This window comes from Spermophilus citellus (assembly GCF_964194105.1).
Source record: "Spermophilus citellus genome assembly, chromosome: 15".
NCBI classification, from domain to species: Eukaryota; Metazoa; Chordata; class Mammalia; order Rodentia; family Sciuridae; genus Spermophilus; species Spermophilus citellus.
This window is the reverse complement of record NC_138195.1, coordinates 60,272,774-60,561,131: the sequence shown is the minus strand read 5'-3', so window position 1 is coordinate 60,561,131 and position 288,358 is coordinate 60,272,774. Positions and strand designations below refer to the sequence as shown.

General features: G+C 37.0%; 3 protein-coding genes and 1 pseudogene across 19 annotated transcripts; 2 read left to right on the top strand and 2 right to left on the bottom strand.

Moving 5' to 3' along the window:
• Positions 1 to 47,089: 47,089 nt before the first annotated feature.
• LOC308634364 (adenylate kinase 4, mitochondrial-like) lies at positions 47,090 to 51,182 on the bottom strand (annotated as a pseudogene). Its single transcript has one exon. The product of its transcript is annotated as an adenylate kinase 4, mitochondrial-like (transcript).
• A 3,679-nt stretch (positions 51,183 to 54,861) lies between these two features.
• KIF20B (kinesin family member 20B) lies at positions 54,862 to 121,656 on the bottom strand. 7 transcript variants are annotated; one of them, XM_081267532.1, is made up of 33 exons: positions 121,315 to 121,547; positions 119,916 to 120,063; positions 117,144 to 117,230; positions 116,943 to 117,059; positions 116,023 to 116,161; positions 115,184 to 115,368; positions 111,630 to 111,666; positions 110,703 to 110,930; positions 109,542 to 109,653; positions 108,084 to 108,155; positions 107,853 to 107,999; positions 107,031 to 107,193; positions 106,209 to 106,496; positions 103,059 to 103,198; positions 101,305 to 101,443; positions 100,104 to 100,332; positions 98,890 to 98,921; positions 97,654 to 97,804; positions 91,930 to 93,169; positions 91,473 to 91,611; positions 90,466 to 90,585; positions 88,802 to 88,862; positions 81,498 to 81,623; positions 80,023 to 80,150; positions 78,589 to 78,744; positions 74,011 to 74,153; positions 71,430 to 71,544; positions 71,175 to 71,285; positions 67,841 to 68,038; positions 65,496 to 65,597; positions 64,987 to 65,125; positions 59,531 to 59,673; positions 54,862 to 57,729 (listed from the first exon to the last, which is right to left on the bottom strand). In XM_081267532.1, exons 2-33 carry the CDS (start codon positions 120,060 to 120,062, stop codon positions 57,652 to 57,654), a joined length of 5,412 nt encoding a protein of 1,803 aa, XP_081123658.1. In that variant the 5' UTR covers position 120,063; positions 121,315 to 121,547; the 3' UTR covers positions 54,862 to 57,651. The 7 variants fall into 7 exon arrangements, 6 of the variants coding, with proteins under 6 accessions (XP_081123658.1, XP_081123657.1, XP_081123661.1 ...); XM_081267531.1 differs by lacking the exon at positions 121,315 to 121,547 and adding an exon at positions 121,573 to 121,656 and having other exon boundaries at positions 54,864 to 57,729; XM_081267535.1 differs by lacking the exon at positions 121,315 to 121,547 and adding an exon at positions 121,573 to 121,656 and having other exon boundaries at positions 54,865 to 57,729; positions 100,104 to 100,212.
• Positions 121,657 to 121,772: 116 nt separating this feature from the next.
• LOC308634122 (jerky protein-like) lies at positions 121,773 to 173,332 on the top strand. 5 transcript variants are annotated; one of them, XR_014018956.1, is made up of 3 exons: positions 121,773 to 121,939; positions 127,397 to 127,541; positions 173,042 to 173,332. XR_014018956.1 is itself a non-coding variant. In XM_081267701.1 (3 exons), the coding sequence occupies exon 3, from the start codon at positions 134,549 to 134,551 to the stop codon at positions 136,208 to 136,210; it is 1,662 nt and encodes a 553-aa protein (XP_081123827.1). In that variant the 5' UTR covers positions 121,773 to 121,939; positions 127,397 to 127,541; positions 134,330 to 134,548; the 3' UTR covers positions 136,211 to 138,033. The 5 variants fall into 5 exon arrangements, 3 of the variants coding, with proteins under 3 accessions (XP_081123827.1, XP_081123828.1, XP_081123829.1); XR_014018957.1 differs by lacking the exon at positions 173,042 to 173,332 and adding an exon at positions 142,382 to 143,175; XM_081267701.1 differs by lacking the exon at positions 173,042 to 173,332 and adding an exon at positions 134,330 to 138,033.
• A 22,745-nt stretch (positions 173,333 to 196,077) lies between these two features.
• PANK1 (pantothenate kinase 1) lies at positions 196,078 to 267,738 on the top strand. Of its 6 annotated transcripts, none has more exons than XR_014018986.1 (8): positions 196,078 to 198,448; positions 239,871 to 240,223; positions 250,298 to 250,551; positions 255,632 to 255,808; positions 256,300 to 256,423; positions 257,021 to 257,063; positions 261,502 to 261,627; positions 266,318 to 266,333. XR_014018986.1 is itself a non-coding variant. In XM_081268030.1 (8 exons), exons 2-8 carry the CDS (start codon positions 238,018 to 238,020, stop codon positions 266,375 to 266,377), a joined length of 1,167 nt encoding a protein of 388 aa, XP_081124156.1. In that variant the 5' UTR covers positions 198,307 to 199,041; positions 237,840 to 238,017; the 3' UTR covers positions 266,378 to 267,738. The 6 variants fall into 6 exon arrangements, 5 of the variants coding, with proteins under 5 accessions (XP_081124155.1, XP_081124154.1, XP_081124156.1 ...); XM_081268030.1 differs by lacking the exon at positions 257,021 to 257,063 and adding an exon at positions 237,840 to 238,090 and having other exon boundaries at positions 198,307 to 199,041; positions 266,318 to 267,738; XM_081268028.1 differs by lacking the exon at positions 257,021 to 257,063 and having other exon boundaries at positions 196,092 to 198,448; positions 266,318 to 267,716.
• Positions 267,739 to 288,358: the final 20,620 nt, after the last annotated feature.

The following is a 288,358-nucleotide window of genomic DNA, read 5'->3' as shown; positions in this document are numbered from 1 at the left end:
TGTATATCATCATGGTAACTCTACTGAACTTACATAACAAGAAATCATGAATAATAATCAAATAAACTGAATTTACAGAAAAAAATTTTAAGGAAACAATAAAAAGAATAAACAAAGGAAATATATGCAAACATAAAAGAAAGATAATCTCTTTAATACATAACCAGTTCCTTCAAATCAAGAAGAAATGGATTGACAGTCCAATAGCAAAAATGAAGACATTTGAGGCTAGGGTTGTGGCTCAATGGTGGAGCGCTCACCTGGCACATGCAAGGTCCTGGGTTCAATCCTCAGCACCACATAAAAATAAATATATTGTGTCCAACTAAAAAATATTTTTTTTAAAAAATGAAGACATTTTAGAAAAGAAGGTGAAAGTAAGTTTTAAGCATGGAAAGTGTTCAATCTCATTCATAGCAAGAAAAAAGCAAATCAAAACCAAAATCAATTGCCTTTTGTTTTTTAACAAAACAGTTGTGGCAGAATCAGATAGTTTGATACACTGATTTGGCTAAAGTATAGGAAAAGTAGGTAATCTGATATATCGCCTGAGTAAAATTGCTGAAATTTCTGTAAAGGAAAATAGAAAAATCAACATTTTAAATTGGGGCCTTTGAACCCAATAATTTTACTTAAAAGAATTTATCCCACCATTGTATTAAATCACATGTGTAATGACATATGTATAAGACATTTCATGCAGAATTTTTCGTAACCAGAAAGGACCAGAAACAGCATAAATTTACCCACACAGGAGACAATTAAATACAGTTTGGCAAAGCCATATGATGGGATAATCTCTGATGGCTAAGAATACTAAGGCACCTCTTCATGCACTTATACGTGTGTGAAGCTATGTTAAGTAAACTATTCAATATGTAAAGGTGTGATTTAATCCTGCCATGTTTGTAAAAATAAAATATATATGTGTGTATACCTAAAGAACCTATGTACATTTGTATGTACGTGCCCACATTGGCATTGAACATCTTTGGAAGGGTACAATGCAAAAACTGATAAATTGCTTCCCCTATAATTTTGAAGGCATGGAACAGCTAATTAATTCTTATTCTTCATCTCAAACCTACTTTTCTTTTTTATTTTTCCTTTTCCGAACAGACACATTGTCTCAGCCTCCTGATTATGTCAGAAAAATGAGAATAGGATTCATTCCTTCTCTTGTCCTCTCCCACTCCCATTAAATTCAATCATCAAATCCTGCTAATTTTACCACCAAAACATCTTAACTTTGTCTACTTCTGCAGTAAAAGATGCTGGTTGTTAGCCATGAAACTCCTATTTTTCAGCTAGATCTACAGTCCCTAGAATAACTATTTTATTTCCCAACACTCATTGTAATCAGATGCAGCCACATGGCTAACATCTCTCCAATGAGCTTAAGTAAAAGCATAGCATGTTATTTCTAGAAATACCCTTAAAGGGTGGGGGCATACCCTTTTTCTCCCTTCCCCACTCACTTCGGTAGAACTAAAACAACAAGGCTGGAATTAAAGCAGTCATATTGAACCAAGAGGTGAATACATGGAGGTGAATACAGGAGGTGAATCACATGTTGAGAAACAAGATGGAGAAGTGTGGTCCCTGATGATCAGGAAGCCACCAATCTAGTTCTAGACTGGCTTTGTGCAAACTTCCATTATATGAAAGAGGAATAAACATCTGTCCACCCAAAGTTCCTGCAATGCAGAGTTCTCTAAGCAGCTACTCCTAATTCCAAATGAAAAAATGTATCTCCATTGCAGCCATAGACCACTGAATCCAAGCCCAACCAATCTCACCTGAACCACTGCAGCAGGCTTCTCACTGTTTTTGCCACATCCAATTTTTTTAAATACTTTTTAGTTGTCAATGGATCTTTTTATTTTATTTATTCATATGTGGTGCTGAGGATTGAACCCAGGGCCTCACACATGCCAGGCAAACACTCTACCACTGAGCCACAACTCCAGCCCCACTACATCCAATCTTGAGCTTTCTCTTTATTCAATTCTCCAGACTCCAACCAGAGCATTCTCATAAACGTAGAAACATGATCAAATCACTCCTTTGTTTATAATACTCTATTGAATTCCCATTAGTTTTAGAATAAGTTCAAAATTATTAAGATGACCTATCCAATCTTACATTGGTTTCCATAAGTTCAGCTCATCCCTTGCTATTCCCCACCTCCTTCCCTGGGTTCCAATCATATTGAAGGTTCAAATATCCTACCCTCTACCATTGGATTCATCTTAAATTTCCCTCCCCTCTCTACTGCCTAACTCTACTAATCTTTCAGATCTCTGACAAAATAGCTTCCACAGGAATTCTATTAAGAGAAATTCTAGTAAGAGGCCATTAATATACATCCTCATAACATCTTGGTCTATTCTTTTAGAATCCTTATCTTGTTTCTACCAACATAATTATCTGTGCAGTTGCTTCTTTAATGTAGAAGTTTCAAGTAATGTATAGGATTATTGTGCCTACGGTATATGCCATGGCCTGCAACAGTATTTTTATTTTTAATTAAACTTGAAGAACTTTAGTTGGCATATCTCATTTTGGTTTGTCAGAGGATCCACCAACTTATGTCATTTCACATTGGAGACCCCAATACCTGTCTTCTGCCAGTCTTTGCATCTCTAGCCTGTCCCCCCCACACACAACTAACATAAAAATACAGTGTCTGTGTTGTACATCCCTGACCTCTATCTTAATGTATTTGAGATATATCAAGGTAATTGCAATGGAAATCTCTGTCTACCAAATGAATTCAGTGAGTTGACTGCCCTTGCAATTCATATAGAGGTAGGTACATGTGGTGAAGTATCCCTTTGGTAGATATTTCATATCAAATATTGATCAAACAAGATTCTGAACTTTCACCTTTTTTTTTACCACTGGAGTGAATAGAAGATAAAATCATATTTATGCTTTTGAAAGTTTTAAGAAGTTTGCACAAATATGTCATCTGGGACATTCTAATCTGCAGGAGTTAGACACCTTGCTGACATGTCCCCAGTTCTCCAAAGATTAACTTAAAGTGCTCCAAAATGTATCTTTCAAAAAAAAAATAGTCTGTCCTCACTGATGAAAACCCCCCAAAACAAATCCAGAGCATACTATCATGAAAAAAAACATGAAATTTTAATTTGTATCAATAATTTAAAATGAAGATACAAAGCAACATATTATTGTACCTTCCAGATATTTTTATGTTTCATATTCCTTTATCACTTAAAATGGCAGATGTTTGAGACTTTGTGTTTATTTTCTTACTCTTGAGGTCATGAAAATCAGAAATCTTCTGAAGTCCTTGGTCCCCCATGATTTCACATATTGAAATTGGTCTTCAAATCAATTTAACAAAGTGTGATAAGTAGAAGGGAGAGGGAAAAATCAGGAAAATATATAACGTTGCATCAAGCCATTTAGCTATTTGAACAAACAGAAAAAAAAAAATAGCAGTCTGATGATACTTGGCTTTTCAGACTTGTTGAGGGCAATTTATTTCTAAAAATTAAATTCCAGGTTTATCCACCCCTACACAGCACAGCGCATTTAGATTGATGTGAAAATTTCTTATCACACCTTCAAATACATATATATATGTTAGCTTTTCCTCACTTGGTGAAGACTGCAATCTTGCTAATCCCTCTAAGCATTTCACATTTCAGAGTTACCTAAACTCTGGATAAAAATACTATAATCCTTTTAAATTTTTTACCTGGAGATACATAAGGGAAGGAGAGATCAGTTCAAATTTAAAATGTAATGTTAAAAATTAAAATTTGAAATGGACTACAAATAATTTCTTAAAAGAAGATCTAGATGGAAAAATATATCCTTAAGCAAAACAGTAGATTTTTTTTGTTTGCTGCCATTAAACAGCAAATCCACTATGATAATGAAAATTGATCATAAATTTAACAGAAATGATGTCATTGATTGTGCTATGTATTTGCATCAGTAGATAATATCTCAACAAGTCTGAAAAACCAAGCATCATCAGACTGCTATTTTTTTCTGTTTGTTCAAATAGCTAAATGGCTTGATGCAACATTATATATTTTCCTGATTTTTCCCTCTCCCTTCTACTTATCACACTTTGTTAAATTGATTTGAAGAACAAAAGCAATAACCTCCTGCAAATTCAGCTCTCCTTTTTAAAATATCTCCGCTGGCCTTTCCTTCAACTCATTGGAAAGACAAATCACATAGTCTAAAAGTTATGAATTATATCCTTCTGTGTTTGTTACTTTTTTCTGAGAGCAATCTGTCCAACAGCCCTGTGCCCTTCAAAATTGAATTTTCACAAACTCAAAATTTTCTAAATTATCCTCCCAATGATTTTCAATGATAAGTTGTTTGGTGTTTCCATTAGGTATCTCAGAAAAATCCAAAACCATTTGACTCTGTCATTGATGCAACTACTGATAATAATAATAATAGTAGTAGCTATTATTTATTGAGCACTTGCTCTCCTCCAGGTGCTGTGTTGAGCATTTTGTATGTGTAGTCTCATTTTATCTTCCTAATAACCCACCATTACTCAAGAATTTTTTGGTTGCAAGCGGTAAAAATTCAGCTCAAAATTTTTCAGCAAAAGAAAATAGCCTCAAGTACTTTGAAGTCTTGATGTATAGTTGGTTGAAGACATGACTGGACCTACAGCCTTAATAATATCATCAGGATTCTGTTTTTCTCTCTCATCTCTGCTTCCCCTAAATGGCTCAGTTCTAGGGCTACCCCTGTGTTGTTAGGAGATGAATGGTACTAGCTCCCTGCTTATATCCTATCAACATAACAATCTTAGGACCGAATTGTGTTCCCCCGAAATTCATATGTTAAGTCTTAAGCCCACAATGTGTCTCAATTTGGAAAGAGCCTTAGATGGTAAAGGTAAAATAAGGTCATGAGATGCACATCCTTATAGGAAGAGAGAGAGACACCAGAGAGCCCTCCACCATGTAAGGAGACAGTGAGAAGGCAGCTATCTACAATCCAGAGAGTCCTCACCAGAAACCAACCACACTGGCATCTTGATCTTGGACTTCTCAATCTCCAAGACTAGGAGAAATAAATTTCTTTTGTTTAAACCACCCAGCCTACAGTATTCAGTTATATAAAATACATAGCCTGAGGTGACTAATATACAACCCTAGAGGGATTTTCCCCAATAACCTCAAGCAAAAATCCAGGCACTGATTCCAATTGGCCTTGTTCAAGTCACATGCCCACCATTGAAGCAGTGTCTTTAACAAAGATTAACAGGCCTGGGTCACCTGTTGACCCATTGAGCTAGAGCCAGAATGCAGCCTTATTTCATCTATTTGGACCAAAGTTAAAAAGAGATTATTCCTCAAAAGAAAATTATTTCCAAAAGAAGGAGGAAGTGATGCAAAGGAAAACAAAATAGAGTTGGATAACCTTGGAACCCTGCAGACAAGGTAACTGTTATTTGTCCCACTGATGTGAGAAGAAACCGAGGCTGAGGGATGTTAATTTAACCTGCTGAAACGCTCATGTCTGGTACATGGAATACCTCAGTGGGATTCAGGCTTTTAGGTCTGAATTCAGCTGCTGCACGATTCAACTTTGTGAATGAGGAAGACCTTTGGTGTGGAGTGTAGGCCTCTTCATAGTCACCCTGCCCCCATCCCCTTCATCATAATAAATTCAGCAAAATGATAAATAAGTAATATGCTTCTTTCTCTGTAATTGTTATCAAAAATATTTAAAACAAAACCCTCCAGCCAAAACAAAAAGAAATATTAACTTTTCTAGATTGAATCAATGGTTCATTCAGCCCTAGAGCATCTTCTTCAATTCATTTGGGATCTGATTTGCCCCTCATTACAGTCTTAATAAACATTTCCCCATGCGTGTCAGGATCCCTTAATCATGATTCTTTTATCCATGAATATAACAAAACATTTTAAAACTCATTCTATTTTTATTGGCTTACTATCCACCACAGGAAGTAGTATTTCTTCTTTTCTGTCCTAAGCATCATTAAGCTGCCAGGGAGACAGCTCTCTCTCTTGTGTTCCAGGATTTAGTAAAACATTCTCAACTGATATCCAGATGAGACTAATGATGACCTTTTAGATTATCGAGGCGTTTATCTCCCTACCTATTTCCCTTCTTTCCAGGGTAATTGTTGGACATTCAAGCATCCCTCCCATGGCATCTTTCCTGAAAAATTTAGTTTTTACAAACATTTAAGGGAAATGTTCCCAAACAAGGTTCAAGTAGTGTGGCACTGGGTTATCTCAGAAACTCCAGTCCAGATCAATCAGGGACACAATTCACCAAGAGGTGGAAGAAACAATGGAGAAGCAGAGAGGACTTTGGGAAGCAGAAGGCAGGTAAAAGGATCCAATCTACTAGATTTATAATAAAGCTAAATTCCTCAGCAGAGATGGAAGTTAGAGTGCTCAGGAAAATATGTCAGACAATTTAGTTATGAGTACAGTCAAGGATCATTTCAATCTTGCTGCAAGGTCATAAACCCCTATCCAGACAATCAAAAAGGCATTCTTTGTAGGAAGATTTTATGGGAAAATACAAAACAGGAAAGAACAATTGTTAAAAGTCACTAGATTGCTGAGTGTCAGTCATCAGGGTGGATAGGTGATTGGTTTCCCAGAATAAGGCTTTGTTCCATTAAAGTTTACCAGAAATGACTCAAGCATTTTATGAGGAATATTATTTCTTCACAGAAGGAGGTCTTATGTGATAACATGTAAAAAAAATCCCTCTCACAATAGGTGTGGGGTGTCTTCCTTTTTATAGTCATCAATTGAAAGGTAATGGCATGGAATTTAGATGGCAATGTTAAGAACTGGAAAAGGTACAGCGGAGTGGTTCTGAGCAAGGGTTTTGCAGCCAAGGAGATCTGGGTGGTCAACTGTAGCCTTGGTTTATTCATGTGTGAAATAAGGAGAGGATATTAATAAATACTACTTCATTCTTACTATTTTCTCTGAATTACAATTGATCATTTTTATGTTGACCACTTTTATTTTCATAAAAGATAATATGTGTTATTACACAAAAATGTATAAGGACTTCCCAATAACCCATTGTTCTGTCAATCCACTAAACAAAATTAGACCAAAGAAAACGTCTCTAACGCTCTGTTATTCAGAGCCCTTCACTCCCCTACTTGTCTTCTAAATAGACTGTGAGCAAGTTCCTAGTGCCTTATGCTAACCATCGAAAATCCAGATCAACTCAGGTTTAAATGTCTCAAAAGAAAATACCTTCTTCCTCTTTTCCACCTACAAATTTGTGTCTGAAGACCAGAGCAAACTGAGGCCTGGTGGCCTGCTTGTTCAACAATGGAGTCCTCTTTAGCATGAAGGCACAAAGGGACTCCATATGGCCATTGTCCACCCATTCTGGGAGTGCTCTGAGCACACAGGACAGAAGCATTGCCAGACCTCCACACTGTATCAGGCCTCAGTATGATTAACCCTATGGCTTCTCAACAAAAAGCAAAATCCATATTTTAAAATGTAAGTTAAAGAAATGTTGAATGAAAATGTAAACATTGCATTTTTTCTCTACTGGGTTAAATACTTTTGTTTCATCGTCAATGACATACCTCACCTATCTCAACACTTGATCTACTTTATCGTAATTCCTTTATTTTCGTCACCTCATGTTCCTACTAGATTTGAGCTGGGGTTTCTGGAAAAGACTGTGTCTACCTTGCTGCATGCTGTACATCAGGGGCCCAGCATAGCACCTGATGAGCAAAAGCAGAATACAGAGGTGACCACATGAATATTTAACTATAATTGATTATTTGAAATTGTGAAGGACAAAATGTACCAGATAATTAAGGAGATGTTTTTATTTAGGTTGTTGCAGTAAGAGTTCAATATTCTCAAAATAAAGTGTATAAAGCAATTAATACAGAGAATAAAAGAACATGGTAGGCTCCTGTTAAGTGGCAACAATTGTTTAGGATAAGGAGGAGAGAAAAAGGAACTGATCATGGGGCCTCATCACTAGGACCTTCCTATTGGCAGCTATTCCCACCAGTGCCTCTGGTTCTTGGCTGCTTCTCATTCCAAGGTGGCTACCAGGCTTCTAATAAATTCAAGGACAATTGCTGTCCTTCCTGTCACTCTCACTGCCTATTTAACATGCCATGTCCCTCAGAGTCTTATCCAGTATCTAGCACATGCCACACTGGAATGCTTATTTGGTGCACAACACATCCCACATAATAGGTGTTCCATAGACATATAAATTAAATGAATGCGTGGCCAAAAGCCTGTCCTTTAAAAAATCCTAAAGTCAGACTCATGATAACACTGTCATTGTTTTCCCTCTTGATAATGAACACACTGTGGATCTCCATGGCTGTCGTTTGTTATTACTCCAGGTTCTTTTTCCTGGCCCATATTTTAGAATCGCCTTTTTAAAATATTTCTAATTTTTCTGCACTACATGCAATGCATGTATGCATCCATACTGAGATTCCTGTACCAACTTCCTACCCATGGGCACAGCTCCTAAATTTTCTCTGCAGTTGATACTCATCAAGTTTAGCTTTTCCCAGTCCATAGTACTTTAGCAGTAGCTATAGATGTGGGAGATTTCACTGCACAAGCCCTTCCCTGGATCATTTATACGGTTTTAAATAAGATTGACCTAAACCAATCCCTGAGGAACCCAACTGTGTTTAACCTTTTCCTTCCAAACAAATGTGCATTTCTACTCTGTTTCCTGTGTCTAAGCCAGCTCTAAATCTATGAGAAAATACTGTTACCCATCCTATGGTGACAATAGCTCCAATTAAGCTGTGCTTTGAAGGTTTTACAATGCACAAAAATGCCACTGGAGGGACAGAGGTAATTCATAGTATGCTGATATGACACTACCCTCCCTGTACTGTTTAAGAATTATTTAATCCTAGCCTGGTATGGTAGGGCATACCTGTAATCCTAGCAACTCAGAAGGCTGAGGCAGAAGAATTACAAGTTCAAAGCCAGCCTCAGAAACTTAACAAGTCCCTACAAAACTTAGTGAGATCCTGTCTCAACATAAAAGTAAAATGAACTGGTGATGTAGCCCAGTGGTAAAGGACCCCTGGGTTCAACTCCCAGTACCAAGGGGAAAAAAAAAAAAAACCTACTTAACCCAAAGTTTAAATACTGCACTCAGAGAATTTCAGGCACAATAGTTGGCCAGCAGATATGAGGTGCAGGGTAATATTCAAAACCCAAATTTTATCAAGAACATTTATTGTCAATAATGTCACCCTTTAATAGAAGCAGTTTTAGAACTATCAGGACTTCAGCCTGAAGATGTATCCACTTAGGAGTGTTACTTCTTGTGCAGCAAGGCTTGTGCACTATTCTATAGAAACCTAGAGGATTTTATGTGAGCTTGAAATTCCACATATACATGAACCAAAATAATACTCTTTCACTCAATTTGCACCTGAGCTAAATTTAGCATTTGTTAATTCTTCACTATGCACCAGGCATATTCAAGAAGCTCCCCTGGTACAAGGCCTTCTCTGTTATCTCCCTCACTACAAGTGAAGCACCTATCATTCTCTCATTATAATGCAATTGTATGCTAATGAATTTCTCCACTACCAGAATATAAGTTTATTTATCGTACAGAATACATTGTATCCATCTCTATATCATTAGGGCTGGAGACATAGCTGATACTTAGTACCTATTTGATGAATGAATGAATGAATGAATGAATGAATGAGCAAACAAACCACAGGACATTCTTCCCCTTCCCCAGAATCATCACCCCACTAGACATAGAAGCAATTTTCCTTTTTCTGAAGGATAAGGAGGAGGAGGGATAAGAAATTCAGCTTTGGACACAGCATGTCTGAGATGTCACTCTAGGTATCTGAGAGGAGATGTACACAAGGCAATTGTACGTTTGGGTCAGGATTCAGGAAGGAGTTTAGGACTGGAAATGCAAATTGGTACGATTTTTTTCATACAAAGATGGCATTTAAAGGGATGAGGTGGACAAACTGAGATTCCCCAAATGAGTGAACAAGTGAGAAAAAGGACCAAGGACCAAGGATGGAGCCCAGGGCCCTCCAGCAAGAGTATGAGGAGAAGAGGAGGAAAGAGCAAGCCAACCAAGAAGTGACAGTGAAGGAAGTAAAAACCAGGAGAGCACAGGGTATGATAAAGGAAGTATTAAGAAGAGAAAGCCATCCATTGTTTAATATGCAAATAAGCCAAATAAGATCTTTGGCAATTGGATTTAGCAACAGAGAAGTAATTCCATACTGAATGGAAACTAACAGACCTTCTGAGGCTCCCTTCCTCCTCTGGGTATTTGCACATCAATATGGCTGAATTACTAATTAGCAACAATTTGGGTATTTGCTGAATGCCTCCTATGTGGGCCAGGTAGCATGCTAATTCCTGGAAAAGATGATGGACATGGTCCTGACTACAGGTATTTATCCTAGTGTTGACTATAAATATTTGATTACGGTGTGCAGTGATATAGAAGTCTCTGCTGATCCATTTGAAATAGCAGAAAAAAACACATTTGTGTTATCTGGAATCAGATTAGCCTGGATTTGAATTCTAGTTCCATTGCTTACTAAGGTGGCTGACCTCAGATGAACTGGCCTTCCTGAAGCTGTCTTCTCACCAGAAAAATTACATCCCCTCAGAACATTGTGGAGACGATTAAAAAAAGATCATGCATTTAAAGCACCCAGGAAGTGACAGACATAGATATGCTCCAAAACAATGATCAGTTCTATCATCGAGAATGAGCAATGCACTAAGAAAGGCCCGGAGGAGGAAAACCAACTTTGCTAACCTTCTAACCCTGCTTGCAGGAATGATGAGGAAATGTCAGAGTAGGTAACATCTGAATTGGGTATGAAGGATTAAGTAAGAGTTTCTAGGTGGAGAAAAACAGGATGCTCTAAGATAGATTTCTTGAGCAATAGATTTCTTTTCTTCTAATCTTGCCCAGTCTAGCCTCTGGAAGTTTTTGACAGTCCCCCTGGTGTGCAGCAAGAACATCCATCCCTACCTCAGGGATCAGAGGGCTAGATGGCACAAGCCTCCCCTCTCCACATAACTTGCAGGAAACATACTCAGTAGCCAAAGAGGAGGGAGAGGAGAAAACAACCTTTGAAAAGGGAAAGAAAGGCTGCACACTTGACCCTAAACAACTCAAGTGGTCACTGTTCCCTCTGACCTCCTTGAGAACAATAGTGGGAATGGCCCCTGGGTTTGAGCAGTACAGCTGCCCTGCCGAAGGACGACAAAGCCACAAACTCCCAGAAAAGCCAACTCATGGGTTCCTTCTACCCAAGAAGCAGTAAGATCCCAACTCTTGAATTTGCTGAACAATAGACCCAGGGAACTTGAACAACTTTGGGATAGCCATTGATTCCACTGCTATTTGCTGAGCATGGTGTGGCAGCCTGAGGGTACAAAGGTAAAGACAAGGGAGTTGCATCTGGGAGAGGAAAGGCATATACTAGATAGGCACAGAGGTGTGCAAACATGGAATGTTCTAGATTCTCTAAGTCAAAGGTAAATTTTCAGTAAGATAATACTCCAAAAGTGTTTGAAAACTCTCTTCCCTTACCCTCTTCCAATATTTCTCCTTCCAACTGCCCTGATAACCAGTTTTATGGGACTCTTTTTCCACCTTGCCTTCAGCTCATTCATGTCGTCATTTTAAAGGTGCACTGTGCCAAGATGATACAGCTATACCAGAAGAAATAATCACCTTCAGTGGGACTTCAGGTGTTGGTGGCTTCCCTGCAGTAGAAAATTCTTAAACAGGGTCTTGTCCCATTATGGTCTACTTTATCTTGGTTGACACACCTCCACCTATGTGCTTCCAGGTCTCAAATTCCTGACCATAATGGGAGGTATTCCAATGAGTACCTCTAAAGCTCGTCCAAAACAAGAAAAAGCATTTTCCTTGAAGACCACAAGCACTAGCGATCCAGTTGAAGTACTCATCAAAAATAGCCAGCCTATCAAGACTCTTCCACCTGCTGTTCCTACCGAGCCATCTGTCATCTTATCAAAGAGTGATTCTGACAAAAGCTCTTCCCAAGTGCCACGGATGCTACAAGATACAGAAAAATCCAAGTCAAATATCAAGCAAAATAGTGTGCCTCCTTCACAGACCAAGTCTGAAACTAACTGGGAATCTCCCAAACAAAACAGCTCCTCAGGAAAAACCTTCAGAGCCCAACTGCCACCACCTGCTTCCCACAAGCCTCTCCCACAAGCCTCTCCCACTCCTCCTGCTCTTGAGGCCAATTGGCTGGGTCATGTGGGTGGAGCCAAAAAAGTCCCCCAATGAGCAGCTCCGTGGTCTTAAAGCAGCTCCGTGGTCTTAAAGTGAGCATCACTGCAGAGGAGCCAATCAGTTGGCAGCTAGAAGTTGCAGGGGCCGCTGTGAGCCAATCATCAGCAGGCAGCTGGAAGTTTGCTGGCAGCTGGAAGTTTGCTGGGGCCCCTTCGGCTGTGGCTCTCAACATCTCCAACCAAGATAGCCTTAAGTTTCCCCTCAGCTTGGTGAAATTTTAGAGAGATCACTTCCTGACTATGACCCCCAGTCTACCTTTTTGTAGAGCATTTACTTTAGAAAGTTTGCTGTACATTCTTTCACTACCCCTTTGATATATAAAGCCCATACAATTCAGGGTCATTTCTCAAGGACCGGGAAGCCAGCTCTTTGGACTGTAATCATCAAGAAATATCTCCCAGAGGCTGTGGAAAGGTAGAGCCCAACATAGATTAACAAACACAGAAGGTCCACATTGATCTCCCCTCTAAAGTCCTCCAAGAGTTTTCCCCTAGCTTATTCCAGAACTGAAAACCCTCTTGCCTTTTGTTTTAAGGGACTTGAGTCCAGTCTCCCTCCTATTGAAGTATGTGGACTCCTACTGCAATAGGAGTCTTCTTTATCTAAAAAGAAGTGGGGGAGGTTAATCAGTCGACAACAATTTCACACTTCTGAATACATGTTAAAACCTTAACTCAAATCCCATCATGATCCCTTAGGGGCCACTGAATTCTCCCAACCAATCCAGAAGCAACAATTACTTTCCCTTATGAACTATCTTATTCTGAAGCTCCCCCCACTTATGTTATCCTGCCTGACTTATCTAAAGCCAATGTAGGTTCAATGTAAATAATTATTTTCACTTTTTTTATTTTTTTATGAAAATGTTCTTAACCTGGAATAGTAGTACACACCTGCAATCCTAGCCACTCAGGAGGCTGAGACAGGAGGATGAAAAGTTTGAGGTCAGCCTCAGCAACTTAGCAAAGCCCTAAGCAACTTAGTGAGACCATGTCTCAAAATTTAAAAAAAAAATGAAATAAAAATAAAAAGGTGTGGGGATGTAGCTCAATGGTAAAGTGCCCCTGGGTTCAATCCCCAGTACCAAAGAAAAGAAAAATATTTTTAGCCCTAGGTCCCAGATATTTTTCAACTGCTGCTTAACCTTGCTCCTGGAAGCTGCAGGTCCCTTGTCCCAGGATATAATCCTTTTTCTGGTTAGCATTTGCAGTGGCTCAATAAATCCTTTTATGTCAGAGAATTCTCAGTCTCCAGAGTTCAGGTCTGTTCTGTTTAGCTCTGTTCAGGGTAGTTTTTCCTCGCCACTCCCTTCTCTTCCCTTTAGAGTGGTTCTCCTCTTCTTGAGGCTCCAAGCAATGCCCAGCCTGCTCTCAGCAGGCCCAGGGCCGTCCCTGTCATGACAGCATTTCCCAGCTTCTACTGTGCAGCTTGACTAACAGCAACAGCCTAGGAGATGAACCAGAGTTCCCTCTTCATGAGCAGAAAAGCTGGAAAACAGATGCTACGTTGCATTATGCTACATTATGCTCTTCATTTATTTCTTTCCATCCAAAATTAACCAGTTACTCGGAACTCAATTCTGTATATGTCTAGAGCTGTCATTCCATTCCTGGGTTCTTATACCTAATCAGAAAAAAAAAATCATTTTAGCTAGCCAAAATCTGGCAAAGAGAAGGAATGAAAGAGAGGTTCTCCTCTGATTCTGCCACAAAGCAGCGTTAAATCTTAGGAAACCATCACAATTCTCTGGACATTCTATTCTTTAACAGAGTAATAAAAAAGCAGAGACCCTGCATCTTTCATTCTTATATTTCACTAATTACTAGGTCAAATAACCTGACTGCCATGGTGAGATGGACCAAAGCCAACTTTCTCTGAGGAGGGTATTTATATAGTCACAGGTCCCCTGTGGCTCTATTGATCATTCTCTATGTATTTAAACACTGAAGGGGTATAATTGAGATTATATTTTATTGCAATCATTTCCAAGCACAAGGAAAAAAAATAGTAATTCCATTAGTGGTTGAAATCTGCAATAATTCCACTAGCATGTATTTTATTGCTATAGTAACTCTAAAATAAAAATATTTTTAATTGTAGAGGGATAATTGTGCATTAATGAGAAGCCTGATTAAGATAAATAAGAAATCGGAAATGAATAATCCATAGCCAGAGATCAGAAATCTGGAGTTCTACCAAGAAAAGAAAATTAGTGAATATTCACTCTCTCTTCCCCTCCTCCCGTAATTGTGGCATAGGCTCTGCATTCTTCCCTAACGCCCCACCCCCCTTCATTTCTGTGCTCTAACATGCAGATGATAGATGATGAAAATGATGAGAAGACAGCAGGAAAGCCTGGGTTTCCAAAGTAAAGAGTAATTAGGAGAGAAAAGAAAATAGTGAATATGGGTGAGAGAGACAGACAAACAGACCAAAAAAGTAGTTTGGGTTTGGAAGAATATTTGGAGCTGGGAGTTGAGAGGAGCTGAAAGCTTTGGGAAGCAACTTCTGTCCACGAGTACTATGTTGAAAGGACAAAGATTGGGACAAATATTCAAGTTCTGCTATATATTAGGGATATTCTTGCTGCCTTTGACATTTTCTCATTAGTCTATTTTCTTTTCTTACTTACTCCTATTTTGTTGGTTATGGGTCTGTGCGCTATGAAAGAAAGAAGTACCTCAAAGCTTTTTTTTATATATAGTTATAAATTTATTTTTTAAAAAATTCTAAGTATCACCCATTCTGTGGCCTGTAAGCACCCTAAATACTTCAGCACTGATTACCATCTAGTTCTAATCTCCACTCCTGGAGGGGGTCCATCAGCTTAAGAACACCACTGCACTCCTCATGCTTGCAAGATTGCAACAGAAAGCCACAATGCTTTGGAGGTGGCTCCTACAACGTATCAACTATCTCTATCAACCCCAGAAAATGACACCAAGCCTAATGAACATTAGCAATGGTTTTTCACAAGTGAGAATGTTCTTCAAGATATGTGCCGTCCCTAACCCACGGTGCCAAAGATGCCCTAACCACCTGAAACTGGTATTATATTACCTTTCATAGCAAAGGGGGAATTGGCACTACAGATGGAATTAAGCTCTCCAGCCAGATGACTTTAAAATAAATTATTTTGGATTCTCAAGTAGGTCCAGTGTAATAACTAGGCTCCTTAACTATGGGAGAGGTGCTAAAATAAGAGATCAGAGTCAATGAAGAAAGAAATCAATCCTCATCGCTAACTTTGAAAATGGATGAAAGAGGGGACCCAACATGGCGGCCGGTGAGGAAGCAGCACTTTCAGTATCTCCACATTAACGGGATCAGAAAGACCCATTAATACACCTAGATTCTACCTACTGAGGAACTTCAAGCAAAATTCCGCTGAAAGGAGACCTGCCGGGAATTATGATTTCTTCCCTTCCCTTCTAATACCTCTCCTCCCAAGCATCGAATAAATTTATAAGAGTAAACAGTAACTCAGCAGTCAAACAGAACAAGAAGTATCATGAGCATAAAAAAGCAAGGAAGAAAAGGAGTACAAACAATGAAAGACAACCTAAATATTCAGGAGGACCTGGAGTCATCAGAAAAATGGCCATATAAAGAACTCAAGGAACACCTTGGACAGACAGAAAGGAACCTTAAAGATCACATTGAAAATGTATTACATAAACAGATAAAAGAAGAAGTTAAGCATCTTTATCAGGAGATAGAGATTATAAAAAAAATCAAACAATAATTCTAGAAATGAAGGAAACAATAAACCAAATTAAAAACTCAATCGAGAGTATCACTAACAGAGTGGAGCAAGTAGAAGCCAGAATGTCAGATAATGAAGACAAAATATATCATCTTGAAAAGAGTCTAGCCAACTCAGAAAGGCTGGTAAAAAATCACGAGAAAAACATCCAAGAGATTTGGGATAACTTAAAAAAACCAAACTTACGAGTCATCGGGATAGAGGAAGGCACAGAGATTCAAACCAAGGGAATGAGTAACCTGCTGAATGAAATAATTACAGAAAACTTTCCAGAAATAAAAAAGGAAACAGATATACAAATTGTAGATGCATACAGGACACCGAGCACACAAAATCACAGTAGACCAACGCCAAGACAGATTGTTATGAAGCTATCCAATATACAGAACAAAGAGAAAATATTAAAAGCTACAAGAGAAAAGAGGCAGATTACATTTAGGGGTAAACCAATAAGGTTGACAACAGATTTTTCATCACAGACGCTGAAAGCGAGAAGATCCTGGAACAACGTATTTCAAACACTGAAAGACAATGGATGCCAACCAAGAATTCTGTATCCAGCAAAATTAAGCTTCAGATACGACAACGAAATAAAAATCTTTCATGATAAACAAAAACTAAAAGAATTTGTAGCCAGAAAACCAGCATTGCAAAGCGTCTTGAGCAAAACTCTACACGAGGAAGAAATGGAAAACAATAACCAAAACCATCAGTGGGAAGTGCCTCGGTAAAGACAGAGGATGGGGGGAAAGCTAATCATGGAGAAACAAACTAAATTAGGAAAAAAAAAAGAGATAAATAATCAAACATGGCAGGAAGTACAAACCATTTATCAATAGTAACTCTAAACGTTAATGGCTTAAATTCTCCAATAAAGCGACATAGGCTGGTAACATGGATTTAAAAAACAAATCCAACAATATGCTGCCTCCAGGAGACACATCTGATTGGAAAAGACATACACAGGCTCAAGGTAAAAGGTTGGGAAAAAATATACCAAGCACATGGTCCTCGTAAGCAAGCAGGCGTGGCCATTCTCATATCGAATAAAATCGACTTCAAGACTAAGTTAATCAAAAGGGATAAGGAAGGACATTATATACTGTTAAAAGGAACCATTCACCAACAAGACATAACAATAATCAATATTTATGCACCAAATAATGGCGCTGCGACGTTCATAAAACAAACTCTCCTCAAGTTCAAGAATCAAATCTCCTCAAGTTCAAAACACAATAATCATGGGTGACTTCAACACACCTCTCTCACCATTGGACAGATCCTCCAAACAAAAGTTGAATAAAGAAACTATTGACCTCAATATCACAATCAATAACCTAGACTTAACTGACATATATAGAATATATCAACCATCATCAAGTGGATATACTTTTTTCTCAACAGCACATGGAACCTTCTCAAAAATAGATCATATATTATGCCATAGGGCAACCCTCAGTAAATATAAAGGGGTTGAGATAATACCATGCACTTTATCAGATCATAATGGAATGAAACTGGAAATCAATGATAAAAGAAGGAAGGAAAAATCCTACATCACATGGACAATGAACAATACGTTACTGAATGATCAATGGGTTACAGAAGACATAAAGGAGGAAATCAAAAAATTCTTAGAGATAAATGAAAATACAGACACAACATATCAGAATCTATGGGACACAATGAAAGCAGTTTTAAGAGGAAAATTCATTGCCTGGAGGTCATTCCTCAAAAAAAGGAAAAATCAACAAATAAATGAGCTCACACTTCATCTCAAAGCCCTAGAAAAGGAAGAGCAAAACAACAGCAAATGTAGCAGAAGGCAAGAACTAATTAAAATCAGAGCGGAAATCAATGAAATTGAAACAAAAGAAACTATTGAAAAAATTAACAAAAAAAAAAGGTTGGTTCTTTGAAAAAATAAATAAGATCGACAGACCCCTAGCCATACTAATGAAGAGAAGAAGAGAGAGAACTCAAATCACTAACATACGGGATGAAAAAGGCAATATTACAACAGACGCTTCAGAAATACAGAAAACAATTAGAAATTATTTTGAAAACCTATATTCCAATAAAATAGAAGATAGTGAAGACATCGATAAATTTCTTAAGTCATATGATTTGCCCAGACTGAGTCAGGAGAATACACACAATTTGAACAGACCAATATCAATGGATGAAATTGAAGAAGCCATCAAAAGACTACCAACCAAGAAAAGCCCAGGACCGGATGGGTATACAGCGGAGTTTTACAAAACCTTTAAAGAAGAATTAATACCAATACTTTTCAAGTTATTTCAGGAAATAGAAAAAGAGGGAGCTCTTCCAAACTCATTCTATGAGGCCAACATCACCCTGATTCTGAAACCAGACAAAGACACCTCAAAGAAAGAAAACTACAGACCAATATCTCTAATGAACCTAGATGCAAAAATCCTCAATAAAATTCTGGCGAATCGGATACAAAGGCATATCAAAAAAATTGTGCACCATGATCAAGTAGGATTCATCCCTGGGGTGCAAGGATGGTTCAATATACGGAAATCAATAAATGTTATTCACCACATCAATAGGCTTAAAGATAAGAACCATATGATCATCTTGATAGACGCAGAAAAAGCATTTGACAAAGTACAGCATCCCTTTATGTTCAAAACATTAGAAAAAATAGGGACAACAGGAACTTACCTCGACATTGTAAAAGCTATCTATGCCAAGCCTCAGGCTAGCATCATTCTGAATGAAGAAAAATTGAAGGCATTCCCTCTAAAATCTGGAACAAGACAGGGATGCCCCCTATCACCACTTCTATTCAATATAGTTCTCGAAACACTGGCCAGAGCAATTAGACAGACGAAAGAAATTAAAGGCATAAAAATAGGAAAAGAAGAACTTAAATTATCACTATTTGCGGATGACATGATTCTATACCTAGAAGACCCAAAAGGGTCTACAAAAAAACTACTAGAACTAATAAATGAATTCAGCAAAGTGGCAGGATATAAAATCAACACACATAAATCAAAGGCATTTTTGTATATCAGCGACAAAACTTCTGAAACGGAAATGAGGAAAAACACTCCATTCACAATATCCTCAAAAAAAATAAAATACTTGGGAATCAACCTAACAAAAGAGGTGAAAGACCTATACAATGAAAACTACAGAACCCTAAAGAAAGAAATAGAAGAGGATCTTAGAAGATGGAAAAATATACCCTGTTCATGGATAGGCAGAACTAACATCATCAAAATGGCGATATTACCAAAAGTTCTCTATAGGTTCAATGCAATGCCAATCAAAATCCCAATGGCGTTTCTTGTAGAAATAGATAAAGCAATCATGAAATTCATATGGAAAAATAAAAGACCCAGAATAGCAAAAACAATTCTAAGCAGGAAGTGTGAATCAGGTGGTATAGCGATACCAGATTTCAAACTATATTACAGAGCAATAGTAATAAAAACAGCATGGTACTGGTACCAGAACAGGCGGGTGGACCAATGGTACAGAATAGAGGACACAGAGACTAAACCACAAAGCTACAACTATCTTATATTTGATAAAGGAGCTAAAAACATGCAATGGAGAAAGGATAGCATCTTCAACAAATGGTGTTGGGAAAACTGGAAATCCATATGCAACAAAATGAAACTGAATCCCCTCCTCTCGCCATGCACAAAAGTCAACTCAAAGTGGATAAAGGAGCTAGATATCAAATCAGAGACTCTCCGTCTGATAGAAGAAAAAGTTGGCTCCGATCTACAGATTGTGGGGACGGGCTCAAAATTCCTTAATAGGACACCCATAGCACAAGAGTTAATAACAAGAATCAACAAATGGGACTTAATTAAACTGAAAAGTTTTTTCTCAGCAAGAGAAACAATAAGAGAGGTAAATAGGGAGCCTACATCCTGGGAACAAATTTTTACTCCTCACACTTCAGGTAGAGCCCTAATATCCAGAGTATACAAAGAACTCAAAAAATTAGACAATATGAAACAAATAACCCAATCAACAAATGGGCCAAGGACATGAACAAACACTTCACAGAGGAGGACATACAATCAATCAACAAGTACATGAAAAAATGCTCACCATCTCTAGCAGTCAAGGAAATGCAAATCAAAACCACCCTAAGATACCACCTCACCCCAGTAAGATTGGCAGCCATGATGAAGTCAAACAACAACAAGTGCTGGCGAGGATGTGGGGAAAAGGGTACTCTTGTACACTGCTGGTGGGACTGGAAACGGGTGCGGCCAATTTGGAAAGCAGTATGGAGATTCCTGGGAAAGCTGGGAATGGAACCACCATTTGACCCAGCTATTGCCCTTCTCGGACTATTTCCTGAAGACCTTAAAAGAGCACACTACAGGGATACTGCCACATCGATGTTCATAGCAGCACAATTCACAATTGCTAGACTGTGGAATCAACCCAGATGCCCTTCAATGGATGAATGGATAAAAAAAATGTGGCATTTATACACCATGGAGTATTACGAAGCACTAAAAAATGACAAAATCACGGAATTTGCAGGGAAATGGATGGCACTAGAGCAGATTATGCTTAGTGAAGCTAGCCAATCCCTAAAAAACAAATACCAAATGTCTTCTTTGATATAATGAGAGCAACTAAGAACAGAACAGGGAGGATGAGCAGGAAGAAAAGATTAGCATTAAACAGAGACATGAGGTGGGAGGGAAAGGGAGAAAAAAAGGGTAATCACATGGAAATGGAGGGAGACCCTCATTGTTATACAAAATTACATATAAGAGTTTACGAGGGGAATGGGATAACAAACATGGAGGGAAATGAATTACAGCAGATGGGGTAGAGAGAGAAGAGGGGAGGGGAGGGGAGGGGGGATAGTAGAGGATAGGAAAGGTAGAATACAACAGACACTAATATGGCAGTATGTAAAAATGTGATGTGTAACCGATGTGATTCTGCAATCTGTATTTGGGGAAAAAAATGGGAGTTCATAACCCAATTGATTCTAATCTATGAAATATGATTTGTCATGAGCTTTGTAATGTTGTGAACATCCAATAAAAGAAAAAAAAAAGAAAATGGATGAAAGGAGCCACAAGTCAAGGAATGCAGGTGGCCTCTAGAAGCTAAAGTGAGCAAGAAGACAGATTCTTTCCTAGAGATACCAGACACATTGATTTGAGCCCAATAAGATCCTCTTGGATTTCTGATATCAAGAACTTCAAAATAATAAATGTATGTTCAATTTTTTAAAAAATAAAGATGGATACATTCCTTGAATTACAGTATTGTAAAGTCTCCTCCTGCTTTTGTACAAATGAGTTTTTAAAAAACCTAGCAAGAGCAGTGGTTTGTATCCTTTGGAATGTACTCCAGGCTTTGTTTCAGACAGAACAGCTACTGATTTGGGGACATTCTTGCCGTTTACATCAAACTGTAACATTACAGGGATTAGATCCACCAGAGTGCTTTAGCACTGAGCTATATCCCCAGTCTTTCCTTTCTTTTCTTTTTTTCTTTTTTTTCTTTCTTTTTTTTTTTTTTTTTTTTTTTGGACTAGGTCTCACCACATTGCTGAGGATGGCCTAAACTTGCAATCCTCCTGCCTCAGCCTCTGGAATCACTGGGATGTACCTGGCTCAATCAATTGAACTTTGATAAAAGTGCCAAGAACATACAATAAAGAAAGTCTTTTCAAAACATGATGTTGGCATTACTAAATATCCACATGCTACAGAATGAAATTAGACTCTTATCTCATACCATATACTAAAAACAGCTCAAAATGGATTAAGACCTTAAACACAGGATCTGAAACAGTAAAACTGATGGAGGAAAACTTCCATAGACTGGTCTGAGCAATGATTTGGGAGATATAACTCAAAGAGCACACACGAACAAAAATAGACCAATGGGCTTATGTCTAACTAAAATGATTCTGCACAAACAAGGAAACAACAACATGAAGAGACAACTCAAGAATGGGAGAAAATATTTCTAAATCATGGATCTGATAGAGTTAATATTGAAAATATATAAGAAAGTCAAACAACTCAACAGAAAGAAAATAAATAATTCAATTTTTTTAAAATGGCAAAGGACCTGAAGACTTTTCTCAAAAGAAAATATACAAATGGCCAAACAGGTTTATAAAAAGATACTTAACATCACCAGCCTATTAGAGAAATACAAATTAAAACCACAATGTGATATCACCTCAAAACTGTCAGAATGGCTATTACCAAAAAGATCAAAGACAAGTGCTGGCTAAGATGTGGAGAAGGGGAACTTTGCACTTTACTTTGGTAGGAATATAAATTAGTAGAGCCACTGTGGAAAACAGTATGGAGGTTCCTTATAGAATTAAGAATGAAACTATCATATGATCCTACAATCCCACCACTGAGTACATATGTCCTAAGGAAATAAAATCAGTATGTTGAAGAGATATCTGCCCCTAATGTTTATTGCAGTATTATTTACAATAGTCCAAATATGGAACAAACTAAAGTGTCCATCAACAGATAAATCCACAAAGAAAAAGTGGTACGCATATACAGAATACTATTCAGTCTTTGAAAAAGAAGAAAAATACTGTCATTTGTGACAACATGGATGAGCCTGGAGGACCATATGCTAAATGAAATGAAGCAGGCTCAAAATGATAAATACTGTATAATCTCACTTATGTGTGAAATCTTAAAAAAGAAAACTTTACAGAAACAGAGAGTAGAATGGTAGATACCAAGAGCCATAAAGGAAGGGGTTGACTGGGGAGATATGGGTCAAAGGATACAGAGTTTCAATTAGATAGGAAGAATAAGTTCCAAGAGATAGATTGGACAACATGGATTGTATTTCTGAAAATTGCTGAGAGTATATTTAAATGTTCTCACTATAAATAATGTAAAGTGTGTGAGGCCGTGCACGTGTTTATTAGCTTAATTTAGCCATTTTATAATGTATACATATTCCAAAGCATCACGTTGTAAACTATAAATATATATGATTTTATTTGTCAGTAAGGATAACAAAAACTGTGAGAACCACAAATAAATATAAAATAAAATAAATATTTTAAAATAATGCTAGCTGAATTCAGCTTTCAGGATATTGCCACATTTTCCTCTCATGAAACTTTTATACCAAATTTGATCAGAGGACCTCAAACAGCAGAGTTGATATCAGTCTGTATGTCAGGATTCGGTAAAACCTTGCTTCCATCATAATCTAGTAGGAATTTGGGAGCAGGAAACCTATATACCTTATCGGCTTTTAATCCTAGGGGACTATTAACATTTACCCAAAGAACCTAATGCTGTTTAAGAGCAAATTAGTTTGGGTCCTTGTATAACACCCATCCAGTGAAGCAGATTGAGTGTCACCATCTCAAAGACCTCTTGGGCTACAACAGTGCCACAATTTTACAATTTAGCTAAAACATTGCCCATCATCTACCTCCCAAACCTGGGAGCAGTTCTATAACCATGAAAAATTTTATATCTTTCAATCTTCATTTTGGTGTTGGTCTTTTCCATCAACCGTAGATAAAGAAACTGACTAGGTTTTTCCAAAACCAGCACTCCCTATTTTCAAAGGTGCTATTAAGTAGTGATGGCATAATTGATGTCAGCAATCACTGGAATTCAACAAAAAGACCCCTGGGAGAAGTGAAGTGAATTTGTTCTCTTGCCTCCCCATCCAAAGAGGCTTCCCCCTGAATCATGCCACCTGAGGAGCAGTATTATTTGATGAATGAAGCCGTTCCACTCCCTTCCTCCTTACTTGTCCAGAGTAAAAGCCTCTGAGAGGTGGCTCCCGCGGCTCTTTCCACGGAAGTTTCTTTTTCTTGCAGCAGGAGTTTTGCAGCTGTGGGAGAAGGCCAGCTGGAGACCAGGAAATGGGATTTTAAACTCTTTAGGTACCTGGCACTGACAGGTAGAGGTGCCTATGTGAACTGCTGGTTATGTTTCTATGGAAACACGAAGTTGTTTGGACAAGCAATTCTAGCATTAACCAGCGTTGTTCCACAGGAGAAGCAGGCTAACTCTCCCTTTTAAGGAGGACTCTCAGTTCAATTCATCTAGCATTTTTTTTAATTATTTTATTGTTGGTTGTTCAAAACATTACATAGTTCTTAATATACCATATTTCACAGATTGATTCAAGTGGGTTATGAACTCCCATTTTTACCCCGTATACAGATTGCTGTGTCACATCAGTTACATTTCCATTGATTTACAAATTGCCTTTCAACAGGGATGATAGGCGGGAGGGAAAGTGAGAGGTAAGGGAAATTGCATGGAATTGGAAGGTGAGCCTCAGGGTTATACACAACTACATATAAGAGGAAAGGAGGAGTAGGAGAAAAATCATCTAGCATTTTATTGAGTACTTACTATGGACCAATATTGTGTTGCTGTGAGTAAAAGGGTGAAAAAAAATAGATACAGTCCTTGCCTTCATGAAACTCCAGACTAGTAAAAGACAGTGTGTTCTGGAAAGAAAGATACAAAGCACAACCAGAACCTAAAACAAACAGATTCAACTATGCCTCAGAGGTGTTAAGTGGGAAACTTAAAAGTTGAGTTGGAATAATGTATTTATATGCACACAGATAAATTTTACGTAAATTCATAAACATATGTTAAAGATACATATTTTTAAAATTAAAAAAAAAGTAGGAGCAAGCTAAAAAATTTGCTAGGAGTGAACCATGAAAAATGTTTGAAGATCACCACCCTGGAGTAAATGATTCGAAAACCTCATTTCACAATGGAATAGCCCAAGGTGCTTATTAAAAGGGCAGATTCCTTGTCCCTACGCTAGCAGTCATGTTTGGGAGATTGCAGTGTGTTCCAGGAAACTGTTTAATAAGCACTGCAGGTGATTCTGATGAGTTCTGCTCTGTAGCCCAGCTCCTTAGTAGGCTAAATCATTGACTCTGCCACAAGTCTCAAAGGAGGTCTTTATCTGAGGCTAGTCATCATTTGAATTTAGGGTGGGGAGTGAATTTTGTTTGATTGTTTCTGTGATTTTGTGGTATTTGAATATTTTGTTTATTGGTTATCCAAAATAGCCTAAGTGGCCCCTCCACCTTCTGGGCTTTCCAATAATTGAAGAATTCTACTTTGTGACTCTATGGATCCACCTGTATTGTGTTAATTGCGGTGTTCATTGAAGCTGTCTCTTTCTCAACAATTTGTCTTGTCCCTTTCTAGTAGGGTAGCCAACTGTCCCAATTGGTCTGGGACACAGAGATTTACCACAATACAGGCTTTTTAGTGCTAAATCCAGGAAAAGCCCAGGTAGGCCAGGCTGAGATTTTCATCCTAGCAAAAAAAGCTTAGCTTTCAACAAACAATTGCATATTTGAAGTGCTAGAGTGGCAGAATAGGAGCCCCCCACCAAAAAAAAAAAAAAAAATATATATATATATATATATATATATATATTGAATGCTTCCATAGCAGGGCTAGTTTCTGCTACCATTTCTAAGCTTTCTTTGTTTTCAATCTAGTTTCCACCCAGATCCATGGAAACAGGAACAAGAACAAGGCTATTAACTAGAATTTAAACTCTTGTCAATTCTCACTGTTGGCTACCTGCAGAGATGTGGAAAAGCCAAGCTACACATGCTGACTAGAGGGGAGAATATTTAATAGAAGTGTCCATGTTCATGAGTGCTGGCAGTCAAGCCAATTAGATCTGTCTCTCACTAGCTCCCAATGTTCAGGAGTAATGTGCCTTTAGTCCTATGGCTTGCAGGGTTGTGACTGATCCAAACAACCCTGCAAGCCATAGGACTAAAGGCACATTACTCTCCTGCAGAGATCTGCTCTGTTCTTTGTGACAGCAAGAATTAGGAAGAGCTTCTTTTGTGAAATCTCTTTCTCTCCAAGTGGAGTCCAGTTCCGACAACCCCATACTTGCTTAGGACAGTGTCACTTTCTTAAGGAAAAAGAAATGAGCCAATATTCATTGAGAATCATCTACTTTTAGGACCCATCATATCTATTTTTTTTAAGTCCAATCTCCCTTTGTGTTAGTCAACTCTGTGTTGCTGTGCCCAATGTGCCTGGTAAGAACAACTTAGAGGAGGAAATTTTTATTTTGTCCCATGGTTTCAGAGGCTCAGTCCATGGTCTGCAGACCCCATTGCTCTGAACCTAAGGAGAGGCAGAACATTATGGCAGAAAGGTTGGTGGAAGAAAGCTATTCCATTCATGACAGTCAGGAAGCAGAAAGACTGAGTGCAAGGATAATGTAAGTCCCAAGAGCAAGCCCCCATTGACCTACTTCCTCCAGCCAAGAGTTACTACTCATTTATCCATTCAAATTAGTAATCCATCAAACGGATTAATCCACTGATTAGGTTACAGGTCGTGTAACTTCTGAATGTTCCTACATTGTCTCATACATGAGCTTTCAGGGGACACTCCATATACAAACCATAATACCCTTCATCCTCAAACTAACCCTCAAAAGAAGATATTTGTGTCTCTTTTAAATGTGAGATATTTGAAAGCAAATTGTTACAATCTGTTGTCTCTTCTGCAGGCTTATGGCTTTGTCTCAGGTCATTGTATGCCCCTCCACGCTCATTGAAGTCCCCTAAAATTATTTACTATTTCCCTAAAAATTATCTACATTCTGTATTCTTCTTCTCCCCAAAGGAAAGAGGTATACAACATTCTGAATCACACATGGCTAATTAGACTTTGTGATTGCCTTCATGCACATAATTAACTTGTGTGTCTCTTCAAAAAAAAAGAGAGAGAGAGAGAGGGATTTGATATGAGGGAGATCAAAATATGCCACCTCAACTCTACTTCTTTGGCATTTTCCAGTTTGGTTATTCAGAGGAAGTGCAGACCGCTGCTAATGCAGGAACAGCTCTAAATACTGTCCTTTTTATAAAAAGAAATTTTCATATATCTCTGTTAGTAAATCATAAAGTAGATGCAGACAGAGGCTGTCCCTATCTGCCTAGGAAATATCTTTTCACAGGAAGAGATTTGGAGTCTGAAGCCTGACACCAGGTCCAGACAGAGATTACTGCAGCCGGCCTTCTGATGACTATTACCTGGGAGACTTTATCTGCAATAATAGAACAAATTTGTTCACATGGCTTTCCTCTCCTCGACCTGCCAGAGCTTGCTGCCACCCATCCCTCAGCAGCTTCAAATCCCTATTTCTTTGTAGAGCTCAAAATGCTACCTTAGCCTCAACTATATAGCCCTTCTTAGAGTCTCATACTCTGTGTGTGTGGCTCCCATATTTTGATATGTAATACAATTTGTTATAGTTTTCCCCCTGCTGATATGTCTATTGTCAGTTGTTTAAACTTCAGAGGAAAAAGAGAAATTGACACTTTCCTGCAGGTGCACAGAGAATTAGGTACTGGACTTAGTCAAGGCTTCACAGCTGAAAGGCATGGACTGCAATCACTGGGAGCACTCTAGTACCCCCACAGGATCCCTGCTTCTTTCCTGGGTTCCTTTAAATTACTGTGGTACAGGCAAAGGGGAGGCTTTTTAAAATCCTGATCTCAACAATGGGAACTCCCAGGACCTCTTACTTCCTCTGAGGGCACCTTGGAAGTAGGAAAATTAAGTGTGGATTATATCCAGAATCATAATAAAATTAAATGAATAAGCCCTTTATTATAACAGTCTCTATTCTGTCCATGTTACATTTTGGACTTTATAATTACATAGGTAGCAGAGATGTTCAGATTCTCATATTGTAGAGAAGAAAGGCAGGAAAATCCCTATGGACAAGATAAAAGAGAAAGGAATATTTTAAATCTCCCCATTTGTGGACAACTTATTCTCTGGGATGACGTTGTAAAGTTGGAGTCTGGAAGTCAAATCTACTCCAATTCTTAACCCACATTGTTCAAAGATCCAAAAAGCAACCCAGCCTCCCCTCCTCTCAAAATGAAAGAAAACAATGGTATCAAATTATTTTTTGCCTATAAATTACTGGCTGGGTTTTTTTTTATGCTAAGTGTATTTTTATTTAAGCTGATTGTGTTAGCAGAAGATGTCCTAAAGCCTTTTTTTTTGCCCCACAGATTATTTCCTGAGTTACATTGTAGGCCATCTGTGTCAGTAATGTCTTCTTTCAGACAGCATCCCACTTAAAGTATCCCTACCTTCCTGAGCATGTTGCCAAATCACTACTACAAGCCTTTATCCTTTAGGTCCATGCTATTATCCCTCCTCTCTTATTCCACACTTCTCCATGGTGTTCACTCTCCCTCATTGCAAGTCTATAAACCCAATTCTGTTTGGAAACAGGTGTATTCCTTGTGCCTATCCACTGATGGCATTGACAGAGTGAATGAGTTGATGGATTCCAGAACCAACTCTACTGTTCAATAACACCATATCTTTGAATAAGCCATTCTCCTTCTATGGGCCTCATTTCTCACATGAAAAAACAGAATTGCAGATGTAATTTAAATGGCCATAAGTAAATCTATATGCAAGCATAGCATTCACTTTATTTTATGAATATTTCCATTTTTCTTTTACGAGTACTCATTTGTTCTCAGCAATGACAAAACTAAATATGTCAATCTGGAAAACTTGTCCCAATCTAATAATTTTCCTTTCATCATTTCCAGTTTAAAATGCCATTTTCATATGTAGCATCACCATTATTATCAGTCAGCATGCAGTCCTAAATTTTCTACCCACTCCACTGACCGCCAACAATCTGTCTATAAATTTCAGCAATTTTTTTTTTAGTTGTCGATAGACCTTTATTTTTTTTACTTATATGTGGTGCTGAGAATCAAACCTAGTGCCTCACACATGCCAGGAAAGTATGCTACCACTGAGCTATAGCCACAGCCCCCAATTTTCATACTTTACTCCAGCCCCACAATTCTTGTGGAGGAAAATCCAAACATCTGGAGGTGCGGAAATAATACATATGGTATTCATCTGATTTTTTTTTAATCATTCCTCTGCTAATTATCTCTCACTCAGCTAGGTATACGGAAGGTCCTCAGGTGACTGGACCTGTTTCCTCCCCCATCCATGTCTGGGAGTGGTTCCCAGCTTGTTCCACTGCATAGAGAGCAGTGGTAGGATGACACGGCAGCCCCTGTTTCCTACTCACTTTCCAGTTCATTCAGAGACCACAGGAAAGCCCAAGTGTTCCCACCATGGGAGGCAGTTATCCCTTTCCCTGTCTTCCTTGGTCTCTCAGCTGCCCCCTTCCATAGCCCTCCCTACCTAGCACTCAAGGGATTCCAGACAAGAAACAAGAGTCAGCTCATATCTCTGTGGGGACAAAAAGGTTGATACTTGTCTTTATCCATTACAAGCATCAGAGCCAATATTTTATAACAATAGAGAAGTTAACAAGAGAAAATCACAAGAAATTTATTTAATCAGTTTCATGTGACACAGGAACCTTTTGAAATAAAAACCCCATGATCCAGGGAAAACTCTTTTTATGCTTAGATTTGAAGAATAGACAATCATGTAGACATGTGATTGGACAAAAAGATAGAATCTCATGTAACAGATTAAAAGGTGGGGAAACCCAGTGATGCCTGTCGAGATTCTCTGGGGCCTCTCAGTGTAGCCTTCCTTCCCCCCAGTTGTGGACAAGATCCCTTTTGGAATGTGTGTCTTTTACCTGCTCTCCAACAAGATAGGTCAGAGAATTTCTTTATAGCTAGTTCTAGCATAGGAAGGCAAAGAAAGGCTAAAGTAATATTTCTAGTTTTATGGCTGGCTTTGGGGGAGAGGAGTTCTAGTTTCTATGGCCTGCCTTTGGAGAGAAAGAGGCGGAAGTAAAAAAAAAATGGTTGCTAGTATTTCATTAATGCGTTTTTATATCTACATTGATCAAGCAAATTGGCCTGCAATTTTTCTTTTCCATTGTCTTTCTAATCCCATTTCATTTATTTTGTCTCTAATCTTTATTAATCTCCTTTTTCTGCTAATGTTGGGCTTCCTTTGTTCTTCTTTTCCTACTTCCTTAATTTGTAAAGTTAATTTATTTGAGGGTTTTTAAAAAAAAATAATTGCTATAAACTTCCCTCTTAGAACTACTTTGGCTGCATCATATGAGTTTTGGCATGTTACATATTCTTTTTTCCCCCCTCAGAATTTCTCCCTTATGATGTCTTCTTTGATACATGGATTGCTCAGGAGAGTGCTATTTAATTTCCATATATTTGTAAATTCTTCCCTTTCCTTCTATTATTGAATTCTAGTTTTATACCTTTGTAGTTGGAAAAAAAAAACACTTGTTATGATTTCAGTCTTCTTAAATTTGTTGACTTGTTTTGTAAACAAATACATGATTCTAGAGAATGTTTCCTGTGTACTTGAAAAGAACATGTATTTTGTTGCCGTTAGGTGGAACATTTTGTGTATGTCTATTAAGTCTATTTAGTCTAACGAGTGGTTCAAATCCAATGGCTCCTTATTGATTTTCTGTCCAGATAATGTGTCCACTTTTTTAAATGGGGTATTAAAGTCCCTTGCTTTCAAAATTTCTCTTTGACTTTTCACACTGGATACACTGTGTCTTGGTGTACATCTGTTTACATTCAATCTATTGGGATCCTTTGGACTTCAAAAATTAGGTGTTGATTTTCCTCCCCAGTTTTTAGTCATTTCTTGGAGTACAATTTCTACCCTTTCTCTCTTCTCCTTCTAGGACTCCCATAATATCCATATTGGTTTGCCTGTTGACATCTATAAACTCCCTTAGGCTTTCACTGTGTGTGTGCGTGTGTGTGTGTGTGTGCGTGCGTGTGCGCGCTCCTCTTACTGGATGATTATTTCAGATGACCTATCTTTGATTCAATGATTCTTTCTTCTGCTTGATCAAGTCTACTTGTGAACCTCTCTAGTAGATGTTTCAGCTCAGTAATTGTATTCTTCAGCTCAAGAATTTTCATTTGATTCTTCTTTTAACCATTTTTCTTTGTTCAGCTTCTTGTTTTGTTCATGTATTATATTCCTGATTTCATTTAGCCATCTGTGTTCTCTTGTAACTCACCTTGCTTACCTAGAATTAGTATTTCAAATTCTTCATCAGGTAATTCATAGATCTCCATTTCTTTGGGTTGCAAATAGATTTTCTTCCTTTAATTATTGTTTTCTTGGTATTCTTCATGTTCCTCGTAGGTTAACATTCTTGTCCTTACACTTAAAGAAACAATTATTGCTCCCAGTCTTTATACACTAGTTTTGACTGGAAGAGGGCATCACCAGTCAACAGTGAGTCTAGCTAGAGACCAACCCCTCAAGGAGTGTACTGTAAAGACTGGAGCAAGGCTTCCCTTTGCTTTCCTCCCTCACTTCTGGAGAGAAGTCCTCAATCTGTGCTTTTCCCCAACCATGCAGAGTTTTGCTAGCTATAAGGACATGATGGCCCTTTTTCTTTTTTGCTGTCCTAGGGATTGAATTCTGTTAGTTATTCAGGGCTTAGTATGAGATGAGATAGAAACCAGCTCCACAGAGCATACCCTGAGAAGCTGAGGATAAGACCCCTTACCCCTTCTTTCCCCCTTTGAATAAGAAAAATGTTGGTTCTATGGCTATTCTTGATCTAACAAGAGTAGTACCTGCTGTAAAGGGCTTACTGTCCCCCTTCCCTTCATTCCTAACTATACCAGGGAACCAGCTATGCAGGTCATCCAAACAAGATAGAAACATGCCCCAGAGCATGCCCTGTAAACCCAAGATGGCAGGCAGCCAGATGTACCCTCTACTCTCACTGACCACCCTCCCACACTGACCCACAACTACATAGGAGAAACCATAGGCTGAGGCAATCTTCTCAGTATTGGACTAAGCCATAGATTGATAAGGTGAAATTGCTCTTCTTATTCATATAAGTGCAACTCCTCTCAGTTTATGTCCTCTAGCATGCTTCTTTCTACTTGTTAACTGGATTCTGAATTTCTCTTTGATGCATTTTTGTACCAATATCATCATTTGATTGGTGCCTCTGTGGAGAAATGAGAGGCTAAGCTTCCTACTCCACCTCCTTGTTGACATCTTCACAAAAATAAAAACTTTTTAAACCAAAAGAATGAAAGTAACTGGCTTTTGAAGGAGGTCAAAATGTTGACATTTGTTCAAATGTGTATCTAAGAATTGTCAGTAGCAGAAACACAAGGACAAAACACCAGGTTCAGATAGTTTTACATAAGTCTAGGATTGTCTAAAAAGAACTTTTACTAAGCCTTACACAATAGTAAGAAAAGGGAGAAAGAGACTTGATAAAAAAAAAATCAATGAAGTAGATGTAAAATAACCAGATCTTCAGTGAAAAGTTAGGCATGGCAGAAAAAGAAGAAAGGAAAAGGTGGAGAGATTCTGAAAAGCAAGAAAAAGGAAGATTTGGTGACAGCTTCAGCATATGAACAAGTGAAAATGAGAATGATTTCCTGTTAGACTTCAGGCCTACAAATACATCACACTGTTGGAGGTTTGCTCTTAGGGATGCTTTTTTTATTTTTTGAAAAAAATATTTTATGAGTTACTCATGCTAAAATTGGGCAAATCCAGGGCTTATATTAAAGAAAAATATCTTAAATCAGCTAGGCAGATCCAGATATTAAAAAAAAAAAACAAGAGGTAGAAGAATGATATGCTTGTAAGTTTTAGAAGAAACTTTGAAATAAAATAAGGCTGCAATGAGAAAAGGTAGAAAGGAACAATAGTTCTATGCATATATATCTCTAATAAAACATAACTTCCCTGAAATGGAGTTAATTTACTAAAAAAAAAAAAGAAAGAAAGGAATAAGAATTGTGAGTTAGACCAATGTTCACACTTTTTTTTAAAGTTCTAAGCAACAAAATGCCTAATACATAGTAAATCTAAGTAAAGAGCAGACATCATTACATATACACAAAATTGAGCTCACCTACTAAATTTAGAGGTCCTAGTACTATTTCCCTTAGTATCCCCCCTCCAAAGTACATAGTATACTGTCCTGTCCTTAATAAGTGCTTAACAAATATGTGTTAAAGAAATAAGTGAAAGTAGTTAATAATTCCATTTTATCCTTCCTAAATACCACCTTTATACTTTTCTTCCCTTACCTTTCAGCTTTTTCAACTATAAAAAGAAAAGGACAGGTGATGATTAATCAGACTTGATGATTACTCCCTGTAAAGTGAATTCACTTGAACTCACAGACTGTTGCAGGCAGAAAAAAAAATTTGGAAAACATCAAGACTAGGGGTTTTCAAATTGTGCTCCATTCTTCCATCTTGGGATGGGAAGTGACCCATACTCAGTCTCAATCAGAGTAATTTGGCTCTTTTCTGTTTTGCATATTGGGTTTTCCAGTAAAGTGTTATTTGCCCAAAGCTTTTGAAGCTAAGCAAAATCTGAAAACCATTGAATCTAAAGCTCTTTCATTTCACAGATGAGGAGACAGCAGCTAAGAGAGGCAGAGCTGTGGATAGAACACAGTTTCTCTGATACTTTTACAAAAGATCTTTCTGCCTCATCAAATCAGCCTCTAATTCAGGCTATCTTTTTAATCATTTCCAAATAGATTTGCAAGATAAAATACTGGATGTCCAATTTAATTTTAATTTTATATAAATAATGATAAATATTTAATATGGGTAACGTCTCAAATACAGCTGTACCAGTCCCACTGTCCAAACACGTTGGTCCATACACACTCTCTCTTAGAATCTGCTGCAGCAACTATGTTTTCACTATGTTGCTATCAAGATATCACTCCTCAGCACTCAGTTTGAACTGTAAAAACTCAGCCTGTAAATATACTCCCAAGTGTGCTATCATGGACGATACCACAGCTATCCTGACCACCCATTAGAGTAAAATGAAGGATTTCCTTTTGAATATGGACAGTGTTTCCTTAAATATAATTCCCTACACATGTTTACAATTTAGTGATTCAAGTGGATGTGCCTATTTGGAACTGATGAGAATATGTGCCTCTTTCAGTAGTAACATCTGCACTACTGACCTATGGGGCCAATTGGACACTCATCAATTGTTTCCTTGTCTTAGGTGTCAAACTACTCTTCTTTCCAGGTACTCTAGTATCTCCTCACTTCTATTTCCATTCAGTGATGAGATCCATTGCAAATTCCATTTGCCAAGTGTTTTAGTCAGCTTTTTTGCTGCTATGACTTAAAGACCTGACCAGAACACTGCAGAGGAGGAAAAGTTTATTTGGGGGCTCACAGTTTCAGAGGTCTCAATCCATAGACAGCTGGTTTCATTCCTCAGGGCTCAAGGTGAGGCTGAATATCATGGCAGAAGTGTATGGCAGAGGGAAGCAGGTCACATGATGATCAGAAAGAGACTCCACTCTCCAGATACAAATATATAGCCCAAAGTCATATCCCACCTGCTTCCAATTACCATTCAGTTAATCCCATCAGGGGACTGAACTCAGTGATTGGGTTAAGGCTTTCATAACCCAATCACTTCTCCTCTGAACCTTCTTGCATTGTCTAATATGTGAGCTTTTAGAAGACATCTCCCATCCAAACCATAACATCAAGAATAGAGATGCATAAATTAAGGTCCTCTTCTCAAAGTGCCCACATTCAGAAAGAGGGGTAAATGCCAAAAAAAAAAAAAAATGTAATGCAGTATGCTGAATTGCAGTCCTGTTGTACATAAGAGCCACTATGAACTTAGGAGGGGCATGTGAGGCAGAAGTAAAATGGGAGTTAGACAAAGAGAAAGCCAAGTGGGTCTGCAGGAACAAGACAGCATGATTAAAGTACTCAGAGTCATAAGCCATCATAGATCTGTGAACAGTTTGGTACCATTCTGGTTTAAAGTTCAAGAGGAAGAAGAAAATAACCATTAAGTTCAAACCCTGGGTTGACATTATAACACAAAATAGGAAACACCTCAGAAAAGCATTAGGTAGGAAAGTAAAATGATCAGTTCCAGGCTTGGGATAAAACTGTCTGGAGGCAACATGGAAAAGGATGGCATGGAGTGGAATTTATGAAAGGAGAAAATGTAAAAAGCCTAGCGTGAAGCTGGGCACAGTGGCACATACCTGTAATCCCAGCCACTCAAGAGGCTGAGGCAGGAGGATCACAAGTTCAAAGCCAGCCTCAGCAAAAGTGAGGTGCTAAGCAACTCAGTGAGACCCTGTCTCTAAATAAAATACAAAATAGGGCTGGGGATGTAGCTCAGTGGTTGAGTGCCCCTGAGTTCAATCCCCTGCCAGAAAAAAAAAGAGCCTAGCATGAAAGAGTCATGCCTGATCAACACAGAAGATGATGGTAGCCTCAACTAAGGAAGAGAAAGAAGAGATGGGAAAGATTTAGGTCAAATAGACAAGTCAAGATGGTCAGTTCTGTATGAATGACAAGAAAGAGAGAAAGGAAAGGACAATGCACAGTGTCTAATGTGGATAATTAGGTGGGTAAAAATACTGCCAAATGAGACAGGAAGTTCTCCTGTCAGCACTCAGGTAACACCTCATGCCCATTTTTTTAACATCACAAATTTAAATACCTGAATATTTGCATGCGAAGACCCTGTAGCATTCTACTCCAAACAGAAAACAGGGGTAGAACCCGGTCTGGTTTTGCTCATTCTCCTATTTCCATCTCTAGTACAGAGAGTGGCACAGGGTATACATGCAGTAAAGAATGGTCCAAAAAAATTACAGAATGAGAAAGGAATATACAGGAGGAAAAGACACTTTAGTGAGCTCCTTTGGGGACACTGTGAGATGGAAATGATGGCAAAATCCAGGTGGAGATAACAAGGCAGCTGACAATGAGACTGAACTCAGGGGAGAGATTAGTTTTAGGTATAAATATCTGAAGGCTAGGCATCATGAAATAAAAGCATGAAAATAAGAGTCAGGAGTAGACTCTAATGTAAAGTTCAACATTTAATGGGATTTTATTCCTCCCACCTCTTAGTCAATTGCTTTTGCCCTCTCTAAGTATAGCATCACTGTCCCATGGGCTGCTCAAAAGGTTGGCACAACACAACCCCAGAAAAAAACATTTCCATGTTGTGTCCCAGGGAGGGCCCACTTTTGCCTTTATGATCCTTCCAAGGTAACATCATATGCCTATCATATCTTTTCCCATTTGCCAACTAATTCTTTCCAGTTCTTAAAATAGCTCACAAGTTCAGTGAAGCCCTCTTCAATGAAATCCTTCTGAGATGGACCAGAGAATAGTAATTACCCTCAATATCCTGAACACTAAATAGAAAATACCACTCTGCTTAATCAAAATGAGGACATCTTACTCTTTCCCAGTTCATTGTCTAATTAGATGTCTTTGGTCTTTGTCATCTATCCTTAAAATAAATCAGGACTGTCTTGGGGTTGAGGATGTAGTTCAGTGGTGGACATTTGCCTAATATTTGTGAAACCCTGGGTTTGATCCCTAGCACTGCAAAAATGAATGAATAACTGGGCTTGTTTTAACATAAATGCCTCATTACCTGTTGCTATCTGGCTTATCGTTTCTATCCCATTGTCTGATTTGACCACAGCAGTAATTCTGTGTACCTTGACTTTGTGTCTACTCTGAAAAAAATCACAGGCTGTGACAGGAAAGACAATGGGACAGCGTGGGTTTTCTAGCATAATTCTGTCAAAAATATTCACTCTATAATCAGGTGATATGTCAGACTATGCATTTTGGCTCAGAAAATACCATTAGGGCAGGAACTCTTGGGAAATTGCCTGGTATTTATAATTAATCACTAATAAACATGCTTTTAAGGAATAGCCACCACCAAAATCAAAGGAACTTGAGGGAAAAAGTAGAACATCTAAGGATGATATTATAAACATATTTATAGTTTGTTTTAGTCACAAACTGCTTTTTTTTGTTGTTGTTGCTGCTGTGACTAAAAAATCTGACCAGTACAATTATAGGAGGAGAAAAGTTTATTTGGAGGCTCACAGTTTTAGAGGTCTCAGTCCATGGACAGTAAGCTCCATTCCCAGGAGTTCAAGGGTGAACATCATGGTGGAGTGTGCAGCAGAGAGGAACAGCTCACATGATCATCAGAAGGCAGAAAGAGAGAACTCACTCTCCAGATACAAAATATATACCCCATGGCTACACCTCCAGTGAACCACTTCCTCCAGCCACACCTCACCTGCCTCCAGTTACCAGTCAGTTAATCCCATCAGGGATCAATTCACTGATTAGAGTAAGGCTATAACCCGATCATTTCTCCTCCAAAACCTCTTGCATTGTTTCACACCTGAGCTTCCGGGGAAACAACATCTAAATCATAACATAGTCTATATGCCAATATAGTAACTTTTCAGTGATAGATCAGTTAGGAATACATTTGTATGCCAACAACAGGAAGACTGATCAACCATGGCTTTCTTGCCTCATAACATGTTTAGAGACAGTTCCTGACTCTCATAGCAGCTGCTCAGGGTGGACATCAATGGAGGACCTGGGAGAGTCCTGCCTGTCTTCTCTGACATCCTTAGTTACACTGGCTTTTGTCCTCACGCTTATCATCATGGTGAAGGCTGCTCCACTTTCAAGTTTGGGGTCCATAGAAAGATAGAGGAGGAAGGCAAGAGGAACAGGAGACAAGGGAGATAAGAAAGTCCCTGCAGTAAGCCTTTGCCACTTTATCCAAGAAGACAAACATCCCCAGTGATTTCCATCTGCATCTCATTGGCCATCTCCACGTACAAGGGGGCAGAGATGGAGTCTGCAGCTTTTACAGCTTCTATGATAGAGTTGGGAAAGAGATGGAATAAATTAAAGTGAAACTGCCAACCAAGTACTTCAGACTTAATAATACATCTAAGCTACATTATTACCTCTGCATATTTCCTATAATCCTGAAAGCAGCATTATCTTAAGGTAATTTATTTTTGCTGATGTTGATTTCCATTTGCATAATTTTTGGATTTCAAAATTTTCCACTGAATATGAACAATGTTATCCTTCACTTTTATATGATCTATTTTATCAAAATCAGCTAGGAAAAATGCTGAAAATATTTCTATATACCAGTTCAGGTAATTGAGTGAATAAAACATTTTAGCCACATATTGTTCTTTAAATTAGTTCCTGGAATTTTCTCCAGAGGTGATAGAAATTTCTTTGGTTGGCAAGCAACAATACCAAAGATAATTTTACCTACCTAACCAACTTTTTGCCCTGCTTGGTATATTACATAAATTGGAGTTGGTGCAGATGTAAAGTCAGAGAATGAGGTTGATTTTGTGGAGCCCTTCTGCTAAGAAGTGCTTTGTCTCCATCTGGTGGGCGATCTTTGCAATGACAGCTGTACTGAAACCTGGCTGTACATTAAGATCACTGCGGTGCTTGTAAACAATCAAACAGCCAGGCCTCTCCCCAACCCAATGCAAATGGAAGGGGTGGGATAGAACCCAGGACTAGCATTTTTAAAGATTCATAGGCAATTTTATTGTGAAATCACTCACTCCTATAAACCAGTAAATTAGAAGAAACCCTAAGCCCAGCAGGGTAGTGTATGCCTAGAATACCAGCTGCTCAGGAGGCTGAGTCAGGAGGATAGTAAGTTTGAGACCAGGAAGACTTTATCTCAAAATAAAAAAGGGCTAGCTGAGTATGTCTGTTGTCCATCCCCAGTACTATTTAAAAAAAGAAAAAGAAAACTAAACTAAATCATTCCTCCTATAAGACTGCTATAAAGTGAAAACAGGCAAATTATATTATCTCCCAAATGCCCTTTTACCCCTTCCAAAGTGGAAATCATCAAGGAATTGCTGGCAAAATCAGAAAACCAAATCTAAATCTAAATCGCTTCCTGTGTGACTCTCTCTACATGAACAAAGAGATGCAAACACACACACACACATAATCAGACTTGTCCCTAGGCAAAACTGTCAAGTAGTCAAGTAGTTTCAGTATGACTTTGATACCTTATGTGTTTGCACACAACTTGTTGCATATTTTCAGATCTAATTCTCTCAAGAACCCATTAGGGTGAAATTCCTTCCTCCCCTACCTACCATGAAGGCACAGGGCCCTGGAGAGCCCCATGTGCCCACTCAGATCCTGCTTTCTCCTCTATTTTGCAGTTCATGAAAGCTTACTTTCTTTTTTTTTTTTTTAGCAAAATATTAAGATCTTTATTTCTAGGCTATATGGCCACCCAATAGACTACATCTTTGGAATGGGGGGATGGGGGGGTTGTAAAGCTGTCAAACTTAATCTAGATACAGCTAGTGCAATATTTTCCTCAACCCCACAAGGCTCTGTTCCCTTTAAAGACTATTTATAAATCGGCTTGGATCACTCACATAAGAAAAAACACTGTCACCATCAATATTTAGAAGCATATTCAAAATTCATTTTGTTGTCTTCAATAAAAAAGCTTAACTATTCTATTAGTCCAGTAATTCCATATGGTCTTATTTCCTCTATACACAAAATATGATCTTCCAACATTTCTTTTTTTTTTAATTGGTTGTTCACAATATTACAAAGCTCTTGACATATCATATTTCATACATTAGATTGAAGTGGGTTATGAACCCCCAATTTTACCCCAAATGCAGATTGCAGAATCACGTCGGTTACACATCCACAATTTTACATAATGCCCTATTAGTAATTGTTGTATTCTGCTACCTTTCCTATCCCCTACTATCCCCCCTCCCCTCCCCTCCCATCTTCTCTCTCTACCCCATCTACTGTAATTCATTTCTCTCCTTGTTTATTTTCCCATTCCCCTGACAACCTCTTATATGTAATTTTGTATAGCAATGAGGGTCTCCCTTCATTTCCATGCAATTTCCCTTTTCTCTCCCTTTCCCTCCCATCTCATGTCTCTGTTTAATGTTTATCTTTTCTTCCTGCTCTTCCTCCCTGCTCTGTTCATAGTTGCTCTCATTATATCAAAGAAGACATTTGGTATTTCTTTTTTAGGGATTGGCTAGCTTCACTAAGCATAATCTGCTCTAGTGCCATCCATTTCCCTGCAAATTCCATGATTTTGTCATTTTTTAGTGCTGCATAGTACTCCATTCTGTATAGATGCCACATTTTTTTTATCCAATCATCTATTGAAGGGCATCTGGGTTGGTTCCACAGTCTAGCTATTGTGAATTGTGCTGCTATGAACATCGATGTGGCAGTATCCCTGTAGTATGCTCTTTTAAGGTCTTCAGGGAATAGTCCGAGAAGGGCAATAGCTGGGTCAAATGGTGGTTCCATTCCCAGCTTTCCCAGGAATCTCCAAACTGCTTTCCAAATTGGCCGCACCAATTTGCAGTCCCACCAGCAATGTACAAGTGTACCCTCTTCTCCACATCCTCGCCAGCACTTGTTGTTGTTTGACTTCATAGTGGCTGCCAATCTTACTGGAGTGAGATGCTATCTTAGGGTGGTTTTGATTTGCATTTCTCTGACTGCTAGAGATGGTGAGCATTTTTTCATGTACTTGTTGATTGATTGTATGTCCTCCTCTGAGAAGTGTCTGTTCAGGTCCTTGGCCCATTTGTTGATTGGGTTATTTGTTATCTTATTGTCTAATTTTTTGAGTTCTTTGTATACTCTGGATATTAGGGCTCTATCTGAAGTGTGAGGAGTAAAAATTTGTTCCCAGGATGTAGGCTCCTTATTTACCTCTCTTATTGTTTCTCTTGCTGAGAAAAAACTTTTAAGTTTAATTAAGTCCCATTTGTTGATTCTTGTTATTAACTCTTGTGCTATGGGTGTCCTATTAAGGAATTTGGAGCCCGACCCCACAATATGTAGAATGGAGCCAACTCTTTCTTCTATCAGGCGCAGAGTCTCTGATTTGATATCAAGCTCCTTGATCCATTTTGAGTTAACTTTTGTGCATGGTGAGAGAAAGGGATTCAGTTTCATTTTGTTGCATATGAATTTCCAGTTTTCCCAACACCATTTGTTGAAGATGATATCCTTCCTCCATTGCATGCTTTTAGCCCCTTTATCAAATATAAGATAGTTGTAACTTTGTGGATTAGTCTCTGTGTCCTCTATTCTATACCATTGGTCCACCCACCTGTTTTGGTACCAGTACCATGCTGTTTTTGTCACTATTGCTCTGTAATATAGTTTGAAATCTGGTATCACTATACCGCCTGATTCACACTTCTTGCTTAGAATTGCTTTTGCTATTCTGGGTCTTTTATTTTTCCATATGAATTTCATGATTGCTTTATCTATTTCTACAAGAAATGCCGTTGGGATTTTGATTGGCATTGCATTAAACCTATAGAGAACTTTTGGTAATATCGTCATTTTGATAATGTTAGTTCTGCCTATCCATGAACAGGGTATATTTTTCCATCTTCTAAGATCTTCTTCTACTTCTCTCTTTAGGGTTCTGTAGTTTTCATTGTATAAATCTTTCACCTCTTTTGTTAGGTTGATTCCCAAGTATTTTATTTTTTTTGAGGATATTGTGAATGGAGTGTTTTTCCTCATTTCCGTTTCAGAAGTTTTGTCACTGATACACAGAAATGCCTTTGATTTATGCATGTTGATTTTATATCCTGCCACTTTGCTGAATTCATTTATTAGTTCTAGTAGTTTCTTTGTAGACCCTTTTGGGTCTTCTAGGTATAGAATCATGTCATCTACAAATAGTGATAATTTAAGTTCTTCTTTTCCTATTTTTATGCCTTTAATTTCTTTCGTCTGTCTAATTGCTCTGGCCAGTGTTTCGAGAACTATATTGAATAGAAGTGGTGATAGAGGGCATCCTTGTCTTGTTCCAGATTTTAGAGGGAATGCCTTTAACTTTTGTCCATTCAGAATGATGCTAGCCTGAGGCTTAGCATAGATACCTTTTACAATGTCAAGGTAAGTTCCTGTTATCCCTAGTTTTTCTAATGTTTTGAACATAAAGGGATGCTATACTTTGTCGAATGCTTTCTCTGCATCTATCGAGATGATCATATGGTTCTTATCTTTAAGTCTATTGATGAGGTGAATAACATTTATTGATTTCCGTATATTGAACCATCCTTGCATCCCAGGGATGAATCCTACTTGATCATGGTGCACAATTTTTTTGATGTGTTTTTGTATTCGATTCGCCAGAATTTTATTGAGGATTTTTGCATCTAGGTTCATTAGAGATATTGGTCTGTAGTTTTCTTTCTTTGAGGTGTCTTTGTCTGGTTTTGGAATCAGGGTGATGTTGGCCTCATAGAATAAATTTGGAAGAGCTCCCTCTTTTTCTATTTCCTGAAATAACTTGAAAAGTATTGGTATTAATTCTCCTTTAAAGGTTTTGTAAAACTCCGCTGTATACCCATCCGGTCCTGGGCTTTTCTTGGTTGGTAGTCTTTTGATGGCTTCTTCAATTTCATCCATTGATATTGGTCTGTTCAAATTGTGTGTATCCTCCTGACTCAGTCTGGGCAAATCATATGACTTAAGAAATTTATCGATGTCTTCACTATCTTCTATTTTATTGGAATATAGGTTTTCAAAATAATTTCTAATTGTCTTCTGTATTTCTGTAGCATCTGTTGTGATATTGCCTTTTTCATCCCGTATGTTAGTAATTTGAGTTCTCTCTCTTCTTCTCTTCGTTAGCATGGCTAAAGGTCTGTCGATCTTATTTATTTTTTCGAAGAACCAACTTTTGGTTTTGTTAATTTTTTCAATAGTTTCTTTTGTTTCAATTTCATTGATTTCCACCCTGATTTTAATTATTTCTTGCCTTCTGCTACATTTGCTGTTGTTTTGCTCTTCCTTTTCTAGGGCTTTGAGATGAAGTGTGAGCTCATTTATTTGTTGGTTTTTCCTTTTTTTGAGGAATGACCACCAGGCGATGAATTTTCCTCTTAAAACTGCTTTCATTGTGTCCCATAGATTCCGATATGTTGTGTCTATATTTTCATTTATCTCTAAGAATTTTTTTATTTCCTCCTTTATGTCTTCTGTAACCCATTGATCATTCAGTAACATATTGTTCATTTTCCATGTGATGTAGGATTTTTCCTTCCTTCTTTTATCATTGATTTCCAGTTTCATTGCATTATGATCAGATAAAATGCATGGTATTATCTCCACCCCTTTATATTTACTGAGGGTTGCCCTATGGCATAATATATGGTCTATTTTTGAGAAGGATCCATGTGCTGCTGAGAAAAAAGTATATCCATTTGATGATGGTTGATATATTATATATATGTCAGTTAAGTCTAGGTTATTGATTGTGATATTGAATTCTATAGTTTCTTTATTCAACTTTTGTTTGGAGGATCTGTCCAATGGTGACAGAGGTGTGTTGAAGTCACCCATAATTATTGTGTTGTGGTCTATTTGATTCTTGAACTTGAGGAGAATTTGTTTTATGAACATTGCAGCACCATTATTTGGTGCATAAATATTGATAATTGTTATGTCTTCTTGGTGAATGGTTCCTTTTAACAGTATATAATGACCTTCTTTATCCATTTTGATTAACTTAGTCTTGAAGTTGATTTTATTCGATATGAGGATGGCCACCCCAGCTTGCTTACGAGGACCGTGTGCATGGTATATTTTTTCCCATCCTTTCACCTTCAGCCTGTGTATGTCTTTTCCAATCAGATGTGTCTCCTGGAGGCAGCATATTGTTGGATTTGTTTTTTTTAATCCATGATACCAGCCTATGTCGCTTTATTGGAGAGTTTAAGCCATTAACATGCAGAGTTACTATTGATATATGGTTTGTACTTCCAGCCATGTTTGATTATTTATCCTTTTTTAAAAAAATTTAGTTTGTTTCTCCATGATTATCTTTTCCCTCGCCCTCTGTCTTTACTGAGGCACTTCCCACTGATGGTTTTGGTTATTGTTTTTCATTTCTTCCTTGTGTAGTGTTTTGCTCAAAATGCTTTGCAATGCTGGTTTTCTGGCTGCAAATTCTTTTAACTTTTGTTTATCATGAAAGATTTTTATTTCGTTGTCATACCTGAAGCTTAATTTTGCTGGATACAGAATTCTTGGTTGGCATCCATTGTCTTTCAGTGTTTGAAATACATTGTTCCATGACCTTCTTGCTTTCAGTGTCTGTGATGAAAAATCCGTTGTTAACCTTATTGGTTTACCCCTGAATGTAATCTGTCTCCTTTCTCTTGTAGCTTTTAATATTTCCTCTTTGTTCTGTATATTGGATATCTTCATAACCATCTTGGCATTGGTCTACTGTGATTTTGTGTGCTCGGTGTCCTGTATGCATCTTCAATTTGTATATCTGTTTCCTTTTTTATTTCTGGAAAGTTTTCTGTAATTATTTCATTCAGCAGGTTACTCATTCCCTTGATTTGAATCTCTGTACCTTCTTCTCTCCCGATGACTCGTAAGTTTGGTTTTTTATGTTATCCCATAACTCTTGGATGTTTTTCTCATGATTTTTTACCAGCCTTTCTGAGTTGGCTAGACTCTTTTCAAGATGATATATTTTGTCTTCATTATCTGACGTTCTGGCTTCTACTTGCTCCACTCTGTTAGTGATACTCTCAATTGAGTTTTTAATTTGGTTTATCGTTTCCTGCATTTCCAGAATTATTGTTTGATTATTTTTTATAATCTCTATCTCCTGATAAAGATGCTTAACTTCTTCTTTTATCTGTTTATGTAATTCATTCTCAATGTGTTCTTTCGTTGCTTGAATTTGCTGTCTTGTATCCTCTTTAAGGTTCCATTCCATCTGTCTAAGATGTTCCTTGAGTTCTTTATATGACCATTTTTCTGATGACTCTAGGTCCTCCTGAATATTTAGGCTGTCCTGCATTGTTTGTACTCCTTTTCTTCCTTGCTTTTTGAAGCTGCTCATGTTACTTCTTGTTCTGTTTGACTGCTGAGTTACTGTTTACTCCTATAAATTTATTTGATGCTTGGGAGGAAAGGTATTAGAAGGGAAAGGAAGAAGTCACTAAAGAGAATGAGAGTAAGCAGGTAGAATTCAAGGAAGGGGGGATAAGAGAAATGAAAAGACAAAAGAAGAAAAAAAATAGGAAATAGAAAAAGAAAAAAAATTTTTTTAATAATAAAAAAATTAAAATTAGAAGAAAAAAAATTTTTAAAAATTGTAAAAAAAATTTAAAAAAACAACAAGAAAAATGAAAATGAAAGAAATACCCAAATCAAAAAAAAAAAAAGAGAAAAGAAAAAAAGAAAGAAAAAAAACTAATAAATGCAGTCTTAGAGTTTGATTAACTTCTCTTCCAGTAGGTGGCGCTGTGCCCACCAGGTCAAGTTTCTCCTGTCAATATGCGGGAACCAATCACTGTGCAGCAGCTCCTCCCAGACTGGGCGAGTCTCCAATCCTGAGTGCCTAGGGCCTCCTCTTGTATCTAGTCACTTCCCACTTTTCCTCTAGCCAGGCCCCTCTCCCGGGTGCTGCTCACCACAATACTGGCTACACGCCAGGTCTGCTGCTCCCGGGAGCCCTGTTTTCATGAACGACTGGGCACACTCTTCCAGTTTGCCATTCCCTCAGACCCTAAGTTTGTAGAGCTTGGGGCTGAGAATCCTCAGCGAATTTTACTTGCCCTCCGGTAGCCACGCCCCCGGTAGCTGGTGCAAGAGACCTCAGCAGTCAGCCCTGGTGGGATCGGTAGTTCCATTCCAAGGGTCCCGTGCCACCTCTGATTCCCTCGGGCTGGCTATCGTGCTCACGGGAGAGCTGGGAGGGGCCCTTAAGGTTTCCCCGATGTGTGGAGAGGGAAGACTAGGGAATTACACACTTGTAGCCGCAGGTTTCAATGAGGTTATCTCCTCCGACGCAGTCTGATGACGTCAGTTCTCTGCCATGGTGGTATCTCTTGCAAATGGCGACAGTTCGTTTCCCTTTGCCGGGCGACCAATGCAACGGGTGGGTCCTTACTGTCTCTCCCAAGCCCCGTTTCAAACCTGTGGCCACTACCTATGAAGGCTTGGTAGGCATTTACCTCCGTAGGATCAGAAGGGCTGACCAGTTGTTTCAGCCGGATGGATTAGTGCTGAGTCACAGCTGTTTGTCTGAGGGAAGCAGGCGAACGGGAGCTTGAATTCAGCTGATCCGCGCTCAGTGTGTGTTCTGAGAGGCCCAGACTGTTCGCCCCAGATCCACGTCAGCTCAGCATTGCCTAGTGATCCTGAGCAAACAGATTTAGGTTGTTTACGACTCCCTATGCCCGCACAGCTGAAGAGGTCAGAGACTTGATCTCTCCGCGCCTGCCGCCATGTTGGAATCCCCCTGATCTTCCAACATTTCTATAGATTAATTTTTGAGGATTCCAAAAGATTCAGCAGGGGAGGTTCTATTTTTTTTTTTCACAATAAAATGAGCAGAACAAGCCCATGAGAATGAGACCAGCCTTTAAATAAGACCCTCTGCATGGCTCAGTTCATGATGCATGAAGAGATTCAATGTAACCCCTAGCTCTCAGTTCTTAAAAAAACAAATATGAGAGGGATAAATGCAGCAACTATCTGTATTATTTAATAGCTTCTATTTAATATCCTAAGATGTAAGAAAACAAATCCTTTCATTTCAGGATGTCTGCAAAGGAGAGACACTGTGGAGCATGGATGAAAGGCGTTACTGTTAGCAGGAAAAAAAAATGAATTGTGAACACAGTCACTCAAAATAAGCAACCACTGAGAGCAATAAGATTCAATTCCACTGTTATGAGGGGGCACAAAGCAGAGAACTGTGGCAAAGCCAAGACTAGCGTCCTCTGCATTCTCATGTTTACTGGTTCTGTGTTTCAATACAGCCTTGGAAGGGTGGGGAGAACCAGAGACCACCGTCATCACATGGAAAAAGAGGCTATTAAAGCAACAACTTGGCTGTCCAAACCCAACTAGAGTGTAGGTTAGACACCTGAAATCCAGCCTGCACGGGCTTGCTTGTGAAGGGCTCGACAGGTCTAGAATTGCCTTCTTTTGAAAGACAGAGGAGGGCCGCCTCATGAGCCCTTTCTATTTACTAGTTTTCCTATCAGTTCACCATTTACACAGAAAAGATGCTGTAGGCTATCTCAGCTGACTTCTAATTTGGACATGGCATCAATGCTACACACACGATTGAATGAACGACCACATCTTCTTGGTTCTTCCATGGGACAGGCTCAGTAGGCTTCTTTGGACTGAATAGGTGTGATCTTGTTGGAGAACAGTGTGTAAACATAAGGCCAGATTTTGTTTGTCTCCGTCCCAGAAAATTGGTGGAGCACTCCTCGACTCTTGTATAGTTCGATGACTGGTTTGGCTGCATCTTTATACCGTCTTAGCTTGACAGCAACCGCTTCAGGCTTATCATCCTCCTGCTGGACGAGTGGCTCACCAGTGATGTCATCAATTCCATGCACATGAGTGGGTTGAAGTCCAAATTATAGACTCTTCCACTAGGAGGGTGAATCCAACGTCGACTGAGACGATCTTTAAGTGTTTCAAATGGAATGTTCAAACTGATCACTAGATCCAGGTCACAGATTTTGTCAAGGGCTTCAGCCTGTACTATTGTCCTTGGAAAACCATCCAGTAGCCAGTGTTGGCCGCTCCTGAGCTCCAGCTCTGACACCATTAGGCGTGTGATCACGTGATCTGGAACCAAAAGACCTTTCTCCAGGTACTGCCTTGCCATTTCGCCAACTTCCGTGTTGGCTTTGAGGTTCTCCCGCAAGAAGTGGCCACTGGAGAGATGCTGGAGGCCAAAGTTCTGGGCGATCCTCTGGCACACGGTGCCCTTGCCCGAGCCAGGCGGCCCTAGGATGACCGCGCGCAGGAGTTTGGAAGCCATGGCCTTCGCGAGGAGGCGAGCGGCCCAACAGGCAGCTCAGACAGTGGCCCCGGAGGCGGCCCCGGGAACTTTGTTTCTTGGCCCCTGCCTCAGGCACCCTCTGCTCACGCGGGGACTCTCCTGCCCATGAAAGCTTACTTTCTGGGATCTGTTTCTTTCTCGGTTTTTAATTTCAACCAAATTTCAACTTAATATTCATTTGTGAAACACAGTTGATAATCTTGAAGGGGAAATGCATCCAAGGCATATAAATAATTATGAAAGTTCTTTTACATGTAGCATGAAAGATTCATTTTCTTTTTATATATTCTGAAAGACACTCAAATGAAGATTCGAACTAGTTGCTATTGTCTTAAGTTCCTCAAACCAATTTTCATTGATAATGGCTCATTCTTCTTCATCATGGTACCTGCATTAACTAGTACAAAATTGTGTGTGTGTGTGTGTGTGTTAAAAAGGGGACCAAGTTATACTTGTGGCATTATTAGAGGAGATGGTTCTGAACCCTGTCACTGAAAACAACCTGAAATGTTATATAAACTATATATCATAAAACAGTGAAAGACAAATCAGAGGTAAATATTTGCAACACAAAAATGAAAAAGATCCCTTACGCAGAAAATATGAAGTTCCTACTAATCCATAAGAAAAAGACTGGCAAAGGATGTCCTTCTATAGATGTTCAAATAACCAGTAAACATAAGAAAAGGTTCTTTCACTAATAATCATAGAAATGCACATTAATACCATAAATCATCCACCTAGAACACCTTTCAGAATAGCTAACATTAAAAAAAAGAAAGAAAAAAGAAAAACTAACAATGCCAAGTTAGGATGAGCAACTGCAACTCTCATATCCTGCTGGTGACAGGGTAATTTGGTACAATCAGTTTGGAAAATTGGTGCTATTTTCTAAAGTTGAACATCATACATATGCTATAACTTAGCAATTTCAACTCCTAGGTACACCCATAAATATGCTTAGAATGTTTATGTGGCATAATTATTTGTAGATAGTCAAAAGCTAGAAACCTAAATATCCATTAATAGTAGAATGGATAATGTGATATACAATAGAACACTATATAACATTTAAAAATCATAGCTACACACACAACACAGATAAATCTCTTAAGTATAATTTTACACAAATGAAGCCAGACAATGAATGCACAGTTTTTGTATCCTGTGTTGTTAGAAATCAAGATAATTATTACCTTCAGGCATTAGGGAGAAGTAGCCACAAAGGGATGAATAATGACGTAATTTTTGCATTGAGTTAACATTAGATGTATTCACTTGTGATAATTCATTGAGCTATATTAATTTTTTGTGTACTTCAGTTCTTAAAAAGTTAAAAAAAACCACAGTATATTCAGAGATAGTAAAACTGAAATCGTCTTTGTGTTTTTCACCTTATATAGGGAAGTTTAATTGATTAGCACTAGCAGTGTACCTCAAACTTTACTGTACAAATTATCACCAGACGATCTTGTGTTAAATCGCATTTTATTCAATAGTCTGATTTCACATTTCTTCAAAGATCCCAGGTGATACCAATGCTGACACTGACCAGACTTTGAGTGGCAAGATCCTAAGTAAGAGTTTTCCAACCTCTGTGTCTTAAACAATGAGATTTTACAAATTCTTCATAATGTGTGTGTGTGTGTGTGTGTGTGTGTGTGTGTGTGGTGTTTTACTGGGATTTAAGAAATAGGTACTCTATCATTACAACCCCAAATCTTTTTTGCTGAGGCTGGCCTTGAACTTGCAATCCTCCTGCCTCGGCCTCCTATGTTGCTGGGATTATAGGCATGCACCACAGAATACAGCTATTAAAATTTTAATCAAAATTTACTTTTAAAAATAATACTATTAACAAACAAACAAAATAATAATACTATTAGAACTTTCCTCATTTTGTGAGAATTTGTTACTTTTAAAAATAATACTGTTAGACCCTTCCTCATTTTGTGAAATTTGTTTTTAAAAGTAAGTCTATGATACTTATTAAAAAAAAAAAGCAAATAATAGTAAATGCTCAATAAACATAGCTGTATCCCAAGCACTGTTAACTCTTTTAATTTAGAATAGGGAGCCAGGAAGTGGCAGGAAGGACTGCATGATGATGAACACAACCTGTTTGGCACTGTCCTCAGCAGCTGGCATCTCTACTGGATTGCTTATTGCAGAGGCTGGCAAATTTTCTGTGTAGGGCCAGATGGTAAATACTTTAGGTCTTGCAGACCATAGGGTTTCTATCACAACTGCTCAATGCTGCCAGTATAGAAGAGATAACATGTAAATGAATGGGCATGACCCTGGCCTAATACAGCCCCAGTCCATCGGATCATTAGTCGACAATATGTAGTTTGTTGTAAAATTTTCACATTTGACTTAAGAAAACATTCCAAATCTCTCGTCTTCTTATTAAAATTTTAAAAATGAGTTTTAACTTTGACCAATAATCCATGTATATATTATACCTCAAAAATGACTTTTTGGTGTTTTAAATGATCGCTCATGGTTATTCATTGTCAAATAATTGTTTTAAATGGTCATCTAAGGACAAGTATTCCAAAATAAACAATATATGGGATAACACAGGGAGCTTTTGTTTAGTATTTTTTTAGTTGTTGATAGACCTTTCTTTTATTCATTTATTTATACATGGTGCTGAGAATCGAACCCAGTGCCTCACACATATCAGGCAAGTGCTCTACCACTGAGCCCAATCCCAGCCCCCAGGGAGCTTTTTTAACATATAATTTTCATTTTTTGAACCACACTGCTAGGACCCCAGATTAACTGTGGTATAGTTTATAGTTTCACAGAAGTAGCAATTATCAACCTTCCCATATTGCTAAGTTAGTATGCAAACTGCACAGAAGTTATGTATCTGAATGTAGATTCCACACAGAACTGAGTCATGCTGAGTTCATAGCATAAGACCCATGGGTTATTTTACATGGATTTAAATTCTTAATACACATGGAAGGTATGACCAAAGAAAATTTAAAATGTATTTAAAAAACAAGACACACTGATTAAACTTTTGGCTGACTACTGTCAAAACACAGTAATTTTTATTATGAACACAAATGTATTATGTATACTAAAATAATATATGCTAACCCAAGTCTTAAGTTCAGAAAGTCAAAATAAAAGTTCCTATTTATGAAAGCTTAGCTTACCTGGCCATCTTAATTTCCTGGATGTGTTCCATGTTTTGGGAAACTAGGGACTTCACTGAGTGTGAAACTCTGAAACAGAGTTCAGGTATTGGTTCAAAGCTGCTGGTCACCAAGGGCTTTAAAGAATCTAAATTAGCAAGTAAGAAAAATCCCAGTCTGGTGCCCAGTCTGATTTCTCTTTGAGATTTGATCAAAGCAGATGTATGGCAGTCTCTATACTTGACAAAATATGTAGAGAAGTAGGAAAGTGCCCATCCTGATTTAACTACAGCCACTGCAATTACAGTTACGGTGATTGTTGGAATAGCTAAATAGTTTCTTTCTAACTTGCTCCAAAGCAGTGATGGAAGGAAGATCAAAATTAGGGAGGCAGGCACTGGAGAGGTGAAGTGAACTTTCATATGGTAGATAAGGGTAACCATTCACTGCTTCCTCCTGGCTGGGATTAAAAGAGACTCAAGTAAGCAAGAATATTTATACTGGAATGGGACTTTAAAACAACCAAATGGACCAAGTGATAAACATACTGAACTTATTTAACACTCTCACTAATGTTTTTTCCTGAATTTCTTTGGAGTTATTCCCTTGACTTTAATATTCTTAACCTCTCTTGAAAGCTAAAGACAAAATACTGAGAACTAAAAACAAATCATAAAGTAGATCTTCTTTCCATTTTTAGGTAGTCAACTCTTGGTTTTCTTCTCTTGTGCTTTTAAGTACTTATCACCACTATAGTTTTTGATAAGCATTTGCTAAATGTCTTGTAATCCTATAAAGGTGTAACTTTCTGTAAGAAAAAAAAAAACATTTTAAACTCATAAAACAGAAAGTGATTGTTCTAAATATTAAAACTTATTTCCAGGGGAGGAATGGAGGAACTTTGGATAGGGCAAAGGGGAGGGAGGGGAAGGTAGGGGGCATGGGAGTAGGAAAGATGGTGGAATGAGATGGACATCATGACCCTAAGTACATGTATGAAAACAGGAAGGGTGTGACTCTACTTTGTGTACAACCAAAGATATGAAAAATTGTGCTCTATGTGTGTGCTCTGAATTGAAATGCTCTGCTGTCATGTATAACAAATTAGAATAAATTTTTAAAAATATAGAAAAAAATATTTCCTTAACAAAAAGCATCACAATGTTCCTATGAGTAATACTCTCCCTCATCTTACAGACCATCTTGAATACCATCCATAAAATTTCATACTGTCTCCATAATCTGCTCCTATCGACCATTTCCGCAAGACAATTGGCACTTGTATCATAAAGTGACTTTGCCCAGCATGACTGCATACACCTGTAATCCCAGCAACTAAGGAGGCTGAGGCAAGAGGATCAAATGTTAGAGGTCAGCCTCAGCAACTCATCAAGACCCTAAACAACTTTGTAAGATCCTGTCTCAAAAAATTAAAAAGAGCTGGGGATGTAGCTCAGTACCCCTAGGTTCAATTCCTAGCACACACACACAAAAAAATAAAAATAAATTGAGTTTTAATAAAGTGTGATGGCACACACATGTAGTCCCAGCCACTTTGGAGGATTCACATGAGGTCTGGAGTTTGAGACCAGTCTGGACAACATAGCAAGACTTTATCTCAAAAAAAATAAAATCATAAAGTAACCCATGTTCATTATTTAAAAATTAGTTTTAACCAAATGCCTCAATTATTAACTCTATATTCCTTTACTTACCATATGCCTTCAAATTAGATCAAAAGGTGCTTCAAAATATATATTATTTGACTTATTTACCTTAATGTTATGCCGTATACACGCAGGATCAACCAGTGAGAAGGTAAATACCTCAATTGAAATAGAGAAAAGCTACAGAAATATGATGTAGTTAAATATGGATTCTTTCCAGTGAATCAGACTCAAGATTATTATTAAAGCTGGGTGCAGTGGTGCATACCTGTAATCCCAGCAGTTCAGGAGGCTGAGGCAGGAGAATTGCAAGTTCAAAGCTAGCATCGGCAATTTAATTGAGACCCTGTCTCTAAATAAAATATCCAAAAGGGCTGATCATGTGGCTTAGTGGTTGAGCATCCTTGGGTTCAATCCTGGTTAAATTAAGACAATTTTGCATTTTAAAATGTGTTTTGTTCACCTCCCTACTCCTCAGAGGCCACACATAGATGACTTGCTTCCAAGGACAAAAGTACACAAAGAAAAATTAATTTAAAATGGAGAAATTCTGCACACACAACCTTAGCTAAGTGATAATGGTTAATGTTAGAAGTGACAAATTGATAACATGTACTCTTGTAGTGCTATGGAAGGGCACTTCACACCTCTTCATTCGTCATTCTTCCTAAAAACCTGAATCTCTGGCCAAACCACGAGAAAACCATTCAACAAACTCAAACTGAAGAGCTTTGCACAAAATACCGTGCTGGTACCCCCAAAACTGTCCAGGACATGAAATGCAAAGAAATCTGAGAAATTATCACAAATAGAGAAAATGAAAGAGACAGGATGACCAGTTATATAGTGGGTTATCCCAGATGGGATCCTAGAACAAAAAAGATCATCAGTGGAAAAACTAATAAAATATAAGATAATAGTGATAGGTCAATGTTTGTTTTTTAAATATTTCAAATATATTTTGATAATGTGAAATGTTTACAAAAAAGGAAACTGGTAAGAGGAACTATTTTTCCAACTTTTCTGAAAATCTAAACCTAAAAAAAAAATTTTAAAGTTTTTTAAAAAGTTCCAACCAAAAATAAATGCCTAAAATTTTTTTCTAAAATACGATCTTGTTACAATAAAGAAAAAATGCAACTTGGCTCTATAGCAAAGAAAATGAACTTTTTAAAAAAACGTATGCACTAGAAGCAGTTTTCATTTGGTATTGTCAGATTTTGTAATTTTAGTCATTATAATCCATGATATATGAATGTGAGTTTTGTTGTTGTTGTTGTTTTTTGGGGGGGTTGCAGGTATTGAACTCAGGGGCACTCAACTACTGAGCCACACCCCCAGTTCTATTATTATTATTATTATTATTATTATTATTTTGTATTTTATTTAGAGACAGGGTCTCATTGAGTTGCTTAGTGCCTCACTGTTGCTGAGGCTGGCTTTGAACTCATGATCCTCCTGTCTCAACCTCCCAAGTTGCTGGGATTACAGGCGTGCACCACCATGCCCAGTCTGTGTATGAGTTCTTGACATTTCTTTCCTGTAGCTCATGCCTATAATCCCAGACTCAAAGAGGCTGAAGCGGAGGATTGCAAGTTCAAGTCCAGACTTGCAACTTAGTGAGACTCTGTCTCAAAAAAACTACCCCATTCACAATAGCCTCAAAAAAAATTAAAATAAAATACTTGGGAATCGATCTAACAAATGAGGTGAAAGACCTCTACAATGAAAAGTACAGAGAACTAAAGAAAGACATTGAAGAAGACCTTAGAAGATGGAAAGATCTCCCATGTTCTTGAATAGGAAGAATTAATATTGTCAAATGGCCATATTACCAAAAGCTTTATACAGGTTTAATGCAATTCCAATTAAAATACCAAAAACATTCCTCATAGAAATAGAAAAAGCAATCATAAAATTCATTTGGAAAATTAAGAGACCAAGAATAGTCAAAGTAATGCTTAGTAAGAAGAGTAAAGCAGGAGGCATCACAATACCAGACCTTAAACTATACTACAGAGCAATAGTAACAAAAACGGCCCAGTATTGGCACCAAAACAGACTTGTAGACCAATTTAATAAAGAACTCAAAAGACTTAACACCAACAAAATAAATAACCCAATCAATAAATGGGCTAAGGAACTGAACAGACACTTCTCAAAAGATATACAATCAATCAACAAATATGTGAAAATATGTTCACCGTCTTTAGTAATTAGAGAAAGGCAAATCAAAACTAATCTAAGATTTCATCTCACTCCAGTCAGAATGGCAATTATCATGAATACAAGCAATAATAAGTGTTGGCGAGGATGTGGAGGAAAAGGTACACTCATACATTGCTGGTTGCACTGCAAATTGGTGGAATCAATATGGAAAGCTGTATGGAGATTCCTTAGAAAACTTAGAATGGAACCACCATTTGACTCAGCTATCCCACTCCTTGGTCTATAACAAAAGACTTAAATGAGCATACTATAGTGATGCAGCCACATCAATGTTTATAGCAGCACAATTCACCATAGCTAAACTATGAAACCAACCTAGGTGCCCTTCAAGAGATAAATGGATAAAGAAATTGTGGTATATATACACAATGGAATATTATTTAGCATTAAAAGAGAATAAAATTATGGCATTTGCAGGTAAATAGATGTAATTGGAGAATATCTGTTATAAATGTATCCAGTGGATTTTCATTTCAGTTATTTGACCCTTCTGTAGGAACAATTCCATTTGTTTTTTTCTTCATACTTTCCCTTTGCTGCTGGGATTCTTTATTAAGGTGACACGTCCTTTAAATCCTCCAACATATGCATAATATCTGCTTTAACATTTTTGCAAAATTCAGTATTTAAGTCATGTAAAGTATTGTTTCCATGGGACACATTTTCCTGTTTCTTTCCATATTTAGTAATTTTTTACCACATAACATGCATAAAAGATATGTTGCAGAGATCTACACTATATTTTACAGTTGTTGTTTTGTTTAGTTTTGGTCCCAACAGGCATTTTGATTACTGGCTGGTTACATTCAATTTATGCAGGCTTGGTTTTATGTTGTTAGTGTGCATCTGTAGAAAGTCCAGGGTGTATCCTGAGCCCTTTTGCCAGGACTCACCCTCCAAACTCTAGCCTTAACAATCCCTAGATGATTGTTAAGGCTAGATTTTAATCTGTATTCTGGATAAAGAATGGAAATTCATTTACAGTATGAGGGCTGAGACAAGAAGGCAGAGTGCTGCTTTGTTCAATTTCAGTTGCAAATGTACATGTTGGTTAACTCAAAATTTTTGCCACTCTGAAGATTTCCACAAATGACCACATGTGTGCTATGAGTACTGATTTTGAGGTTATAATTTTAGTAAGAAAACACACAAATATGAAATGAATATTAACTATTTTTTCCATAATACACAATGAAAACATTTTGATGCCTAGAAATATTTTTTAAAATGTTTATTTATTTTTTAGTTTTAGTTGCACACATTCCTTTATTTATACATGGTGCTGTGGATCAAACCCAGGGCCTTACACATGCCAGGCAAGCGCTCTACTACTGAGCCACAATCCCAGCCCAAAGAGTTTAAGTTTTAATATAACTATTTTGATGGAAAAATAACATGCCATATAAACAAAACACCATATAACTTTTCTTATTCAGTGTCATCCGGTAAGCAATGCTAAAATGTAATGAAACTTTTAAGAATTTAGATGAATGTATGCTTTTTGATTAAAAGCCCCAGGTGGCAAAATATCTTGAGCTTCTAGCTACTGTTTTTGTGTCCTTTATTTTATTTTTTTTTTGGTATTTTTAATTATTAGTTCACTAAACCTTAGTTATATGTTCTAATTAGCATGAGTAAACTTCATGTGCCTTAGTTTTCTCATCTCTCAAACAAAGACTATTTCTAAGGTCCAGGTCTAAAATTCTTTTTATTGTCCCCCAACCATCACTGTTTTGGCTCCTAGATGCTATCTTTTCTTCCTTTCTAATTTTTACTTACAATTTTCTGTGTCCTGGAAAAAATCAGGAAGCAAACATTATTAGATTTTTTTTTAATTAAAAATATTTTTTTCTAATTAAAGACTTTAGATCTTTTCTTTTGGCAAAGAAAAAACCCATATATGCTTTTCCCTAACTCCTAATTATAATCCAAACTGATATATAAAATCACCTGTACATGCCAACAAAGTAAAAACAAACTCACAAACACTAAAAACACAAGTAAGCCCCAAACCTGACTTATATCATCACATGCAGAAAAATAAACATGAGCTGGGTGCAGTGGCACACGCATATAATCCCAAAAGCCCAGAAGGCTGATACAGGAGGATCATGAATTCAAAGCCAGTCTCAGCAACAGTGAGGCACTAAACAACTCGGTGAGACCTGTCTCTAAATAAAATACAAAATAGGGCTGGGATGTGGCTCAGTAGTTAAGCACCCCTGAGTTCAATCCCCAGTATTCCCCACCAAAAAAGAAAAAAAAAAAATTATTATTGCTGCAGGTATATACGTGACTGTACGACCAATGTAATTCTGCAACCTGTACACTCAGAAAAATGAGAAATTATATCCCATCTGATTCAAATGTATGATATGTCAAGATCATTGTACCGTCATGTGTAATTAATTAAAACAAATAAAAAATAAAAATAAAATTAAAATTAAAAAAACATGAATAATAGCTGCTTTCCTAAGATCTAATGCCTGAGATAACAGGGAATATATAGATTAAAAAGAAGCTTTAAAAAGTACACAGGTAAACTGATTATTTATTGAATTAAAAATCACACTATATATAAAACAAATCTCTATGCAGAGATTTAATGCATCATAATATATAAAATATTTTTAGAAAGCCAAGATGCAAATTACAATGATTATGAATATAAAATTAAAACACTCTCCAAAAGTGATTTATTTGGCTGTTCTTGTTCGAAGTCGTCGTTTGAGAATCTGGTGATCACTTTCCTTCACTTTCTGGTCCATCAAAATCTGAAATTAACAATTTGAGCTTTTTAAAACTTATAGGCAAAAATAAGAATATATGTGCTTATGTGCTTAATTATTGACATAATAACAACATGAGTCTTTTTGTCCTCTTAGACTATAGGTATTCCATCTTCTATAAAAACACATGTAGAATATTTTGTAAAAGATTCATTCAATGCTAGCTAATTCCAAATAACCTACAATCCGTATTGAATTCAAAGATAACGTCTTACTATCTCAGTTTTATCAGTACTATAATCATGTAAACAAATGATAGAATCTAATTGAACCTTTAGAATTTTAAATAAGTGTGTTTTTAGATTAAAAACTCTAGTTGGAAAAAAATTTTTTTCTACTTTGTTTTGTGCCTCTGGAAATAATTATCAATATTTAGAGATAAAAGCCTCAAATCAATTTTACAAAATGACCTTTCACAGCAACATATAACTTAAAAAGTAGAAAGCACATAATACTGCAACTAAGGAAAGAAATAATATTCAGCCAAGGAAGGAAATTATGTACTAATAAGACAGATAGGAAAAAGTGACTAAGAGAATAGTGCTTTCAACAGCATGTCCTAATTAACCCTAATTCTTTACCACTTGCTCTTGAGTGTCAATCTCATATCTGATAGCTACTATTGCAAAAAAAAAAAAAAAAAAAAAAAAAACTCTCTTAATTTTTCTTGGCCATTTCCTGTTGAAGTTTTTTCCTTTAATTATTTTTCAACCTTCACTTTCATCCACTAAGCAAATGTAAGCATGACAGAAAATTAGAACCTTCCATGTAGAGCACAGACTGTTCTGAATGAGGAGAATGAGTCACAGAGTCAGGGTGACAACTCCCATCTCTTCTTAATAAAGTCTAGAAGGCTTAAAAAAAGAAGGTGGGAGGAAATGGCTAAATGTCAATTCTAGGATTTTGCCAAATGTCTTCTTTGATATAAGGAGAGTAACGAAGAACAGAGTTGGGAGGAAGAGCATGAGAAGAAGATTAACATTAAACAGGGGTGAGAGGTGGGAGGGAAAAGGAAAGAGAAGGGAAATTGCATGGAAATGGAAGGAGACCCACATGGTTATACAAAATTACATACAAGAGGAAGTGAGGGGAAAAGGGGAAAAAAACAAGGGGGAGAAATGAATTACAGTAGATAGGGTAGAGAGAGAAGATGGGAGGGGAAGGGATGGGGGATAGTAGAGGATAGGAAAGGCAGCAGAATACAACAGACACTAGTATGGCAATATGCAAAACAGTGGATGTGTAACTGATGTGATGCTGCAAATCTGTATACGGGGTGAAAATGGGAGTTCATAACCCACTTGAATCAAAGTGTGAAATATGATATGTCAAGAACTATGTAATGTTTTGAACAACCAACAATAAAAATTAAAAAATAAATAAATAAATGTCAATTCTATATTTTTACCAAGCATACTTGGACCCAGATGTGTGCAATTCTGGTGATAAACATAACAAAGAAAAATAGATGTTAAAGGCCAATAAATTACTAAATGTGATAATTCTATTGATGAAAATATATTCCTTGGATGAGGTTTCAAATGCGAATGAATGGCACTTACATACAGTAATACAGCATTTATATTTAATTCCTATAAGGTTATAATAGGGATATCTGATCAAAAGTATATAATCTGATCAAAAGTAAAATGTTTTAAGTGATCTGGGATCTAAAGGATAGAAATTCAAATCCATCAAAAATTTGAATTGTAATGAATACTTCAAAATTAAAATGACCATGAACAGTTTTAGTTTTACATTGATGAAAATTGAAATACTAGCTTACCACTTGGCCAGATATATCAATAGGAGATGAAATTTCATTTGTGTACAATTTCCGTTTGGCTTTTTTTGGTTGAGACACATTTTCTTTAATTGCTTCTACATTTGAGACCTTTGAAGAGCTCATTGTTTCAATTATCTTCTTTGCTATACAAATTAAAATGAAAACAATGCAAAATATGAATGATGAAAAGACATGAAGAGACAACTGATTAAGAAAAAAGTTAAATGCTTCAGAAACAAATCATGATCATCAGTAATGGGGATTGCAAATAAATAAATAAAATAATATATGAATAATGTTCAGGTGGAAAGCTCTGTAAATTATAATGTAATCAATAAAACTCATCTTTTTCTATCAATGATTTGGAAAAGATTTATGCCATGTTAAATTAGAAAGCAGAATCGTATGTAGCATTAAGGACAGAAAAATTCTAGAATTCATAAATTTGGCAAAGTAGCCAGATATAAAATTAACACCCATAAATCAATTGTGTTCCTCTACGCCAGTGATGAATCAACCAAAAGAGAAATTAGGCAAACTATCCCATTCACAATAATCTCAAAGAAAATAAAATATTTGAGAGTCAATCTAACAAAAGAGATGAAAGGTCTCTACAATGAAAACTGCAGAACACTAAAGAAAGAAATTGAAGACCTTAGAAGATGGAAAGATCTCCCATGTTCTTGAATAGGCAGAATTAACATTATCAAAATGGCCATACTATCAAAAGTGCTATGCAGATTTAATGCAATTCTTGCTAAGTTTCCAATGACATATTTCATAGAAATATGAAAAGTAGTCATGAAATTCGTTTGGAAAAATCAGAGGCCCAGAATAGTCAAAGCAATCAACAGCAAGAAAAGTGAAGCAGGAAGCATCACAATACAAGACCTCAAATTTAACAACAAAGCTATAGGAATAAAAACAGTATGATATTGGCACCAAAACAGACAATGAAGACCAATGGAACAGAAGAAAAGACACAGAGACAAACCCACACAATACAGTTATCTCATACTAGACAAAGGTGACATAAACATACATTGGAAAAAAGAGCCTCTTCAACAAATGGTCCTAGAAAAAACTAGAAATACATATGCAGTAATGAAATTAAACCCCTATTTCTGCACAAAACTCAACTCTAAGTTGATCAAGAACCTAGGCATTAGAATACAGACCCTGTGCCTACTAGAAGAAAATGTAGGCCCAAATCTCTACTATGTTGGCTTACGAACCAAATTCCTAAAGCACAAGCAGTAAAACCAAGAATCAACAAATGGGATGGTATCAAACCAAAAAACTTCTCCACAGCAAAGGAAATAATCAAGAACCTAAAGAAAGACCCTACAGGATGGGAAAAAATCTTTGCCACCTGCACTTCAGATATAGCATTAATCTCCAGGATATACAAAGAACTCAAAAAACTTAACACTAATTAAACAAATAACCCATTAAATAAATGGGCAAAGAAACCGAACAGGCACTTCAAAGAAGAAATACAAATGGTCAACAAATATATGAAAAAATGTTTAACATCTCAAGCAATTACAGAAATGCAAATTAAAACTATACAGAGATTTCATCTCACTTTAGTCATAATGGCAATTATCAAGAATTCAAGTAACAATAAATGTTGGCAAGGATGTGGGAGAAAAGGTATACTTATACATTGTTGGTGGGACTGCAAATTGGTGCAACCACCCTGGAAAGCATATGGAGATTCCTCAGAAAACCTGGAATGAAACCACCATTTGACCCAGTTATCCCACTCCTTGGTATATACCCAAACCATTTAAAAATCAGTATATGATAGTGATGCAGCCACATCAGTATTTATAGCATCTTAATTCACAATAGCTAAGCTGTGGAACCAACCCTAGGTACCCTTCGATAAATGAATGGGTAAAGAAAATATGGTACATATATACAGTGGAATATTATTCAGCCATAAAGAAGAATAAAATTATGGCATTTATCAGTAAATGAATGGAAATGGAGACTATCATGCTAAGTGGACTAAGCCAGTCCCAAAAAACCAAAAGCCAATGTTCTCTCTGATATGTGGATGCTGACTCAAGATAGGCAAGATAGGAGGGAGGATAGAGGTTCACTAGATTGGACAGGGGAGAAAGGGGAGAAGAAAGGGGAAATGGAATGGGAAAGAGAATAGAATAAATCAGATATAAATTTCCTATGTTCATATATGAATACAAGACTAGTGTAACATCATGTACAACCACAAGAATGGAAAATTATACTACATGTATGTATGTCAAAATACATTCTACTCTCATTTTTAACTAACTAATAAATAAATAAATAAATAAAGTGGTGGATTTAGTTCAATAGATATGTATAAGATGTACACAATGAACACTCAGTACCAATAATGTACAACTGTAAAACCTTAACTTAAAAATACACACACACACACACACACACACACACACACACCCCACATGGATAGAAACAAAACTGTTAATAGCTGATTTCTTCTAGGAAGTAAAAGAGGGATTTTTTAATTTCCCACTTTGTACACTGGCTGTGTTGTTAATAGACAAATATACTGATTTCATTAGAAAACATATTTCCATGTGGGAGAATTCCCAAAAATAAAATCCTTATACATATATCAGATATATGTTTGTATATATATATATATATATATATATATATATATATATATATATATATATGAAAATACACTTAATTAAGAGTCTATTTATCAGGGGCCAAGCTGCACTTAAGAGAGTTGAGATAAGCCTGAAAGAAATGAGTTTCAGGTATCAGAGTAGCCATTAAGAAGCTAAAATGATCCGAGCCTTTAACCAGTTGTCACAATAATATAAGCAAGAGGTTAGATCTCAGAAAGCACCATCTCCTACCATCAGGTCAGGTGGATCAGCACAGAAGCCAGGGTCACTGGACTGCCCAGAGAGCCCCAAACAAAAGACGCTTGCAGTTTCATGTACCTTAGGGCTAGAAGCTTAGGGTAGGGAGATATAAGTGAAGAAGTACTGAGTCACAATGCAGAAAAGTTCTTCAAGTTGGCATCCCTTCTCCCTCCATAAGAAGTTGTTTGGCAGAGGCACCTTAAGAAGCCCCAGGGAAAAGGCTCTCTAAGGAGGCACTGAGGCTAGGAATGCAGGTGTATATAATAGCATGGCTAGCCAGGTCCTGAATCCTTGACAGTCACTCCCTTTTGAGACTATAAAGCATTGAATGTACACCAGTTCTGGAACAGAAAAGGAAGTTTTCTCTCAGGAGATCTACCAGGTCTTTGTGATTGCACCTGATTGGGCATGAAAACAAAATCACACATATGATTTTGGCCTGGAGCCAAACTCCTATTATGTGCAAGCCAGTATACCAAGTGCTGACATTATGAATTAAACATTTTGTCCATGTGGAGCTTATACTCCACAAGGATAATAAGAAAATAAGATAATAAGGAAATAAGTGCTAAGACAGAAAAAAATAGGATTGAGTAATGAAGACTGAGTGAAGCCAGTGATGAGGAGGTTTAGTGAAAGGGATCTTCCTTCCTTCTCACAGCATCAGCTCTGAGTTAAAGGATGAGGAAGCAGTTATGGTGAAAGCAGTTATGGTGTGTGCCGGATAAAAGCAAACAAAAGAAGATGCAAAAGAATGCAATGATCACAAGGTAAGAGAAGTGGCTGGCATATTCTAGGAAGTCAGAAGTTGATATGATTGAAGCTGGCTAATCATCAACCATAGAATAACAGGAGATAAGTTGGAGAGAGGGTCATAAATCAGGTCATGCAGAAGAATTGGGAAATCAAAGGAGTAACATAAAATAGAGCAATGAAAAGATCACTCTGGCTATCATGTACTGAATGGATAGAAGATGAGCTAGTCATAAAAGCTAGAAGACCAGAGATTCTGACTAATGGATTAGTAGAGGTTATCAGAGAAGCAGGATTTTTTTTCCCTTTTTTTCTATATTTCCAAGTGACCCACCAATCCAAAATAGAAATATCTTATACTGTTAGAAATAATTTTAAAAAATTCATGCCAGCTATATTAATAAGAAAACTGTGGAAGAATCAAGTCAATCAAGTACTCTCTTGGAAACATATTCCTTTTTAACATATGATAGTCAATATAACTTAAATAAAACACAATCTTCTAATAAAAAGTCCCTCCTCTCCAAATTTAAATGTTTAACAGTTTGCTATTTATCCTTCCAGATATTTCCTATGCTCAAATTATACATTTTGAAAAAAAAATGTATTTCTTAAGAGTTTGAAAGGTCCAAAATTCTAAACTATGCACTAAAGCTATAGTAAATTTAAAAAGCACCTTAGAATATTTTCAATCTTTAAGAAAAGCAGTGATCTTCAATAGTTTAAGGTGATTTAAGGTTTCAAAATGGTATCACATTACATTTATTTTGATAATGACATATCTGTACAAACTAGATTTTCAGAAGCTGAATTTTTACTGTTTTTTTTGTCCTTAAATCTACTGGATGAGGCTATTAGGTTATTGGGTGTAGGAGCAAAACGAAAATACTTACTGAGACTAAGGGCAATAAACCAAGAAAATTTAGAAAACTCTAGAATAAAATTTTCACAGAAAGTATTTTCGCACAACCTATTAGACTCAACTCAATTGTCCCCCTGCCTCTGGCTCCTTTTTCTCCCCTATTCTTCATTTCTGATCTCTAATTCATCCAAGTGATCAACCAAAAACCCACACCCCTACCCACCACCAATGGTTCTTCCACATTCTACATGCCAGATACAGATTGCTTTCTGAAACTGCAAGAACATTCTCTATACATTTCTAGTCCTCTACCTGTGTAAAAACTGTTCTCTGTAGTTGATGTGCATATGTATATGTGTCCGTGTGTGTGCGCGCAGCATATGATCTTAATATATACATAGGTATTAACATGTCCGCATTACACTATAAAGGAAAAAAGCATTATGTGTGTGATTTTTGTGAATTCAACAGATACTAAAAGAAATACTCCTGGCATATTACATTTGGACAGCGAATGCTTACAAAGGTATAGGCCATATACACACACACACAAAGGATATACACAATAATAGTAATAGTAATTATCTCTGAGGGGTGTTATCCTGCTAACATTTCAATACCCATTTCCTCCAAAAAAAAAAAAAAAAATCTTCCCAAACCCCCTAATCAGAATAGTTTTCTCCCCTCCGATACCATCATGCCACTTTGCTTGGACCACTATTATATTAAGCAGCCTGCTCTATCTAGAACAACTAGTTAGATATAACCCTTTCTCTTCCAATACATAGTGAATATCTAGGTACATCATCCTTTTATGTTTCTTCCTACAGTGTCTATCTGTTTAAAGCATAATATTCACTGAATAAAACAGGTTTTGAGTCAGTATACCAATAAGATATCAGACAGCACTGAATCTAACAGGAAGGGTCATTTAATTTTCTACAAACCTTTTGATTGAAGAATTGTTGGAGAATGTTGTAAAAAGTCTCCAAATTTCTGTAGTGTACCTTCTTTTTTCTTAGTGGCCAAGTTTAATGCATGACTCCGTAAAGAATATGTCTTTTTAGATGATGGACGTGTGGAAACCTAATAAACAGACATGTTTTCTTATTGTAGATAAAAAATGTTATAAGGAAACAGTTATAGCCACAGTTAAATTAGAGAAGTTATGAATTCTTGGATAAGGAACTTGGGATTAAGTGCACAGGAAGAGGGTGAAAGGAACCAAGAACAGAAAAATGAATTTGCTAGCTAGAGAGTTAAGTCAGAAGTGAGGCACTGCAGGACTGCCTGCTGACGGACAAATGCTAACGGTCACATTCCAAGCTGAAGATAAATGAGTTACAATTGGACACATGGAATCTCTGGATAATTACTTGACTTCTTAATTTCCAGCTTCTATTTTCTAAATGCAAATGACAGAAATGGCTAATTTTATACAAATTAAAAGACAAACCTCTTGATCCTTTTTGACAGAAGAATTTCTATGCTCTGAAATAGGGAACTTAGAATTAGTTCTGGGTATAGAATTCTTCTTATTCTCAGATTTCACCAAGTCCTAAAAATAATACATTTCAGCATTAATTTCTTGACAGTATATTCTTTGTCTAGCTCAAAAGAGAAAATCTATAAAATGCCATTTTATCACTTAAAACTGTGGTTCTTATCTGGGGTCAGTTTTGACCTCAGGGGACACTAGCTAAATATGAAGATAGTTTGAGTTGTCTTTGCAAAGGAGGAAGATAATGATAATGACAACTAGTGGGCAGAAGCCAAGGACACTGCTAAACACCCCTGCAATTTGAAGGCCAGCACCACAACAAATATGTGTCCAGCCCAAAATGTCAACTGTGCTAAGGTTGACAAACTCTGACTGCAGATATGAATTTTTCATATACATCATAAATAATGAAGTTACCCAAGCCAAATGATATACCTAGAAGAGTTAACAAGTTTCATTTGAATCTCATTTTTAAAATAAAGTACAGTCAAGTTATATCTAGCTTTTCCCCATTCCCAAATCATATAAGAATCTATGTTTAAGACCTCTCACTGAAATCTGTCAACATCAAAAGCAAAACAAGGGCTGGGGATGTGGCTCAAGCGGTAGCGCGCTCGCCTGGCATGCGTGCGGCCTGGGTTCGATCCTCAGCACCACATACAGACAAAGATGTTGTGTCCGCCAAATACTAAAAAAAATAAACATTAAAATTCTCTCTCTCTCTCTCCCACTCTCTCACTCTTTCTTTAAAAAAAAAAAAGCAAAACAAACTTCACACAGGTAAAATATGGAAATTGAGAATTATTAAAATTTTTCTTTCTTACTAAATAGGCGTGGAATGTTACCCTTTGTTTCTCCTACACTACTTCACAAAGGACGAAATCCTTTTATAGGTATATTCACTGAATTTAACTGTTTTACATCCTAGTAGTACCAAAGAAAATAAGCAGGAGAGTGGAGGGTAGAGAGAAGCAGAAGAAAAATCATGATTAAGCATCAAAATCCAAGTTACAAAGTAGGAGACATAAGAGTCATTAGCAGCTGTCTTCATGAAAGGGGACAGACAAAAAGTAACCACAGGAAGCAAATAAACAAAGACTAAAAGGGTAGGCCACCACATCCAGAGTATTCAATAAAGAGCTTTGCAGTCTTTACTGGATTAGAATACTGCCGTGTATAAATGATTTTTCACAAGAATCCATACAGTCAATTTATTACAGCAGTGAAGATACAGCATCATCAGTTAAAACATTAAAGTTTCTACATGATGTATCTAAAACTATCTGAAAAATCTTTTCTGAAACACATGCAAAGGATATATACCAACAATAAAGTGAACAGACTTATATATTTTATCCTTCAAATACTACACTCAATTTTTTCTTTTCCCTTGCGGGGGGACGGGAAATGGACCCAAGAAAAATCAATTTAACACAGATAATGACGCTACACAAACACTAAAGGTATTCTATGTGTAGCAGCAAAACTACACCGAATAATATAAACTTGGCAAATTTATTACCTAACAGAGGGCCTCAATAATATGGTTAATACTATCTGCTCTTTCACCAGCTTGAAAATATACTATTCTTTAATGGAGTTAAACAAAATCAGCGAAAAGTAATGTTGCTAGAGTTTTATAATTAGTTTAAATGTAAAACAAATTACTTTAAAAGAAAATGTTTACCCATTATTATATATCTACCAAATGCTGAGCAAAAGCTAAGCATTCTAAATTCATTAATATATTATTTCAAAAAGGAGGAAATTGAGGATGAGAAAGTTTATGTGACTCACCAGATCTACATGAATTAAGAGGTAAAAATAAAAAAAAAAAGTTTGACAGCCCTACCATTCAGAAGCTGTAGTAAGAAAAAGTAAATAGCTTTAACCTATTACTTTATTGACACCCAAATTTTAATACTAGTTGATGGGAAAAAATTTTCTCCTTAAAAGCTTGCTAAGACCATGGAGACCTAACATTTTTAGTTAAATGACAAAGACAAGTTGCTTCTCTAATTTCATTATCATTCCTTTCCTCTTCCTCTGGAGGGAAAGTGATTAGTTTCAAAGAGACAAGTATATGGAAACCAGTCTCCAATAAAATCCACCATTTTGTGACCTATTACAGTTTAAATGAAAACAAGGAGGAAGTTTGTATTTTTACTCTTAAAGGGTCTAAAGTATGCCTTAATGATTTTGATCTCCTTACAAACAGAAAGGCAGTGTAGCAGAGCTTAACTATACAAACAATAATAATAAGATTTGCTATTAAATTTACTCATCAATTAAATACTTACCTCCTCCATTTCATTACTCTTCCTTTTCCGGGCCTTAGAAATCTTAACTGTCACTGGTGTAGTACAACCAGGGTGTTTTACTGCCATTTTGTTTGGCTGTAAAGGTGTAAATTGAATCTCTAACTCAGGTTTTGGAAATCGAGTACTCTGTTCGTTTTCTGTTGACACTTCACAAGAGTCAAGAACTACAGATCCATCCTACAATAAAATTAAAAAGGAAAAAATAATTTATTTCAGAATATGAATTTACAAGCCACAAAATTCTCTTAAATGCCTAATAAAGAAAATAAAAAGTATGCTGGGTCACAGAGAGGATAAGACTGAGTTATCATCAACACTACTAGATTTACACATGGAATGATAAAATTGGAAGAAAGTGGAGCCGGGGGTCTAGCTCGGTAGTAGAGTGTATGCTTAGCGTGCATGAGGCTCTGGGTTCAATTCCAGAATCAATAAAAAATTGAGGGAAACTTAGAAATCAGCATTCTCCAAACTTGCATGATTATAAGAATTACCTGAAGACTTCATTTTAAAGAGTATAGGCCCTTACCACAAACCTACTTAGTCAAAAATCTCTGAGGAAAGTCCAGAATTTTTAACAAGCACCCTAATAATGGAAGACTTAAATAAGCTGGCTACAAATTGTTTTTTTTTTAATTGTTGGTTGTTCAAAACATTACATAGTTCTTGATATATCATATTTCACACTTTGATTCAAGTGGGTTATGAACTCCCATTTTTACCCCATATACAGATTGCAGAATCACATCAGTTACACTTCCATTGATTTACATATTGCCATACTAGTGTCTGTTGTATTCTGCTGCCTTTCCTATCCTCTACTATCCCCTCTCCCCTCCCATCCCCTCCCCTCCCCTCCCCTCTTCTCTCTCTACCCCCTCTACTGTAATTCATTTCTCCCCCTTGTTTTTTTTTTTTTTCCCTTTCCCCTCACTTCCTCTTGTATGTAATTTTGTATAACCATGAGGGTCTCCTTCCATTTCCATGCAATTTCCCTTCTCTCTCCCTTTTCCTCCCACCTCTCATCCCTGTTTAATGTTAGTCATCTTCTCATGCTCTTCGTCCCTACTCTGTTCTTAGTTACTCTCCTTATATCAAAGAAGACATTTGGTATTTGTTTTTTAGGGATTGGCTAGCTTCACTTAGCATAATCTGTTCTAATGCCATCCATTTCCCTCCAAATTCTATGATTTTGTCATTTTTTAATGCAGAGTAATACTCCATTGTGTATAGATGCCACATTTTTTTTTATCCATTCGTCTATTGAAGGGCATCTAGGTTGGTTCCACAGTCTTGCTATTGTGAATTGTGCTGCTATGAACATCGATGTAGCAGTGTCCCTGTAGCATGCTCTTTTTAGGTCTTTAGGGAATAGACCGAGAAGGGGAATAGCTGGGTCAAATGGTGGTTCCATTCCCAGCTTTCCAAGAAATCTCCATACTGCTTTCCAAATTGGTTGCACCAATTTGCAGTCCCACCAACAATGAACAAGTGTACCCTTTCCCCACATCCTCGACAGCACTTGTTGTTGTTTGACTTCCTAATGGCTGCCAATCTGAGATGGTATCTTAGGGTGGTTTTGATTTGCATTTCTCTGACTGCTAGCGATGGTGAGCATTTTTTCATGTACTTGTTGATTGATTGTATGTCCTTCTCTGAGAAGTGTCTGTTCAGGTCCTTGGCCCATTTGTTGATTGGGTTATTTGTTATCTTATTGTCTAATTTTTTGAGTTCTTTATATACTCTGGATATTAGGGCTCTATCTGAAGTGTGAGGAGTAAAGATTTGTTCCCAGGATGTAGGCTCCCTATTTACCTCTCTTATTGTTTCTTTTGCTGAGAAAAAACTTTTTAGTTTGAGTAAGTCCCATTTGTTGATTCTAGTTATTAACTCTTGTGCTATGGGTGTCCTATTGAGGAATTGGCTACAAATTCTTTGCTACTCTTCTCATTGAAAAAGGAAAGCTCTCATTCTCCTCTTGAATCGGTGCTGTCCTTAATGTTCTCTGTGGCAAATAAGATAGGGTAGAAATAATATACAGTTGTCTACGGTCAATGATAACAAGAATTCTAATCTCCATCCCGTCCTCTTGGATCACTAACTTCCAGGACATTTTCCCTCCTCAAAATCCAAACTAGAATATAGCCACTGTGTTGTGAAAAGCTCAGGCTATAGGCAGAAGTCTCATATAAGTTCAGCAGAACTCCCAAAATTAACTGCCAGCTATGCATGTTTGGGCTTTCAGCCTGACTGAGCATGTTGATTTCATGAAGGCAAAAAAAGTACACAAAAGAACATGACAATAGGGTTCCCCCCAAATTATGAAATATACAATAACTTCTGGAATCATTAATAGGAAATTGGAACCAGGAGGTTTAGATAACACATATAAATTTATGGACAAAAAAAATGTTCTATTATATGTGATTGCCCATGTAATCAAGAATTAAACCTTATTTCTGGATCATTTGCACCAACTTTTTGATTTGTATTAATCCCTAAGAGCAATACAAATTATTTGAAACTCTACCAAGAACTGTCAAGGAAAGAAAGATTCATGCTATTTTCCTAGATTAAAATAAAATGCCTTTCTCTTCTCATTTGCTTAGTAAGCCTCTACTCACCATTAAGGTCTCTAACCCACTTCCACAATCCCCCAGGCAAATACACTGCATCTTCTGCAAAGTTACTTGCAGAGTTCACTTCACGTTTCTATTACAACACTTAGCCCATTGTGTGTATAGCCTCAGTGCTTAGCAAACTTCCAAACACTGAACGCTCTGAATAAATTAGTTTAAAAATAAACTTAAAAAGTAGTTTTATCATCAAAAATGAAATGACAAAGAATTTTTATCTATTTCATATCCAATCTGAGAATCTCTATATTATTCAGTAATTCGCTTCTAGAAGCCTCAACCCAATACACATTAAGGAAAATTAATGTGAGTATTAAAGGCTGGTAACAAAGTTATTATGTGGACACAATTCCCCAAAAACATACTATTTAACACAATGCTTACTAAAGGAACTTCTAATGAGAACAAATAATCACCCCTACTTTATCAGTTGTAGGATTTTCTATTTCTGATCATTAAGTTTGTGTGTATTAACAGATCTACTATTTTAGCATCATCTGGGGATCTAAACTACCAAAAGATAAACCTCTGGTTTTCCTTCACACAGATCCATACACATACAGGTAATTATGAAGCAAGGTATCTGCAAGTATTGATTATATTTACTTGGAAGTGTTATAAAGTGACTAATGGTAGATAAAGAGAACAAAAAGAAAACCTTATTACTGAATACTCACCTCTACTGCATCCCTGGGAATTTCAAAACTTGTTGACTGAGGTTCATTTTCAACTCCATCGATATCCACTGAAGTAATATGTCTGGGTTTGATATCTATGCTTTGTTTTTTCTAAAATAAGGAAATATTAAAGAAGTCATTATACTCTATGTACGTATAATATGTCAAAATACCTTCTACTGTCACATATAACTAAGGAGAATAAAAAAATTTTTTAAATTTCATTTTAACCCGAAAATACATAAAACAGCTCACATAAAGAATACAAAAACTGATGGACATGGTGGCACAAGCCTTTAATCCCAGCTTCTCAGAGCCTGAGGCTGAAGGATCCCAAATTCTAGGCCAGCCTGGGCAACTTAATGAAACCCTATTTCAAATACAAAAATAAAAAAGGTTGGGGATATAGTTCAGTGGTAGAGCACTCATCTAGTATGTATGAGACCCTGGATTCAATTCCCAGCCAAAAAATAATAATCTCCCCCAAGAAATAAGAATATATATATAAAATTAAGATTTGCATGGACCAAACAGTGAAAAAAAGTAAAGATTTCAATGATCACCTAACCTTCCTTCTACCTCTGTCACCCTCAGAGATTCAGAAAAGGCTCAGCAACTCTCTAGCCATTTCTGAGTCTAGTCTAAGGACAAATTTGTAAGATTACTTTCATCTTCCAAAATGTTTCATGTGTACTCTCTCATTTTACTTTCATGGCACCTTTCTAGTTAGGTATGGTAAGAATCATCATTCCTACTTTCCATGTGAAGAAACAAAGATCTAGACATATTAAATGACATAACCAAGATCTGTACTGAATTGTAATTTAAATATCTTAATTATTTTTGATAACACAATTTTGAAAACTAGAGTCTCTTTGGGAATGTGATCACTTCAGTAGACTTTAGGAATAGAACCTATCTTATGGGAAAATGAGATGGAGAGTGTTCAACAAGAAAAGATTTACTTATTATGGCTTTCAGGCTTTAAGGCAATAGTGACAGCCTAACACCATGATAATTAAGGTTTTCAGGCCATAACAATACCTAAATCTTTTCTTGGAGGACACTTCTCATCCCATTTTCCCACAAAGGAGGTTCAATTCCTAAACCCTATTTAAGTGATCTATAAAAAAATATCAGATTTTTAAACTTGGTAAGTTCCAATGTATATGTTATCATCACATCCATCAAAGCTTAAAAAAAAATCAAACACATCTTTTATGTCATTTATCCACTACTACCAAATAATAAAGATTCTCTTTAATTCATAATTGGGGAAAGCAACCAGCATGTATTGGCTTCCACTGTTGCAAGAACTGTGATAAAATTTTATAATGCTCTCAATTAATTTAATAACTCTATTAGGGAGACATTGTTATAAACTGTTTTAGATAAGATTTAGATTGTTAAATAGTTTTCCCCAAAGGTACCAAAACAATAGTGACAGTAATGATACCTAGTAGTTTTTGACTTTCAAGTCTGTATTATTTATATAACGTGATACTACTACTTTTTAAAGGGACAGTATTTCTCTCAGAATTATTAAGTCTTTTGATGTCTCTCTCTTCTCGCTCTCACATTTTTCCCTTATTGCTTAAGGATTTTTAGCAGAAGATATTTAAGTGCAGAAAGACTAACTTCAGATGAACCCTGATTCCATTTACTGGGATGTAGTAATGCAAAACAATTATCAGAGTTCTTACTACACTGGAAGCCAGTGCATGCTAGTTGCATTCCCCATTATGAAAGGCAATCCTCTTCATTTCAGGATTCCTACCCCCAACATATTATTACAAGTAACCACTTGAAAAACTCATAATGTGCTACCATCATTGTGCTTACTTTCAAAATAATTTGTATCATGGATAGGCCCAAATATTCATGGTAAATCATATTTCCATATTTTAAAGATAAATTAATGACAAAAATCACAAATTGTTGATTTTCTAATTATTCTACATGGGAAATATAAACAAAACTTTAGAGAAAGTGCCACACCTCAAGCCTGGACAAATCAATCATACTGATAAACTCTGAAAACTCAAAATTCATGAGAAATATCCAGATTTTTTCAAACTCTGATTTTTCTCTGGTCTACTATATTAATTAATTGAGGATAATTAACTATTTTTTTCTTTCTTTTTTTTATTGGTTGTTCACAACATTACAAAGCTCTTGACATATCATATTTCATACATTAGATTGAAGTGGGTTATGAACCCCCAATTTTACCCCAAATGCAGATTGCAGAATCACATCGGTTACACATCCACAATTTTACATAATGCCCTATTAGTAATTGTTGTATTCTGCTACCTTTCCTATCCCCTACTATCCCCCCTCCCCTCCCCTCCCATCTTCTCTCTCTACCCCATCTACTGTAATTCATTTCTCTCCTTGTTTATTTTCCCATTCCCCTCACAACCTCTTATATGTAATTTTGTATAGCAATGAGGGTCTCCCTTCATTTCCATGCAATTTCCCTTTTCTCTCCCTTTCCCTCCCATCTCATGTCTCTGTTTAATGTTAATCTTTTCTTCCTACTCTTCCTCCCTGCTCTGTTCATAGTTGCTCTCATTATATCAAAGAAGACATTTGGTATTTGTTTTTTAGGGATTGGCTAGCTTCACTAAGCATAATCTGTTCTAGTGCCAGAGGATAATTAACTATTTAAAATTTTTTTCTATTTTCAAAAAAGGCATGGAAAGAACAAGATTCTAAATCCCATCAACATGTAGAACTATAGTACATCAATGAAACATGTAGAGGAAAAAAAAGAAGAAAGAACAAGAATCTACTGACTATTTCAGAAACTACTGGTGTGATCTTTTTTAACTGTTCAATTTCATTATCCTTCTGTATGTTACTGGAGATCAGTGCTTTCAGCTGTATTTCTAAAGCTGCAACCAGTTGATCCCGTTCTTCTCTCCACTTTTGAAGGTCACTATTTTTCTCGGCCAGCTCTGCTGTCAGTATTTCCTAAACAATAAATAGAGAAAATATTGAACTAAACTACATAATGAATCTAAAATGACACTATGAAAACAACAAAATAGATAACAAAATTTGTAGTGAAGTGTAGATAAAATATTTACCTAGAAAACAAAATACATTTAATGTCCACATTATAATTATCCCTATTCCATCCTCAAAGAAATTTGTTTATTGGACATTTCTTTCAATAAACAATTTTAGATATAGCCTTTAATCTGATACCAGTATTTCTACCAATATTTAGGAAAGAGAGGACAAAATTACAGTGAAACAAATGACAAATCCAATAGCAAAAAAAAATAAAAAATGCTTCATTTACAATGGGTTCAAAAAAATCATGAAATACTTACTAATAAATTGAGAAAATATGTACAAAACCTCAACATGAAAAACTATAAAGCACTGCTAAAAGAGATCAAAGAACATCTAAATAAATGGAGAGTAAATCTATGTTTAAGGATCAAAACACTCAATGTTGTTAAGATGTCATTTCTCTCCCCAAATAAGTCCAAAGAGTCAAGGTAGTTTCAATCAAAATAAGCTGGATGCACATGTGTGCAGAAATAAAAGAGCTGATTCTAAGTTAAATGACAATACTGATATAGAACAGTCAAAATTACTTTGAAAAGGAAAAACAAAGAGGAAGCAATCAACTGTCATGTCAAGCCTACTGTAATAAAGACAGTCTGATAATGCCATAAGGATGGACAGAAAAATCAATAAAAGAGAAAAGAGGGTCCACAAACATAAGGTCAACTGACATTCTACTTAAGTGTCAAAGAAAGCAACATTGAAACAATGGTCTTTTAACAAAGGATACAGGAAGACCTGCATAATCAAATAAAATATAACCAACTCTAATCTTATATACTATATACAAAAATCAATCCTTGGACATAAGATTTATGGCAAAAGTAGAAGAGCAGTGGGAAACAGTTGTTTAGTACTACCAGGTCAATTGGTAATGACTCCTATCTCACACAAAGCTTTCAAGAAATGATAAAAGTGAACACCTTCATGTCCTTGACATTCATAAAGGAAAAAATTGGGAAAATTAACTACAATGAATTCTAGAACTTCTACTGATAAAAAACACAGAGAGTAAGAGCATGAAAAAGCACTAAAAGAAGGCCCTTACAACACATTACCTAGATGTCTATCTAGAAAAATATAAAGAACTCCTACAAATCAACAAGAAAAAATTAGGCAATCCAACAGAAAACCAGGCAAGGGGACTTGTAAAAGCAAAGTCAATAAACAAATGAAATAATTTAAATCTTACTACTAATCAGGAAAAAAGCATATTAAAACCATTAAAAAAAGACTGACAGTATTTTGTGTTGGTGGGAACATACAGAACTGCAATACTAGTTTGGAGTACAATGGATACAATTATATTGAAAATCAGGCCAGAAACCCACTAGTTTCACATATATACATACTCTCTCATTCAGCAATTCTATCTTATATACATATGCAACAGAAGTATATGCACATGTGCACCAAGATACTCTTAATGCCAAAATCAGAAAACAATACAAATATCTTCAACATTAAAACAAATAAATGGTGGTATATTCATATACTGAAACAATCAGCAGTAAAAATGCAACATGAATGATTCACTCAAATGTCATTCCAAATGAAAAAAAAAAATAAGACACATGTATTCATATCTGACCATTTATATAAAATTCAAAATGAACAGAACTGAAATATAGCATTAAAAGACAGAATGATTATTCTCACTGAGGCAGAAGAGACAGCCTCTGAGATGCTGGAAATATTCTATTTCTTGAAATGGGTATTAAATGGGTGCTGGCTTTATAATAATTCACTGAATTATATGTATGTTTTGTTTACTTTCTGTCTTATATGTTATAATCAATTTTAAAAATCAAAAATGTAATCCTTAAATGGCACATACACAACCTAAATATGGTTATAAAGAAAATGGGAGAAAGAAGCAAACAACTTTCCCTAGGACCAAAAATCCAAAGAGCTAGGCCCAGTGGAAGACCTACAGTTTCCAGCTTTAGGAGACTGAAGCAGAACTGCTTGAACTCAAAAGACTGAGGCCAGCCCAGGCAACATAATGAGACCATGTCTCAAAAAAACAAAAAAGAAAAAGAAAACTCCAAATGGGTTTTTCTATGTACATTATTGCCCAAGGTACCATTTGCTAGGAAAAATAGCCTTTGACAACTTATAGTTTTGATTTTACTTCTTGTCACTTATTCATGGTAAGTTTGACTGAGCTGAAAGGACAGCAACAAAGAAACAGAAGCAACCTCTGTAGCAGCAGAATTCTGTTCAACCCAGTATTTCTTTGCTAATAGTTTGGATCTAAAACTAAAGGCCCATGTGTTGAAAACTTGGTCTCCAGATTCATACTGTTAGAAAGTAGTGGAATCTTCAAGAGGTGGAGCCTACTAGGAGATTATAGGTCATTAGGATAAACTCTTGAAGAGGATTGTGGGACCATAGTCTCTTCCTCCTTTTTTCACTTCCCCACTATTACAGTGAAAGGTTTTCCAGTCACATGTTCCCTCCCATCATGATGTTACACCACAGACCCAAAGCAACAAGCCAACAGATCTTGGACTGAAAGCTCTCAACTAAGAGCAGAAAATAGACCTGTTATCTTTATAAGCTGATTATCTCAAGTATTTGTTACAGTACAGGAAGCTGCCCAACAGATTCCTAGAAATACTTCCAATCACATGGATTTAGTACATGAAATGAAACATATGACCATCTCAGAGATACAGTAATGACAAGCATTAGTCTCAGATTTCTCATGACAAAAATAAAAATGCTGATATTCTACAGAAATATGACAATTAAATATAATGTAGTAGTCTGGATTAGATCCTGAACCCAAAAAGATAGTAATTAGAAACCAGTAAATTTCAAATATGGAATATAATTACAGTATTATAAAGATTAATTTGTTGGTTCTGATGATTGTATTATTATGTAAGATATCAGAAATTCTTTTTAAATTTTCTGCAAATATTGATTTCAAAATAAAAATGTAATGTTAATAGGACCAAATGAAGTTTATTTTCACCAAAATACACAAAAGAGAAAAACTCAAGAAGAGGCCCCGTGCCTTCAGAAAGACAGATACTTCAAACAAGTCCTTTCTGAAATAAGGCTTCTGTTTTTTGGAGATTATATATGGTACACAATTAAATGTAATCTATCTACAAATCTACCACTGAGGGCTTGAGGGATGCTGCTGCACTTTTGCTTTGCTTTTCTACCTATGCTCTTGGGCCCAGGGACTGAGTCAGTGCAGTCAGTGCACTGCTTTGTGTTCCCTTTCCATTTCAGCCCTGGGTCAAACGAAGTCTTCTTTTCATAGAAAAGTTTAGCTTCAGTCAAGTTTTATCATAAGCAAAGAAAAGACCAACAGATAACAATATGACACTGCCAAGTTACTATTATGATTAATAAAACTACTTTTTTATTTAAATATGTTTGATGACTCTTCTTTTTTCTGACTGTGTGTCAAACAGTCTGACAATTAAAACAGGAAAAGTAAAAAAAAAAAAAAAAACACAAACAGGCTAAGATGGAATCACAGAGCTACAATTAGCCAATGAAAAACTAAACATCCTTTCTACCTATATTCTAGAAACTATTAACTTTTTACAAAGCCTTGTTAAAATTGACTTTTGAAGTAAAATACACTCACATTAGAATCTGCAGTTCAAAATGCTCAAAGTTTAAAATGCTATAGGGAAAACTGGAGCAGTCCAAAAGGCAGAGATTTTTAAATTCAGTATCTACATATTGAGAGACAATTTCCCAATTTGCTAAATGAACTGAGAACAGTTAGAACAAGAACGTAAGTGAAGCCAGTCATGGTGGTACAGGCCTTTGATCCCAACAACTCAGGAGGATGAGGCAGGAGAATCCTTAGTTTGAGACCAGCTTGGGAAACTTAGTGAGACACTATCAGAATAAAAAATAAAATGGGCTGGGGATGTATCTCAGTGTAGAGCACCTCTGGGTTCAACAATTAGTACCACATCGGTTACACATCCACATGTAACCGATGTGATTCTGCAACTTGTATTTGGGGGTAAAAAAGGGGAGTTCATAACCCACTTGAATCAAATGTATGGAAGATGATATGATGTCATGAGCTTTGTAATGTTTTGAGCTTTGTAATGTTTTGAACAACCAAAAAAAAAAAAAAAACAATTAGTACCAAAGAAGGTTTGGGAGAGGAACATAAGTTAATGTCAAGATAAACAGAAAAGTTATCTTATAAAATCAAAATCTTCCTTAAGAAAAAATAAAAAATAAGTCAACCATAGAGATTCTAGCAAAAAATCCCAGGAATAAATATAACAAACCATATAAAAGAAAGCTGATGAAATGCACCAAAAACATAATTGTTACCAACCACTTCCTTTTGTTGCTTTAAATAACACTCTCTATCTTCAACATATTTTTTCATGTCTTTGTTTCGTAGACTCTCAGCTTCTTTGACTTGAGTGATAAGCATCATTTTTTCTTCTAACCATTTCTTTCTATCATCTTTATATTTCTGCTCAGATTCCTGTAAATACATATAGTACAAGTTATTATCACATGCTTGAGTTGTCAGTAATACTATCTGGTTTTATAACATTTTCATGCAACCCATCACTTTGTAACCTTTTTAAAAATTATAAAACAATTATTTTTATTTAATGACAAGATCAGAATTATTGTAGATTATAAAAAGAAATATTAGATGATGTATTTTCCTTTATAAAATTTATTTTGCTATAAACTGCACTTATAGATTTTATCAGTGAGCTTAATAAGAAATCATTTAAATTTCTGAAAGAGTTACAATTACTCAAGTCATCCTAAAATTCAAGGGAGGCATTTTGTAGTGGTCACCTCTAATTGTACAGTTCTGAATATAAAATATTATTGGTATAGGAGCCAAATAAAGAATATCTTGTATAACAGGACTTTCATTAAAGGAACATTCAGAATAGCTGGACAGAGATTACAGATCAGTAATTCTCAAATTGGTTTCAACAGATCATCTAGGTTCTCAGGCATCTAATATTTTACATTCAAACTCTAAGTAAACTCCATTTGAAACAAACAAAAATAATCATCACTTTAAAAGTACCTAAAACCATAGTAGTAGACAAACTATGACAGTCCATTCCAAGATTAGAAAGTTTATAAACTAAGACATGGGCTTACATCTCAGAATTATGCAAAATACACCAACACTTTTCACTATAAATATCTTAATATGGTAGATGTAGTATTTTTCATAATAGCATATACAATTCATTAACTCCCATGGGAAAAAAATTGTTCCCTCATGTTGTTTTCTACATACAGCATGTTAAAGCTAAAAAAGAAAAACATACATAAATACTATTTAGTATATCCACTATTTAGTATGGTTTCATATGTATGCCAGTGTTCAGATATACAACACTATTCTGGTTTAATAATTACACTTTGAAAAGATTAGTCGTAATCAAAATAATTCTGCTGATTCTTCTCCATAGCAGTATTTGCTGCATAAGAAACTTAAGAAGTAGAAAAATAGAAACAAAAATATTAGAAATGATGACTTAAAAATTAAATGCATAAAATACAAAATTGAGGATCTAATAACTGCATTTTAATTAATGCACTTCTATCTTAGAATGTTTTCCCCCATGTTATTTTAACATGCACTGAAAATTTTATTTACACACACACACACACATTAATATTTCCCCAATATTATTTCACACATATCAAGATTAATTATAAAATATAAAACACTGACTACTTCTCTTATTGGAAATATTAATGAAGAGACAGATAGAAATCATACCTGTAATTCATCTTGAAGATTACTGAGCTTTTTATTAAGTATATCTGGATCATTCTCAAATTCTTTATTTGACTTTTTATTACTTTTGGCTTCCAGGTCTTTGCACTTTTCCTTCCATTTTTCCAATTCTGATTTGAAGACACAAAATTATTTTAAAAACATAAAAGAGATATACCATGTAGAGATAATATGTGGCATGGGATATAGATAAAAAACAGCAGAGTCCAAAAATATACACCAAGATGAAACAGACTATTTTTAATGGTTTTACTAGTACATTATATTATACATAACAGTTGGCTTCATTGTGACATTCAAACATGGACATAATATAATTTGATCAATCTCATTTGCCAGTAAAACCGAGACTATTTCTAACAGTTGAACTTGTTTTTAATATCTTTTTTTAAGTATTTTTAAAATTTTCATTGGATCTTTATTTTATTTATTTATATGTGGTGTTGAGTATCAAACCGAGTGCCTCACACATGGTAGGCAAGCGCTCTACCACTGAGCCAACAACCTCACCCTCTCTAACAATTGAACTTTTAAGAGTTCTTTCTGACTTCTTAGTGAAAAGAAACTACAGGGACTTCTCAGAAATTAAATGACTGATGTTCAGTGTATACAATATAAATTCACTTTACTATTAATTATGTTTTAAGTAGTTCTCAAAAAAAAAAAGGCCAGGACTCTGAAAGTGGCTAAGAAACTATGAAGTGGAATGTAATCATCATCATCATCATTATCATCATCATCATCATCACTTCATCCACAAATATATTGTTTTAGGGTTTACAAAGTGCTCTTACATTGATCATCTCCTTTAATCATAATAAGTATATATATGGTATATATGATCAGCAGCAGCATTTTACAGAGGATGACAATTAGATTCAATCAGCATAAGTATCTTGCCAAGGTCATACATAAAATGGCATAGGTTATTTCCTCATTCTAAATTTCTTGAAGGCTAAGTGGAAGAACATATGTTCAGCATGCCCACAGGCCTGGATTTGATCTCTAGCACCACAAAATACATAAAAACAAAATAAATAAATTTCTTGCCTTTTCTGCAAGAATCATACACAGTTCAATTATTAATAAGTGTTATATTTTTGTACATACTTATGTTGAAAGCAATAATACTCTTGAGTATTTATGAGATGTATAAGATAATGCTAAAAGCTTGATAAATGTGAAATTCAGTTGAAAGCCTAGTCTTATTTTTAACACGTAGGGACAACGCAAGTTACTTGCAACTTAAAACTCCTAAGTTATTACAGAGTGTCATTATTCCTTCTTTACTGTATACAATTTTACTTAAAGTGATTTTCATCACAGTAGAAATGACAAGCAGTAGGGCATTCAAAGAACACACCATTTCCCATTATAAATTATTATAAATTCCATATTACTTTAAAATGGGAAGAAATCTAAAAAAACTAAGAAACTCAAAGACTGTTTTGATTTACCTGTGGCCAGCCATTCAACTTCCTTTAATTTAGCTTCGAGCACTTGATCTTGTTCTACTTGAGTTTGTTCTTGTTCTTCTAGTGTCATTCTCATGTCTTTAATCATTTTCTCTTTAACATTTAAATCTACATATTTAAGAAAAATATTTTACAAATTAACATTTTCTAAAATTAAAATACTTTTATCAACTATAATAAATAAAAGTTCCATATACTCAGAAGCTTTATCTTGTTCACAGCAATATCCTCTGCCTAGAATACTAGAGGCAATACATCTGATTTACAGACCAAAATGATTTCAAAATAGATGAATGGAAAAGAAATCTTTTCAGATAAAATTAGCAATTGCCAATAAAAAAAGTTACTATTAATAAACACAAATCATAAGAATCTAGAAGAAAATTTATTTGGCAAGACTTATTTTTAGCCTTAATATTCTCAAGCCAAAACTAAAATCTTTACCTTCTAAAATTAAAAAAGACTCAATCCCAATTTGACCTTTTTTAAAAAAAATCTTATCTCAAGTAGTTACTTTTTCTAGAAAACTATTCAAAATCAAATATTTGTGTCTAGTATTTTTAAAACCAATTTCTCAGGAATGAAAGTGCTACTAGCCTTGCCAAAATTGTTTCTGGTCCTTGAAAAACTATTACAGTAATGACTTATAAAGAATTCTATTTTAAGTCACTGGCTCGAAGTGGTGCATGCCTATAATCCCAGCATCTTGTGAGGCTGAGGCAAGAGGATTGCAAATTTAGAGCCAGTCTCAGCAACTTAGCAAGGCCCCACATGAAAATAAAAAGGGCGGGTGATATGGCTTAGTGGTTAAGTGCCCTGGGTTCAATCCCTGGTATGGGGGGGGGGGAGGGGGGGATTCTATGTTAACACTGTCTGCAAGAAACAGAAAAAGAGGAAAGATCAGTTTGTTGCCTCTGATGATGGCACAGCGCAGGACTCATTTCAAAGAACTAGTGCTGATGTCAGAGGTGATAAGCTAGAAATGTACAATTCAACCTGAGGCTGCTTTAAATTATATAAACCCAAGGAACATCTCCCTCAAAGTGTACATAAAACAAACTTAAAACAATATGAAGTATATGAAGTTGGAGCTGGGGCTCATTAGTAGAGTGCTCGCCTAGCACACGTTGAGAGGCACTGGGTTCGATCCTCAGCACCACATATAAATAAATAAATAAATAAATAAACGTGCTGTGTCTTAAAAAAAAAAAAGGAATGTGGTTTAAAGAGGTGATACAAAAAGAATAAAATAGATCTGTGTGTGATTATATGAATAAAGGACCCCCCCCCAAAAAAAAACCCTGCATTCTTGGTGTCTTTTGCTTGAGATAAAAAATTTCCAAAGGAAATATGATCTTTCATTTCCTTTCTTTCTCACAGGTATAAAGGCAAGTTGGAAAACAAAACAGGGCAAGTTGGAGAACAAAACAAATTAGTCTGGAGAGAATAGAAAGATTATACAGTATTAGGCTAGAAAAAGGTATGATGGAATGTCAGGCTAGAGGGTGAAAGTTTATTGTGTGGGCAATATAAACTGAATGAAAGCATTTAATAGAAACATGACACATGAAAGAAGAATTTTAGAAAAATTTAACCTAGCTGTATGGTTATATGAGAAAGTATATTTGATATAAGACCTGCAATGGGATAGGACAAAACTGAGAAGCCACTGGGAGAAAGTAACAGAATTTAGATACTGTTATCTGAGTGTAAGGGTAAACAATAAGATTATTTAAATGAGTGGGCAAAACAATTTTCTGTGAAAATTCAAAGAATAACCATTTTAAAGACTGTCCCAACTATTTACCTCTACCACATAGCATGAATATAGTCATAGCCAATATAAAGAAAAATGTGTGTTCCTATGTTCCAATAAAACTTTATGTTCAAAATTAGGTAGAAAAGATTTGATTAGAGAACTACCATATACTAATTCCCTAGTCCAAGCAATGGAAACAGAAGAGATCAGTAGTAGCAACTGATATTCAGAAGGTTAAGATACTACAAGCAGAATTCAACTTTTGGATTCTAAAACCAGACTCAGCACAAGAAAAGAAAGCTACCAGCCAAAATCCCTTATGAATACTGATGAAAAATTTTTCAACAGAATAATAGCAAACTGAATCTAGCAAGATATAAAACCATTCTATACCATAATCTCATAGGATTTTAGTTCAATATATAAAACTAATCAATACAATGCAATGTATTGGTACAGAACAAAACTACAGCAATCATCTAAACAAACATAAAAAAATCTGACAAAATCCAACAATCTTTCATGATAAAAACATTCAACAAAGTAAGAATAGAAGGGAATTCTCTCAACTTGATAAAAGAAATCTATAAAAACTCATACCTAACATTATAAAAATAAGTATGTAAACTCTCCCCTAATATCAGGAAGAGGACAAGCATGTCTGTTCTTACCACCTCTTGTCAACAGTGTTCTACAGAGTTTAGCCAGAGAAAACATACAAGAAAAAGACATAAGGCAAATAGATTAGGAATTAAGAAATAAAACTATTTCTATTTGTAGAAGGCATGACCAACAGATAGAAAACCCAAAGAAACACACACAAATAACCCGAATATACATACATTTTGTTAGCATCCTCAAACCAGGTCAGCAGTCACATAATATAAGACTGATATAATTAAATACATTTTATGCACTAGCAGTGAATAATCCAAAACTGGTATTAACAATTCCATTTTTTTTTAAAAATGAGAATGTAGGTAAAGTTTTTTTACAAACCCATTCTCAACAGACAGATGTTCAAAATTTATATACTGAAAACTAAAGACCATCATCAAAAGAAATTATAACTTAAATAAAAAGACATCCCTTATGCATGATTAATATGGTTAAATACTAATCTCACCAATTAGATCTACAGACAGCATAATCCCCACTAAAATTCTAGATGGCTTTTTTTGGTAAATTGACAAGCAGACCTACAATTCATGTGGAAATGCAATACACCCCAAATCAACAAAGACATCTTTAAAAGGTGGGAGAATTCAGACTTCCCAATTTCAAAATTTACTACAAAACCACTGTAACGATAAGGTAAAACACAAGCATAAGGACAGACATATAGATCAATGGAATAGTAATGAAAGCCTGGAAAGTGCCAGGCACGGTGGTGCACGCCTTTAATCCCTGCAGCTCGGGAAGCTGAGGCAGGAGGATCGCAAGTTCAAAGCCAGCCTCAGCAAAAGCAAGGCAACAGTGAGACCCAGTCTCTAAATAAAATACAAAGTAGGGCTGGGGATGTGGCTCAGAAGGCCTGGAAATAAACATTTATAAACAACTTATTTTCCACAAAGTAGTAGAGATACTGTAACCAGGGAAATTACAGTTTTTTCAATAAATGAGGCTGGAACAACTGACTATCCATATACAAAATAATGAGGTTGGAAACCTACCTCACATAATATACAACATTATACTCAAATACATTAACTCTAAATGGGCCAAAGACTTAAATATAACAGTTAAAACTATAAAAGAATATTTTTTCTATAAAAGTATTCTTTCTATAAAAGAGTACACAGAAGACTGGTTTTTTAGACATGACACCATTTTGACTGCATAAGTAACTAAAATAATGTAGATAAATTGGACTTCATCAAAATTTTGGAAAATGTTTGTGCACTGAAGAACACTATCAAAAAAGGGGAGCAGGTGGAACTCAATGATAAAGCATTTGCTTAGCATTTATAAGAACCTGGGTTGATTCCCTTTCCAACCCCAAAAGAGTCACTCCAGAACAGGAGAAACATTAGCATATCATTTATCTGATAAAAGTCTAGTATTCAAAATACACAAAGCATTCTTACAACTCCATAACAAATGCACAAATAATCAATTTTTTTGTTGTTGTTACCAGGGATAGAACTCGGGCTCTTGACCTCTGAGCCACACCCCCCAGGCCTATTTTGTATTTTATTTAGAGACAGGGTTTCACTGAGTTGCTTAGAGCCTTGCTTTTGCTGAGGCTGGCTTTGAACTGGCTATCCTTTTGCCTCAGCCTCCCGAGCTGCTGAGATTACAGGTGTGCACCACCATGCCCAGCCAAAAAACCCAATTTAAAAATGTGAATTACTCCAAAAATATAAAAATAGTCAATATCATAGGGAAATGCAAATTAAAACCATAATGACATACCACTTTATACCTACTAAAACATCAGGCTAAAAAACATCCCCAAAATTCATGTCCCAATTATGAATAAATGAATATGATTTTATTTGGAAATAGGAGTTTCGCAGATACAATCAAATAAAGAATGAGCGCATAGTAGATTTGGATGGGCCCTAAATCCAACACAAATGGTGTGCTTATAAGATGAAAATTTGGAATAGAACCAATGGAGAGAAGACACAGATCAGATATATACAGAGGGAAGATACCATGTGAAGACAAGAGGCAGAGATTGGAATCATGCTGCTACAAATCAAAGAATACCCAGAATTGCCACCATCTATCAAAAGCTAGAAAGGACAAGAAAGGAGCCCTCCCTAGACTCTTCAGACAGAACATAGTCCTATTAATACATGTACTTCTGGCCTGTTACTGAGAAAAAACAAATTTCTATTTTAAGCCATCCAGTTTGTGGTACTTTGTTAGAGAAGCTTATGAAACTAATATAATTGGCAATAATATTTCTAAAATAAAAAGTACTAGTGATAATAACTGGAACCCTCACCTTTTGCTGGTAGAAAAGTAAAATGATGCAGCTTGTTGAAAAAAAGCAATTTGGTGGGCTGGGGTTGTAGCTCAGTGGTAGAGCACTTATCTAGCACATGTCAGGTACTGGGTTTGATCCTCAGCACCACAATAAAAATAAATAAAGTAAAGGTAATGTGTCCATCTACAACTAGGGGGAAAAAAAAGCAGTTTGGCAATTCCTCAAAGTTATCACGTGACCCAGCAGTTACCCTCAGTAGGCATACAACATCCCAAAGAGAACTGAAAACATGCACATAAACTTGCACATAGTTTTACTCTAAAACTTGTACATAGAAACAATCTAAATGTCCATGAACTGATGCATAAATAAAATGTGGCATATCTATAAAATGAAATACTTATTCATCCATAAAAAGGGATGACACATGACATGGATGAAAATTAAAAACATTATGCTAAATTAAAGAAGTCAAACACAAAAAGATATATATTATATGAATCCCCTTAACATACAATCTCTACAATAGGCAAATCCAAAAAAAATGAAAAGTAGATTTGTAACTGACAGGGGTTGGAGGGAAGGTATCAAGGAAGAATCATTAGTGATAGATATAGAGTTTGTGTTTGGAATAACAAAATGTTCTGGAATTAGTGGTACTAGCTGAACAACCTTGTGAATACACTATGGTCCATTAAACTTTCTAAAGGGTATATAATTTTAAAGAGTAAATTTATGACATATGTACTATATCTTAACTTAAAAAAAAATAATTTAAGAAGATAGCAAAATGAAAGGCATTCAGTATTTAAATAGAAATTTTGAAGTTAGGGAAAGCCTTATGATCTAAAGATGCCATTTTTGTTTCATTCTTTGTAGAATAATGTCTCCTATATAACCAAAGTCCTAGAAGTAAATCAAGCGAGAAAATAAAGGGAAGAAAGAAGATGATATGGGCTCGGGATGCAGCTCAGTTTTAGGGCATTAGCCTAGCATATGTGATGACCTGGCTAGATGTACAGCACCACAAAAAAAATAAAAAATAAATTTAAAAAAAGATAATGCATTTATCAGGAAAGTTGCCAGAGTAGTGTGACTCATTCTGAAAGAGAGGTAGGTATCTAGCAAAGAATAGATCACAAAAGGTAAAGCTAGAGACTTTCAAAAGAGGGGGAGCTACATAGTACCTTTATATTATACCCACATACCATAAATGCTTATTAAAAGTGAAAATGAGGAAATGGAAGGTGGAAAGATAACATCAAAATAACATAAGAAGCCAAGTAGGGATTGAAAAAAGCTAACAGATTTGAAAGTATGAAGGTTATAAGTGACTTGGGAGCAAGCTACAAGAACTTGGAAAATATGAGCAGTCATATAGTAGTCACAGTGGGCTTATGAAACATTTCTCAGTATTTGGCAGAAATGAAAAATTTAAATATAATAAAAATTATAGGCACCCTGGTCCAAGGAACATTTTCAGAATAGCTAAAATCTATCCACAATTGCTAACAATGACAAGGAGCTAAAATAAAGGAGAATCCTAAAATATGGAAATATATTGCACGTGGTGGCACATGCCTACAATCTGAGCAACTTGGGAGGCTAACACAGGCCAGCCTTGGCAACTTAGCATGACTCTCAGCAACTTCAGGAAACCCTGTGTTAAAATAAAAATTAAAAGGAATGGTGATGTAGTTCAGTGGTATAGTGAGTACCCCCAGGTTCAATCCACAGTATTCCCTACCCCCCCCAAAAAAAAGACAAATTTTCAGAAATAGGGTATATTTAGGGACAAAGATACAGGAAAGAAGAAAACAGAACTGTGTGCAGAGACATATTTTCACAACCATATTTACCACATCAATGGATATCTCCTCTAAATAAATAATAATCTGGTTGCACTCCTTCTATTTTGTTGACCAAGTATAAACAGCATGGATTAATGATAAGTGTCTTGAGGCGAGTGAAGCCAATCTACCTTTAAATTCCAGTTCTATCACTCATACATATGAGTGATACAACTAAGAAGTCAAGGAATGAGTGATGTAGCAAAGAGAAATCTGTGTAATTTTAATATCAGAAATGTTTATAAAATTTATAAAATTTTTATTTCAAAACAAAGCAATACAATTGAAGAAAAAAGTATAATTCAGCAACTATGATTTGAATCTAAATGGTATCATTTTTAAAAACTCTTTAAAATTATAAATTTTAATTTTAAAGGTTATTTTATCTGATGTATATTCTCACAATTTTGTCTATAGACTATTACAATCATTGTAAACTATGTAACTTTAACTGACTTTATTTTTCACAAAACACTAGTCATTACCAAGAAACTAATGTTGTATTGACTGAATATTGCTTATTGTTTTAGTCTTCAATTCTTCTGAGAATAAACTTAATTTCTTTTTTTTCTGGCAATCGAAACCAGAGCCTCACATATGCTAAGCCTGGGCTCTACCCATTGAGCTACATCCTCAGTCCACTAAAAGAATAAACTTCAAAGGAAAATCTTAGTCATTGCTATTGTAACTATCTATTTTGTAGTTATTTTAGTATTGGAAATAGAAATTTATTCCTGACCTTTGCACATTCTCTCATATTGTTGTAGAGCTTCTTCCACCTTTTGATTATTTAACTGCTCCTACAAAATGAAAGAATATAAAATAAACATAACTTCAAACCTTAACAATATTTAATAGTGGATCTTAAAAACAGGGATCAAAATTAAGTCTAAAATCAGTCTCCTGTACAGTTGAATGCCAATCTCAAAAAAAAAAAAAAAAAAAAAAAGCAGAGTAAAAAGGATAATTGGAAAACACACAAAAACACTATATACTTTTAATTTATGACCCAGTCAACTTGTTCAATATTATAGGTAAATGTTTTCTCACATATTACAAAATGCAGAAATGAGCAAATAGAAAGCCACTACGTACTTAATAAAAGAAGCAAGAAAACCATTATAAATAAAGTTCACCAGCAGTAAACTCAAAATGAAGGAAAGAGCCTAGGTGCAATATCTAGGTGCAAGATTTGGAAACAGTAATAGGAGTCTTAGGAAGCAAGATTAAATTATGAAAACTGGAATCCTATAATTCTAATCTGTCAGGTAATCCAAACTTCATTCCAGTCTCATCTAATTTTATCACTGTGTCCTAACTTTATAAAGTCTTGGGCAGAATCATAAAATCTGCACATCTTAGTCCTATTATAAAAGAATAAACAGCTATATTAAGATTATATTAAGAATTAAAAACATGTTTATACCTGACTATTCATTAGCATGCTTCATTTAAAAGCAAAAATGAAAGGAATCAGCAAATCTCTGTTTTTTTAATTGTTGCCTATCTTAATTGATACCAAGCAAAATAGAACCATTTACAATAAAGGAATTTTGCTTTTCAAGTGTCTTTTTGAAAAAATTTGTTATAATACTTCTGTTTTATTTTTAATTATTTTTAGATTTACAAAAAATTTTCAGGTAGCAGGGAAATGTGTTGTATGACCTTAACTCAGCTTCTCCCAATGTTACAACACCTGATACATTTATCAAAAATCAAGAAATTAACATTGGTATGATATTATTAATTATACTACAACCTTCACCACAATTCACCAATTTTTCACTGGTATCTTTTTTTCTATTCTAGGATCCCCTCAAGATATAATACTGCATTCAGTCATCATATCTCCTTGATTCCTTCAATCTATGATAGTTCCTCAGTCTTTCCTTTTCTTTAAATGACCTTGATACTTTATAATAGGTAAGTATTATGTAGGACATCCTTGACTTGGGTATATAAGATGTTTTCTCTTGAATAAATAGACAGAGGTTATCATTTTGGGGGAAGAATGCCACGGAAGGGATGTGCACTTTCATCACAGCGATATCAGGAAGTACATGCATCAATATGACTTACTACTAATGGTTGTTACACTTGAACACTTGGTTTAAGGTGGTATCTTGCTAGGTTTCTCCACTATAAAGTTGCTACTTTTTCTTTTCCATATCATATTTGTTAGAAGCAAGTCACTATTGACTTATTTAAGTAAAACAAAAAATTATTTTTTAATTTTAGAAAAGAACACTTGCCTAGCATGTGCAAAGAACTGAGTCTAATCATCAGAATAAAAAAAAAAAACAAGACAGAATTTGTTATTAAAAATGAACTTACATAGTTAATTAGACAATAAAATATACCAACAGAAGGCATTTAATTCATCATTAAAAATAAAAATGTTACCTGAAGTTGCTGAATGGTTCGCTGTTTCAGATCTATTTGCTGAGAACACTGGTTTTTCTTTTTCTCCAGTTCATTAATTTTACTCCTCAGTAATTTTTCCTCATCACGCATTATAGACACCTACAAAGTAATGTTTATAAAACATACTAAATACTTTTTCAACTGTTGCTTTTTGTTAAATTCACAGCCACTTGTTCAAAATTCATGTCCTCTAAAAATGCTTTAGAAAAGTATATAGATAATATTAAAATAATGTATACTATTATTTTTTTTAAGGTACCAAGGATTGAACTCAAGGGCACTTAACCACCAAGTCACATCCTCAGCCCTTTTTGTATTTTATTTAAAGGCAGGGTCTCACTGAGTAAGGGCCTCACTAAGTTGTTGAAGCTGGCTTAGAAATCATGATCCTCCTGCCTCAGCCTCTTCAGCCACTGGGATGTACCACCACACCCAGCAAAATAATGTATACTATTAAGTAGAAAAAGCATCAGTATGTTTCCATTTTTTAAAGAGAAGGTAAAAATGACAGACGGAGGAAGGGAGAAGCACAGATAAAGAGGTAATTAGCAACACTTGCAGGGAAACAAGTGCTGGGAGAAGTGGGAAGGATTTTCTTCTCACTAAATATATTTTTGTACATTTTTAATTTAGAATAATAAAATTTTAATAAAAAACTTGTTATTATAAAAGCTGCACTACATACTTTGCTAAATAATATCATCTGCAAAGAAAAGCTACTTCTTAATTTTTGGAGGAATTCAATTTTAACAGTCCTTAAAAGGAAAAAAATACTCTAATCCTACATAAGGCACATAGTTTTCTTAATTTTGGCCCTTTCTAGTTTGTTTAAATTGGTTAAATTTTCTTTTGTGAAATAACTGTTATCATTTAAAGAAAAATTAAAGTTAAAAAGTATTCTGTTAAATCCTAAAATTAGTGTCTACACTTTCTAGGTAAGGGAAATGATCTTAATCATTAGCCACACAACTTTTCAAATAACCTACCTCTTTCTGTACTTGCTCAATCTGCTTTTTGGCATCAGTAAGTTTCTCTTTCAGCTCAGCATGATCTTCTTCCTTCCTCTGAAGATCTGCTTTGAGATTCTGGGTAAGAGCAGAGCTTGCACAGAGCTCCTCTTTCAATCTAAAAAACACAATCACTTTTCTATAGTTACACATCATTAACCACCTAGGATCATCATGTGAACTGGTAATAATCTTTACAAAATTACTTATCTTCACAAATTTGGAATATACAAATTATAAATCAGAGGATTTCATTAGTATTTTTTTAAGTAGGCCAATGTTTACAGATAACTTTTGCTTCTAAAGGTTTATAGGAACAGAGTTCGAGTCCTTCATTCATCATACACACCATATTTGACTAGATGAAATTATGCCCATTTAATAGAAAAATAAATGCTTTGCAAATTTTTCAACAGTTTAAATAAGATTTACTTACTTTTCTGCTTCTTGACTGATGGTTTCTTTTTCTTCTTCCTTTAATTGAAGTGAATGCTTCATATCTTGCAAATTACTTGTTAATTGGGTAATTTCTTCTTTCAACTTGACTTCCTTTGCACTTAAATCTTGGGTGTTTTTGATAGAATCTTGAAGATTTGCTTGAAATTCCTTTAGATTTCTTTCTAGCTTTGAGATGATAGATTCTTTTTCTAAAATGTCTTGCTGTAACTTTGCTGAATGCCTACAATCATCTTTCTGAGTCTCTACAATTGTTTCAAGTTCTTTTATTTTGGCTTCATAACAAGCAACATCTTGTGTAAGTTCTGAAAGTACTCTCTTTCCTTCAACTACAAGCTGTACCTGAACATCAAGACTAACACTTTTTTCTTGCAGTTCTTCTTCCAGCTGCTTTATAAGATTTTCTCTTTCTTTTAGTAGATCACCTTGATTCTTCTCCTTCCTCTCTTTCATTTTCAGTTCATTGTTTTCATCCTTATAGCCTTTTATTTCTGCCTGTAATTCTTTAATTTGTTGTTCCAATTCCTGAATCTGATGGCTTTTTTTGGATGAAGCCTTCACTATCTCCTTACATTCTTCCCAAATAGCTTCAATACTGGAATGGAATGAGCTTTCCCTATTGAGTTCCTGAATAGGACATTCTTTAACCTGTTTATCTACACAAAACTCATTATCTAAAAGGTGTAACTCTGTGTTTGGTAAATTATGTTCCTGAGAACCATTTGAAAGATCCCTGAGATTGAGTAAATCTATGTTTGAGATCTGGGAAATGGAATCAAGCCAACGTAGTTTATCTATTTTTGTTTGCATTAATTTTATTTGTGAAACATTGTTTGTGATGTTCCTCGTTGCAGTTTCTATCTCCTTTGATAATTTCATGATCTTTTCCTCTAGTTCTTGATTTATATCTTTCTGCATTTGTAATTCAGCAATTGCTTTTTCATAATTTGACTGAATTTGTTGAACTTCTACACTTAAAGTTAAACTCTTTTTTTCAGAAAAAGAAAGTTCTTGCTGCAAACTAACAATCTGTTTATTTAATTCTGCTTTTTCCTCCTTTTCATTTTTAAGTTCATTCTGAATAGTAAATAAAAGGGTTTTCAGCTCTTCATTATTTTCTTGTAACACTCTAATACCTTTTCCATCTTCTGAAATGGTCTGTTGCATTTCTTCACTTTTCTTTTGGTCTTCAGTGATAATTGAAGCAATAAGCATAGGTCCTTTAAAAATAAGAATATTATTATTAATCCTGAAAACTTTAATAGAACTAAAATATTACTATATAAGCCAATATTCAAATATGAAACTAATGAAAGTTAACTTTTAATGAAAAACCAAAATAAGCTATTTTAAAAAAAGAAAAAAATTATATACTATAAACCCATTTATATAAAAATTATACAAGTTAATGCAGAGTTAGCAAAAGAGGGATAGCAAACTGATGATAGCTACTTGAGTAGTATTATTAGTTTTTCAACTTACCTTGTATAAATTTCATTATTATTTAAAGTTCATACCACAAACTACGTTATCATTATATAAGACAGAAGAGGGGATCATAATGAGACAACCTAGGCAGACATCTTCATCCAAGAACTTTAAAGTTATAAGTACAATTATATCATGGAATCTATAATATTAGTGATTTACAAATTAAGTACCTTTAATTTTCATAACTAAATCAGTGGAGAAACAGCTGAAATTCTCAGAAGTCATTTAACATAGGCTTATCGTTCACTATCTCATCCATAAAACGCTTAATCCTATTTCCATTTCCTCAAATATAAAATGAAAATATTATCTACCTATCCACCTATCCCAGAGTTGTTATGGAGAACAAGAAAACAAATGAGATTATAACACTGTGCTTTGGATATAGTTAGCTATTAATAGAACCTGAAAATCTGTACAAAAGGATTTGGCTAATTAAAAATGAGAAGTTTTTCAGGCTCATGATCCACATTTCCAGAATAAGGATATCTCTGTTTGCTCTACTTACTCTAAAAATAGTGCTAAGAGTTTTAAATGAATTAATATACAATGTATGTTAAACCTTTTTGTAAATGTTATAGAAATACAACAAGTTCAAAATTTATAGTTGGCATAGGTTAAACTTTTCCCATAGTAAATGTGCTACTAGCTGAAGTTTACTTCATTACACTCATTTTGACAAATAAACCTACCTCACAAAACTGCCCAATTATATTTTTTAAAATTTTTCTCATAGATTCTATGATTGAAAGATAATACTCAATCCTATTATATAAATTTTAGACATAAATGTTTATATCTGTATTTTTAATGCTTCCATACTATTTCTGTTGTAATAATAAGAGTCAGATGGATGAGTGTTTCACATCCAAGGAATTTTATTTCAAAACAGACAAGAATTTAACTCTTCCTTTTTATTTTTTTTCATGCTTTCTTCCTTTTTATTTTTTTCACTTGATGGTTTGATGTTTACATGTAAACTTTCTTTACAACATTGCTCTGTCATTCAACTTTGTATTGCACTTTTGATCTTCATTCACACCTTCACTAACCATTTACCTGTGGAATTCACCTATATTTTTATATGATATCCTCACTAAGTAACTAGGAGTCAAATTCCTCATGCATAAAGTCCCAGATATAACAGTAAGCACAAGAGGTGCTTATCCATAAGGGCAAAGTCTTATAAAGGAGACAGGGCTTGAAATCCTCCTTGTTAACAAACTTTTTACTTTCACTTGGTAGCTGCCCATTGAATTGAAAGAGGGTATTTTCATTATACTGAAAATATACCCATTATTCGACGCATCTCAGCTCCTTAGACTTACTGAAACATGTTTGTCTCTCTTAGCTACTAGACTCCAAAATTCCCTGATGGCACATGATCTGTGTCTGATTTATCCTAAATAATAAATCTAAATATTTTTGAACTTTAACTACAACATGTATATTCTTTTCTATCTCTAAGACACATCACTCTGCCAAAATAATCTTTATAAATGTTTGGGTATATCCTTATAAATATGTACATATCTTTACAAACATGTTTATAAATATGTTTACAAATATATATCTTTATAAATACATGTTCACAACAAGTAACCTATTCTGGTTCTAGATATACACAAAAAATTCATAAATCTGCCATACCCCCAGTTATATTAATTTACATTCTTGTTTTCAAATTTAGGGTCCTCAAATGCTAAATGTTTTTTCTGTTATAAGGAGGCTGATTCATTGTGGGGTAGGGATGGGGAGCATAAGGAGAAATAGATGAACTCTAGACAGGGCAGAGGGGTGGGAGGGGAAGTGAGAGGGCATGGGGTTAGAAATGATAGTGGAATGTGATGGGCATCATTATTTAAAGTACATGTAAGAAGACATGAATTGGTGAGAATATACTTTGTAAACGACCAAAGATAAGAAAAATTGTGCTCTATATGTGTAATATGAATTGTAATGCACTCTATTGTCATATATAAATTTTAAAAATTAATAAAAAAATTAGGGTCCTCTCTTTAAACATTTATATATAATAATGATTTTTAGTTTGAGAAGAATTACACAGGGTGCTTATTAAATGCAGATTCCTGGGCTGGGGATGTGGCTCAAACGGTAGCGCGCTCGCCAGGCATGTATGCGGCCCAGGTTCGATCCTCAGTACCACATACAAAGAAAGATGTTGTGTCTGCCGAAAACTAAAAATAAATAAATAAATATATTTTTAAATAATAAATAAATAAATAAATAAATGCAGATTCCTGGGACCACATCCCAAAGATAATAATTTGATAAGTCTGGGATATCTTTTATATGCAATACTATGAGAACCAATACTATAGGCATTATTTCTGGAAATTTCTTGAAGCTAATAATCACCAGTACATCTGAGATCTAAATATCAGTTGCTTCATTACAAAGCACCTATCTGGCAGCCCTACTACATGTCATTGTCCCTTAAGAGTCAAATACGAAATGTCAGGTAGTTATGTCTTGTGCACCCTATTATCAACATCATCCCATGGATGTAAAATCTGTTCAATAGAGGCAGCAGCACTTTTGAGATCATAAAATGCTTTGTAAATTGAAATCTGCCATCCTACCAGCAAATAAGGTTCTATATTCCTATTCACTAACCACAGTTGAAGCTGTAAACAAAATAAAGAAAACATATAACCATTTTTGAGGACTTTCAAATAATATATATAAAGTGGAAGAAAGCAACTTATGTAATTATTCTTAAGATTTTTTAATCCTACAACTCTTTTTGATAAATTAAAATTCCCTAACCCTCTAAATATACTGATTTGTAACTGGGCCCAGTGGCACACACTTGCAATCCCAGCAACATGGGAGGCTGAGGAAAGAGGGTGGAAAGTTGAAAGCCAGCTTCAGCAACTTAGCGTGGCCCTAAGCAACTTAGCAAGACCCTGTCTCAAAAAATAAAAAGGGCTGATGATGTGACTCACTGGTTAAGCACCTCTGGGTTCAATTCCCAGTACCAAAAAAAAAAAAAAAAAAAAAAAGGATACTATTTTGGCCCCAGTGAGAGTATGCCCTCAGCTAAGAATCACTGCATAATGTAGAAATTTCATCTCACTGTCACACCCAAGAAATTACCCAGTTTCACTTTCAGCAGTGTATCCACCAAAAATAACTTTTTTAATTTTTCATTTTTCAAATATAATTCATGTTTTTTTGTTCACCCAATTGTCTAAATGTTCTTTGGCAGTTATAATCATATAATCCCATTATGGGATTCCAAAATTTCTTTTCTTTAATATAGACTAATTTTAAAAGTTCATTGGACAAAGTTTTATTATAATTTACATTGCCTCTATAGCCTCAAAGAGGAAGGGGAAAAATATTTGCATTAGCCTCAGCAGAGATAACACAGGATAATAGAAGTGGGCTCGTTATAAAGAAAACAAATGAGGGGCTGGGGCTGTAGTTCCGTGGCAGAGAGGGACTGGGTTTGATCCTCAGCACCACATATAAATAAGTAAAAAAAATAAAGGTCCATTGACAACTAAAAAAAAGAAAGAAAGAAAAGAAATGAAAAATACACTATTTAGATTCATTGGGTAACTACCAACTGCAAATCAAAGCTTTCTTAAAGAGGATGATTTCAAGTCACACCTCCCTTATACTGTCTTTTGTCCTTATGAATAAGCACTTCATACTTACCCATAAAACTGAGAATTATCTTCCAAAATTCAATAACAATTATGCAGTATAGCCTCACTTTCTTAAAAACAACTGTTCACTATTTTTCATCAGACTGTCTCCTAGCACATTAGTAAAGTACATTTGTTTGGCAATGTTTATTAGCTCAAAGTTTTACTGTCAAGTATCATTTTCTCCAAATAAATAAAGAATGCAAAGAAAAAAAAACAACATGAAGAGATTTGTGGAGAAATAGGTACTATCCTTATGAAAGTAATTTTTAATATTATAAAAAGAGTAGAAAAAGTAATTATAGGTATGCAAAACACAGTGATAAAAGCACAGTATCAAAAAACATTTACTTAGCTTTACATATACACCTATCCTCCAGACAGTTTAGAACATGATAATGTAAGAATTCACAATATTTAGATTTTCTTGAAGTTTTTCTTTAGACGGGTAAATTTCCTATTTGTACCTTTTCTATTTACTGATTTACGAATTAGCTTTCTTAAAAGCCTCCTGCTGACATCTAAAGTAACAATACCTTTCTTTGCTGGTGGTTCATCTTGTTGAAGCTGATTTTCATTTAATCTTTTTCTTTGTACATAGGTTTTATCCATGCTGTCCTTAGGCATTTCAACTGCTTCATTACAAGTCGATTTACTGTTTGCTAAAAAAGATGTACTAGCCTCATCCTAAAGTAAAATTAATTAAAATTATTTCACACATAGAAAGCTATAATATTAAAACTACATAATTTACCTCTCAAGAGTGTGCCATAAAAATTTTATTTTCAATTTTATTGAAACACTTTTTAAATTATTTCTTTTTTCATCCTAAAATAACTAATGGCTCTGGCAATTGAGTAACATTTGGGGAAAACTGGAGAACGCTAAGAACACTCATCCCTAAAGTCACATTCAAAATGTACTGTAAAAAGAAAAATATGAAAGCACCGAAAAAGTTGTTTCTTGTACTTTCACTCTAGAAACTCAACAATTATTTTATTTTATAACCAAAGCCTCTTAAGTATTATTATCCTAACTTGAAGAACTCACAGAAAGAATAGTTTTAACTTAAGCTTTTAGCCCGTATATACTGATAAGATACAGTCTACACAGTTTTAAAACTGCACTTCTAGATCACTTACATTTTTATGTATTTTATGCAAAGAATATACTTCCCTAAAACGGCTGACAGAAAAGAGTACAATATCAACTCATCCAGAAAAAGGAAGAGTATCTATAAAAGTCAAATCCACCCTAAACTACCTAGGGTGAATATGTGATCTGTAATCTGCAGAGGACCCTCTAGGAGTAACCCTCATTCATATTCTGTATACTGGTCAGGCTTTATCCTATATTTTAATATGTTTAGTAATTTTAGAGAAAATAAACACAATTTAAATATATCTAATCAATACCATATGCATAATGAAAGAATGATATCTGTATGTGCAATATAGAATTATTTCAAGATTATCTTTTAAGGGAAGAAATCAAGACACAGAACTATAATCCTATTTGTGTAAATTTTTTAAAAGGAACAAATTTGTGTGAATTCTACATGTGTATAAATCTTCTAGAACATTTGAAATAACTCTGTACTGACCATCACTAAAGAGAAGCAGAAAGGTGAAGGCACCTATACTTTTCATTTTTTTGTCACCTACATATACTAGTTTTTAAAAATTATTTTTAAAATAAACATACGGTGTTCTAATTCATGGTCTTTAATTTACTTTATTAACTTCTTATCAGGACAAAGATTAAAATATTACCTTATTAGACGTCTCAAGTTCTTGAACCAATTCTGAAAAAAATAAAGAATATTGAAACATCTAAGCATTAAAAAAATCTAGATTAATAAACAACTGTGAAACATGAGCTGTTGTAGTGTACTATATTCAGGAAAAGATTTTTGAGAGCATTAAAAGGGAACAATACTCATCTACTAATTCAACCACAAGGGAATAATATAACAAAAAAGCAACTTTCAAAACTTTGTGTAGCCAGGTGCAGTGGTGCACACCAGTAATCCCAGCAACTTGGGACACTGAGTCAAGAGGACTGAAAATTCAAGGCTAGCCTCTGCAACTCAGCAAGAACTGTGTCAAAATAAAAAAGAACTGAGGATGTAGATCAGTGGTAGAAAACCCCTGAGTTCAATTTCCAGTATCACAAAAAGAAAAAACAAAAAACCTGGGGCTGTAGCTCAGCAGCAAAGCACTTGCCTAGCATGTGTGAGGCACTGGGTTCCATCCTCAGCACCACATAAAAATAAATAAAGGCATTCTGTCCATCTACAACTCCAAAAAAAAAAAAAAAAAAAACCACACACACAAACCTGAGTGCAAAATTGAGTAACATATGCTAAAGAGTAAAGAAATAGCAAAACATAAGAGAAAAGGAGCAAGTTTCTTTCTGGTCCATGTCAAAATGCAGATGTACCACTGATCTGCAATCTCCTATCCATCTTGTTTCACACAGAAAAAGGTGGAGTATTTGATCTCTAGTAAAATTCAGATGGCAGCATCATGCATATATAGTAAATACATATAATCCTTCAAAGATGAAATAAAACATCAATCTAACAGACTATTTTTAAACTTCTCCACAGCGGTTACTCTTTCCAAAGTGGCAAGCCCATACTAGAATCTTCTACACTACACATTTACAATTTCCTAAGGGATTTCTTAATGCATTTATAAGCTAGTACTTGGTTTTGTTTGGCAGGATTTTTGTTTGTTTTAGGTTGTTGTTTTTTTTTTTTTTAATTTATTTTGAGAAGTCTTTTCTAATAATATCAGTCTAAAAATAAATGAAGGCAAAACACATTTTAGAACCATGGCAATACAAATGATAAAAATATTAAAATATGCTATCTTCATCAAATAATTTTTTTGGTTATTATGGTAAATAAGCTGCAGAAATAGCATACTAACTAACTTACTTATTTATAATGTCTAAATGGGGGTAAAATACATCCACTTACCATTTTCTCTTTTTATTAGCTCTTCTTTGGTTTTGATTAATTCTTCTTTGGTTTCAGCTAATTCAGCGTTAACTTGATTAAACTTTAGCTGCAAACAAGCAATAGCTTCCTGGGGATCAGCAAGAGATGCAATGTATAAGTGAGCGATTTCAGCCTGTTTCTTAATATCAGAGACATCATCTCGAAGAGAATCAATAATATCTTCAAGTCCTACATAATTATGTGCTTCCTAAAAACAGCAAAAACCACATGTCTAACATTAACACTGGGTTTCACCTTTACATGTATTACTATTTGACTTAGTCTTTTTTTCTTAATTATTTTTTTATTTATATGACAGCAGAAGGCATTACAATTCTGTTTACACATATAGCGTACAATTTTTCATATCTGGTTGTTGACTTAGTTTTAAAAACAGTAACCAATTATGAAAACTTTGAGTTCCATAATTCATTTTTATGACACATATTTCCTCATAAAAATGTCATTAACTGCATTAACACATAAAACAATTATGATTACCTAACTCAGGTAATTTCAATTACAAAATCAGTCTTTTTCAAAATGTTGTTTTAGAATAACCCAGGAAACAAATCCTTCATTTTCACAACTCACAACCCACCCCCATCCTACCATGTCCAACATAGTGGTTTGATAATATAGTGGTTTGAAAATAAGAGCCTGGACATCATTGTTCCAGGCCCTTGAATTAAGTAGAGGTTAGTAGGGATATGTTTGATCAATTTCAGCTTCAGAGGAAGCAGAAGAAAAGGGTAAATTATCCTTAAAAGTAGAGAATGGTGGTTACCTAAGAAAGTCAACCTTTTTACATATATATATATTTTTTTACATATATATTTTTTTAATCAGAGCAATGATCCCTAGTTGCTTCTCTTACACCTTCCTGAGGAGTATTCCATAATCAAACAAAAAACATTCTTATCTGCTGATAATCAATACAATGACTCAAGTAATAAAATGGAACATAGATTTAACAGATATAAATTCTTCCTAGTCCAAAAGCTAATAAAAAGTACTATACTTACATTCCTAATAAAACATGCCTAACTATAATAAAGCTATATTACAGCAAATACTGTTTTAGTTCTAAACTATATTAACAGTTCTCATCACTGATGTGGTTTGCTAAATCTTGGCACTAAAACCTCAATAGATTTTTAAAAAACTCCAAGTAACATACTTTAGTTTCAACTTCCATAACACAAACTCCATTCGTTGGTTCATCCTGGGTATCACATTTACCAATCAAATCCTTGAAGATAGCCAAACGACATTCAGCATTTTCTTCTAATAGCTCTCTTTCACGAAGGAGTGTTTCCCTTCATAACACAAATTAATCCCATTAAAAAACAAAAAGGCGATACTTTATATGCTTTAAATTTCTAAGGTCAAGTATATTACACATTAAAAGCAAATTTAAATAATCATGTGGGAATTAGTAACACCAGTTTTGAAACTTGCATAAAGAAAACTAAGGTATTTTTACATCTTTAAAATGTTTTTACATCTATTCCTATGAGAAAAACTGGCCTATGACTTTATGCTTTCCCATTTTAAAAAAGCAAGATTTTGTGGCTGGCCACGGTGGCACAATCCTATAATACCAGTGACTTGGGAGGCTGATGTAGGAGGATCAAAAGTTCTAGTCCAGCCAGAGCAATTTAGCAAGACCCTTAGGAACTTAGTAAGACCCTATATCTCAAAATTAAAAAAAAAAAAAAAAAAAAGTAAAGAAAAATAGGGCTGGGGATGTAGCTTAGTGGTAACACCCCACACACACCCTTCACCTCCTTAGGTTCAATCTCATGTACAAAAATAAAATAAAATCAATATTCTATGTTTATACAATGAATACATCTTCTATATACTGGAAAAGTTTCCATAAAAATCAGTATTCATTCTTCCTGGAACAATTAGTATATTCACTAGCAAAGCCATCTGGGTTAATAATTTCTCTGTGAGAAGGTTTGAACTTATAGGTTTATATTCTTTATAGGTCTAGAACTGTTAGGATGCTCTATTATCTTTCAATGGGTTATATTTTCTGAGGAATTTATGCAGTTTGTCTAAATTTTCAAACTGACAAAGTTGTACTTGTTCTCTTAATATCTGTAACATCTCTAATGATGCTTATTTTAAATTCCTCACATTGATCATTTTTACACCTTTTTTATCTCTTGATCAATCTTGCCAAGAATTACCAATTTAATTAGCCTTTTAAAATACCAACTTTTAACTTTGTAACAGAGTCTTCCTCATATTCTGGGCTTCACATGATCTTTTAATCTAACTTCCATGAGATTTATTAGTTCCTTGATTTAAGGCCTTTTCATTGTCTAATACATATGTTTAAGTTTCACAGCATAGCTAGATGAGTTTAAATATCCACTGAAAGTTCCTCTGTTTGCTGCTAATCTAAATCTAATCTAGTTATCTTTTCATCATGAAATCCTATCTTTAAACATTAAAATCAAAACAAATTTCTTCATTATCTCCATACTTTGAAGTTCACTGATACTTAGATACTTACTTTGGTGCAGCTAAGAGTGTGTATTCTGCAGTGATTTGTCCTATGTTATGTATAAGTCAAATAAAGTTTACTAGCCAGGTGCAATGGCACATGCCTGTAATCCCAGCAGCAAAGCAAGCCTTAACAACTTAGTGAGGCCCTAAGCAACTTAGTGAGAACCTACCTGTCTCAAAATAAAAAATAAAAAGGGCTAGGAAATCTGGCTCAGTGGCATTGGGTTCAATCCCCAATACTAAAAAGTCAATTAATTAATTAATTAATTAATTAAGTTTACTAATCATGGTGTTCAGGGGGAAAAAAAAACTCAGAAAACACCCATTATAAAACAAGAAAATACGTTTAAAAAACTAAACAAGTAAATAAAATTTTCACTTTTATGCTAAGTCATTAAAAAAATAACTTACTTAAAGTCAGCTTCCCGTTGAGCCCAATATTGAGTAAACTCCTGGGTAACTTCTTCTCGAATTTTAAATTCCATTGTTAGCTTTTCTTTTTTTTCACTTATTAGTCTTTTTTTCAAGTCTTCTATTAAATCCAAAAGTTTCTAAAACATTTAAATATTAAAATTCTTAGAAAAGAATAAGCATATCAAGAGAAAAACTTTCAAAATGTTCAAAGATAAAACTATTTTTATTTAGTCAATTATAAATATACATCCTTCTAATAGTGCTAATATTCTCACTGAAAACTGTACACTTGCAGGAATTCGTTAGTCTGAAAAATCAAGTGGACCTCTCTGCATTTCAGAAACAGATATATGGAAAAAAAAAAAAAGAAACGTATGATAACTCAAATGTCTGTGTAGCTGCACTAAGAGAAAAAGTCAAGATAAAATCTGAATATTTATTATCCTTCAGGAACTACATTGGAGAGTTCCATATTTGATTTCATTTAATCCATATGACCTTCTATTAGCTTGGTAGATCATCAGCATTTCACAGGAGGCAAAGGACTAGATCTATAATAAATGGGTTTGTTATATTGTGTACACGTACAAATATGTAATAATTAATTGCACCATTACATATATTTATAATGCACCAATTAAAAATTTAAATCAAGAAAAAAGTTTTTAAATAAAAAGTGTTCTGTCAAAGTCTAAAGCCCAAGTGCTAGACAGAACAAAGAAATTGCTAAAAATACTCACTTTCCAAACACAAAAAATGTTACAAATAATTATCTTCCTAGGTTTTTAAACTATCCAGATGTAAGTAACAACTCTGTAGCCTTTGAAAATACATATAATTATGTAATATGGACAGTGAACAAATAAAGTAGTCATCACTTAACATAGCAAGTATGGATTAATAAAATAAGTTAGAGGGGATAGGGTTGTGGCTCAGTGATAGAATCCTTGCCTAGCGTGCATGAGGCACTGGGTTCAATCCTCAGCACCATATAAAAATAAAATTTTGTATCTACCTAAAACTAAAAAATAAATATTAAAAAAATAAAATAAGTTACAGAATTCATTAAAACACCTGATACTCTTTTAAGGTTTATGATTAAATTTTCTCAGTAACAAATTAATCAAGTAATTCTCTTTAAGCTTATACATCTTTGATTGTCTCAACCATATATTTGAAAATAGTTCTACAGACATACTGACTTTGAAATTCTACTCCTAATCACTTTTAATGACAAATAATCACAAATAATGATATAGCCCAGTGTTTTAGCTATGACAACACTTATCCCACTGTTGGTGTTTGCAATAATTTAGTTTTGTTTAAAAAAGTGAACCCAATTCAAGAGCCAAACTTGAAGGATTAATTCAATTATGCTACTGTCATACACAAATACTATAAGTAGTAATAATGGCCTATATTAGTAGGTTATACTTTCCAATTTTTATTTTTGGTACTGGGGATTGAACCCACGGGTGCTTTTTTTTTTTAATACTGAGCGATATCTCAGCTCCCTCCCCACCTTTTTTTTGAGACAGGGTCTTGGTAAGTTGCCCATGCTGGCCACAAACTTGGGATCCTCCTGTCTCAACCTCCCGAGTTACTGGGATTACAGGTGTGACCACCACCTCTAGCCACTTTTTTGTTTTTGAGAATTGAACTCAGAGCCTCAAGCATGTTAGATAAACACTCTAACACTGAGATATATCCCCAGCCCAGCCATAACTTTTTTTGTTTTTTTACTTGCAGATGGACACAATATCTTTATTTTATTTATTTTTATGTGGTGCTAAGGATTGAACCCAGTGCCTCACACATGCTAGGCAAGTACTCTACCACTGAGCTACAACCCCAGCCCCACTTTTTTTTTTTTTTTTTTTTTTTTTTTTGGTGGTGTTGGGGATCGAACCCAGGGCCTTATGCATGCAAGGCAAGTACTCTACCAACTGAGCTATATCCCCATCCTCCCCACAACTTATTTTTCAATGAAGAAAGTCAGGTTACAAAACAGTAATGTATACCACTATTCGTATGAGTAGCAGATTAGAGATCTTGATGCATAATTTTCTTTAATCACATTCTGTCATAAATGTAATACTACTTTAAAATGTTTAAATAACCACACATTGCCTCACTATTTAAAACAATAAATAACATCTCTGAAAAAAATGTTAAGAATTAGAGAAAATTACACAAATGTAGATATACTTAGAGAAATTGTTTTGATAATTTCCAACAATTGTCAATGCTAGATTAGAAATGACTAAAGGAACGTAATACTCAAAAGTTATGTTCTAACTTAAGTTATAGATAAAAACAAAGTAGCTATAAAGGAAACATTCATATCACTGGAAAAATGTCAAGATGTATGGTATGATAGATTTTACCACCTCAATGTTAAATTTCTTGGGTATGAAAATGGTCTTGTCATCATGAGGAAAATGTCTACATTCTCCAGAAATACACAATGAAATGCTCAGTTGTAAGGTATCTTTATGGATGTATCTTATTTTCAAACTATAAGTAAACAAAATATGTGTATCTATATACTTAAAACAAATGGCAAATCCAAGTAAAAGGTAATAAGTATTTATTACATCAGTGTTTCTATGGGTTTGAAGTTTTTCAAAAAGTAAAATTAAGATACAAAAATTTTAGTGTATTCCTGAAAGAAAAATATTCAAGAGTGGCACACACCTGTAAACCCAAATACATGTACGGCTGAGGCAGAAGGATCATTTGAATCCAAGAGTTCACAGCCAGCCTAGGCAACATAGAGAGACCCCATCTCAAAAAAAAAAAAAAAAAAAAGCCCAGCATGGTGGCTCACACCTGTAATCCTAGCTACTGTAATCCCGGCTACTCAGGAAACTGAGGAAGGAGCATCACAATTTCAAGGTCATGAAGCCAATTTCGGGAGACACCCAACACTCCCCTGAGCCCATCTCAAAATTAAAAATTAAAAACTGGAGTGAGGATACAGCTCAGTGGTAAAGCACTCCTGGGTTCAATACCCAGCACCAAATTAAAAAAAAAAAAAAAAAAGAACCTAAATAAATAAAGGGAAGGGGAAGAGAGACTTCAGAATTGTTAAATACTAACTTCAGAAAAACAAGCCAAGCATAGAAATGAGTTCTTAATACATACTCTTTTTTCCTCATGGCTAATGAGAGCCTTGTCTTCCTCTAATGTTTTATCTAAATCTTCATCAATAAGTTCAGTTTCAACATTTTGTTTTTCTTCAGTTTTTTCTAGATCCTCAAGTAAATCTTCATCTTCAACCAGATCTTCTAGACTATTGTCCCAGGAAATGGTGGTTCTTTTTACATTTGATATTTTATTATCTAAATTTTTATCTAATGATACATCTTGAGAAGATTTGATGGGTCCAAAAGACTTCTCTTGAGAAGAATTCAAAACATCTGGAACACAAACCTGTTAAAATATCAATGTGACTTTTAAAAAGAAAAAAAGGAAGAATTATCCACTAAAAATTAATTTTATAAATTAAGTCAAATGACAACTTAAATGTTATAGCTCTGCAAACATAAAAAGAAATCAGCATCCATAAATGATGATTCTGTTTAGAAAAATCTACTTACACATGAAAACTACAGGTAAATCTACCTTTCTAAGATCTGAGCAGTATTTCTAGCAAAAGCCTTTCTGACTATCTAGTACTAAGTGAACCAGATGAACAGCAGAATAGACAATTAACTCCAAGAATACTCATTAATTTTAACTTATGCTTATAATTAATACTTATTACTAAAGGTGATTTTAGTTCTTATAGGACAACTTTAAATCTTTTCTCATGTCTTCATACTGGTTCACATATTTACATTTTTACTTTCAAGTATTTCCTAGGCTTAGAGTAATAAACGCAAAACATTTATTTCAAAGAAAATTGCTCATATTCCACTAGTAAGAGATGGATTCATAAATTTTGCAAAATCTGAATATATTTACCTTTTGTGCAAGAGCTGAGAACTTCAATACATTGAGTGTTTCATCATAGGCAAAACAACACTGGCTGATATTGACAATCATACATATTTTCCCTTTACCATTAAAAAAACTTTGAAAATAGTGGGTCAGTTTACTTTCCCGGAACGGCACATGTTGTTGAAACCTATGGAAATTTTTTCAAAAAATTATAAATTAAAATAAATCTCTTGAAGTCGGGTTTCTGATAAATTTTACAAAGAAATAACTAAGCTACCTACCATGGATATAAACTTTAGCTCAGTTCCATCAGTAATACTGTAATAGTTCTTCTGTGTTTTCTTTAAATACTACTAATAATAAGAGTACTAACAGTAATCAACTAGTCCAAAAGTAAATAAAATCACATTTAACTGAGTTATGTCCTCCAATATAGTCCTGCAATGGATGTCATAAAACACTTTTCTAGAAATGGTGAAGGTTCATTTACCATGGACTCATCTGAAAATGCTAATTAAAGCAAAAATCTATCATATCTTGTAGAACACAAACAATGCATTAGTAAGATCAAAGTGGCAAAATGATGCCAAGCCAGCGTCATGAAAAACTTACTATCTAAAAAGTATCTGCTATAAATATTTACTATCAAAAATACTGAGTTTACTTGATGAGTCCCTGGCATCAACTAACATTTTTTTTTATTTCTATCATTTTTTAAATCCAAGATCTCTTAAGCACTTTAATCATAAAGCATACATAAAAAGCAATTTTAAAAATAGTACTTTCTTAAAACACCAACGTTGAGTTTAAATAAAATACCTAACATACTATTTCAATACCACTTACTTGGACTTTTCACTGTTCTTCAAAACATTAATACACTTTCCCAGAGTCAATAAAGAAGTATTTATGTTCCCAGTCTCTCTTAACCTTTCACCTTCATTCTGTGTCTTTATGCTTCGTTCAGAACCAGCAAGATCACACAAAGACAATCTGAATTGATTTAGAAAACAAAGATTACTTTAAAATTCTTCAAAACAATTAAAAATAATTACAATTTAAAGAATGTCAACTTACTCACTAACTCGAATAACACGAGACATTTCAGGGTCTTCGATCTGTAATATTCTAATAGTAAATATGCTGTGACTAAAAGAAATATACAAAGATCAAATATTATTTTTCCACTTTTAATAATCAAATAATATATTTCCAATATTACCTTTCCATTTCTGCAGTCTAAATAAAAGAGATAAGAATTGCAAATGGACCTCTATTCATATTCTTGTATTAATGATAGTCCAACCAGGGCATTTTCCAAATAGTTACCATTTATGTCCACCCAGTGTTCCATACTTATATATCCACTAAAATCATCTTATCTTTTGCCTAGCTTTAAATCCCTCAAATCTCTTCCTTTGACATTCCAACTTCCACTAAGGAAGTAATTTATAATACTCAATTTTCTTGTGCAAAGATCACATTAGTTCAAATATTATATATAAAAAATCAGCTAATATTCTTCAAACACATAGCTAAAGCCAAACATATTTGAGTTTATACAGATTTATCTGAATCATATATCAAACCCCCCAGAACTGAGTATGAGACTATGGCTCTTAAGACAAAGTCTTTACCCTTAAGAGAAAAATCTGTTTTAAATAACTCACTTCTGAAACGTCTTTACTTTGTCTCCTACCCCCCATCACTTTCATCAAAAACATCTTTAACTCCTTGAAACATAGCCTAATGTAGTGTATATATAGTATTCATGGGGTAAGTGAGAAAAACAGAGAAAAGACCACCATTCTAGGCTACTCCAAAAATGAGCTAGGGTACTGACATAAAGAAAGAGTACAAAGATTTGGGAGGCTGAGGCAAGAAAACTGCAAATCAAGGACAGCCTCAATAAATTAGGGAGACCCTTAGCAAGATGCTGTCTCAAAATTTAAAGAGAACTGAGAATGTCATTTCAATGATAAAGAAACCCTGTTGGGGGGAAGAAGGAGGGAAGGCTGGGGTTTGGCTCCGTGGTAGAGAACTCGCCTAGCACATGTGAGGCCCTGGGTTTGATCCTCAGCACCACATAAAAATAATAAAATAAATGTGTTGTGTCCAACTATAACTAAAAAATAAATATTAAAAAAAAGAAAGAGGGCTGGGGTTGTGGCTCAGTGGTAGAGTGCTTGCCTAGCATGTGTGAGATACTGGGTTCGATTCTCAGCACCACATAAAAAAAAATAAATAAAGTCTCAACAACAACTAATAAAATATTTAAAAAAAAAAAAGAAACCTTGTTTGAAGTAAAAATGTTTTAGACTTCCTTCAAATTAGTAAATCTAATGTTAAGACAATATATAGTACTGATAATATTCTGTGTTTAGTGTTCTTCACTCTACTGAAGTCTTTTATGCTTATGAATTAGTTTAACATATCAGAGAACTTAATGCCCAATTTAATCTAAAATAAACTATATTTAAATTAGCACAGAATACTATGAGTCCTCAGGATTACTCCATAGGATTTATTCCTTACCTTCTACTGGAAGCATTGTTCAGTTTTGTGAAGGCAACACTCTGCTGCTTTATCCCCAGTTTTAAAAGTCTATATGCTTCTTTGGAATCAGACACTTGAATCCACTGAAGATCTTTAAGAAATAAAGAGGACACATAGCAATTTATGAAAACACAGGACCTGTCCTATAGTATGATCTCTTTGAAGGTATTTTTCCAGTGACATATAATGAAATCTTTCTTCTAACAATATATTCTACTTTGAGTCAACTCAGTTATTCCATATTCCTCAAGATAAATGTTTCAGAAGAGAGGATTATAATATTACATCATTTAAATTATACAAACATACAAAGTAAATGATCTTCAATAGAGTCTGCCAAAGGAAAAACTAAAAATAGGTAAATTCCTTAAATTTGACACTCAAGAGGGGAAAAAAGAAAGACAAAGCAGTACAGATGAAACCTACAAATTATATAGCCATGAAATATTACAGATTGTAATTCATTAGTGACTAATACAATCAAAATTTTTTGTCATTGGGGCTGGGGTTGGGGTTGTGGCTCAGCGGTAGAGCAGTCGCCTAACATGTGCAAAGCCCTGGGTTTGATCCTTAGCACCACATAAAAATAAATAAATAAAATAAAGGTATTGTGGCAACTACAACTAAAAACTATTAAAAATTTTTTTATCTTAACCAGAATTTTATAAAAATGAAACAAAACACAGAAAACATCACAGGGTATAACTGCAGTAAGATTAAGCATAATTAATGAAACTTCTGAATTCTGCATATATATACATATGGAAGTCATGGGTCATGATATTATTAATATGACTTTGTTACTGTAATGATTTTAAAAGATGTGAAAAATGTCACTATGGTATTAGTTACAAAATTTGGCCAATGTTACAAAGTAACATAACAGAATAAGATAAAAACACACCCAGCTTTTCCCATCACTAAGAACCCAATTAATGATACTCAAGCAAACACATCTAGACCTTTTTACATTCAAGTGTATCAAACACACCAAAACATACTTCCAAAACACAAAATTCTCTTATTTTCTTAATGGTAATAATGAGAAGAAAAATACTAATTTTGTTTGCTTTCCTGTAGTTATCACAGAGCCTAGGAGACAACTATGGAGCAATAAAATAAAAAGACTCATTAATATACCTTTTATAAAAGAATAACCCTTTACATCTTGGGAAAGTCGTAACATCTTTCTCTTTTGGAACTTTGATGATACAGGAACAAACAAGTCATAAATACATTCATTGTAAATTTCAAAAAAAGAAACCCACACAGAAAATTTTGTGTTATTATCCATATTCAAACTAGCTTGTTCACAATCTCTCATAGATTCTTCAAACTCTGGGACATTCAAAGAGTTTGTTAAACTTCCTACAAGATAACAGAAAAAAAGAGAAAAAAAAGATAAGCACAAAATTAATCATTGACTAAAACTGAGGGGAAAAAAACATATCATGACTACTGGACTTGAAAAAATAAGTATCCTTAATCTTTTGATCATCTACTTTCAATATTTTTTGAGCAGAGTTAGGAATAAATAATATCTGGAATAACTTTGGTTTCTTATCCTTCCATTTGTTTTCGAAAATATACTAATGAAGCAAAAACAAATTAAAGGCAGTCAGTATGGTAAACACAACTGTAATCTGAGTGATTCAAGAAGCTGAGACAGAAGGATCTCAAGTTCAAGCCACCTCAGCAACTTGGCAAGCCCCTTAGCAACTCAAAAAGACCTCAATTCAAAAAAAAAAGCTGGAGCTAGAGAATAACTCAATGGTAAAGTACCCCTAGGTCCAAGTAACACCCTCTCCCACAAAAAAGGGAGAAATTAAATGAAAAAACAAAGAAAACCCAGAGCATCTCTTGATGTCAATATTAAAGTTATAGCCAGTGAAAGGGATATCTATGAGAATTAATCTAAATCAAACTTTATAGTATCTGATAACTCAGTTATCATTTTTCAGGTATTGCTATGTCAACAATTAAATTAGTGGGAGTGATTTAAAACTTAAAATTTTGAGTATTGCATATAATCAAAAAACAAAAGGTAAGTTAGAAATAATATCTTACCATACGAAGTATCATAACTGTCATTATGCATAGCAACCTAAAAAAGAAAAATTTAAGAATTTAAAAGCAATTTTCATTAAGGTTAAATAACCAAGATATCAATTACCTACCCAAAAAGTCACTGACCAAACCACAACCTTTCATCCACTTTGTTCAGTGACGTGTTTATTAATTTTTTTCCTAATTTAAATAATACAGTCATACAATAAATTTAAGAAACTAAATAAAAGTATTAAAAAACATAATGTATAATCCCTGTAGACCAGAGACAATTACTACTATTAATATTTCTCACTATAACTAAAAATTACTTATAAACATTTGATAACTGTGTAACTAAAGATATAAAATAATTATTATTTATCATTAAACATTTTGGATTTAGATGTTTTACAAAATTTTGCAGGTAAAATACTATAATAAACATTTTTAATTATATTATAATAAACATTCTAATTATTTTCTTAGAATATACAGCTAAATGAAATTGTATAAAGTTCTGCTCTTAAACAACAAAAAGCAATTTGGCAGTGCTGAATTATCAGTTTTTTTTAGTTATATATGACAGTAGAATCCACTTTGATATAATTATACAAGCCTGGAATCCCATCATATACATCCAAATTGCTGCTTTTTCTTTCGATACCAGGGATTAAACTTGGGGTCCTCGACCATTGAGCCACATCCCCAACCCTATGTTGTATTTTATTTAGACACAGGGTCTCACTGAATTGCTTAGTGCCTCATCATTGCTGAGGCTAACTTTGAACTTGCAATCCTCCTGTCTCAGCCTCCTGAGTTGCTGGTATTACACGCATGCACCACATACACCCAGTTCCAAATTGCTTTTTATAAACATTTTACAATTAACGTATGAAAATTCATCTCTTTCAACATTTTAATCATTTCACGGACAAAATAAAAATTTGCCTTAACTGGATAACTTTTTAGAGAAATATTTTTCACTATTATTGATTTAAATTTTCTTTTTAAAATTATCCATGCATTATACACCACCCTCCATAATTTATTAAAATACTATTTTACTTTCAGAGACATACTCAAGGACAATAAACTCTGAATTCCACTGAGCAAAACATTTTTTTATTACCTTAAAATAAATCTGATTTCTAAATGTCATTTTTTTTCTTATGTTGCCTTAGGCACTCTAAGCAAGCACTCTACTGCTGAGCTATATCCCCAAACCAGCTTTTTGTAATTTTATTTTTTATTTTTTTTATTTAAGAGAGGTTCAGGCTGGTCTCAAACTTCTGGGCTCCAGTGATGACTCAGCCTCCCTAGTAACTGGGACTACAGGCATGTGCCATGGCCATTGTCTGACTCCTCTCAATGTTTGTTTGTATTTGCAGTGTTGAGTATTGAACCCAGGGCTTCGCACATGCTAGGCAAGTGCTCTACCACTAAGCTATATCACTAGCCCTCCTCTTAATGTTTTAAAGAACAAAATTTAGCTGGGCATGGTGGCACACACCTACATCCCAGCAGCTCAAGAGGCTGAGGCAGGAGAATCTCAAATTCAAAGCCAGCCCTGTCAGCAACCTAGTGAGGCCCCAAGCAACTTAGCAAGACCCAATGTCAAAAATAAAACATTAAGAAAAAAAGAAGGGTGGGGGTGCTGGGGATGTGAATCAGTGGTTAAGTAAAATGAAGAAGAAAATTCCATTAATATTTTGAAAATATTTATAAAAACTGCTAATAGTTCTTAACCATGAACAGGATAGATGTCTGAAAACATAACAAAAAAACCAGAAGGTACAAGTAGAATAGACAAGTATTGTGGGAGGCAGTCTCGCTGAATGACTGGCATTTTCCTTCCCATGATCGGAGAGGCTCTGTCAGTCACTTTCATAGTGACCTAATATTGCTCCATCCTCAAAGTAGCAGAAGGTGTCTTCAGACATAGGTGTGCCTTCCTGCAACCCTTTGGATCGAATTACACTCACCTGTCCTTGTAACCCTGACCTTTTTTGGGTGGAACGTTCTAAGAATGAGTATCCTCCCAATAAAAGCCCACTTCTGAATGTGCTTCATGACTTTCCTCACTTTCCCATTTAGAGAGCTAGAGGCCGAGAGTGGAGGAGCCATCCTGAAGCTTGATTTATAAGTAAAGTATATGTCTGTGTTTTATTTGATGTCCCAGGAAATTCACATGAGCAACCTTAAGTTCAGTTGCCTGCACTGGTCAGGGGCGGCAAATTATAACTTCATAAAAAAATTTTAAGTTTATATGGTACCTCCTTATATAAAATAACATCCTCTCGCGGCATATCTTATCTTTACTTTTCTATTAATTTATTGTTAATTTCTGCTATGGTCTGAAATGTTCCCACTAAATTCTGTTGAAATTCAACCCCCATTCTGAGGTATTAAGAGGTGACGCCTTTAACAGGTAATTAGGCCATGACAATTCATATGGATGAATCCTTTCATGGATCAATAGATTAACAGATCTTCTTAAGAGTGGATCTATCATAAAAGCCAGTTTAGCTCTTCCCTGTAGATACACCCCTCTTACCATGTGATGTCTTCAATCACCTCCAGACTCTACCAAATCCCCACCAGCAAGAAGGCTCTCACCAGATACAGCCCCTTGACCTTGAATCTTCCATTCTACAAAACGTGGACTCACTAACCCTTTATTCTTTACAAATGACCCAGTATAAGGTATTTAACTATAACAACTAAAAAACATAGCCTCCATGATGACAGCACTATTTGTCCTCAACAGTTGAGATGGGTGCAGTGGTGCACACCTGTAATCATAGCAATTTGGGAGGCTGAGGCAGGAAGATCAAAAGTTCAAAGCCAGCCTCAACAACTTAGCAAGACCCTGTCTCAAAATAATAAACTTAAAAAGGGCTGGAGATGAGGCTCAGTGATAAAGTACCCCTGGGTTCAATTCCCAGTACAAAAGAAAAAAAAAAATTAAAATACTGCTAGACCAAGTAAGTGCCTTAATAAAAACTTATTAAATAAATGAATGTTTAAAAAAAAAAAAAAAACAGTGGGAATTGTGTACAATGGCACACGCCTATAATTCCAGTAACTCAGGAGGCTAAGGCAGGAGGATCTCAAGTTTGGGGCCAGCTCAGCAATTTAGCAAGATTCTATCTCAAAATAAAAAATAAAAAGGGTTAGGGATGGAGTACTCCTCAGTTCAATTCCCAGTTCCACAACATATAATAAGTAGAAGAGATTTCTACAAGGAATATCTAAATATTTTTCTTAAAAAAGAAAAATCTGCCAGGCGCTGTGGCACACATCTGTAATCCCAGCAGCTCATGAGGCTGAGGCAGGAGGATCATGAGTTCAAAGCCAGCCTCAGCAAAAGCAAGGTGCTAAGCAACTCAGTGAGACTCTGTCTCTAAATAAAATACAAAATAGGGCTGAGGATGTGGCTCACTGGTTGAGTGTCCCCAAGTTCAATTCCCAGTACCCACTCTCAAAAAAAGAAAAACCCACCATGACCACAAAAAAGCTGAAAGATTTTATGTCATAATTTACATATTTTGCCTACTAAAATAATTCCATACCTCTTTAATTTGTCGAAGTAATGCACTTTTGATAGCAGCTTCTTCTTTCTCTTGGTCTGGTGACAACCGTAAGTATTCTCTGGATCTATGTGGTTTAATGTTCATCCTGGTATATAGTCTTTCCTGAAGACTATCAAATAGTATATTCAAAGTTCGAGGCAAAAAGCCAACATTTTCTTCTGTGCCTGTAAAAGAATGTTTGTGTTATTTTCTCTCAAACTAGTAGGAAAGAAGAAATTTTCCTAGACTACTAAAACTCCCTTTATGCTACCAATAAGCAATTTAAACAAAAATGAGAAAAATTGAAGGACTACTCTGTTTTCTATCATTTTGGTCTTCACTGTACTAACAGCATTTTATTGAATACTATTCTGATGGAAAATCTGAAATTTTACATTCAGACCAAGCCATAATATTAAGATTTACAATCACTCATAAAGCATAAAAGCAAAATGAAACATTAAGCTAAATGTCTCACTAGTAATTCAGGCTTAATTCCCTAAATCATATCAATCCTTTTTTATGAATTTTTACCATTGCTTTATTCTCTATCATATAAGTAAAGCAGTTTTACAAGTGATTAAATAAATATGAATTAAAAGCCATCAGCAATAAATGGTCAATATGTTATTACTATTAAAAATGGAGGGTTGGGGATGTAGCTCAGTGGTAGATTGCCTGCTTAGCAAACAAGAGGCCCTGGGTTCAATCCCCAGCACTACAAATACTAAATTATGGAGCAAACATATATTAGATGTTAAAAACATTAACTACCTATAGTTATGAAAATACTGAATGTTATTACTTCCTCCTTTCTAGCCAAAATAAGCAATACTTACCTTGAAATGTATATGTTTTTCCTGAATTGGTTAGCCCATATGTAAAAATCAGCCGACTCTGTCCTTTCAAAAGGTCTTTTGCTGGCTGCATAATACAACCCTGAAAGAATTCTTTCTGTGAAGTTTCAGGGCCAAAAACCTAAGACAGCATTTTTAAGAAAGTTCTTTTAGAAAATTCAAGTTAATATTCGCAATGGGTTCCACCCTATTTCTCATGTTTAAAATTTATAAAGATTGGTTTTATAAGATTTATTCTCAAAATAAAATAGATCATTTAATTACTATCAGCAAATTTGAGATAAAAATCTGACCCACTCAGCCAGTCATGTTTTCACATTAGTTTTATAAAGAACACTGCTGTAAATTAACTTTAAAAAAAAAAATTTAAGCCAAACACAGTGATGCTTGCCTGTAATCCCATCTGCTTGAGAGGCTAAGGCAGGAGGATTACAAATTTGAGGCCAGCTTCAGCAACTTAGCAAGGTCCTAAGCAACTTGGTGAGAACCTGTCTTAAAATAAAAAGGGTTGGATATGTAGCCTAGTGGTAAATTACCTCTGGGTTGAATTTCCAGTACCCATCCCCCGCAAAAAAAGTAGTTCATTAAGAATATTGGAGAATATTAGTTATTTATTCACTCCCAATTATATATTTATGGACCTGAAATTTGAGTCCTACTCGTAAGAAAAATTACTAGTACCAAACATCTAAGTTTCATAGGCAGAAAACATGTAGTTTATCATATATGTTATAGCTACTTAACCTAAGCTAAAGTTTCTCTTTAAGAAAAAAAGAACAGGGGATGGGAGCTGAGAGTTAGCTAAGTGGTGGAGAGTATGCTTTGTATGAATAAGGCCCTGGGTTTAATGAGTTTTATGCTCTGTCCCCCAAGAAAAACCTTCATTCTCACAGGGCATTTACCTTGGAAAAACTGAATTTCTGTGCCATCTGCCCAGAGCTTTTCTCACTTAACCGGCCAAGGAAGCTTTGAGGATCTTTAAGTAGGATGGTCTGTGAATTCAGAACATGGACACAACCCTACAACACATATCCAAAAGAAATAAGAGCAATGGCATTTTTCCGATTTACTGAAAGTAAAATTCAGTTAAATTCAACACAAACCTCAGACTCATGTTCTTTTTCTGACTGTGTGAATGGTCTTATTCGAAGACAAACCTGAAGATTACCGTTAGATTCCAAGCTGTTTGCCTAAAGGAAAACAAAATAATTATTTTAAACATAGGGAATATAGCTTTTCTGAAAACATCTTTTTTTTTTAGCAAATTGACAGTTAAAGAATAATCTGAGATTAGTTTCCAAGCAAATAGTCACTATTTTGTTTCTAACCTTTTTATATTAAATGTTATTACATTTTATTTATATAAAACACAACAAATCTTTTTTTGTCTGAGTGTGGTGCTGGAAATCGAATTCAGGGCCTTGTGCATGTGAGGCAAGCATTCTAACCGACTGAGCTATATTCCCAGCCCTCAACAAATCTATTTTTAAGAAAACAAGATTCACTCTCTTCTACCTCCTCTATCTTTGTGTTAAATTAGCAAAAAATCTGTTCTCTATAAAACCCTAATCTTTATGTCTAATACAAAGACTCTAAGTCATTGAAAATAGAACCCTAGAATAAATCACAAGTAATCAGAATATTCTATTAACATAAATGTTGGATTCCATCATTCAGAATTTTTTTACTATGTAATATTCTCTTCGCTTTCCTTGAGGAAGAAATGAGCTTACCTCATTTTCAAAAATAATTTAAAAGAAATGTCTTTAAAAGTACATTCTTAAATGTCCTTTTTAAAAAAGACAATCATTTGAAAAAAAGTTACCAAAACAAATATAAAAACCAGAAAGTCAAAATAACACTAAATCTATTGAAGAAATTTCATCCATTACCAAACAAAATAATTGCACACCCCCCACTACCATCACCACCACACACATACACAAATCTCTAGATCCTGGTAGTTCACTAATAATTATCTAAAACATTAAGGAAATAATCATACAAATTATACATAAACTTTTTAAGAAAATACAGGAAAACACCTCAACTAATTCTGAGTTTGACATATCCCGATACCATAATCTGATAAGGATATCTTCAGAAAAAATTACAGAATATACCATGTTAAGATAGATGCAGCCCAGTGCAGTGGTGCATGCCTGTAATCCCAGGGACTTGAGAGGCTGAGGCAAAGGATCATAAGTTCAAAGCCAGCCTCAGCAAATGTGAGATGCGAAGCAACTCAATGAGACCCTGACTTTAAATAAAATACAAAAAAGGCCTGGGAATGTGGCTCAGGGGTCAAGTGCACCCGAGTTCAATCTCTGGTACCAAAACCAAAACAAAACAAAAAAGATAGATGCAAAATTTCCCTAACAAAATGTTACCCAGTACATAAAACATGACAATATCTTATAGCCAAGAATAGTTTATCTTAGGAATATAATGTCAGTTTAAGCATTTAAAAATCAATTAGAACAAATTACCATGTTAGAAAATGAGAAATTTTAAAGATATAAAAAGCACTTGAAAAAATTCAACATCCAAACAGCATGTAAGTCTCAACAAAGCAGAATAGAAAGACACTTAGAAAAAAATCTACAGCTAACATCATACTTGTAAAAGACTAAATCTGAGTAACAAGACAAAAGATTTCTACTTCATCACTCTACTTCACACTGTACTAAAATAGTTCTAGCTCGTGATATCAGTAAAAATAAATAAGAAAGAAAACATATCCAAACTGAGAGACAAGAAATAAAATTGTTTACTCATAGACAACATGAACATCGGCCTACAAAATCTGACAAATAAAAAGCTACTAGAGGGCTGGGATTGTGGCTCAGTGGTAGAGCGCTCACCTAGCGCGCACGGGACCCGGGTTCGATTCTCAGCACCATATTAAAAATAAATAAATAAAAGCATTGTGTTATGTCCATCTACAAAAAAAGATTCTCTCTCTCTCAAAAAAAAAGCTACTAGAAAAATTAAATGAATTTAACAATGCAGCAAGACACAAATCAATATGCAAAATCAAATGTTTTTCTATCTAAACTGGGTAGTTACAAATTGATCTTAAGAAAGCAACACCATTCACAATAGTATCAAAAATTCCAAAATATTTATGGATAAATTGGAATAAGAAATGTAAAAGACCTATACACTAAAAACTACAAAACACTGATGAGAGAAATTAAAGGAGACCAAACTAAATGGAGATACACCTCGCTCATTGTTTGGTTGAGTCAATATTGTTAAGATAGTTTCCTCCAAAACTGATTCAATGCAATCTCAATCGAGTTTTCTGTTGTTCAGCAAGCTTTTTTAAAGAAATGGACAAATTCATCATTTTAAAATATAGAAATGAAAAGTACAGAGAGCCCAACAACTCTTGATATATTAAAAATTCGGAGGGCTAACACTACCTGATTTCAAGATTTATTTCGAAACCATACAGACAGTTTCTTACAGAAAGAATTACTCGCAATATAGGAATACCTCAGAGACATTGCAGATTCAGTTGCAGACCAACACAATAAAGCAAATATCAAAATAAAGTGAGACAAATATGCCATTTGTAAGTGAAATTATCAAAAAATGAAATTTTAAAAACATTTTTCCCAATTTAATTTTTTTTTTCCAAATGGTAACCAGGTTAGGGCAAGAAGGGTACTTATTAGGTTGTTAAGACCTAACTTGAAAAGAAACTTTTATGTATTTCTTTTAGACTTAAGTCTCCATGTACAACTTACTAAAATACAAGGTTGCTTCAAACCTAGAAAGTCTGGCAATTTCTGTTCTACTCACATGCACTCATTTCCCCTGAATCATGATACTCAACATAATATTTTCTTATATTTACTTGTACTTACCTCAGTGTTTGAAGCAACTAAGGAAAATTCATGAGATAGATCAAGCTTAATGCCATCAAAATTTATTCCGTAAGGCCTTGCAACTGGGTCAGCACTAAAAACATAAGATGGTCTAGGTACTCCATCTTGATTCGAATTAGATTCCATTCTGCAAGATAACTTTAGTAAGTCAGCATGCAAGCGACACAGGATTTAAAAAGTGTACAATCCAGCCAATTACTTCCCCACAAATAACTACATTTTACAGAGGGAAAACATTAAAGTGTTTCATTTCTAACAAGATAACCTAGGGAAAAGACAAAGGACCAAATTACATTTTCAGATTCTAAATCAAATAATATTGAACACAGCAAACACCCAGCCTATAGATAGATCCATCCAAAGAGATTTCTTGAATAATCTGTAGAAAAGAAAATCAAAGTTTAACTCTCCGCCTAAAATCCTCTCAGAAATCAAACAGCAAAGAGATTATACAGTGAATTATAATCTTTTATTATTTTAAGCTTTTTAGTGTCTTCTGTAGAATGTTACATATTTTGTTTTAGCACTTAAGAGCTAAACTCTGTTAGCTGGAAAATTTATTTTCAGTCTAATCCTTAAAAGTGTGCAGAAAAAGTTAAATAATGTATGCTAATGTATTTAAAACAGTACCTGGGTTGGGGTTATGGCTCAGTCATACAGTACTTGCCTGACGACCAGCATGTTGTTCTGGGTTCCATCCCCAGGACCCAATAAATAAATACATGCACAAACATATCAGGCATACCACAGGTCTTAAGCCGAACATGACATAATGCATCCTTAAAGTATTAAAATCGAATTAAACGCTAAGTCAGTAAACTTAAAGGTAAACATAAGGGCAACCTTAACTACAAAAAATGTCAACATTCAAAAGTTTACTAATATATACTACTTGCACAAGGAGAAAGCGAGGCCTCTGTTCGGTGATAAGAATATAAAACATCTACACCAGTGAATCACGAATTAGGGTTCCTGGTCGGAAAGGGTAGTAATGGGCATCCACAGCTGTTTATTTCTTCTACTTAGAACATGGGAAGCTTAGCTTTAAAGTCCAATTCAAATTTGTACTCATCCATTTACTTTAAATATAGCCCAAACAAGCATTTTTTTAGCCATGTTCAATCCAGCTGGTATGGCATTCTGAGCTAACTCCAGAGAGACCACGTCACCTGCATAACAAATTGCTCACTTCAGGGATTCGGGAAAGTTGGTTTGTCAAGAGGCCTTTTCCTCAACAAAAAAGCAACTACACTGACAACAACAACAACAACAAAATGCTAATTGCAAAGAAGTAATATCAATTTACTATGTGCCAGTAACGTTTCTAACACATTATCATTTAATCTTAACAACGGCCCTAAGTAGACACTTTAATTACCTCCTCTTAGCAGATGAGGAAAGTGGCCGGAAGAGAGAAAATAAATTGCCTTGCACCGCTCAGATGAAACTAGGTTTAAACCCTAAACCACAAAGCGTGGCTCAGCCCTCGCCGCGCCCCAAAACTGCAACCAGTTCCTGACTTAGGGGCGTCACGAGCCCCATCAGAAAATACTAACAATGCTACAGCCGTTTCCCAGCAGCTACACTAGCAGTGGGAGACTCCTCCTCGGCTCCCCCATCAGGGTCACCTTCTCACCTACAATATCGCCCAGACGCCCGACCTGCGAGCAGCAATGCGATGTTTTGGTTTTCAAATTCAAACAATGGCGGCCAGAGCACCGCTCTGAACGCTGGGAGTGGGCGGGGCTTCCGCAGCTCACTCGTGAGTGCCGCTGACAGCGCTGCGGATTCAGCGGCTCCCGGAAGAAGCTTTCAAATCTGAGGGCGGGACTTGGAGCACGAGGCGACCAATGGGCAGAGACCGGTTGGTGGGCGGCCGGGAGCCCAGGATGTGACTTCCCTCGGGGATCCTCGCGGCCGCTATAGGTCTCACTATCTGTTGGCTGGGACGCAGGTCTTGGATTCCATCCTTGAGACAAGAAAGACGTGGCGAAGGCCCGGAGGTGAGGCCTCTGCCGCCGCACTTATTCTTGCGGCTCCCCAGGGAGGGGCCGAAGAATGGCGGGCTAGTCACCTCCGGGTCCTGTCCCCTCGGGGCCGGAAAAGACTCCTGTTGTCGGAACCAGGGGTCACTTCCCTAGCTGCACTAGCCTACCTGTAGACAGCGGCCCTGACGGACCAAACACATTTTATGAGCATTTTCTTTCTTTTATTTTTTCAATATTTTTTTGGCTTTTCTGAGAGTTTAAATCAGCTACAGCTGCAAGGCGTTGTGCTGTTAGTCTTATCATAGGCATGGTCTTTGCATTGCCCAAAATGTAAGTGCCAGTGCATCCTTCTCTGCTTCTGTTAAAGTGGTCCTCTATTTGAGTGCGGTGCTCTACTATTACATTTATATGACAACTATTTACTTAGGCTGTCTCCTAACTCTACTTGATTTTAAAGAAAAATAACTGCTAACATAAATTGAGCGCTTACTTGTGCCATCGTGGTGCTAAACTTATAAAATGGATTGTCTCACTGATCCTGAGAACCCTTTGAGGTAGGTACTATTATCAGTCATCCCATTTTATAAATTTTGAGGAAACTTAAGTTCACAATGTTAAAGTAATGGGCTTAAAGGCAGATGGAGGGAGATTTAAATTAAGCTGAAGGATTTCAGGACACAGACACACTCTTATATATGGTCTTATTTTCAACTATTTTCCTTGCTTAAAAGCATTTTTAAACACAGTTTGAAGAGCTTACCATTTTTCTTCCATTGTCATAGGTCTCCCATCACCTACCATTGTTCTATTCAGTTTTCCTTCTTTCCCCACAAAATAGTCAAATTTGAGGTAAACCAATTGAGCTTGAAGTAGAGAACAGGATGCAGAACCAGGATGAAATAAGAACAAATAAATGTAGATGTAAAATGGAAGAAAATAGGGGAGATAGAGTAGAAACTTTTTTTTTTTTTTTTTTGGTCCAGGCTGGAATTTAAGTCTCTAATGGGCTCTATGTCATATTTTCTATTGCTCTTTCAGGCAAGTCTATCCCTGAATCCCAGCTTTCTATCATATCCCACAATGCTTTTTGCTAGTTGTCACTGATTCCCAGTTCTTAAACCCTCCAGTTGCTACATTTATTATTTGGGAAATATTTGTTTAAAATCTCTATGGTAGAGGGTGGAGACAGTGGAGAAGGGAAACAGACACTAACCCTCAAGGGAACTGCATTCTAATGGGAGAAAAAATCAAATGTGGATACAAAAAATTGAGAAATCACAGCTGTTTTGATTGATTAAAAGGAATATTCTTACAGCAATATGATTGTCACAGGGAAACCTGAGCAAATATTTCATCTGGATCTCCAAGGAACATTAGCATTTAACTTAGTAAGAAAAAGAAACAAACATTCCAGGCACAAGGGAAAGGAGGAACTGAAAATTAAGTGGATTTTCTGTCATCGTATTCCAACTCCCAGCAGTGTTCCACAGTTGAATGTTTCATCTACACAATTAAATGTTTCAGCCTTAAAACACTCTTCATTTGGTGTTGGGTTACCACTCTCCTTTTGTTTTTTTTTTTTTTTTTTTAGAGAGAGTGAGAGAGAGGGGGACAGAGAGAGAGAATTTTAATATTTATTTTTTAGTTTTCAGCAGACACAACATCTTTGTTTGTATGTGGTGCTGAGGATCGAACCCGGGCCGCACGCACGCCAGGCAAGCGCGCTACCGCTTGAGCCACATCCCCAACCCACCACTCTCCTTTTGTATTACTAACCTCACTAGCCATCTAAGTCTCCTTTTCTGTCTCTCCTACCCAACCTCTAAATTACGAATCCTCAGAACCTGAGGCCCTCTTTTGCTTCTCCACAGTTTTCTTCTTAGCAACCCTGTCAACCCAGGGTTTTAAATAGCATCTCTCTAGTTCTGACACCTGAATTCCTTATCCTCCCTAGGCCTCTCCTCAGAGATCCAACTAGAAAGAATTATTCTAGTACTTATTTAACATCTTTAATTGAATGTGTAACATATCCCTAACTTAACATGTTCAATGTGAGATCAATTTTTCATTACCAAACCCTCTTCTCCCTAATCTCCATCTTAGTAAATGACAGCACCATGTATCTACCCAGTTACACAAAAACAAAAGAATCACCTTTGAGTCCTCATGTTCATTTATCTTTCCATTGTGCAGAAGACCTCAGCTGAGGATTGAACCCAGTGCCTCACATGCCCAGTGCCTAACTCTACTTGGACTACAGCACCTACTTTAGGTGCTGTACCTCCCCACACTATCACAGAGCTACCAAACTAATCTCAAAATGCAAATGATGTTATCACCCCCTTGCTGAAAGTCTTTCAAAGACTTTTTAGAAATAAACATTACTTATACTGATAAGTGACGGAAAAAAAAAAAAAAAAACAAGTTACAAAAGAGTACAGTCGTCCCCCTTTTCCAGTTTCACTTTCTAAGTTTCAGTTACCCAGGGTTAATTTCAATCAAGAGATACTCATCAGAATGTCAGTAGTAACCTAATGCAACACAAGGCCTGTCATTCACCTTACTTCATCTCTTCATATAAGCATCATATCATCTCACATCATCACAAAAAATGTGAATATAATACAATGTATTTTGAGAGAACAAACCACATTCATATAACTTTTTTATTATAGTATATTTTTTATAATTGTCCTATTATTAGTTACTGTTAAGCCCTTAGTGTACCTAATTTATAAATTAAACCTTATTACTGGTATATATGCATTATAGTATAAATGTGTACATTATGGTTTTCATCCATGGTTCCTGACTTATAACTCTCTCCCCAAGGCAAGCCATAAAACTAGAATTTCTTTTCCCCAAGATGGGTCTTAGAAACCTTAATTTTACCACACCTTTCTGTCTTGGTGCTGGCCATAAAGAAATTCTCTGACCTACCCTGTCTGATGATAAGTCATAAGACCTCTATTTCAGAAGGAGGAATGCCCCCAAAGAAGGAATGTTGGTCAGAGAAGCTAAGAAGAATCAGGACAGACAAACCTTGCTGGATTTCTCCCACTCTATTAGCATTAGATCATACCCTTTTTGTATAATCACTGTTGTCCATGCTTTATGACTACGCAATGAAGGCTTCATAAACACCTACAAGGAAAGGATTCAGAGAGCTTCTAGACTGCTGAAGAAATGGAAGCTTTCAGGAGGTGAATGAGATCTCATCCACCAGCCAGGAGGGTGCCACACCCCAATTCCATGGGGTCAGAATTTCCTGAGCTTGGGACCCTTCCAGACCTCACCCAATGTTTCTTTTCATCTGGCTGGTTATTCATATATTTTAAAATGTCCTTTATGATAAACTGGCAAATGTAAGTATAATGTTGCCCTAAATTCTGTGAATTGCTTTAGCAAAATTCATCAAATCTGACAAGGGAGTTGTGGAAACACCAATTGTAAATGGTCAGTCAGAAGTTCCAGAGACCTAGACTTATAACTGAATGAAATAAGGGAAGGTTTGTGGGACTGAGTCCTCAGCCTAAGGGATCTGATGCTACTTCCTGTTTGATCATGTCAGAAATGAATTAGAGATTGTCCAGCTAATGTACACTGCAGAGTTATTTGCTTGCTTACTGGTGATGAGAAATCCCTACACACTTTGGGATCACAGAAATGTTCAATATTTTGAGCACAAAGTAGAAGAAACAGTTTGAGTTTGGTTTTTCTACTTGGTATAAACAACAACAAATAATACATATTGGCTGAAAGGTTTTTGGGAAACAAAACATTAAGACTATTGCCAAAGAATGACCCTACAGATTTATATATATATATATATATATATATATATATATATATATATATATATATATATATATTTTTTTTTTTTTTTTTTTTTTAATGTAGTGCTGATGATGGAACCCAGGGCCTTGCACATGCTAGACAAGTGCTCTACCACTGAGCCACAACCCCAGCCCCAGATTATTTCTTACTTATAAATGGAAAGACAATTTTGCAATGAAGAGATTTATTAGACATAACTTAACCAAGTGAGGATATTTGTACCAGAAATGTTTGGCATGAATCTAATAAGGAAGCAATAATAAACAAACAAACAAATGTAAACTATCATATACCAGCAATTACAGGCTCTTCAAAATGTCATGACATGAAGAACAGGGTGGAAGATTGCTTTAGTTAGGAGAAAATGCCTAACTCTGTATTGGTTCACATATCTTTTAAAAATAATTGCAAAATGTATTTCATGGACAATAGGGAAAATTTAAATATGGACTACATATTACATGATATTGGATCAGTTTTTACTCATGTATTACAATGAATTTGGAATTATGTGGAAGAATGGCTTTGCTTTTTGAATGTACAATAATCTTTTTTTGTTGATTTATTTAGCAGCAAAGTGTCACAGTATCTACAACTTGCTTTCAAAAGATCTGACAAAAGCCAGGGGATGATGCTCATCTGTAATTCTAGTGACTCAGGAGGCTGAGGCAGGAGGATTGTAAATTGAAGGCCAGCCTTAGCAACTTGATGAAACCCTGTTTCAAAATCAAAAAATAAAAGCTGGTGATGTAGCTTAATTGGAAAGTGCCCCTAGGTTCAATCTCCAACACCAAAAATGAAGAAGGAAAAAATATTTGATCAACAACAAAACACACACACACACACACACACACACAAAATAGGAAGTAAATGTGGCAAAATATTAATTGATAAAAAATATTAATTGATGAGTCTAGGTGAAAAGTATAATGGTAAGGATTGTGTCAATCTTTCAACTTTTTAAAATAACTTTTGAGATTTTTAAATAAGAAAAGACAATAAAATTCTAATCTTTACCATCACCTACAAAGCCCTGCACAATAAGGCCCCAACCACCTTTACTTCCTTCTTACTTTATGTAGTAAATTGATCTTCTCTGTGTACTTCAAAGACTGTTTTTTCCAGCATGCAGAACTTTTGCAAGGGTTGTTTACTGTACCTGAATTTTCTCTTCTCCCATTCATTAGATGGCTCACTTCTCTTTCTCCTTTGGATTGCATGTAAAATACTACCTTCTAAGAGAAGACTTTCCTGACTGCTTTATCTCAAGAGGGCCTTTTTTTGTTATTTGCAGGTTTTTACTTATTACAACTAACATTTACTGATTTCCTTTACAGTTATAGTTACTCTATCTCCTTTACCTAAAGTGTAAGTTCTAGAAATTAAGAACTGCATTTCTCTCAGCCACTGGTGTATCCTTAGTGACTCTATGAATACATTCCAAGCAAATATTTGTTAATCAGTGAATGAAGGCTGATGTGGACACTGTGAGAAGAATGATAAGGAGTGAATTTGAAGAGATAAGCTAAGAATAGACCCACTCAGCCAACTTACTTTTTCGATTGTATAAAATACTACCAAACTGTTTTAATGATGAGCACAGTACAATCCAGTCTGCATCTCTCTTTTGAAAAGGTTATTCTCCCAGACAAGAATAGAAGCAGCCAAGGAGGATGCTGTTGAACCAGTTAGAAGGCTTTTACCATCATCCCAGCAAGATATGATAATGTGGACTTGGGAAATGTCAGAGAAGATGCAAAACAGAGGACAGATTTCAGAGGTATTCTTTGCTGCATTTTCCATTTCAGCACCAACCACTAGGTTTTGCCCAGAAAAACAAAGCCCATGTGGCGAAAAAGTTTTATTTTTTGACAAAAATAATACACAAAAACAATCAGGAATGTTGACTCACACCTTTAATCTCAGTGACTAGGGAGACTGAGGCAGGAGAATTGCAAGTTTTGACTCCAGCCTCAGCAACTTGGTGAGACCCTATCTCAAAATAAAATTTTTTTTAAAAAAGGACTGGAATGTATCTCAATAGTAGAGTACCCCCAATACTGCCTTAAAGGAGAAAATAAAACAAATGTGGCAAAATATTAATAATTGATTAATGAATGAAATGAATAATGGTGTAAATTATGTCAATCTTTAAACTTTTTAAAATAACTCTGATATATTTTCTAAAACAAGAAGAGAAGATTCCTATTGCAGAGAATTCTTTCTTTGGCCTTGAAATAAACATTAACATAAAAAGAAAATATTGGTAAATTACATGAAGCTGATTTTCTAGCCTGGTCATAGCTTCTACTATTAATAAAGGCATACCTGGTGATATTGTGGGTTCAGTTCCAGATGACCACAATAAAGTGAATTTTACCATAAACCAAGTCACAGATTTTTGGGTTTCCCAATGCATATAAAAGTTGTTTAGGGGCTGGGGTTATGGCTCGGTGGTACAGCACTCACCTAGCACATGTGAGGCACTGGGTTCCATCCTCAGCACCACATAAAAATAAATAAAGGTATTGTGTCTACCTAAAAAACATTAAAAAAGAAGTTATGTTTAGGCCAGGCACCATGGTCCACACCTATAATTCCAGTGATTAGGGAGATTGAGGCAGGAAGATTGTAAGTTCAAAGCCAGTTTCAGGGCTGGGGATGTGGCTCAAGCGGTAGCGCGCTTGCCTGGCATGCGGGTTCGATCCTCAGCACCACATAACAAACAAAGATGTTGTGTCCACCAATAACTAAAAAAAAAAAATAAATATTAAAATTCTCTCTCTTTAAAAAAAAAAAAAAAAGCAAAGCCAAGTTTCAGCAAATTAGCAAGGCCCTCAGCAATTTAGTGAGACCCTGTCTCAAAAAATAAACAGGACTGAGGATGTAGTTCAGTGGTAAAGTACCCCTGGGCTCAATCCTCAGTACAGAGAAAATAAAAAGTTATGTTTATATTGTAAGTGTGCAATAGCATTTTATCTTTTTTTTAAAATGTACATACCTTAATTTAAAAATACATTATGGCTAAAAAAAAAAATTACCAACAATCATCTGAGCATTCAACCAGTTTAATCTTTTTGCTGGTGGAAGATCTCATCTCAGAGTTGATGACTGCTGATTAATCAGGGCGATGGTTGCTAAATGGAATAGTTGTGGCAATTTCTTAAAATAAGACATCAATGAATTTTGCCACATCAATTGACTCTTCCTTTCACCAAAGATTTCTCTAAAGCATGAAATGTTTAATAGCACCATAGTAGAACTTCTTTTCTCAAACCCTGCCACTACTTTAAAAACTAAATTTATGTAATATTCTAATTCCTTAGTTGTCATTTCAATAATGTTCACATCTTCTGTACCAGGAGTAAATTTCATCTCAAGAGACCACTTTTTTGCTTATCCATAAGAAAAAATTTCTCCTCTTTTAAAGTTTTATTGTAGCCAGGCACAGTGGTGCACTCCTGTAATCCCAGCAATTCAGGAGGCTGAGGCAGGAGGATCACAGGTATAAGACCACCTCAGCACTGTAGCAAGTATCTGTCCCAAATTAAAAAAATAAAAAGTGCTAGGAATGTAGCTCAGTGGTAAAGTGTCCCTGAATTCAATCCTCAGCACCAAAGAAAAAATTAAAGTTTTATCATAGAATTATAGTAGTTCAACCATATTTTCAGGCTCCACTTCTAATTCTATTTCTCTTGCTATTTCTACTACATCTCTAAGTCACTTCTTCCAGTGAAGTCTTGAACTCTTCAAAGTCATTTATAAAGGTTGGAGTCTACTCCTTCCAAGTTAAGGTTGATATTTGGACCTCCCAAGAATCAGGAATGTCCTTTATTTTCTTTTTCTAGCCCTGAGTTTTGGATCAGGGCTTTGCATGTGCTAACCAAGTGCTCTTCTATTGAGCTTCATCCCCAATCTTTTTTATTTTATTTTGAGTTAGGGTCTTACTAAGTTACCCAGGCTGGTCTCAAACTTGCAATCCTCTTACCTCAGTCTCCTACTTGGGATTTTAGGCATGTGCCACCATGCCCAACGTGGATGTTCTTAATGGCAACTAGAATGATTAATCTTTTCCAGAAGGTTTTCAATTTATTTTGCCCAGATCTTCAGAGAAATCTCTATCTATGACAACTGTAGTCTTACAAAATGCATTTCTTAAGTAGTAAGACTTAGCACATGAAATACTCTGATCCATGGCCTGCAGAATGAACATGAAAACAACAATAATTCTGTACATCTCCAACAGAGCTCTTGGGTGATCAGGTACTTTGGAAAGGGACTTTTAAATTTTTTTTAAAATCTCCTCCTTCCTTCCTGGAAAGGTGTTTTGTTGGCTGGTTGTTTGGTTGGTTGGTTGATATTGGAAGATGGGTGTGTGTGTAAATATATGTGGTATTTTTTTTTTTGCCATAAGTCTCAACAGTGGGCTTAAAATTTTCAGTAAACAAGGTTGTAAATGGATGGTTATCATCTAGACTGTATTATTCTATTAATAGCAACCAGGCAGAGTAGACTTAGTCTAATTCTTAAGGTCACTAGGATTCTCAGAATGACAGTTGAGTATTGGCTGCAACTTAAATTAATCAGCTGCATTAGCCCCTAACAAGTGAGCCAGCTTGTGCTTTGAAGCCTTGAAGAAAGGCATTGACTTCTCTTTAGCTATAAAAATCCTAAATGGCATCTTCCAAGGTAAAGGCTGTGTTGTTTACATTGAGAATCTATCATTTAGTGTAATTCCCTTCAGCTATGATCTTAGCTAGATTTTCTGGATTACTTCCTGCAGCTTTAACATCAGCACTTGCTATTTTACTTTGCACTTTTACTTTGTGGATACAGTGTCTTTTCTTAAACCTCAGGAGCCAGCTTCTGCTAGCTTTAAACTCCCCTGCAGCTTCCTTGCCTTCCTTCAAGGAATTGGAGAGAGGGCCTTGCTCTGGATTAGGCTTTGATTTTAAGGGAGTGTTATAGTTAGTTGATCTTCTATCCATACCATTAAACCCTTCTTCATATCTGCAATGAGGTTGTTTCACTCTCTTATCATTTGTATGTTCACTAGAGTAGCCCTAATAATTTCCTTCAAGAACTTTTCCTTTGCATTTCACAAGTTAGCTAACTGTATATCCCTAGTATATAACACAGGGTCTGGTTTCAAAATAGGAGCTAAAAATGATTATCGTTTTGATTAGGTATTCAATAAAAGTTTATTGTTTGAATCAATAGTACCTCATTTAGTATTTCCCCAGTATGTACACACACATGTGCATGTGTATGATAATTCATGTAACTAAGAATGGGTTTTCCACCATCCAGATCCTTCTAAGTATCATAGCTGATGCTTTCATTTCTATTTAATCTTTGGCATTCTCTGGTAGTAAAGGAATCTACATTGTTTTGAAGAAAATTGTGAGTATTAATAAGGGTACAAAGAACAGTTCGGGTGTGAACTTACCAAAGTCTTAGGGCACAGGCAGACATTATTTACCTGCATTAGCCAAGTGGCTACATAAAGGGGGCTACAGTCGCCTGACAGTGATGATGTTGGCACCTGTGGCTTCTCAACCCAAAGATGGCACATTCACTCATATGGGATACTGCTAGCCAGCAACCATTTCTTCACAGGGTTCTCTGTTCTACTTTGCCCTTTTTAGGAAGTCATTCGATTGAATATTAACTGTTCTTTTTTGTATATCTTAACACTCATACAACAATCTTGATTTTGTAATCAGAAGCATCTGATGACAAAGATGGGATCAAGAAAGAAAAGCATACCACTAACATTTTAATACCTTTGCTCACTGCCCATAATTTTGCAAATATGAAAAATTATATGACCCAGTAGAATATTACATTTGGAATTACCAAAATGAAACTGTTTAAAATAAAAATGGCACTATTTACAGATCATATATATTGGTTTGGGAATAACACAAGGTGGTGCTAGTGGACCTCACATACATATTCTTCAGCAATCAACAAAGACCTGTTAAATCTGCTTATTCCTGAGTTTTATGTCTGATAAGCTATTTCAAGATTCTAGTTTTCTTAAAAATAAGAAGTAAGATCATGCAAACATGATCTTTTTGTTTTAGATAATATTATCTTTAGTATATGCGTTTGAGATTTCAGTTACTAGGTAAAATAATGACGTCATGAATTTAATTTAATTATTTTTGGTTAAGGAAACCCATTGAATTAATGTAATTGAAAAATAATGAGACCAATTTCAGTAAATACCTCCAAAAAATATAGTCATTGCTATATGCAAATAGGGCCTTCATATATTAAAGAAGGAAGAATAGGAGGAAGGGTAGAAGGAAAATGAGAAGAAAAGGGGAAAATGTTATTTTTAAATATTTTTTGTTTTCAGTCATTCATGGAAATATTTTATCAATCTTCTTTTTTTTAAAGAGAGAGAGAGAGAATTTTTTTAATATTTATTTTTTAGTTTTCAGCGGACACAACATCTTTGTTTGTATGTGGTGCTGAGGATCGAACCCGGGCCGCACACATGCCAGGCGAGCGCACTACCGCTTGAGCCACATCCCCAGCCCTATTTTATCAATCTTAAGTTACAGAGTTATAGACTATTAGGGATATAATGGAGACTACAAATGATCTAGGTCAGTCTTCTCATTTTATAGGGAAATAGAACTCAAGACCACGAAAAACTAATTGACATGCCAAAGTACTTATTATTAGCTAGTAACAGAACATACAACATGACCTTTTTTCTTTTTTCTTTTTTCTGTAGTGGTCCTGGGGTTCAAATTCAGGGCCTCACACATGCTAGGAAAGCACTGTACCACTGAAATACACCTCCATCCCTTATGAGAGAAATCTTATAAAAATTTCATATATATTCACCAGAGCCCATTTGGTATTCTTTAAAAAGTACAGTAAAAATGTAATCAGCATTGTTATCACTACTTTTTAGGCTATTTTGAAGTACTCTTCTTTGCAACCAATGGCAAAACTATAGGGTATTTTCAAAATAGCTTTAATTGCTTTCCTTTAAAAAGGTTTTAATTTTTTAACTGTTTGTGCTGCTGACATCAAAATCTCTCTCTCCAAAGGATTGTATTCTTTGACACTAGTTCAAAAAAGCAAGATTCATAGTCATAGTCATAGTCATAGCTTTAGACTATGACTAATTTAGAGTACCCAATCATGAGCCAGAATACTTTAGTTCTAAAGCAAAACTTTACCAACAGAAATATATAAGAAAGATAAGCATAGGGGTTTTATGTGCTTTTATTAATTATTCAAGGAAGCTCCCCCAAATCAATGATTCAAATTGTTCCTTTGATGAGCAACCAGGAGATTTTTATTCCTTGATACAGTGCACCTAAGAAGATTTCAGATAAATGAGTATATGTCTTTCTTTAATAAAGTGGGGAAAAGGAGTATAATGGAGAAGTAGGAATACAGAACATTTGCTCAAGGAAAATTAAAGTATGTTGAAGTAAGAGAAAAAATAAATAAGATGTTATGGTCAGACAGGTGAATTCTAGGCTTTCACTTAGAAGTTTGTGATGCTGGACAAGGGTAGGTTGACTCTTTGAATCTGATACTTCTTAAATGCTAGCCTAGTGCCAACCTAGCAGACAGAAGGTACCAAATAAATGGTAATTATTATTATAATCTAATAGAGACCAATGTAGAAAAGTAAAATGAATGTTCTAGCCCCACCAAATATGATCTCTTCCTCCCTCAATGAATTTTATGCATTTTTTAATATTTGTTTACTGGGTTTTAAACTCTGTGTGATTATGGAAATTTTGCTTGACTTACATGGACTTCCCAGCCCAAAAGACTGCTCTTGCACCTAGTGGGAAAAGGGAGACTTAGGACTGAATCAATAGTCTTCAGGCTTTTGCATTACATGAGGATAATGAGAATGAGGAAGAGCATCTGGCCTTCCTATAGGAACTGTTAAAGTAGTACATGAAATAAATCCAAGACACAAAAGCTAAGTCATTAAAAATATCTAATACATTCTGAGTGCTAAGTTAAAGGAAACATCTCATTAGAATGTCTGAAATGTGTTTTAAATTAATTCTGAGTCATATTTTGAGTGTACAATTTATGGAACAGTTAAAAACAAGTAAACAAAAAACTTTTTAGATGAATGGATAACTAGTGCAAATTTATGTGAGTGCTGGAGATTTAACTGAAAAGAACTTTACTTTCATTTTTCTTCATTGTAGAGCAGTAAATAACCAAACAGATAAGTACCAACCACATGAGTTGATCCAAAAAACGAAAATCTGTATTCAAAGACTAAATTTAAGATCTCTAACCTCTTCTTGCCAAGACATGTCCATGTTATCCAGTGTGGGGCTCACCTAATAACTATGTCAGTCACAGAATTGCTAAAATATATCCCAACTCAAATTTTTTTGATAGACAGTATCTTCCCCCCCAAAAAAAAATTCTTCTTTCCAGTAAAGTGGTCAAATTTTGGGAGACTGAATATAAGCAGAACAGACAAGGAATAGCTGCATAATCTTGAAAAGGTCCTAGTTGAGCCTCAGTCTTTTCATCATTAAAATGATATTTTTAATACAGGTCCACAATCTCTACTCTGCAATCCCAAAATAAGACAAAAACAGAAAACACTCTGAAACTCAAAAGTGTTTTGTGAGTTTGGCACCGGGACTCTTTGACAACAAAACAAACCGTGGATAAACATGAAGCCTCCATTTTCTTACTATTCATATCCATTCACCACACATACCTCTGTTATTTGCTGATGTTTTGTGACTTGGGAATTAATAGCATTGGAAAATGTCCAAAAGAGTTAAAGATATACCTATGGATAATGGTGAGAAGAAGAAAAGGAAGCATCTGTCTTTATCAATAGCTCAGAAAGTAGAGTTATTACAGAAGCTTGATGCTGGTGTGTCTGTAAGGTGTCTTACAGAAGAATATGGTGTGGGGACCACCACCATATATGACTTAAAGAAACAGAAAGACAAATTGCTGAAATTTTACAGTGACAGTGATAACCAAGAACTAATGAAAAACAGAAAAACATTACATAGGGCCAAAAATGAAGATCTTGACCGTGTGTTAATTGAATGGATTCGACAACAAAGAAGCAAAGATATGCCCCTGACTGGTTTATTGGTCATGAAACAAGCTAGAATATACCATGAAGAACTGAACATTGAAAGCGAGTGTGAATATTCAGAAGGGTGGCTGCAAAAATTTAAAAAGCGTCATGGAATCAAATATCTTAAAATGTGCGGTGAAAAAGCTTCTGCGGATCATGAAACAGCTGAAAATTACATTGACGAATTTGCTAAGATAATATCTGATGGAAACCTTAGCCCTGAACAAATTTACAATGCTGATGAAACAGCTCTATACTGGTGCTATGTTCCTAGAAAAACCTTAATCATGGCCCATGAAAAGGTACCAACAGATTTCAAGGATGCCAAGCAAAGATTAACTGTTCTTGGATGTGCTAATGCTGCAGGTACACATAAGATAAAACTGGCAGTGATTGGGAAAAGCCTACCTCCAAAATGTTTAAAAGGTACAGGCAGCTTACCTGTGCATTATTATGCAAACAAAAAAGCATCAGTAACCAGAGAAATCTTTTCTGATTGGTTCAATACGCACTTTGTGCCAGCAGCACGAGCTCATTGCAAGCAAGCCGGACTAGAAGACAATTGCAAAATTTTACTGTTCCTAGACAACTGTTCAGCACATCCCCCTCCAGAACTTCTTGTGAAAAGTAATGTTTTCAGCATCTTCCTTCCCCTGAATGTGACATCCGTAATACAGCCTTGTGACCAAGGAATTTTACGCTCCATGAAGAGCAAATATAAACACTTTTTCTTGAACAGGATGCTTGCTTCAGTGAACAGAGGCCTGAAAATCCAGGACTTCCTTAAAGAATTTAGTCTTAAGGATGCCATCTATGCAATTGCTAATGCATGGAATGATGTTGATAAGTCAACATTAACAAATGCTTGGCACAGACTTTGGGCTACAATGATGTTTGAAAATGACCTTGCTGATGAGGATTTTGAAGGATTTAGAGACTCTAATGAGAAGATCATGATATCAAAACTTATTACTTATGCCAAAAGTTTATCAGCTGAAAGTGTAAATAAGTTAGAAGAAGCTGACATTGAAGAAATACTGAACATTGATAATGATGTACCCGTTGTGCATCCTTTGAGCGAGGGGGATTTTGCTGAAATGGGTGTAAATACAGATCAGTATGAAGATAGTAGCAGTCACGATGATGACATGAACACAGGTGAAAAAATCTCTATAGAACACCTGGTGAAAATGTGTGACCAGTTAATTGCTGGTCTTGAACAATGTGCATTCATCAGTGAGCAAGAGATCATGGCGATTTACTCAATTAAAGAGAAATTGCTGAGACAAAAACCTGTGTTAAGGAGGCAGATGACACTGGAAAAGGCCTTTTAAAAAGTTCTCTTCTATGTCACTTGAGAATCCTGTTTCTGGCTCATTATGTCTAGCTGCCTCCTGGTTTTATAGACAATGGTAATATTGGTGTAACTTTTTCTCCAAGATTCTCTAGGAACCAGAAGTGATGAACATTTATTGCATTTATGTGTGTTATACATTAGTTTTCATCAGTATGAATATAATTTTTACTTAAAAATTTCTTTTGGGCTGGGGATGTGGCTCAAGCGGTAGCGTGCTGGCCTGGCATGTGTGCGGCCCGGGTTTGATCCTCAGCACCACATATAAACAAAGATGCTGTGTCCGCCAAATACTAAAAAATAAATATTAAAATTCTCTCTCTCTCACTGTCTCTTTAAAAAAAAATTTTCCTTTAATGTGAGAAGTTTTACCAGAAGTAAAAGAAATAAGAAGCTTAAAGTATATAGTCTATTCTTATTTCATTTACCAGTAAGTGTATTCACTTATTGATAAATTCACTAATTTATTTATGTAAATAAATCATATTATTATTATTTATGGTCTTTATTCCACTTAGTATAATTTTGTGTGTCTGTGAGTGGTGCTGGGTATTGAACACAGGGCCTCACACTCACTAGGCAAGCACTCCACCATTGTTGTATCCCTAACCCTTCATACATTTCTTTACAGAAATATTAATATATTTCATATCCACTTAGTATATTACAAAGTATATAGTATATGTATTATATGCCAAAGAATACCAATTTTTTTCTAAATTGCAAAAAAAAAAAAAAAATCTCACTTCCAAAACACATGTGGTCTCCAAAGTTTTGGATAAGAGATTGTGGGTCTGAAATACTTAACCTTAAGAGATTTGTTTTGCAGATCCAATGAGATTATCAATGTAAAGTGCCTAGTATAAAATAAATACTCATTAAATGATGTTGCTATTACTATTATTTTATTATCCTACCCTTAAAAGTGTGGGGAAAAAAAGACCTTTCTGACAATAGTTAAATAATTTAACCTAATATGAATAATGATAAGCACTCTTCAAATTTTATCACCCTAAGAGAAGCTTTGGCAATATGCTGATAATAGGTACTTGAGTATCTCCTAATATTTATCCAGAGTTGGAAGGGTTTCCCACATCAGAAGATAAAACATGTCATGCCATGTTGAACTACATTTCATGTAAATAAAATATATCCACTTCTAGTGTTCTCTTATTCATCAAAAAAATATTAATATATCTATCTGCTAAACATTCCCTCAGCTCTCTCTGCCACAAACACCACATAAATAAGAACTAAATCTCCCTTGTGATCAAGGGTCCTTAACCCTACTTGTGTAACCTCAGCTATCATAAGAATTTGAACATAACAGAATAAATAAAAATTGTATTCTATAAATAAGGGTATTCTTAGCCTGATGAATGTGAATTGATTCCAGATAGCCTGGTCTTTATAGAATTTGTTCATTTAAAATATAAAATTTATTACATTTCTTTTATTATAAAAAAATACATAAGAATTCTAGAAACTGGAAAATGTGGTTTTTAAAGAAGGAAATAAAATTATCCCCAATCTTATAACTATTGATAGTCATTCTTAGTTTTTATTTACTTTCATAACTATCTATTGTGTTAAACAGTAAGCCTTAGGCAGAAAGCAGGTCCATTCATTCCTGTTCTCTATCCTCACCTCTTCATAGTAGCAAGCATAGTAACATGTTTTAAAAAATACAAACATTTACAAACTTAGAAATCAAACTGTATTCACATATTTTTTATTTTTTGTTGTTGCTGTCTCTGTGTATGTGTGTGTGTGTGTGTGTGTGTGTGTATATTTTTTCAGGATTACTTTTTGTTACTACTACACCATGAGCATCAGATGTATTTGATCTGACAAAAAACAGATTTGTACATTCGATCCTTTTTGCTTCTGAGACTTGTTTCTCCGAGGCCTCTCTGCCTTCTCTGTCTTCCGCACTATTCCCCAGTCATAATTTCCCCTCTTATTTCCTATTAGCTTGTGTACCTGCCCTCTACTAGCTACTCCCATAAGGTATAGTAAACCCTCACCATCATGTGAACTTTTAGATAACCTGACGGGCAGTTGGCTCCCATGCTCCACTTAGTTGGGGTGAGCTCAAATTGTGCAGAAAGAAGCAGGAGAAGGAAGGGAAAGAGAATCCCAACAGTCAAGGTAATAGCAACAACTCCACCTTGGTAAACAGGGATGTGGAAGCTGGTCCTTGAGTCCTCAGTATGCTTTCCAGTCTCATAGAATCAATAATCAAACTGGGTCTCAACTAATGGAAATTCCTAATGTTATTGTGCTTCTCTGGCCATCTCAGGCAATGGTTAAAAAACAGATCCATTGATATTTTAGCCAAAGTAAACAAATGACCATCAAGAGAAACTTAATTTCATATCATGAGCTGGACCCTAGGAATTAGTCTTATATATCAAATTTTTGGACCTTGTTTACTATGTTATGTCAGGCTTTTTTCTGTTCTTTTTACAAAATTCAAATGATAGATAATATTCCTCTCCCAAATAATATGCTTTACTTGAGCTGTTCATTTCTTTACCTAGGAATAAGTATCATCCACAATGGGAATTATTATTATTATCATTATTATTTGAGAGAGAGAGAATTTTTTAATATTTATTTTTCAGTTTTCGGTGGACACAACATCTTTATTTTTTTATTTTTATGTGGTGATGAGGGTCAAACCCAGCGCGCTAGGCGCATGTCAGGTGAGCAAGTGCATTAATGCTTGAGCCACATCCCCAGCCCTTATTTTTTTTTAAGAGAGAGAGAAAGAATCTTTTTTGTTGATGGACACAACACAATGCCTTTATTTTTTTTTTTTGATATGGTGCTGGAATGGAACCCGAGTCCCGCCTGTGCTAGGCGAGCACTCTACCACTGAGCCACAACCCAGCCCCCACAGTGGGAATTGTAATAGATAAATAGTGACTGCCTAAAGTACAAGATTGAGAACGGAACCATGTCCTGGCTTAGTCGGTCAGTGTGTGGTGATCCTCTGTTGAAGTCTGCCATTGGTAAAGAAAGTTGAAGGGAAAAATATTTACCAGGTACCCCTCCTGAGGATCTTACATTTTTCCCACTCACCTTTGATTTAGGACCTTCTACTTATGCTGAATTAGTTCATAGGTGATCTCACAGTCTTGTATCTTTAACCCTTATCCTGCATTATGTTGTTCCATACATAGATGGGATCCCTTTCCTTTACACACACACACACACACACACACACACACACACACACACACATGGCCCCCAGCCATTTGTATTTCAATCATTATTAAAAGACTGGTCATAGAGAGGTTACTCTGATATAAACCAGAGACATTAAGACTTAATATCTTAAAGACTTTTTAAGACATTATAGTCTTAAAAAGTTCAGCTAACGGGCTGGGATTGTGGCTCAGTGTTGGAGCGCTTGCCTCGCACATGTGAGGCACTGGGTTCGATCCTTAGCACCACATAAAAATAAATAAATGTATTGTGTTCATCTACAACTAAAAAAACATATTTTTAAAAAATATCAGCTAAAATGAACCCTGTGATGTTGAATCAGAATCCAGTACATGAGTATGAACTCGTTTTTAATATGTAAACACGGTAGATGCAGAAATATAGATGTGTTAGTAAACATATAGGTTAGTATACATGCATCTGTGTTCACCAAAAGAGCCAAAAAGTAATAATTTACCAGTAGTGAAAAGCTCACCAGGCACTAAATTTGATTTCTAAATACCATTCTCCAATAAAAGGAACCAGGGTTTCTTAGAAGGTTGATTGGTCTGGGTGCCATGGTGCATGCCTGTAATCCTAGTGGCTCAGGAGGCTGAGACAAGAAGATCCTGAGTTCAAAGGCAGCCTTAGCAAAAGCGAGGTGCTAAGCAACTGAGTAAGACCCTGCCTCTAAATAAAATGCAAAATAGGGCTGGGGATGTGGCTCAGTGGAGTGTCCCTGAGTTCAATCCCCAGTATCCACCCCACAAAAAAGAAGGGTGATTGGTCCCAACAGAGCCAGAAAAAAAAAAAAAAAAACAAGTCTGAAACATCTTCTGAAGGAAAAAAATTATTTTTCTTAACGTGAATCTTTTCTAAGATACACAAGAATCAACATAAAGAAGCTCTGAATGGCCAAAACTGGAACAATTTTAGCAACAAAATAATGATCATATTGAATTATAATACATATAGCAGAATACATATCCCTAATACCCCTCATATAGTTTAAATAAATAACTGGCTAAATAAATAAGTGGGGTAGGGGATTCTCTTCCTTAAAGTAGAATTATAATTCTACGCTAGATTGATAGAAATAGAAAGTCATCATTAAGCAAATAGCAGTAATAATTGCTCCAGATATGATATATTGATGGATGCAAAAATTAGTGAACAAAAATTTGAGAAGAAACATACTTTGTATAGTCTCAGATTATCTCCAACTGCCACCTTTGGAGATCAAATGTAACTATGGTTTGGGTTTAAATAATATTTGTTTTTCTCTCTTACACTCCCAAGTTTGTGAAAGTTTCTATAATCCTATTTCTTTGTTTTCTTTAAATGATGTCTATGGGCATTAACTCTGAATCTGGACATGTCTAAAATTATCTTCATTTTATTCTTTTTCTTTGAAAATATTGTTAGAATGCCTTTTAAAACCTTCATTCCTTTGTTAATAATCTGGTTTTTGTTTTATTTTGTTTTATAAATAGTAGGGTTTTACCCTTCATCTTAGTTTTCTAAAATTTCACCTGCCAGTGCCTAGTTATGATCTGGGGTTTTTGAATTTGTATTTCTATTTAAATTTGTTTTTCTAGGTAGCATTCATAGGCCCTTTGGAAGTCTTTTTATTGACAAAGAGGTATTTTATTCTGTTATTTGAATATTTCCTCTGGCCTACTCCCACCATTCTCTCCTTCTAGAACTCTTAGATTTTCCTAATAGTTGGTAGTTTTTGGTTGTGTTCTTAATATTTGCATTTCCCTTACCTGCTCAGCTTCCTATTTGTTAGTGAATGCTTATCTATGTGTTTTGTTTTTCTTCCTGTGGTTACAGACAGAGTTGCTCAGTAGTACACCTGGACATGGGAACTCTTGCTTCCTTTGCGGGTACACAAATCTCTTGGGTATTTCCCTGCTTATAATATCTAGGTGTTACCATTCACTGAAATTGCTTTTGCAGTTTACTCCATAGCACAGTAGAAGAACAAAGAGAAGAACTGCCTAAATATAAAAGAAAAATCACACTGAGTGTTGATTTGATATTTCCTTCTGGTCCCCATATCCATTTTCTTCAAGCTTAGAGCAATACTGAAGCCTATCTCACAATTTATAGGTGCCCTCTTCGCAAGTTTTGGGTAGTGGTTCCTTCCTTCATTGTTTGCCCAATTCTATATTCTGTCTTTCATCAATTCCCCCAAATTTTCTGGTCCATTTAAAGCAATTCAATTTGTTAAATCAGCATGGTTATCAAGTATCTCCTTTGGGTTAGGGTTTGGATCAGGAGAAAATGGCAACTAGATAAACTTGTTTTGATCCAATAAGACACTACTATTCAGATGAAATATTATCCAAAGGATTACTGTAGTAAACAGATAATAACAAAACAATCTGGCTGAAGCAGAGGAGGCAGTCCTGAGCATGAATTGCTTGATCTCTTCTTTGCACTTCACTGCAGTTCCTGAGACCGTCCATGGATCCTAGAATTCTGCAGAATAGTTTAGAAATCACTAGCAGGATTTATAGCTCAGAGCTCAGGAGTATCTGTCCCTAGTGGATTCTTTTATTTTTCTTTATATATATATAGGCACCATGATTGAACCCAGGGGTGCTTAATCACTAAGCCACATACCCAGCCCTTTTTATTTTTTTATTTTGAGACAGGGTCTTGCTAAGTTGCTTAGGGCTTGGCTTAAGTTACTGAAGCTAACCATGAACTTTCCTCCTGACTCAGCCTCCCAAATTGCTGGGATGTATTTGTGTGTGTCTATCTCTATCTCCATCTCCTGCCCTTCCCCTCTCCCTGGCTGTAGATCAAACCTAGGGCCTCACACATGCTAGACAAGTGCTCTATCCCTGAGGAATACCCCTCAGTCTCTAATAGGTTCTTTTTTTTTTTAAGAGAGAGAGAGAGAATTTTAATATTTTTTATTTTTTAGTTTTTGGCGGACACAACATCTTTGTTTGTATGTGGTGCTGAGGATCAAACCCGGGCCCCACTCATGCCAGGCGAGCGCACTACCACTTGAGCCACATCCCCAGCCCCTCTAATAGGTTCTTAATAAATAGTAGCTATACATATATGTATGTGTGTGTATTTAAGATAGGGTCTTGCTGAGAGCCATAGCCAAGTAGGAATGACAAGGCATTTTTGGTTGAAAGGTGATGCCAGCAAGCCATTGAGATGATAATGATTATGTTAAGATGTGCATTCAATTGGAGATTAGACCCCTGCTGTCAGCCTGGGCCTGCCACTTTGGAGCTCTTGAGTTCACATTGGTTGGGGAAGTGTGGTAGGAGGGAATTCCGGAGGAGGGATTTCCTGTTGGAGTAGTGTGTCCCTGGAGAAGGCTGTGTTTGTGAGACTCGCGGGAGTTTTGGAAATAAAGTTTGTTACTGCTTGAGTGGCTCGTGATTTTGTGCCCAGCCAGACTGCAGCAGGGTCTCACTAGATTGCCTGGGCTAGCCTCAAACTTGTGATCCCTCTGTTTTAGCCTCTAGAATAACTGGCATGATAGGCACATGCCTATGTGCCTGGCTACAGCAATCATTATTGTTACTATTAAAACATTGCCCCCTCAACCTTAGACCTGCCCAAGTCCTGAGACCAACTTCTGGTACATTCTTAAGGTCCCATATTAGAGAATTTTTTAAAAAAAATTTAAAGAACAAATGGCAACTGAGTAACTACTAAATATACCTAAGTGCTCTCTCAGACATTTAAAATATCACCTTGCTTAATCTGCACAATGACCCCATGAGACAAGCATTTTGATCTCCAGGATGTAATAAGGAAGTAGTGGCTCAGAGAAGATAGGCAGGAATGAGCACAAATTAAAATATGTAAGAAATGTTTGATAGTCCATTTCCTTAAATTTAATTAAAACCAAGTTCTGGCATGATCCCATTGGAATGGAGGAAATGATGTCTCAGCCATCAGGAGCTTTCCGGGTTTGAGGGTCTTGCCCAGGATGAAAAGCTTGGAGGGGACTGTCCTGTCATCTTCCTTGCATCTGCACAGCTCTGCTAAATGCCAAAAAAAAAGTATACTCTAGATTGCACCACTCCGTGGCTTCTGTGTGACCTGTGATGCCAGGAACTTTTGAGAAGTTGGAGTCCCAATATCTTTAGAACCTCAAGATACATTCCACCACACAGCCATGTTCTGTGAGGACCAGCTTCCTCCTCCAGCCACTGTACCAAGATACTCAAAACCTCATGAATTCTTTCATCCCTGGCACTCACTTTATAGTGTAAGAGACTTTTTTTGTCTCTTCTTTCTTTCCCTCAATGTGTTCCCTTTCTCCTCTTTTCAGAATAGCTAGCAGAATCTAACAGAGTTTTTAAGCTTTTACAAAATAATTACTGCTTCATAGCTGGGCACAGTGGCCTTCGCCTGTAATCCCAGCAGCTCCGAAGGCTGAGATAGGAGGATCAAGAGTTCAAAGCCATCCTCAGCAATGGCGAGATGCTAAGCAACTCAGCGAGACCCTGTCTCCAAATAAAATACAAAATAGGGATGGGGATGTGGCTTAGATGTTAAGTGCCCTGTACCCCTGGTACTGCTACTACTACTACTAATAATAATAATAATAACTGCTTCATGGAACTTTCTCTTTTGTTTTGAGGGGAAAAAAAAAAACTCAGCCAATTACAGTGGTGCCTGCCTATAATCCCAGCAACTCAGGACTGAGCAAGAGGATCTCAGCAGCTTCAGCCAGCCTCAGCAATTTAGCAAGACCCTAAGCAACTTAACAAGACCCAGTCTCAAAATTAAAAAAAAAAAAAAATTAAAAGTTGGGATGTCACTCAATGGTTAAGTGCCCCTGGGTTCAATCCCTGATACCCAAAAAATTTTAAATTAAAAACAAAAAACCCTGAGACATGGGAACTGAGGGTGTAGCTTAGTAGAGCACATGTTGAGCACATGTTGAGCATGTGTGAAGTTCTAGGTTTTATCCCTAGCACCACAAAAAAAAAAAAAAAAGAAAGAAAGAAAGAAAGAAAAAAGAAAAGAAAAAGAAAAACAAATCTACACCAAGAAAATACCAAATCTAATGTTGAGAAAGGAGGTGGTGAGTACAGAATATGGATAATTATCTCAGTAAACTTTCCTGCCACAAAATTTCAGTTACTGATCCAAAGCCCTCCTAACACTAGTAAGAAACAAGAGTTAGGATTCAAAAACATTCTTCTAGCTATGCACACATTCAAAATAGAAATTCATGAAAATCAAGCTCCAGTTGTTGCAGAACAGATGCTTCTGGGCAAGGGAGAGCAGCAGCTGCAAATTCTAGGTGAGCTGCCCATGACCACTCATTGAGATGGCAAATGGGTGAGACCCAAGGATTTGAGTCTTATCAGGGTTTGCAATCCAAACCCACAACTGACTCACCTATAGCAAGACATTTCATCATCTTATACAGTACTTCCCAAGGACAGAATGTAAATTATTTTCGCCTCACAACTTTCACATGATTTATGCTTATGTAAAACTGTACTTTCCAGAAATGAAATGACAGTACTATTAAAGAGCATCAAAATGGAATAAACCCAGTAAGTAAGGGGGAGGTAAAATGAAGTGACTTTTCTACATGGATATACTTTCAGAAGATTTTTAAATTATATTCTTTTCAACAATAATTTCACATTTCCAGGTAGAAGGTTTTTCTTTTAAGTTTTATTTCAAGCAACTCCAATTTGTTCAAATTAATTTATCCCTTGCAATATCAATATGAACTTGATTATTCAAATTTAAGGAGTTTAGACACTGAGAAAACTAAGTTATTAAGTTACTGAGGAGTTTAGCCACTGAGAAAACTGAGTCACTTAGTTTTGGTTAAATCTTTATGTTTACCAAAGTATTTTTATATTTAACTCAACTGTAAAAAACACATTAAAATTTTTTTAAATAAATGGGGAGGTAGAATGAGCCCTGAACAACCAAAATAACGGATTTAAAAGTTCAAGTTTTTATAAGTCAGGCTTTTGAACCCACATTATTTTGCTTACCCAGTGCATTTTTATCTGAATAAATACTTTAGACATATCATATAAAATGTGAAGAGAAAAATAAGAAAAATTGAACATAGAAAGAAAAATTCTTCTGAAGATCTACTACCCAAAAACTTCCACTAACATTCTTATTTTATTATATAAAATATAGAAAAATTTTATATACGTGTATGTTCCAATATTCCCACTATTGTTACTATTGCTATTTCTTTTATATAGCCATCAACAGTATTTTCATTGAATTCTCTCTTTCTTTTTAGTTATTGTAAAATAATTTCCTCCATTTTAAAAATTGACTCTTCATAATCCTTTTTAATGACTATCTAATACACTATTGTGAACCTTCATTATTCATTTAACTAATTCCCTATCAGAAACAGAGGATTTTCTGATTTCTGTACCTTCCTCTCCATCTGACATTGTAGTATGTGATGGTGCTAAGAGTTTCTGAATACCACAGGATAAACATCTTTTTTTTTTTTGAGAATTTTTTTTTAATATTTATTTTTTAGTTCTCGGCGGACACAACATCTTTGTTGGTATGTGGTGCTGAGTATCGAACCCGGGCCGCAAGCATACCAGGCGAGCGCACTACCGCTTGAGCCACATCCCCAGCCCCATGGATAAACATCTTTGAGTAATCAATTTTCTACAAAATTGAAAAAGGAGATTCATTTTAAAGTAAACCTACCTTAGACATATTATCAAATGTAATTAAAGGGCTGGGGATATAGCCCAGTAGTAGAGCACTTGCTTAGCATATACAAGGCCCTGGGTTCAATCCCTAGCATTAGAAATGATTAAGTAAAAATTTTTAAAAAAGAAGTTATAGAAATATTAGGAATTTTAAAGATAAAATGGGAAAATGATTTTTTTTAGTTTCCCAAGGTAGGTTTTAAAACTAAATGAAATGTGATTAAAGAGAATGATTTTGTTCAGATACTTGTGAACCATAGATGCAACCTGCATTGGTAGAATTATGTAATGGTCTTTTGTGATGCTTAATTTTACATCTTCTGTACAGATACACAAGAAAGCGATGTCTGTATAAATACATAAGAAAACAAACTAATTAAACTTCCCCTTACTTTTACTGAAGGATATCTAGGAGTAAATGTATGTTTCCATGCTCTGTTTTAAGTATGTATATCCTTTGTCTATATTTTATATAATAAAATAAGAAAAACAGCCCTTTCTTGTTAAGTGTTTTGGCATTATTTTTCCAATTTTTCTTTTTGCATTATATGAAGTGAGTTTTATTTCTTTAATGTATCTTTTTCTTTCTTATTGGAAACATATTTTATGTTTAAAAATGAATTTACAAAGGAACTAGTATAACTCATTTGTTCTAAATTAAAAATATCCATTGTGATTTTAAATATAAATTTTACCCTCTTAAACATTTTTAAATGTTTCAAGTATATTCACATTGCTGTACAACAGATACAGAACTTTTTTATCTTGCAAATCAGAAACACTGTACCCATTAAACCACCCTCCTTTTCTGCTTCCCCCAGTAATCATCATTCTACTTTATATTTTTATAAATTAATTGTTTTACATTCTGTAGTTTACCCTTATACATGGTTTCACTTTCTGAAGGTTTAGTTTCCCAAGGTGGGTTCAACTTTTCATTTCTATGAAAAAATACTTGAGAAAAACAACTTTACAGGAGGAAAGATTTATTTTGGCCTATAGTCAATTGGCCCCATTGCTGTGAGTTTGTGGTGATAGAATATATGGTGGAGCAAAACTACTGACCACATCTTGGCAGAGAGAGAGAACAAGGAAGGGGCTGGGAAAAAAATATATACCTTTTCTGAGCATGCCTTCAGTGACCTACTTCCTCCAGTTTGGCCCTACCTCCTACACTTTCCAACACCTTCCAATAGTCTATTCAATTATGAACCCATAAGTAGATTATTGTACTGGTGACATCAGAGACCTCAGATCCAGTCATTTTTGAAAACCTCACCTCTGAACATTGCTGCACTTGAGACTGCCTAGGCCTTCAACTCATGAACCTTTGAAGTATATTCCAGATCCAAACTATGATACAAGGTCAACCACAGTCTAAAATTACTAAATGGAAACTTCCAGAAATTAACAATGCATAAGTTTTACATTGTGTGCCATTCTGAGAAATATGATGAAATCTTATGTCATCTTTCCCTTGTACCCAGCACATAGATCATCCCTTTGTCCAGAATATCCACACTCTGCATGCTACCTGCCATTAGTCACTTAGTAACTGTCTCAATTTTCAGATTGACTGTTGTGGTATCATTTGTGATTGTGTTCAAGTAATCTTTATTTAATAATGACCCCAAAGTGTAAGTGTAGTGATGTTGGCAATTTCAGCATGCCAAAGAAAAGCCAAAAAGTGCTTCCTTTCAATAAAAAGGTGAAAGTTCTTGATTTAGTAAGGAAAGAAAAAATACCATATGCTGAGGTTAAGATCTATGATAAGAATGAACCGACTGTGTATGAAATTGTAAAGAAGGAAAAGGATATTCATTCTAGTTTTGCTGTCACAACTCAAATTGCAAAAGTTACAGCTACAGTGCTTGATAAATGTTTATATAAAATGGAAAAGGCATTAAATTTGTGCTTATATGTATAGAATAAAACAGTTTATATAGTATATGGTTTAGTATTGTGTTAGTTGCTGTGACAAATTTCTGAGAAAATCAGCTTAAAAGGAAGAAGGATTTATTTTGACTCAATTTCAGAAGTTTCTGTCCATGACCACTTGGCCCTGTCACTTTGTTCCTGTGGCAATACAGTAAATCATGACAAGATAGAGCACATGGCCGAGGAGTGTCTGTTCACCTCATGGCAGCCAGAAAACAGAGAAAGAGAAGAAAGAATCATCAGTCCCAATATTCCCTTCAAGGGCACGACAGACCTGTAATGACCTTTCTTTTAGTAGACCCTACCTCGTAACTTTCTTCTAGTAGACTCCACCCCACCTCCTAATAGCACCACAGACTGGTGCCCAAGCTGTTAGCACATGAGCCTTTGGGAGACATTTAAGATCCAAACATAATAAGTACTGTTGTTTCACCTATCCACTGGGAGTTTTCCCTCACACAAATGAGGGACTGGTGTACCTTGTGTAAGTACACCCATGCAGTATTTGTCTTCTCATAAATGGCTTATTTCACCTAGCACAATGTCTTCAAGACTTATTGTAGCATATGAATGGACTTTCTTTTTGTTCTATTCCATTGTGTATGTATTTCACATTTTGTTTATCCATTCACCTACTGAGGGACATTTGTTCTATTTCTAAATCTTTCCTCTTGTGAATAGTGCTATGATGAACATGGGTGGGCAAATATCTCTTCAAGAACCTTGTTTTTAATTCTTTTGACATATACTCAGAAGGGGAATTGCATGATCATATGGTGGTTCTATTTTTAACTTTTTTTTCATTTTTTTTTTTTAGTTGTAGTTGGACACAATACAACTAAGCCTCCCAAGCTGCTAGGATTACAGGCAAATGCCACTGTGCCCCGATAATGTGCATTATTTTTAAAAGTCTCTTCCAAGACAATTTACTTCCCCATTATGGTAAACTGTCATAACACATTGATTTTGTTACCATGAAACATTTTATTTGCCTGAAATTTTTTATAATAAATATACAAATATATCCACCCCCTCTTACCTGGTACTATCTGGACAAAAGAACATCCTATGTCACTATAGTATGCTGATTTTAAGTCCTTTTGGGTATAGACTGAGGAGTGGGATAGCTAGGTCAAATGGTGGTTCCGTTCCAAGTTTTCTGAGGAGTCTCTGCTTGAGTCCATTTAGTTTTAAATTCAGACATAATTTTAATTTGTAAGTTAACTTTAACAAACTGGGAAATAAGTTTTTTCTAACTTTTCATTAGAAACAATTTCAGAATTACAAAAAAGATGCAAAAAAATCATGAGCCAAAAAGATACGGTTCTCATATATCCTTCATCCAGCTTCCCAAATATTCACATCTTACATAAAAATAATGCAATTATGGCCACTTATAGTGATAACACACATGTAACCCCAGCAACTCAAGAGGCTGAGGCAGGAAGATCGAAAGTTTGAGGTCAACCTCAGCAACTTGGTGAGTCCCTAAGCAAGTTAGTGAGACCCAGTTTCAAAATGAAAATAAAGAGCTTGGTATGTAATCCAGTGGTAAAGTGTCCCTGGGTTCAATCCACGGTATAAAAAAAAAGTGATTATGAACCCAGGAAATTAACCTTGCTACCATGCTATTAACTAATATACACACTTTACTCAGACTTCACTAATTATCACACTGATATTCTTTCTATGATCCTGGTTCCAATTCAGGATCATACATTACATTTAAGACAGTCCCTTAGTTCCTTCTTTATCTTTTATAACACTGACACTTTGAGAGTACTGGCCAATTGTTTTGTGGAATGTCTTTCAAGTTCAATGTGTCTGATTATTCTCATGGTTAAATTCAGGCCCTGCATTTTTGACAAGAATACCATGGAAATGATGCTGTGCATTATTTCAGGAAGCACATGACTTTAATATGTCTCATAACCAGTGATATTAACTTTGATTACTTGGCTATGGTGGTATATGCTAGATTTTTCCACCCTAAAGTTTACATTTGTACTCTTTGTAATTAATAAGTATCTTATGTAAAGAAACCTTGAAAATATGCATATATCCTGTTTCTCATATTTTGTCCCACTAATTTTAACAACCATTACCTACAAGTATTACTATGGTATTGGCCAAATGATAAGAACAAAATCTAGAAAGAATCCCCAGAAGTACGTGATAGACATCTTGCAATCTGACAATATAGTATGGTTGCCAAGAGCAGGGGTTTTGCAATCAGCTCCAAATGCATATATTGGTTCTCATGTATATTGGTATGTGATCTTTTTTTTTAAGAGAGAGAGAGAGAGAGAGAGAGAGAGAGAGAGAGAGAGAATTTTAATATTTATTCTTTAGTTTTCGGTGGACACAACATCTTTGTTTGTATGTAGTGCTGAGGATCGAACCCGGGCCGCACACATGCCAGGCGAGCTCGCTATCGCTTGAGCCACATCCCCAGCCCGGTATGTGATCTTAAATAGATTGACTTCCCCGAGGATCAGTTCCCTTTTTATGGAGCCTACCTTATGGCATTTATGAAGGCTATAGTGAATGTGTAGCACTTTTCAGTATCTGGCATATAGTAAATACTCAGTAAGTGTTAGCTTCCATTATTATTATAATCATAATGATTGTTGTTATTGTTCAGTCTTCAGCAGAAAGAAGACCCAGTTACTTGTATAGTTATGTATGTTAAAAAAATCCTTTTCTTCTTCTTTTTTTTTTTTTTTTTTTTTTTTTTTAGTATTGATGAGTGAACCCAGGGTCTCATACATACTAAGCAACATCCCCAGCCCTTTTGTTTTGTTTTGTTTTCTTTTAAGACAAGGTCTTACTAAGTTGCCCAGGCTGGCCTCAAATTTGTAATCCTCCTGCCTCAGCTTCCTGAACAGCTAGAATTATGTGCCCCAGCACCCAGTATTTTTCTGCTGTACTGGGTAAATGGGAAAGAAATCAGATTGAAAATGCACATGTGTGTGTGTGTATACACAAGTATAATGTGTCCAGTATTTTAGGCCTGATGACAAGGAGAGAGACTAGTTGAGATAAATTCAACATAAAAATAGTATTTAGTAGTTGAATATATAGCTCAGTTGTAGAAAACTTGTTTAGCATGTGTAGGGAGGGGAAGCATGGGAGGAATAGGTGAACTCTAGATAGGGCAGAGGGATGAGACGAGGAAGGAGAGGGTATGAGTTAGAAATGATGGTGGAATGTGATGGACATCATCATCCAAAGTACATGTATAAAGACACAAATTGGTGTGAATATACTTTGTATATAACCAGAGATATAAAAAACTGTGCTCTATATGTGTAATAAGAATTGTAATGCATTCTGCTGTCATATATAAATTTAAAAATTAATTAAAACAATGCTTGTAGATGCAACAGTCATCCTTCCACCAAAGAACTGCATGCCCCACAATCACATAATAATTGAGATTTCTTGCTAGTCTTTAAATTCTAGTCCTGAATTCTTAGATGGCAACAATGAACTGAGGATCCCTTCTCTCAGTGTACCATTACATTCCATTCCATGCCAGAGTATCTGTTTTCAAATGCTTGGATTTTGAATGTCCTCCAAGGGTCCATGAGGAAAGGCTTTGGTCCCCAGGGTGGTGTAATTGTGAACTAGCAGAACCTTTAAGTGGTAGGGCCTTGAGGGAAGTTCTTAGGTTGTTGAAGGACATGACCTTGAAGAAGACTGTGAGACTCCCAGCTCTTCGATTTCCTTTCTCTTTCACTTCCTGGCCATGAGGTGAATAGTTTGCTCTGCCCTGTGCTCCCTGCCATTGCTATCCAGCATCCTACCAAAGGCCTAAAAGCAATGGGTCTACCCAGTTATGGACTGAAATCTCTAAAGCCATGAACCAAAATAAATCTTTATTTTTATAAGTTAATTATCTCAGGCATTTTGTTATAGTGACAGAAAGCTGACTAGCATACCAGCTATCAACAGGGTTTTTTTCCTATTATTTTTCTTATAATAGAAAAATATTTTATTTTTGTTAAGTATTTGATCTCTATCTAAAACAAATACAGATGGATAGGACTGAAGGCTTCTTATGCCTGGCCCACCTGGCCATTTTAGTTATACACAAAGAGGCTTAGAATTTGAAAAAACACTGATATATGCTTCCTTAATCTGTATGCAGAACAACAACCCCCCTAGCTCATTCACAGTTTTAATACTTTATGTATGTTATATCAGCAAGCCTTTAAAAACTATTGAAATAAGTATTAGCATTCTCCTTGGGATGCAAGAAGTTAGGTGATTTTTATGAGACTTTTTTATTCTGAATATTGTGTGGTTAAAATTTTGACTTCTGTTTTATTGATCTTTAAAACTGTTAGCTCTGAGTTTTCTTTCTGGGAAAAGTGAATAGACAGAATAGGTAAATCAATGAAACTTCACCTCCCTTGAAATGGTAACCTAACATAATCACTTCTTCACTGCCTTTTTCCTTTTCATTATAAAGTGAGCTACCATTATTGAGCACTGTGTGCCAGGCACTGGGCTAAAGGTTTGATGTGCATTGATTAATTTAGTCATCATAACAACATTCTCAACTATGTTCAAGAATAATTTTTTCAAATGGAATCATGATTCACATGCAAATATAAATAAGACATGTCCATGATTTTATTTAACATATCAACAAATGATGAAATCAGTTAAGATGTTAAACCAGTTAAAATGAGATTTCAAAAACCAAATACTTTAACCCATTAGAAACCCTTACTGGGCTGGGGATGTGGCTCAAGCGGTAGCGCGCTCGCCTGGCATGCGTGCGGCCCGGGTTCGATCCTCAGCACCACATACCAGCAGAGATGTTGTGTCCGCCGAGAACTAAAAAATAAATATTAAAAATTCATAAAAAAAAAGAAACCCTTACTTATTGGTTTCAAAATGGATCCATAGATGTTAATTGCACTATTATAAACAAAGGAATGGATTAAAAATAAATCAAAGTGAAAAATGAAAAATGTATTATATTAGAAGGACTGAAGGACTGAACTTTCAGTGGAGTTTCCTGAAATCACTCCCAGAACCCTACAAAACAAACCATATGGGGAAGCTCTATTTGTAAGACCAGACAACTAAATTTAAAAATACCTCATTATCTCTGAGCTAAATAGTGCAACTGCCCTATTACAACTTTATGTTAATCAGTTTGCTCTTACTATAATATACCTGAGATAATCAAATTATAAAAAAAATGATTTATTTTGACTCACAGTTTTAGAAGATTCAGTTCATGACCAGTTATTCAGTTCATGACCAGTTGTCCCTGTTACTTTTAGTTCTATGCTGCGGTTGCACGTCATGGTGGAACCACGTATCAGAACAAAACTATTCACCTCAGGACTGGAAAGTAAAACAGAAGAAGAGGAAGCAGATGGGGTCCCAGAGTCCCTTTCAAGGGCATGGACCAATTGACCTAGAGACCTCCCACTAAGCCCCACCTCCTAATAATTCCACTACCTCTCAAAAGTACCTTGGGCTGAGGACCAAGCCTTTAACATGCGAACATTTGTGAAATATTTCAAATCCAGACTGTAGCAAAACTTCTTATCCAGAAATCTGAAGAATGATCACTAGAAGTTGGTGCTGCAGAAAAGTCTGCTTTTCATGGTGTGCATACCAGTAGAAAGCAGCCACAATGTAGGAAATCTTTGCCTCATTTTCTCCTCCCAGATCTCATTTGGGTGTATTCAACTGGCACAGCAAAATTAGTACAACTAAATTAGCACCCAAAACTCTAGCTGCAAGGAAATCCAACAAATATAAATTTTATCTTCCTAGCCTTGGAAATATAGAAAGACATACAAGAAAGGTAAAATGGGAGCTGAGCAAGCCAGGAAATAGTATCTATGGAAGAGATAAAGCTGGGTTTTCATTAAACGCATTTCATTTTCTTCTTAGGCATAGAACTAAATTTCCCATTCTCCCCTGAGGTGAGTGGTACCCTATAATTGACTTCTACTAAATGAAATGTGTGCAGAAATGATATGCTACTCATTGGCCTGGCTTCTAAAACATGCTCTTCCTCTCCTAGCTGCTGACTTGCTAAGATGTTGTTGATGCTCAGGGAGTTGAGCATGAAAGATAATAGAGCCCCTGTTAGCTTAGGCCCTGCTTGACTACAGACAGCACCCTCTCTCCACCTTCTCCCCTACATTAGTATAAGAACAATAGTGTTTTTTTTTATTAAGTCACTGAGATTTGGAGGTTATTTTTAGCAGTAATGCCATGATTAAAACCACAAATGGAACCTTGAAGTAGAGTGCTCCTCAAACAAAAATCTTAAATGAGTGGCACTAATTTAGTTGTGAGAAGAAAGGAAACTGATTCCAGAAGCATAAAAAATGACAGTCAGAACTACACAGTGGCAAAAACATTTGGCAAAAATCCTCATGTATAGTAACTTAATAGGCAGGCCATATGCTTACTACTATATAAGCTCCAAGAGAAGCAGTTTGAGAGAGCCAAATTGTTAATGTATGTTGGCTACTATTTACTATCAAGTATTGGCAGTTTAAGAAATGAAAAAAAAAAAGAAAAAATATGTGGGAAGCCATTCTGACACGTGATTGGGTGACTCCTGTTAAGGGCCTGAGGCGCTTTGGCTGTGTCGAAGCTTTCCCGACCCTTTCCTGATGAGAGAGCCAATCACTGACCCTGACCTTGGAGTGCAGCCCCCCCTCAAACTTCATTGGATGGAATTCTCCCCTGAATCTCTTGTTCCCCAATAAAAGGCTACTCCAGGCGTGTTCACTCTCTCTCTCTCCTGCTAGCCCTGAGTAATCCTTGCTGCCCTGCTGGGCGGTTAGAGGAGGGAACCAGAGAGGGGAGCCATCTCGGACCTAGCAATATAAATAAGGTAACTGAGTCTGTGTGTTTTATTTCGATCTCATCTAGCTAACTTTATGCCTAGAACCTCATTAATGAAACCATTGTGCAGGCCGCGTGGTAGAAAAATACATAAATGTGGTGTTTTAAAGTAGATTATTTCTAAAAAATTTTAAAAGTTTAAGAAAATAAAGTAGATTATTTCTAGATCTCAAATAGTAGGAAATGAAATTTCATTTCAATGAAACTGAGCAAAAAACAGATCTGCTAGATCACCACCTTATGGCAAAGATCTCATGAAAGTTGTGACCTTCCCACTCAATCCTGACAGCATCACACTGGCTGCAACTAGCGAGCCCTTGAAAGAGGCATAAGGATAAGGGGGGAAAGAAAGATTGAGAGCTATGTCAACAAAAACTTGGGGTGTAGTATGTGGCAGAGGAACTGTCTATTAGGAAATCAATGAGAAGCCCATTAAGTTTCTGAGGAATTCATATATCAAAAAAACAAAAGTCTGCAGCAGAGAACTAGTGAAGGCATAAAATAACTCTCAACAGCCCAAAACCAGGAAGCAGACTTCAAGATCTACATATCCCAAAAGAAAGCCTTCTCATCACCCTCTTCAGATAAGCCCATGAAAAATAATGAACAATGAAAAGAATTCCCAAAGAGCAGAACCAAGGTCACAGAAAAATTGACAAAGTAATTTCTGTGATGAACAGAAATGGTCCAATCAAAGAATTTTATGGTCTAATTGTCTTCTGGTCTGAGAATTTCACAAGGCCTACCTGACTATGCTTTAGGCCAGTGTCGGCTTTGTGTCTTTCATTTTCCCTTTACAAATGGGACACCAAAGAGTCTCTGCTTACTACTATATATTTAGAGAAGGAAAAGGAGAAGGATTTAGAGAGCTCTTCTTTTTAGTTTATAAATTATTCAATCAAAAAGAACCCCCTCGATTCCAACATGGCGGCGGGCGCAGAGAGATCAAGTCTCTGACCTCTTCAGCTGTGCAGGCATAGGGAGTTGTAAACAACCTACATCTGTTTGCTCAGGATCACTAGGCAATGCTGAGCTGACGTGGATCTGGGGCGAACAGTCTGGGCCTCTCAGAACACACTCTGAGCCCGGATCGGCTGAATTCAAGCTCCCGCTCGCCTGCTTCCTGCAGACAAACAGCTGTGACTCAGCACTAATCCATCCGGCTGAAACAACTGGTTAGCCCTTCTGACCCTACGGAGGTAAATGCCTACCGAGCCTTCATACGTAGTGGCCACAGGTTTGAAACGGGGCTTGGGAGAGACAGTAAGGACCCACCCGTTGCACTGGTTGCCCGGCAAAGGGAAACGAACTGTCGCAATTTGCAAGAGATACCATCATGGCAGAGAACTGACGTCATCAGACTGCGGCGGAGGAGATAACCTCATTGAAACCTGCGGCTACAAGTGTGTAATTCCCTAGCCTTCCCTCTCCACACATCGGGGAAACCTTAAGGGACCCTCCCAGCTCTCCCGTGAGCACGATAGGCAGAACCAGAGAATCAGAGGTGGCGCGGGACCTCCCACCAGTGCTGACAGCTACCGGGGGCGTGGCTACCGGAGGGCAAGTAAAATTCGCTGAGGATTCTCAGCCCCAAGCTCTACAAACTTAGGGTCTGAGGGAATGGCAAACTGGAAGAGTGTGCCCAGTCGTTCATGAAAACAGGGCTCCCGGGAGCAGCAGTGTAGCCAGTATTGTGGTGAGCGGCACCCGTGAGAGGGGCCTGGCTAGAGGAAAAGTGGGAAGTGACTAGACACAAGAGGAGGCCCTAGGCACTCAGGATTGGAGACTCGCCCAGTCTGGGCGGAGCTGATGCACAGTGATTGGTTCCCGCGTATTGACAGGAGAAACATAGCCTGGTGGGCACAGCGCCATCTACTGGAATAGAAGTTAATCAAACTCTAAGACTGCATTTATTAGTTTTTGTTTTCTTTTTTTCTTTTCTCTTTTTTTTTTTTTTGATTTGGGTTTTTCTTTCATTTTCATTTTTCTTTCTTGTTGTTTTTTTAAATTCTTTTTTACAACTTTTTTAAATTTTTTACTTCTAATTTTAATTTTAATTTTTTTATTATTTTTTTAAATTTATTTTTCTTTTTTTATTTCCTATTTTTTTCTTCTTTTGTCTTTTCATTTCTTTTCAATTATCTTATCCCCCCTTCCTTGAATTCTAGCTGGTTACTCTCATTCTCTTTCGTGACTTCTTCCCTTCCCTTCTAATACCTTACCTCCCAAGCATCTAATAAATTTATAAGAGTAAACAGTAACTCATCAGTCAAACAGAACAAGAAGTAACATGAGCAGCTTCAAAAAGCAAGGAAGAAAAGGAGTACAAACATTGCAGGACAGCCTAAATATTCAGGAGGACCTAGAGTCATCAGAAAAATGGTCATATAAAGAACTCAAGGAACACCTTAGACAGATGGAATGGAACCTTAAAGAGGATACAAGACAGCAAATTCAAGCAGCGAAAGAACACATTGAGAATGAATTACATAAACAGATAAAAGAAGAAGTTAAGCATCTTTATCAGGAGATAGAGATTATAAAAAATAATCAAACAATAATTCTGGAAATGAAGGAAACGATAAACCAAATTAAAAACTCAATTGAGAGTATCACTAACAGAGTGGAGCAAGTAGAAGCCAGAACGTCAGATAATGAAGACAAAATATATCATCTTGAAAAGAGTCTAGCCAACTCAGAAAGGCTGGTAAAAAATCACGAGAAAAACATCCAAGAGTTATGGGATAACATAAAAAAACCAAACTTACGAGTCATCGGGATAGAAGAAGGTACAGAGATTCAAACCAAGGGAATGAGTAACCTGCTGAATGAAATAATTACAGAAAACTTTCCAGAAATAAAAAAGGAAACAGATATACAAATTGAAGATGCATACAGGACACCGAGCACACAAAATCACAGTAGACCAACGCCAAGACACATTGTTATGAAGATATCCAATATACAGAACAAAGAGGAAATATTAAAAGCTACAAGAGAAAGGAGACAGATTACATTCAGGGGTAAACCAATAAGGTTAACAACGGATTTTTCATCACAGACACTGAAAGAAAGAAGGTCATGGAACAATGTATTTCAAACACTGAAAGACAATGGATGCAAACCAAGAATTCTGTATCCAGCAAAATTAAGCTTCAGGTATGACAACGAAATAAAAATCTTTCATGATAAACAAAAGTTAAAAGAATTTGCAGCCAGAAAACCAGCATTGCAAAGCATTTTGAGCAAAACACTACACGAGGAAGAAATGAAAAACAATAACCAAAACCATCAGTGGGAAGTGCCTCAGTAAAGACAGAGGGCAAGGGGAAAGATAATCATGGAGAAACAAACTAAATTTTTTTTAAAAAGGATGAACAATCAAACATGGATGGAAGTATAAACCATATATCAATAGTAACTCTGAATGTTAATGGCTTAAACTTTCCAATAAAGCGACATAGGCTGGTAACATGGATTAAAAAAAACAAATCCAACAATATGCTGCCTCTAGGAGACACATCTGATTGGAAAAGACATACACAGGCTGAAGGTGAAAGGATGGGAAAAAATATACCATGCACACGGTCCTCGTAAGCAAGCTGGGGTGGCCATCCTCATATCAAATAAAATCGACTTCAAGACTAAGTTAATCAAAAGGGATAAAGAAGGACATTATATACTGTTAAAAGGAACCATTCACCAACAAGACATAACAATTATCAATATTTATGCACCAAATAATGGTGCGGCAACATTCATAAAACAAATTCTCCTCAAGTTCAAGAATCAAATAGACCACAACACAATAATTATGGGTGACTTCAACACACCTCTCTCACCATTGGACAGATCCTCCAAAGAAAAGTTGAATAAAGAAACTATAGAACTCAATATCACAATCAATAACCTAGACTTAACTGACATATATAGAATATATCAACCATCCTCAAAAGGATATACTTTTTTCTCAGCAGCACATGGATCCTTCTCAAAAATAGACCATATATTATGCCATAGGGCAACCCTCAGTAAATATAAAGGGGTGGAGATAATACCTTGCATTTTATCTGATCATAATGGAATGAAACTGGAAATCAATGATAAAAGAAGGAAGGAAAAATCCTACATCACATGGAAAATGAACAATATGTTACTGAATGATCAATGGGTTACAGAAGACATAAAGGAGGAAATCAAAAAACTCTTAGAGATAAATGAAAATACAGACACAACATATCGGAATCTATGGGACACAATGAAAGCAGTTTTGAGAGGAAAATTCATCGCCTGGTGGTCATTCCTCAAAAAAAGAAAAAACCAACAAATAAATGAGCTCACACTTCATCTCAAAGCCCTAGAAAAGGAAGAGCAAAACAACAGCAAATGTAGCAGAAGGCAAGAAATAATTAAAATCAGAGCGGAAATCAATGAAATTGAAACAAAAGAAACTATTGAAAATACAACAATTACTAATAGGGCATTATGTAAAATTGTGGATGTGTAACCGAAGTGATTCTGCAATCTGCATTTGGGGTAAAATTGGGGGTTCATAACCCACTTCAATCTAATGTATGAAGTATGATATGTCAAGAGCTTTGTAAAGTTGTGAACAACCAATAATAATAAAAAAAACTTTAAAGAAGAATTAATACCAATACTTTTCAAGTTATTTCAGGAAAAAGAAAAAGAGGGAGCGCTTCCAAATTCATTCTATGAGGCCAACATCACCCTGATTCTGAAACCAGACAAAGACACCTCAAAGAAAGAAAACTACAGACCAATATCTCTAATGAACCTAGATGCAAAAATCCTCAATAAAATTCTGGTGAATCGAATACAAAAACACATCAAAAAAATTGTGCACCATGATCAAGTAGGATTCATCCCTGGGATGCAAGGATGGTTCAATATATGGAAATCAATAAATGTTATTCACCACATCAATAGACTTAAAGATAAGAACCATATGATCATCTCGATAGATGCAGAGAAAGCATTCGACAAAGTACAGCATCCCTTTATGTTCAAAACATTAGAAAAACTAGGGATAACAGGAACTTACCTTGACATTGTAAAAGCTATCTATGCTAAGCCTCAGGCTAGCATCATTCTGAATGGACAAAAGTTAAAGGCATTCCCTCTAAAATCTGGAACAAGACAGGGATGCCCTCTATCACCACTTCTATTCAATATAGTTCTCGAAACACTGGCCAGAGCAATTAGACAGATGAAAGAAATTAAAGGCATAAAAATAGGAAAAGAAGAACTTAAATTATCACTATTTGCAGATGACATGATTCTATACCTAGAAGACCCATAAGGGTCTACAAAGAAACTACTAGAACTAATAAATGAATTCAGCAAAGTGGCAGGATATAAAATCAACACGCATAAATCAAAGGCATTTCTGTATATCAGCGACAAAACTTCTGAAACGGAAATTAGGAAAACCACTCCATTCACAATATCCTCAAAAAAATAAAATACTTGGGAATCAACCTAACAAAAGAGGTGAAAGATTTATACAATGAAAACTACAGAACGCTAAAGAGAGAAGTAGAAGAAGATCTTAGAAGATGGAAAAATATACCCTGTTCATGGGTAGGCAGAACTAACATCATCAAAATGGCGATATTACCAAAAATTCTCTATAGGTTTAATGCAATGCCAATCAAAATCCCAACGGCATTTCTTGTAGAAATAGATAAAGCAATCATGAAATTCATATGGAAAAATAAAAGACCCAGAATAGCAAAAGCAATTCTAAGCAGGAAGTGTGAATCAGGCGGTATAGTGATAGCAGATTTCAAACTATATTACAGAGCAATAGTGACAAAAACAGCATGGTACTTGTACCAAAACAGGCGGGTGGACCTATGGTATAGAATAGAGGACACAGAGACTAATCCACAAAGTTACAACTATCTTATATTTGATAAAGGGGCTAAAAGCATGCAATGGAGGAAGGATAGCATCTTCAACAAATGGTGTTGGGAAAACTGGAAATCCATATGCAACAAAATGAAACTGAATCCCTTTCTCTCGCCATGCACAAAAGTTAACTCAAAATGGATCAAGGAGCTTGATATCAAATCAGAGATTCTGAGTCTGATAGAAGAAAAAGTTTGCTCTGATCTACATATTGTGGGGTCGGGCTCCAAATTCCTTAATAGGACACCCATAGCACAAGAGTTAATAACAAGAATCAACAAATGGGACTTACTTAAACTAAAAAGTTTTTTCTCAGCAAGAGAAACAATAAGAGAGGTAAATAGGGAGCCTACATCCTGGGAACAAATTTTTACTCCTCACACTTCAGATAGAGCCCTAATATCCAGAGTATACAAAGAACTCAAAAAATTAGACAATAAGATAACAAATAACCCAATCAACAAATGGGCCAAGGACCTGAACAGACACTTCTCAGAGGAGGACATACAATCAATCAACAAGTACATGAAAAAATGCTCACCATCTCTAGCAGTCAGAGAAATGCAAATCAAAACCACCCTAAGATACCATCTCACTCCAGTAAGATTGGCAGCCACTATGAAGTCAAACAACAACAAGTGCTGGCGAGGATGTGGAGAAAAGGGTACACTTGTACATTGCTGGTGGGACTGCAAATTGGTGCGGCCAATTTGAAAAGCAGTTTGGAGATTCCTGGGAAAGATGGGAATGGAACCACCATTTGACCCTGCTATTGCCCTTCTCGGACTATTCCCTGAAGACCTTAAAAGAGCATGCTACAGGGATACTGCCACATTGATGTTCATAGCAGCACAATTCACAATAGCTAGACTGTGGAACCAACCCAGGTGCCCTTCAATAGATGAATGGATAAAAAAAAATGTGGCATCTATACACAATGGAGTACTATGCAGCAATAAGAAATGACAAAATCATAGAATTTGCAGGGAAATGGATGGCACTAGAGCAGATTATGCTTAGTGAAGCTAGCCAATCCCTAAAAAACAAATACCAAATATCTTCTTTGACATAATGAGAGCATCTATGAACAGAGCAGGGAGGAAGAGCAGGAAGAAAAGATTAACATTAAACAGAGACATGAGATGGGAGGGCAAGGGGGAGAAAAGGGAAATTGCATGGAAATAAAGGGAGACCCTCATTGCTATACAAAATTACATATAAGAGGTTGTGAGGGGAATGGGAAAATAAAAAGGAGAGAAATGAATTACAGTAGATGGGGTAGAGAGAGAAGATGGGAGGGGAGGGGAGGGGGGATAGTAGGGGATAGGAAAGGTAGCAGAATACAACAATTACTAATAGGGCATTATGTAAAATAGTGGATGTGTAACCGACGTGATTCTGCAATTTTCATTTGGGGTATAATTGGGGGTTCATAACCCACTTCAATCTAATGTATGAAATATGATATGTCAAGAGCTTTGTAATGTTGTGAACAACCAATTAAAAAAATTTTCAATAAATAAATAAATAAATAAATAAATAAAAGAACCCCCTCTATATTAGATATATGACTAGGTATCACCAGGGTTTTAAGCTGAATATAATAACTTTGAATGATCTCTTGAGCATTTTGATGGGGAGTGTATTTTGTGTAAGAAAGCTCCAAGAGAAGAATGAAATGGAAATTTATTGACCAGGAAGAAATGGAAATTTATGGTGGGAAAAAGCAGAGACTAGTTATGTATTTTCCAAGTTCACTTACTTTTCCTCCTAGGCACTAAGTTAAACTACATTTCAGATATGGGTCCATGTAATTGAGTTCTGGTCAATGATATATGGGTAGAGTTGATGTAAGACACTTTACACCTAGTCCCTAAAACATGCTACACAATCCTCTATGCTTTCTTTTGCCCTGAATCTAATAGCTAAGTGTCTACACCTAAGGTTCCTTAAGGATTGTGGGGAACAGAAACTCCTAGCTGACCACAAGATGTGTGTGAATGGTAAACTTTTCCTGTATTAAGTCATTAAAATTTTTGTACTTGGTAGAGAACTTAATGTTAAAAAAAGTTTACCATACAAATTTAATATGCTAAATACTATATGATAAATTCTAACTATAAGAATTTTCAGATGTATAAATAAATTATTTCATCTGTTAGATAATTACAGGCCAGCCTAAGACAATTGAGTACATGAAAAACAGTACCCCTTAGGACTAAGGGATTAAATCTCTCAGGGGTAAATGACACAGCCAAGCTAGCGCTAGTCTTATAAGTGACATATCAGAAAATTAGGAGTTAAAAAGTAGACCAGTGTTCAAGGTTATAAAATTAAGATGACACAACAGGAAATGGGAGGTTGGGAAGACAGCTCAGTCTGCAGAGACTATATGGTCAGCAAAGATACCAAGAAGCCAGAGTCAAGAAAACCAAGATCATTAAAATGAAACCCAGTGAGGGCAGGTCAGTGGTCTGTCATGTTCCAAAATCCAATTAGGAACTTTCCCAAATGATAGCAAGGACTAGAAGGTAAGGGGCAATGGTGGGTAAAAAATAGTCACTAATGTAACCTGCTGTTACCTCTACTTTGTTAGCATTATAAAAATCAAATCCTGAGTAACAGACTGCTGAGGGCCATTGCCAAGTAGGAATGACGCATCGAAATTTCCTTGCCAGCGTACCCCATGTTAAATGGACTTGCCTTGGAAATTCGCTGTGACATTGCATGTGTGTTTGGGAAAGGTGACCCTGCGGGGCTGGGGATGTGGCTCAAGCGGTAGCGCGCTCGCCTGGCATGCGTGCGACCCGGGTTCGATCCTCAGCACCACATACCAACAAAGATGTTGTGTCCACCGAGAACTGAAAAATAAATATTAAAAATTCTCTCTCGGGGCTGGGAATGTGGCTCAAGCTGTAGCGCGCTCACCTAGCATGTGTGCGGCCCGGGTTTGATCCTCAGCACGACATACAAACAAACGTGTTGTGTCTGCCGAAAACTAAAAAAATAAATATTAAAAAAAAATTCTCTCTCTCTCTCCTCTCTCACTCTCTCTTTAAAAAAAAAAGGAAAAAAGAAAGGTGACCCTGCTCAAGGATGAGGGTGGATCCAGGTTTAGGGTGTATCCTGCAGGTTTTAGGAAGTATCCCAGTTTAGGATAATTTGGGTTTAAGGCGTTCCCGGTTTAAGACAATCTGGGTTTAGGGAAGTTCCAGGTTTAAGGTTATTGCTGCTGGGAATAGGGCGTATCCTGCTGCCTGAGTTCTGGTTGAGTTCTCGTAGAATTGAAAAAGTATTTTGGGACGTGAATTGTGCGGCAGAACTTGGATTTCCCCAGAACGTGTGTAGAGGCCGGTGTGAGTTCGGGAATAAAGAATTGCTGTTTGAATCTACAAAGCTGTGAGTGGCTCGTGATCTTGTGCCCAGCCAGGACTGCGGCATTTGGTGGTCCATACGTGGAACGTCTGAAACTTGGAGGTAAGTGAAATTGCTCGCCCCTGAGGGAAGGCGAGAGAATAGGTGACCATTTCAAAAAACAATGTGTTCTCGTTTTGATTTATTTCATTTTTGTTTCAAGCTGCCTATCCCTAGAAATTTCTCAGGCAAACTGGGAAAAATGGTTGGCTCAAGGTTTGAAGTTTGTCCGCCCTGAGGAAGAGAAATTTGATACAACGATTTTTTATTCAGTTTTTGTTTCATTCAGTTTCAGTTTTGTTTTGTGTTATCTTATTGGGTTACGTTATCTTTATAGTAGATTAGAAATTAGTAAAAAACAAACCGAAAAGGTGTTAAGTAAATTGTTAGAGGTTCAGACCATGGAGAAAGACATTTTAGATCAAGCAAAAGAGAAGGTCTCTTGAGCTAGTCAGACAGAGGAAGAAAATTTAAAGGAAAAGGGGTTATTAGGAAAAAGGCCACAACAAGAGGCTGTTACTAACTCCGTTTTATTACCAGAGGGCGTAATTCAACCAACAGCCCCACCAATGGAGACAGCTGAGTGGCCCTCAAACCCCGTAGTTGATAAGTGGGATCCTGAGACAGGACCTCAAAGATTAGCATGCCCTGTACTTGAACAGGTAGGAGGGCAGTGAATTTACCATGCTTAAGATTTTAAAACAGTGAAGCAGTTAAAGGAGGCTGTAACAACCTATGGTCCCCAAGCTCCCTTCACGGTAAGCATGGTCGAGTCCATTACTAACTTGGACATGACGCCAGCAGATTGGGCTAGCATGTGTAAATCTGTGCTAAATGGAGGACAATATTTGTTATGGAAGGTTGCCAATGAGGAATTTTGCACGGAGACAGCTAGGCAAAATGCAGCAGCCGGTTACCCTCAAAGAAATCTAGATATGTTGTTAGGAAAAGGACCTTATGAGGGTCAACGGCAACAAATTGAATATGATCCTGCTATATATGCACAAATTGCTGCAGATGCAGTTAGGGCATGGAAGACTTTACAAGGACATGGAGATTTACAAGGTCAGCTATCTAAGGTAATACAGAAAGCTAATGAACCTTACGCTGACTTTGTAGATAGGCTTATTCAAACAGCTGCCAAAATTTTGGGGGATACAGAACAAGCAATGCCATTAATAAAACAACTGGCTTATGACCAAGCAAATTGTGCTGCAGAGAGGTTATTAGACCATGGAGACATGAAGACTTAAACACATATATTAAATTATGTAGAGATATTAATGAACAAGGGCAAGCCTTGGCAGCTGCAGTACAACAGGCTTTAGATGCCAGGCCAAAAACATGCTATAATTGTGAACAAACAAGACATTTTAAAAGGAGTTGCCCCATAGGAGGAGGGTTTAACAAAATTAGATATCAAAGGAATAGAATACCAGGTATTTGCCCATGATGCCATAGAGGGAGACATTGGGCTAATGAATGCCGTTCTCAAACCACCATAGAGGGTACTCCCTTATCAAAAAACGGACAAGGATCAGGTATTTACCCAGGATATCGTGGAGAAAGGCATCAGGCTTCATTGCCAAAAAATGGACTGGGGGGCCCAATGCTCCGGGGCCCACAACCACAAATGTACGGGGCAGTGGAGGAACCCAGCAACACCATCAGGGTGGTGCCCAGGACACATTGTCCATTAAATCCCTCATCAGACAAACCTGAGGGAGCGCAGGGTTGGACATCTGCGCCTCTGCCAGAGCAGTACTAACTCCAGAGATGGGAGTTCAAATCATCCCTACAGGAGTAAAAGGACCTCTTCCCCAAGGAACAGTAGGCTTATTATTGGGCATAGTTTATCTACATTAAAAGGACTTATGATAAGTCCTGGGGTAATTGATCCCGATTATGTAGGTGAAATAAAAATTATAGCTAGTTCTCCAAGAGGTATGTCAATAATTTCACCTGGAGATAGAATAGCACAGTTGTTAATAATACCCAGCCTACATAATAAATTCTCTAGTCGTAGTTTAGAAAGAGGTTCCAGGGGATTAGGCTCCACAGGTGTAGATTGGGCTATGCTGTCTTTAAATTTAGATTCTTGCCCAATGCTAAAACTAAATATTCAAGGTCATGAATTTAATGGGCTACTGGACACAGGTGCTGACCTTAGCATCATTATCTCGTCAAGAATGGCCAAAACATTGGCCATTACAACAAGCCACTCAAACACTTCGAGGCCTAGGAGTGGCGACTAATCCCCATAGAAGTGCAATGATATTAGATTGGAAGGATCCTGAAGGATGTGAAGGAACTATACAACCATATGTATTGGATCACCTTCCTATAAATTTATGGGGACGAGATGTCCTAGATCAACTAAGTTTGACGTTAGCAAATAACATCAATCCTAATGCGCCCACTACTAGGGCTAGACAAGGTTGTAGGAAAGAAAAAATATTAGGAAAACAAGAACAAGGTATAGCAGCACCAATTCAAATAGATCAAGGAACAGACAGACATGGGTTGGATTTTCAGAAAGGGCCACTGAGACAATCAAAATTACTTGGAAATCAGAAAGACCAGTGTGGGTTCCTCAGTGGCCCCTGACTAAAGAAAAGATACAAGTAGCCCATGATCTGGTCAAACAACAATTAGCGGAAGGACATATACAACCTTCCGTGTCTCCCCATAATACTCCCATTTTTGTCATCAAAAAGAAATCTGGTAAATGGAGATTATTGCAAGATTTAAGAGCCATTAATAATGAGATGGTTATTATGGGACCTGCTCAATCAGGGATTCCTCAATTGTCTGCTTTACCAAAAACCTGGCATGTTTTAGCTATAGATATTAAAGATTGTTTTTTTTTTCGATTCCAATTCATCCCGAGGATACTCCACGTTTTGCATTTACTATCCCTGCATTAAATCATGAAGGTCCTGATCAAAGATATGAATGGAAAGTACTCCCTCAAGGGATGGCTAACAGTCCAACTATGTGTCAAATCTATGTTAATAAAGCAATCCAGCCACTTAGAAATCAAAATCCTGAACTACAAATATTTCAATATATGGATGATGTATTATTAGCACATAAAGATAAAAACACATTGCTGGAATGTTATGCCACACTTACGAACTTGTTAAAAAATTATAATCTAGAGATAGGAATAGATAAAGTAAATTAAATTTTCCAATTAATTATTTAGGAGTTCTATTATCCTCAACCATGGTCCGTCCACCTAAAATTCAAATACGAGTAGATCAACTCAAATCATTTAACAACTTTCAAAAGTTATTGGGAGACATAAATTGGATAAGGCCTTATCTAGGCATACCAACAGGAGAGTTGGGACCTTTATTTGATATTCTAAAAGGTCCATCAGATCCAAATTCACCTCGAATGTTAACTCCTAAAGCTAGAAAGGCATTAAAAATTATTGAAACATATATGGAAAATATGCATCTGGATAGAATTGATATAAGTTTGCCTTTATTATTTATTGTACTACCAACAAAAAATATTCCTACGGGAGTATTTTGGCAAGAAGGTCCATTATTGTGGATACATTTATCTTATTCTCCTAACACTATTCTTACTAGGTATCCTGAGGCTGTAGGAAAATTAATACTCAAAGGAATAAGAGCAGCAAAGGGAGTGTTTGGAATTTCTCCCAATAAAATTATTACTCCATATACTATGGATCAAATTGATGAGTTAGCTAATGAGTTAAATACTTGGGCAATAATCATGTGTAAATCTAATGTTTCATTTGATAATCATTTACCATCTAATTCTTTGTTGTCTTTTTGGTCTAAGCATCCTGTATTTTTTCCTAAAATGACAAGAAAAACACCTATCATAAATTCTCCAAATATATTCACTGATGGGTCTAATAATGGTACAGCAGCAGTAGTTACCCCTGATCAAACTTTTACATTTTTAGTACCCAAACAATCAGCTCAAAAGGTAGAGCTTAATGCAGTTTTACAAACTTTTGTGATGTTCAAAGATTCTGTATTTAATTTATTTTCTGATAGTCAGTATATAGTTAATGCTATAATATCCCTTGAAGATGCAGGTAGGATTTCCCCTTCCTCTACTGTTTTCTCTTTGTTTTCCACTATACAAAGTCTAATCTGGGACAGAAAATATCCGTTCTTTATAGGACATATTAGGGCACATACAGGATTGCCTGGAGCCCTTAGTTTGGGCAATGATTTAGCAGATAAAACTACACATGACATACATATTTTCTCTACACTAGAAGAAGCTACAAATTGTCATAAAAGGTTTCATGTTAATGCGAATACTTTACAAAAATGTTTTAAAATAACTAAGGAACAAGCCAGACTTATAATAAAATAATGCCAAAATTGTGTGACCTTTTTACCACAAGTTAATCTTCGAGTCAAACCTAGAGGACTGATACCTAACCATATTTGGCAGATGGACGTCACACACTTGCCAGAATTTGGAAAATTAAAATATTTACATGTTACAGTTGATACTTCTTCCGGATTTTTGATGGGCTCCCTTCATGCCAGAGAAAAAACTAAAGATGTTATAGCTCATTGCTTACAAAATTTTGCCACTGTGGGCGTTCCTAAACAGTTAAAAACACATAATGGTCCTGGTTATACTTCTACCTCTTTTAAACAATTTTGCTCATCATTTGGTATTACTCATATAACAGGAATCCCATACAATCCACAGGGACAAGGCATAGTTGAAAGAGCTCATCAAACTATTAAAATGTACTTATTAAAGGAAAAAGAGGGAATTGGAAAGGGGTATATATCCCCCAAAAATAAACTTAAAATAACCCTTTTTACTCTAAACTTTCTAAATTTGGATTCATCAGGACTTAGTGCTGTGGAAAGACATATGTATCCAAAAAATGTACATAAGCCTAAGGTACTTTGGAAAGATATTCTAACAGGACAATGGAAAGGTCCTCACCCAGTTATTGTCTGGAGTCGGGGTTCCGTTTGTGTTTTTCCACAGGGAGAACAGCAGCCAATTTGGATTCCATAGAGATTAACTAAAGCAATTTCTACAGAAAAAGAAGATGATTTGACTCAAATCCATAACAGCTGATATCCAGAGCTCCAGCTTGGCTATTCTTACATCTGCAACAGTGATTAACCAGGGTGCTTTTTTCAATATCTATTTTATTATTGCATTTTTTCCACATCATAAAGTTCTATTTTATTTTTCAGCTCATACAAACCTAGGTTAATGTTTTTCTGATCAGTTTTATTTTTTGACTGTGGAGTTTTTAAACATTGCAATGGAGATTTCACCTAGGTAAAGCTACAAGGCCTTTATTGTCTTATGTGTTGTATGTTATGTGTGCACACTTCTGTTTTGTGTTGTATGTCTGTATGTGTGTATGTCCATATTTCATATATGAGGAGCGCTCATGAAAAAATGGATCCGAATTTTTTTTTATTCACGTGATTTAAATGGTTTAATTTAAATTAGGTAAACAGCTGTTAATGATTGTTTTTAAAGGTGGTTAACAGATCTGTTTGTTTACTAATTTAAATTAGGTAAACAGCTGTTAAGGATTGTTTTTAAAGGTGGTTAACAGATCTGTTTGTTTACTTTCACCTTTCCTTTTCATTATATTTAATAATTCTGTTCAGGATAATGTCTCTTTAGCATCATTGCCAGAATTCCTATCTTCATTCCAGTGCCAGTGAAGACAAAGATAGAACCAAACTACAGCTTCTATGATAGCTATCACAGTAAACTGCATAAACTGATGCATCAATGAATATAACTCAACAAGTAATGCTCAATCAAGGAATCGACTTACTTTGGGAAGAAATGGACATATTGATAGACTCTTCCACTTTGAACTGCCTGCAGAACTTGCCTGGACTATATATCAGTTGTACGCATTGTGAACTATCGTTTGGTGCAGCGAATTGTGGTAGTGCTGGCATATCTTTGCTGATGGTGTCACCAGTGATGCAATTTTTCCAAAGGAGCCATCAATTGGCTTGGTGTCGTGGCATTTCTGTATCCTCCTCCCTTCTACTAATGATGGTCTAAAATTTGGGGGCCAACAGAGGTGAGGCTAAGAACCTCACCCCCCCCACTGGCACCAAGGCTAAATTTGGGGGCCAACAGAGGTGAGGCAAGAACCTCACCCCCCCACTGGTGCATAGGCCTATCCACAAGTATGGCTGAATGCTGGACTGGTAGTCAGTGACGGGTTGATCCGATTGCAGTGGTATCAACCTAAGACAGGAGGCTGATGCCTAGAGGTCAGTTTTCCCATGACGGGTAAGAACCATATGTTGAATTGGACAACCTACCAGGCACGGTCCTTAAGCCACATTGCTTGTTGTTTAATTAATCAGAAGGGGGGAGATGCTGAGGGCCATTGCCAAGTAGGAATGACGCATCGAAATTTCCTTGCCAGCGTACCCCATGTTAAATGGATTTCGCTGTTGACATTGCATGTGTGTTTGAGAAAGGTGACCCTGCTCAAGGACAAGGGTGGATCCAGGTTTAGGGTGTATCCTGCATGTTTTAGGAAGTATCCTGGTTTAGGATAATTTGGGTTTAAGGCGTTCCCGGTTTAAGACAATCTGGGTTTAGGGAAGTTCCAGGTTTAAGGTTATTGCTGCTGGGAATAGGGCGTATCCTGCTGCCTGAGTTCTGGTTGAGTTCTCGTAGAATTGAAAAAGTATTTTGGGACGTGAATTGTGCGGCAGAACTTGGATTTCCCCAGAACGTGTGTAGAGGCCGGTGTGAGTTCGGGAATAAAGAATTGCTGTTTGAATCTACAAAGCTGTGAGTGGCTCGTGATCTTGTGCCCAGCCAAGACTGTTGCAACAGACTTCACATGACAATGATACACACATCAAGTGAAAAGGCACGAGAAAAAGGGCACAGTGCAACTAAGGCCCACCTCCACATGTGATGACATCAAGGGACAGCAACAATGTCTACCCTGAAGATACCATAAAAGCTATACACCTTTGTCCTTTGTTTGAGTTGGCCTGATATTTCTGTTCCCAATATACTGTTTCCTTCTGTTCAAGCATAATAGTCTTTTTCCTGTCCCAGTGGTGTTTTTATCTGATTCTTATGGTAGAGAGAACAGAAAAAAAAACAAGTTGGTGACAAGCTTATTTGATAAGTAAATTTTAATTTTCTAAGGGTTGCATTTCTGACATGATTATACCCACTCATAATGGAATATTGTATGTCAGATATAAATGTGTGTGAGTGGTAGGCCAGAAAGGGATGCCATTGACATAAGCAATTAAAGCCTTAAAATTGTTTGGGGTCTTAGATACGGTCTTAGGCCCAATTGTCAGTTAACATCATGAACAGTCTATCTTTCCGAGTCCAATAAAGAAAAGAAAAGCACCCTGGATATTCAAAAGAGAGAGAATAGGATGCAAAAAATTATCAGAAGATGGTAAAGCCCAAACATTAGCGACAGCAGGAAGCCACCACCACCTTTAGGTATGCAAGACAAAGGGAGAAGGTAGTTTAATCAAAGCCCAGAAGTTAGGACAAAAAATCAAGGTATACATATGCTGTAGGTGCTGGAGACTCAAGAAGAGGGGTAGCAGCTGTTGGCGATGTCATCCGAGGCAAGGAGGGAAAGAGAGAAAGTCCCTGTTATTCTCTTTCCATTGCTTCCCATTGGCTAAAACTATAGCCTGTAGGAGCCAGCCCTCCTTTTTGCACAGAACAGGGTGAGGACAAGCAAAGGCTCTGAGCATATATAAGTGTAGGACCAGCAGAAACTGTAAAAACAGGAAGCAATGTATACCATTCCACCAAGAAAAATCAAAGCTCAAATGTTGGAGCAACTTAAAATAACATTATAATCAAAGTGGGATGTTTTATAATTTTTCTTGCTTTTAGAGGTCTTGTTCTAGTTTGGTGATTTAAGTTATCACTGTTTTCATTTTTATTCTAGGCTGTGGAAGAGCTAGCATGTGGGGAAACGTCTTTATTTTGTGTCCACATATGACATATATACACAAGTTTAGCTTCTTTCTCTTCCAACCTTAGTAAGCAATTTTGATTAAACATTTGAAAACTGCAGAGGGACAAATCTGCCTCTGCCATCTTGCAGCTCTTCAAACCACACACAGTAATGCCTTTATGTTCATCTTCTGACTTATTCGAATGATCATATTTTTTGCTTGTTTTAATGAGATAATGTAACAATAACTGGTATGTGGAAAAGATCATATGCTGTTAAATCATCATATGTATTAACATATTTCCAAATCATCTCCCTGCCATTCCATTCCTTTATTTGGGGGTCAACTTTACTGAGGCAAAATTCAAACACAATATTTCATTATAGAGGAGTTTTGTTGTGGTGGTGGTTGCTGTTTTGCAGGTGTGGAGGAGGGTGTAAATGAGGATTGAATCCAGAAACACATTACCACTGAACTACATGCCCAGAAAATCCTTTTGTTTTTTATTTTGAGACAAGGTCTCACTAAATTGCCCAGGCTGGCCTCAAACTTGTGATCTTTGTGCATCAGGCTCCTGAGTAGCTAGAATTAGAGTCAAGTGCCACTGTGCCCAGCTCATTGAATTTTAGTGCATTATTTTTCTCCTCAAAGTTATAAGAGAATGTAAATGAGCTAAAACAACATGAAAATATCACTTTTATCATCACATTCTAAGAAATCAAACTTCTTATTTCTTGTCTCTAGTTCTCTCCTCATTGCTGGTAGCAGGCCTGCCCTGGCTCCTGGGGACTCAACCCCCACTTCTTTGCTCTGCATGTTAATGTGGCCAGCTCACAAGGCCATGACACAGGCTTGCGGTTTCCTGCTTATCTGCCTCGATCATACGTGTCTCTCGGGAACATCTTGACCTGTTCGAGCCTCCTGATAGGGAACGGTGATGTGGCGGTAACCCAAGGACGCAGTTATTACTCTTCCCTCCTCGCTTTTGAGTAATTTCCTGCAGCTGTTACAAAAGATATATAAGGAGAACAAATTTGGCAATAAAGCGCACACATACCTCCTCCTGGATGAAGAACCTTGGTGTCCTGTGTATTTCTTAATCCCACCATCCCTCGCCGGACTCGGCTAACCTGTTAGCCGGACGCGGCACTCATCTTTGAGTGTTTTTGCTTGGTTTCTAGTCATAAATAATACACACACAACCAAATTGCTTCCACCAGTTAATATCACATTGCGAACATTTTTCCATAGTGCTGCATTGTCTTCATAATGATCATGGAGGAGACCTCTATGACATTCCCTCTAACTGCTTTTATATTCCTCCATCAGCTCAGGTAACCAAACCAAAAACCTGAGCTACACCTAGGCTTTTTCCACCACTACACCAGTTCAGAACAGTATCCTCTCTTGCCTAGATTATGACAAATGTTCTCTAACTAGTGTCCTCGCTTTCTGATGGTCTTCTAGCAATCTGTCACACATAGCACAGGGCAACTAAGCATACAGTACATTTCTTCAACAACTCCGGACCAACTATTCACTAGAGGGCAAACCACTTCCCATGACTCATACAGACCTTCAAATGTGTGCCCTTGCCTACATTTTCAGCCTCATCACTGCCCTCCTTACCACCATCTCACTTTATATTTTCTATGTTTCCTAAAAAGCATGCAGGATAGTGTTTTAGGTTTACTTTACCCAGAATTACTCTCCCACCCACCCCTTCCTTTTCTGTTCTACTTGGCAAACTCCTACTCATCCTTTAACAGGATTAACAGTTGTAAGAATTGCCTCCTCTGGGGAATATCACCTGTCCTTCCCAGAAGGCAGGAAGTGCTCCCACTTCCACATTACTAGATATATTTCAGCGTATCTCCATTTTATTCTGTACTTTCTATGCATACGCTATGCTTATCTCTCATCATTGTAGGCATTGTGTTCAGTTCAGGTTATTATTTCCAGCACTCCAATATCTGGCATATAGCAGGTACCTATAAGTATTATTTGAATAATTTAAATAATTGTAATTACTACTAATTTGGCACTATTTTCCTGGCACTGTTCAAATTGTATTTCACATTTGCTCTCAATCCTCTAAATGGCCCCAAAAGATAGGTACTGATCCTTACCATTTTAAAGATGAGAAAACTGAGGCACAGAGAAGTTAGGTAATCATCGCACAGCTAGTAACTGAGAGGCAAGACTAGGATTTGAACTCATGTAGTGTGATTCTGACTCTGGAGGCCATGTTCCTTATCATTATACTATACCACACAAAAAGCATTCCTCTATTGCCTAATACATGGGTTACTTATAATCTCTCTCTCTCACACCCTCCCCTTTCCTTTCTCCCTCCCTCCTTCCCTCTCCTTTTCTCTTTCTGCTTCGGTCTCCCTCCCTCCATTCTTTTGGCTTCAGATAAATTCCCATGAAAATTTAAAGATGTACCTGTATGATATTACTTAACATGATATAGCTTTTCCCAACAAGGTGAAAGTTTCATAGCCATGAGCCAAGGCTGTAGGGTGTGATCAGGCAGGCCAGATCAAGACTGTGAAGATGGCTACAGGGCACATATAAGAAAGTGCAGGCTAGCATGATCCCTCCTTCCCTAGCAATACACCTAGCTTCTCAATACAGCTTTCAATATGATTTTAGAATGAAAGAATGGGAAGCACTTCCATGGTGCTTCTTCTTAAAAAATGCCCAAAAGTTAATGATTTAATGACTAAACTAGCACTAATTTCTCATTGTCATTCTTTTATGGCATAACGTCGGTTAATGTAAGTGGTAAGAATATTTGTTTTTGAAGCCAGCTCTATATAACTCTACCTTCCTGAAACTGCCATGCTTTGAAAGAACCCAAGCTAGCCAAACAAAGATATCATGTGAAGGGAGAATGATAACGAGCCAGCCCAAGCTGTCCAACTATTCCAAGCTAGAAGCTGGACATGAAAATGAAGACACCATCTTGTACAGTTCAGCTTCAGCAGACATGATGAGAGAAACCAAGGAACCCAGCTGAAAGCCAGAATTAAGGCTTCAACATGTCCCTTGTCCCTTTGGAATGCTATAACAACAATAATATAGACCAGATGGCTTATAAACAATAGGAATTTATTTCTCACAATCTGAGGTTAAAAATTAGATCACGTTGCCAGCATAGTCAAATTCTGCTAAGATCCCTCTTCAGAGTTGCAGACTACCTAACTTTTCACTGTGCTCTCAAGAGTTGAAAGGGGCAAGGATCTCTCTGGGTCTTCTTACAAGGGCACTAATACGACTAATGAAGTTTCCACCCTTATGCCCTAATCGCCTTCCAAAGGCTTCACCATGTTGGAATTAGGATTTCAACTCATGAATTGGGAGGGAGCAGGCACAAATATTCAGACCACAGCAAATACATGATCCCAGTTGAGTGTCCAAATATTTATAGCCATTTCAGCCATCACAGCCATCTCAGTCATCATGAACAGATGATTTTAAACTATTACTCCTGAGCCCTGTTCTCAAGTCCAGATCCACAAAATAAGGACATAATAATAATAATAATAATAATAATAATTTTAATAAAAACTTATTTTTCACTATACAATTCAGGTGTGTTTGTTTGTTTGTTCGGTGCTGGGGATATAGATAGTAACCCAAGGGCTGATATAGGCTAGGCAAGTGCTCTACCACTGAGCTATATCCCCAGTCCACAAAAAGACTATTTGAATGAAAATAAGTTCCATTCTTACTCTTAAATTAAATTATAGAAGGCCATTTTTTTAACTAAGCTCCTTGCACTATGCCCCAACCGACCAGGCTAAAAGTCAAAATCAATTGAAAGTTCCAAGTCACCAAGCTAAAACTAAGCTGTTTATCTGACCTTTTGATAGAAATCAGGATTAAAGAGATAACAGCCCAATTTCCCCAACAGACCAGTTTTAATTGGCATGATAATGAAGTTCTTTCTGCCTTAGTCCTTGCACAAGAAGAAAGCTAATTGAAGTAACCTGATGTTAGCCAGTTATATTTGAAAAGTAAATTTAAAATAATCCATTTTTTTGTTTTTCTGATTTTTTTTATGTTTTGTTTCTCTGCTTTCTTCATCTATTTTCTGTCTAGAAAACCAAATTCTTTAGCTTGGTGTGAAAGGGTAAAGTTTCTAAGCTGCAAAGCCTGAATTAAAATGTAAAGGACCAGGCATTGTAAAGCTGCTTCTAAGCTGCAAAGCCTGAGTTAAAATGTAAAGGACCAGGTATTGTTAAATTCCTATGCTACACTCAAAACCTGAAATTCCTGTAGCTGTTAGGACAATTCCCGGGACTGCCCAGTAGATATTCCCCCTGACCATTTAGTTGTTTAATAACCTAGGACCCTGTGCAGCTTGGCACGTAGGCATTCAGGGCCCAAACCAATCAGTTTAAATGTATCCCCTCCTTAGGATTGACCTATCACTCCCGCCCGACCTGTTCCCGCCAATGAATGTACTAATCATGTTCAGGAATTGTTGTTTGATTTTCCCTCGGTGTATAATGATTTGTTAAAGGGGACCGTGACGTATGTAAAGTTCCTGCCCTCCCCAAAAAGTGTACTTAAGCACTGCTCAACCCCTGCTCCGGGCTCTTGGCCACTCTCCCTTGTTGAGTGAGCCTGGAGCCCCAGCTCGCTGGATTGGATCCTCAATAAATCCCCTTTTGCTGTTGCATGAGTCGGTCTCTTGGTGGTCTCTTCCTCCGACGTTCGCCGGACCCTTACAGGTGCATCAGAATACTTGATTTATTTTATGGAGTGAAGTGTTGCCCGATTCTAGAACTGAAAATAAACCCTAATATTGTTAAATATTGTTAACAATATTTATTGTTATATTTATTATTAACATAAGTTGTTATGATTTTGTCCTTTGACATTACCCTCAAAACTGAATTGGCTCCCATATTTTTTGTTTTTATTTGATTAATTGATTGGTTGGTTTTTTGCTCCTATGTTAAACAGCAGTTGTACACCATTGGCACTGATTTTGATCCCTCGTCACAAGTGTGACCTCTGCAGAGCAGCAGGGATAGCAGCTGAAGGTTTCTCCTGGCAGAGTTTTCTTCAGCTTCTTTAGGCCAGAGGGCCAACAGTAATCTGTGAAAGCTGACCTCCAGCTGCCAGAGGGCATTCTAACCACTCTGAAACCTGAAATACAGTTTTACCTTAGCCACCTGGTATGATAAAGAAAGCATTGGCTCTAAAGTTAGCTTAATCTGGACTCAACTCCCAGCAGTGCCACATAAACTAATTGTATGACTCTGGGCAACTCAGTGAACTTGGAGACACTGAATTTTCTTATCTTTAAAGTGAGGGTACCTGGGCATGGCAGCACGCACCTATAATGCCAGTGCTGAGAAGACTGAGGCAAGAGGATAGCAAGTTTTGAGGCCAGTCTCAACAATTTAGTGAGGCTTTAAACTACTTAGTGAGACCTTGTCTCAAAATAAAAAATAAAAAGGGCTGGCCATGGGGTTCAGCGGTAAAGCACCCCCGGGTTCAATCCTCAATACTAAAATAAATAAAATAAAGTGAGGGTAGCAACACTTTGTAGGCTTCTCTCTATATATAAGTTTAAATATTACCTAGCATTTAATAATAACAATAGCTAATGAGTACTAAGCATTTCATAAATGATGTTAAATTCTTTACTACCATCCTCTAAAGGCTACTAAACACTCCCTTATAAAAGTAAACTGATGTCTAACTACCTCATACCTTTCCTCTTTCCTCAAACCCCACACCCTCTTTCTCCTTACTCTAAGCTGACAATCTCACCTCATATTTCACTGTTCAAAAAGAAATTACTTTATCTTTCAGTCACTAAACTGAGGCTTCTACCTGCATCTGCACATGCTCCTCCTTTCCTCTTTCAACAATGAAAGAAATGTCCCTCCTCCTATTAAAGACTACTTCTTCCATTGTGTTCTTAATCCAACACTGTTCACCCTTCCACTGAATCATTCCATTAGCATTCAAATAGGCTCCCTTTTCTCGAATCTTTGGAAATCTTACCTTGACCCTTAATTAATTGCCTTCCAGCTGCTCCATGTTCTTCTGCTCCCTTCAGTAGCAGGTTCTCAAAAAAGTGTTGGGGGGCTGGGATGGTGGTTCAGTGGTAGAGCGTTTGCCTAGCATGTGTGAGGCAATGGGTTCGATTCTCAGCACTGCATATAAATAAATTTTAAAAAATAAAAATCCATTGACAACTAAATATATATATATATAAAGTTTTGATACAAGTCATCTCTGCGTCTACACCTATTCATGCTTCAGTTCTCTGTCAAGGTCACTATGACTTTATGATTATAAATTGCAGTGACTCCTTTATTGTTCTCATCTTATTCTGCTGCTCAACAATACAAGCTCATGTGGATTCTGTGAACACTTTTCTCAATTTCTGTGACACCATACTACCTGGTTTTCTTCACCTTTATAAGAATTTCCATCCTCAGTCTCCTTTCCTTTCTCACCACCATATGTAAATGATAATATTTCTCAAGATTGTTCCTGGGTCCTCTTTTCATTCATACATATTCATTTTCCTAGATGATTTCATTCATTGCAAGTTTTAAATGCAATACTGTATTATTCTGATAGCTTCCAAATGTATACCTACAGTTCAGGTCTCTCTTATCTCCAGGTATACACATCCAACAGCCCAATTGACATAGACATTAAAATATCCAACCAATATTTGAAGCTTTCCTTTTCTGATTCTGCTTTGTTGCTAAAATAAGAAAACTAGAATCATCTTTGACTTTTTCTTACTGAATCTTCCAAATTTGTTTAATATTTTTTGTTAATTTCATTTCCAAAATAGGTCTCAAAACTGTCTATCTCTGGGGCTGAGAGTGCACCTCAGCGGTAGAGCATGTGCTTTGCATTCACGAAACCCTGGGTTCAATCCTCATCACCAAAAACAAAATAAAACAAAAAACTGTTCATTTCTATTCATCTCCTATTTAATAGCTACTTACTTCTTGTCTGGTGTCTCCATGCTTAACCTGCTGTGCCTGCCCCAGTCCATTCTCTGTGTAGTAGCCAGAGTTGTCTTTGTAAACACAATTAAATCTATTCCTATCACCTGTCCACTTCACAACTGTCAGCAGTTTTTCATTATGTTTTGAATAAAATCTGAACAGCTTTCTGTGGACCACCGTGTCCTGAGCCTTTAAGTGCCTGCTTACACCTGCAACCTCATCTCACAGTAAGGTGTAAGCAGGTGTGATGTTCTAATCACATGGGCCTTCTGTGAAGTCCCCAATTCCTTCCTCTCCCAGGACTATTGACTGTGGTGCCCCTCTGCCTTACTCTTCACCTAGATTGTTCCTTTCCATATTGCAGATTTTAGCTGAATCAGTTATGAATGACCTTGCTTACAAATAAAAGAAGCCTCATCCAAGAGTGCCTTAAACACGTGGAGGTTTGTTTGAATCTTATAACAAAATTTCCGGAAGTAGCCATCCTAGGGCTGCTGCAGTAGCTCTATGTTCATTGGCATCACATGTCTTGCTGTCTGAGGTCACGAGAGGGATGCTGCATCTTACTGCAGAAGGGGAGAAAAGATGGGCAAAGATCACTTTTTACGTTTTTATTATGCTTAATTTCAAATTAAAAAAAAAATAGAATACCAAAAGCACTTCATGGATCCATGAAGTTATAGTAATTATCAACTGTGGCCACTCTTATTTTATCTATTACTACCCCCACAACTCTCATTTTTCCTCATTATTTTGGAAGCAAATTCTACATATCCTGTCATTTTTCCAAAAGTGTTTCACCATGTATGTTTGTTGGTGGTAGTGGCGGTGGTGGTGCTGGTGGGGTTTTTTGTTTTTTTGAGATCAGGTCTTGCTATGTTGCCCAGGCTGGCTTCAAGCTCCTGGGCTCAATCATTGTACTTGTCTCCCAAGTAGCTGGGACTACAGATACACACAGCCACCCCTGGCTCACTGTTTCTAAAAGATATGACTCTTCCTTTTAAACACAATTACAATACTATTATCAGAAAAGATAATATCTTAACATCAACAAATATCCTGTACTCAAATTTCCAAGTGACTCCTGAAAGTCTTTATTTATATATTTATTTATTTTTGTGCTGAGAATAAAATCCAAAAAGTCATATTTTTTGTAGTTTAAATTATCCAAATAAAATAATTGCAACTGATATATCTTTGAAGTCCCTTTTAATCTCTAGGATGTTCTTTTCTTTTTCTTTTTTCCTTTTTTTTCCCTCCAGGGAGCGGGATAGTTGCAGGGATTGAACACAGGGGAGCTTAAACACTGAGCCACATCCCCATCCTTCTTTTTTTTTTATAAGACAGGGTCTTGCTAACTTGTTTAGGGCCTCGCTAAATTGTTGAGGCTGGCTTTGAACTCACAAGTCAATCCTTCTCCCTCAGCCTATTGAGCCACTGGGATTACAGGTGTGTACCACCATGCCCAGCCTATTTTACTTTTTTTTCCTTAATTTATTTTCAAAAAAACAAAAACAAAAACAAGTCTTTGGTCTGTAAAGTTTCTCACAATCTGAATTTTCCTGATGCTATGGGTTCTTGTGCCCTCTGTATGTTTTGTAAGTTAAATAGTTGGATCTACTCATGGCAGAGAGAGAGAGAGAGAGAGAGAGAGAGAGAGAGAGAGAGAGAGAGAGAGAGAGAAAGGGCTAAGATCCAAATATATCCTTCAAGAGCATGCTCCCAGGGACCTTCCATTAGGCATCACCTCCTTAAGGTTCCACCATCTCCCAGTAGCACCACATCCTGGAGACCAAGCCTTTTGCATATGAGCCTTTGGAGTACATTTAAGGTACAAACCATAATAGCTATCTAGATGTACCCAATGAATGGCTATCTCTTTGTGACATTAACAGCTTTTAATGATTAATGTCTAAATCCATTAATTCATTACGTTATATAATAGTGTTGTTTTAATTCTGTCATTTCATTCCCACTTATTAGCTAAACTACTTTTATAAAGAGGAATTTTCTTCCCCTATTACTAGAATACATAATGGGTACAGACAATAAAGGAAAGATAAGTGCTTCATACCTCCCCTAGTTTACCAATTTCCAAAATAGTGAATTCACTAATATCCCCAAACAATAACCAATCAAAACTTAAAAACTTGGGGCTATACCTCATTGGTAGAGCACTTGCCTTGTACATGTGAGGCACTGGGTTCGATCCTTAGCACTGATACCGCTGTTGACTGGTGACGAGTCCTTGCTTCCCCGATGTTGAAGAATAACACCAAAGAAGCACGCCGAGGCAAGGTCAGAGTAGAAATTAGAAGTTTATTAAAGGACAGCAGAAAAGACTTCTCCCGGAGGAAGAAGGGGACCCAAGAGGTGGAATCCGTGGAAGTGCGGTTGTTTCCCCTTCTTATAGTTTTGGGGATGGAATGTAGGTTGGAAGACCTGAGGGGTGGGACACTTCTTTGTGATGGGCTATCTTTAAGTTTGCTGGGGGCTGTTCACTAACACTTCTTTGAGGTGGACTTTGGCCTAGGGCCTTTTTGGGACTTCGTCAACATTCCATGAGTTGTCCTGTGTTTTCCCTGAGTCATTCCCAGCATGGCCTCCATTTTAGATTTCACTCGGTATTAGACCCGATTTACCTAACTACACTGACTACCTAACTTTAAATCTGGCTTCAGCACCACATAAAAATAAATAAAGATATTGTGTCCATCTACAACTAAAAAATATTAAAAAAAAAAAAAAAACATTATCTGGGGCTGGGGCTGTAGCTCAGTAGTAAAGCGCTTGTCTTGCATATGTGAGGCACAGGGTTCGATCCTTAGCACCACATAAAAATAAAGATACTGTGTGTTAATCTACTGAAAAACCAGCCTCTACCTCAGAGCAAAACCTGTCCAAGGAAGGGACATCACCTTTGTCCTTGGAAAAACCCACAGAGCACTCCTAGGCACATTCCCACCCTGCTAAGTTGTTTATCTACAAATAACAGGAGAGATCTGCTGCGCCAGGTGTCCCTGACTCAGTCAGGCTAGGTGGGGATCCATAGCAACCCCCTAGCAGCCACCAATCAGCATGAGACAGGGAAATACCTGGGATGCCAGATGACCCTCCCAGTAGTTTATGGTGGTTGATTACGTGTAGGGAAACCATGTAGTTCAGCATGTACACCCCTTTTGGCTTAAACCAATCAGTTCAAACTAATCCCCCTCTTGTAGTAACCAATCACCCCTACCCAACTTGTTCTCACCAGTGAATATGCTAATCATGTTTTACAGTTGTTATTTGATTTTCCCACGGTGTGTGATGATTTGCTAAGAGATGCTATGATATATGTGGGTGTCCCTGCCTTCTCCAAAGAATGTATAAAACTGCTGCAAACCCTGGGCTCGGGGCCTCTCAGCGTCACCAGTTGCTGTGTGTGCGCGTGGAGGACCAAGCTAGCTTGCAATAAATACCTCTTTGCTGTTTACGTCGATCTTGGTCTCTGGTGGTCTTTTGGGGGGTCCCGAATTCGAAGATAACACTACAACTAAATAAATTTTTTAAAAAACATTATCTTGGGCTATGGATGTCGCTTAGTATAGAGGGCTTGCCTACCATGCATGAAACCTTGGGTTCAATCACCACCACCACCCCCCTACACACACACAAAAACAGTCTTGTGGGAAGATGGGGGAGGGAAAGGGGAAATACTGGGGAGGGATATTGCTCAAATTATATTGTTATATTGTGTGCATGTACAAATATGTAATAATAAATATCATCATATGTATAACTATAATGCGTTGATAAAAATCTGGAAAAAATTAAACAGTCTTTATGAATTCATGGACTTAAACTTATTTGATGTGCTTCAATACATTGCAGCTATTATCTTTATTGATACTCAGTTGTGTCATCCTTGGCTATTGAGAATATCCCCAAATTGGTTCACTAGTTCCCATTTTAACAGAAAAAATAATGTGGGCTGAGGATGTGGCTCAAGCGGTAGCGCGCTAGCCTGGCATGCGTGAGGCCGGGTTCGATCCTCAGCACCACGTACAAACAAAGATGTTGTGTCCGCCGAAAAACTAAAATAAATAAATAAATTATCTCTCTCTCTCTCTCTCTCTCTCTCTCTCTCTCTCTCTCTCCCTCTCCCCCCCCCTCCTCTCTCTTTAAAAAAAAATAATAATAATGTGTGTGTGTGTGTGTGTGTGTGTGTGTGTGTGTGTGTGTGTGTTTACTGGAGACTGAATTCTGGAGTGTTCTACCATTGAGCTCTTAAGTTTTATTTTATGACAAGGTCTCCTTGAATTTGCCTTGAACTTAAGATCCTCCAGCCTCAGCCTCCCAAGTTTCTGGAATTACAGGAGTATACCTCCACATCTGGCTAGAAAAATCAAAATTTTTCTGAAACATCACTTGACTAGTTTACACTTTTATGTCCCTGGCCAGAATTCATGGATTAAACTTATCTGGTGCATTTTAATATATTGAAGCTGTTTTCCAGAGTAGTGGATGCAGTTTGAGTCATTCACCATCTCCCCAAAGAGGCTTCTTAAGCCCATATAAAGAATGTTCCATGTGTTATTCCATATGTACTGTCCTGTTTACTTCCCTTATACTTCTAACCATAAATTATAGTTAACTGTGTTTGTTCACTTGAGTATCTGCCTCACTGAATTGTAAGCTTCATGATGTTTTTCCTAGCACAACACCTCTGGATGCTCATAGAAGATATTCATAGGTATTTATTGAATAAATAAAATAAATGAGGTAGACAGCATTGTTATATCTATTGTATACAGCACTATCCCCATATATAATAGTAACTACTAACCACACATTATTTAAATTTAAATGTAAATTAAAATTAGATGAAATTTAAAAATCTAGTTCCTTAGGTATATTAGCTACATTTTAAAAAATATTTTTTAGTGTTATGCTTGAATTTGGGACCCCCAAAGACCACCAGAGACCCAAGATCGATGTAAGCAGCAAAGAGGTGTTTATTGCAAGCTAGCTTGGTCCTCCACGCGCACACACAGCAACTGGTGACGCTGAGAGGCCCCGAGCCCAGGGTTTGCAGCAGTTTTATACATTCTTTGGAGAAGGCAGGGACACCCACATATATCATAGCATCTCTTAGCAAATCATCACACACCGTGGGAAAATCAAATAACAACTGTAAAACATGATTAGCACATTCACTGGTGAGAACAAGTTGGGTAGGGGTGATTGGTTACTACAAGAGGGGGATTAGTTTGAACTGATTGGTTTAAGCCAAAAGGGGTGTACATGCTGAACTACATGGTTTCCCAACACGTTATCAACCACCATAAACTACTGGGAGGGTCATCTGGCATCTCAGGTATTTCCCTGTCTCATGCTGATTGGTGGCTGCTAGGGGGTTGCTATGGATCCCCACCTAGCCTGACTGAGTCAGGGACACCTGGCGCAGCAGATCTCTCCTGTTATTTGTAGATAAACAACTTAGCAGGGTGGGAATGTGCCTAGGAGTGCTCTGTGGGTTTTTCCAAGGACAAAGGTGATATCCCTTCCTTGGATAGGCTTTGCTCTGAGATAGAGGCTGGTTTTTCATTAGTTGTTGATGGACATTTATTTATTTATTTATTTGTATGTGGTGCTGAGAATCGAACTCAGTACCTCATGCATGCTAGACAAGCACACTACCACTGAGCCACAACCCCAGCCCCCATATTAGCTACATTTTAAGTGCTCAAATGCCCTGTGTAACTAGTGACTATCCTATTGCATAGTGTAGCTCTAGGTCATATCACTTATTTCAGAATTCTTCTGAGAAACAGGGTGCAGTGATGCATGCCCATAGGACCTGCAACTCAGGAGATGAAACTAAAATGGAAATTAACTTAATCAAGTTAATTTAACACAGTTACTAGGGTCACATAGCTACTTATTGGAGAAGCTGGGATTCAAACATCTCTCAGAGTGACTTCAGATATAAAACTCTTAATATCCTAACATAGCTGTTGCTATTATTACTTGCTTAATTCATTTCAGTCCCTCTAAAGAAATTCACTGGGGGCTTTAAACCTAATGCTTCACAGGGAGTGAGGAAGTTCCCAGAATGTAGAACATCCCAGGCACAACACTAATTAATTGTCAATTTTTTCTACCACAGTTTGTGGCAGATAAATAGATAGGTTGACTCAACTCCATTTCAACCACTTACAATATGCTATATTGAATGCTTGCCGCAGTCTGGCTGGGCACAAAATCACGAGCCACTCAAGCAGTAACAAACTTTATTTCCAAAACTCCCGCGAATGCCACGCACGTGGCCTTCTCCCGAGACACACTACCCCAACAGGAAATCCCTCCCCCAGAATTCCCTCCTACCGCACTTCCCCAACCAATGGGAACTCTCCGGGAGTCCCGCAAGAGCTCCAAAGTAGCAGGCCAAGGCGGACAGCAGGGATCTAATCTCCAATTGAATGCACATCTTAACATAATCATTATCATCTCAATGGCTTGCTGTCCTCACCTTTCAACCAAAAATGCCATGTGTCATTCTTACTTGGCTATGGCTCTCAGCAAATGCTAAAAGTGAGACAGTGGATGACTTCATGTTCCCAACTTCCTTGCAGTTTGGATCTAGCTTTGCCAAACAGATGCACTTGTGCAGCATCTACAAGACCAGATTGAGGAGGAGACTGTGTTTCTGCTGCTTTATCTGGCAGGTAGTATAGTAGCAACAGAGATCTAAGTGTCCTGTCATTCATAGATTTAGAGAGACAAACAACAGGGCTTGCATTTTGCAGGGCAGTACACTAAGAGGGCACGGAAACTCTTCCACCCTTCCCTTTTTCCAGCTCTGTACTCCATACCTTGCCTATGCTTCTTTTCATGGGGCTGTTTATCTATATCCTTTAGAATATCCTTTATACTAAATGGATAAACATAAGTAAAGTGTTCCCTCTCACATTATTTTATTTAATTGCTATGCCATTTAACACAACCTGTTTTTATTTATTTACTTTTTTATTGCTGTCTTTCCCTTCAGTCTCCTATTCCCTCCAAAGAATGTATGTCCCATGATGGCAGGAAACTTTTTTCCCTTGGTTATCAATGTAAGTCCAGTACTTGAACAGTGACTTGCATATGGTAGCATCAGCTAAAAATATTTGTTGAAAAAAGTTTTAAATAAATATTCAAAATAGAAATCAGAGCTAGATTTCTTTTTCTTTTCTTTCTTTCTTTTTTGTTGTGGGGGGATGACTAGGAAATTCTTTTAAAAGATAAAGACTCTTTTATAAACAAGAATATAATATGCTAGACTGCAAAAAGTTATCAGTGAAAATAAAACACCCCAGAGGCTGGGGCTATAGCTCAGTGGTAGAGTGCCTGCCTCGCACATATGAGGCACTGGGTTTGATCCTCAGCACCACATAAAAATAAATAAATAAAGATACTGTGTCTATCTACAAGCAAAAAAATATATTTTAAAAAAATAATAAAACACCCCAATAATCAGGCATTTGCAATCATGGTGTAAAATATACAGGTAATGGGAGAGGCACCACCTTCAGCAGAATTATGAACCATGTAGAAGTAAAGGAAAAACCAAAACTGTTCTCTCTGCTATCACATTCACAATCCAGAACCTTATGTGATCAGATGTGTTAGGCAGGATTCCCCACATGCTAGACAATTTTGTAGACACCAATTGGGTGGCCTACAATTCCGTTCTGATGCTTTCTACCTGGAGATAACATCAGATTCCACAAGTTAAATAAGGACAGAATCCCACAAAACTGACTCCATGTCGGGTCTTGCTAAATTACTTAGGGCCTCATGAAATTGCTGAGGATGGTCTTGAACTTGTGATCCTCCTGCCTTGGCATCCTGAGTTGCTGGGATTATAGGGGTTCACCACCAAGCCCAGCAATCTTTTAATTTGCATATCACTTGGTTTTTCTGGTGATTGGTTCATGAGACCCCACCCTAAATCACCTCATTAGCATAAACTCAGTTATGATCAGAAAGGGTCTGTTATAAATAACAGAGACAATCCTCAAGAAATTTCAGGGATATTAGGAGCTCTGTGACAGGAACTGGGGACAAAGAGCCAATATATTTTATATTATACCAAAACAGGCTCTGGGGCTATTCAGACTTGAGTTTGAATATCAGTGACACTGTTTTCTTCCATGTGAACTTGAATAAGTTAATGAGCCTCCCAATTTCCATATCTTTAACATGAGAATAATTATAATACTCAACTGACACAGCTACCTTGATTACAAAGATAACAGAGTGTGCCTAGTATAGTGAATGGTACATGAGGACTCAATAAATGTTAGATAATATGACAAAATTATGATTTTGCATACTTGAAATTATGCCCAAAACTTGGGGTAGCTTTAATTTTAGCCTATTATAAAATAATAGAGGCTGGGGATGTGGCTCAAGCGGTAGCGCGCTAGCCTGGCATGCGTGCGGCCCAGGTTCAATCCTCAACACCACATACAAACAAAGATGTTGTGTCCGCCAAAAACTGAAAAATAAATATTAAAAATTCTCTCTCTCTCTCTCTCTCTCTCTCTCTCTCTCTTTAAAAAATAAATAAATAAATAGAAAGTCAGATGGTCCATTTTCACAATATAGTATTTAGCCTTAATCGCCCTTTTAATGATAGCCCTTCCCTTTGCCAGTCCCAATTTTAAAATTAGTCAGTCATGTAGATTGCAACCTTGAGCTCCTCCTATCAGAGCAAGAGGCAGTGCTACTTAAGGATAAAAACAGGCAGACTGCCCATGCAAGTGTGCCTGCTTGCAAAACTTTGTTCAGGAGGGCATTCTTCTGTAGAAGTTGGCCTTGCTGAGCTATTTTCGAGCACGTGTTTGATTCTTTGCAGCAGCGCCCTGTTATTTCTAACACTATCAAATTTATAGATGGCTACCTTTCAACCCCTTTTATATCATAATTAGTAAGTACTTAAAAATTTTTAGTGACTGACAGGAAGTTTGTTTGTGAGGGACTGTGTTTTATTCTTGCACACACAGTTGTTACTGGCAATTTTACCAAAGTTCTAGGCCAGGAGCCTGACTCTGATGATCCAACAAATCAGGTCTGGCAACTTTCCCCAAAAACCAAACAGAAAAGGTAATGGTGAGAAGAATGAAAGGAACTTTAACCGGTGTAGCTACACAGCCCTGTTTTCCAGGGTCTGACAATGACTTTAAAGTTTTATAGAAAGGGTAATGAAGACAATGGTGGGGGCTCCAGATAGCCAGAGGAATTGCACAGCCACCAAAGCAGATGATCCTGATCAGGCATGGTCTTTCCATCATTATATCAGAATAGGACAGGCAGGGTCTTCTCTTAAAAAAGTTACCGTTCTCTGGGGGTTAGTTTCTACTCATCACAAGATGTTTATCCCATCATATCTTGGGCTTTTTGTTGTTGTTGTTTTGTACTGGGAACTGAACCCAGAGACACTTTACCACTGAGCCGCATCCTCAACTCTTTTTATTTTTTGAGATAGAGTCTAAGTTGCTGGGGCTTGCTTTGAACTTGTGATCCTCCTGCCTCAGTGCCCTGAGTCACTGGGATTAGAGACGCGTACTACTGCACCTGGACAGACCTTGTTCATGTAATCACATGTGACTCAGAATCAAGGAGACAGATGCAAAATGGAGGAAAAGATGCCAAGTCTTTAATCCTGCTTTTAGCCATCTATTGGACATTTATGAGCAAAAATGAGGAGTCTTAAGCCCTGTTACAGTAGTGACAGCTGCCAATGCTATTTTTGTCATCTCTGTTGACCAAAACAAACAGCAACAACAACAACAACAACAAAAAACTAAAACAAACATAATTAGCAACAAGAGGATGTTAGGTATAAGCATTTGCAGAAATTAGTCCATCAGTAGAGAGAAAAGCAACCATAATGGAAAAATAGTAAAGAAAAAGGGATTACTCCTATGTGGTTAATTATTGTGAAAGGCTGATTACAAGGGAAATTGCCCTAAATCCTTTCCAATGGTTCCTTCCAATGAAGAATTTTCCTTACATTTGATTTGTCCTATTGAGAGGGACAGGGTAAATTCATTCTTCAAATCAGCAAGTAGTCTATAAAATGCCTACTATATTATAATACAGGATGGACTGCAAAAATTCATTCTACATCCACACCAGCCATAGTTAATTTCTATTCAGTGTTCAAAACTCAGTTTAAATATTACTTTTAATTATAAAAATTATAACAATTTACTTTTAATTTGTTTTTTAGGTGGGGGAGAATACTGGGGATTGAACTCAGTGGCACTCGACCACTGAGCCACATCCCCAGCCCTATTTTTTAATTTATTTTGAGACAGGGTCTCACTGGTTGCTTAGTATCTTGCTTTTGCTGAGGCTGGCTTTGAACTCAAGATCCTCCTGCTTCAGCTTCCCAAGCAGCTGGGATTACAGGAGCTCATCACTGTACCCAGCTAGTTTAAAAATCTTAATTGACTATTTTTTAGAGATGGGGGTGGGGTAGATGTTGGCAATAGTGTGTTGTCTCACTATGTTGCCAAGGCTTGGTCTTAAACTCTTAGGCTCAAGCAGTCCTTCTCTCTCAGCCTTCCAGGTAGTTAGGACTATATATTTATGTCACTATGCCCAGAAATTCATTTTTGATTCTAGAATCAGGCAACACTTCATTCCATAAAATAGAATAGGTGTTTCAATGGATTCAACATAAGTTATTTTTTGTGGTTTATTTGGTGCTGAGGATTGATCCCAGGGCCTCCCATTTGCTAAGCATACACTCTATTACGGAGTATACCTCCAACCCTAAGAAGTTGGTTTTATAGACCAAGAAGGGCTGAAAGAAGCAGAAAGAACAAAAAGCAGATTGGTTATTTCAAAGTTACTTTACTTATAAAGCAGGAACAGGGAAATTAAAGAATAGAAAAATAACTGTTGATTAACATCAGGTTATTTCAGGTTAGCTTTTTTTTGTGTAAGCATTAAGGCAGAAGGAACTTCAGTATCTTGCAATGAAAACTGGCCTGTTTCCATTGGAAATTTGGCTTTATTTCCTAGGATTTCTGGGAAAGTCAGATAATAACTTAGTTTCTGTTTGGTAGTGTGAGACTTTAGCCTGAGTGACTCCATTTTTATTTTTAGTCTGGGTTATTGGGGTTAGTGTAAGATTTTAGTCCAAAATAATGGCCTCTTGTAATTTTTATTTAATGACATTTACCGTTTTGCTTTTTGATGATTGTATGCTTAAGACCTGTCTTTTCTGTTATATAGATGAGGGCTAGGATTTGTTTTTTCTTGTTGCTCAATTCTGAAGAAAGGAAAAGTGAGAAGCTCTGATGGGTAGATGGGTCACCAGAACATCACTAAGACATTGCAGATTCACCACTGAAAGTATAGGTGATTGCTCCTAAAAGTACCTGCCTAGCAGCTAAAATGTAAACAACTTATGCATTCCTTCCCTAAATTTTCATTACAAAAATACTCTAAGCTCTAGGACTAGTGGATATATCTCCAGGTGCTTCATAGGCTTGCTGTCATGAGTTGTTGAAACTTGTCTTAGGACCTAGTCATTTTTCTGGCTAGCATCTGTACCACTCAGTAAATGCTTTTATTTCAGAGATCCCTTGGTCTCAAGAGTTTTGATTTAACAAAACTATGTCTTTGGGGGCGAGGGTGGGAGAGTATGGGAACAGAATCCAGGGCTTCATACTTGCCAGACAAGTCTTTACTATCGAGCTACATTTCCAGACCTTTACAAAGAAAAAAAAAATATTTTAAGACTGGGTCTCACTGAGTTTTCCAGACTGACCTCAAATTTGAGCTCCCCCTGCCTCAGCCTCCCAAGTACTTGGGATTATAGGCATGTAGCACTGTAGGCTGGTCAACTGATTATAGGCATGTAGCACTGTGGCTGGTCAAAACTGTCTCGAGTGTACCCTTTCTCAGAACCTCACATTAGAGCTGATGTAGTTAAGTGAATAAAAACTTGAGCATGATATTGTTATCGGCGGTTGAGAGTCAACCAGGGTATTGGTCTTTGGGTGTAATTGTCTAAGATTAGGCAATTACCCCGATGCAGACACTGAGGTATACAATGAGACAGAGACAACATTTATGGTAGGTTTATCATAAGGCAGGGAAAAGCAAAAGAAAGTGAGATTAAACACTGGAGGTAAGAATGGGCAGATCTACAAAAAACTAACTGCCCTAAAATGATTAGACCTTCTGTTTTTGTTAGGATAGTGGGTAGAAGCTTTCAGTAACTTGAAACCTTGGCCACTTTCTTTGGACCCAGTGTTTGTGTAACTGATGCTTGTTTGGGGGAAGTTTTACTCTAGTAATATGTGAAAATCGAGGGCATGCACCGGTGTACTTGCATCACTTTCACCTTTCTGACTTAGCACCATTGGCAGAAGTCACATTATGGTCAACTGACCCTTGGAACAGCTTCTGGGTGCATGAGCGACTCTGGGAACATGGTGTGTGCCTCTAAGTCTACAGGAGTTGTTTGTTGTGGAGCCTCTTTCTGGAATGTGGAAAGAACACTGGTACCTCTGGATCAATTCCCTGTCAAGAACCCTTTTAGATTTGCTTACCTCTCCTGCCTTTTCTCATTCCTGCTGATCTCTAGACAACTACCTATGCTAATAGTTTGTTCCTATTTCTTTGTTTTATTTTTGTTTTTACTTTTTTGTGGTGCTGGGGATTGAATCTTGTTTTTCTTTTTTTTTTTTTTTTCGCCTGGTTAAGGCTGGACATATTTGATTTTATTATAATTTATGCAAGTAACTAGAATTTCTAGAGTGATCATGTGTAATGATGACCTAGTGGATGGGTTTTATCTGTGTTCTTCAGAAAATAACAGTAAGTTACAAATTTGGTTTCCAAATAATTAAAAACCAGGATGTAGCTCAGTGATAGAGCATTAGCCTCACATTTAGGAGACCCTGGGTTCATCCCCAGCACTGCAGAAAAACAACCAAATCCCAACTGCAAGCTTCTTAATCTACAGACATTTCCAAGAACCCCACCCACAGAAGCCTTTCCCTGATAGCTCATTGGCCAGGCAACTCCTAAATCAATCACAGACTTGTGCTAATCAGGATTGTGCTTCTGAGTCTGGGAGGCCCACCTCCTCAGAAAGTTCTTCTACACACACCAACAGAAAAAAGGAGACCCCCGAGCCAGGAAGAGGAAAATTTGCTTTCAAGACAACACCTGATGTGTCTGCCTGGCTTTCACTCTACAGCCTCAATTTATTTACTTGTACTAGGAGGGAATTGCATCCTTATTTCCACCCACATTTCTTTAGCTCCAGTTTTTGTGCCGGGTACAGGGTTGAGTCCTGGAGATTGAACAATAGGAGCTCCTACTTCTTTGCTCAAACTCTTAAGAGAAAGACACCTAGCTGGTCAAAAAGGATATATGTTGGCTGAGAAAGGGATTTAGTTTTTTGTTTGTTGATCCTTAAGAAGATAAGAAAAGAAGAAAAAAAATACACTGAAATATGGTAAGTGTTGAATTATACTGACATAGGCAGAAAGTGATATGGGCTTTGTCAAGAAATAAAAATAAGGCCAGGTACAGTGGCACACCCCTGTAATCCCAGCAGCTTGGGAGGTTGAGGCAGGAGGATCACAAATTCAAAGCCAGTCTCAGCAATTTAGCAAGGCCCTAAGCAATTTAGCAAGACCCTGTCTCAAAAAATAAAAAGGGCTGGGGATGTGGCTCCGTGGTCAGTGCTCCTGGGTTCAATCCTTCATAACCACCCAACTAAAAAAAAAAAAAAAAAAAAAAAAAAAAAAAAAAAAAAAGCAAGAAAAAAGGAAAATGGAGTCAGGAGGCATTGTTAAATCTGGTCTTAGATCTACGGCTGAAGCTTTGAACTGAAGCAGACACACCCACTCCCAGATGCAAACTGACTTTTGCTTTTGTACTGGGCCAAACCCCAGATTTCTGAAAAACATTGTTTATTAACTCTAGTGACCATCTGTATAATGGACCCCTGCCTGAAGACTACCCAGAAACTGAGACTGTATCCTGTCCATTCCTTATAAAACAGCTTAACTTTTGTCAGCACCAATCATAATTCCTGACTAGCAAGTGATGTAATTTCCAACCAACTTGAAAAAAGAGATGAGGATGTTGTTTGGTGGTAACACTACAAGTTATAAACAATATTTCATAAAACCTCAGAGCACTTATTCTGGGCAACTAGGATACATGCCTCTCCAAGTGGCCTCACTTTGGCTGGAATAAAATTCTTTGTTCCCACTTTTGGTGTGCTTCAACTTGAGTTTTAGGTTGACAGCTTATACCAGAGGGACACCCAACCCAACCGGGGTCTGAGTAACTCCAGTGGGATGAGAATCTACCCAGAAAGACCCTTACACTGAGTACTTAGGCTGAGTATTGATCAATGTGGATACAACTACACAGTACCTTTGAGGAACAGTAGTTTGTGCAGTTTCACAGAAGCATAGAGTATGAATGGGATGGCAGGAGATAAAGGCTGAGGCAGGCAGGTCATGAAGAACCCATTGCCATACTAAAGGGTTTAGATGTATTATGAATTGTAGGACATTTAGAAGGAATGTAGTACAAGAATGTCATGATCAGATCTGTTTTTTAAAAAATATTTATTTATTAGTGGTGCCAGGGATTGAACCCAGGGTTTCATACAGCTGGGCAAGTACTCTACCACTGAGGTATATGCCTAGCCTGCAATGAAATTCTATTTATTTATTTATTAACTTATTTATACTGGGGATTGAATGCAGGGGTACTTTGCCACTGAGTCACATCCCCAGCCCCCCTTTTATTTCCAACAAAAAAATTTTAAAAGGAGGGTTAAAGATGTAGCTTGGTAACCACACTTGTCTAGCATGAATGCCTGGGTTAAAGCTCCAGAGCTGTCAAAAATTTTAAAAGGAGCCAGGAGCAGTTCAAACTATTTGGGATGCTAAGGCAGGAGGATCACCTCAGCCCTGGGCAACAAAATGAGACCCCATTTCTTTAAAGAAAGAAAGAAAAATTAAAAGGAAAAAAGTTATTCTTTTGGGAGAGAGTACTAGGGATTGAACCCAGGGGAGCTTTAACACAAAGCTATATCCCTAGTCCTTCTCATATTTTATTTTATTTTTTTGGTACTAGGGATTGAACTGAGGGGCACTTGACCACTGTACCACATCCCCAGCCATTTTTTGTATTTATTTAGAGACAAAGTCTCACTGAGTTGCTTAGTTCCTCACTTTTTTTTTTTTTTTTTTTTTTGCTGAGGCTGGCTTCGAACTCAGGATCCTTCCACCTTAGTCTCCCAAGCTGCTGGGATTACAGGCGTGCATCACAGCACCCAGCCACTTCATATTTTATTTTGAGATAGTCTTGCTTAAATTCTGAGGCTGGCCTGGAACTTGCAATCCTCCTGCAAGTCACTTATAGATATGCACCATGGCACCTGGCTTCTAAATTTTTCTTCTGTACCGTTGATGTTGGAACATCAATGATATTTTTTGTCTCTCTAGTAAGTTGTAAGCCCTTTGAGGGTAGTAAAGGCATATACTTTGTCTTTGTGTTCCCAGTATGTTTCAGTGCCAACAATTCATAAACACTTAATATAAAATTGATGGATTAATGAGTGAAGGATGGAGAGAAGTGGATTGGATTTTCTCCTTCCTTGTGTTCTTCCAAACATTATTTATTCCATGCCCCTCCTGGAGCTCATAGCTCAAAGTTACCCTCTTACCTACCTCCCGTGAGCAAACTTGTGAGATGCCATCTGGCTTTCTCTTTACCACATTCAGGGTGTAATTGATCCAGGGCACCAGCTTGACAAGGGTAAGGGAAAGGACATGGGTGGAAGACGTTCTGTTCCCTGTACCAGTACTTCTGCCCTGCCTGGGTCTGAGCCACTTGGCTCAAGCCTTCCTCACCATGTCAGTGAATCAAGCTGGAGAGAATATGTCCTTGGAGGTACCACAGTGCTAAAGCTTCTACTTGCATCTCTGGTGTTAAGTTGCTTCTCAAAGGACTCAGTTTGATGATGTGGAAATTTGAAAATTGTGTATTTAAATATTGACAAGTGGCCAATAGTGATGTTTAGCAAATTTACAGTAGAAAGTGAGAAGGAGCCTAGGTGGAATACCACCTAATTCACTGACTCAATCACAAATGATTACCAAGAGATTCCTAATGATTCAGTGATGAACAAAAGAATCATCTACGTTAATGGAGCTTACAGGAGGGGGAAACAGCAACAGAATAAAATTCAATTGTTTCATAGCACTTATAATGTGCTAGGCACTTTATATATATTAATTCATTTCATTATTTTAGCTCAGTAGTCCTCTTATTATTACCATTTACAAATGAGTGATAGGATGTATTTTATAGTTATAAACTGATAAGGAGGCATGCAGGGAATATAGGGGTTAGGGAGGAAGCACAGCAGGAAAACCTATAGTCCTAAAGGGCAGGGAAGATTCTTTGAATATGAGAGGTGGAAATGCAGATCTAAGGGGTGAGACTAGTAGACAAAAATGTCTGAAGGAAAATAACTGCAGGCAATGGAAACAGCAGATGAAAGATGTTCAAGGAACTGAAAGGAGGAAGAGCCTGGGATGAGGCAGGAGAGGTAGGCAGGGGCTAGATCCCTTAGGTTTATTTCTCTGTCTTCAAATAGTATGAGGTCAGGGAAACAGAGAGAGTTGAGATTTCTTTATTTGAAAGCAAAAACAAGCAAGCAAAAACCAAGAGGATGGACCAGAGCACTGTAGTATCCCAATGGTTATAACTCTCCAATTCTAGGTCTGCTGGAAGGAACTGCCCTCTGTAGATTAAGTACAAATGACAAAGAATATTACACACAATGAATATTGCTGTGAGCATAATTTGTTCCCCTCACTTGAAAGGAAGTGTGAATTGCTGAAATAAGCGAAACAAAGGTAATAATTGTCAAAGGACAAAACCATAACAATTTGATGATTCATTTTTAATTCCAGAATTGGGCAACACTTCATTCCATAAAGTAGATTAGTGTTCCAATAGGCAGGGCAAAGGAAGTTGGTTCTATAGAAGAGGGCTTGAAGAAAGTAGAAACAAAAACTAAAGTAAATAGCTACTTTCAGTTATTTTTCTTATAAGAGGAGGATGGAGAGAAAAACTACAATAATCACTAATAAATCAACATGAGGTTACTTATTTAGCATAAGGGTTAAGGCAGAGGGAACTTCATTACTGCCAATTAAAACTGGCTTGTTGGGCTGGGGATGGAGCTCAGTGGCAGAACACTTCCTTCGAATGTGCCAGGTCTTGGGTTCAATCCCCAGTATTGCAAAACAAAACAACAACAACAACAACAACAAAAAAGAAACATCCTGGGCCTATGACTGTTATCTCTAATCCAGATTCCTAGGAAGGACAGATAAACAGCTTAGCTCTAGCTTGGTGACCTGGAACTTTAACATGAATAACACAATTTTGATATTCAGCCTGGTGTATGCAGCAGGTTAATTTAAAACAATGACCTCCTGTAATTTTTATGTAACAGTTTTTGGAGCATTTATCGTGCTTCAAGATTGAACCAGGCACTTTTAGATGAATCTCCCCACAAATGTCCCACATTACAAATACAAAAGCAAAGGCCTCGAATTACATAATTTTTATAAGATCCTCTCCATCAAAATTTGTCCTGCCTACTGAGCATTCCCCCTTGAGTTTCCTGTTGTCAGGTGTGCTGAGCAATGAGTCTCTCTGGGTTTGCTCAGTGGTTGAGTTGGAACTGGAACCCAGGGCTGACTCCAAAACTCATGGTGTTGATGACCCTTTAATGCTGCCTTACCTTCTTAAAACAAGAGACAACTCCTAATTCTATAAATAACATGACATTGTCTCTTCAGGTCCTTTCTGGGTGAGGAAAGCGCTTTTTATAGCTTGGGATTGCTTCTGTTTTCTTGGTCTCTTCCAGCACCAGTTAATCCTACCCAGTTTTGTCCTTCACTGTCCTTACATTGACTGTATTCCTAGTTTTCCTCCTTGCTAGACAACTCACTCCATGAGACCACATGGTATTGGTCTGTGTATGCCAGCAAAGAAATTTCACTCCTCCCCAAGTCTGCCTACCTTTCTATAAATAATCGTTCTCTTTCCTCAGGCCTTTGAGTCGTTTGGTCACCTAACGCAGGCGCGCGCGCGCACACACACACTCACGCGCGGCAGGGGGTTGGGTAGTGGCAACATAAGTGACCTTGCAAAGGTATCTAGCCCACTGGGGACAGAATTAGCAAACCTGAAACCTCTGCAAATATTTGGCTTCCTCCCACATTCCTCCTGAAGCTGCTGAATCCCTCGCGTCGACCTCACCCAGTACCCTTTTAGCTCGCTCGCCATACAAAGCCCAATCCGCCCATCTCTTCTTTACAAACCCAGAGAACTTCATTCCCCATGTTGAAACTCGGCGGTGGCGGTGGCGGGCAGGACTGGGCATGCTCAGTGACAGGGACAGATCTGGGAGGCGAGGAAGCTACATTTGAAGTCGCGCGGCCCAGGGATCAGGGGGAGGTGGGCGGCTGGGGCCCCGGCTGGGGGTGCACGGAGACCCCAGATTCCGTGCCCAGGGACAGCATGCTCCAGGCAGGCGCTGCAGGGCGGGCGCGCGAAGGGGAGGGCGTGGAGGAGGTGGGGGAGTCAGCGGGAGGAGGGGAGGAGCGCTGGGCTCGCCATCCCCGGGCGCCGGCTCTGCGGCTGCTGAATCGGAAGCCGCAGGGAGGATCTGAGGAAATAAAGACGACCGAGAATGACCTCCAGGGAGGCCGCTTGAGCTGGGGCCCGCGCGCTGTCCCGCCAGCCCCGAGCATGGGCGACCGCGGCGGGCAGCCGGAGCGCTCAGCCTCGCACACCCCAGGGGCCCCCGCGGGCACCAGCGCAGCCCTCGTGAACGGGCTGCTGCACAACGGCTTCCACCCGCCTCCAGTCCAGCAGCCGCTCGTCTGCAGCCGGGGCCCCTCGGGCGGCGGCGACGCGGCGCCCCCACGCCTCCCGCTCCTGTCGGAGCTCCAGCCACAGCCGCTGCTTCCTCAGCATGACTCTCCGGCCAAGAAATGCCGGCTGCGGAGGAGGATGGACTCCGGGAGGAAGAACAGGCCGCGTAAGTCCCGCCCGGAGGGGAGCATCAGCGCGAAGTAGGCGCAGCGCGGTGGGACCGGGAACGGCGGGAGCAAGCACCGCAGTGCACTCTGTGCGCCCCAGCACCTGCGGTCCAGGGACTGCACGGAGGGAACGCTCGGGAATGACTCTTTCCCCAGGGGTGCCAACCATTGATTGAGCCTGCTTCTTGTTTGGTCCTGTCCGCATAATGGGGCGACTGGACGCGGTCTGAGCTGGTCCTTAGGTCACTGCTCTATAAAAGGCGAACGCACTGCCCACCCTTCTAATTGGTCCCTGGGAATTGCACGCCTGTGAGCAATTGGTGGAGTCCGGGAGTGGGGATAGAGCTGGCGCTTCTTTCTGGGATTGCAGCTCGGACGACCAGTTAGCCCTTTGAATCACAGAGTAACCGCCAGTAACTTGGGTCTACTGGGGAGTTCAAGTCTGGAGGCGTGGAGTTGAACAACCCACTCCCCCCCCCCCCAAATTACAGCGTATCAAACTCTTTTCACAGCCAATAAGAGGGCCTGTTGGGAGGGACACACCTACTGATACCATGTGGGCCGGAACTATGTGGACCAATGAGGATTGCAGGTGGATTTTTTTTTTTTCTGGGAAGAAGGTGGGTAGAGTTATGGGTTTATAATTGTAATGTACAGTGCAGAGAGCCGAAGTGCGTTATTTCACAATCGGTAACTTGTATATATAATGGTAGTTTGTAAAGGGTACCTATCCCACTGGACGTTCTGGGATGTAGATTTGTAGGTCGAGTTTACGACTTTTTTCTTATCTGAGCCGAACCTCATTGAACTTGTTACTACCTCTTTGTGTCTTTAATGAAGCTTATAAATGGCAGAAAGCAAAGTAAGTAGAATGCATGCAAGTAAATGATTGCATTCAAACTTTCATCTTTTGCACATGATTATTCTTTGGATATAGGAAAGTTGTTATGTAGATTTTGGATTTCTTTTCGCGGTTTATCTTTTATTGTCTCCTTTTGACTCAACTTTTCTGCATTGAATTAAAGTTTCTAAGACTTTGGGAAGTCTTTTAACGTGACTTTAGGTGAATCCAATGATTGTATTTTATAGATCTGAAATGTTAAGGTTGCAAGTTAAAGTTTTGTGTGGAGCTTTGAAACCACACAGCAATTTTAGTTGTGGTTGTAAGAAAGGCATGTTGCACCTAGATTTTTCGTTACTTTTGTTTTTGATCCTTGTTAGAAAATGAATTTCTTTTTATGGACTTAATATCGATTGCTTATGGTTTATTAATCTGTTTTACTTCTTTTGAAACTACATTTTAGTCATTTCTCTGATCTATATTTACAAATATAGAGATTGCAACAAAAATAGCTAAAATATAATGAAAGAGAACTGCATTGAGTTTTTGTTTAGTATTATCAACTCTAATTTTTTTTTGTTTTGGGTAGTGGGGATTGAACCCAAGGGCAATTAACCTACTGAGCTACATTCTCACCCCTTTTTATTATTTTATTTTTTCATTTTGAGACAGAGTCTAGCTAAATTGCTTAAGGCTTTGCTAAATTTTTGACGCTGACTTTGAATTTTCAATCCTCCTGCCTCAGCCTTCCCAGACTCTCCAATTGCTGGGATTACAGGTGTGTGCACTGCACCCAGCTCAAATGGTGTGTTTGAGGATACACACCTCTTAAAATAATTTTTAAGGAATTTAAAATATGACAAGAAAAAATCTGTACATGTTTAATGTAAATGCACTTTCTTTTCCAAATATTTTTGTTCTAGAGTGGGTTAAATACATGTACCCATACTCTTTGGGTCAAGTAAATAATAGCTTGTAGACAAAAAAACTAACCTAAGCCTTAACTTGGTGCTTTAAACCAATAGGAATTATTTTAATACACAAGAAAATATAACTTACTGCTGTGTGCTTCGTGTCAAAAACTAAATTGGTGTATTTCTTACAAAAATAAAAATATTCTTTTAAGTAGTCATGAGAATTATTTATAGTTTTAAAAGGATTCATCAGATTGGCTTTTCAGTATCCTACCATGTTTTCTTTTCTCAGATTTGAACAAACATTTCTAAAATAAAGTTTACAGGGTTCACGGGAATCACATCTGCACATTTTACTACCAATATTTCTTCTAAAACTGGATTTACATATTTGTAATCCCAGTGACTTGGAGGCTGAGGCAGGAGGATTGTAAATTCATGGCTAGTCTTTGCAATTTAGCAAGGCCCTAAGAAACTTACACCATATCGTAAAATGTAAAATAAAAAAAAGGCTGCAATATAACTCAATCATAGAGTGCCCGTGGGTTCAATCCCCAGTACTGAAAAAGAAAAGAAGAAAGAAAGAAAGAAAGAAAGAAAGAAAGAAAGAAAGAAAGAAAGAAAGGGTTTAATTTTTTTTACCTTCCCTATTAACATTCATATATCTTTTTATAAAAAAGAAATATTGTTCAATCAATTGGTACTTTGATAAAGAGGCATGTATTTAGATTTAAGCATGTTTCTATTTTCAGATAACACAAATTTTACATGAACAATTATTGCAAAAAATAGTTGGGTCCTTTAAATGTGAACTTTAAAAATATGCTGGTGGTAAAGCATCAAACTGGACAAATAATTAATTTTTACTTACTAGTTTACAACATGAAATGCCTGCCCCTATCCAAACTAGAGGCATTAAGATATATTTGTGTGGATAGGTGTATTTCTATTTGTAATAATATGCATTCAAATATTGCAGGCGTGAAAATGATGAATGGAATAATGAAAAACAATTCCATATTTTTAGATTATTTAAAAAATTGAAGCCTGACTGCTCAGTGCACACTATTCACCATTCTGTAATCTAAAAATTGGATTAGGAAGCTAAAGTTATAGCTCAGCGGTAGAGCACAAGTTTAGCATGTATGAGGCCCTGGGTTCAATCCCCAGCACCCCTCCCAAAAGAAAAGTATGGGAATATATGCATTTGATGTCACAGAAAAAAAATGGTACAAGTGACATCATCATCTCATTGAAATAACGATTTCCATTTCTACAGCTGACTTTGGCAAAAGACTTTCCATGGAGTTTCCATAAAGTATCAGTAGGGAGATTCCTTGTCTACTTCTTGCATTGATTCTTTGAAGCACACCTAAATAACACCTCATGGGTCAGTTCGTGTGTCAAATACTTTGAAGCTCTGATCATTCTGACAAAGATGCTGTGAATGCCTAATGTGTAGTATAAAACCAGCCACCTAAAGGACTTGGATTTGAAACTCAGCTTGATCATCAGAGCCCATTACTTGACCTTTATGTTTGTTTCAATACTAATAAAGTGGAGATAATACTACTACTGTGGAGTTGATGTGAGGACAAAACTAGCTAATATAAGTAAAGAATTTAGATTCCTGTGTGGAATGTAGCCATTATTTATACATGTCAGCTGTCATCACCATCACCACACTAAGTACTGCCCACCCTTAATCCACAGAACATGACAATTGAGTTGGCAGATATAACCTTAAACTGACTTTTTTTTTCTTTTCTTATTTTCCCCCCATTAGGGATTAAACCCAGGGGTGTTTTACCATTGAACCACATTCCCCCTCCTTTTTATTTTTATTTATTTTTTAAAATTTTGACGTAGGAGTTCACTAAATTGCTGAGGCTGGCCTCAAACTTGTGATCCTCCTGCCTCAGCTTCCCAAGTTGCTGAGATTACAGGTGTGTGTCACCATGCCTGGTTATGCATCCAGTTTTTGAATTACTAGTTCAAACATTGTAGTTTTGATTCTTGATTAGACTTGGAATATTTTACTGTATTAGAAAGCAATTTTTGTACATAACTCTTTTTTTTGGTTTTTAAATATTTATTTATTCTAATTTGTTATACATGACAGCGGAATGCATTTCAATTCATAGTACACATATAGACACAATTTTTCAGGTCTCTGGATGTACATAAAGTAGAGTTATACCATTCGTGTCTTCATACATGTACTTGGGTAATGATGTCCATCGCATTCCATCATCTTCCTACTCCCCCTCCCTTCCCTTTAGCCTATCTAAAGTTCCTCCCTTCGCCCCATGATCCGCCCCCATCCCCGTTACAGATCATCACAGAAAACATTCAGCCTTTGCTGGGGTGGTGTACATAACTCTTTCTAATAAATTATTTTCTAAGATAGGTGAATACACTTGACCCAGAGAGTCTGAGTCCATGTATTTAACCCACTCTAGATCAAAAATATTTGGAAAAGAAAGTGCATTTACATTAAACATGTACAGATTTTTCTCTTGTCATTATTCCCTTAACAATGCTGCCTAAAAACTATTCATATACTATTTGCTTTGTGTTAGGTATTACAAATAATCTAGAGCTGATTTAAAGTATATGAGCCAGACACATTGGCGAATACCTTTGATCCCCGCTACTCTGGAGACTGAGGCAGGAGGATTGGAAGTTCAAGGCCAGTCTCCACAACTTAGTGAGATCCTGTCTCAAAATAAAAATTGAAAAATGGCTAGGGATGTAGTTCAGTGGTAGAGTACCCATGGGTTCAATCCTGAGTGCTACAATAAATAAATAAATATAAATAAATAAAAGTATACAAGAGAATGTGCATAGTTTATATGCAAATACTGTGCTATTTTATTTAAGGGATTTGAGTGTTGGAGAATTTTGGTATCTCTGAGGAGTCTTGGAACCAATTCTCCCATGGATTCAAAAGAATGATTTTCAAGTTTGTCAAAATTACATTATGAATGGTACAATGTGCATTTGAAGTAAGGATTAAGAGTTTAAGGCCCAGGTGTCCAGTGTCTAAGTGTTAAAGATCAGGATTCTGTTAAACGCATGAACACCACTTTTCCTCCAAAAGACCTGTAAGTGAATTTCAACATTAATACAGAACATATTTTATTTGGTTTGGTAACCAAAGATGGAAGTAATGCTTTAATTCTTAACATATGGAATATTTAACAAGTGAGCAAAACAAAGCCCATCATAGTTTTGGAGACAGAATAAGTAGGGAAAGAAAGAAGTATTGGTTTTAACTGACAGTTTTTTTTTAAATCTACTCTCTTTATTCTGTTCTACAAATTACTGCATTCATTTGAACTAGTCTTACATTTCAGTAAAAATCGCAGATTCCAGTTTAATGTTATTTTCTCTGGAACAACTTTATTTTCTTTCTTTTTTTTTAAATTTTATTTTTAATTTTATTTTTTTATTTTTATTGTTGATTGTTCAAAACATTACATAGTTCTTGATATATCATATTTCACACTTTGATTCAAGTGGGTTATGAACGCCCATTTTTACCCCTTATACAGATTGCAGAATCACATCAGTTACACTTCCATTGATTTACATATTGCCATACTCGTGTCTGTTGTATTCTGCTGCCTTTCCTATCCTCTACTATCCCCCCTCCCCTCCCTTCCCCTCCCCTCTTCTCTCTCTACCCCCTCTACTGTAATTCATTTCTCCCCCTTGTATTATTTTTCCCTTTCCCCTCACTTCCTCTTGTATGTAATTTTGTATAACCCTGAGGGTCTCCTTCCATTTCCATGCAATTTCCCTTCTCTCTCCCTTTCCCTCCCACCTCTCATCCCTGTTTAATGTTAATCTTCTTCTCATGCTCTCCGTCCCTACTCTGTTCTTAGTTACTCTCCTTATATCAAAGAAGACATTTGGCATTTGTTTTTTAGGGATTGGCTGGCTTCACTTAGCATAATCTGCTCTAATGCCATCCATTTCCCTCCAAATTCTATGATTTTGTCATTTTTTAATGCAGAGTAATACTCCATTGTGTATAAATGCCACATTTTTGTATCCATTCGTCTATTGAAGGGCATCTAGGTTGGTTCCACAGTCTTGCTATTGTGAATTGTGCTGCTATGAACATCGATGTAGCAGTGTCCCTGTAGCATGCTCTTTTTAGGTCTTTAGGGAATAGACCGAGAAGGGGAATAGCTGGGTCAAATGGTGGTTCCATTCCCAGCTTTCCCAGGAATCTCCATACTGCTTTCCAAATTGGCTACACTAATTTGCAGTCCCACCAACAATGAACAAGTGTACCCTTTTCCCCACATCCTCTCCAGCACTTGTTGTTGTTTGACTTCCTAATGGCTGCCAATCTTACTGGAGTGAGATGGTATCTTAGGATGGTTTTGATTTGCATTTCTCTGACTGCTAGCGATGGTGAGCATTTTTTCATGTACTTGTTGATTGATTGTATGTCCTCCTCTGAGAAGTGTCTGTTCAGGTCGTTGGCCCATTTGTTGATTGGGTTATTTGTTATCTTATTGTCTAATTTTTTGAGTTCTTTGTATACTCTGGATATTAGGGCTCTATCTGAAGTGTGAGGAGTAAAAATTTGTTCCCAGGATGTAGGCTCCCTATTTACCTCTCTTATTGTTTCTTTCTTTTTTCTATTTTTTTAAAGAGAGAATGAGAGAGGAGAGAGAGAGAGAGAGAGAGAGAGAGAGAGAGAGAGAGAGAGAATTTTTAATATTTATTTTTTAGTTCTCGGTGGACACAACATCTTTGTTGGTATGTGGTGCTGAGGATCGAACCCGGGCCGCATGCATGCCAGGGGAGCACGCTACCGCTTGAGCTACATCCCAGCCCCTCTTATTGTTTCTTTTGCTGAGAAAAAACTTTTTAGTTTGAGTAAGTCCCATTTGTTGATTCTAGTTATTAACTCTTGTGCTATGGGTGTCCTATTGAGGAATTTGGAGCCGGACACCACAGTATGTAGATCGTAGCCAACTTTTTCTTCTATCAAACGCCGTGTCTCTGATTTGATATCAAGGTCCTTGATCCATTTTGAGTTAACTTTTGTGCATGGTGAGAGAAAGGGATTCAGTTTCATTTTGTTGCATATGGATTTCCAGTTTTCCCAGCACCATTTGTTGAAGATGCTATCCTTCCTCCATTGCATGCTTTTAGCCCCTTTATCAAATATAAGATAATTGTAGTTTTGTGGATTGGTATCTATGTCCTCTATTCTGTACCATTGGTCCACCCGCCTGTTTTGGTACCAGTACCATGCTGTTTTTGTTACTATTGCTCTATAGTATAGTTTGAAGTCTGGAATCGCTATACTGCCTGATTCACACTTCCTGATTAGCATTGTTTTTGCTATTCTGGGTCTTTTATTTTTCCATATGAATTTCATGATTGCTTTCTCTATTTCTACAAGAAATGCCGTTGGGATTTTGATTGGCATTGCATTAAACCTATAGAGAACTTTTGGTAATATCGCCATTTTGATGATGTTAGTTCTGCCTATCCATGAATAGGGTATATTTTTCCATCTTCTAAGATCTTCTTCTATTTCTCTCTTTAGGGATTTGTAGTTTTCATTGTATAAATCTTTCACCTCTTTTGTTAGGTTGATTCCCAAGTATTTTATTTTTTTTTGAGGATATTGTGAATGGAGTGTTTTCCTCATTTCCATTTCAGAAGATTTGTCGCTGATATACAGAAATGCCTTTGATTTATGCGTGTTGATTTTATATCCTGCCACTTTGCTGAATTCATTTATTAGCTCTAATAGTTTCTTTGTAGACCCTTTTGGGTCTGCTAGGTATAGAATCATGTCATCTGCAAATAGTGATAATTTAAGTTCTTCTTTTCCTATTTTTATGCCTTTAATTTCTTTCGTCTGTCTAATTACTCTGGCCAGTGTTTCGAGAACTATGTTGAACAGAAGTGGTGAGAGAGGGCATCCCTGTCTTGTTCCAGATTTTAGAGGGAATGCCTTCAATTTTTCAACATTCAGAATGATGCTAGCCTGAGGCTTAGCATAGATTGCTTTTACAATGTTGAGGTATGTTCCTGTTATCCCTAGTTTTTCTAGGGTTTTGAACATAAAAGGATGCTGTACTTTGTCGAATGCTTTCTCCGCATCTATGGAGATGATCATATGGTTCTTATTTTTAAGTCTATTGATGTGGTGAATAACATTTATTGATTTCCGTATATTGAACCATCCTTGCATGCCAGGGATGAATCCTACTTGATCATGGTGCACAATTTTTTTGATATGTTTTTGAATCCGATTCGCCAGAATTTTATTGAGGATTTTTGCATCTATGTTCATTAGAGATATTGGTCTGTAGTTTTCTTTCTTTGAAGTGTCTTTGTCTGGTTTAGGAATCAGGGTGATGTTGGCCTCGTAGAATGAATTTGGAAGTTCTCCCTTTTTTTCTATTTCCTGAAATAGCTTGAAAAGTATTGGTATTAGTTCCTCTTTAAAGGTTTTGTAAAACTCTGCTGTATACCCATCCGTTCCTGGGCTTTTCTTAGTTGGTAGTCTTTTGATGGTTTCTTCTATTTCCTCAATTGATATTGGTCTGTTTACGTTGTCTATATCCTCCTGACTCAATCTGGGCAGATCATATGACTTAAGAAATTTATCGATGCCTTCACTATCTTCTATTTTATTGAAGATTAAGGATTCAAAATAATTTCTGATTATCTTCTGTATTTCTGAAGTGTCTGTTGTGATATTGCCTTTTTCATCCCATATGCTAGTAATTTGAGTTCTCTCTCTTCTTCTCTTCATTAGCATGGCTAAGGGTCTGTTGATTTTATTTATTTTTTCAAAGAACCAACTTTTACTTTTGTCAATTTTTTCAATTGTTTCTTTTGTTTCGATTTCATTAATTTCAGCTCTGATTTTAATTATTTCTTGCCTTCTACTTCTTTTGCTGTTGTTTTGCTCTTCTTTTTCTAGGATTTTGAGATGAAGTATGAGATCATTTATTTGTTGGTTTTTTCTTTTTTTAAGGAATGAACTCCAAGAAATGAATTTTCGTCTTAGAACTGCTTTCAATGTGTCCCATAGATTCCGATATGTTGTGTCTGTGTTTTCATTTATCTCTAAGAATTTTTTAATTTCCTCCTTGATGTCTTCTATAACCCATTGATCATTCAGTAACCTATTGTTCATTCTCCAAGTGATGCATGAATTTTTCCTTCCTTCTTTTATCGTTGATTTTCAGTTTCATTCCATTATGATCAGATAAGATGCATGGTATTATCTCTACTCTTTTATATTGTCTAAGAGTTGCCCTATGACATAATATATGATCTATTTTTGAGAAGGATCCATGTGCTGCTGAGAAAAAGTGTAACTGCTTGATGTTGGGTGGTATATTCTATATATGTCAATTAAGTCTAGGTTATTAATTGTGTTATTGAGTTCTATAGTTTCCTTATTCAACTTTTGTTTGGAAGATCTGTCCAGTGGTGAGAGAGGTGTGTTGAAGTCTCCCATGATTATTGTATGGTGGTCTATTAGACTCTTGAACTTGAGAAGAGTTTGCTTGATGAACATAGCTGCACCATTGTTTGGGGCATATATATTTATGATTGTTATGTCTTGTTGGTGTATGGTTCCCTTGAGCAGTATGTAATGTCCCTCTTTATCCCTTTGGATTAACTTTGGCTTGAAATCTATTTTATTTGATATGAGTATGGACACTCCTGCTTGTTTTCGAAGTCCATATGAGTGATATGATTTTTCCCAACCTTTCACCTTCAGTCTATGTATGTCTTTTCCTATCAAATGCGTCTCCTGTAGGCAGCATATTGTTGGGTCTTGTTTTGTGATCCATTCTACTAGCCTGTGTCTCTTAATTGGTGAGTTTAAGCCATTAACATTTAGGGTTATTATTGAGATATGGGTTGTTCTTCCAGCCATATTTGTTTTTTTATATTACTAAACATGGTTTGTTTTCCTCTTTGATTATTTTCCCCCCTTTACTGTCCTACCTCCCACTGTTGGTTTTCATTGTTATTTTCCATTTCCTCTTCCTGTAATATTTTGCCGAGGATGTTTTGAAGAGATGGTTTTCTAGCTGCAAATTCTTTTAACTTTTGTTTATCGTGGAAGGTTTTAATTTCATCTTCCATCTTGAAGCTTAATTTCGCCGGATACACGATTCTTGGTTGGAACCCATTTTCTTTCAGTGTTTGAAATATGTTATTCCAGGATCTTCTAGCTTTCAGAGTCTGTGTTGAAAGATCAGCTGTTATACTGATTGGTTTACCCCTAAATGTAATCTGCTTCCTTTCTCTTGTAGCTTTTAAAATTCTCTCCTTATTCTGTATGTTGGGCATCTTCATTATAATGTGTCTAGTTGTGGATCTCTTATGATTTTGCACATTTGGCGTCCTGTAGGCTTCTAGGATTTGGGATTCTGTCTCATTTTTCAAGTCTGGGAAGTTTTCTCGTATTATTTCATTGAATAGATTGCTCATTCCTTTGGTTTGGACCTCTATACCTTCCTGTATCCCAATGACTCTTAAGTTTGGTCTCTTTATGTTATCCCATATTTCTTGGATGTTCTGCTCATGGTTTCTTAACAGTCTTGCTGAGCTGTCTATGTTCTTTTCAAGTTGAAATACTTTGTCTTCATTGTCTGATGTTCTATCTTCTAAGTGTTCTACTCTGCTGGTAGTATTCTCAATTGAGTTTTTAAGTTGGTTTATTGCTTCCTGCATTTATAGGATTTCTGTTTGTTTGTTTTTTATTACCTCTATCTCCCTCTATAGTTGATCTTTTGCTTCTTGGATTTGTTTATGTAATTCATTGTCAAAGTGATCTTTCATTGTCTTATTTTGCTGTCTCATATCTTCCTTGAGACTCCAGATCATCTGAAGCATGTATATCCTGAATTCTTTATCTGACATTCCATCTGCTGCAGCTATTACCTCTTCTAAAGTTGAGTTGACCTGCATTGCTTGTGGTCCTTTCTTTCCTTGTCTTTTCATACTGCTAGCGTTTCTTTCTGCTTGGTGAAACTGTTGTGTTTTTGAAATTTCCCCCTATTTATTTATATTGCTCTTGTATAGTTGAAAAGTCTCCCTTGCAGGGGCGGGGGCGGCTGTGCTCCTCCTCCAATTGGGGTGATCTGTCTACCACGCTGGCGGGCCCCTGAGCCTGTTCTGCCGGTCAGTCGCAGGTCTGCCTACCTTGCAGGCGCGGGCAGCGGCTCTGCTCTGTCCCTCTGGCCTCCACAGTATTCAGCAGGACCCGGACCGAGAAGCAGTTTCCACGGATTCTTTAGCCCTGGGCCAGAGCAGTTCCGGGAGCCGGAATTCGACTGCTCCGGGCTCGGTGTATGTTCTGATAGGAGCAGGCTCCAAGAAGCAGTTTCCGCGGGTTCTTTAGCACTGAGCCTGAGTAATTTGTCTGCGAGACGCAGGCGAATGGCAGCCTGAAATTACCTGTTCTATAGCTGAATGAGCTGCGATCAGTCGAAAACAGGGATGGTGACGTCAGCTCTCCAAGATGGTAGCCACTGGCTTCCTCTGTGTTCTGACCAGTGTGGAGAACTGAATTGGACCGCTTCCTTCCCCCGTCTCAAACCCAGAATTCAGCACTGAGTACAGTGATTGCACAGCTGGCAGGAGCCCACAGAATCCACAGCGCTGTATCTTTGCGTTGCTATCTTGTCGTTTCCCAGCGCGCGCCGCAGACTCTAGCCACGGGGCGATTAGCTGAATAAGCAGCGTGACCCTCCGTGCTGACAAATCGCTCGCGTTTGAGCCCCCTTAGCTGATCCTTGTGCGATGAAAATCCTTTCTCTAGGTTTTGGAGCACCCCAATTTTGCTGGAAATTCCTAACAAGATAGCTTTTAGCGGTTCTAACTCGTCATTCTCCTGCACCGTGATGCGGTACACGGGGGTGATGCACTCCCTTCGCCGCCATCTTCTTCCGTCTCAGGTTTTTGTTTTTGTAACAGTCTGACTCTTAATATTTTGTGTGTGGTACATGGATTTGTGTGTGTGTGTGTGAGTGAAAATACAAATTTCCATAAATAGATCAGGGTTTGACTTATATATTCAATTACATGTGCTTTAGCTTTAACATGAAAGAATGAAAGACAGTATTCATCTTGGGATCACAATATTCTGAATCAGTTATGGAAACTGTTTGGTGTACCCAGTGTGGTGTACAGAATTTTTAAGTAGACCTTTTCTCTAGATAGTGCAGCTGTCAAGATTGGTATCTCATTACCTAATTCATGGCATCTTTTAGATGCTTAGAGTTGGTTAGTCACATGTATGCATGTGTGTGAATGAGTGTGTGCATTTGTATGCGTATTTTCTCCTTGGGAATGTATTTGAGAGCAGCATATGATTCAAAAGGGTGGGACTGTTATTTTTAGAGACAGTTACATTAAATTATGATCTCTGTAGTTTGGAAAGAGGGTGGAAACTCATGACAACAGTGGGTCCTTAAAGTAACAGCTTTGATTCAGGGAGTAATGTGGGTAACTATTATTGAGCAATGGCTGAGTGCCCCTTGTTCTGAATGTGCTTTAACAAACACATGTGTGTATTCTCATTTTATTTATTTATTTATTTGGTACTGGGGGTTGAACCCAGGGATGTCTAACCACTGAGCCACATTCCTAGCCCTTTTTATTTTTTATTTTGAGATGGGTCTCACTAAATTGCTTAAGGTCTTGCTAAGTTGCTGAGGCTAGCCTGAAACTTGTGATCCTCCTGCCTCAGCCTCCGAGTCACTGGGATTACAGGCTTGAGCTACCATACCTGGCCAGTAGGACCCAAATTTAAGCTCAAGCCTATTTCCACTGCCAGCTGACTTCTACCACAATAAGACTATTACTTATGTTGGGAATAGGAAATTTGGTTTGTAAAAATTTCGGAAAAGATAGATATATGCAATCTGTACAACTTTGGCAACGAGCTCACCTATGTGTCTAGGGGAGTAAAACAACCAATATGAAGGAGAACTTAACTTGTTATGTGACAAGCACCAACCACTTTACATGGGTTATTTTATCAAATATTCCCAGCACCCTGTGAGATGAATACTATTATTTTACTGAGAGCTCAGGGTTTTGACTCTGCTGCGTAGGATCCTGGTGAGTTCCCAGGAAGTAAGCATTCTGCAGTGGAAAGATCTTTGGAGCCATCAGAGCTGAATTCAAGTTCTCATTTCAATACTTACTAGCACTATGGCCTTAGGTGAGATACCTTCTGAAAGGAAGCTTCCCTAATGCCTGCTGATGTTTCTAGAAGCTGGGTATATGGTCTGTGTCTTGATCTTGTTGTCACATTCATGGAATACCCCCATTGCAAGTCAACTTAGTCAATAAGAAGAATGTGTAATTTATTTGTCTGCTAATGTAGTGTCAGGACAAAGTTATTTTTTTAAAAAGGAAGTGTCTTCCTTTGATCTTGACTGATATCTTAGCCCTGGTGTGAGACAAATATGCACAAGAGATGAAAAGGATTAGAAAGATGAGCACTCTTCCTCTCTAAGAGCCACATGAATTGAACAAGACTTCAGAATTCAGAACATCTGCATCTAGTTCTTAGGTCATCTTTTAAGCTTATTCTCTAGGGATTGGGAAAAATGGGCTTGCCATCTTCATTCTGGCCAATGATGAATGAGATGGATATTTCTGCCCGTTGCCTTTAGTATTAGCAGGTGGGCCTTCTTCGCCCTTTGCTGAATCTGAGGCTGTAGAAACTTTTTAGATAGGGGAGGTTCAGAACAGATGACCTGCATGAACCTCTGTAAACTTTAGCCAGCCCGGGCAGTGCCAGTTACTTGGAAACCTCTGGAGTTTCTATACAAACAACTTCTTTATAGCCCCAGGTAGATTGTCTAGGTGTGAAAGAGGCAGGGATGGATTTAGTTGACCTTAAGTCTGATATGAATCAGCAGTATAGTGAGGGTTGGAGCAAAATGTAAGTACTTCATAAACATTAGCCATTATTATTGGTAGTGGCATTAGATTTTCTTCCTTATACTATGGATCTGCCTTGCTATAACTATTGTTCCTTGAGGATACAATATATCTTATCCATCTTTTACAGGACAGCACATTAAATATTTAATGATAACTGTATTGTCATAACTCTGGAACCTACCCTCTGAAGAGTCAAGTCCTGTACACTTTTCTGCTAGATTCCCCTATGTGGAATTGTATTACATGGCTGGCAAGATTTAAAGCAAGACTGGAAGAGGATTGTTCTAAAGGAGATTGGGGATTGTTATAAAGGAGATCAAAGAAGTATTGACCTAGGTGACCTTGAACTCTGAGATTTAATCATTCCTGTGAGGTCTCCAGGAACTAATGAGATTTTACTCCCTTGGGCCAGGCACCATGCTAGACTCTGGATGTGATATCCAGTTTCACATGACTCTAAGCTGAGTGTAACTTGAAGCCAGTTGCCTAATTTGATTTTACTCAGATGCCATAGTAGTTCCAGAAGTCAAGAAACTACATGGGAGAGTTAGTTGATTCTGTTTGCTATTCATACTTACCCAACTCCATATTTTTTAAATTTTAATTTTAATTAATTTATTTTGAGATGAGGTCTTGCTCTATTGCCCAGACTGGCCTCAAACTAGTGATCCTCTTGCTTTAACCTCCAAGTAGCTGGGATCACAGACACACACCACCATATCTGTCTGCAACTATTACCTATGTTTGATGAAAAAAAATGAAATGGATGTTATATATTTAGGATGTTATATACTAAAAAGGTAGTATAAGTCTGGATGGTCCTTTTCCTTTTGCAGAAAGTGTTCACTATGAGAAAGGGTCCAAATGTGATTTATTCTTTGGGGTCACCATGTAATATTTCATTAGCATTTTTTTATAGTAATAGGGGTACCATAATTAATTATGTCAGGACCACAGACATATACTGGAATTATCCTAGGCAAATTACAGTGATGTTTTTCCTGCCTCTGGGATCTGATCATATAGAAGTTTTCCTAACTCTGCACTCAAGATGCTCTGGGGTTGGTAGCTCACTGGCAGAGCATTCACCTAATATGTGTGAGGCACTGTGTTTGATCCTTAGTACCATATAAAAATAAACAATTAAAATCAAGGCATTCTTTCCATCTATAACTACAAAAAAATTTTTTTAAAAAAAGTTCTTTGGACGGGGGGTGGGTAGGGGGATGTAACTCAGTGGTAAAGCACCCCTGGGTTTGGTCATCAGTACCAAAAAAATAAATAAACAAGATCTTTGGCTATGATAGGTATATTTACATCATGGAAATTAGAAAACAACTGAAAATCAAAGCTTTATTTTCACTTTTTAACCCCAAAGGCATCGACAGAAGTTTATTTAGGAAAGTAGATACATATTCAACACAGAAAGGGGACAGTGTCATCAAGAGAGATGCCTTTAGGGTAAAGCAAGGAATAAACATCATGCAGACTATCTCCAGAGGTCAAGACAGCCAAGGGTTTTATTTTCAGAGATCTAATTGTTAAACAGTGACCAGCACACAGTGACTAGGACACACAGTTCACAGAAAGGCTCAAAGAAAAGTCCTAAAGGGCATAAGTAATACCAACTGAAGTACTGACGCATTTGAGGTAGAGAATTGGAGGAAAGGTCAACAACATGCCCTTTGCTAAGTATGACTATGCCAGAAGATGAGAAGTTAGATAAACCTTTTTTTTTTTTTTTTTGATACTAGGGACTGAACCCGGGGGCACTTAACCACTGAGCCACATAAAAGCCCTTTTCATTTTTTATTTTAAGACAGGGTATTATCAGCCTCCCATTCTCCCTCTTAAATTCCTACCCCAGAGATAGTTGGGCTCAGCGCTGAACTAACCAGTAGGTAGACCAAACAGGTATTATTAGCGTGCTATACATGCAACAGCGGTTCCAAAGAAAGGAGAAAAAATAACATGCGTGTCTTTTTGTTTTGTTTAGCTTTTTACTGGGGCTTGAAACCAGGGGTTCTTTACCACGGAGCTACATCTCCAGTCCTTTTTATTTTTTACTTTGAGACAGGATCTCACTAAGTTGCTGAAGCTGCCCTTGAACTTGGGATCCTCCAGCTTCTGCCTCCCCAGTCTCTGGGATTACAGGCATGCTTTCATCACACTTGCTGTGCATGACTTGAATTCAGCTACTTGTTTATTGTGGTTTGGGGAACACCAAAATTTTTCTTTAAATAAATAGATATAAATCTGGCGCCAATTGGGCCTTGTACCTTTCTCGGGTGATATATAATTTATTTATTGCTGCTGAAATGTCAGGGTGGAGTTGTTAGAATATCTTTATTTTACGTTTCTTATTAGGGTAGGCAGGTTAAAATTTGTCCTCGCCAAGCAGGAAAGGAGCTTGGTCTGTCTGGTTTCATACACAGATTTGGGAGGCAGAATAGGGACTTCCCCAGTTTAGACCTGTTTGAATTTTGCTTCAAAGATAACTGATTCTGTGCCACTTGTCTTTTCACTGTCCTGAATGAGTTTTTGGAGAGTGTTTGGGTTTATATTTTTTTTTTCATTTAAGTAAATTTTAAACATTAAACAAAACTAGAAAACATAGTATAATGAACTGCCAAGTACTCACCACTCCGCTTCTTTAATTATCAAATCCTGTTTGATCTTATTTTATTTCTTCTATAAAATGCCCAACCTTGTGGACTGGGGATGTACCTCAGTGGTGCAGCACTTGCCTGGCATATGTAAGGCCCAAAAAAGAAAAAGAAAAGCATAAATGCCCAACCTCCTCTCTTTCCAAACTGGATGATATTGAAGTAAATCTCAGCAATCATCTCACTTTAATATTCAATGTTTTTGTGTATATTTCTAAAAAATATGAACCCTTTAAACATATAACCATAATCTGTTATTTGCTAAAACAAGTGTCTGTATTACATCAGGTTAAAATCACAGTATTTAATAATGCACAATTAGATGAATAAATGAATAAATTCAGTTATCTAACTACCATTCTTTAGCAACACTGAACTACACCCCCAGCCCTCTGAACTCTTAAAACTTTGGCCTGTAGGTACATGTACACAAATTAAAGTTGTTACAGCTCACTTGTAGGCAAATAAATGAAAATTTGATGATTGTGTTGCCCCCAGAGAATCCCTTTGTTTGCTAATACCTATTGTTGTTTGTATATAACTAATTTTTAACCATTTCCTCATGGACTGAGATTTCAAATCTCATTCTTGGAATGAAATAGCCTGTGCAAAAAATCTGCTTTGGGATCACCTCAAAATCACTGGACTAGAAATAATATCTTCTAATTGTTAGGGAATAAGTAGTTTTTGTCTGACATTAAGAAATCAGGAATAATATTGCCTGGTGTGGTAGCACGTACATCCTCTGATCCCAGCTTCTCTGGAGGCTGGAACAGGAGGATGGCAAGATAGAGGCCAATTCTGAGCAGTTTAGTGAGAATTTATTTCAAAATAAAATGAAAGGCATGGGGTTTTAGATCAGTAGTAAGAGTGCTTGAGGAGCATGTGTGAGGCCCTGTGTTCAGTCCCCAGTATAGAAAGGAAGGATAGAAGGAAGGAAGATTTTAAAAGAGCTCCACCCCTCCTTTCCTTTGAAGCCATTACAGTAGGGCCAGTGGAGCAGGCTAAGATACTATTAGTCTCTTCAAGATACTATTAGGATTGAGGACTAGGCTCAAGCCCCAGAATCTGGAGTCTCTGGATTTAGAGCTAAACTGGGGGGTAACAGGAGGGATAGTGGTAAAATTTGTGAAATGTACAATACCAGACAATTTTTGGAAAGATAACTCCTTATTTCAAAGTTAAGCACAAGAACAAAGATCTTGAGTCTATTTAGGATCAGTCTGTTTATCAAACATTCTTGGGGATCAAACCAATTAAATATCAGTGAATTCTTATCTGTGTAAATGCCAGACTGGGTTTTTCAGTTGTATGAAAATGTACTTCAAATCCATATTTATACATTCCTGCCTTTTTTGACAGAAGGAATATTATTTAATATATTTCAATAATTTAGAGACATTGTTAATACCCAGTTTTGTTCTATTGTGGTGCTGAGGATTGAACCCAGGGTTTTGTGCATGCCAGGCAAGCACTCTAACCACAGAGTTCCATCCCCAGCTCTGGGTGAGTTCCTTTAACCTTTGTGAGTCTCAGTTTTAAGTATGCCTTGGAAGAAGCTTCTTCTGAATTGCTATGAGTAGACCATTCTTTAGCAAATTTGTGGCTCTGAGGTCTCTTTTTGTCGTGCTAGAGATTGAACCTAGGGGCTTAGAAATAGCAGGCAAGTGCTTTAACACTGAACTACACCCCCAGCCCTCTGAACTATTAAAAGTTTGGCCTGTAGGTACATGTACACAAAAAAATTGCACAAGCTCCAGTGTACCACTTCAACACACGTGTACCAGACTCAATTAAATTTTAGTCAAGCTGTAGGCATATTTGCTTGGCAACTTCTTTAACTAGGGCTTAGGTCAGTTATGTAATAACAAATAAATGGGTAACCTGTCAAGCCCTCACTAATGTTTTCTTAGCATTTTAGTACTTATTAAAAGATTTGAATGGTTTTTGTTTGGTTTTTATATTTATCACAAGCAAAGTGAGGAGTTATTAGATATGTAATATTAAGCTTGCATGAAATATTTTCAGCAAATATATCCAAGCTACTGAATCAATTTTAATTCCTGAGATGGCAAGAAAAGACATTCAAAATACAGCCTATGATTTGCATTTGCTCTGTGAATCAGGGTTTTTTTTGACCTAGGATTGAACCCAGGGGCACTTAACCACTGAGACATATCCCCAGCCCTTTTTATTTTTTATTTTGAGACAGAGTCTCGCTAAGTTGCTAAAAACCTCGCTAAATTGCTGAGGCTGGCTTTGAACTTAAAATTCTCCTGCCTCAGTTTCCTGGGTTCCTGAGATTACAGGCATGTGCCACTTTGCCCAACTGAATCAGGCTTTTTTCGATATTGTGTTAAAGTCAACAAAGCACAAAAATAAATGGGTGCTGAAATTCATGCAACTGCTGTTTTCAACCCTAAATGACGATTTCCAGCCTTTATGTTGATCAAAACAGCACTATTGTTCTTATAATTAACTTTACGTGGGTGTGTGATGATTTGTAAAATAAAAGTGCAAAAATGATGTCACTTCTCTCTCTTTCATATTACTTTTTATTAAAAAGTAATAAAAAAATTCCAATGCTACAGAGTCTGAAAAATCTCTCTTAATGATAGAAAAGGGGAGGACACTATGCCCTCAAACTAAAGGGCCCCAGATGAGTAAAGTATCTTTTCTCTATCAAATATTACCACTAGATGTGCCTTTATTGAAAGTTGAAAGGACAGGAGCAGTGGCGCACGCTTGTAACCCCAGTGGTTTGGGAGGATGAAGCAGGAGGATTGTAAGTTCAAAGCTAGCCTCAGCAACTTAGTGAGACCCTAAGCAATTTAGTGAGACCTTGTCTCTAAAAAACGGCTGGATGTGGCTCAGTTTAACTCCCTCTGGGTTAATCCCTGGAACAACAACAACAACAACAAAATATTCTAGTAGAAAAACATTTACTACTAATCATAATGACCATCACATCTGGCAATTTACCAGTGATAACTCAGAAGGCAGCTGAGAGCTGGAAGGAAGCAAACACTTGAACAATACTTCCAACACCAGTGTTGGAAAGTAATTGAAACTAGAGATGCTCAGTCTTCTTACACTTGGGAATGCTTCCATGCTCCCCCTGGGAGTCCGTTTACTCTTCACCAAAGTAACTTTTTTTTTAATGGTATTGAGGATCAATTCCAGAGTCTAGTGCCTGCTAAGCAAACTCTCTACCACTGAGCTACACCTCCAGTTCCCAAAGTCACATTTTTAACAGATTTACTTTTCTCCTTTCTCTGCATTCGTACAGGGTGGGACACTGTTTGAGAGACCCATTGCAGTACAGACACTGTTTGAGAGACCCATTGCAAGACAGAGAAAGCTATAATAAAAACAGAAGAATACTCAAATGACAGCAGACCGGGAAGCCCAAGTTGACATGGTTCCTGAGGGCATCAGTGTGTGGTGGGCACAATAATTAATTTTCATATGTCTCTGACTCATCAGAAAGAACTAAATATTGTTCAGCCTATTTTGTTTAAGAACATGGGAAATTGGGTCATGCATTTTGAGAAGATTTTCTTCAGAAACTATTATAATTTGGCATTTCTATTTTAAAATTTATTAACCTGTACAATGAAGAGATGGAGATGTAATTCGTATACTATGCAATTAATCCATTTAAAGTATACAAACCATGGTTTTGAGTATATTCAATGTTGTGCAACTATCACCACGATCAATTTTAGAACATTCCATTGTCTCTCCAAAAGTATATTAGCAGTTACTTCCCTTATCTTCCTGCAACGTCAATCCCTAGGCAGCCACGTTAGTCTATATAGCTTTGACTCTTTGACTCTTCTGTCTATATAGCTTTGACTCTTCTGGACATTTTATATGTGGTATTTTGTGATTGGCTGCTTTCACTTAGCATAGTGTTTTTAGGATTCATAGGTGTGATAGCACGTATCAGAAATTTGTCTCTTTTTGTTGCCAAATAATATTTCATTATATGGACATATCACATGTTATTTATCCATATTCATCAGTTGATGGGAATTTGGGTTGTTTTTCCTTTGGCTATTATGACTAATGTTGCTGTGAACATGCAGGTACATGTGTTTATGTAGATGTATATTTTCATATGCCTGGTAGAGGAATTGCTGGGTCACATAGTTCTGTGTTTCTCTGGCAGACCTGCCAAATTGTTTTCCAAAGTGATTGCACTCTTGAGCATGCCCACCAGTGGTATATAAGGATTCCTGTTTCTCTACATCCTCACAAAATTTGTTGTTTTCTTTTTCTTTTTATTAAAGCCATCCTATTATTTTGAAATGATATCTTAGTAGGATTTTATTGGCTTTTCCTTAATGACTAGTGATACTAGGCATCTTAGGTGCTTATTGTAGGCCGTGTCCCTCCAACACTAATATCCTATAATTTTCAACTTTTTGTGAATTTGATTCTTATGTGCAGCTACCTTTTAAGTTTCATGCTTAAAAGGCGTAAGATTTTGTGTTGGTTACTGTTCTTAAGAGCGTGTTCTAAATAGAGCTGCCATTAGCAAATATCAAAGGGTTGTTTTAATAAAGTAGTGTTTAGTTCTGGGGCAATATGAACTTCACTCCTTTCTTAACTATTCTTTTTTTTAAGTATTATAGTTAAACATAATAGTTGGATTCATTTTGACAAACTCATACATGCAATTTGACTTGATTTCCTCCATTTCAGACCCATTACCCTATCCTTCACGTTCCCTCTTCTCCTCCCTCCACAATTCTCCTTCCTCTACTTTACTGATCTTCCTTTCTCTCATTCACTTATTTATTTGTTTGTTTTTTAAAATATTTTTTTAGTTGTAGTTGGACACAATACCTTTTATTTTTATGTGGGGCTGAGGATCAAACCCAGTGCCTCGAACATCTAGGCGAGCGCTCTACCACTGAGCCACAACCTCAGCCCCATTTGTTTGTTTTTTATTGATGCTTTCTACATATACAGAAAGGTAGATTTCCCTATATTTATATATGACATAGCATGATTTTGTTATATAGATTCTGCATATTCTCCCCTTTCCTGTCCTTCCTCCCTCTCTCTTGATCTCCTTCTACTCTACTGAAATTCCTTATGTCTTTATGCATTCCTTATATCTTTAAATATGATCCTCCTTTTTCCCCCCTTATTTTTGCTCTAGCTTCTGCATATGAGGGAAAACATTCAACTCTTGATTTTTCTGAGTCTGGCTTATTTCACTTAGTGCGATATTCTCCATTTCCATCCATTTGCTGGTAAACTCCATAATTTCATTCTTCTTTATGGCTAAATAAAACTCTGCTGTGTATGTATACCACATTTTTAAATCCACTCATCTATTGATAGGCATCTGAACTGGTTCCATAATCTGACTATTGTGAATTGTAATGCTATAAACATTGATGTGGTTTCCTGTACTATGCTGATTTTAGACATAAGGAAGATCAGTGGAGTAGTAGGGGATCAAGAGAAAGCGGTTTGGCACATCTTTCTTTAGTTCCTCCACCATCGTAGCTCTACTTCAAAGGTTTGCCAGTCTTGCATAGTCCAGGCTGAAATAAATGAACAAAGCCATTTCTGGTAGATCTGCTGTTTTGTCTAGTAGTGCCACCTAGCAATGCTATTCTCTCCAAAGTCTCTTTAATTAACTATTCCCCGGCATTAAATTGCCAATAGCATCCCTAGAGAAGGCAAGCATGCTCTGGTGGCTTGTCAAGACAGAAAACTAAACCTCTTGGTGGTTTAAACTGAGATTTGCTTAAGCAGGTAATGAGATTACCATCTTGAGCCCCAGTGCAGGGTATTAGGAGGCTGGAGGAGCTGTACCTGGGTGGACACTGTGATCATCTTTGGCTGCAGAAATGGTAACATTGGAGATAATCACAAAGGTGCATAGTTGTTGGGTCCCTTAGTACACCTGGTCAAGAATTGTGGAATCTTCTTTTTTCATCCAGGGACTGTATTTCTGATAAACAAGATGGTGTGATAAGCTGATGACCATGTAGAAGGTAGATGTTCATCTTCTATTATCTCTAGATTGGGCAGAACCCCTAGCTTCCTGGTGAGAAATAGGGGTGATGATTATGGTTGTTTGTAATTGTGTTTTCCTTATGCCTCATCTGGACAGCCTGAGAAATTACTGTGGGATGGGAGTCAAATTTCATCTGCCTGACATTTCCCCTCCTAAAGACCTGGAGCAGAAGACACAGAGGGCTTGACTGCAGGGGTGCTGGGGAGAAGTAGCACTGGAGTGACACTCCTCTTTCTGTTCCAGTTTATCTTGTAAGGTGACATGGAAAGGCTTCAGGACCTTGGGAAAGAAGCACACTCTCTGAGCTGCTCAGGGACATGAGGAAGACACTGAAGAGAAAAAGCTCTTATAATCTCATGAGTTTGACATTTCTTCAGTTTTTTCCGCCCTCTATTTTTTATGGATGCTTATTATGGTTTGGATGTGAAGTGTCTTCCAAAACCTCACATGAGACAATGCACAAAGGAGAAATGATTGGGTTGTGAGAATCTTAACCCAATCAGTGAGTTAACCTCCTCCTGCCCCCATAAGGATTAACTGAATGGTAACTGAGGTGGTAGAGTGTGCCTGGGGGAGGTAGGAATTAGGGGCGTAGCTTTGGGGTATATTTTGTATCTGGCATTAGAATCACTGTGTCTGTATCCTGATCACCTTGTAAGCTAAGCTGCTTCCCGCTGCCACACTCTTCTACCATGGTGTTCTGCCTCACCTCAAGCTCCTAGGAATGGAGCTGGCCTTCTAGGGACAAAGTCCTCTGAAACCATGAGCTCTCAAATTGATGCTCCTCTATAATTGTTCTGGGTGCGTCCTTTTAGTCACAGCAGCAAAAAAAAAAAAAAAAAAAAACCAAAAAAACCTGACTAAAACAATGCATTATGATTATAAATCATAGTAGGATTTTTTGTTATATATTCGTACATGCACACATTATAATAATGTAATTTGGTCAATGTAATTCCCCAGAACTTACCCTTTCCCACCTCTCTTTCCTGCTCCTGGTCCCTGTCCTCTAGCCCACTGACCTCCCTTTTATTTTCATGAGACCTAACTTTCCTTTTTTCCCTTTTTCCTCTCTAACTTCCACATATGAGAGAAAACACAGGACCCTTGACTTCCTGGGTTTGGCTTATTGTGCTTAACATAATGGTCTCTAGTTTCATCCATTTTCCTGCAATTAACATAATTTGATTCTTTTTAATGGCTTAATAAAATTCCATTGAACATATATACCATATATATATTTTTTCACCACACTGAAGGTTGAACCCAGGGGTGCTCTACCATTGAACTACAATCCCAGCCCTTTTTGTTTTTTTATTTTGAGACAGGGTCTCTTGAAGTTACTGAGGTTAGTCTTGAATTTTCAGTCCTCTTGCCTCAGCCTCCCAAGTCTTTGGGATTACAGGCATGCATCACCATGCTGGGCCTATACACAACATTCTCTTTATCTGTTCATACATTGACTTTCCTAGTCTAGTTCTATAATTTGGCTATTATGAATTGTGCTGCTATAAACACAGGTGTGAATGTATTATATAATATGCTGAAGAGTGGTATATCTAGGTTATGTGGTATTTCTATTTCTAGATTTGAGGAACCTCCATACTGATATCCACAGTGGTTGTACAAATTTATAATCCAATCAGTAATATAAAAAATGTTTCTTTTTCTCCATATCCTCTCCAGCATTTATTATTGTTTGTATTCTTTTTTAAAAAAATCTTACTTAAGACTTTTTTCTTTTAAATTGGAACATTATAGCTATACATACTAGTTGGGTTCATCTTGACACATTCATACACAATTTGATTGGAATTTGATTTCAGTTCACTTTCCCCCACTTTTCCTTTCTCTCCTCCTTCTTCTACTCTCTGATCTTTCACTCACCTATTTATTGATTTTTAATTTTTTTGTAGCTATAGATGGACAGCATGCCTTTATTTTATTTGTCCATTTTTATGTGGTGCTAAGGATCAAACTCAGTGTTTCACATGTGCCCAGGCAAGCGCTCTGACACTGAGTTACAACACCAGCCCTCTTTATTTTTTTTTATTAGTTCTTTCTACTTACACATAAAGGTGAAATTTCCTGTGGTATATTTATATATGCATATAGCATGATTTTAAAAAAATTATTCCATATTTCCTCCCCCTTCTCGTTATTGTTTGTATTCTTGCAGACTGCCATTCTAACTGTAGTGAGATGAAATCTCAGTGTATTTTTGATTTGCATTTCCCTAATTGCTTAATTATGTTGAACATTTTTTCATATATTTGTTGGCCAATTGTATTTCTTAATTTGAGAATTGTCTGTTTTGTTCATTTGCCCATTTTTTGATCGTGTTTTTTTTTCAGTGTTAAAAGTTTCTGAGTTTTTAATATATTCCAGATAGTAATCTTCTGAGTGAAGAGTAGCTAGCAAAGATTCTCCCATTCTGAAGATTATCTCTTCACATTCATACTTGTTTCCTTTGCTGGATCGAAGCTTTTTAGTTTGATGTCATCCACTTGTTGATCCTTGGTATGATTTCCTGAGCTTTAGGAATCCTTTTGAGAAAGTCATTGCCTATGCTTGTATGGAGTGTCAACCCTACATTTTGTTCTAGGAGCTGACAAGTTTCTGGCCTAATTCCTAGATCTTTTGATCCTTTCTGAGTTGACTTCTCTGCAGGGTGAGAGATGGGGTTCTAACCTTATTCTTCTACGTATGGATAACTAGTCTTCCCAGCTTTATTTGTTAAAAGGCTGTCTTTCCTCCATTGTATGTTTTTGGTACCTTTAGGGTTTGGCATTTTGGGGCCCCTTCATCTCTGACTCCATCTTTTCCCTGATTCCTCCTGGCCCAGATCCAAGCTAAGAATACATTTACTGGTGCTACCAGAATGGTGCCTTAGTACATGGCTTCCTTTGCTTCCTTTTTTTTTTCTTTTCTTCCTCCAATCATAACTTTAAAACATAGCTTTTATATTGGTATTTCTGTTTCTTGTTTTGATTTATGTGGTTATCTGTGTCAAGGTCAGCCATATGGGTTGCAAAGCAAAGAATGTCTGGGTGCATGACCTAAATACATGAACACTGTTGCCAGAGTTAAAATGGAATGCATGCTACCTTTAAAATGACAGTCACTGGGAGAGAAGAGCTTATTGATGGAATTTAATTATAAGTGGACCTTCTAAATCATAGTGATGGGGTTTAATCATGCATGGAATGATACTTAGAACTGCAAATGCTGTATTTAAAATTTGAAAATCACCTGTGGCACTTATGGTGTAACTTGTCCATAAATAATTTCATTAATAAGCAGTTAGATATATTCTGGGAACAGGAGTATCTGCTGGGTCATTACCGTGTGTTGCCCTCAGCTGTCAGCCCGAGTTCTGCCCTCCCATTTGCAAACAAGGATAGCTCAAACTTCCCTTTCTAGATTTTAAGACATGGTCCAGCTATTTATAGCATTCATTTGGATTCAACTATAATAGTAGTTCTGAACTCAATCAGTGAGAATTATAGTGTGTCTCCCCACCCCCCTCCCCTAGGCTCCTGCTCAATTTTTTTCTGGGCACCATTCCAGTCCCATGGAGTCAGAATCTCTAGGAGACTAGTGATCTGTATTTTTTGTTTTCCCCAGTGCTGGAGCTTGAACCTGGGACTGGAACATGCTAGGCAAATGCTCTACCACTGATTATATTCCTCCTACCCCTAAAATTCTAATTGGTGTTGGGGATTGAACCAGGTGTGCTTTATCATTGAGCCACATCTCCAGCCCTTTCTATTTTTTATTTTGAGACAGAGTCTCACTAAGTTGCTTAGTGCCTTGCTAAGGCTGGCCTTGAACCTACCATTTTCCTGCCTTAGCCTTCCCAGTAACTAGAATTAAAGATATGCAACCCTGCACCTGGGCCATATTGCTGCATTTTCTTCAACTTAAAAATTTATATTTTTTCTTCTGATTTTCAAAGAAATATTTTCATGTACTGTGCCTATGGTGGCTGATAGATAAATTGGCCTTGAGTGGCAGAGGTGAAACCCAAACTCTACTTTTTTTTTTCCTTTGCTGACATGATATTTCTACTTGCATCAGAAGCTCTAAAACAAAAATCCTTCCTATCATTTTTTTCCCTCTAGCATATGAAAAGATGATCAGCTCTTGTGCTCTTATCTCTGGGCGAGAGGGAGGAAGCTGGGATCTGGGACTGTGACAGCGAAAGAAGGGTTATTATCATACAAGGATGTGTAGCCTTTCCTACGCACATGCCTGTGCCCCTTTAAGTGTGGTTTGAATTGCCAAGTTTAACATATGCTTTTTTTTTTCCCCTCACAGTAATGCGAGTAAGTGCCATGGTTTGCATATGGTTCATTCCTATTAAAACCAATGTTGGAAGTTGATTGTCAGTGTGATGGTGCTGGAAAGTGGGGCCATAGGAGATGATGAGGTCATGCCCCCATGGGAGCATTGTCCTCATGAACAGATTATTGTCTTTTTCCGGAGACTGGCTTAGTTCTCTAAGAGTGGATTGGTTGTTATGAGAACCAGTTACTACAGAGCTAATTTGGCACCTTGCACACTCTGCCATGATGTGATACAGCATGAGGTCCTCATTAGACACTGAGAAGATGCTGGTACCCTCCTCTTGGACTTCCTTGCTTCTAGAACCATGAGCTAAGATAAACCTTTTCATTTTATAAATTACCCAACCTCTGGTATTTTGTTACAGCAACTGAAAGAGGACTAAAACAAAGGCAAATCAAGCCTTTTCCACCTGAAGGAATTCCTTTTCTACCTGAAGGAATCTTTGTTTTGTCAAGTGCCTAACTTGTTGAACAACTTGCTTTTGATGGGCAGGCTTCCCTACTCTTCCTCTTTTTGGGGAGGTTACTAGGTATTGAACCACTGAGCTCTATCCCTGGCCCCACTCCCTACGATTAATTAATTAATTAGTTAATTATGTAATTTTTGGTGGTACTGGGGAGTAAACCCAGGGATGCTGTACCACTAAGCTGCATTTGTCAGCCCTTTATATTATTCATTAATTTTTATTTTTAACTTTTTTGCAGCACTGAGGATCAAATCCAGGGCTTCACACATGCGAGGCAAGCATTCTACCACTATAGACCCAGTTTTTATTTTGAGATAGGATCTTACTTAGTTGCTCAGGCTAGACTTGAACTTGCGATCCTCCTGCCTCGGTCTCATGAGTCACTAAGATTATAGGCAATGTTAGATATGGTAGGATGTTGCACTAGAAGAAACTTGTGAGGCAGGTGGGTTGTTTTTCCTGGGCAAACCACAGATCTGCTATCTGCTCACTGAAGCAAAGTTAAAAACAGTTTCTTTTTCCTTTGCATCATTACAGAGAAACTTTTAAATGAGAGTTTAATCTCATTTAAAATTATAAAGCGGGCTGGGCTTGTAGCTCCGTGGTAAAGCGCTTGCCTTGCATGCGTGAGGCCCTGGGTTCGATCCTCAGCACCACATAAAAGTAAATAAATAAATAAAGATATTGTGTTCATCTACAACTAAATAAAAATATTTAAAAAAATAAAATAAAATTATAAAGCTTCAATGTGTTGATTGTAAAAACTTGTATGAAAATATCAGAAAAAGCCAGAAGAAGAAAATAACCACTCCCAATCCATGATCCAGAGATAATAGTTGTAAACATTTGGGCCTTAAGTTTCCAGTCATATTTTATGTCCAAATAGCAATTTGGTTTTTAGACAAAACTGTCTCCATGTGAAATGTACCATTTAATCTCTGTTCTTTTTCACATGAACATTCATTCTCATGTTGTGAAAAGCTGTCCACCAAAAAGATGTTCATAGTGATGTGTTGTCTCATGTTAGTGAATAATCATTTGTTTATTCATCCTTTTATTGTTGGACTGTATATTAGTTTTATAATTATTACAAGTAAAACTTCAATTTTTAAGCTAAATTATGTGGACACATACATAATTATTTCTTTAGGGTAAAGAAGGACCAAGATATCCAGGGGGCTCTGAATCTGGAGCTTTTTTGTGTGTATTTTCACAGAGCCCAGGGGAAGGTAGCACCAGGTTTCACTCATAGTGGTAGGTGTGTGAGTGCTTGGACTCCTGCCAGCTCTAGGTTTTACCACATGACTAAAATTCAAACTAAGGAAATCTGGTATGTATTAATTTGAAAGAAACCATGGCTGATTTCTTTGCATGGAGTATTTAATGTTTAACAGATTGCGCCATGTGCAATAATTACTGGTTTCTTTACAGTGCAACAGAAACCCTTTCATTAAAATTTTCATTCACCACTTTAAAGTCCTTAAATAGTTCCCAGGTTTTCAACTCTTACATTTTCTGCTGTGAAAAGTGTGTTTTTTTGAGAGCTTGTGTGTATTTGGGACAGAACTTTATAACAGGTTACTGTAACTCCATTTATAGATTGGTAAATAAATAAGAAAAGTTCCCACAGATTCTGTCTGTTGGATACTCTCAGTTGCAAGTGACAGATAATTCGGCCCAGATTGGCTGAGCAAAGTGGGAAACTCACTGGTTCATGAAACTGTAAATTGATTCTGATATCTGCTGTCACTGATCTTGGACAATTCCTTGATCTTTCTAAGTCTCAGTTTTCTTAGTTGTAGACAGGAGTTTGAACTTGACCTAAGGTTCCTTTTACCTACTAAAGTTAAATATTTCTGTGTATATACTACAAATAATTATATCATGCTGTTAACCAAACTTACACATAGTGAAAGGAAGACTGTCCTTCCAAGATAAGAAAAAGAAAAAAAATTCTTTTTTACTGTTTGGAAATCAAACCCAGGGCCTCGCACATGCTAGCAACCGCTGTATCATTGACCTATATCCTCAGCTCAAGATAAAAAATTTTAGAAGAAATATAATTTTATGACACACTTGGATGTAAGGAAACAAGGTCTTTCTAACCTGTAGAAGTCCTTAGGCAATTTGAACATAATTACTATTAACAGTGTAAGAACATCTTCAAAAGTACTTTAAAATATTTTTTCTGTTGATTATACAATACTCAAATATATTTTCCTCATACTAATATGCTTAACAAATCTTCACAAACAGTGGAGAAAGAAATTTCAATTCTGTTGCTCCTATTCACAATTATTACAGCTAATTCTAACTTAGCTAATTCTTGAGAGAATTGTTACTCTCCATGGCAGTAACAGGTTGTTGAGTCAAACCTGTGCCCAAAGGAGTAATTGAACACTCAAGTGTTTATACTCACGAAGAAATGTAGTCACCCTTTGGTTAACGACGGGATATATTCTGTGCCTGTGTTGAGCCATTTTGTTTTTGTGGGCACCTCATAGAATGCACTCACAAACTAAGATGGCCATGTAATTTTATGGGACCACTGTCATACATGTGGTCCTTCGATGACTGAAATGTGCTTGTGCTGCACATCACCGTGGGCATTAGGAAATCTGTCTTCACCAGGAACACTTGCTAATGCTCTGTGGCTGGTATAGGGAAATTCAGATTTTACACTTAGTCCTCTACACTGTGAAATCAAGAGGACAACAATTTTTTCTCATGGCAGACTCTCTTAGTTCTTTACAATTGTTTCTGTGAGGCCAGGTACAGGGGCATCTACCTATATATAATCCCAGCTACTTGGGAGGCTGAGGCAGGAGGATCACAAATTCAAAGCCAGGCTTAGCAATTTAGCAAAACCCTATCTCAAAATAGAAATAAAAAGATCTGGAAATGTAGCTCAGAGGCCGAGCACCCCTGGGTTCAATCCCTAGAACCTGGGAGTAGGGGAGATATTAAAAAAAATTGTTTCTGGGGCTGGGGATATAACTCAGTTGGTAGAGTGCTTGCCTCGCATGCACAAGAACCTGAGTTCAATCACCACCACCACACACACACTCACACACAAATTTTTTTCTGTGACCAGAGGAAAAGTTTTCTGGTTCTCCCCTCACTCCCTACCCCTGTGTCTTTCCTCATTTCTTTATTGAGATTTACTGCAGGAAGCATAAATGTCTCTCAGAAACTATTCTAGTATTCTAAAAAGTCTTGAAGAAACAGGCTTTGTTTTAAAGCAATGTAATCAAAAGAGTAATCAAATATTGATGTAATCAAATATTGATGCCACAATTTTTGAAATGCAGATTCAATTTTACAGTTTTAATTACTACCAGATTGACAGTTTTCTTCTGGAGGAAGTTTCAGAGAAAAATAAATATAACAGGACCTATATACCTTTTTATTAACACTGAGCTACCACATGTGTTATCAGTAGTAATAACAGCTCCTGTATCTGTTCCTGTTGGACAGAGAGGATTCTGGAGAAATAAACAGCTAAAGACTTTGATGCAGGATATATTACTCAGGATAGCCAAGTGCTATGACTTGGATAAGAGTTTTTAACATGTCCACATGTTAAAGTTTTCATCCCGAGGGTGGCCCAATAGGTAAGAACCGTTAGGAAGTGGAACCTGGGGTGGGTGATCCTTAAATCATTGGGGGTACACCCTCAAAGGAGATTATAAGGCCCTAGTATCTTACCCATCTCTCCTGTTTGTTTCCTGGCTGATGAGGTGAGCGGATTTGTTCCACCTCATACTCCTACCATGATGTGCTGCTTTGCCACAGATTCAAAGCAATGAGGCCACCTGATCTTAGATTAGAATCTCTGGAATCATGAGCCAAAACAAACCTTTTCTTTATATAAGTTAATTATTTCAGGTATTTTATTAGAGCAAATAGAATAGCAAATTTATCTGACAGTAAAAAATAACCTTGAAATCTCTGTCTTAAAACAACAAAGGTGTATATCAACACAAATCCATTGAGGTGCAACCGGGAGGTTCCCTATGGCTTATCTTCTTTACTCTGAGACCCAGATAATGGAGCCATCATTAGCTTAAATTTTGTTGGTTATGTTAACAAAGACAGAGTCTTAACGGGTCTGAATCCAGCTGGAAGTGCTCTTGCCTACAAATGACACACATTCTTTCCATTCATATATCACTAGCCAGATTAGGAACACTGCCCAGCTCAGTTATTAAATATCCAGGAGTTGCAGCCTGACCCCATGGGCCTGGAAGGAAGAGACCGGAAATATTGGCCAGCAGCACTAGTGATTAACACAATTTTCGCTTCTGATGATCAAATATTTGGCACATTCTTCTCTTGTAGGAGAGATACATTCTCCAAAGGAGACTACCCCAAGATCCCACCTGGTCACAGATTCTGGATGATGCCGAATTTAGGCTTTAAATTAAGGGATAATACAAAGTCATTTCTATGTCAACTCTGGATATGGTTCCTCTCTATCTAGAGACTACAGACCAAAAATTAGACTTATCTGCTTTTTATCCCTCACCCCCAATGCAGGCTATATACTAATACAGCAAAACAAAGATTGGAAAATTTGATATACAAGGTATATTAGTCAGCTTTTGTCATTGTGCAAACTATCTGAGAAAAGCAACATAAAAATAAAAAAGATTTATTTGGGCTCAAAGTTTCAAAGGTTTTAGTCCATGGTCGGCTAGCTTCATTGCTATTGGCCTGTGTGGTAAGGCAGAACACCTTGGTGGAGAGGGTGTGGTCTAGCAGAGCTACTCACCTCCTGGTGGCCAGAAAGCAAAGGAGAGGGAGTCTTTGAGGGACATTCCAGATCCAAACCATAATATACTGCCATTCAGAAAGTGGTGAATAGGAGATACCAAGCAGTCACCGGTCCTCATTCTAAAATGCTAAAGCAGTTCTGGAATCCCTCTGTGCTCCTTTTTTTCTTTTGTAGGTAAAGAATGTTGCTTTGGGACCCCAAGTCTCCCTGGGAGGGCCTCCCAGTCCATTCTTTCTTCAGTCTTTAACTCTACTCTGGGAGGTCTGTCCTTTTCCAATAGCCTACTTGATCGAATCTGTTCAATAAAAATTAGGGAAGGCCATTGTTTTGGACTCAGCTCCGCACTGAGCCCTAACAGACCCAGCTAACAATCAAAATGGAATTACACAACACTTTGATATCACCAAGCTGAAACTAAGCACTTTGTAAGATATCAAGATTAGAGAGATAACAAACAGCCCAATTTCTCAAATAGGCCAATTTTAATAGGCACAATAGAGAAGTTCCTCTGCCTTAGTCCTTACACAAAAGAAATAACCAGAAGTAACCTGATGTTAAACTGTTATTTTTCTATTGTTCTATCTCCCTGTCCCTGCCTTGCAAAGGGAAAGTAACTCTGAAGTGCACAATCAACTTTTTGTTCTTGCTTTTTTTGGCTTCTCTGTCTATAAATCCAAATTCATTTGCTCAGACCACTTAAACACTTATTATTTTGTTTTGATATTAGGGATTGAACTCAGGGGCACTTTACCACCAAGCTGCATCCCCACCACTTTCTGTGTTGTTGTTTTTATTTATTTATTTATTTATTTATTTATTTTTGAGACAGGGTCTCCTTAAGTTGCTGAGGCTGGCCTTAAACTTGTGATCCTCCTGCCTTAGCCTCTTGAGTCTCTGGGATTATAGGCATGGGCTACTGCACCCAGCAGGGACACTTATTCTATTTTGTGAACAGTGTTGTTCAATTCTAGAATAGAAAATAAAATCAGGCTGGGGATAGAATGTGTGCTTAGTATGTCTAAGGCCCTTGGGTTTGATTCCCAAGGGGTGGGGAGATAGAAAATAAAACCAAATGGTTGTAATTTTGTCTTTAGATAGATGGCAAGTGAACCCCAAAGGTATGCTCTTCTTAGAGGCTAAGCAGCTTTCTCATCTGCTTCCTAATTTAGAGTATCGGGGCTCCAGAGTTCTTTTGGGTCTTGAACAGTTCTCCCTGCATTTTTAGACTCTGGCTCAAGGTTTCCTTGGCAGGGCAAACTTTTGCAAAGGAAGTAGGTATCTTGTCTATTTGGTTCCCCGTTATTCCCACATGCCTATAGCGAAGCCATGGATTCTTTTCTAGGTATTCTCCTGGTATTTGCGGTATGCCTTTGTGTTTTTGCTTCCATGCCTTTCCTTGTTGACTTAATGGATGATACTTTGAACCAGTCTGGCTTTGTGGGGTGAGCTACACCTTTAGTTTCTCAGACTGAACTGAGAAGCCACAACCTTAACTGCCTTTTTACTTGGAGACACCTTAACCTTTCAGAGGGTTTACAGTGGGTTTGAGAGCCGATTCTGGCCCTTTAGAATGAAAGTGTAAAAGCTGTGTTAAATGCTAATTGACTTTCACTCAAAGGCTTTCTCCATTTTTTTTTTTTTTGTTTGTTTGTTTTATCTGTTGGGAAAGACAAGTAGCACTTTTTCCAACCCTGCAAGTCTGACTTGTTGGATATTAGGCCTTTTGCTCTTTGTTTGTAAACCAGTCAGTTATTTCTGAGCTAATTCTCTCTCAACTTTTGAAATGCAGCCAATAGTGGCCAATAATAGCCACTAACATTTGACTTTCAAATTCTTTCATTGAATATGCTAATTCTTTAGGTACACTACCTGCCACCTAAGTTATCAAAGATTATGCTTAGTGAAGCTAGCCAATCCCTAAAAAACAAATACCAAATGTCTTCTTTGATATAATGAGAGCAACTATGAACAGAGCAGGGAGGAAGAGCAGGAAGAAAAGATTAACATTAAACAGAGACATGAGATGGGAGGGAAAGGGAGAGAAAAGGGAAATTGCATGGAAATGAAGGGAGACCCTCATTGCTATACAAAATTACATATAAGAGGTTGTGAGGGGAATGAGAAAATAAACAAGGAGAGAAATGAATTACAGTAGATGGGGTAGAGAGAGAAGATGGGAGGGGAGGGGAGGGGGGATAGTAGGGGATAGGAAAGGTAGCAGAATACAACAATTACTAATAGGGCATTATGTAAAATGGTGGATGTGTAACCGACGTGATTCTGCAATCTGCATTTGGGGTAAAATTGGGGGTTCATAACCCACTTCAATCTAATGTATGAAATATGATATGTCAAGAGCTTTGTAATGTTGTGAACAACCAATAAAAAAAAAAAAAAAGAGAGACGGCCAAAAAAAAAATAAATGTAAAAAAAAAAAAAGACAATTGTTTTACCAAATGCTATGGCAGTCTTCAAAATCTCTCCCCTCACTCCTTGCTGCTGACTTAAGCCGTGGCCACACTCCACTTCAAGTCTTCAAGTGTCAGAGCAGAGAGGTTCTATTACACTGACAGATGACACCCAAATCTCAGTATTTTTTTAAAGGTTTATTTATTTCTGCTATCAAAGAACAGAATTATGACAGTGTAATTTAACAATCCAAATTGGCTTCATTTTAAATTTTAAAATTAGGTAACACTTCATTCCATAAAACAGAATCAGTTTTCCTATGAGCCAAGCACTCATCAAAAATAATTTGATGATTAACATTAGATTATTTATTTTGCTTACACAAAATAAGGACAAGGGAACTTCATTATTTCGCTAGTTGAGAATGGCTGTTCTCCTTCCAATCCAGATTTTTCTTGGAGGACCAGATATGTCAGCTTGGTTTGATTGACTCCATGTTTTGTTCCCCCCCCCCCCCAGAATATTGTCTCTGTTGAAAAACTGGCTTCACAAAGAAGGTGGCAGCAGGAAAATTTCAGAATCCAAAGCTTAAAAATAAGTCTTGGGCAGTGTGGGGTTATTTTCTGTCTCTGGGGGGGAGATCGTCAGGTGTCCGGGGCCTGGGGACAGAGGCAAAGTCCCCAGCCACCCATCTAGGAGATGTCATTCTCAGTAGCATCTGGTGTCCTGACCTGTTCTCGCCCAGGATGACGGTGGGTAAGGAGCAGCAGGTCACAGGGGCCCCCTGACCCTCTGGGAGACAGAGCTCTCCCTGGGCAGACCCCAGGGCTGAGGGTCAGCGGCCAGGGGAGAATCAACGACTGTCCCTGCCTGTGGTCCCTGAGGTCCTGGAGCAGGGATGCAGGAGGCAGCCAGTGTCTCAAGATGTCTCTGTTCCCAGCCAGGCCGGGTGCCTGGCTAAGCAAGGAGAAAGACGGTGTCCCTCCTCAGGGCTTGGCCTCTGCACCTGGTCTCACTTCCTCCCCGGCACCACCTGGAAGTGACACCCCAGTCCAGGAAGTGAGGCCACCGTCACATTCAAGTTCAGGGTGCGACAGCTCAGTCTGCCTCCCAACAGGCCCCATACTCGGCTCCCCTTCATCGGCCACATCCCTTCTGAGAGTCACGCCCTGCCCTTTATAGGCACAAGGACCCAGAAGTTCCAGGGACACGTCCATGTTTAGGTCCTCGGATCCGGAAGTTCCTCAGGCATCCATGTTTAGGCCCCCGGATCTGGAAGTTCCTCAGGCACACGTCCATGTTTAAGCCCCAGGATCTGGAAGTTCCATGGGTGCACGTCCATATTTAGGTCCTCGGATCTGGAAGTTCCTCAGGCGCACATCCTTGTTTAGGCCATAGCATCCAGAAGTGCCTCAGGTGCACGTCCATGTTTAGGCTCTAGGATCCAGAAGTTCCTCGGGTGTCCATGTTTAGGCCCACGGATTCGGAAGTTCCTCAGGTGCATGTCCATATTTAAGCCCCCAGATCTGGAAGTTCCTTGGGTGCATGTCCATGTTTAAGCCCCCAGGTCCAGAAGTTCCTCAGGCATCCATGTTTAGTCTCTGGGATCCAGAAATGCCTCAGTCCTCCATGTTTAGGCCCCCGGATCCGGAAGTTCTTCGGGTGCACGTACATGTTTAAGACCCTGTATCCGGAAGTTCCTCAGGCGCAGGTCCATGTTTAAGCCCCAGGATCCGGAAGTTTGTCAGGTGCACGTCCATGTTTAGGCCCCTGAATCCGAAAGTTCCTCAGGCATCCATGTTTAGGCTCTAGAACCCAGAAGTGCCTCAGGCATCCATGTTTAGGCCCCAGGATCTGGAATGCCTCAAGCATCCATGTTTAGGCCCCCGGGGTCAGAAGTTCCTCAAGTGCGCGTCCATATGCGACCATATTTAGGCTCTAGGATCCAGAAGTTCCTCAGTCCTCCATGTTTAGGCTGTAGCATCCGGAAGTTCCTCAGGCTCATGTCCATGTTTAAGCCCCCAGGTCCGGAAGTTCCTCAGGCATCCATGTTTAGGCTCTGGGATCCAGAAGTGCCTCAGGCATCCATGTTTAGGCCCTCGGAAGTTCCTCAGGCGCGCGTCCATGTTTAAGCCCCTGGAACCAGAAGTTCATCAGGCATACGTCCATGTTTAGGCTCTGGGATCCAGAAGTTCCTTTGGTGCACGTCCATGTTGAGACTCTAAGATCCAGAAATGCCTCAGACATCCATGTTTAGGCCCCAGTATCCGGAATGCCTTAGGCATCCATGTTTGGCCCTCGGATCCGGAAGTTCCTCAGGCACATGTCCATGTTTAAGCCCCTGGATCTGGAAGTTCCTCAGGTGCACATCCATGTTTAGGTCCCCAGATCCGGAAGTTCCTCAAGCATCCATGTTTAGGCTCTAGGATCTGGAAGTTCCTCAGTCCTCCATGTTTAGGCCATAGCTTGTGGAAGTTCCTCAGGCACACGTTCATGTTTAAGCCCAGGATCCATCCATGTTGTTTTAACCTGATCTCTTGGAGCCTAGTGCAGGAGCTTACTACAAACAATGAGCTCCCGTAATTTTTGTTCAACTCTTGTTTCTGGAAGTCTTGTGAAGTTTCAATCTGGTTTCCTGCTGAATATTGTTAATGAATATTCAGGAAATTAAGCAAAGAAATGACATCTGGTTTAGGAAGGAAGAGTAAGGGGTGATTATCAGCATTCTGTGTCTAGAAACAGCATCCCTTCTGCCAAAAAGAACAGGCGCCTCTTATCTGTAGCTCAGCTGAATTGATCAAAGCCTCTGGATATCCTGGAGTTTGTAACAAGCATGAGTCATGGATGGAAGAGCTCAGATGTTCTTCCTCCCCTTTCTCTTCTAATTAGGCAGATCATGGTATCAGGAAGATGAATAGAACTATACATGTAAATATGACAGTGACCTGAAAAAACATTATGATGTGAGTAGAAGAGCATTTATATTTTTCATGAAAGTAAGGAGTGAACTTAGGTAACCAGGCATGATGATGCAAGCCCCTCAGAAGGCAGGAGGGTTACAAGTTCAAGGACATCCTCTGTAACCTAACAAGACTCTGGCTCAAAAGAAAAAAGAAAAGAAAAACGACTGGAGATGGAGCTAAGTGGTAGAGCACTTGCTTGCCATGTGGGAGGCTCTAGGTTTAATCCCCAGTACTGGGGGTGAATGAATGAACATAAATTAGGAAAAGCAGTTCCTTCCTTCCTTCCTTCCTTCCTTCCTTCCTTCCTTCTTTCCTTCCTTCCTTCCTTCCTTCCTTCCTTCCTTCCTTCGTCCTTCCTTCCCTTCCTTCCTTCCTTCATTTTCAGTGCTGGAGATTGAATCTAGGGCCTCACACATGATAGGCAAGTGCTCTATCACTGAGCACTAAGCTACATCCCTCATCCCCTAAAATTTGTGATTTCTATTGCCACTTAACCTAACACAAGAATTCCAATCCTTGTTCCCTCTTACCTTAACTTAGACTGCTGATGTATATTGAATTGAATTTTAAAATTCCATACCCCTCCCTGCGTTGCCAGTAGACGCTTTGAAATGGCTCAAAAATGATCATGCGGTGAAGCAGGAAGAAGAAACCGGGTTCTAAATAAGTCATAAAATGTTTAGATTTCCACTGCAGTATTTTTAAGAGTGAGACCTCTTTTTAGTTGCTGTACTTAGCAAGAGGCAACCAAATAAAAGAGTATGTGAGGGCTCTTCCTCTTGGAGGAATACTGGGTTTCTGATGTAGAACTAGATTATTTCTATAGGTTTTACATAGCTTGGTTTGTCTATACAGTGCTGAGATATCTTCTGTTTTACATTATTACTGTTTTTTTCTTTTTCTTTTTTAAATTTCTGCTTGTATGACAGTATAGAATTTCCCCCTCCTCTCCCTGGGATCTCTAGCTTCCACACTCACAGCCTGCTACTCCCTGTCCACATTAACAACTTGAACTCTCTGTCCACATTACCAACTTGGGTACCTTCTAGAGACTTTCTGGAGACTCATATAATCAACATCCAAGAATCGTCCTTCTTTCCTCCTTTCCTCCTCCTCCCTCTCTCTCCCCTCCTTTTTTTTTTTTTTTTTTTTGTCAAACCAAATGAAAAACACGCACATATACAAACGTATACCTCATCCAGGCATCTCTTGCATTTCTCATTAGTGGAAAATTGGGGGAATCTTTTCCAGTAGCGGAACAGATTTTGCTCATTGTTCTAACAGTTGCCTAATATCCCACAGTTTAGAAGTCATACATTTTATTGGTAAAGACCATACCTTTTGTTTCGGGTTGTTTTGTCTTTGGTAATTTGACAGCTCTTATACTTAATATTTGAACATCCTTACATTTAATTCCTAAAATGTTTTGTTGTTGTTGTTGTTGTTGTTTTAATATGGCCTAGGAAAGGGGGTTAGTTTGATTACAAAAAATATGTGCACTTTAATTCTAGTTAATATTGCCAGAATTTTTCCAAAATGGTTATCTTAGAAATATTGGAGAAAACCCTTCTCCCATTCTGTCCAAGTAGCAAGTGTCTTTCCTGCTCTGATAATGCAGTGCTGGGTGCATAGCCTAGGTACCTGTTAATATTCAATAGAACGTCTCCATTGTCCCTGCTGAGAAAGACTCTAGTTAATTGATTGATTAATTAATTAATTTTTAGTACCAGGGATTAAATCCAAGAGCGTTTAACCACTGAACTGTATCCCCAGCCCTTTTAAAATTTTTTTGAGGCAGGATCTCAACAAGTTGCTTAGGGCCTCCCTAAGCTCCTGGGATCATAGGCACGCACCACTGTGTCCAGCCTCTGGGTAGCCTTTATGATTGGGAGTGCTTGTGATTTTCTTTTGCATCTCTTAAAAAATTTACAGAAATTTTGTAGCAGGGAAGAAACTGGAGGCCATTCTAATGCAATGCATTCCCTTCATAGATAAGGAAATTAAGATCCAAAGAGGTGGAAGACATTCCAGTGAGCTGGTTCTGGCTGTTACTCCTGAAATGCAGTTGTTCTGAATTTCAAGACTTATAACATGATACTGCTCCTATTCTGAGTCACATTGATGATGAATTTTAGAGAATGGAGCAACAAACTTCATCTTTGAGCTGAAATGACTAATGGGAATGTACTATTTCCAGTTTTCTATTATCTCCTACTAGGACAAGCAAGTTTCTTGACCTACGGTGAGCCATGTGGGATTTGCTTTAGAAACTTCTGAAAAGATATTAGGACATTTGTTAACCTGGTCCTGTCAGTGGAATTTGTTGCTCCTAATTTTTTAGGGACTTGGAATTTTGTTTCTCCATAATATTAGAGTTACTGCTCACCAAGGATGGTGCAGCTGGCTTGGATCATAACTAAAATAGCAACAGTGAGGCACAGGGGAGATTTTATTTGCAGGGATGGTTTCCCCTACACACTCTCCCCGAACCTGCTTGAATGGAGAGCTGGGAAACAGGGAAGCCTAGAAAAAAGACCTTGTATAGGCCCTATTTCTGACCATGTGTTATGCACAATTTGGCAGTTGTAATGTGCACAATTTGACAAGGGCTCATATGGATAGATGTTCCCTAAGGTCGAAATGAAGGAAATTTTGAAAGAAGCCCGAGACTCACTGAGTCTTTACATTCAGGTTCAATATCACAGTTCATGTTTAGCTAATGGATTCTGTTTAGGGACATGAAAAGGGAGACTCCAACACTTGGATTCCCATTTGGGTTTGCTCTGTGTTCACCGCAGAGCATTGGACAGCATAGCACTAATTTTCCAGAATGTCTCTAACTAAAATCAGCCTATTCAGGCAGCTCAGCCCTTTCTCTTAACAGCAGTAAACATAGTTGTGATGGAGATTCATTTACTCTCAGATAAACATCTCAAGTAGGTTAAGTTTTCATACATCTAGAGGCATGCCTTTCTGTTTCAATCTGGGCAGGAAATGTGGTTATATGTGAACCTGGCTGTCAGTGGCCAAGGTTTTTCTGGTTTAGTAGTTCCCACTCTGCAACTGGAATGACTGGGGAATTTTTAAAATATTCTTATGCCTGGGACCAACGGCTGAATTAAATTAGCATCTGTGGGAGAGGAGACCAGATATGGAATAGTATAAGCTTTCCCAGGTGATTCGGACACATTTGGCTTAAGAATTTCTGGGCAGACTATTTGGAATGGAGAAAGCATCCCTGCCTAATGCAGAAAGAAATCAAATGTAACATAAGCTGTTCTTTGAATTCGGCCACCGGAGCTAGGGTTGTAGCTCAGTGGTAGAGTGCTCACCTTGCATGTGGAAGGCATTGGGTTCAGTCCTCAGCACCAGATAAAAATAATGGTATTGTGTCCATCTACAACTAAAAAAAATTAAAAAAAAAAAAAGAATTCTGTCACCCTACAGATGATCTCTGCCCATCATCTCTCATAGTGTGCTTTCTCTCCCCCTTCTTCTTGTATATTGTGGAGTTAGTCTTTACAGGATGCAAAACATGAATCATTAAAAAGTGCTCTATGAAGGCACCATGTGGGTTAGAAACCAATGTTCCCTCTCTTGATACACCCAGCAAAATCAGTTCCTCTCCTGAGATTGGAATACATCAATTTCTTTGGCTAAAATTCTAATAAAATAACATTTGAGAGCCCTGTGCAAAAAAAAAAAAAAAAAATCACTAAATATTGAAATAGCATTCAGTTTGGCGAGATACTCAAGCCCCAAGAAGCCCAACTGAAACTGTCTTAGGGAACTGCAGAATCCTATTTCTCATCTCACTTGATTCTAAAGCCTGCTCACTTAGTGGAGTGTGGGAAGTCGTGAATACCTCTGCAATTGTGAATTCCTCTTGATGCCCCTTTTTAGGCACATATAGTCAAATTCAAGAAAATCAAATGTTAAATGCATTCTCTTATTAAATATTCAAAAACTGAAAATTTTCTCAAGTATAGGATTCAGCAGGACTCTTTCTCTTTGTCTTCTAGCATTCCCATGGTTCGGCATGGATATTGGTGGAACTCTGGTTAAGTTGGTCTACTTTGAACCAAAGGATATTACAGCCGAAGAGGAACAAGAGGAAGTGGAGAACCTGAAGAGCATCCGGAAGTATTTGACTTCTAATACTGCTTATGGGAAAACTGGGATCCGAGACGTCCACCTGGAACTGAAAAACCTGACCATGTGTGGGCGCAAAGGGAACCTGCACTTCATCCGCTTCCCCAGCTGTGCCATGCACATGTTCATTCAGATGGGCAGCGAGAAGAACTTCTCCAGCCTCCACACCACCCTCTGTGCCACAGGAGGCGGGGCCTTCAAGTTTGAAGAGGACTTCAGAATGGTAGGTGGTGCTTGTCCTTGTTAAAATAACTAAGCTTGTCCAGTCGTGACATTTTGTGCCTAAGAACTAGACTGCTAACCTTGGAACTCGGACAAATTTACTTCATAATCTGTGCCTTCACCTCACAGAGTTGTTACAAGAAGGATTAAATGAGATAATATGTACCTGACAGTAAGTGCTTAATATATGTTAGTCATCATCTCTTCTGTTACAATTACTGTTGTATGGGAATGCTAAAGACAAGGTGATAGAAATTCCCCTCTGAAATACATATGTCAGAATTTTCCACAGACTCTTACTACATAATCATAATACCAGTGTTATAGATGTATAAACTGAAGCTCACAGGAAGGCTTTCTATAAGTCCTAGTAAAATTAATTTTTCTACCTATTTGTTTTATAAATGTCTTTTTTTTTTTAGTTATAGATGGACACAATACTTTTATTTATTTACCTTTATGTGGTACTGAGGATCGAACCCAAGGCCTCATGCGTGCTAGGAAAGCACTCTACCACTGAGCTACAACCCCAGCCCAACATAAGTGTCTTTTTTGTTGTTGTTGTTGTTGTTGTTATATGAATATTATTCAGGAGTTTTGCTCACAAATAAAAGTGAAATCGTATCCCAACAGGCAGTACATACCTCCTCTGCACCTGTCATTTAAATTTGACAGATGTGGCTAAAAGTAAGCTATAGACAAGAAACATGGAGTCCAGAGTTTTTATTTATTTAGTAATTCCTTAACATCCACATTTCCAATTTCCCCTTCTTATCAAGTCAATAGTCGCTGTATTGTTTAGCCTCATCTCACAGAGTAAAGTGAGAACAAAGTTCAATAGTAGATGTGGAGATATATTGGAAAATAAAGGGAACTAGATAAACAAAATGGATTAAACAAAAAGAAAGTCTTAGTTAATCTTATCACATTGAAAAATCAGTGAGGGAAGTTGTAGAATACATTTTCTCAAAACCTGTAGTGCAAACCACCATATTTTGTCATGGAACTAATATAATCTAGTCTTGCTATAAAGTCTGTCATTAGTGAATCCTGAAGACATTATTCATAGTATTTAATAAGGCTAAAAATGAAAATTTTATTTATATCTTCAAAAGTAACACCTTCACTTCTTATCCAGCAGTAATGTTCAATACCACTGCTTACTTAAATGACCTATGAAATCTTTCCCTCTAAATGGGCTTAACGACTAAACAGTTTGAAAACTTAAAAGGTTAAGGTCCATTGACATGAGAACTAAATTTGAGTCCATAATGGAAAAAGCATTGAACCCAAATTCTAGTCCTGCTTCTGCATTTAATCAGCTGGGTAACTTGGGTGAGATGTGTCCTACCTGTGGGTCTCAGTTTCAACATCTGTAAAAAGGCAGTAAAGTAAAGAGGGGAGGGAGGGTTTCTAGAATGTCAGAATTAAAAGGGACCTCTGGAGAGAAGGAAGTATAGCATTCTTGTTAAGTGACCTGGAGATGAGAGAGACTTATGTAGATGAGGAAACTAAAGCTTAATGGACATTCAAGAGGCTCTAGTAGAGTTGTGCCTTCTAGGTGACATCTGGTGCTTTGGCTCCATTCTGATTCAGAAGTGGGTGGAAGTGCTATGAGCTCCTAGGTCGCTCAAGGGCACGCCATCTTCCCTCTCCACAAGAAAGCCTCAAGTGAACCAAAGTGACCTGGTAGACTTATGCAACCTCTATCAATGCCTTCCCTCCCTCCTTGAGGGTAATGTATGTCCTGGGAGAAAGTTGCTCAATACATATTGGCTGTGAACAGATGTGTTTCTCAAGGTTCTGAGCTGTGAAAGGTCACATCCTCCTTCAGGGAAGCTTTTGGAGCCAAATGAATAGTCTGGAGCAGGGAGCAAATCTGGAGTATTTGCTAAATAGCATGACCAGGCTGGGAATACACCTAAAAGAAAATTCCATGGGCTGCCTTCTGTTTCCACACTCAGTCCTGGCCAAATGAAGACAGAATTGAAAGACAGATGTCTTCCCGTAGCCTGTTTGACAATGCATTAAGTGATGTGCCCAGATTCTTCCAAAGTTTATGAGGACAAAAGATTTTACCATCCTCTTTCCTAAGCATTCACTCATTCAACAAGTAACTTATCGTGCTTCTTCTACATGCCAAGTACTATTGTGAGAAAAACAAAACCCCTGCCAGCCCCTCTCAAACTTATATTCTGGTGGAGTAAGGAGTCAATAATTAAACAAACGAATATAGAATATATCAAATGGTAATAAGTGCTATGAAGGGAGAAATAAGGCAGAAGGATATGGAGTCCTGGGAAGGTTTCTATGTGAAGACATAACAGAAATATGAAGAAGTAATAGAGCAAGCCAGGCAGATATCTAGGGAACAGCATTTTGAGCAGATAGAGATAGATGAGTGCTAAGGTACTTAGTTGTCACATTCACCTTCTTCTTTCCAGGATGGAAAACCAAAGATGCTTATTTTTAAATTTTTTATTTTCTTGCATTGCCAACAATGGAAGCCAGACCTTCTTGAATGTTAGACAAGTGCTCTACTTCTGAGCCACATCCCCAGTGTAAACATACTCGCTAAGTTGGACAGGATCAATATATACTTCTGTATATATTAAACAATTTGACAAATAATAAGGCAGTGCATACGCATACCTGTAAAGTCCTGTTGTACAAAATCATTGTTTGGTGTATAATAAAATTTTGCAGATAGGAATTTTAAAAATTCATCTGAGTAATTAGAGCTAAATAAAAGATGTTTAGCAAGACTGGGGATGTAGTATGTTTATCTACAATGCACAGAGGCTGGGTTCAATCTGTAGTATCCTAGTTCAGCAGACTAATGGTTTAGCAATTGTCAGATATGATTACTATATCCTTATTGTTGATAGTAAGTTTATTTAAATACTTAGGTAATGTAATTATTCTTCATATAATTTAAATGTATAAAAAAGAGTCCTGTGTTGGATATTTTAAACTGGACAAAGCTGCATTTGGTTCTTCCTTTTCTTTCCTTTATTACCTTCCTTTTTTTTTTAACATTTAAAAAGAGTTTCTTTTTTTAACATTTTAAAATCACTGTCAAAAGCAAACTTCTAACTGGCTAAAATTAGTTTTCAAAAGTAATGATTTACCAAAATTGAACACAATAGAAAAACTTAATCTAACTTCAAATGGTCTAAAACATTTGATAATCCAATGAGGAATTCCACTGTTTTAAAAAACTGTCCTCCAGGTAGGGAATTCTGCATGGTTGTGCACCGAACATTGTATATTTCAGTTAATTTTGTGTTTATTCCTACTGTCTATCTCTACAGGTTTTGTTTTTTAAAAAACCGAGAAGACTATTTTATTTACCAATTCTAACATTTTTATCTACCATCATACTTCCTAATCTCAACAAGATTATTCTCAAGAAAAAAAAGTGTGAGGGATACAGTGGGGCACCTCTGCAATCCTAGCTACTCAGGAGGCCCAGGGAGGAGGATTCTGTTCCTGGCCAGCCTCAGCAATTTAGCAAGACCCTGTCTCAAAGTAAAAAGGGCTGTGGATGTGGTCAGTGGTATAGAGATTGTCTTGCATTTATGAGGCTCTGGATTCAATCCACAGTAACACACACACACACATACCCAGCAAAGTATTTGTAGAAAAAAGTCATCCCTTCTGCCCATGTAGCTCTTTATTACAATAGATAATTGTGAGTTTTGTTCGTCCATGGCTAACATTAATGAGAAGCTGGAAAAGACTTAAGCAAAATAACATCTACCCTTTGAATAAATAAGATTAACAATTTTATTAGTTGATGTAAATTTAATATAGAGGAAAGGATTTTCTGATTGCTCTTATCACGTTTTTCAATTTTTAAAACATTAAATTTTGTTGGAGGGGCAGACTGGGGATCGAACATCTCCAGCCCTTTTTATCTTTTATTTTGAGACAGGGTCTCAGTGAGTTACTGAGGCTGGCCTGAACTCGTGATCCTCCTGTCTCCTACCTCCTACCTTCTGCCTCCGCTTCCCCAGTCACTGGGATTATAGGCAAGTGTCACGACGCCTGGCACATGTTTTTCAATTTTAAAAACGTTCTTATGCCAGAAACTATGAGAGAAAAGTTGGTACTGGTGCAGAAATCATCAGGAGAAAGTAGACTAATTGTGGATATGTGGAATCTTAAATAGACCATTCAAGCACATTTATACTTGGTTCCCATTACTAATCCAGGGACTGATTTGTGATATTGCAAGAGGTTATACCACAAGGTTTGGTAGACTTTCACCATTGCCTCCTGGCTTGACCACCCATAGATGCCCCTTTCATGCTTGAGATTGGGAAGAAAAGTCACCTTGAGGTTTTGTTATATTTCTCCCTTGCTGTTTGAAATTCATCTCTCTATCTCTCAGGTCTCTGTTGGGTCTTCTTTGTGAAAAGGAAACCTAAGTGTAATTTTTAATTCAGAATCAACTATTTTCTTTATGTACAGATAGTTCTTGGTTTAGTAAGATAACCTTTTTTGCCACTTCCAGTGTGATTTATGGAGTCAATGTCAGCCAAAACACCTTGGGAAGTGTAATGTAGCATCCAGCTTTGTATTTTACTCATTTCTGAAGCACAATTTGGTCATTCAGTTCTCTACTACAGGTGAATGATAAAACATATTTGGATACATCCAAACTTTTCTCAGGAAGTAGTTATGAAACCTCTTTTAATCAGATTTATTTATTTGTGTATTTAACTATTTAGTTAGTTTTGACATATGGAGTTAAAGCACTAAGTAGTTTCTCTTATAAATATATCCTCATCAAGCCTGTGTTAGCATCAGTGTTTTTTTCTAATATTAACATATAGGAAATCCTTGAATGCTGTCTCCAGAAAAGTCTTCAGGTTGGAAATGGTGCTTCCAAAAGCATTTCAACTTGAGATAAGAAGACCTGAGTTATTTTACTTCTCATGTGTATAGTAATTATAATTCATGTATGTAGTACTTTACATTTTCCAAAGCAGCTTCACACAACCATCTCATTTGATTCTTAAAAACAGCCCTGTGCATTAACTAGGACAGATGCTATCAGGAAGAGTATGTAATTTGGTTAAACATCTGTACCTGGGTTGGTAAAGGACTCAGTCTCGGCTCTTCAGCCAAATATGGTACTCCTCCTCCTATCTCACTGGTTCTCAAATTGTGGTCCCAACACCAATAGCATCAGTATCACCTAGAATGTTGCTAGAAATGCAATTAGAAATTCTAGGGGAGTGGCCCAGCAACCTGTGTTTTAACAAACCATCTAGTGATTCTGTTGCACGTTAAGTTTGAGAGCCTACTGTAACTATACTTGCTTGGGTGACTTTGGTACCAGACAGATCAATGTTAGTTTCTAATCATAGTTTGAAGGTGTTTTGTACCTTATCTCTTCCTCTTGTTAGCTTTGGGATCCTAAGAAGGTCACTTAACCTGCTAGACCCCAGTGACATATTTTATCTGAATAATAGGTAATAAGAGTCTCTTCCTTCATAAAGTCCTCCAGATGGGATCTATACACTTCTCAATTAGCTTCTGTTCCTTACATAGAATTTGAGTCTTAGGGCAGGTTTGCTGTTTTTAAGTTTGTGGATTGTAATTTAAATTTAACTTACAAATTTGGGCATTCACAGAACTCTCTAAAAGAGCTAAGAGTTACAAGCAGTGGGGAGCTGGAGCCTGCTCCTGCTGGCTTAAAAGAAACAAAACCCCTGCCAGCCCCTCTCAAACTTATATACTAGTGGACATCTCTTCTGTACTCTGTGTTTAGTGACAGCAGGTTAGAAGCTTGAAATTGGCCATGGGGAGGGTGATTACACCACAGAAATTAGTAATTGCTACAAACCAAGGCTTTTTTCCCCAGGGAGCTGGTTGTTAACATAAATCAGCAAATCTTGGTTACAGGGTTATGTTCAAATTAGTAGAAGCTTTACCTACAAGTTTACTGGATCTGATATTTCAGATTTGTCATCAGTTAAGTCCCATTATAAAGATAAACATCGGAATATATACAGTTATGACCTCTTAAGATCATTTTGTTCAATAGTAGACCACATATATGAAAGTGATCCCATAGATTATATCATTTAGGGATGTTGTAGCTATATTAGTTTATATAAGTTTATGATGTTTGCTCGTGATGAAATCACCTAACAAGGTATTTCTCAGAATGCATGCTCCTCATTAAGCTATGCATCACTTGTATTAGTAAGTATTTCGTTACCATTACAAAATACCTAAGACAGCCTAACTTTATAAAGAAAAGAGGTAGACTGCAGTTTTGGAGGCTGAAAGTCAAACAGCAAAACACAGGTTCTGGAGACCACCACCTGGTAAAGGAGAGGGTCATATTTCGAAAGAGGAGAGAAACTCAAGGGTCAGGTTTAGTCTTTTATAACAACTTGCTCTGATGAGAACTCACCCCAGGAGACTAAGTAAGTATCCCCTCCTTAGGATAGCACCCTAAGACCTCTCACTAGGCCACATCTCTATTTTTTTAGCACCCACCTGTTAAAGGGTCCATCAACTCCTACATCACCACACTGGAGACCATGCTCCCAACACATAGATCCCTGGGGAACAAACAACATCCAAGCCATAGCAACTGTATATAAAGTTGGTGATATGGACTAAAAGCAATGTGTTTTGTTGGTCTGCAATAGGTAAACCTATAAAATTTACCACTAACATTTAAATATTAAAAGGTTTCACATAAAATCTGGATTTCTGGTTCTTGCAAAATAGGGTCATCTGGCAGCACTGGGGCCCATTACCACATAGCAACAATGAGCTGGAAGTGAATTGTAAATACATGCAGATCGTTTTGTTGACACAGTTCCCATTACTCAGTTACTTCCATGTAGACCAGGGCTTTACTGATTCTTTTTTTTTTTTTTTTTTGTACTAGAGATTGAACCCAGAGGCACTTAACCACATCCCCAGCACTTTTTATGTTTTGAGACAGGGTCTCACTAAGTTTCTTAGGGCCTAGCTAAATTGCTGAGGCTGGCTTTGAGCTTTCGATCCTCCTGTCTCAGCTTCCTGAGTCACTGGGATTACAGAGGTGTGCCACCATGCCCAGCTTCTATTTTCTTACTTCCTCCTTTAGGTATTTGAGTTTGTGAGTCCTAATATAAAGAAAACTTTGCCTAGAAAGAGTGTTTCTCCAGGCTGGGGTTGTGGCTCAGCGGTAGAGCACTCGCCTCTCACATGTGAGAACCTGGGTTTGATCCTCAGCACCACATAAAAAAACAAAATAAGGATATTGTGCCCATGTATAACTAAAAAAATATTTTTTAAAAAGAGTGTTTCTCCTTAGATGAAATCTTAAGTGCCTGTTTTAAGCCTTCCACAAAATTAATTCAGGTTTACCAACAAACTGCAAAGTCTGATTAATTCCCACCTGGTTTTGAATTTCAGATGGCCTATTTGAAAAGTAAAGTAGCAATTTGACTCATTACCTGAAGCTGGGAGTCCATCTTTTTTCCTATAGTTCTCCAAGAAAGTGACTAATATCTCTGTTTCCTATTAGACAAATAGGGCTGTGTGACCTCAGGCTCCAGAAATATCCATCCCTCAGTAAAATGTATAGAAGAGATGTTTGCTACTAGCACTTTATTTGAAAATCATTTTGAGGGGAAAGGTGAGATAATAAAGTTTCCTTTCAGATTGGCATTGTATATTCTTAGTTTATTTGCCTTGACAGCTTTTTCTTTTTCTGCCCGATGTAGTTTCAAACTGTCCAGCTGGATGGACTCTGTCTGTGTTCATGATGTTGGTTCTGGGCTTGGCTGTCAATATTGTTGATGAACCTCTGATTAATTTTTAAGCAGGTTAGCCTATGGTCCCCAGACTGGCTGATGAAATAGCTACTTTCCAGCTTGGAGTGATCCATGAGGTGATAACTTTCCCTGATCCATTTAATATATGTTTATTAAGTAATGATTAGGGGAAGGCCTTTGAGCCAAGTGCTGAGGAATCTAAAAAACAGCCAGATTGTGACCAATGTTGTAAATACAATGGAAGGCTGTGGACTTCAGGAAAATAGAGGAGATATTATTTACCCTGTTGTGTCCCACTATACTCTTTCAGGGCTCCAGATAATTCTATACCAATAGAAATGCCCCCTTAATATATCTGTAATTATATGCATCTCATTTGAATATTTGACTTAATAAAAAAATGAAATGTTTGGAACCATTTATGAGCTATATTTACTTTATCACCAGTGGTCATTTAGAATCTTTATTTCCATGTATCAAGGATACTTTCAGGGTCTGGGGGTGTAGCTCATTGATAGAGTATTTGACTAGCATACACGAAGTTCTGGGTTTAATCTCTAGCACTGCAGGAAAAAGAAAAAAAACAGAATAATTCTACCACCTTGCTGGTATTCTTTGCAGGTATAGATTCAGCCAATTTTTGTTAAATAGGAACCTCAGATGAGTGACACCAAGTGAAAAGTTTTCTTCTTGCTAACTTTTTAATGAAGATGATGTCTTTTTTGGCAAAATATCTAAGTCTAGTTCTTGTATAGGTTGTTTCCAGACCCCAGAAACAATATCCATTATGGCAATGAAGACAACAGAACAGGGAGTCACCGGTAGGTATTTGCTAGTTGTGTCACTTAGGCACCATGAAACTTAACTATGTAATAAGGTTAAAAATACCTACTTACAGGGTTTTTTTGTGAAAATTTTGTTGAGTTTCATGTTGGCAATTGTTAATCACTAATTTTTGTTCGATTTTTTTTCTGGCCATGGAAAATGATTATCAACCCAAATCTAGAGATTTGGCCAGTGGTATACTCTTAAGGATAATGAATTAAACTTTTGAGGATGCAAAGTGGCCACTAGTTTCCAATGCTAGTCCACAGTCAGCCTGTTGTCCTTAACACCCCCTCCCAACCCTCACCCTGCCCCCCATACCTAAGAGAGTGGGCGTTTTTATCTTATAGGAACATTAAAGGCCACTCTGGCCACTCCAGCTGATGAGCCCTTTGTATGTGCCAACCCCTGGGTAAACACATCACATATATTATTATCATATAATCTTTACAGCAACATTTTTATTCCCATTTTACAGGTAAGGAGACTGAGAAGTCAAATAATTCACCTTGTATCCTTTAGCTAAGTCAGTTTTAGAGCAAGAATTCAAAGTCAGATCTGTCTAACTCCAGAGCCCAGGTCTGGGAAAAGGGTAGCTCTGCTTTGTGAGCTCAAGAGATTTTCACCAGTTCCCAGGCAAGGAAGTGTAGGATTCTCATTACTTTCTGAATGTTCTCACTTGATGGCACGTATTTTCCATGGCCTTTCTTAACAAATGACCACAAACTTGGTGATTTAAAATATTAGATTTTTTTTTCTCATAGGATTTTTTGTTTTTGTTTTGTTTTGGTGGTAATAGGAATTGAAGCCAGAGACCCTCTGCCACTGAGCTGGACCCTGCCTCTTTTATTTTATTTTGAGACAGGGTCTTGCTAAGTTGCCAAGGCTGGCTTTGAACTTGTGATCCTTGTGCCTTGGCCTCCTGAGTTGCTGGGATTACAGGTGCGTGCCACTGTATCACAGGCTGCTCATAGTTCTTGAGGCTGCACCTCCTTCAGAGGCTCTTGGGGGGATTCCATGCCTTGCTTCTTCCAGTGTCTGGTGGCAGCTCTCAAATCCCTGTCTTCATCTTCTCATGACCTTGTCCTGTGTGTCTTTCACATCTTTCCTGTGTGTCCCTTACAAGGACTCTTGTCACTGGCCCACCCAGATGATTTAGGATGATTTCTTCAAGCTCTTTAATTACATCTGCAAAGAGTGTTTTTCCAAACCACATTCACAGGTTCATGGACAGGGACCACCATTCACCCCCTATACATGCTTTTCCAGGCATGTGCCTGTCCTTTAGCACAGCTGCTTTTCCAAGGGACTGATTGAATATCAACAAAGTTTCACAACTTGTTTCAAGGATGTTCCCCTGCTTTTAAAGTGAATGACCCAATCTTAAATCCAGCTAAGCTTTTGGGGCTTCTCCCAAGGTGGTCCATGGTATCTTACAAGGTTTTGTTCTCTTTCAGATTGCTGACCTGCAGCTCCATAAACTGGATGAACTGGACTGTCTCATTCAGGGTCTGCTTTACGTCGACTCCGTCGGCTTCAACGGCAAGCCAGAATGTTACTATTTTGAAAACCCCACAAATCCTGAATTGTGTCAAAAAAAGCCATACTGCCTTGATAACCCATACCCTATGTTGCTGGTTAACATGGGCTCAGGTGTCAGCATTCTAGCAGTGTACTCCAAGGACAACTATAAAAGAGTTACAGGGACCAGGTAAACATGTTTTCCAATAGGAGAACCTCTCTGTGCTTAAACACCAGGTCTCTTCCTCAATGAACAGTGTAATAAAAAGGTTATTTTTATTGAATCTGTTTTTAAAAGAAATGTCTTGGCTTCCTTGGCCAACCAAAAAGGACTTATTGAGTGACATGTTAAGGGAATGAAAGGGTGATTTTTATAAAGGTTAATAAAATCCAGTCTTTATCTTTCTGGAAATTGTGGTCAGATTGAGGGGAGAGGGTTGTACCCAGCAGAAGATTGCCAACAAGATGATACATATTGAATGCTAAAGGAATGGTAAGGACAATAGCCCAATAGAAGTCAGGTAGAAGGGCACTTGCTATGGTCAGAGAAAACTTCAGCGAAACCTTCTGTTGGACTCATTGGTGCCTAGCACAGTGAAAATTGCTTAAAATAATATGCCATTCTAACCAGCAAACAAAACAATGTTTACAAAGATTTTTTCTCCCTACTTCAGGTATATACTCTGGCTGAAAGCTAGAATAGTCAGTATAGCTCACAGGGAATTTTGGAATGTAGTAGACAGGAAAATAGCTCCTATAACCACAGTTGGAAAGGGTGCCTTGTTTTTCAGGACACCCCCACCCCAAGGCCCTGTGAAGGACAAATGAGCTCAGCTTCATGTTCGTGAGGATTCAACATGGGAAATGATCTCCTGTCAAATATTTTTGAGAAACCCCAACATAAACAAAGTTAAAAAGGTTTTCCTTACTGATTTTGTAAGAAGAATTCTTCCAACTTATTGGACAGCAGAACTCATTTTTAAGGAACAATTTACAGAACTAGTGCCTTGTAGAACATGTGTCAGGGCACATTGAAACCCTTGTTTTTGATAATTGAAGCTATATTCTCTAGGTCTCAGTATTCTCATTTCATTTCTGCCATGGAAGCTGTAGCTGCTTACACTGTGTTTACAGACTTTTCCAACACGGAATTTAGCAGTACTACTCACCCATTAGGAGAGGGACTCTGCTTTTAAAGTGTACTTTCATGAGTTATGATGGCTCTGCATAAATCAGTGGCTTCCCACTGAAAAGCGGAAGTTTTAGCTTCTTCCAGACAGTGTTAGATATGTCTGGAGGCATGTTTTAGTTGTCATCAATGGAGGCGGGATGCTACTGATATCTAGTAGAATCAAGGTCAGGGGTATGCTAAATTCTACACTGCATTGGGCAGCTCCCCCAACAGCAAAAAATCATCAAGCTGCAAATGTCTGTAGTGCTGCTTTTGAGGAACCCTGCAAACCTCTTCCCCCATCGGAAGCCTACTTGGGTCTATAGTTGTGACTCTGTCACTCAGTTGCTACAAGGTATACATTTTTTCATTGAGAGAATACAGAAGCTTGTTCTGTCAAACAAGATCAAAATTTACCTCATGGCCTCATTAGTACTGTCAGGAATATCAAACACATGGATATTTCAGCTGAGTTGGTTTTACCTTAGAGAGTAATCTGATAAAGTTATAATTTTTAAGCGACTATAGTCTTCTTCCTATAAAGAGTAATTGAATCCATACGGCTAGTCCAAGGAACAAACTAAATATTTTCCACAATTACAGATGCTTACAATTTAGTTGATGAACGCTTAACAGTGTATGAATTATATGTCAGGTACATTGTCAAATGTGTAGACTCCAGGGTTCTGAGTCATCCCAAATAGCTGCTAAGGAGCTAATTATAGTTGGTTTCTCTTATACATATAACAGTGCCTATAAATTCTAGTTATTGGTAAATATCCATTAAAGACAAGTGTTCTGCAAATATCAACATACACTGTCTGGATGTTCAAGTTTCCCTGTAAGCTCTCTCTTCAATCAGTGTTTTTGGAAGTGTGCTACAGGAACCTGCTCAGGGACAGGAGCCCTTTTAGGGGCTGCCACATGTAGTGGAAGAGGGGAATGGAACCTTATGTTTGTGAGGTCTCTGATCCTTGTTCCATCAGAGTTGTTCTGCCAAGGGTTTCTTTTGGTCCAAGTCACAAAAGCTCCAGACATAAACTATTTGAGTTAGCAGTAAATATCAGTATGTAGAACATACTTTTGGGAATCACTGATCTAAACAAATGGTTTGAGCTTTAAATTTTAGTACTCTTCTTATGAACTGAAAGCTGTAACTTTAGGTTTTTGTTATTGTATCATACTCTATTTTCCCATTAAACATTTCTCAGAGACCATGCCATTTATTCCGGGATATCACTTTTCTTTTAAACTTGATTAATTTGGTTATGTGTAATTTTCTCAGACTGAGTAGCAATTTTTTTCTAGTGACACAACTCCAAGTTTACTGTGAAAGTCAATGGAAAAAAATAGTACTTTACAGTTGATTTTGGTAGAATATGTAGCCTGTTAAAAGAGGAATGTTAAAAAACTGGCAAAAGTAGCAGTACATCTTATCTAATCATTTGGAAATCTGTTTTAAGGGTAATGAACACTAATGCTCATTAATGACCAGTGTTCTGAAATTATCAACAAATTGGTTACTGAAACGAGTAACTGAAGATTTCTTCTACGTCTCCCAAAAATCTTGCACTGTTATGAATAATGATAGTATTTGGTGGCTTTTCCTAGCAACATATTTTTGTCTCTGATATACTGATGATTTTAATGTGCGTCTGCCAGAACAAACAGGTATATCTGATTGTCAGGGAGGAAATCACTTGATTAAATAATGGTTAGCAGGTTGAGGATATTAATAAAGTGCTAGGAGACTCTTGGCTCTTCTGTGACTGTGCATTCTTCTCTCCTATCTGCAGTGTACCAGCTGTACCAATGCATGCATGCTTTCCCCATTAAGCTCTTTATCTGGAGTCACTTGCCATTTTCCAGTCGTATTTGCCCTTTTTCACTTTTACCAACACATCCGTTGATGAGTTACCTTCTTTCTAAGTCAGCCAATGTCTTCAGTTGCCTACATTTGGAGGAAGTTGTTCAATACCTTAATTAAAATGAATCCCTAATATTTGAAGAAAGATTCTTAAGGACAAAAGGTAGTGAGAATCTAGAAATGTGAGCAAAGAACTTCTTTTTAAAAATATATAGGGAGAAAACAAAACAAGTCCAGATGACTCACAAACCAAAAAATATTTCATTAAAATACACCAGTGGCCAGACGTGGTAGCACACACCTGTAATCCCCGTGGCTTGGGAGGCTGAGGCAGGAGAATTGCAAGTTCAAAGCCAGCCTGAGCAACTTAGTGAGGTCTTGTATCAAAATGAAAAACAAAAAGGGCTTGGGATGTGACTCAGTGGTTAAGCATCCCTGGGTTCAATCCCTGGTACCGGAAACAAACAAGAACCTAACCAGTAGCAGGGATGGGATGTAGCTCAGTGGTAGATCACTTGCCTGATATGCCTGAGGCCCTGGGTTCACTTCACAGCACCACACACACACACACACAAAAAAAAAAAAAAAAAAAAAGCAAAGACAAAATACCCACACTAGCTTTGTAAGATAGGCTGAAACCAACAATATAGCATGACACACCATATTAAATGCAAATGATGACACACTCTCTTAGAGGAAGTCCTAAATTTCTATTGCTACTAGTGGTGCTTAGCTACATCATTCTTCATGGAAAAGAACCCATAATTTCACCAAACTTGCATTTTTTTTAAGAATCAGAATTTAAGAATATTACACAGTTTTGCTTTAGATGCAATTTAAAGAACTATGTGCCTATCCTTCAATCTTGTACCTTCTTGTTAGCAGTTATTGACAGTGAATGTCATTAATCTTGAATTTTCTTTTTTAAAATTTAAGGTAAAAATAACCTTAACTTCAACCAGGCCTCTTGGCACATGCCTGTAATCCCAGCAACTCAGGAGGCTGAGGGAAGAAGGAAGGTCTCAAGTTTGAGGCCAGCCTCAGCAACTTAATAAAACTCTGTCCCAAAAAATCAAATAAAAAGGTTGGAGATACAGCTCATAGATAGAACATCTCTAGATTTGATCCTGAGTACCAAAAATAAATAAATAAATAAATAACCTTAATGCTAACTTATTTTTTTCCTTAGAATTAAAAGCTAGTGCAAAAATATAAATTGGGTTCTCAGAGCTAGTGGCTTTGGGGGGGAGCTTCTGAACCAATTGATATGAGCAGCTCTCTCATATGTTTATTTTTTTCACCTAATAAATGAAGAGTAAAACTTAGACTTAACCATTTAGAAACGAACTCCTTTTCCTGCTAGGAGTTCCCTGATGGTCGCTTTACCCAGAATCTGCTTTTCTTTCCAGGAGGTAACTTTGATATTAATGCACATTTGAGTTTGTCCTCTCCTACTATAATTAGTGTCTAATTTTGTCTAAAAAGACTATCTTAGAGGAGTGTTTCCCCAAATGATTGAAAGCTTTCAAAACATAATTGAAGCATTGGAATGATTGTGTGACCTTTGTGACTGGTTTTTAGCCTTGGGTAATAAGTAAAATATCAGTAACCAAATATCCAAAGTCTACCAGGGAAAACAACTTTAATATCAGATAGATCTGTAGATCTAAGAAGTTGGAATGAGATTCTCTTTGCTAGGGAAGCGATGTCAGGTGAAAGAGCCTTCAGGCTGGTGGCTCCTGCTGAGTTCTAGGTCAGTTTTGTCATTCGAGAGTTTAGTTAGTTGGGAATCATATATACACTATTTCTTTTTCAAAATGTTTGTACTCAGCTGCATATGGTTTTAAAATATCAGTTATTTGTTGCTTTCAGACCACCCAATTAGAAGAGGTTCCATTTCACAGGTGGAAAGACTGAATGAAGAGCTTAGGTTAGTGGCTGGTTGAAGGTCTCACAACAGAAATCAATGAGAGTCTATCTCTAGTTTTGTTCTCAAATTTAGGGGCAAGTTTTCCCTTATGTTTAATGTTAGCCTCTGCCCTCTTTTCTGACCCAATCTACAAGAGTTCTTTTGTGCTCTAGTTCTTTAAATGCCCTTTTGTTTTCAAATAAAGTGCCCCTTTGCTTTTCTTCTGTTTTTCTTAACCCATTTTAATAGTCTTGATGTAGTTGGGGACTCGGATGGGCATAACTTCAAGTAAAATTTAAAAATAAACCTTATTGTTCCTTCAGTCTTGGAGGTGGAACATTCCTAGGCCTATGTTGCTTGCTGACTGGTTGTGAGACCTTTGAAGAAGCTCTGGAAATGGCAGCTAAAGGCGACAGCACCAATGTTGATAAGCTGGTGAAGGACATTTACGGAGGAGACTATGAACGATTTGGCCTTCAAGGATCTGCTGTAGCATCAAGGTAGAGACTAAGTAGCTAGGGAGCAGTAGTGACTATACATGAGGCAGCCTCTCCACCCTGGCCATTCATTTATTTTTTTCTAACGTCAGCCCACCAGCCTGGTGCAAATATCAATCATATCAGATCTCACACTTGATTCCCTGTCCTTAATGAACACTGAGATGTTTAGCCCTTGATGCTTGTGCTTAAAATAAGGCAACTTTGAAAGAAGGTTCTAGAAAACTACAACAGTTATCTCTGTTCCATTCTTGTCCAGATATCTAGAGGTATTAAAAAATTTCCCTACATTATAGCCATTCTACTTTGTCCCTATTAAGAAAGGGGCAACCAGCCATTCATACTGTAATCTTGTCTGCTTGTAAACCATGATAGCAAAATCAGGTAAATTGAGCTTGAACAGAGATTCATAGAGCCTTCCACAGTGCCTTGGTGGAAGCACAGATCCTGCCTGAGGATGATTTTGAATGCTCTCACTAATATTTCCAACATAGCTTTGGCAACATGATGAGTAAAGAAAAGCGAGATTCCATCAGCAAGGAAGACCTCGCCAGGGCCACCTTGGTCACCATCACCAACAACATTGGCTCCATTGCTCGGATGTGTGCACTGAATGAGGTAAAGCCTTAACCTGGGGAAAGCCATGTGTTTTTACTTATTATATAGTGTGATAACTGTTGACTCTTAAGAAACTGCAGATCCTTGGGAAATCTGCTCTTTATTATATAGTTACACCTTAGAGAATAGGAGGTGTGTGTGTTGGGGGAGGGGGAAGAGTATGTGTTATATTTTTAAGCAGACACAAGCTGACAAATGGTAAACCATCAAACTGTGGAAACATGGTAAAATTCCAACCCATGTCGCAGCCTCTCTAACCATCATTATGGCCCTGTGTGTTCACTGAAATGTGAGCAAAAGCTTTGGGCATCCTTGCAAATAATTCCAGATAAAATGCTTCCACTTGCAATGTCCGATATTCTCTTTGCTTTCAGCTTCTTTACAGTGTTGCCTTGTGGCATGGAGTTCAAGCAGCATTGTACAGGGCTATCAAAGCACAGAGAGCTTGCTACAGCAGAGGCTAGCTAGAGACCCAGGCACAAAAAGGGGTGGAGCTGGTGACAAAGCTTTACTAACATTGTTTTGAAACACTGCAAAATGGAACCCTTTTCTGAAATACAAGATTTGTAAAGTAGAACAACTCTCTCTTTCACCGAGGTCTGTCAGGAAGACAAGAAAAAGAAGTTGGGGTGTGGAACAGGTAATAGGAGAAATATTACTGATAGTAAATCAGTAACGGAGTTTGAAGTATGTAATTATATGACATACTCACAGAAGAGGGCTCAAATTCTAAGTATACAGCTCGATGAACTTTCTCACAGACACACAACCTGTATAGCCACAACCCAGATCAAGAAATAGAGTAATACAGATACTTTGAAACCCTTCCTGGCCCCTCCCTGTTGAATAGTGGAATGTCAGGATATGAGGCATTCTTTGTTATGGGTGGGTGGTAACCTTGCCTTTGAGCTTTGGGATTACAAAAGAGACACCTTCTTTACAACATTCCTAGCATATTTTGCTGACTTATGGTCAAGGTCATAAATTTTTGGAAGTCCTCAGTTTGGGGATTAAGTGGGAGGCTGATAATTAGGTAAAAGTGTATTCCAGAGATATGCCCTTTTGAAGTCCAATTTGGTCATGAGATTCATTGTAACAGAGAGGTTATTTTTTTGGCATTAACCTAGAAAGGGTGTTTATCCAAGTAGCCAAACAAGCCCCACGACTAATATGTGTGTAGCTCGCTGTACTCACAGGCTCTGGAAGGTCAGATACACAGTTATGTCCCTTGCCACGTAGAGCAATAGCTGCCCTTTCCCCTACTTGCCATGGAGCGGCCTTTGCCTTGCACTTCTGGCTGAAGTGAGCCAGCAGGTCTCTTCACAGGTATCATAATCCCTTTAGGGAGGAAAACAGAAAATGTAGTCATGTTGTATACTGGTTTGAGTAACTGGATGTTTCTGTTGGAGTTTAATGAATGAAGGCACTTGGCCATTACCTAGGGGCCAAGGCTCCATTAGAGGGTGTTCATTCAGTGCTGGTTCCCAGGGGACACACCAGTGACCGGCATTGTTCCATTGCCCTGTGAGCACAGTAACTAAGTCTTCTGTCCTTGTGTTGCTCTCTAGATTCACTGACTTGAGAATCCTTGACTCCAGCCATTGCATGGATGGGGGCACCATGTTTACGTTTTTGTTGTGATGATTGGAATGCTGTGAAATACTTTTCCATCCACTTTAAGGTTTCATATTTCTGTTTTTGAATAGATAATATAAACATCTGCATTTTGTGTTTATAAGACAGCAGAATAAACATACAAGGAAGTGAGTTACCATTTCTACCCTATCACTCAATAGGTACCTCACTAGATAGAGGCAGCCCTTTGTTTTAGTTTTTGTTTGTTTGTTTCTGAATAAATATATACTTCCAAAGGTAGCAAACTCTACATAACCTTCTTTTTAAAAATAACAGCTTTGGGGGCTGGGGATGTGGCTCAAGCGGTAGCGCACTCGCCTGGCATGTGTGCGGCCCTGGTTCGATCCTCAGCACCACGTACCAACAAAGATGTTGTGTCCACCGAGAACTAAAAAAAAAATATTAAAAATTCTCTCTCTCTCCTCTCTCACTCTCTCTTTAAAAAAAAAAAATAACAGCTTTGCTAAGATATAATCACATTCCATATAATTAATTCACTTTCTACATACTATTCTACATCTTGCCTAATTTCTCAGCTTTTTATTATGAAAATTGGTAAACATGCATAAAGGAATGAGAATAGTTCAGAGAACCTCCACATGTCCAATAGCTCAGACTCAGCAGTTATCAGGACTTTGCCACAATGCTTTATGTATTTTTCTTTCTTTCTCTTTCTACTCCTCTCAATTCCTTCTCTCTCTCTCTCTTTTTTTTTTTTTTTTTTTGCTAGAATATCAGAAAGCAAATTCTAACCATTGTATCAGTCTATCTGTATTTCAGTGTGGATCTCTGAAAATATTGCCTCTTGCTTTTTTACATAACCTATCTTGCGATTGTTCATATCAATATATTTTAAACTTTCATTTTTAATGACTATATAGCATCCTAACATATTGATATGCAGTTATTGGTTTGGTCACTTTTCTAGTGATATTTGTTTTATTTCTAGTCTCTGAAAAGCCTGCACTGTATTTATTTATGAATACACACATATTTGTGTACACACACGTTTTGCATATATGTCAGTATATCTGGCAGATAAACTCCCAGAAGGGAAATTGCTGAGTCAAAGGATATGTTCACTATAATTTTGACAGATATTACAAAGTGCCCTTAATAAAAGTGGTTTTAATTTATATTCCCACCAAGCAGAGCATAAAAGTATAAGCTTCTTTACCCATTTCTATATTACAATGTTGTTTTTTTTCTTATTCGTTTATAGGACCTCTTTATTTGATAAAAATACATTTTATTTGACATGTACTTAAAATTTTTGCTATTTATTGCTTTCCATTTGGATTTGCTTGAGGTGATGTTTTTCCTCTGAATTAAGTGTTTAAAAATTTTAAAGTAAATATATCAATTTTCAATGAATTCTTAGTATTATACCCCTTTTACTTCGATATTATTTTTAGAAAGAATTTATTCTTTCTTCTAATGTCTTTATTTTTTTTCCTTTTAAAAAAACTTTTTAAATTTTGTTGTTGTTGTTGTTGTTGTAGTTGTGCGCAATACTTTATTTTACTTGTTGATTTTTAGGTAGTGCTAAAAATCGAACCCAGTGCCTTACACATGCTAGGGAAACACTGTACCACTGAGCCACAACCACAGCCCAAACATTTGCAACTTTTAATCACCTGAAATATATTTGAAACATGGAATGCTTCTCAGTTCTGTTTTGTTTTTGTTTTTTGTAAATACTGGGGATTGAACCTAAGGGCACTCCACCGAGCTATATCCCCAGCTCTTTTTATTTTTTATTTTAAGATAAGGTATTACTAAATTGCCTAGACTGGCCTTGAGCATGTGATCCTCCTGCCTTACCCCCAAAAGTAGCTGGACTTTACGGTATACACCACCACACCTGGTGCTCATCAGGCTTTTGTTGTTGTTGTTGTTGTAGATGAACACAGTACCTTTATTTTATTTATTTATTTTTATGGGGTGCTGATGATCAAACCCAGTGCCTCATATGTGCTAGGCAAGTGCTGTGCCACTGAACCACAACCCCAGCCCCTCTCATCAGCTTTTTTTTTTTTTTTTTTTTTAGTTTTTGATGGACCTTTATTTTATTTTTTTACTTAAGTGGTGCTGAGAATCAAACCCAGTTCCTTACGCACACTAGGCAAGAGCTCTACCTCTGAGCCACAACCCCAGCCCTCTCATCAGCTTTTAATGCTACTACTACTCCTTCTGGCTTCTCCCAGAGTAATGCAGGACTCAACTTTGAGCAAGTCCTACCTTGAGCTCTAAATTTAATCAAATTCTTTTTTACACTGAGTTTCTTACTTTGAGTGTTCCTTTCCACTTCTTAGTCTGGATAGTTTGTGACTACAGTTCTATTTTTAATAAAAACTTATTAAAATTACCTGACCCCTCTACCCATAGGAAATTTCCAGTGGCTAATGGCTTCATAAATGTGCATTGCTAAAACTTCAGACAGTTAAAAGGCGATGCTCCCAGACCTTGATTACTCCTGATAGACTGAGCAGAAAATAATGGCACTTTCAAAGACTCTTGCTTTTGATGTAAGCGGTCCTAGCAACTGGCACTCTTCTGAGTGAGTGGTGAGCAGCCTCTGCATGCAGACAGGCTGGGCTCAGTCTTAAGCTTAAGAAGTACCTGGGAAAGTAGGAAGGGCTGCTAGTACAGCTGGAGGGGAAGCTTGCAGGATTTGAAGCATGTCTGCATGGACAGGAGAGGAAAGGAATATTCTTAAGTGTGTGTTTAGAATGCAAATCTATATCCATGATAACAAAAAATACAAATGGAGTTTTTTAAAAATATTTTTTGGTTGTCAATGGACCTTTATTTAATTCATTTGTTTATATGGGGTGCTAAGTGTCGAACCCCGTTTCTCACACACACTAGACGAGCACTCTACCACTGAGCCATGACCCCAGCCCCATAAATGGAGTTTTTGTTATCATGTTTTAACCCATACGTGGACCAAACAGGATATTCCACCACCATACATCCTGAGGGCAGAGACGAGTGTTGTGTCCTTCTTATATCCCTAGTGTTCAGCCTAGAGTAAACAGCAAAAGTCATTTGATGAATCCACCATGCCATAGCCGTTTCTTCTGTGAGTTGGTTGTAATTATATTTTATACTTGGAAGTTTAGGAAATTAAGAAATGCACAAGAAAATTTAGCTAAACTTGAACTTCAGTTATGATGATATATATTAATTATATGGAGCTGAACTACATGTCAGACCCAACACTTGCAAACAACCCTGATGTCAGTTTCTGCTTTGTCCAACTAAAATCTCCCCCTCCTATCCTTCCGGAGTGCACTGTGAGGTTTGCTCAGCTTCATTTTGGAGATACCAAAGTGGTTCACTGTGCAAGCTTCTGTACAATGACATACAGAACATTGGGATCTTTGCCGATGGTATTTTTCTGCCATGATTCAATGGTTTGTCTTTAATTTTTTTTCCAGAATATTGACAGAGTTGTGTTTGTTGGGAATTTTCTCAGAATCAATATGGTCTCCATGAAGCTGCTAGCATATGCCATGGATTTTTGGTCCAAAGGACAACTGAAGGCTCTGTTTTTGGAACATGAGGTGGGTTGAGCTTCCACAGACTGAATTGTTCTACATGGAGTGTAGAATTGACTAACATATGAGTGGGTCTCTTCATTTTATAACTGGTCAAGTAGAAATGTTGCCAATTTAAACTTTGCATTTATGCAAAGGATGACAAAGAGCTACAGAAAGTTTGGGGGCAGGGGATAGGATGCTGAGTATTGAACTCAGAGACTCTTCACCACTGAGCTGCATTCCGAGTCTTTTTTATTTTTCACTTTGAGACAGGGTGTCTGTAAACTGTGAGTCTTGCTAAATTGCTGAAGTTGGCCTCAAATTTGTGGTCCTTTCGTCTCAGGCTCCCGAGTTGCTGGGGTTCCAGGCATGTGTCACTGTGCAGGCTTGACAGAAAATGGAAGCTTTTTATCTAATAATTAGGACTGGTAGTTGGTTAATTTAAAAAAAAAAAAAAGCCACTGGAAAAGTAGATTAATATAACCCTTGTGGAAAACTGTGGATGTTTCTCAGAAACTACCCCAAGATTTAGCAATCCCACTTCTGGGTATTTACCCAAAGAGATTTGAAATCAGGGTATTGAAAAGTTGTCTGCCTGCCAATGTTTATTACAGATTATTCACAATAACTAAGAAATGAAATCAATCTAAGTGTTCATCATCAGCAACACATGAATGGATAAGGAAAATATGATATCTAATAGAATACTATTCAGCCTTAAAAGCAAAAGAAATTCTGTCATTTGTGACAACATGAATAAAATTGGAGAACAAGATGCTAAATGAAATAGGTCAAACTCAGAAAAATAAATGTCACATGTTCTCACATGTGGAATCTTTTTCTTTCTTCTTCTTCTTTTTTTCTTTTTTTGGTACAAGGATTGAACCCAGGGGTGCTTAACCACTGAGCCACATTCCCAGCCCCTTTTTATATTTTATTTATAGAAGGTGTCTCATTTAGTTGTTGAAGCCCTTGCTAAGTTGCTGAGGCAGGCCTTGAACTTAAGATCCTCCTGCTTCAACCTCCTGAGTGGCTGGGATTATAGGCGTGTGCCACCACACCTGGCATGGGTAGAATCTTAAAGAAGTGAACTCATGAAAGCAGAATGGTGCTTACAAGAGGCTGGGAGTTGGCAAGAATGAGGAAATGATGGTCATAGGGTACAAAATCAGATAGGAGAAGTAAGTCTTTTTTGAGATCTACTGCACAGTGTGGTGAACAGTGTATTGTATATTTCAAAATTGTCTTGAGACTAAATTTCAGATATTCTCACTGCAAAAAAAAATGGCTAAGTATTTGAGGTAATAGATATGTTAGTTAGTTTGATTTAATCATCCCATTGAATTGAAAAGTCATAATATCACTTTTGTACCCCATAAATATATATAATTACTAATTGTCAATCACTGATAAAACTTATTTATTTATTTATTTATTTACTTATTTATTTATATTATTGTGGGGATTGGGGCCGGGGGCACTCTACCACTGAGCTTCATCTATAGCCCTTTTCACTTTTGAGACAGGAGCTCAATAAGTTGCCAAGACTGACCTAGAACTTGTGATCCTCCTGCTTCGGTCTTCCAAGTTGCTGGGATTACAGGTGTGCACTAACATGCCCAGTTTTAAAAAAACTTTAAAGTCAGTTAAAATAGGTTATCATTTAAAAAAAGCATCTCCCTACTCTAATTATTTTATTTTAATTTTAAAATGCATAAATGTTTATCTACTTACCAGTCTTTCAGTGTAGGACCAAAATTCCATTTTTGAGAATGGTTTATGTGATTAGGGCACTACTGTTTTCTGTAAGTATGTAACGTCTTGGATTTTCAGTTTGTTTCTTTTAAGTGGATCAAGAAAGATACTTATGGAGCAGTTAAGTTGTAGAATCCTTCTAGTTTTTTTCCTCTTTCATGTTGTGGCATCCACCTAAGTAAAGAGCAATGGCTTGTGACTACCTTTCTCAGCTTTGCTGAATTTTCATAAAACTGATCATCATTTTGCACTTTGTTGGTTTATATGGTCATAATTAGATTGTTACCTAAACAATGAAACCCTTAAAAACAACTGTGAGATAAACACAGCTGATTCTTGGCAAGTAAGCAGCTTCACTGGTGAGAACAGATATTCTTGGGCTACTAAGAGGAGCCTACCAGCCTTGAGAGGTGAGCGCATCTGGCTGATATTGACCTTGTTAACATGAGAAACAGCACCAGTTAATACAGGGCATCTTTGATAAGGGCATTTCTACATAACATAGATCAAGTGGGGGGCCCTCTTTTCTTTTCCCCATTGCTTCTATCCCCCTTTAAATCCAGTGCTGTATAGAGCTAGTATTCATCACAAGCAGTACCTAATCTCTTGTGCATATTGCTGCAGAAAAATATTGAGAACTAATATTGTAAATTTCAGTTGTAATGAATGGCATTTTCTTATCTTCCAAACTGAATTATTTATTTGAGAAGCTACTGGTAAATTTAGAAGTTATTTAGAGATCTTTACATCCATATTTTGTTTTCTTAATGTATATACAACAGTGAGAACTTAAATATAAATAGGTTCCCATGATAGAAATTAATACTGAAAGTCCCTTCCTTCCTTCCTTCTTTCTTTCTTCCAGCAGGATTAAAACCCAGTTATGTAGCTTGTTTTGGTTGAAGGAGAATAAGATCCCAGAACCTTCATTCCTTCATTCCCCCAAAGAGAACAACTCTATGATTCTGCTTATTTATGAAGTTTTCATGATATAAGGTTTTGTTTGAAAAATAGAGAAGCATCACAGCTTTAAAAAAAAAAACATAATTTAAAAGAAAATAAAGAAAACTACTATTCTGGTCTAATACAGTTGCCATATTTAGCACTAAAAAATGCAGGATGCTTGATTATTTTATCTGGCATTTAACTGTACTTTATTCGGCAACTTTATGTCCAGATCTTCTTGCCTTAATGTAGAGAACAAGACATAGAAGCTGGCAGGGACAAGAAGTCATCTCCAAGGTCAAACAGGTAGTTGGTGGCAAGATAGAAAACAGATCCAACGTTTTAGGAAAACTCAATTCTATAGGTCAACATGTAGTCAAGTCACCAGTATCACTGAACCATCCTAAACCATTGTGGATGGTGGATTTGATTTATTACCATTTATCATAACTCAGACTCTCCAGCTAGTGAACTGCTTAAAAGTATTCCTTAGAAAATTTTCTACATTCTTAAGTTCACTCTGGGTTAGACAAGCCTTACCAGAGACTATTATGGAGGGACAACTTTTGGGAGACTCTGACTTAGTTGGTGGCTTTCTAGTCACTTGCCCTGCTGTTAGGAGACCTTACTCACTCAATTTCTCTTTCATTCAACTAATGTTATGGTGGAACATCCTTTAAGTAGTGTAGCTAGCAGTTCAGAGCACAACTTTTATTGACTGTGAGATCTTAGATTATGATATCTCTCCCTCTGTTTTAACATTTGCAAAATGAAACAATAATATTTGTCTCATAGAGTTACTGTGATGATTGAATGAGTACTTCCACCTCACATGCTTAGAATAATTTCTAGTGCCTAGTGAGGCCTCAATCAACCTTAGCTGGAAGCAGCAGCAGCAAAGGCCCTGACATGTCCTGATACATTTGCACCTATCTCAGCAGTAAATGCAGAGTCTGGTAAATGCCAGAGGGTGAAGTCTCCAGACTTTTGTAAAACAACCCAAACTGAATATTTGTGTGTTGTCCCTCCCAACCCAATTCACCTGTTAAAACACTAATCTTCCAGAGGATGGTATTAGGAGGTAGGCCTTGGAGGATGGTTAGATCATAAGGGTTGAGCTCTCATGAACAGGATTAGCATCCTTATAAGAAAGGCCCAAGAGAGCTGCCTTGCAACCTTTGGCCATGTGAGGTTACAGTGAGAAAGACAGCAGTCTATGAAGAACTGGCCCTCACCAGGCATCTTGATCATGGACTTCCCAGCTTCCAGAAGTCTTAAGAAATAAATTGCAATTGTTTCTGAACTACCCTGTCTTTGGGACTTTTATATATAGCAGCTCAATAGGCTAAAATGAAAGTGGCTAAAATGTGTTTTTAGTTTCTTTTCATCTTCACAGAGCTTGGGCTTACGTTTTACAGATGGGCAAAATGAGGCTGCAGCTGACTTAAGGGCCTTCCTCAGATTTTCTGAGGGAAATTTAGGGTTTTCTTCCATGAGATGCAGATTTGATGTCAGATAAACGTGGGTGTTGAGCCCTTCCACAAGTCGCATAACCCTGACAGGGTAATTTATTATCTTTCTTTTCTCATCTGAAATAATAATGTGGATTTTGCCATGGCAAAGGTTAAAATGAAATACAGCTATAATACTAGAAGTATCCAGCACTTAGCACATAACTTGTGCCAGATATCTTTTCTAAACACTTTATATATTTAACCTGTATAGTACATATATATATATATATATATATATAAGCATTCAAATAAATGTATTGTTGTTGCTGTTGTTATTCCACCATGTATGTTTGTTCATTTTGCTGTACTGGGGATTGAACCCATGGCCTTACACATGCTAGACACACTCTCTATCACTGAGCTATATCCCCAGCTTAAGAATTCAGTTTTAAAATTTTCTCTTTCCTGTAAGGGGCACCATTTCTAGAATTATGAAAAATAAGAGGTCTTTGGCTAAGGTTCCAAGACATTCCCACAGAAGTTTTCCTTTATTTTTGTAGGGTTATTTTGGAGCTGTTGGGGCATTGTTGGAACTGTTCAAAATGACCGATGACCAGTAGAAATGAGCAGTAGAGGGAACAGCCTCCTGTGAGGACAGAGAGTTGAAAGGTACTGCTGGAGAAGGAGAAAATCGCTGTGGATGGAAGCCAAGCCATTATGGCAGAGGAACCTGCTGGATTTGTAAATAATCTAAAATTCTTCTAGCTGATCTTTGACTCTTACGTTTTGAGCTTATGATTTAAAATGGGAAATATAAGAGTTTTTTCTGTATACTGTATTTTTTAAAAAAAAATAATTTGTGCAGTGTGGCCAAACCCACCCATTTTATGCATAAACTTTGAAAACTTGTATGGTGTCTAGAAGGACCTGAAATGTAAGCGCTATTCATTTTTCTTCTGGGGTTTACTGATCGGTGTGGTAATTTTAACTTCATTTAGTAATTACTCTAGGAGATTTTACCTTTACTTATATTTTTCATGACGTTTCATGATTTGCTGTTGGTTTCAAATGAAACTACAAATCTGACATGTTTTACTGTGAACACTTTTTTTTTTGTTTGTATGCTTTTTTTTTGTCCTTTCTGTTTGAATGTCTTATGAAAAACATGAGCCCCTCCCCCTGTTTTTGTTATCCTCTGATCTCCCTCTCTCCTACTCACAGTCTATCTTTAATGTAATTGTTCATATCAATCAAGGTGCTGACCAACTCAATACAAAGTTACAACACACAATCCAAAGCTCTCAAAAGTGCCCATGAGGAGAAGACTCTAAATGTGTTAATGAATTTAATGAGTCTGGCAAAAGTTGAAAATGATATGCAATTTTATCTTACCACTTATAAATATAGTGATTCGCTGGATTTATTTTATGCTGTGTTATATTAAATTGAATTATCCTATGATGAAATGCCTTCATCCATGTAATCCTTGTGCATGAAGTTTGGAACTTATTGGGAAAAGCTTCCCAGCAGATGAACTGTCACATGAAAGGGAAGTCATGCATTGAATGTCAGGTAGTAATAACTGTTTTGTATGTTTATGTACCTAGATGCTTTGTAACAAGACATCTTAAATAATAATGTTAATTTTTTTCATTTTTAATATTTTAAACTGAAAACTGTACTTTCACCCCAGTTTCTAAAATTAAAAAATAATTTATAATACTGATCTATATATATATTTTTTCTTTTTTGAGAGATTCCTTTAAGACTGATGGGTAACTTTCAAGTGAGGGTCTTGTACATAGAACACATGAGATCTTATGATCTTTTGAAGAGCAGTGCAGTTGCTCCATGATAATGTTCCCTTTTCCACCTTTTGAGCGCCACCTTTAATTTTGATATCTTCAAATCTTGAGGAAGTTGATGCTAATTGAAAAATTCACTTGTCTGGTTAAAATAAAACCCATTTCTGTTGTGATGTTTTTAGTGTATATGTTATTTTCATTTCTTAATCTTCATCTTCATATTATCTGCTTTGTACTGTAAAATGACTCTGTGTTGTACTTTTTTGCTCTACAGTTCATAATTTGAGGCTTTAATGAGTGTGGTAAGATCCAAAAGTGTCTTTAGTTGAAGCTGTAGCCCCTTATACGACTGACTCCTTGACTGACTCCTTAATGCCAAACTATTACTGCTGTATTCAGTAATTCCAAAGGAGTTTGTAATTTGCTCATCACAAATACATTTCATCAGCTCTTGCCTGGCTTACAAAAATTCAAGCAACTAAGAGTGGGTATTCTTGAAAATGATATTATCTAAAATTAGTGCCTTTCATGGTCTCTTATCAGGAAACAGCAGACCTTGGATCTGCAGATCATGGTTCTACAAAGGAAATCAGGGCAAGTTAGTGTGACTCTATGTACTTTGGTTTTGTTTTGGGCACTGGGTGCTGACCCCAGGAACACATTACCACTGAGCTACGTCTCTAGTCCTTTTTATTTTTTTATTTTGAGGCAGGGTCTCACTAAGTTGTTGAGGAGTTTGCTAAGATGTGAGGCTGGTGTCCAACTTAGAATCCCCCTGCCTCAGTGGGGAATACAGGCGTGGATCATCATGCCCAGCTGACTATATGTACTTTTGATTATTTAAAATCACTTGATCTCTCATTACAAACATTTAAAACATGGTTTATCTGAGGAAATACATTATTTCATTATATAAATATCAGTTGGCTACATGTAGCCAGCCTATTTCACTTGAATTACAGAAATTTTCTTTTAGAGTCAACACCACAGAGAAATTTGGCAAAACTAAGAATTTTCATCTTGCGCTGTGTGAAATCAGGTGGATCAGGTGGCCCAGACTGTGACTTTTTATTGTGAGACAGCTATCATACAATATTGTTTGGATGCGGCTTGGCCAGTTACTAGCTGTGTAGGCAAGTTGCTAAACCTCCCTTATTTTCCTCACCTGTAAAAATAGGACAAGTAATTGTTTTACAACCACATTGAAGGAGGACAAGGGTTAACACACAATAAATGCTTTTTCATGTTAGCAGTAATAAAAATATGTAGATGTTTTACTCTAATGCATTAAATCAGTGATTTCTCACCTTCTGGGATGAGGAAGTTGATGCTAATTTGAGCGTGGAGCTATTTTACAGATCTCCACACACCAGTACATATCCTCAATGCTCATTCACAATTCCAAAATCCCAAACTTAAAGAAATTTACCTTGATAGCTAACTTGGTAGCAAAAACTGATTTGAGCATTTTTTATCCCAAATCATGGGACTTTTCATATGTTTTGTTGCTGAGCATTAATGTATTTGATTATAGGGTACTCACCCTACATTTTTGGGGTATTAAGTAATAAATGATTCTGACTTTTAAAAAAATTTATTTTAGTTGTAGACGGACATAATACCTTTATTTAATTTTTTTATGTGGTGCTGGGGATCCAACCCAGTGCCTCACGCCTGCTAGGCAAGCGCTCTACCACTGAGTCACAACTCCAGCCCCCGATTCTGACTTTTGAAAACATATCTGAACCTAAGAATTTCAGATAAAGAGATGTAGCTTCTGCAGTACAAATAGATGCAGAGTTCTCTGGTCAGGAATTATTCTTTTATTATTATTATTAATATACAAGGAGTATAGAAGTTACTCTGCACCAGGAAGGAGATGAAGACCAAGAGCATTAGAGATTACATACAGAGATTATAACCCCTGCTGTCCAGGAGAGAAGGACTGCAGTCTTAAGCCAAACCATATAATAATGAGCCACAAGTGGCATTCATTTATTCATTCATTCACAAATATTTATGGCAGTAAACAAAATGAAGACCCACAATCACAGAACTTATATTACTCAATATATAATATAATGTTAGGTCAGTACTACGAAAAAAGAGGTAAACTAGGATACAGAGATAGGGAGGGGATAACTACTGAGGAAAATGAGAAAGGGAGAAATTCCTTTGGTTCATGTGGTTAAACATAACCTCTCAGAGGAGGTGACCTTTGATCAGAGTTGAATCAAGTTGGGAACACACTGTAAATACCTTGGAAATGCTTTGTTTTGTTTTGTTTTTCACTCACAGAAAATGAGAATGGGAGTTTGGAGGATCTGCAAGGAGGCCAAATGTGTAGGGTAAAAAATGGGAGGAGTGGTAGGAAATGGAGTTTTAGGAGTAGCCATGGGCCAAGTCCTATAGGAAGTCTGTGAGGTAGAGAGTGGCACTGGAAGGAGGGCATGGTCCAAGGATTTCTCCTTGTGAAGGGTGCTAGAAAAGACTTCATAGTCTTATCCAATGAATAGGGGCTATCAGGTGGGACAGGAGGGAAGGGCTTTCCAAGCAGAGGATGCTGGGTAAGCAAAGCTCTGAAGGAAGAAACAGCCTGGCTTCTTCAAGAAACGGACTGGTACGCTTTGGCTGGAGCCTTGTTCATGAGGGAGAAAGCAGATTATGGGAGAGAGGAAACCAGACCAACTGCTGAAGGACTCGTATTCCATGCTAAAGATATTAAACTTTTCTGTGGTCAGTTTGGAACCATCAAAGGGTTTCAAGTAAAGTGAAAATGGAAATACTCTGACTTCAAAATGATAGAACAAATTATCCTCTTGAGGCAACTGAGTAAACTAAGCATTGTGATTTTGAACACTACGCTATTTAGTTATCAGGCTTATTTCCCCTATTGAGCTATACCTCATGCAGTAGCTGCACTGGACCATGTTTTCTTTGTAACTGAGGTTATGTGAGAATTTCTTAGAGGATGAAGACTGCTCATAGCTACAACTTCAGCATGAGCATAGTCAGTGAACAGGAAAGTTTCAACACCAGGGACAACCATAAATTCTTATCATTTGCAAGAATTGTTAAAGTGAAGATAATTATCCTCTCAGTGATCAGAAGATGACTCCAAATTTGTGAAGAATATTTAGTTATGGCACATTGTTTAATGGTTCTATTAAGTGCTCATTCATTTACTGAATGTCTATGACATGGAAGCATGAGTAGCATTCAGGCAGCATTTGGTTGTAAAGAAGACAACTTACTAGGTTCCTATTTTCATTGGGCTTATGTTCTGGTGACAGAGAGAGACTTTAAACATATAAACAACAACAACAACAACCAAAAAAAAAAAAAACACGAATACACCAGGAAGCCATTAGTGCTACAAAGAAAAGAAACAGGTTGTATTAGTCAGGTGTTCCATCATTGTGACCAAAATGCTTGATAAGAACAATTTAGAGGTAGAAAAGTTTATTTTGGCTCACAGTTTCAGAGGTTCACTTTGTGGTTAGCTAGCTGACTCTATTGCTCTGGGCCCAAGGTGAGGCAGAACACCCTCGGGGAAAGACCTGGTGGAGAAAATTTGCTTAGTTCATGACAGCAGGATACAGAAAGAGAGAAAATGAGAGGGAGGAAAGGGCCACAGGAAAGATGAACCCTTCCATGGCGTGTTCCCAGTGACCCACTTCCTCCAGTCATGCCCACTTGCCTATAGTAACCACTTGGTGAGTCCATTCAAAGTAGGATGGACTGGTTAGGTGTAACCTAATCAGCTCACCTCAGGCTATTTCTGCATTAACACAGGAGCTCTTGGAGAACACCTCATATCAAAATCATAACACATGTGAAATGATAGAAGAGGAGGGACTTCCCTGGGCAGACAGTTGCTGGATGCAGATATGATTAAGTCATGGTCTCAGTTTTTTTTTTTTTTAAGAGAGAGAGAGAGAGAGAGAGAGAGAGAATTTTTTTTTAATATTTATTTTTTAGTTTTCGGCGGACACAACATCTTTGTTTGTATGTGGTGCTGAGGATCCAACCCGGGCCGCACGCATGCCAGGCGAGCGCACTACCGCTTGAGCCACATCCCCAGCCCCAATGGTCTCAGTTTTTGAGGAAAGACAGGTTCACCTTGCTTTCATTCTTGCCACCTCCCCAGTGAAAAGGAAAGATGTTTTTAGGAAACAGTTTGATAGATAATTCATTTTCTTTTTATTTTAGTTAGAATATTTGTTCACATACACATTTATAATCAAGTAGGATATAAATTTCATAATACATCTATTTTTGGTACTCATTTCATGAAATAATTATTTTAATTGTTCACTTAAATCTTCATTGTTGGATGCCAGATTCACTCAAGAGCACAATTTAAGCACTTTTTGAATCTATGCATGTCAGTCTTTTTTTCCCCCCAGCAAAGCCACAGCATTTCTTCTCATTTCTTCTCATTTCTTCTCACTTATTCCATTTTCAAAAAGGTGTCTACTGGCGATACAGTATAACATTTATGTAGAGCCCTTTAAAATCAACTTTAAAATGCTAGTTTACAAGCATTCATCACTTGCAATACAAAAATAAAAATAATTTGCATTAAATATTTGTTTCTTTTTTATTCACTCTTAACAGATACCCACATATTCTAAACTAGAATCAATTAAGAAGACTTAGTTAATCTTTTAAACAAGTAGCTCTCAACCAATCCACAAAGAAAGGTCATTTTCTTTTTAGATTTAAATTTTTTAAGCTTTTTTTTTTAAATTATGTTTATATTGTGATCAGATTCAATCCAGGGCCTCCTACATACTAGGCAAACACTCTACCACTAAGCTATATCCCCACCCCCAAATTTTCATTATCATAGCATAAGACTATGAACAATAGGAGTAGCCAAGTTTTCTTTTTTCTTGTTCCATTTCATTTTGAGCATAATGTCTTCCCAGAAAGGGTAAAATGATGGAGGAAAAATGTGTTGAAGACCTGCATGCCAAAAATGTCTAAAAACATTTTTGTTATACCTTCATACCCAATGGACAGTTTGGCACGTATAGAATTTACAATATTTATTTTGCCTTGTGATTCTGAAAACATGAACTTATTATTACCAACCTTCCAGTATTGTTGTAAGAAAGCCCAATGTCATTCTGGTTCCTAATCTTTTTATGTAACTATTTTTCTTCTTTCCTTTGGAAGTTTTTAGAAACTTTTCAACTTCCCATTTCGGTTTCAACAGGTAAAAATGTTGAAATTCATCAATTCATCACTCCCATTTTTACAATAAGAAAGAAGCTGGCCAAACTGAAAATCAATGACTTTTCTTGAACTGTTCAGAGAACTGAGGTGTCATGGAAATCTACCACCCAGAAATTTGAAGAGATAAAGCAATACCAAAAAAAAAAAAGAAAAAAAAAATCACAGCTGAGACCAGTTTACCTACCTATTTTTTTTTTTTTGGTGTTTTACATACTGATTTTTTTTAATATTTATTTTTTAGTTGTAGTTGAACACAGTATCTTTATTCTACTTATTTATTTATATGTGGTGCTGAGGATGGAACCCAGGCTCTTTCATGTACCTGGCATGCGTGCGGCCCGGGTTCGATCCTCAGCACCACATACAAACAAAGTGTCCGCCGAGAACTAAAAAAATAAATATTAAAATTCTCTCTCTCTCTCTCTTTCTAAAAAAAAAAAAGAAAAAGTTCTTCAAGTCTCTAGAAGGAAGGAAAAAAAATGTTTCCTTTTGAAATGTGTCTGAGTGTTGTCCTAGAAAAAGGCTTCTTGGGGGGGGGGGGGGGACTTATCAGAAACATCTCCCCTTGTGGGGGGGCAATTACCCAACTTGAGTGCTCTTTATCCTCTCTGACTCATCTAAGGCGGTAGAAGAAGTGCTAAGAATCATTGTGAAGATTGCCTCCCAGGCGTTTGCTGGTAAATGCACAGAACTGGAGTACTCTTGTTAAGTAAAACAAGCCAGGTTCAGAAATGTTCTCTCTCTTGTGTGGGAAAAGAAAAGGAGGGAATCTCATGAAAATAGAAATCAGTAGAGTAGAGGAAGGGGATTGAGGGGGAAGGAAGAGGAATGGGAAAAGTGGAATGAATCTAACCAAACTTTCCTATGTACATATATGAAATTCACCACATCGAATTTCACTTTTATGTATATCCAGAATGTACTAGTTAAGAAGAAAAAAAACTATAAGTAAATAGAAGAAAGATCTGTAGAGTAGAGAAAAGGGAACAGAGGGAGGGAGAGAGAAAGGGAAAGAGCCAATACTGTGGACTGAGTCGGAGTAAATTATGTTCCATTCTTGTATAATTATGTCAAAATGAACCCCAATATTATATATAATGAACTAATTAAAAAAAAAAAAAGATTGCAACCCGGGGACACAGGCCCACAATAAGACTGAGATTTAATCATAACAGTATTGAATTTTTCCTCTCTACATATTACCTCCATATCAACAGGGCTACAGTAAAATAAAAGTGGAATGCAACTGAAGGAACTGCAAGGTGAAGACTATTTAAAAGAAGTTATTTGGGTTCCCCAAGGGAATAGAGTCAAAAACACTTGAAGAATTTGTCACCTCTGGCATTTACAGCTATAGCAACATTAAACAGCCCAACTCCTAGCCGCCAGGTTACCTTAACTCACACTGAAGTCTTTTTACTTCTGTTCTTATTAGTACATCACATCTAAGTTTTTTATTTTTCTTTTTCTTTATATGGGGATTCAATTAAGGAGCACTTAACTACTGAGCCACATCCCCAGCTCTTTTTATGTTTTATTTTGAGACAGGGTCTTGCTAAATTGCTGAAACTAGCTTTGAACTCAGGGCCTCCTGCCTCAGCCTCCTGAGCCACTGGGATTACAGGCATGCACCATAGTGCCTGGCAGGTCTAGTTTTTAACAAAAGATTACAAGACTTGCTAAAAGACAAGAAAAAAAATAGCTTGAAGAGATAATGTAATCACCAGAACCAGATTGAATAACACAGATTTTAAAATTACCAACTGCTGAATTTAAAATAAGTATGATCACCTGGGTTCAGTGGCACACATCTGTAATCTCAAATACTTAGAAGCCTGAGGCAGGAGGATCACAAGTTTCAGTTCAGCTTGGTCATCTTAGTGAGACCCTGCTTCAAATAAAAATAAATAGGGTTGGGGATATAATTCAGTGGTAGAGTGACCCTGGGTTCAATCCCCAGCACCACAAAATAAATAAGAAAGAAAGAAAATAAAGTGATTAGGATTTACATATTAAGAGTGCTGATGGGAAAAGTAGACAACATGTAGAAACAGTTGGATAAAGTAAGTTGAGAGATGGAAACTCTAATAAGGAATCAAAGGGAAATGTGCTTTTGATGGGCCCACTGGTTTTTGGATGTTGGATTTCCTATATTGCTCCTCTGGTTTTTGTATCCCTTTTCTTCTCTTTTTGCACCCTCAGTCTTTTTTGCTTCATTCAACCAGTTTAGCATCATATCAATAAAGACAAAAGCCACATGACTCTATCAAAAGATGCAGAAAAGGCATTTGCAAAGCTTCACCAAACTTTCATGGTTTCAAGAAACAACCACACTCATCAAACTGAGAATAGAAGGAAACATCTCCACCTGATAAAAGGCATGTATGAAAAAAACTCACATGTTCTTCAGTGATGAAAGACTGAATGCTCTCCTGCAAAGATCACGGCTAGGACAAACATATCCATTCTTGTCCCTCTAGTCAGTGTTATGCTGGAGGTTCTAGCTGGGATATTAGGCAAGAAAGTGAAATAAATTCACCCAGATTGAAAAGGAAGTAAGGCTATTTCTCTTTTCAAATGGCGTGATCTTGCATATAGAAAATTCTAGGGAGTCCACTAAAAAAAAAGAAAAAAAAAACTGACTAGAATTTTAAAAAACAAAGTTTCAGTTTACAAGAATAAACTGTATTTCTATAAACTAGCAAATATAAACTATTTGAAAAAAATTATAAAACCAATTGCATTTATAATAGCAACAAAAAGAATAAAATACTTAGGAATTAAAGAAATGCAAACTTATATTCTTTTATTTATTTATTCATACTGAAGATTGAACCCAGAGGTGGTACTTTACCACTAAACTACATCCCCAGCCCTTTTTATTTTTTGAGACAGGATCTCACCAAGTTGCTGAGGTTGGTCTCAAACTTGAGATCCTCCTGCCTCAGTCTCCCTAGTAATTGGGATTATAGGAGTGCACCAACTACACCTGGTCAAAGTTATATTCTTAAAAACTACAAAGCATGATTGTTCAAAGAAATTCAAGAAGACTTAAATAAATGGAAAGATACCCCATGATCAGAGATCGAAAGACTTAATAGTATATAAAAATAGCAGTACTTCTCCCAAATGATCTGCAGATTCATTGCAAGTCACATCAAAATTCCAGATGCTTTTTTGTTGTTATTTTTATTGCAGAAATTGAGAAGAGGATTCTTATAGAAACTCAAGAGACCAGAATAACAACAACAACAACAAAACACTCTTGAAAAATGAAAGTTGAAGGACTCATACATACTTCCTGATTTAAAAATATACTACAAAGCTACACTCATCAAGACAGTGGAATGCTGGCATAAGGATAGACACATAAAGTCCAAAGTAAATATTTAATCTTACAGCAATTGATTTTTCCCACAAGCCAACAAAGAAAGTTTGATAGAGAGAACACAGTTTGGGGAACAAATGAGGTTGGTACAACTGTAAAAGAATGAAGTTGGACTCCTTGCTTACACCTTACGCAAATGTTAAACATGTGTCATAGATATAAGTGTAAGAATAAAAACTGTAAAACTATTAGAAAAAGACAGGTAAATCTTCATGACTAGGGTGCAGGCAGTCTTCTTAGTTGTGACACCAAGAATAAAAATGACAAATGAAGGAAAAAGGTCAAATGGGCTTCATCAAAATTAAAAACTCATGCCTTGGATTAAAAAAACAAATCCAACAATATGCTGCCTCCAGGAGACACATCTGATTGGAAAAGACATACACAGGCTCAAGGTAAAAGGTTGGGAAAAAATATACCACGCACACGGTCCTCGTAAGTAAGCAGGGGTAGCCATTCTCATATCGAATAAAATCGACTTCAAGACTAAGTTAATCAAAAGGGATAAGGAAGGACATTATATACTGTTAAAAGGAACCATTCACCAACAAAACATAACAATTATCAATATTTATGCACCAAATAATGGCGCTGCAACATTCATAAAACAAACTCTCCTCAAGTTCAAGAATCAAATAGACCACAACACAATAATCATGGGTGACTTCAACACACCTCTCTCACCATTGGACAGATCCTCCAAACAAAAGTTGAATAAAGAAACTATAGAACTCAATATCACAATCAATAACCTAGACTTAAGTTACATATATAGAATATATCAACCATCATCAAGTGGATATACTTTTTTCTCAGCAGCACATGGAACCTTCTCAAAAATAGATCATATATTATGCCATAGGGCAACCCTCAGTAAATATAAAGGGGTATAGATAATTCCATGCACTTTATCAGATCATAATGGAATGAAACTGGAAATCAATGATAAAAGAAGGAAGGAAAAATCCTACATCACATGGACAATGAACAATACGTTACTGAATGATCAATGGGTTACAGAAGACATAAAGGAGGAAATCAAAAAACTCTTAGAGATAAATGAAAATACAGACACAACATATCGGAATCTATGGGACACAATGAAAGCAGTTTTAAGAGGGAAATTCATCGCCTGGAGGTCATTCCTCAAAAAAAGGAAAAACCAACAAATAAATGAGCTCACACTTCATCTCAAAGCCCTAGAAAAGGAAGAGCAAAACAACAGCAAATGTAGCAGAAGGCAAGAAATAATTAAAATCAGAGCGGAAATCAATGAAATTGAAACAAAAGAAACTATTGAAAAAATTAACAAAACAAAAAGTTGGTTCTTTGAAAAAATAAATAAGATCGACAGACCCCTAGCCATGCTAACGAAGAAAAGAAGAGAGAGAACTCAAATTACTAACATACGGGATGAAAAAGGCAATATTACAACAGATACTTCAGAAATACAGAAGATAATCAGAAATTATTTTGAATCCTTATACTTCAATAAAATAGAAGATAGTGAAGGCATCGATAAATTTCTTAAGTCATATGATGTGCCCAGATTGAGTCAGGAGGATATAGACAACCTAAACAGACCAATATCAATTGAGGAAATAGAAGAAACCATCAAAAGACTACCAACTAAGAAAAGCCCAGGAACGGATGGGTATACAGCAGAATTTTACAAAACCTTTAAAGAGGAACTAATACCAATACTTTTCAAGCTATTTCAGGAAATAGAAAAAGAGGGAAAACTTCCAAATTCATTCTACGAGGCCAACATCACCCTGATTCCTAAACCAGACAAAGACACTTCAAAGAAAGAAAACTACAGACCAATATCTCTAATGAACCTAGATGCAAAAATCCTCAATAAAATTCTGGCGAATCGGATTCAAAAACATATCAAAAAAATTGTGCACCATGATCAAGTAGGATTCATCCCTGGGATGCAAGGCTGGTTCAATATACGGAAATCAATAAATGTTATTCACCACATCAATAGACTTAAAGATAAGAACCATATGATCATCTCCATAGATGCGGAGAAAGCATTCGACAAAGTACAGCATCCCTTTATGTTCAAAACCCTAGAAAAACTAGGGATAACAGGAACATACCTCAACATTGTAAACGCAATCTATGCTAAGCCTCAGGCTAGCATCATTCTGAATGTTGAAAAATTGAAGGCATTCCCTCTAAAATCTGGAACAAGACAGGGATGCCCTCTCTCACCACTTCTGTTCAACATAGTTCTCGAAACACTGGCCAGAGCAATTAGACAGACGAAAGAAATTAAAGGCATAAAAATAGGAAAAGAAGAACTTAAATTATCACTATTTGCAGATGACATGATTCTATACCTAGCAGACCCAAAAGGGTCTACAAAGAAACTATTAGAGCTAATAAATGAATTCAGCAAAGTGGCAGGATATAAAATCAACACGCATAAATCAAAGGCATTTCTGTATATCAGTGACAAATCTTCTGAAATGGAAATGAGGAAAAACACTCCATTCACAATATCCTCAAAAAAAAATAAAATACTTGGGAATCAACCTAACAAAAGAGGTGAAAGATTTATACAATGAAAACTACAGATCCCTAAAGAGAGAAATAGAAGAAGATCTTAGAAGATGGAAAAATATACCCTGTTCATGGATAGGCAGAACTAACGTCATCAAAATGGCGATATTACCAAAAGTTCTCTATAGGTTTAATGCAATGCCAATCAAAATCCCAATGGCATTTCTTGTAGAAATAGATAAAGCAATCGTGAAATTCATATGGAAAAATAAAAGACCCAGAATAGCAAAAACAATTCTAAGCAGGAAGTGTGAATCAGGTGGTATAGCGATACCAGATTTCAAATTATATTACAGAGCAATAGTAATAAAAACAGCATGGTACTGGTACCAGAACAGGTGGGTGGACCTATGGTACAGAATAGAGGACACAGAGACTAATCCACAAAGCTACAACTATCTTATATTTGATAAAGGAGCTAAAAACATGCAATGGAGAAAGGATAGCATCTTCAACAAATGGTGTTGGGAAAACTGGAAATCCATATGCAACAAAATGAAACTGAATCCCCTCCTCTCGCCATGCACAAAAGTCAACTCAAAGTGGATCAAGGAGCTAGATATCAAATCAGAGACTCTCCGTCTGATAGAAGAAAAAGTAGGCTCCGATCTACATATTGTGGGGTCGGGCTCAAAATTCCTTAATAGGACACCCATAGCACAAGAGTTAATAACAAGAATCAACAAATGGGACTTTCTTAAACTGAAAAGTTTTTTCTCAGCAAGAGAAACAATAAGAGAGGTAAATAGGGAGCCTACATCCTGGGAACAAATTTTTACTCCTCACACTTCAGATAGAGCCCTAATATCCAGAGTATACAAAGAACTCAAAAAATTAGACAATAAGAAAACAAATAACCCAATCAACAAATGGGCCTAGGACATGAACAAACACTTCACAGAGGAGGACATACAATCAATCAACAAGTACATGAAAAAATGCTCACCATATCTAGCAGTCAAGGAAATGCAAATCAAAACCACCCTAAGATACCACCTCACCCCAGTAAGATTGGCAGCCATGATGAAATCAAACAACAATGAGTGCTGGCGAGGATGTGGGGAAAAGGGTACTCTTGTACACTGCTGGTGGGACTGCAAACGGGTGCGGCCAATTTGGAAAGCAGTATGGAGATTCCTGGGAAAGCTGGGAATGGAACCACCATTTGACCCAGCTATTGCCCTTCTCGGACTATTTCCTGAAGACCTTAAAAGAGCACACTACAGGGATACTGCCACATCGATGTTCATAGCAGCACAATTCACAATTGCTAGACTGTGGAATCAACCCAGATGCCCTTCAATAGATGAATGGATAAAAAAAAATGTGGCATTTATACACCATGGAGTATTACGCAGCACTAAAAAATGACAAAATCACGGAATTTGCAGGGAAATGGATGGCACTAGAGCAGATTATGCTTAGTGAAGCTAGCCAATCCCTAAAAAACAAATACCAAATGTCTTCTTTGATATAATGAGAGCAACTAAGAACAGAACAGGGAGGAAGAGCAGGAAGAAAAGACTAACATTAAACAGAGTCATGAGGTGGGAGGGAAAGGGAGAAAAAAAGGGAAATCACATTGTTATACAAAATTACGTATAAGAGGTTATGGGGGGAATGGGATAACAAACATGGAGGGAAATGAATTACAGTAGATGGGGTAGAGAGAGAAGATGGGAGGGGAGGGGAAGGGGGATAGTAGAGGTTAGGAAAGGTAGCAGACTACAACAGTCACTAATATGGCAGTATGTAAAAATGTGATGTGCAACCGATGTGATTCTGCAATCTGTATTTGGGGTAAAAATGGGAGTTCATAACCCACTTGATTCTAATGTATGAAATATGATATGTCAAGAGCTTTGTAATGTTGTGAACAACCAACAAAAAAAATTAAAAAAAAATTAAAAAATAAAAATAAAAACTCATGCTTCTGGCCAGCGTGGTGGCACACACCTATAATCCCAGTAGCTTGGGAGGCTGAGACAGAAAGATTGTGAGTTCAAAACTAGCCTCAGCAACAGTAAGACACTAAGTAACTCAGTGAGACTCTGTCTCCAAATAAAATACAAAATAGGGCTGGGGATGTGGCTCAGTGTTTGAGTGCCCCTGAGTTTAATCCCCAGGACCCGCCCCGCCAAATCCCTCATTCTTCTAAGCAAACCATCGAGAAAATGAAAAGACTAACTTCAGAAGGGGAGAAAATATTTGCACATCATGAGTTTGATCTGTATCTAGAATCTACAAACAACTCAATAATAAAAAGACAAATATGATTTTTAAATGGGCAAAGGGCCAGGCACGTGGCACATGCCTGTAACCCCAGCTACTCTGGAGACTGACAAAGGATAATTGAAAATTTGAGGCCAATCTTGGCAACTTAGTGAGATTCTATCTCAAAATAAAAAAATAAAAATAAAAAATGCTGGGAATGTAGTTCAGTGGTAAAGTGAACAGACATTTCTCCAAAGAAAGTTTACAAAGGAGAACTGTATGAAAAGATACCTAAGGAGTTGGTGAATGAAATATGGAGGATATATTTTTCAAAGGATACAAGGTTTTGGTTATGCAGGATGAATAAATTCTGGAGATCTGATGACCACTCTGGTCTACAGTTAATGATACTGCATTGTATACTTGGAATCTGCTACAAGAGATCTTACATGTTGTCATCACACACACACACACACACACACACAACTAGGAAGTGACAGGTTAATTAGCTTTATTGTAATAATCATTCATAATGTATACATATAACAAGCATTCCATAGTATATTGTGAATTTACACTTTTGTCAATTATGCCTTAGTAACACTGGGGTTAGGGGTTGGAAAAAATGCCTGACATCTTGGTTATTAGGGAAATGCAAGTCAAAAATCACAATGACATATCACTTTGTACCCATTAACAAGGGTATAATAAAAAATAGATAATAAGTATTAACAAAGGAGTGGAGAAATTGGAGCCTTCATGTCTTGCTGATGGGATTTTAAAAGGGTATAATTGCTTTGGAAAACAGTTTGGCACTTCTTTAAAAGGTTAACTATAGAGTTACCACATGACCCAGCAATTCCTCTCAGGTATCCATTTAAGGCAAATGGAAACACATCCACACACAACTTATTTGTAAATATTCTTGAAAAAAATGATTCATGATAACTAGAAAACAAATCAATATCTATTAACTGATGAATATAAAATGAAATGTGCATTCTCATACAATGTAAAATTATATTACCATAAAAAGGAATAAAGTATAAGACACATGAAACTTTTTTGAAAATTTTTAATTTCTTCCCACATTTTAGTGGTGCATTACAGTTGTTCATAATAGTGTGATTTGTTGCAACATATAAGACACAAGAAACTTGAAAGCACGTGCTAAGGGAAAAGCTAGTCACAAAAGACCACATGCTGCATGATCCCATTTATGTGTCCTATGCAGAACAGGCAAGCCTGTAGGGACAGAAAGATTAGTGGTTTCCTAGGGATAGGAGCTTCCTAGAAAGGAAGAGTAGCTAGCTGCTAACGGGGATAAGGTTTCTTTTTGTGGTGATGAAAATGTTCTAAAATTGATTGTGGTGATGTTTATATAACTCAATTTAAAGCCATCAAGTTGTACACTTGAAATAGATTAATTGAATATCAGGCAATTACGTTTCAATAAAGTTTTTAAAAGGCAACCTAAATTAAAAGACTGTAAAAGTCTTTTGAATATAGCACAAAAGTGAAATTACTTATGTTAATTTTGTTTTTCAATCTTACTGGTATCATTTTCAATTTGTAAAATATTCTACTTGTTGCTTTTGCTCTTCCACCTGTTTCCCCCCAACGTTCCTTGAATTATCACAACATGTTCAGTCACTAAGTGCATTTTATTAAACTTGTGTGGCCTAAATTTGGTGTGGTTGACAGGACAATGTGATATAAATTCAAATAACCTCAGCCCTAGTTGTATAGTTTCTTTCTCTCTCTCTCTCTCTCTCTCTCTCTCTCTCTCTCTCTCTCTCTCTCTCTCTCTCTCTCTCTCTTCTTTACTGGGGATTGATACCAGGGGTACTTTATCACTGAGGTACATCCTCAGCCCTTTTTCTTTTTCATTTTGAGACAGGGTCTTACTAAATTTCTTAGTAATTTCTTAGCAATTTCTAAATTGCCCAGGTTGGCCTCAGAACTTGCCATCCTCCTGTCTCAGCCTTCAAAGTCACTGGGATCACAGGCAGGCACCTTTGAGCCTGGCAAGGTTCTTAGTGGTTTTTTGTTTGTTTGCTTTCTTTTTTTTTTTTTTTTTTTTTTTGCTTTCTTGCTTTAAGTATTTATTTTTTAGTTGTAGTTGGACACAATACCTCTATTTTACTTACTTATTTTTTATCTGGTGCTGAGGATCGAACCAGGGCCTCACACATGGTAGATGAGCACTCTACCATTAAGCCACAAACCCAGCCCTCTTTGTGTGTATGTGTATGTGTGTGTGTGTGTGTGTGTGTGTGTGTGTGTGTGTGTGTGTTTAAACAAATGGATTTCCTTTTTTACTTTTTGCAGTCATAGCTTAAGAAGAGTTTTAAATTTTCTCTTAGGTTGTAAAATAACTACAATAATTGTTTTGTTTTGCTTTTTATTAACTTTTCTCTCTTCTCCCATTCACTTGGTTATAAGACGTTTTGTTGCTATATTAACCAAGTTTGGCAGCTAGAGAATTTATGCAATCTGACTGCCATGACATGCCTATGAATTATGTGAGGCAGATCATCTATGTATTCTCGTGTTTTAAAGAGAATTTAAGTTTGACAATAATTATTTCTAACTACTTAAGTTTGTTTACCCTGGTATATTAAAAATGTATTTCATAGCCTGCTTTTCTAGCACTTATGATGTGTGTGTTTTTGGGTACATGTGTTTGTGGTATATCCCCTATAGACCCCAAGTTAATCCTACAAGTAAGGGATATAGAGTTTATATTAAACTAATTCAGGCAGATCATATTTTTAAATTTAATACTTGAATAGTTTGTCAAATGTCACATTATTTTAAATGTATGCCAAGAGTATTTTTATATTAAATTCCTAAGTGTGTGAGTTGAAATTAGGTAAGTTAAATGCTACTGTGAATTTTAAATAGGAACATTTTTAGGCCTTCTCCTTTGGGGTTTGATTACTATTTATGTTGGATTTATAAATTTTAAAATAAGCAGTCACTTTTTTGACTGGCAGTTCATGTGCCAACATCAATATTGAATTTATCTAGTAGCTATTTATGCAATGTTTAGACAGGCAAAATGAAAAAGAGAAGTGAGGCAATTATCTGTAGATCCTACCCACACAACTTCCAGCAACTGCAGAGAAAATGGTTTGGTTGTCCAGAACAATTGAGTTGTGTTGACTGTGCCCTGAACATTGAGTTAATTGCACAATTCTTGATGTCCTTTAGCCTGTGTTTCTGCAGTTCACCTCTAACCTCAGCTATTCACGGCAGTCTCCCGTGGTTGTTATTTAAACATGAGGATTGTTTCCGTGAAATCAAACTGGGGATCTTTGTCCATTGTAAAGCTTGTTCTCAGACAATTTTAAGGATGATTTCATCAGTGGCATAATCTCTTTCAATGGCCGTAGGGAAAGAGATTACCAAGATATAGCCTCACTGAGATATAAGAAATTCACCCTTTAAAAAAGGTAGATGGCATTAATATTTGAATTTTCTCTATTTTTTTTAAACCCATATGGTGCATAGTTTTTGGATACCAAATTCTAAACACATACCTATGCAAACTTGAAGACATAGAGATTTAGTAATTCATGGATAGGGTTAATTATTGAGTAATTGCTATTCAAATTAGTCAGTTTTTACTCATTGATTCAATCCTGCAAAAGAGACTTTGGAAGCAATGACTGAGTCTTACATTTCAACTCAGGAGAAGTTAATTTTGATCACTGAGGTGTAAATTGCAAAACTCTGCTAAAGGTCTCTCCCAAAGTGAAGCTACTAAGTATGAGAAAGGGAAACGCTGTGTTTCGCTATTGTCCTGATTTTTACATTCCCTAAATAAATGCCAAACGGCCATTTAGAGGGTGTCAGTAAAGAAGGTGCCTGTGTTGAATTCTCACAGGTTCTGACCTGCCACTGGATGGAGAGGGAGGACATGGACTAGAGATGACCTTTAATGTCCTTCCCATCCTTGAGCTTCTGCGCCTTCAAGAAGTGGGCATTGAGCCTCTCCTTTAGAAAGTTACCATATGGGAATAAAAGATGTTCACACCAAAAAGAGTTCACATTAATGACAGCTTCGATGGGTTAAGCCTTTTCTATGCTTGGATCCATGTATATAACCTCCTTTAATTCACCCAGATAATGAATGAGGTAGAAATTCTTATCCCAATGCCCTGCCTCACTCCCACGCTGGAGATCAAACCCAGTGCCTCAGGCAAGCTAAGCAGGTAGGTGTTCTACCTTGAGTTACACCCCAACCCCTCATCTTCATTTTACAAGAGAAAAGATCAAAAGTTAGAGAGGTAAAAGGACATGTCATGATCAGAAGCCAATAAGCAGGAATCCCAAAATAGCTTTCTGGGGAAAATTAGAGCTTCTATCATCACCACATAAGGATCCAAGGAAATCCCTTCAAAGAGAATAGGATCGTAACAAGGCCTAGGTGTGTTCTTTACTTTCACCACTGAGAAGAATTCCAGAATATTGCCAAAGAAAGGCACAAGCCCAGATTTACTTAAGGATCCCAAAGGTGGACTGTACACACTCAAAGAAGAAGACTTCTCAGAGAAGAGAAGACAAGTGATATACCCAGGGATGACCCTCTGACTATGATATTCGTGGGAAGAAAAGTGCAGGTTCTCAGACAAACTTTTTTGAAAATCAAGTCCCATGACAATCATTCTATACTGGGGTTCTGAATGTTTCTTTTTGGTTAAGCAATCTCATCCTAAGTCTTTGTGGGCACATTGTGTAAATCTTTAAATCTGATGTTGTTTAAGTTAATTTTTTGTTCTAGTTGATCTGTTGCAAGCGTACGGTGGAGGTTTTGGTCGTCTAACTAAAGTAATAGACATGACAGGTTGTGCTTGTAGATCCAGGTCTCTGCCTAGCTCACTTTTTTTTTTTTCATTAAACTTTGTTTTAATGGGTCTCAAAATTCTTCAACAGATTTTTTTAGTCAAGTTGTTTTCCATTAAAAAGTATGGATTTTAGGGGCCAGAGTTGTAGTTCAGTGGTAGAACACTTAGCCTGGTATAAAAGGCTTTGGATTCAATCCCTAACATTGCAAAAAAAATAAAAATACTGTTTTTAAAAACTAATCACTTAAAAATGCCCCCTACCCCGATGATCCACAAAACATTCTCCTTTCCTTCTGAAGGTTTTGTGATATGTTGTTATCATTAACTAGTCTTTTACTATGGAACTTAAATGGCCAATTGAGGCAAGCAGTCCTGAGACAATTCTTCCACCACTGAGTAAGACTTGGGTGGCAGATGTTAGGACTGATATTCACCTAGCCTTCTGAGCTGTCTTGGCAGACTTGGTGGCCTTACCAGCTCCAGCAGTCTTTTTGTCCACTGTTTTGATGGCATCCATAGGAACTATCTGTCTCATATCACAAACAGCAAGAAAACCTAGAGAAGAATAGTGAGGGATGCTCTCCCCACAAGTGGGCTTGTCTGAAGCCATATCAATGATGGCAGCATCACCAGATTTCAAGAATCTTCCAGTTTCTTATCAGAATGGCAATGAATCTTCTCTTTCAACTCAATAAACTTGCAACCAATGTACATTGTGTAACAATCTAGTAGGGGGGCATAGCCAGCATGGATTTATTTAGCTTGGATGGTTCAGGATAATCACCTAAGCACTGAAGCCAGCTGTTCCATTAGTGGGTTATTTTTTCAGTCACCCTTCCAACCAGAAATCAGCACAAATGCTACTGTGTCAGGGTTGTGGCCAATTTGGTTAATGTGGGTTCTGGTTTCCTTAATGACTTCTTTGTTTCTCTTCTGGCTGTTGGGTGGCTCAGTGGAATACATTTTGTTAATGCCAATGATTAATTGGTTGGTAGTGTGTAAACCAGGGCATGCTCCTGGGTCTGCCCATTCTTGAAGGTGGCAGCTTCAAATTCTCCAATACAAAGAGCAATAATTAGGAGAGCCCAGTCAGCCTGAGAGGTGTCTCTCATCATGTTTTTGATAGTCTCCTAGTCCTAGGGCATCAATGTTAGTCACATAGTACTTCATGGTCTCAGATATGACCGGGAGATCTCAATAGTGATGCTAAGTTCAAGCTCGGTTTTCAGTTTATAAGATCCAGGCAAAATGACTTCATGACTTGTGCCAACAAATGGATGGATCTGGAGACCCATCATGCTAAGTAAAATAAGCCAATCCCGAAAAATCAAAGGCTGAATGTTCTCTTTGATATGGGGATACCAACACAAAACAAGGGGTGGGGGAGAATAGAAGTTCTTAGACAAAGGGGAATGAATGGAAGGTGGGGGGATGGGAATAGGATAGACTGTAGAATGGATCTGACCTAACTTTCCTTTGTCCATATATGAATACATGACCAGTGAAACTCCACATCGTGTACAACCACAAGAATGGGACCCTAACTAGACTAAGTTATATTCCGTGTATGTCTATCAAAATATACTATACTGTCATGTATATCTAAAAAAAAAAAAAAAAAAAAAAGATCCAGGCACGCTTGAAGGAGTGCCTTCCCATCTTAGCAGCCTCTTCACAATTTTCAATTATTTTGTCCTCCCACCACATTTGTAGATGAGATGGCAGTGGTAGACTTTTCCAAATCTATGTGTCCAAAGATGATGATGTTAATATGAGCCTTTTCCTTTCCCATTTTAGCTTTGATTTAGTGGTGGTTTTCATGATACCTTTGTTCTAAAGACAGAAGTATTATGGAAAAATAAATATATTAAGATATTAAGGCTTCTTTGTAACCAAATGATCCAGAGATTTGTCTCCATTCTCCAATAGGGATTGCATATAGAACCAATAATGTGAATCTATAACAATCAATTCTAGCATTCTTTGAAATTTATGCATGCCCATGCTCGAAATGTCATATTGGCTGGTCTGAGGTCTTAGCTCAAGTGCCTTCCTCTATTGTTATTCAGTTAATGTTAATATTTCTCCACTTGGCTATCTTTCTTTTTCTCCCTTGTCATATTCCCACCACAGTCTACATAAACATTAATGATAGGCTTGTGCACACCAGAGTATTTATAAAATAAACAAAAGATCAATTTACTGACTAAACTTCTGTGTGGCTAAAATTATATACATTCTGTTTCATCCCACAAGAAATACTTGCATTGATTATGGAAGCCCATGCAGAAATTATTTTGAAAAATAGAATAATTGTTGATTGCGAAATCAATTTTCTCAATTATTATTTGAAATATGTATTTCCCATTTCATTCAGTAACTTGTCCTGCTTATAATTTGTATTATGACACGCTTGTCTAAATCAATCCTTCCAGATGGTTTAAAAAAGAGTTATTTTTATTCCTGTTAATTTTTTTTTGTACCCAGAGATAATGTAGATCAAAGATAGTTTTCATTTTTAAA

Excerpts from the sequence above, each read along its gene's own strand:
- LOC308634122 (XM_081267701.1), top strand. The coding sequence starts at position 134,549 with ATGTCCAAAAGAGTTAAAGATATACCTATGGATAATGGTGAGAAGAAG.
- PANK1 (XM_081268028.1), top strand. The coding sequence starts at position 197,746 with ATGTTGAAACTCGGCGGTGGCGGTGGCGGGCAGGACTGGGCATGCTCA. Across the intron at positions 240,224-250,297 it reads TTGAAGAGGACTTCAGAATG|ATTGCTGACCTGCAGCTCCA; the intron begins GTAGGTGGTGCT and ends GTTCTCTTTCAG. Across the intron at positions 261,628-266,317 it reads CTCTGTTTTTGGAACATGAG|GGTTATTTTGGAGCTGTTGG; the intron begins GTGGGTTGAGCT and ends TTATTTTTGTAG.
- KIF20B (XM_081267531.1), bottom strand. The coding sequence starts at position 120,062 with ATGGAATCTAATTCGAATCAAGATGGAGTACCTAGACCATCTTATGTT. Across the intron at positions 108,156-109,541 it reads AACAATGCTTCCAGTAGAAG|TCACAGCATATTTACTATTA; the intron begins GTAAGGAATAAA and ends TATTTCTTTTAG. Across the intron at positions 98,922-100,103 it reads GCTAATAAAAAGAGAAAATG|AATTGGTTCAAGAACTTGAG; the intron begins GTAAGTGGATGT and ends TATTTTTTTCAG.